The sequence below is a fragment of the Chiroxiphia lanceolata genome, chromosome 2 (assembly GCF_009829145.1).
Source record: "Chiroxiphia lanceolata isolate bChiLan1 chromosome 2, bChiLan1.pri, whole genome shotgun sequence".
Taxonomy (NCBI): Eukaryota; Metazoa; Chordata; class Aves; order Passeriformes; family Pipridae; genus Chiroxiphia; species Chiroxiphia lanceolata.
In genome coordinates, this window is record NC_045638.1 from 58,393,336 (window position 1) to 58,639,217 (window position 245,882).

Sequence of the window (245,882 nt, forward strand, 5' to 3'; positions counted from 1 at the left end):
CCTGCCCAGGAGAGGACCTCGAAGGTGTGAGTTGTAGTGACAAACCAAGACCAAGAACTGCAATCCCTCCAGTTTTCAATGGGATAAACATTCTGAGGGGGGGGAACGTGCTTGCTGGGTTTGGTTCATTTCCCCCTCCCTCTCTGCAGCTTTGCAAAGCTGAGCCCAGGAGTGGGAGAGGAGCAAGGCCGCCTGTTCCCACAGGGTTTACAGAGTTCAAAGCTAAAAAAGGACTAGTACGTCATCACCCATGACCTGTGTTTTACAGACCATTACATTTCACTCAGTTACCCTGTGTTGTGATGTTAAACCAAAGCTCCAGGAAGTTCAACCAGTGAATGCTACATAAGACCAAACTGCCATAAAGAAATAAACCTAAGTTTCTGAAGAACGAGAGACATCATAGTGAGATTAGCATTTGCAACCAAAAACAGCACTGGGAGACAAAGGTATTAAGAAAAAGGGAGAAAGGACATTAGAGGTAAACCTTTTCGCATAAAGGTATCATAACATCCATTAAAAACTTGTTATTTATAATTAAGATGTGCTCCCAGTATCAGCATTTTTCATTTAAGTTTTATATACGTAGCATCACTGCAGAAGTGTTGCAGGCAACATAGCAGTGTTTTTAAAGAGATGCCTTATGCTAAAGGTAGATGGGTAGGAGAGGGTTATTTTACTGTAAGTACCTTTTTACTACACCTGAAATACAAGCCCTGAGCCTAAACTCCAGCACAAATTCCCTTTAGCCTAAAGTTGCCAGTTGTCCACTTCTGAGGCAGATACCTTGGGTTTTGGCATGACTAATTCAGTGTGCCATCTGTTCAAGAAAATTTTGGATGCACCAGAAAGCAATTCTTGACATCATTCCGTGGAACAGCCTCTAGCCTAAGAGGAAAACAACAGTTACCACCACAGCAGTTGTGCCCAGATATCACATTACTTTTGACAAAGCTTGTTGGTGGGTTATTAAGATACTATTTTCCACAAATTTCCACTAGTCACAGCATGTTTTGTTTTTTAAAATGCTTAATTCCAGCTTGCGTGCAATCTTTGCATTGCTTCTGGAAAGCATAAAGAAACAGATTAAGAGCTAAATCTCAGCAATTTAAAGAAATGTAGGTTCCCCCTTAAAGCAATGCAAGGACACCCAACAATAATTAGGGATCAAGTTTGTTTTAAACTGCTTTTTGATCTGAGCCACTGAGTTGAAACACAGGCATGACATGTGCTTATTGGATACTGTGTTGAAATTTCTGGAAGTAACACTATGAAGGCTGTTATGTTATCAAGATTGTGTAAAGAAAAAAATTACATAGCACTGAAGCTGTATATTGCCTTCACTTTCTCTCTTCTCTGCCTGAGTATTGTGCCAGATCTAACTCTGTTCCTATAGGTACAAAGGATTAGAAACTGGAAGTACTACAGAAAAAGAAAAGCTCAATCACACCATCACTGGTTTGATATCTATGTGAATGTGTATAGAAGGTCATATATTGCCTTTGGTTGGATCACTAAGTGGGCACATCCTGCCACAGCACCTAAGCTAAGCTAGTGGTAAGCTGTAACTGCAAGCAGCCCTTCAATTCCTTTCCTCCACCTACATGATCTCCCCAGTTCCTATGTGACAGTATTTGCATTTCTCTGATTCTTTGAGGAGACCTAGAGCAGCTTAAAAGTTAAGTGTAGAAGGAAAAGAAAACCATGGATAGTCTTCAGCAAGCAGATATGAGTGTAATAGAGGAGAGAAGGAATGCAGAAGGAAGGCTTATGGGTGGTATAAGAAGTAAAAGTTTCAGAGATGACTGCATAATATCTCTGACAAGAAAAATCTTATCAAAAATATATGGAAAGTACCATAGCTGAGGGAAATATGAGCCTTAGAGTCTCAGAGTGAATTTCCATCACTCGAAATTGGCAGAAAAGAGGCAAATAACAAGGTCCATATGGCTTCTGAAGTGATGAGGGCTTATATGCAGGGAGCTGGTGCCTCATGAGGTAGCAGGTGACCTCAGCGTGTGTACCTGTCCTGTTCTAGACATGGGACTTTCACAGCATGGAGCAGGAGAACCTCACTTTACTTCAACATACACATGTTCACCTCATGCTCCATATGCTCTAAGATAATGCTGAAGAAGCAAGAGCATGGAGTAGCTCATACACAGTCAGGGTACAGCAAGGCTTTCTTCATGTGAGTATCCCAGGTGGACAAGCTGTCTGTTATGGAGACAGAAACAACACACACACTAAATCAAATGTCAGAGAGAAACTGGCTCTCATTCCAGTTGCAAGGCTACCTCCATTTGGTGCCACACAAAACAACAGCCACAGCTCAGGCCACATTATATAGTCTTGGTAGCATGACCATAACATCACCAGGACAAGGAAAATCATTAGATGAATCTCAAGAGAAAAAGTACCCACACACTGAAGCCTCAGGTGGCACAGAATAAAAGGTGCTCCTTTCAATTAAAGCATTGACTCCTGACCCTGCACACAGCATTCCTAGGATGAGCAGTTCATAACAGACACACCAGGAGAATGAGTAGCCTACACAGAGCAGACAAGGAAAGGCAGGGAAGCTATATCAGGAAACAGCTCAGAAAAATCCATCTATATAGCACCTGCCTTACAGAATACTCAGGAAAGGGAAAAAAAAAGCAGGGGGAAAGAAGAGAACAATTAATTGATAGGAATCAGGAGAGGTAGGGAAGCTTATGTATAGAGCAGGAGCTCAGAACATAGGTAAGCAGCATAGTCACTGCTCAGAAGACGCAAAGGTTTCATCTTCACATATATTCAAGCTAGCTCACTATATAATGGGACAGAATTATTTAATTGCTACATAAAAAGAAGCACTTCTTCGTCCCAGTGACTGGGACAAGCATTGGTAGCTCAGGAAAGCATCTCCCTTCCTGAGACCTAGCAGGTAGGCAGGCTCAAAACACATATTGAGTGATAGTTGGTGGGGGTCAACTGCCACAGGATCGATCCCCAATGACACCACATACACTATATGTGTTGGGAATGTTCACTGCCACTGTCATGGTAGCAATGCTGCTGTACAGACGTGGATGCAACAAGACAGAAGCTGCAAGAGATCATGACCACAAGCTCAGCTCTTAGCTAACAGGTCATGGAAATAGACCTAAGGGTAAACTAAAACTTACATGAAAATTAGTATCACTGAAACACTTGAATTGACTAAAGAGTTAAAGGCAATGCAGTTGCACTGCCATAACTGAAATATTAATTTAATTCACATTATTAGTTGTAAACTGGAAGCATTTCTTCTTAGTTTCTCAGATGAACTTGAAAGATGCAATGTGATGGTGGTAACTACAGCCACACTTACCTTGAATCAACTTCAGCAGAGGTTCAGGGGATTGTAACTGTGGTGGGAGCCTTGCTCTTGAAACAGGAAGAGCTGGTAAGCGTTTGAACCACGGTCAGGAGGACAAAGACATACCTAAACTGGTTTTGCCTTTGTGAAAATTTGAAAGAGCATCTGGTAGGGAAGAAGCCATCAGAGATATAACCTGTTTTTTAATAAAAATAGAGAAAAAAAATTCATTATTGTCAATAGCAATGAGATAGCATCTACCAAGAGGCATTGGCAGTCTCACAATACCTCCAGTGTAAGCTGTTGAAATACTACAGTTTATATGTCTGTTGCAAAAAAACTACACCAACCTGATTTCCTACCCTCATCAGACTATTAGCACAGACACATGAAATGGAAACAGCAATAGAGTCCTCAGTCTATTGCAAAATCCAGAAAATGCAAGGAGATAGAAGACATCAACCAAGCAGTTGAATTTGGGTTTCTATGTGAAACACACAAGACAAAGATTTGGTAAGACTCATGTTAATGATTATGGGAAAGACGGCAAATAAAATGCTTCATATCTCTGTTAAAAAAACCAGCAAAAACACTGGGACCAAAGAGAACTACTGCCTGATAAGCAGTTGTGATATAGAAGCAGAAAGTGAAGGCCTGAAGGCCTAAAGGCCAAAAGCAGCAGGGAAAATGAAAGAACAGTTCTACCTAAATGCAACCCTAAATATTTCCCTACAAACCACACAAACCACCTCTCTGGTATAAACAAGTTCGTGAGACACTTGGGAACTCAGTAAGAGCTGTGAACCAGCACCAGTGATTGCAAACCACTCAACTGACTTGAGCCAGGTAAGTAGTTTTAATTGACCAGTGCTGTGTTTATACCTTGTCCTTGCTCAGTCCAACCATGTTGCTCATACCAGTTAACTGACAGCAGTAAATGTGAAAGTAAAATTGCAAAGAGGGTCTTTGGATACCTGCCACTGGGGAAAAAACCACACCATCCATGCAGTTCCAGAATGGGGAATTGTACCCAAGAACATGTTGGTAGCCAGATATGTTTTGATAATGCTTACAAATATGAATCCATGCAACAATCAGCACCTCTCTACCGAAAAAGTGTTTCACCCCCAAGGGGTATTTTTGCTTTCAAATATGTGTCCCGGGCCACTGAAGCAAGAGTTATTTGCACTAACAGCACCATCAGAATAAGGCTTTTACTAGCAAAGATTAATCTCCTCCTTGGATGCCCCAACAGCCTCCAGACATCAGCAAGGATGACAACATGCAATATTTTATGAAGAGCAAGTAATGTGGACTCTCAGGTTAAATCCCTTAGTTTAAATTACTTTTCATGAAGCTGTATATATTAGAGGTAGACAGATTTTGGCCCATATGGAAATGTTGCCCTGGTACACGGCCAAGGGAAGTGCTGGACTGGGAAAGGATACTCAGTATAGTTCCTATTTCAAGAACTGTGGGCTGTATGACTACAGAGAAAATGTATATCTTAGAGCAGCCATTGATTCTTTTCTATTTTATATATGATGCTAGAGCAGCTGATAGTGTCTTGCAGATACTGAGGTGATGAAAAATAACTCCACATTTGCACTGAGTCTGCTATGCTGCAAGTACTATAGGACAGCTCTTGAAAAACAATGGCAAAGAATCAAGATCAAAGTTTACCATTTAACTGCAATTTATGTCCTCATTCCTTCCATAAAGATCAAGGCATTCAGCAATTCATATTAAACTTCCCAACAACAATAATTTTGACATAATTACCAAGAAATATAGCATTTTCTGGTTTATTTAAGAGAAAAATAAGTCAACTTGTTTCATCATAACTCACTAACATGTCTAAAACTACTATAATAGCTCTATACCAAGTAACTTTATAAGCAATATTTTAGAGATATTTTACTCCCATTACAGAATACAACACTTCATTTAGAGCAGTCTTATCTTCTTCCAGCACATAACAATGCCTCCATTCTGTAGACATCAGTTCCCAGCTTATGAGCTGAATCACTGGAACCCAGCATGGGTTGGGCTGGGGTGCAGCCCATATGCTGAGGTTGATGCAAGGGTAGGGGGGGAGGAGCTAAGAAAAAAAGGTGAGAACTGTTCTTCTAGGTGTGGCTTTGCTACTGCACTTCCAGCAGAAAGCACTTTCTAGCAGTACACCACAAGCTTTCAGCATCTGGGAGGTAAAGCAGAATTCTCACACAGCATACTCTTGCTGCTTTCCAGTGAAGTTTGGATCTTGCAATCACAATATGAGGATGTGAACTTTCCACCACTCCAAAATCTCATGTGCTAGGTACAAGTGACCAGACATAACAGTAGCTGCATGGGAGCCACAGGCAGGACCAGTGCTCAGATGAACCCTGCTAAATAGGTAGCACTCTTCACTGCAGCCTCCCTCCAAGCTTCATTATGTAACTTGTCCCTTGTCCCTGTCCATTTTCAAATCATACCATTGTATGACAGCATCTCAGTCTTGCCAAAGACAGCACTGGTAAGAACCGAAGTAATTGACTTTTGTTTAGGACAAAAGTTCTTCTTATTTTTATTAAAGTAAAAAATGCTTGATGTTCCTATAAAAGTCCTCATTGCCCTATACTGTGCAATAAGACAGATACTGGCCAGAATCTCTTGCATTATAAGTATTAAATCATATTTCATACATACAGACCTGCATGTTTGGCAACTGAGTGCATATGGTGGCATAATATCAAGGAGCATGATGGAAATAATAGATTCCTCTTGGGAAGAAAGAGTATGCAGTGTTCCTAGTAAGACTGACTGCAGAAGACGACTCAAAAATTGTTCATATGGGCAAATCCAGGTTCTTGCACTGCTGGGCAGTGTTGTCTTTACCTCCTCTTTCTCCAGATACACACTGTCAGACTGGGCAATGCACGCCCAGCAGAATACATTTCCTTCTCACTGGCATAGTGTGCTCTTGGGCATGGAAAAAGAAAGGTGATCCTGTTAACTGCAGAATTTCACATCCTGCATGTAGTGAAGGCCAGGAAGGTGCCCAGGGATGGGTGGTGGTCTGGCCAATTTCTCGTGACAGTTTGGCTCCTGGGAGATGCCAGGAGATCACCCCATGCTGCAGAATGTGAGTGAAGGGTGCTCACCTCTATGCCGAATCTGTCTGTAAGGATCTTTATCTTCTCAATGTGCACTCTTTTAAGGACAACTATCAGAATGGCATTTTCTCTTGTCTCCCAGTTTTGTTTGAGCCATCTCCCTTACTTTGTGCCTTCAAGTATTTCTTAGAATTAATCTCTCGCTTTATTTTTAACAATAGGAGCTGAACGTTGAAATGGCAGAGCTAAGTGAAATGATATGGAGAGAAGGGGAAGGAAAAGCAATTCTCCACCCATTCCCCACCTGTGATTCGTATATCTCTGTTAATATGTAAAACACAGAGCAGCCTGTGCAGCTTACATTACATGTAGCAGCTAGAGAATGGATATTTTTTTCCATGTGTTTCCTGTGACACTGAAAACACTGCTACTACTAAACAACCCAGTAATGCAGATTACTTGTCCTCAGTGGTTCTAACAAATGAAAGAGAAACAGCAGAAGTTCCTGAAAAGGCCTTTCAGGGATCTTGCTACCTGTCCCTGAACTTATTTGGGCATGTAGATGGCAAGGGCGTATCCTTTATCTGTTTCGTGGGAGTCTAGAAAGCTGTTTAGAAAGGATGAAAACAGCTAGCAAACAAAGTGAAACAAATGTTCTTAAAACTCTGAAGAAAAGGAAAAGTAAGAAGGAAAGTGCTGGTCAGGCAAAGCATTCAAGGCCTTCCATGACAGGAAGGAATAGAAATTATTTTTATAGAAAAAAATGAAAACAGAAGTTAAAGGTTGAGACCAAGGTTTTCCTGTTTTGTTGGAGTTTGTTGGGTTTTTCCCCACAAAAACCATTTTGAGTTCTCCACTATTGCAAAGAAACAATTGATTTTTCCAAAATATTCAGCTGCAAAATTGTTAGGATGATTGCTACTATAAAGCTTCTGTAATATAGAAGCTTCTGCTATGCTACTGTAATATCTGCTCTGATGAGATACCATTCTCTATAATTACAGTCCACAAAAATGAGGCATGCTTCATAAACTACTTCAGAAGTTTTGCTCTGAAGTCATAAATCACCTTTCTTTCTGTGCATACAACACAGGTCAAGCGCACACAAACCATCAGCAAGCTCCTCACACCTTTCATCTACGGCCACTTACTTGTCCTTCATGCCAGCCAGTCCTTTTGCAGCAGCATCTGTTATGTGACAGGTCACGTGCCTCCCCATCTCTCTCAGAAAGCACTGCCCACCAGTGCTGGAGCATGGGGAGCTTTTGGTTCAGTCCCTCACTGAGTTTGACTTGTTCAGGGCAAACTTCTAGATGTCTGTCGGACCTTCTCCAGCTGCCTTTGTGTGGATGATTCTGCCAAATGTGCCTGATTTTGGACACTGCAGTTTGTTAAAACCGGGATTCAGGATACCTACATTCACAGAAAACTTATAAAATATCTTCCTGAGCTGTGATGGAGGTACATGTGCTACACACTTATTCACAGCAAGACTGCATCTTTTATTCACAGACAGCATCTCCAAATTGCCTGACTTTTGTCAGGCCATGGAAATTTAACCAGAGAAATGAAGAATACTGACTTTCAGACAAGCATATATTAAAAGGCTAATTACCAGGTGTGCCTCTTATTTGCAACATATCTGCAATAAAAACTCTGAAAATTGGCTAGTGCTCATGTTTTTAACAGAACACCGCCCAGTATTAAGTCAAAAGCTTTAATAAATCTAAATATATTACAGTACTTTTATCAGCTAACTCTGTAAATTCCTCAGGCATGAAATCAGGCTTGCTTTATAATAACTCATTTTCATTAATCTATATTGATGGCAATAATTATATTTGTATATGTCTGTTCCTTTGAAGACCCATGTCATTTTTCGGTCATTTTGCCTACAACTGATGTCAAGCTAACAAGCCTATAATTAGTGGCTTGTCACACCCTCTGAATTCTGGCACAGACTCAGCATTTTCCCAGTCTTCTGGAATTTGTTTCTGATTCCAAGGTGTTTTCTGAACATCTTTAATTGCTGATGCATTGAAAGGTGTATATGACTCTGCTAGGATGCAATCATAAATCTTGCCCTTTTCTGAACAAAACATATTTTTATTTTTTCTGTCTATTTTGCATTACTGATAACAGTTTTATCTGCTGTTTCTAGTGATGGGCTTAAACCATCAACATTACTCCTAGTAATTGAAGGTTTTTATATTATTCTTGGCTGTCATTTGCAGATTTTCTTTTCTGAAATATTTACTTACTTATTTTCAGCACTTGATGATTTCTTGCTTATATGGATTGTTCCATTTTTTCACCATAGAAACCATGTCTTTTCAACAACTGATTTCCTTCTGCCACTGAATCATGACTGATGTTTAGTTCGTCCTTGACCAATTGGAAAATGCGACTCTTTTCCATCTGAAAACTTCTCTGAAATACATTTTCATATTTATTTTCATTTTTCTACCTCTGTCTTACTTCTCACTTTTCTCTTAATTTACTCCTGCTTCCGGAGTTTCATTTTCAGGATAACCGATACACATATGCTATTGGTGGTTGGTGTGCAGTGCTTGCCCATATTGAATGTAGTCAGATCACGGCCATTGGCCCTGAGGCAACTGAAGCTTTCCAGTGTAGCCATTAATTCTTTTTTATGAACAGAGACTGTAACATAAATCCTGAGCCAACAATTAAATTAAAGTCATAGAGATTCTATGAACTCCGGGAGGTCCTAACTTTTGAATATCTAGTTTTTACAAAAAAACCCCATATTCTTCTAATATAATGCAATGGGGAGAAGGCAGGAATGCAGAAAATTTTTTTCCCTATTCTTCCTTCTTTAAAACCCCTGAAAATACTGACTCCCTGCCCCCTGATTTTGCCTTCAGCGGAATGGTCAGCTCCAAGGCCGGAACTAACTGGCTCGCCAAGTGCCAGAGATCTTCTGGACATTGTAGTGTTCAGAAGGTGATTGTCTTCTCAGTGGCCCTGTCCTAGAGAGGACAGGCAAGAGCCAAATCTGTCTGTGGACAAATCAAAGTCTATGGCTACTCTCACAGGTTTCCTCTAGGCTTTGCAGGGATCATTTACAAGCAGCCACATCTTGTCCTCCTCAGCCCTTCTTAAATTTGACCTCTTCTGCTCCCAGCCCTCGCAGCCTCATCTCTTCCCATTCCTGGCTTCTCATTCCCAGTCCTAGTCTCCTACATATTCTCACTGAGCCCAAATCTCCCTTCATTATCCCATTCTCCCCTTCCTTTATCCTTGTCCAAAATTGCTTATATGTGTCCAAGCTTTAGCTCTGACTTTTCTCCTATATTTAAACCAAACTTCTCCCTCCTCACTACCACCAGCCAGACAAAGAGGGACATTAAGAGGCCAGGAAAAACAGAAACAAAAGCCATGATAGCCCGGAGTTGCAATTACACAGTCCAGAAGGAATGGTGTGCAGCTTAGACAGACTTTTCAAGGTATTTAGCACACAGCTGCAGCAGAGATTGTGAAGCATGTGCTAACTGCATTTTTTTTTCCTGAAAAGGTCTACGACTTGGCCATATTTGGGCTCATTTTTCTGGAGATACAAAGTATACAAAACTCATCTACAGTTAGTTTCATGTTCCTTCTATAAGCATGGGGACCAACTGGAGTTTCCAAATGAAAGGCAGAAATTAGCATCATAAGACAATAGATATTTTCTAGCCACATTCTTGGAAGGGACTGAACTGTTTTATTTATGCACTTAAATTTCAGCTAAATGAGCAGATGCCCAGCAGGGAAACTTTTATTCTCAATTGTTGACATTTGGCAAAGTTATAAGCATAGAGAACAGGAGCTCACCATGGAAAGCATTGGACAAACAACAGTAGACAGTGCCACTATTAATACAAATATTTTTTATTTTTAGATTTCCTATAAAATCTTTATTAAGTCTGCAAAGAATTTGATATACATATATTCTCTACTGCAATTACATATTGACTGAAAGCTCTGGGGAACTGATGAAAGCTAGTAGCACCAATAAAGTGCAAACCAACTGCTGAGATAAATACAAGCTGAGGAGATTTTGGAGGCCGCTTTATAATAATAAATAGTATGTTATGAAATTAGACTTACTGGTTAAAAAATGCTGGAAAAGAAGAAAAGATAAAATGCACTGGAAAGCTAAGGGAAGTAAAGCCTCAACACCTTTTAGTTGAGTTTATATAACCCTCCCCCCTATAGTAACCAAAAATCTATTTTTAACGCATATAAGAAAATGAATAACAACGAGACTACTATAAGGCTATGAACAAAAAGATAAACAGAGAATAGGAAATAAGAGAAATTTGTAGAAATTATCAATTTGGGACAAAGCATTGTACCCTAAGATTTATATTAATGCAATTACACGGGTGGACAGACAGCATTGAGAAGGGATGGAAAGTCATTTTCTGTGTTCCAGTAATCACTAAATAATAACAGCATTAATATGCAGCAGATGTACACCAATATAGTTTTCTTACATGCTCAAGTTCATCAAAGCTGGGATCCATCAGCCAGCTGAGAATTGCACTAGTCATGGCCAAGTGCAGCCCTCACCCCATGTTGTGCAGACCTAACAGGTTACTCTTGCCCTGGTTTTACTTACTGTATTTATCTACCTTAGGAATTCAGCTAACTTTTGCCATTTGCCTCACACCATAATACTTCAGTTCTTAAGAGCAACACACTGAGGTTGGGAAGTCTCATTTTATAGACAGGAATCTGGAAGAGCAAGACCAAGACACTGCAGTAGGAGGCCTTAAGCAGGAATTAGGCAATAATTTCTGTATTTTGTTCCCCCCGTCCTGAAATTACTTGTTTAAAGACACAGAATAAGTGGCAGAACCCAAGTCTAGGATGTCCTACCCCAGTGCTTTAGTGACCATCTTCCCTTAAAGCATATACAGTTGGTGGCTTACTGATACTGCATTTCCACCCAGAATGACAGTGTTTGAGAATGTTCAGCTTCAGGAATGTTTGGGAAAAAATCTCTTGTGACAGTGTTGATTTGTCAAAACCAAAATCTTTTCCTTGGAAAAGAAAAAAAGGAGCATGGCAAGAAAATTTGCTGTTCAGACTGCTTCAGAACAGCTGCACTGAAGTGGTTGAATAACTCAGCTTGGAACAACAGTTGGAACTCTGTCAGAGGCAAGAAATTGAGCCTTATCTCCCACATCACAGGTGAGAAGGTGCCTTTGCTTGATGAGTATCTTATAGTGATGGAGGTATGTTAAAAAGTGAGTTCTCTTCTACATGGAAGGCAAAAGCTCTTCCTTGCCTGACACTACTATGGCCACTACTATGGGGTTTGCAAATCCCAGTCAAGGATCAAAGTCATTTGCCTTGGACTGGCTGCTGCCGTAGCTGGGTGATTGCAGGCACCTATGCTATTCTTAGCGCTTCAGCACTTCTATTCAAGGTCAATTCAGTGCATCTGCATTGCACTTATGGCTTTGAATGCAACATAAGCATATGCTCCAAAAGTGGGTCATAGCAAGATGATGAAAGCTAAATCATACAGCAATTGTGCTCAGGATCTAATCCATTGCACTAAGACTCTCAGTGCACTTTGACTCTTAAAATAAGAATCTTTAAGTACAAATAGAAGCTATTTAAGTGTAATAGCAAAGTGTGCAATACTAGTTCAAAGAGATTTGTGCTGTACCTAGTCCCAGTGTAATTATTTTTAGGTAAAAGTTTTGGAAATCATTCAATCCACAACTATTAGCAAAGGTCAAGTGTCTAGTTTGAAAAAAAAAAAATAATTGGAGGAAAGCCTGTGGTGACACTCATTTTTGCCAAATATGTCTCTACAGATCAGACCCCTTGCAGAGCCACTGCTTACCAGGATTGTAAGACAGCCCCTGGTGTCAGGTGCTGTCATCCACTACTTAGCTACCCCCGTGACACAAAGACGAGAGAGTCCACAACATCCCTCCCTGCAATAGCAACTCCTTTCTAACTATATTTCCACCATCAGAACTCCCAAGGCAAGTGACATCCCACCTGTCCCAGCAGCATGGACATCTGTGAGCTGAACACCATCTGCAAAAGAAAGAGGCCAGAGAGCAGGGCTTTTAACACAACAGAACTGCAGGCACAGTTCTGCAAGGAGACATCTAGAGACACTAGTTTAGCTCTGAGTCACTATCACCAAAACACATGGAAACAATATTTAACATTTCCATTTCCATAATATTTAATTCCACTGTCTGGGGCTTTTATCAGTAATGTAGATTATGAATACAGATAGATTCAGAGCAATAGAAATGTGAGCCTGGGTACTGATAATCGCTTGTTAGTTTTTAATAGACACAGCAACAGAGCATTTAATTCCTAAATTAAAATGACTCAGAACCCATTGTTTCCAATGAGGCAGTTTAAAAGATGTAATAGAAATAGATGTTCCAATGTTCAGCATCTTGCAAAAACTGGATTATGTGCATGCATCATTGTAGCTGAATGCATTAGAATTTGAAAGTTATGGCAGAAATTTGTCAATTTAAAAGCCGTCAACTTGGATGTATATATGTTTAATTAGCATTGTTATTGCAAAATTATATGTGACTGAATAGGTTCTTCTTTACATATTAGTACTGATAAAAATTTCTTTAAAGTACTAGGTGTCAAATGCTTTGAGAAAAGCATGGAATTTTTGTTTGCCTCCACTGGAAAGGTGGGTTAGCACAAGCAAGAAATAGTCAGAACAAATAACGTCCCTGCTGCTGTTGGCCAGAATCAACAATACTGCTTCCAGCTCTGGGACCTAGAACATCATTTCCATATTCCTGTCTATAAAAAAGACAGTGTGGTTCAAAAATCCTCACTAATAAAAAATGTAATTCCTTTATTTATTGTACAGCAGCCTCTAGGATGGGGAAAGGCCATCAAAGTTTTATTTTTATTATTGCTCAACACATTTTTCAAGGTCTGAGAAAGCCATAGACTTGCTTTTTGTGATGATCTCCATATTGTACAAAAATACTAGCTTGAAACTTAAGCTAAAGGCATTCCAGAAGAAATAGTCTCTGAGTTCACGGATCATCGAAATCTTAAGTGTAGCAAACATTCAAGGCACATAAAATACCTCCCCACTAGGATAAGATGCAATCAGTAAAGAGCTTTAAGGAAGGAAATTATAAATCTAGAGAGAACTAAAGGACTTAGTCATGAAGTAGAAAATTTGGTGAGATTCCACTACAATACAATGCATCTGTGGAAAATTTTCCACACAACACATGGGTCAAATACTGCCAGAAAGGAGCAGAGCAGCTTCAAGTTCTTCTGTCTCCCTACACCTTGCAGTTACATACAGATCTCTAAACTTTATCTTTCTTACACCAGTACCTATGCCAACCTTGCATGTCTCAAATATGTGCAAGGGATTGGTGTTTTGTTACCTTTTGAGTGCTGTAAGGTCAGCTATAAGGAAAGCAGAACGCTCTGCCCTCTGCGGAGCTGATCCTGAGCCTTATGTCTTATCCTTCAGGGATTAAGGTGCTCAGGACTGAGAAGCAAATAAGATATTCTTGGAAGGAAGGGTCCTGTCCACCTTCAGCTTTACAGCAGCTATTGTAGGGCTATAGCAATACTAGGGGTGACTGGAGTTTAAATTATGTTTTCCCAAATCGTTCCCCCAAGTATCCCTCATCTACAGCTTCTCAAGGCTCGTTTGATAGTTTATGAGGAGGAAGAGCAGCAAAGTTCAACCCCCAGGTAGATGTACAGCAAGGCTGCAGCCACACAAAGTGACCTCCTCCTTTATTTAATACAAGGCACAGCGAGCATCACAGGGGAATTCTGGTAACTTTCCAGCCTTAAAAGGCTGTAATGTTTGCTTTTAGTTGCAGTGCTGAAAAGAGTCATTACAATGACAGAGTGACTTGAAGAGCAGCTCCTTCCACTGTCAGTGATAGCTTAGTCAGTCCTATTTATTCTGCCTTCCCCCCAGAGTTATCTGTGCAGCCATGCAGTGAGCCACACAAGGAAATGGATTGCAGTTGTTAGTAATTTTTTTTTCTTTTTTATTTTAGAGGTGAGGAAGTCAGTCTGGGTGTTTCCGCTGGAGAAGAAGATAGAAAAAATAGTTTAGGGAAGAACAAAGAGCTAGCAGGCTGGGTGAGAAGGCTGCTGCCAGCTTAACACGTCCATATGCATCAGTGACACATGGGACACCAACATTGCTGGCTGGAATACCATGTAGCCCCCCTAGCAGATTCCTTTTATCAGAAAAGTTTCAGAATTTTTTTTAATCTGGATTTTTATAGTGCATTAAAATTTCCAAATGAGTACTTAAACCTGCCTTAGCTTAGCGTTATAAATACAGGACACAAAGAAAGAGAGGAACAGTCTGTTTTGATTAACAACTAATTTAATATTTCTTGCACCAAAGGCATTGATCTGTAGCAAACATTGCTGCATTTATAATTCATAAGCATAGGGAGTGCCAAGTCCCACTACGAGGACAGAGATGAGATTAATTAAGTGCCTTTGCTGTAAATTTCCATATGGCACCATGTTTTGTTTAGGTTGTTTTCTGGTAAGTTGATTCTTTACTCTGAATTTTCTTGGTTTACTGTGTACATTTGTGCCATAAGGAAATTACTTCCGTGCTTCATTTTAACCCTTTGTAACCTATTTGTATTCCCAACCATCATCTCAAATGTATCCTTAGTTTTCTGTTTGGCTTCAACCTTCCAAGCAATTTCCACTTTTTATTTTCAAACAGAAATGACCCAGCTTAGAATAGCTTCATCTGGCTGAATTTTGGTTAAGGACTCCCTCTGGTCGAACGCTGCCCTGTAAACATTTCCTAGCAGATGGGAGGAAGCATCACCTCCTCTGCAACAAGGATGCTCAGACAGACCGTGAAAGGCTTTCTGAGCCTTGTTCACCCTTTGGTTTTGGTTTGTTTTTTTGTTGTTTTGGTTTTTTTTAAAATCCAGTAAGTAACAAAAGAGAAGGAGTTGCTTTGTTTTATTGAAACATTTCTGTACTCTCAGAGGATTACAACTACACATGGGAGCTACTGCCAGCCAGCAACTCTACCTTTTCCCCAGGGCCTCATGCCTGCAGCAGGAGCAACCCTGCAATAGCTCCTGCAGCACACAGTGGGGCTGGAGAGGATAAGCAATGGTTCATGGAAGCAGGGCTATACCTCAGCCTCAGGAATCTCCCACCAGAAGGTTTGTTGCCAGGCTCCAGCATGTTTCCAACTCCAAGCACCAAGATCACTTCCAGCAGCAAGTGGTGCCTTGTAGGCAATGCATTCGCTGGGAAATCAAAGGGCTTCCTTGTAATGTGCTGGCACTGCCCAAAGGAGGATAATTCTTGCACTGTATGTTTTGCATACATACATATAAATTTATATATTATTTTATATGTATAATTTATATATTGCATGGCAATAAAAACTCAGAATTGAGAAATGTGAGCTGTAACTTGGTCAAAACAGTTGGACTTAATGGGTCTTTTTCAACCCAAACAATTCTATGATTCAAAAAAAAACAAACCCAAAAACCAAAGCCAAAACCAAAACCAACTTGATTTTTTTCTCAAGCTGCATTTTGAACCTGATTGACTATTTATTTTCTTTTTATTAAGTCTTTTTTGAACCAGAACTGAAAACAGGACTGAAAAACAGTATCTAGATATTAGTTGAAAGCCATGGTTCGGTGAAGAATGATATGGTATGACAGAATTTTTCCTGTTCCTTGCCCTTTGCCCTGCCTCTCTAAAGCCAAGCTGAGATGTACTCATCTGCTTATTAAATCATTATATGCCCATGTTGAAACAATTTCAGTCACAGCTGAAACTGAATCAAGGGTTCATACCTAAATTTTGCAGGCTGCTATGGGAACGTATTGTCATCTGCTCAACAGAGTAAGAATGTGCTGTGATATTATTATTCCTCTATGAAATGGACTATCTACATGTAGGATACTTAGAAGGCTTAGTTCTCCCTTCACTTCTACTAACTGAACTCCACTAATCTCCATAAATCTACATTACCATGGATGTAATATAGTGTATAATCACTGTAGGCAGAGGGGTCTATCGGCTACAACAGGCCATGTCCCAGCTCGTCCACTGAAAGCTGCCTTTCTGACAGCCTGCATTGCTCATCATTACTTCTTCACCCTCAAAAGTTCCACCATTGAAGTCTGCAAGTTTAGAGGCCACTGAAAACATATTCCAGTCTATGAGATACAGCAAAAAATTATATAAAGAAATGTCAAATCATAAATTATAAAGTCCAACTCTTTCTTTTAAATTCTGGTGCTTTTGGCTGGTTTAATTTTATTTTGTAATAAAATGTTCCTGAAGTTCACTCCTCAAAAGCTCTCATTTTCCCCTACTGTTGGCTGCATATGGGCTAAAGCTCAAGAATTTGGGTCTCTGTTTACATTTGTGAAGTGGCAAAACAACACAGACCTAATATTGTCTAATCTTAGCTCAGTACAATTTAAGATTTACTTGTTGAAAACCCCTAAATTTTGCAAGCTAGTGCAGAAACATGTTCTTGTTTTCTTAGCAAACCCACAGAAAGTGAAAATTGGGCCACTGACAGAGAACAGGAGCAGTACACAAAGGTTGGGCTCCCTCATATAGCATCGTTATGTATCCAACTGACAGATGCAGAGGAGTCACAGATACCTAAAACTGGCCTTTGTCACCCAAACCCAGAGTGGCAATGCTGGAAACAACTGCTGAATTCCAACTCATCCTGGGAGGATCCCAGTCTATAGAGAGGCTGTATGCAATGTCAAAACTTCCTTGGCTGACTGAAGTGCTGCATCTGTACGTGAGCAGCAGCAGCAGTGCATTCTGGCTGTGCTGAACAGGTGCTGGAGAACACCCATCATCCTGGAGCAGGGACTTCCTCCAAGCCTTGTGAGCAGCTGGGTTGGAAAGTCCTCCTTGCACTGTTGGTAGCATGAGCAACAGTGGCCTTCCATGCTAAATGTAATGGAGATGCTGCTTTCTTTAAAACCTGGCCAAGTACTTCAGGTCCTTTATTGAACTGGACCCTGAGTGATCACTCTCCTCATCACCCTTCTTCCCCACGCACTCTGCCTGGTGCATATGCCAGATAAATGAATTGCCCATGAGATTGTTCCCTGACATAATTCAGCCAAAACTAGCTGCATTAGCTGAAAAAATATCATAAATAGGCCTTTTCTATTCATGCATGACACAATTTATATGAAAGAGGATTGATTGGGAGCGAATGTACAAGCAAACAAACCATCTGTCCAGAGATGGCAGGGAAGTGTCAGGGACACAAAAGCAGGCAGAAGTCTCTGTCTACACCAAAAGCAAGGCAGAAGCTTCAATGGGTCGTTGTTGCAAGACTAGTGCCACATCTACCTCTATTCCTGGGAGCGTACAAGAGACTGGGGACAAATCAGTGTCATCTGATTTGACATCTTTATGGAGAGATGTCTATATCTGAAGTGGCATCTCTATAAGCAAAGGAGAAAATAAGACATTTCTAAGACATACATTTCATGGATTATATAATTTTATATGATGCCATCTGCTTTGTCCCAATTCTCTCTCCCTATGTTCTCTCTTCATCCCCTTAGTTCTGCCTAGCACGGTAGCCAGAGCTTCAAGGTTTCCCTGCTTGCATATAGGGTGCAATACTGATAATGGTAAGAACATGAAATACATCCTGAAACAATCTCCTTATACTTGCTGCCCATTAGAAAAGTCCAAGTATTTATTGATAGCTTCCAGTGCCACCTATCCCACCTGACCATTCTTGTAGTCCTACATCCCTTCACCTTTTGCAGTTTTTTATGTTGCTATATTTTGTCCCTTCTGCACCTACTGATGCCTAGTGAGAGTCAGTTGTGTTTTGAACAGTTGCTCACAATCTGTTTTGCATCCTGTAAGGGTGTCTTTTATCACTCCCTTCTCAGATTATCCTTCCCAACCTTACCTTTATATAGCTTATCTTGAGCAGTGTATTAGATGAAATTGGAAGGAAAGCTCTTGCCTCTGCCTGTTAAATTCACCACATCTATTGAGGATCACTTAAAAATAAGAAACAAGACATTAGAGGTGGTTTGTGCTCTCTGAAGACCATTGTTCCTACAATGGCCTGGAAAAATGAGTATGTGCACGTGTGCTTGGCACACTGCTGTCCCTCAGTTGGCTCTTCCATCTGATAATTAGTTTTAAGAGGCCATTAGGGAACTGACACAACACTCAAAAAGAGCCTGCTTTTCCTGTCACCTAATACATTTCTCAATATCTGCTCTGTTCTCCAAACTCTCTCCCAAGCCCCAGCCCCAGCAGGGGCACCCACATGCTCAGCAGCTGTACAATGTTTTTACCTCAACAGTAACAACATTCTGTCAAGGCTGCATCACCCAGCTCATACTCACGGCTCTTGGGCCACTACAATCTCTGCCCCAGGGCTGGTGAAGGGAGAAGAGGGCAACCACACTGTCACAGACAGCTGCTCCCCCTTCCAAGCTGGGGAAAGCATCTAAGAGATGTTTTCAGCTCCTCTCCTTCTTACCAAATGAGGCGTTGAAGGAGAAGGGGAGTAGTTAGGGCCACCTATGACAGGACAGGGAGGAAGATTGCTTTGGCCTTCCACTGGGTCTCTAATCTCCCCCCTCAAGGCAATGCTTGGGGACCAGCACTCACCTGGCCAGAGGAGGAGAGGAGCCAGCCAAGGAGGAGAGCAAGGTAGTGGAAAGCTGTGGGAAGGGCCTTTCCTCTGAGAAGGCCAAAAAATTATTTGACACTGATACTAAGCTATTTAATCATTTTCTCTTCTCCTCCGGTGAGCACTGGCACCGTGTCGTCTTGGATCAGACAGAAAATGTGCATTTTACAGAAATAACTGTGAAGTGATGGGAAGAGCTGTGGTCTTCACTGAGACAATGGTAGGGGCTGGAAAAATTTGTACTCAGCACAGATTTCCAATGGCAAGGGGTGAGGGTTGAGGCCCTTCCAGAGCCAATATTCCAGCCATGCCCCATCCCATAATGGCAGGGTACTGATTTAGTGAGGTGATGCCAGGGTCTAGAGCACGCCATCAGTCCTTTGCCACAGTGAACACGTCTGCAGTTGTCCTGAGCTCATGCAGCTCAGAGCTGACACATTGAGCATCACAGAGGCCTGGTTTGCCCTTAGAGTATTCACTGAAATAATGGCTCTTCCCTTCTCCCCCTGCCCTTATCCTCCATCGACAGTACACTCCTTCCTGAGCTGCTTCTCCCTGTGCTGCACGCTCCCAGAGGCTCATAGCTCCCTGGTGCTGGCAGATTTTGATCTGGCTCTTCCAGTTTTGTTACATTCCCATCAGAAGCACACTAATCGCAGCAGGTGTTTTAGCATGATCTGTCGCATAGGTCAGCAAACTGTGGCTCTTCACATCCTGCTGGGCAGCTACTGTATCTGTCTGTTGCAGGGTAGAAAAAGCCACTCTGGTCTCAGGACTGCTATGCAACTTGTTTGCATACAGCTTTCATCTTCTTTGGACCATATCCTGGTGGCTACATTTAAGCAAAACTCTGTCTGAAGCTGATGGGAATTTTCCCTGTAGAAAGTTGGATTTTTCCATAGCTTTCCAACCCATTTCAAAGGAAATGAAACCAGGCTGAACCAGACTGGTCTGGTTAGGGAAATCCTGACCCTTCCTGTCTCTCTAAAGAACATTTCTGCATGCTTTCTTCACTCAGGAAAAAAGGTTCTTCCTTCATCCCTGGGGGAATGGGAGCAATCTTATGAAACTAACAGGAAAAAAAAAAAAAGTTCTCTATCTCTCCCAATTTTTTTTATTTTTTTTCCCCCAAATAAAGAAGGATGGACTTGTTAACAATCATGGGGTTTCCTGGACAAGAACACAAGCACCCCAATGATATCTTTGCTGCCCCATAGTTGCAGAACCTGCTTCTTTGATCAGATTAGGGCTGTGCTGGCTGCTAGGATGGAAGGCAAGATTAGGATATATGGGAAGGTTTCCAGGCAATTTTCTCAGAGACAGATCCAATATGACTGCAGTACTGCTTGTATGTCAGAAAGGATCAGCCCTGCAGACGTCATCCCACAGGGGTCACGGTGTAGGTCCTCCACTAAAAGGCATGAAGGCAAAAATTGCCTACTTAATCAAACAGAGTGAAACATGCATTGCAAATGGTTGTAGATGTATTACACAACTTCTCCATCCCAGGGAAGGACATGACATCTCAAAAATAGCTCCAGTATGTCCAAGCTATATCTGTGCCATGAGATTGTGGTTCTGCATGATGTAGCCTTACAGGAAGGGCTGCTGGATTTTGGAGACGTCTGAGAGATGGTGATGAATAGAGTGAGCAAATGACCGTGTGGCAATCTGTTACCAGAATAAACATAATTCCTCCTCACTCTACCCAGCACACACGCTGCCGAGGGCTCAAGAATAACAGCCTTGCTCCTTCCAGTTCAGGGTGAGAGAGGAGGCCAGGATTGCCATTTAAGGGAGAGTGCTCCTGCTAATGAGTGTACAAGAACAACTCTTATCATCTTTTGCTAAGACTGACACAGAGCCCATCTGCATTTTGCACAGAGGAGTTTGTTTCAACATATCAGACGTGTTCGACAGCTTCCAGGAACCCATCAGTGCTTCAAAGACCCTCCTCCAGAGGAGCTCAGGGGTCTCCAAAGCAGTCCCTATATGGTACACTGACATCGCTGCTTCCCTGCCCCCTCACAGCTCCTGATTCACTTGCTCACAAGCAGATTCATGTTTTCCTGCTATTTTTACACACAACAGTCATCCTGGTTTTGTGCTGGGGTGCATGATGCACACTATCATGACCTGACATCTTTCCCCATATATGTGCATACTTGACTAGACCTTGAGTCAATGCAAGCAAAATCACACGTGCTGCTCTTTTGAGTGTCAGGCATGCATTCAAAACTCTCATCTGTGGGGACCTTCTATTAGGATAAGCTCATGTGTGTATTCACAAGCCATTATGTGATGCTCTATTATGTCTGGATGAACCAGACATTCAAATGAATGTAAATGAATTTATCCATATGATACTGCAAACCCTAGTCACAGGAAGAAAACAATCCATAAAAAGACCACATCTAAAGTTTTTAGCGGTGACCTCTGATGTTGGGTGCCCACCATGCAAGTTTTTCCTCCTGTGTTTGATATGTTTTTATTTCCCTATTCTGCTTGCATTGAGGACTCTATTATTTACCGTATTTTGAACATAAAGCTCCAGTTAATGTCAGTAGAAGTTCTGCTTGCAGATAAGGGAGGAATATTAAATAGATCTGCAGTGCAGAGAGAGATGATATTTTCGTTTCTTTAATGCATCTCAGTTAGAAAATAACACTGCAGTTGGTTGGTGCCTTAAACTCCAAGAGATTTCAGAGTACTTTGCTTAATACTCAGACAGAAAATTTCCTGCCACTGAAGGGAGGCTCCTCCTGGTGTGGAGATCAGTGGCTAAATGACAGCTTGTCTTTAAGGAAAAGACATGGGAAAGCAAATTAGCACAATGTAGGTGAACTAGAATAGATATATAGAAGGTCTTCCATGTCTGGGGTAAACAGGCAGGGTTGCTCGGAACTGGCAGCCCCAGCAGAACAAGAGTGGGGTGCTGAGCTGAGGGAAATGGAGCAGAATACAACAGTCCATCTCAGGTAGAGGTTTGAAGAGATGATCAAACATTTTTTGCCATTATAGGTAATGACATTATCAAATGTCTTTTTTTTTTGACATCCCATGTCCTGCATTGAATATACCAGGTGGTAATTCAGATGTCTTTCCAGTGCTGAAATGGAAACAGCAGCTGAATTCTATTTGACTTGAAGATAGAACATGCATTTCTAACCTCCCTTACTGCTGACTGCTGCGTTAGTGCAATTTATTTGAACTGGACTTGGTCTGGAGCAGTAGGGATGTGCTTTTAAGCAATATCACCTTCAGACTACCTTCACTTTGGCCTTACAAAGCACACTTTGTATGCTCAGTTGTCGAAAGCTCCATCATAATGAGTAGTTTTATCTGTATTTTGTCTTCAAACCTCATTTTGGGAAGTAATCTGGAGCTTTTCATGCCTGCTCCCACTCACAGCAGGACATTCTTAACCTCCTCTGAGAGACGGAAAATTGGAGGAAAGCAGCATTTTGGTGTTAAGCATATACTAGCAGGAACACTGCTATAGAACTTGCAACAAAGACTTTAAGAAGCCAGTGCTACAGAAATTAGATTCACAGAGTATACCAAATTTTAATTCTGGCAGCACTGAGCATGAGAGAGCTTCCATAGAGCCAGCTGCTCTTCCCACCTTTCTGAACATTTTTTTGCTGGTGCAGTTTGACTGGTTATAGAAAACGACCTTGATATGGCCAAAGCCACTTCCTTTGAACGTTAAGACAAATATTTACAAGTGTGTTGCATTAGTTGCCAACAAATGTCCTTCTGTCCATCTAAGCATTTGTTTTTAGTATTGTTAACAAACATAAATACGACATGAAAGCTTGGCATCCAGGGAGATGGCACTGCCTGCAGGTGGGGAAAGGGGATGGGCACCGGAAAGCAACCGTGGCTGTCCTGGTGGAGACATGACGTACACTGTAACAAGTGTGGATGCAGAAGTGGCAACATGAGAAGGAGAGCTGCCCCAATGCTTCTTCCAAGGAGTCTCCCATGACTTAGCTCTTCTCCCTGACACAGCAACCCCTCCAGCAGCCTGATGGGGCCAGAAGGGCACTACCCACCTTGTCCCTGAGACCCAGTGGGACAGGCAATAGTGCAAAAAGCTGAAGAAGAGGAGTCATCATCTGCTGTGGCCAAGAAGAAGCTGGTAAAGCCACTGGGGATTGCCCGTGGCGCCACAGCAGCTCCGTGGTGACATGCCTTCCCCTTTTAGGCTGACTTAGCATAATTCTGCAACTGGCTGTTTCTTTGCAGCTACATCCAGGGAGAAGTCCAAGTGAACAACAGTAGAAACAAAGGAGCAAGTGCAAAAAGCAAATGCCGAGGACTTAGGAGCAGTGCAAGCGCATCTCACACCGGCAGAAATGAGAAGGGAGCAAGAGGAGAGGAATCAAGAAAAGTGTAATGGTGTTACAGGGAGTTGGGACACTTCTGGAAAAAACATGTTGCCCAGCATGGAGCAGGAAGGGGCTCGATGAAGGAGTATATCAGAAGTTTCTACTTCTGAGAAGTTTTTTGAGTTTAGCAACATTGTCCGCATCAGAATTTTAAATTACATATACCAGATCCTTGAGCAATAGAAAGCTGCCTTGAAAATCATGAAAGGTTTTTCTTTCTTTGTTTTCAAATTTTTTGTTTAATAAATAGTAGGTTCTTTCAATTTGCCTTCTGGTTTTTGAGTCTTTAGGGCCTATTTAATTAGTATTTTCATGTCATCTTATGTAGTGGTTCAAGCCTTTTAAAATCATCTTTTTTAATAAAAGTCCTGATTTTCTCAGAATCAAATCATTCCAAGTAGTGGCAAAATGCCAAATATTGTGATGGTAGTGATAAATTAGCAAGATAAATTTAATACAAATTTTCTGATAAAGAGTAAGTAATTAACAGAGTGATTACAGCAATCATTTTTATATGCTGTTGTTCAGGATGCCATTGTATGTACTATATATGTGCCCTAAATGTCGTCTGATCATATTAATGTATGCATAGATTCCCAGTATTCTAAAATTTGGGAGTTAATCATATGCTGAAGTACAGTTACACTGATTTGGTGAACTTACTCATATGGCCTTTTTCTTTAAATTCATTTATTTCTGCTTCAGAATCCCCATAAGAAGGTATTGGGCAGGGATTGGAGCATTTGGGTAGGGAATGTTGTGTGAACTCAGCCCGTTTGTCTTACAGACCTCTGGGAAATATCATTTAATAAGTAAGCAACCATTCTTAATGGTTTGAGATTTTTTTTTTCATTTTTCAGCTGAAACTTTTTTTCCCAAAAGCAAAGCAAACCTCTGTGTTCAACTACAGGACAAGTCTCTGCCCCAATGCATCCATCTGAGGATGCTGAAGAAGTCAGTCAATTCCAGAATTATGTGGTGACTTCGATCATGGGCACAACTCATTGATTTAGAGAGGAATCACAGAGCTAGAAAGGAGTAGGGGACTAAGGTGTGACATGATATGCACTTACCCTAACTATCAACTTCAAAGCAGTTCATGGATAGTGGAGTTACTGCCTCCCAGCAGGAAGATAATTCTGCCTTATCTCAGCTCTGGCTTTAGCCCCAGATGATGTCAGCATCATTTTTACAGACTGCAAGTGAATTAAAAAATAATGCCAGGGAGTGGGGAAGTAAAAACAGTTGGGGAAAGGCCAGTGGAGCCACCAGCATTAATAGGAGGATGGCCAGAATGAGAGGGCAAACCAGAGCACATTGAAATCCTTTGGGTAAGGGAGGGCAAGCTCCCTCCTACACTGCCCTGGAGTTGAGGGAGGGCTGATACCCAAAAGAAAGGATGCACCAGGAGACAGGGAATATGACACATTTTTAAAGGGATGCTGGGGTGTTAGCAATGAACAGGGCCAAATGTCACATCAGGAAGTGTGACATTCTGCCTGCTCTTCTTTAAAACTGGGCTGACATTAAAGTAGGCAGCTGAGTTACATGGTCTGTTTGGAAAATGAATGAGATGAATAAACTTGGGCTGGAGAGGCAAAAAAGTTCTAAATCACTTTTGACAGGATGAAAGCTTTTCCTCACAGAAGTTCAGCACATAAAGGCAAAACACGGTCTAGTGCTAAGAGGCAGTGGGAAAAGCACTGTTCATCCAAGCTACAGCCCAAAAGAGAGTCTTCAACATTGGTGGGAAGAACCTTTTTCTGCTGGGTTTTCTTCTTGTTGTTTGTTTTTGTTGTTTTTTTAAAAAGAGGGAGATTTTTATGGACTTTATTCTTCACTGATATCTTTCAGTATCAAACAGGAACATATGCAGAATCTAATCCAGGGATATTGTAGATCAAAGTGGTGCCCCAGATGCATCATTTTAGATACGGCTCTTGTAGCAGGACTCCATTTTGTTTTCCCTGTTTTGACAATTCTCCATCAATAACAAAAAGGTCAAGAGAAACAAAAAATGGAGGCAAGTGCTGTTATTAAAATAAAATCGTCCTCTTTGAGCTCACATGCCAAGAGGCATCCAGCAATCAGCATGGGAGAGTGAAGCATCTCCTTTCCTTCAAAGATATAGAAATGGTGCCATCTCTCCCTGTAAGCTACTCCTATGCCCTGCCTCCAATTTTGAGAGCTACCTGAGTAACCATGTTACAGTTTCTACCAATTAGCATAGCATCAAAGAGGATTTTAGGGCTCTGAAAATGTCACTGTAAGAAATAGTCTATACCTCATTTGATCGTGCAACTGCCAGGATGCCTCTTTGGGCCACTGAGCTGTTTGAAACATCACTGCAAGCAGCTGTATTAATTAAATGATGGTGAATGTCCAATATCTTGGACATTCCTGCAGTTTTCCTGTTTCACTGCAGCTAGTTTAATTCTGATGTTGCTAGGATATATCATCTTAGAGACCATAAATCCCACAAAACCCTCACCGACAAGAGGATTAGAAGAGCCTGTCTACCAGTGGATTATGTATATGAATGAAGAATAAAATTAACATAAAATACTTCATTTCTGGTTAAAATTATGTAATTCTCCATATACAGAGATGAAATGGTCAGGCTGGCTTTATCTGTTGTGCACCCCTAAACGATAATGCTCTGCTCCAGCTGTTCTCTCAAGACACATCTCTGCAAAAGGAAGTGGTGGTTTGGGGAACACCACAGATTTCTCTGTCATCTGATTAAACGTAGACAAATCCAAAGTACATGTAAGTACTCACTGCTTGAGCTAGGCAACCTTACTTCCCATTTATTCAGTGCCAAGAATCACATGTTTTCAGAGAGTAAGTCATTTCACTTTAAGATAGATCAGAAATTGTGCCATCAGAGTACCATGCCAGAGACGTCTGGTTTCTGCAGAGGGGCACTCCATCAAACCTTCCCAGTCCCGCAGGGCAGGACAATGCAGTAGCTGCTCTTGCCCACTAGCCCCTACCTAACAACATCAGCAGAGCAAATACATAGATACTCCTCCATGCACATACACATGCACATGCACATACACATATACACATAACGACATATACATGTGAACAATTATGTAAATCCCCAACAATATAGGGCCTTTATGTATATGTGTGTATATATGCATGCATGTGTATAAACTGCTCCAATATTGTTTTATTCTTCAGATTCAGGTATCTCAAATTTTATGATAGTTTCCCCTCAAAGAATTAAATATACCATGAGAGGAAACCTGCCTATATCCATTGGGCCTTTTACCTCTTTCCTAATACCGCCTAGCTGCTCAAACATTAAACAGTTGGATTTCAGCAGTCAGTCTGGGACTTGGCTTCTGTATATGTACCGATGTGACTCAAGTAACCAGGGTACTGCAGGACTTGAAGTCTGTGCTGGTTTTGGCTGGGGTAGAGCTAGTTTTCTTTACAGTGGCTGGTATGGGGCTATGTTTTGGATTGGTGCTGAACACAGTGATGATAATATAGAGTTCTTGCTGAGTAGGGCTTGCACAGACCCAAGTCTTTTCTGCTTTTTGTACCGCCACACTGGCAAGGAAGTTGGGGGTGCGTGGGAGGATGGGAGGAGACACAGCCAGGACAGGTGACTGCAACTGACCAAAGGGATATTCCAGAACAGATGGCATCATGCTCAGTATATAAAGTGGAGGGAAGAAGGAAGGATGGGATGCTTGTCTTCCCAAATAACCATTACGTGGGATGGGGCCCTGCTCTCCTGGGTATGGCTGAACATCTGCCTGCCCATGGGAAGCAGTGAATTAGTTCCTTGGTTTGCTCTGCTTGTGTGCAGCTTTTGCTTTCCCTATTAAACTGTCTTTATCTCAACACACAGGTTTTCTAGCTTTAACGCTTCTGATTCTCTCCCCTGTCCCACTGGTGGGGGAGTGAGCAAGGGCTGTGTGGGGCTTGGTTGCTGGCTGGGGTTAAACCACCGCAAGGTCACTGCTCAGTACAGTGTAAAGGCACACATACAGATATGCTCATAACAAAATGAATAGGATTAAATTAATGGATTACCGCACAGACTGGTCAAAACCATCATACTTAAAACATGAAAGAGTCAAGTAAATTGCTTGTAAACCTAACAGGAATACTGTGCATATCCAAGTCATGTGTTTAGCCTGGGCTTAACTCCAAGTTTTCCTTCTCAGCAAAAATCTCCCCTCTGTGGCACCCCTAATGTTTAGGGGCAAAGTCAGAAAGTGATGTAAACCTTAGTGACAGAGACTGGATAACATGCTACAAACATTTGTTTCTAAATGCTACACATCCTTGTGTCTAAAATACTGCCCACTGGTACTGAGCAAATCTTAGACACAGGGAGAAAAAGAACTGGAAACCCATTAGATTGGGTGACTGAGTACTAACTCAGTTGGTTAGTACTTATCTCTAGTTGTTTCTCTACTGTGCACTTCAGTATCTCTATCTGTCTCTGCATCACAACGAAGTACTGTTTGATTTTGACCTTTTACCTAGACTTAGACCTCGATCTTTTCTTTTCCGTTTACTGTCTTGACTGTGATCTGCTTGGGAACTCCAGGTATCATGGGATTTCCCTGATATTCTCCTCTTTATGTGACATATGTGCCCTACTAATTTGCTGCCATACTGATGGCCACATGCTTGTGCATGGGCATTCTTCCATAACACCATGCATTCATTCCCTATGAACCGAAGCGAAAAACAATCCCCCCAAAAAACAAACAAAAACCCCAAACCAAATTATAGACAATAAATTCTACTTCTTGTATTCTTCTAAGCTTCAGTCTTACTTCCTAATTCAGGTTCTCAAACTCATTAATGTTAAAAGTTTGGGAACTTACTCATCATGCAACTCTCCACCCCTCTGCTTTTGCCCTACACAGCTACACCAGAAGTCTGCCTAATATTTACAGCATTAAATACTGTGCGAATCTCACATAGTTTGGGTTCTTTCCTTCATGTAGTCATTTCTACAGAGCAACCCTCCTCTCTTTAACAAAACCCCAATTCTGCTCTTCCTGGGGACCATGTACTCTTCAGGCCATCAGAGGGAGATACTGGGGTTGTGACAGGTTTCAGCAAAGCCCAGTAGTTTTCTGGCAAACCTAAACTCTAGCTGAGCTGGCCAAGCCAGAAAAACCTGGTATGCTTCCTCACAGCTAGTCCATGCACTGTGTGCATCAGGTTTAGCAGCAAGCACTCACATGCAAGGGAGCGCTCAGATCAAGGTATCTACAAATCCTAGTTAGCCCTGGCAGGCAATGTCATGATGCTTCCTAGAAAAATGTTGTCTTTCCCATCATCATACGACAGGCTACCAGGACAGCAATAGGAGCAGTCAAGACACAGCATTCCCAGAGCGTCCATACATGCAGGGTTATACTGTGGTTGATGTTACTTGGTTTGCCATAGTTCAGGCTTTCTCCATCAGACCAAGCTGAAAATTAGCCAAAATCTGTGCCTGAGTGCTACCAAGGTATTTCTTGCAAAGAGAATAGTCTGAGGTGAGTCTGACCCCAACAAAGATGGTTTTCCAAGATTTGCTGGACAGAGAGTCATTTTCTGTCAGAGTAACTGGAGTTTTGAGTCAGGACTGAGCAGAAGACAGCTTATGAAATCCTGGGATAAACGTTCTCTTTCAGATAGGCCAAGTGGAGACAAGATGTCTTGCAAGACCTGAGAGCCCTCACCGTGTTAAAGATGAATGAAAAACTGCCCAACATGTTACTACACAAACTGGCTTGAGGGTTGCTTGCTCTTTTCCATCTAGCACTGCTCAGCACAGTAAAGGGCAGATTCATTTCAGTCTCATTAGCAGATGCCCTTCAGGTGTTTGGGGCTGGTGCCTCAAGACAAAGGAAGAGGTCTGCAGATCAAAGTAGAGCTTTGATCATCCAGAACATTATTTTTATGAGCTAGGCTAAAACCCCACAAATTCCACAGATTCAAGCATAATGAATAGGTCATGGAGCAATAGGTGGCACCACTTGAGACTCAACTTCTAAATTCAGAGGTGGCTTTCTCAACTTGGTGGCTGCTGGGCAGCATGATTTATGGCTTTGCCTGCAGGAGGTAACTCTACTGCTAATAGGAAGTGATCTACTGGTTAAACAGAAGAGCAGAGTGCCTGTGTCCCTTGGTTGTGCTTCCCACATCCTGGCATTTGCTGCCAGCATTATGTTTCAGATCATGACTTCAAAGGTTTATAGGTTTATCTGTATCCGTTTGAAGAGCTATGAATCCAATACTAGGACAAAAGCAATGTTTTATGTTGGAGAGCAATGGGAACCTAGCTTTCCCCTGTATGTGAAGCCAATGAAACACACAAGATAAGGAACCAGTCCTCTGCAAGGAGTTTGTGTGGAGTACCAGAGCTGGGAAAAGGCCATGGAGGAGGTTGTAAAAAGGCAAGTTCTCTTTGTCTTTTCAAGGCTGTTTCACATTTCAGAAGATATAATATGCATGCACCATGTTATTCGGGTAGTCTCATTGAAGGAGCAGAAGAAAAGGCACATGGGGGAATGACGTATCACTGATGGAAGAACTGATCCAAGTGCTAGTGCGGAACATACATTTTTCCAAACTGCTTTCTTTCTGCCCTAAATTGATACTTATTTTGTCAGAGGAAACATTTACAAAGTTCAGCTGTATAGGCTGTGATATACCTGCTGTTACCCTCCCATGCTGTTAGTAGTTACAGATATCTCCCATTAGACAGACACATACATACACATAGACACACACTCTTATGACCTGTTATTGCAATAACACTGTTGATGAGCTGACTTAGTCGTTTGGCAAGTGCTTTTTCTAGCAAATCATGCTCATCTCTCCTGGGGTGTCATGAACCCATAGTTTTAACAGCTCAGCTGACAAGTACGACTAATGTTGGGTAGAAAAGCTATACCTTCTATTCAGACATACATTAGCAAAATGTGCCTGCACTTTAGTGGAGTTTCTTACTGCAGAAGCCTCAAAATACCTTATCAGTGCACTCCGAGATCACTGAGCGACAAGATCTGTCAGCATACAGAGACATAAAAGTTTTGTTCTGACCACTCACTCTGTTCTGTAGGTACCCACCATTCAGCATCCCTAGTTTTTGACTATGTACTTCTTTAAATGACCCTGACACATGCAAAGACTGGAGGCCCAGCTTTCAGCCATGTCTCAGTAACTGCAGATCAGTAAAAACTGTTCGTGTAGTTGCCCAGACAGTTGTGTTTGCAGCATGACTGCAGCTGGAAGTGACAGGGCTGTAGAGGTCTGATCTGCCACAGTTCTTCCACTTAAAGGCAATGAGGGAGGTTGCAAAGTTTGGCAGAAATCCAGCACCTGCAAACATGGCTTGGAAAGGGTGGGAACCACTGACCCAGTTTTATGTATGTCCAGATAATTAGCTACAGGAAAAATTCACACTGAGAACAAGCTCTTTTTTTTAAAGCTTGAGTTACTCTGGAAAACAATTAAAAAAAAAAAAAAGTTGAGTGGAATGGGATTTCTTTTCCTGACACTCTCAAAAACAATCATTGTTTTCACTCTTCCTGCACTGCTAAATCACGTTGAGAGTCTTATCGTGCTTTGGCTCGGTCAGGCAGGTCACATGTCAACATCAAGACAAAGTCATACTGAAAACAGCACAGCCCTTGCCTGTAGACAGACCTGTGCTTGTGGCAATGCCAACAATCCACAGACTCTGCTAAAATATCTGCAGTAGTTGCTTCCTGCTGCTGCAGCCCCAAGTATATTTCCTAAGTCAGGAACATCTTGTAAATATTCTCCTATGAAACACAAAATTGTCTTTCAAGTAGCAAAATAGAAGTAATTGGTGCTGCAAACCTCCCTTCTTGTCCCAAAAAAAGGTGAAAAAAAAAAAAAGATATTTTGGTTGTTGACTACAGAGCCAATTAATGTGCTTCAGGGGTCATTAACTTCAAATCTGTTCTTTTGGAAAAAAGATTAAGTGCAGCACTGTACCTTATCCTGAATCTCCTGCCAAGCTTTGTTTAGAAAGAGCATTTACAACTTTTTTTTCTTCCCTGTGAAAAAAACCTGCATGCGGTGGAGCACCCAGCTGCATACCAAGTGCCACCTTAAACTGCTTAAGCACATTAAAAAAGCCTCACTTCTCTTTTTATTTTAAGGTCTGGTCTGGCAGCGACAAGGGGTTGAATTGCTGCAACTCAGGGAGCAGCACGGCACAGGAAGTGAGCCGGTGCTCCTGCCAGCCACTTCAAGGTCCCACATCAGCATCCGGTGGCTTTGGGTCACCCGCATCCTGCCAGAGAGGTTCACCCAAGCCCTGCTGCAACCTCCTTTAATGCTTTCTGATGAGAAACCGACATGAAAGGGACCAGAGAGCAGGAATTAGGAGGTTTCAGGATGGGCTTAGAGGGAGACAAGGTGGGGCAAGACATCTGGGGCTCCATTTGGAGCAGGGTTCACTGGGAGGGTGGATGAGTGCAGGTCTTTCACAGCACAGGGCGTCACCTCTTGTGAGTGAACCATGACTGATAAGGGATACTTTAGGGAGACAAGATTTTCCTTTTAACTGTGGATGTGTCTTTCAAACATTAATTTCAAATACCCTTTGGTATCCAATCAATTTACCAAGCTTCAGGGCATCATTTACTTTGTTGTTATTGACAACAAAGAGACATTTAGACATTTAGACAATGTTTAGAGACATTTCAAAGTATCCTCCATGCCTTGAAGTCAGCTAATGCAATTCTTCCTAGAAAAACTGAAATTACTTTAGTTTGAAACCTTACGTTAGTACAGTTTTTAACAGGTTCACTTGTGAAAAATATTCAGTGTTTCTCTGCATCTGAAGTAGGAATGGCATCATGAGTTCTGAGGGGTTTAAGATCATGAAAGGAGCAGGATTTAGTCTATTCCTTAAGACTCCTGAAACTTCTTCAAGCAGCTATGCTGAGACACTCAGTATATAAGAAGTCTTATGCAAATATGCCATATCTTCAGCTTTCTATCAGATTGAAGTCACTCAGGAAAACTTATAGTGTCCTGAAAGTCACCATTTTTTTCAGAGAAATCATCTTATTCAGATCAAGGACTAAAACTAAAATGTGAAGTATCTGGGTATGTGACATAAAAGCCCTTCTTTTTTTTTCTTTTTCTTCACTAAGAAGTGTTTTAGATAAAAGCTATGACTGAGGAACTACCAATTCTGCCTTGTGACTTACCTCTCAATGAATGCATGATATAATTAACTTCAGCACATGCATCATCAGGTCATTCAATTTTAATGCTATCATATTAAAAACCTTATGACACATTGTGAAAGAAATGTTAAATTTCTGATAATAACCCTCTGTCGACTGCATCTAAGTGATCATTAACAATTTAAAATGGTGACTGGGAAATCGCTATCTAACATTCAAAGAGATAAAGAAAGAATTTTGTTATTTGTTTAAGGAGCTAAAAAAGATATTTTCAATTCCTTTTAATGCAACCCTATAAGATAACAATCATCTGGACTTATACCTTGATATTTCCACTTGTCTAAAGTTAGTGAAAATGAAACCTCTCCTGCAATTCTAAAACTCTTATAATTAAGAAAGTGTCTGTAAATATTGTTAAGCTGTTTTTAAAATCAAATTACTTTGCTATATATTATTATATGAGAGGTTTGATCAGTTAGAAGAAAATATCTTTTTTTTTTTCTGCTAGAGAGGCTTCTTCCAAAGTTCACATCTGCATTATCAGCAGCTATTGATGACACTGTGACAGTTTAAATCACTTGAACTGAGTTAACTTTTTACATTTGCAGATATTCTTTGTGTAGTTTTAGCACCACCTTGAAAACGATTAAAAAACCATGATGGGTTACTCTCCTTTCATATCTGTACAATAATGAATTACTGTGGAAAACTATTTGACATTTTTAGTTGAAAGCATAGATTAAAAAAAACAAGCTGTATTCAATGACATCTCAAACGTTTTCTCAGTTGGAAAAGAAGCTCAAATCTGAGGACAACACAGAAAACTTTCATCCTACCAAAATGTATCATAGGAGCTCCTGGCTAATCTTGGAACTGATACTATTTAATTTACAGTCGTTACAGAGTGATCTTCATGGTTAACTATGGCTAATGTTGCTGTAGTAGGAGCAGTAGCAGATACCCCATTGTTACAACAAAAACAGTTATTCAAGAATTTTGTACATTAATAATTCCTCTTGTTTTCAGCTCTCCTTGCTCTCAGTCTTCCTTCTGGCTAAAACCATTTGATCTGCTCCATACAATATGCACATTGGAGCAATACCATATACTATGCCTTATTCAGCTCACTGTTTATCCCCTAAAAACTGAATAGGATAAATTATATTTAGATAATAAAAGCCAGGGTATGGAGGGTCATCTTAGCTGTTCTTTGAAGTAAGCTAAAACTTCAGTTGGACTGCATCTTAGAGCTCCAACCTAAATGATTCTATGATTGATTCTATCATCGCTTGAAATGCCTTTACACTGATCTTTTTACATTTGTACAGTGCTTAAAATTGCTTCTGTATGAAGACTAAGAAGAAACAGGACCCTTTGGTTTTATAGGTAATTCTTAAACATGAACATAGGTTTGAGTAAAAATGCACAGAGCTACAACAAAAAAGTTTGGGGGAGATAAAGTGGCCTCCAGCAGAGATAACTCAAGGTCATTCATTCAGAAGTCATCCTGCAGGAGGGAGTATGCTGGGTTCTCCTGTTCATTTTCCCCAAGAGGTTACCTATCCCGACCGTGCTTTTCCTTCTGCACACAATAGGAACTATGGGCATCCCCGCTTCTGTTTTTTTTGAAGGGTTTTTCCATCTCAGTTCCCCTGTAAAATCCTTACCCAAGCCTTGACCTAAACTCAGAAGGGAACACTTGCTTTCCCATGCTGGGATTATCAGGGAGCTTTTTTCTTCCGCTGACCACCTTAATATCACAAAGCCCTGGGCACAGCACCTTCAATTCCCCCACTTACTGAAGCTGAATGATCATTTCCAGGACCCCTGCTGAGACCACTTTGACATCTCCAGGCCATGCTAGAAAAAAGTATCTAGACACCATGGTTTAAAGCCCAACCCTGTGCACTGTGCTCACAGGAGAAGCACATGAATGGAATCTGGTGTGATCTCTTGCTAGATGGATGCTCATCTGGGATGCCTGCAGCTATTCAGCCACCCTTGGAGGTGCCAGGATGTGCTCTGATGGCTACAAACACAGCTGCAAAGAAATGCCACTGGTCAGATATGTGGGCTCTACCCAGAGGTGCAACTCCAGCCAGATGTCTGCTGTCTCTGGACAAGGGGCTTGGCAGACCCCCAGGGTGGAGATGTGAGACCCTCCACAATCACGGGCGGTACAACTGAAAGGGACAGGAGGACTGGGTACATTCTGCAAGCAAAACAGGCACCTGCCTGGGACAGACAAATTAAAGCAAAGGGCTCTCAGAGCTGCAATGTGACTTGGCTATCTGCCAACCATATGAATTTCCCCCAGCCCCCAAAAATCAGCAGAGACATCTTTGGTTCATCAGTTACGTGGACTTGCATGCAAAGCTTGCTGTCCAAGCAGTGTGCTGCCTTCCCAGGATCATAACTGATGAATTAGTCCCATGAAGGGGCTAGGTCCAGCCCTGGCTTTGAGCTAGATCTGTTATGCTCAGAGCCAAAGCAGTAGTAGCACGAAAACGTTGGATTATACATAACCAGAACATAGGAGAGAAGCCACAAAGCTGTTATATAGGAAAGGAAAAGAAAATGGCAATAACAATGGAAAGCAATTTCTTATTGCAGGGACTCTCTCATTAGAGTGACGGTCCTGTCTTAAAGGCTGTGAGAAAGAGGAATCTGTGTGTGTTTTTGGCTGCCCTGAACGGCTCTGCAGACCAGGTGATCTCACCAGGTCATTTTTATGATGATCTGTGGTCTGTCCTCAAGGTACATTTATGCATTTGCGTTTCCTTCAGCAGACTTGTGATACATGAACTGAGGGCTGAAATCAGCCTATCTGAAGTGAGTCAAAGCAGAAGAAACTAGTTTCCCCTTTGGGCATGATGTTAAATAGATCTGTCAATCTGATGTTTATGCTGGTGCTGTACAAGAAAAGCATCCCTCCACCTTGTGGCTAATGCCTGCCTATATATTTATAAATGCCCTTTAGCTTGGGCAGGTTAAATGCTCATAGTCCAAATCTAATAAAAGTCCACATTTCACTGCTGCTATCCCCATGCTATACTGTCCCTTATCTAATTTCATTCATAATCATGATATTTCTTGCTATAACCCTGTTATATCAGGATGTGGTCTTCCTCATAATTTTTCTCAGTTTTGCTCATATGACATGATCTATACATTACCAGCACGTTATGAAAATCAGAGATGTAAATCCTTCTAATGCTGGCATGCCTGCTTTAGTATCACAAGCTACCAGTAAAATACCTGAGCAAAAATGAGAATTAAAGTGCACAGAAAATTCAATTTCTGTGAGAATCTTAAATAAATATGGATGCTGCTGACACCTTTCACAGTCTTTTCTGTGCTTGTGGATAGTAATGTGACCTAGAACACTTACTGGCTTGCTTATTTGTGATTATGCATTAATGCTGGTATAATCAGCGTTATGTATAGCCCTGGCACAAAACATACACAAGTTGAAAGATAAACAGCTTTTGTAAATTATAAACACTTCTAGCTGAAATGATTTTACAATCAGCCATGTTACTCAGTTTTATATTTCAGTCCAGTGAAAGGGCTGGAGAAGCTTCAATGAAATCTATTTGAATATATAGCAATTACATAATTATAACACTGAATTTTGTGCACTGAAGCTGCTGCTATTGTAAAATACAGTGAGATAATATATGAGGTTGCCTGGGGAGATCCTCATGATTATAGATAAACTCTATCAATGTGTCTGTCAGAAAGGCTGCTCTGCACTGAGGAACTCAACAAACATGATTTGTATCTAAGATTTATATTTCTCAAGCCACCTAATACACATGTTTTATGTGTTTTGCCTCTCCTCTGCCAGGGAGGGCAAATATAATACGCCTCTGACATCATCCTCATCATGTTTCTCCACTTGTTAAAATTATTTGAATTGATTTGAGCAGAACTGGTCTGATTTAATCTTTTTTTTTTTTAACAGCCCTCATAATTTGCAAGCTTTTGTTATGTTTCTGTGTGCATGACAACATGCTTTGGTCTTTTCTTAACTCTACAGTCTTAGATGGCCCCACCACAGTGGTCAGGGTGGGACCCTGGCTTTGGAAGATGCCCGCAAAGAGTAGGATCATGCTGCAGCACCACCTTTACCCAAAGAAACACCACAGATGTGCAGGAAGAGGCACTACAGCCACACCCACAGAAAACACAGGTTATCAACATCCAGCAGTAATGACTGTGGGATCAGTGATCAAGATCACTGTGACTGTTTTTCTGAATGACATGATGTTCCCTGGACTGGTTTGTGTTTCATAACCCCAGACCTGTGACTGTGCATCTGGAGCTGCCCTGCTCCAAACTTTCTTGGATCAAAATGCACAGTAATGATCATAGCAGGATCAGTTCACAGGAAAGCAACCTCCCTGCTCCTACATAATGTTGCCCAAAGCTTATGTATTATATACATATCATCATCATGGCTAGGCTTCGCGAACAAAGATTTAGATTATATACATATATCAGACTCTTTATTCACAGCATCACACTGAATTCAGTTGCTTAGTTCCCATGGTTCCTGGTATATTTTTAGTTGGACACTTAGTTTTGGACTCTTTGCTCTGCGATTGCTGGAGCTTGGCTCCTGCATGACTGTAGAGGTCAGGGGCTGGTGGTAAACCTTTTCTATCTCTGCAAACAAGCTATAGAGCAGGGCTGATCATTTGGGTCCTGTGGGATATGGCCCATCTGTGAAACCACAACAAGCTGATGGATTACTGCAATTTGAGTTGTCTCCCAGCAGTACAATTTGTGTAGCCTTGTCGTCCTAGGTACTGAAAAGCAATGTTTCTATTGTAGACATTGCTCAAAACCTCTTCCAACAAAATTCATCACCTTTCTGCCTCTAAACATCCTCCTTCCATACTGTCTTTCAGAAAGGTAATCAAAATACTGCATATTCTTCCTGATTCTGCATGAAGGAAAGCAGAAAACTTGAGCCATGCTCTGGAAACTCAGCAGGAACTTCAGTCTTAAATCAAGCAAGTTAAAAAATCAAGCTGTTAAGTATAATCCAACACAACAAGGTGTCATTTAGTACACAAATATAAGTTTACCACAGTGGAAAAACTTTTAGATGTCATAAAATACAAACAATTCACACTTTAGACTTCACTTCAAGATCCTATTGAAGAGACATCCACCTCTTCCCTTTGCGTCTTTTGCAATAGCAAGACACCCTCATGTAAAATCCCTGCCTCATTTTTAAACTTCACTTGTTTCTGTTGAGTCTTGTCCCCCTAAAGAGTCTTGCATTTTCTCTCAATCAAGGTACTGAAGCAGTGCAATGCTCTGGTCCCTTAATTTTCTTTTTTTTAATGCTAAACAAAGGGAAGCCTTCTGTTTTCCTTATTTTAGATTTTTTTTTTCTCTCAATTCTTTAAATTTTTTCTGGCTCTTCTATCTGCAGTTTTTAACAGTCTGCTTAAGTGAGCCATGCAGATCAGATGCCAGACTGGTTTACTGGGGCGCTAAGCTCTTGGCCCCAGATGCTCCTAACTAGCTGACTCTGTTCCTGGCCATGGTGTGTACTCTGTTCTGACTTGGATGTCCTTTCATGTGGCTGAGCCAAACCAAATCAAATATTACAATAAGACCTTTCAACAAAACTGTTATTAATATGTATTACAGCAGTGCCCAGAGTTGCCAGTTGAGATGGAGACTGTATGTGTTATCTATTTAGACACTGTCTCTGTCCTGAAGCGTCAACAATCCCTGTTGTAAAGGGGTAAAGTTTGCCACACTCCCCCAAAGTATCTTGTTGCTCACAGTCATTAGCTCCACTGAATTCAGTGCCACCATCCACGCATCAAAGTATAGTTTTTCACAAATGACAGCAGCAGCATTCTGCTAAAGATTTGAATTACCCTGTTCCATAGTGATATGGTTTGAAGCTGGCTTCCTGCCAAGTCTCCAAACCTTACCACAAGAAGTCCCCTCCCCCCACCCCCCTTCCCTTGTATTTCTTCTACAAGGGAAGTAAGAGACATTTTAAAACTAGGATTTAGGAATGCCACTCCATTAAACTGGTAGACGAGGACATAGCATATGTCCATTTGTGATTAGTGAGACTTCAAAGGATTCAACAGAATGCACAAATTAACTGATTAAAAACTTTATCGGAAAACTAGTAAATCGGAATGGAACCTGGCTATTCCATTTCAGCTTTACTAAACTCCATTATTAATAAGTTCTGGCTATTACTGTGGTCATATTAATGTGTAGGCGTTCGCTAACCTATCAAAGCCTTTTAAGTTTAATTAATTATGAAAAATTCCTGCATATAAGTCTTTCAGATTAGAAAGTAAATTGCATTTGAAAGTATAGTCTGTGCTTGAGCATGAATAAACTACACATTTTTTATAATCAGTGATATATCTTCCTCAACAAAGTAAGACTCTAGTCCTAGGTTGGGGCTTCCAAGCACTTCTGATTTGCTTCAGAAGAATGGATGGAGGCACATGGGCCTGGGAGCTAATTTGTAAAAGGAAAGAAAGACTACGGAGAATCCTTTGTAACTGTCTAATGTATAGTTCCATTGTCTCTGCATTGTCTAATTCAAAATGGGCAAATAATAGTGAAGATAAATAAGCCATCAAGTTTAATTTGCTCTCATTTTCAGAAGGGGTTCAGGCCTTCTGTGAGTATTTCATAATTTCAAACTTCTTATGAACCCAGAGCTTTATAAAATTAATATATAGATGAATGTTAAATATAGAACAACAGTGTTTGCCTGTTTTAAGACACTGGCACATTAAATCTTCCTCTTACAGTCTTGCTCAGCTGCAGGTAAGGTTGGAACATCTAGATTCATTACCCCCCAAAATATCAGTTGCTTTTGTGATTTGTCTTTCTTTTTTAATTCTCAAAAAGACTCAGTGATTATGCAGATTTTTTTTTTAGACTATAGCTTCAAGCAGATATCAGCTTAATTCTTTACTGGATGAAAAGGACTGTGGTGCCACTGTGTGCTTTGGGGATTCATTCAGAGAAGACACAAGATGAGGATGCCAAAGCCCCTACAACCAGGACAACAATGTTCCTCAGACACTCTGATCCTCAAGAGCAGAGCCAGAGGGTTCAGATCCGTATCAGTTCTCCCACCTGGTGGCAAGACCCTACTTTGCCCTGTGAAGCTGTCCTATTTTGCAGTAAAAGATTGAAGGGGACAGCAACAAAACATAGCTGTACTCCAAGGATTAAGGGATGCACCCAGAAGGGAAGAAAACTTGTTTTATCTCTTCTTCAAGGGCTGTTTTATTCAGATGAATGCAAAACAGGTAAGCCGCCTGTAGAACAAGGACTGGCATGAAAGTACCCTGCTTCATTCAGGCATGAGCTCTGATGGGGCTTGGGGAGCAGGGATCCCTGAAGGGAGGTCCCTTCAATAGTGCTGGGCACCATGAGGTCTCTCTGGAAGGCTGACGGACAGTCAGTCACAATTTCAGCACTGACTGCAATAATAACAAACCTGAGCCCAGGGATTTTCAAGTGTTTTAGGATGAAAGCAGCTGTGTATAGTCAAACCACTTTGCAAAAAGGCATCACTCTAATCCATTAATTCTCCATTATGGGCTAAGTATGTTCCTTAATTACTGAGGATGACTTTGGAGAGTGGTTTAACCACATGATTTCCACTACGATGAACGAAAAGCTTATTGTTGCATCCAACTTTGCCTACTATCTTAATTTCACCCTCAGAGCTGTGCTTGCAGGCAGCAGTCAAATGAGATTCATTTAAGGAAAAATGTGTTTAGCGTCAGCATTCAGGATTTAATGTACATAGCTTGATCCTCTTTATTTGTAATCCCCTGTTCAGGCATTTCCCTTCTATGCTGTGAGAGCATCTTGTGCTCTGAGAAGGCCAGGCTGAGGAATAACATGTGGTGCAATCACAGCAAAATTGCTTTTCCTGAAGTTAAGGAGTGTGAACAAAAGGCTTCCTGGGCCTGTCTGGTTTTTAAAATCAATTGTGTCAAGCAGGGAATAGGAGGCAAGGAACAGAAAGGGCTTTGGCCTTTTTCTCCTTCCCTGTGCTGCCTGCAGTGTCCCCACTGCACAAGCTACAACCTCAGCTCTCTGATGACTTCTGTTCAGCTGCAGGGAGCTGCTGCATCCCTACCCCCTGCAGCTCCCCTCAAGGGCACTGCAACAGCTGAGAACAAAAGGAATGCAGCAGCTCAGGTCACCTTTCTCTCACCCCCCCTTCAAAACACTCCTCTTCCAGAAAGGAAAGCCATGGCTTGTTCTGGTAGCATTGCACCATTCAGCGTCCTAAAATTCACAATAATGAAGGTGGGGGGGGAGAGTTCAGAACAGAGCAGTTTAGTTTAGTGTCAGTGCAGAGCAAACAGTTGACACCTTAGAAGCTGAGGGTCTTGATCTGGAAAGCCATCTCTTCCAGTGGGAAACTGGTTGGAAAAGTTGCTCCTCTCTCCATTTCAGCCCCTTCCTTCCCACCCACACTCTGCAGCTCATACTTCCCTCAGCTGTGTCAAGGCAGCTGCTTTGGGGACTGCTGCAAACAGGATTGGCTAAATTATCTCTGTCTAAAAATAAAACTTTTTATTATTATTATTATTATTTTGCTTAAGTCATGTCAATAATCCACTCTGCAGTCCAGCCACACAAGCTGCTGCATTGCTCAATGGAGAGACACAGTGCTGGGAAGTGAAATTTTGGCTGAGGAACTGTTTCATTGTAGTACAGTCCTGCTGTCCCACCAGGTTCCTACACTGTGAGCTGGATATTCCAACATGCACAGAACTCCTTGGTCATTAATACTGAGCTGTACACTACTTGGTCAGGTAGCATTATGAATTTATGTCCAGTGAAACATGGACACACCATTGCAAATCTGCTGAACTTAGGAGATAATGCACCATGGACTGTTTAAATATTTATGCTGACTTTATCTTATGGGAAGCAAAGCAATATCTTTCCTGCAAAGACTTCAAAGACAAAGTTACCTTGTCCACCCTCACACTTATCTGGAATTAAGTTCAGTAAGTAGAATTAGGCACCTATATCAAGCCCATACTTTGAAAAAACTCCTAGTATTTTTGAAGGAGATTCTGCTGGAACACTCAAGGCTACTCAGCACTAGTGACTCCTATTTTGGTGCATCCATATGGGGGGAGAACCCCATGCTTAATTATGCTGGTCTTAGGCTCAAGCACCTGAGTGTCAGGCCTAGAGGTGCTAGTAAGGCTTTTTTGCTGTATCTGAGGAAGGAGAAGAAGGAGAAGGAGAAGGAGAAGGAGAAGGAGAAGGAGAAGGAGAAGGAGAAGGAGAAGGAGAAGGAGAAGGAGAAGGAGAAGGAGAAGGAGAAGGAGAAGGAGAAGGAGAAGGAGAAGGAGAAGGAGAAGGAGAAGGAGAAGAAGGAGGATCGGCTCTCACTCAGACCTCCTCTATGTAATATAATGCTCAGAAGTACTAAACCAGTACTGATCTCAGATGCTAGGACACAGATGGGAAAAGCAATGATTTTGGATTTCTCCATGGTGGAAACAGGTGTAACTTAAGGTAATGAACTGAAACTAAAGAACGAAAAGGTTACATTAAATAAGAACAGAAAAAAGTGCTGGACTATGCACTATCTTGCATGAGAAATAGCCTACATTTCTTATATTCTAGAAAGACTGGATTAAATAATCAAACTGCAGCATAGGGAATAATTTTTCATGGCTGAGACAGGCACAGAGATAAACTTACTGGTCTTTATCCCTGAATGATGAATGAAGATAAAAATGAGAATGATTAATGGATTTATTTCCCACAGAATACATAAAGAAGTGCGTTTTTTACCAGTCACAACATAACTGAGCTTATTAAACACTTTATTGAACTCTGCTAGAGATTAACTACTGAATGGCCATTTTCTGATCGGCCTGAAAGTGTCGCTGTAGCCACTGCCTTTGCAATGCCTGTCTGAGCCAAAGCAAATGTATAAGCTGGATCTACAGCACAACCTGCTCCACATAGTTTTTATACTGATTTTAACTATTTTGACTCAAGGTGTGGCTTACCCTGAGGAAGTTAAATGACACTGCTCCGGGGCAGATGCTCAAACTGTATTTCTACTGGAACTTCTGGCTACCTTAAAGAGGATGGGCTGTATTAGCCCCAGTCCCATGCAAACCAAGCAAGAGGCTGAGATGTTGTCTAAGCAGTCCTTAAATTGTTACTGACCTGAAATCAAATTTTCTCTGCCATTTTTTCAGCAGAAGGACCCAAACCTGGTTGATTTACCCTGTTGAGTGGGACAATAGCATTAACATGAACATTAACAGGCATCCCTGGGCACTGCATTAAAACAGGAGGGGAACTTATTAAAATATGGATATATACACTTCAACTAGTCAAACAACATCCTCAGCCATCACCTGCATCTTTCTGTTTATCTGACTTTTTTTTTTTTTAATGAGAAACCTTTCCTCAAAGGGACACTAAGACTTAGGTTATTACATTGCAGAAAGAAGATGTGATGAGTGCTTCTTACCAGCTATTCTTTCTTTCCTTTGGGTCTTCTCCGCATATGAACATTCTAGATATTGCTTCAGAGGTATCTCCATAAACAGTAAAAGGGAGCCTGTAAGTCTAAATAAGGAATTCTGGATCTCCCTGCTGGGACAAGGTGCATTATTTTTAAGTCTTGAGCTTAATGCAGACAACAGATTTTGAAGATTTGAATGCTGTTTGTTGAGTTTGTCCTTATAACTCTCTATAAGACAGGGATATACTATCCTTATTTTACAAGGTGTTTTTTCTGTGTGCTTTTGGGCTATGCTGGCGATGGTACATGCCTTCGGTAGGGCCGCCCATGCCAGACAGGTCAAAACAGCAGGGCCAGATACAATAAATCTATGGGCAGGATGAGCTCGTTAGCCTCCTGGCAGTCATCCTAGGAGAAGGACAACTCTAATCTCAAACCCGGGCAGATGGAGCTCGCTTAGCCCTGTAAGGCCATCCATCTAAGAGAAGGTCACTCTAACCAAACCTACGTCCTGAGGATTTCGCTGCCACCGTCCAAGCTCGCTCGGCCCTGGCAGATGAACCTCAGGATTAAAGGGTGGGTTCAGTTCCGCGCATACTGCATCTCACCTAAAAAAATCCATTGCGCAGGCTTGAAGGCTTTACCCACATCGAGGAGAAAAGGCAACGCAGGAAGAACCGTGTTCGAGGAGAAAAGGCAACGCAGGAAGAACCGTGTCTTGCGGAATACACCATCTAAGGAGTCTTTCTGTTGTGCCTTTTGCAACCGGATATGTCTGTCACGTATTGGCCTCATAAGTCACCAACGTGCCTGTAACAAATGCGGATAAAGCCTTCCCAAATCTTCGTTCGCGAAGCTCAGCCATGAATGAATGACACCACTGTCAGCTCAGAAAAGTATTTATCTGCTATTTACCTATGGATGTTCCACTTCATTCCATCAGAATTCTGCTTGAACTTTTTCCCCCTGCAATTCAGTATTGATAAGGCTGACATCATGAGGTAGTTTAACATACTTGTGACTGAAACAAAGTTTCCCACACGTTTTGGTTAGATAAACAGCCTAAATTTGAGAGAGTAAGGTTCCCTACAAACATCCCAGTTTTATATGTGAATGGCAGCTTTAACTAGGAACAGGCAACTCTTCCAACAAGCTGTTCCAGGTCAGGTGAGGTAAGAGAAACAGGTGACCTCATTTCTTTCCCACCTGCCAGTAGTATCAGCACAATGGCTCATTATTCCTCTGCTTATTTATGGACTTTTGTATATTCAGCCTTCCAGTATCCGACCATATCAGTACTGCAATTCTTTTTGTACCTCCTCCTCTTTTCTAAAGTGGAGAAAAGAGGCCTTTAGAAAGCATGGGCATTATGAGTCTCCCTTTTACCTGGCAGATGGCAACGCTGAGATTCAAACCTGTGGAAGATGAGTGGCTCTGTGCAGATCTTTGCAACCTAAACTGGAATGAGACAATGTGGTCTAAGCATGCAACATGAGGTTAGGCAAACATATATCCCTTTCTCACCCCTTGGGAAAGGTCTCCACGATGGTTTAAGCAGACCTGAGGGTCTTGGCCCCCCTCGGGAGGAGCCTGAGCTCCAGCCCTACACTTTGACGGCAGGCTGGCGTGCAGGACGTGACGGGGTATCAGTAACCTCGGGCCCTTCCGCACGCTTCCCGCGGGCGGGCGCGAGAGAGAGGGAGGTGCCTGGGAAGGCAGGACCGACGGACAGTCCGTGTGCCGGCCAGCTCGGCAGGATGAAGCCCCGCGCTGAGGGCGCTGAGGGCGCTGAGGGCGGGCTCTGCCGCCCCCTGCCGGGTGCTCCCCGCCCGTGCTGCCTCATGCGCTCCCCGCCCGCCGCCGTGCGGCGCGTTAAGCGCGTCACCCGCTGGAAGTGCGGGTCCGTCATGGCCTTGCTCAAGCAATGGGGACTCAAACACTTCGGTGAGCAGCCTGTTTCAATGCCTGACCACCCTCTCCATAAAGAAATCTTTCATGATACCCAATGTAAACCTCCCTGGTGCGACTTGAGGCCATTTCCTCTCGTCCTACGGTTACCTGGGGGAAGAGGCTGACACCCAACTCACTACAACCTCCTTTCAGGTAGTTGTAGAAAGCGATAAGGTCCCCCCTGAGCCTTCTCTTCTCCAGGCTGAACACCCCCAGCTCCTTCAGCTGCTCCTCCTAAGACTTGTGCTCCAGACCCTTCACCGGCTGTGTTGCCCTTCTCTGGACAGACTCCAGCACCCCAATGTCTTTCTTATAGTGAAGGGCCCGGAACTGAACACTGGATTCAAGGTACAGCCTCACCAGCACCCAGTACAGTGGGACAATCACTGCCCAAAATCTACTAATTTCTGACAAATGCCATGATGCCAATAAGCACCTGAGAGCAATACAAGCTGGTTTTTTCAATGGCACAGGTGATTGCGCAGCCTCTGATCCTTCTGTAACTATCTGTAGCATAAACCTAAGGCAGAACTGCAGTCTCCAGCATCCCACCCAACATGAGTTCATCCGTGTATTCACCAGCCATGGGTGGCTATATAATACCAAAACAAGTACCTTCAAGACCTTAATTCCTATAGCCACTCTGGGGAAATGACTATCCAATGTCCATTTTTGAAAAAGCAGAGACCAATATTTTCTATCAAAATGAAAGTTGTCCTCCTAAAATGGAAGGTCTGAAATGTAGCACAACTAAAAAAATACTGTGAAGAACCTAGAGAGCAGTATTTGCAGAATGTGCGTGCTGCTGGAATTGAAAGCATTTGCCACTATTTAATGACCTATAAATGAGGATGCCTGTATGAGGATTCCTCCATAAATGTTTCCCCTTTCTCAACCTCAAAACTCCAGTTTTGGGAAGTCCATGTACAGACATGAGCTGGGGCCAGATCCCACAGCCATGCACTCCGAACCACACACACCCCAAAGCAAATGGACACAATGTGAAATAAAAAGCAACTGTTCTGTGATGCCTTAAAACTGTCTCATCTAAGGCTACCAGAGTCACCTCTCTCTTCTCCTTCCCTCCTCTCCCAGAAGCTGTCATCTATCCACCAGCTGACTTTGAGGAATCTGATTTCAGTTTAGTTTAGAGATGGCCCTAGAACTGCTTTTGAGTGTACCCAATATTATACTACTACCTCATCCCCTGCCTTCCAACAACAGAATGAAGATATTTCAGCCAGCCTATTAAATTGGGGAACTGTAGCAAAAGCAGTATCATTCTATGACATACAGCAATTGTACTTTTAACATTAATTACCTGTTGTAATTTGCTGATGGGTTTGTGTGGGTTTTTTTTTCTCCAGGAGCTATGTTTTTCTTGCTAATTATATTGCACTGGGGGCTACCCAGTAGCTTGTCAAAAGTGAACACTATGCCCTCATCAAAACCACAGAAAAACCTTAAGGAAAATCTCTGTGATGTTCTGATGATGCTTTTGTGCAATTTGGTTTTATGCTTTTTTATGTGGACTGTCTAATGATCTCACACTAATCCCATGGATATCAGACATTCTTCAGCTACAACTTACCTGCAATTACAAATAAAGCCTTGCACAATGCTCCCTTTATGAGCTTTCTGATTAGGTTAATACTTTTTGTAAATAAAATCAAAAACATTGGCGTACTTTCTGTTCTCAGGATCCCAGTCCATCTTATTGCACAGATCCATTAGATCACCTAAATTAATTGACCTGTACAGAGTGGGTCTTGTCAAAAACAGAACAAAAAGCCTTTTGGAAAATTCATTACTCTTTTTCTGGGAGAACAGTCAGTGGAAATCAAGACAGAGAGGGAAAGATGTAGTGAGGAGAGGCATCTGTCCTAACAGGTCAGCTTTATAAAGAAGACACAGTAGTAGGATATACCCAAACAGGTTCTACCACTGGATTTCACCAAATTCGTTGCTGAATATTGGATCCTTCATTGTCAGATTAATATCCCCTCAGGTAATCGAGGATGTCTGTTGTCTCTTCTCTGTTCAGCCATTTATACAGCAGAGGCCAACACATTGCTAACAGAGGATTTCTTGGCAAAAGTACTTAACACTATGTATGGTTCAATGCTAAGGTTGCCTCCCAATATCCCCTCCCTTGTGTGAATGCTTAGACAGTAAAGCTACACACTCTGTTGGGGTTTGAGGTTTTCAATGGATTCTTTTTTCAAATTACATCTTTATTCAGAGGGAGACTGAGCACATGCAGGTCAGAGCAACCCAGATCCTAATGCTGAAGACACTAAGCACAGTTGTGCGAGACTGCTCACAAGGAGGAAGAAACTGCACCCACCAAACCCTGCAGCCTTGTCAGTCAAAACTCTACCCTCTTTCAGAGAGCCTGGTTCTTTGCTTCCCTGGAACTGAAAGGTAGCATTTTCTCCAAATCTCAGAAGGGAAAAAAAAAAAGGCTAAGCAAAACTCAACATTTATGATCTTGAAGAAAAGCATACAACTGTTGCTCTTGGGTTTTAAGCTGTTCAGATGGCCAGCCAAATGAAAATATGACTTTTTCAAGTAGTCCTACCTAGGTGTCAATTAGCTGTGAATCTGTTCAAAGGTTTCAGTATTCACACCGACCCACTTGAGAGTAATGTATTCAGTAAGTTATGTGGCAGTATATTTTTAAGAACTGACAACAGACTGTGAATGAAAAAGGCTGCCTGTGTTCATCCAGATAATGCCAGTCCTCTTAAGGTCCAGGAAACTTGCCCCTTCCTTCAACCTTGCCTCTTCCAAATTTGGAGTTTCTTAGTAGCTGGTAACAGTTAATTTTATTATTATCACACATTGTTAAGTTTCAAATATTACCATACCTTTTATTGTGAGGTGGTGCCCTATCCTCTCCCTCCCCAGTAAATAAGCTCCCATTATCTAGTGCAGTAATTTACCTTGATTATGAAATGATTTTCAAGAATTATGTGAAAACTTCAGTAAATTAGATGGAAGACAAAGGCTGGGGCAAGAAGTGGTCCCTTACTAAACTCACAGGGTTCAACAAGGCCGAGTGCAAAGTCCTGCATCTCGGCTGAGGCAATCCCTAGGAGCAACACAGACTGGGGGATGGATGGATTGAGAGCAGCCTAGTGGAAAAGGACTTGGAGCAGCTAGTGGATGAAAACTTGGACATGACTTGGCAATGTGCATTCACAGCCCAGAAAGGCAACTGTATACTGGGCTGTATCAAAAGGAGTGTGGCCAGCAGGCAGAGGGAGGAGGAGATTCTGCCTCTCTGCTCTGCACTCGTGAGACCCCACCTGGAGTACTGCATCCACCTCTGAGGTCCCCAGCACAGAAAAGACGTGGACCTGTTTGAGTGTGTCCAGAGGAGGGACACAAAAATGGTCAGAGCGCTGAAGCACCTCTCCCATGAAGAATGGCTGAGAGAATTGAGGTTGTTCAGCCTGGAGAAGAGAAAGCTCTAAGACCTTATAGCAGCCTTCCAGTACCTAAAGGGGGCTACAAGAGAACTGGAGAGGGACTTTTTACCAGGGGCATGCAGTGACAGGACAAGGGGGAATGGCTTTAAACTGAAAGAGGACAGGTTTAGGTTAGATATTAGGAAGAAATGCTTTAATGTGAGGATGGTGAGGCACTGGCCCCAATCCTGTGTTCAAGGCCAGGTTGGATGGGGCTCTGAGCAACCTGATCTGTTGAAAAATGTCCCTGTCCATGGCAAGGGAGTTGAACTAGATGCTCTTTAAAGGTCACTTCTGACCTCAACCATGCTGTCATTCTGTGATACTATGAAATGCTACCAGTAGCCAAAGCTCCAGCGTAATTCACATACTCTACATGTTAAATGTTCTGAAAATAACACAACCTGAAGCCCTCCTTCACAAAGGTTTCTTCCCTATATAATGGTGTTGCTTTGTAGTACCGCAAGACCTACAAGTCTGCCTTTCTCAGTGAACCCATACCTGTGTCAAGCTAGTGTAAGAAGACAACCAAGCTGCAAGACACATATTTTAAATAAGTATCAGCTACTTCTCACCCATTTTTATTTGCACATGTTCCTCAGCCCCCGCAAGATGAAATTCATCACAAGTCTGATTGCTGGTTGATGCTGTGAAATGGAAAGCTGATTTGGTTTGGCTTTTGGCCATTTGCATAGATATTATTAATGAGAGTTTGGATCTACTTAAATTCTGTTTCCAGGAGACTCCAGAGCCGGGATAAACTCTGTACTTTTGTGCACACAATGAAGCTCAATGACAAGTCCGTGCTTGAAAACAGCTTCAAACCCAAAGTCATCTGGCAACCTGGGCACACCCGGTATTTCATTCTTCGAGCTTTTGCCACCCACCGCCCACTGTGGATTCACAAATTGGTGTCTAATTCACAAATAACTAAGTAGACACCTGGGTTCTCTTTTCTGTGTTGTGAAAGAAACTGCCTTTCTCATAACTGGTTGTCCTACATCTTACAGGCACTTCAGATTTTATCTGGTCTAAAGGATTTTGCCGGGTGAAGTCCTGCGAGGACAGGTTTCTGCTGGTGTTTTTGAAAAGCTGCCCAGAAAGGTACCTTGAAGCAGCCATGGAGAACGGTAGGAGATACTGCAGTAATATCTAAACAAGGCTCACATCATTTAACACAGTGAGTGAAATTACACACTAGGGCGGGCTAGTCTGAAACCTTATTTCTTAAATTCTTAAACTGAGTTTGTTCCAGATCAGTTCTGTAATTTGTAGGGTCTGAAATAGGTTCTGTGTGTTAGGATTTCATTTTGCTGGTATAAGATAGACACACAGTAGGAAATTTTTTTCAGTAACAATTCAGCATAATTTTTCAGCTATAAACCTGACCTGAAAACCAGCTGGTTTTAATATCTTTGAAAAGTAATGTAGCATCATGCAATGATATTAGAAACAGCTGACATTCTCATTTATGCAGTAAAAGAAAAATAATATAATGTGATGTGGTACTATGTACAGTAGTATCTAATATGATCTCTCAATACTATTATATTAAAACTTTGACATTCCTTATCATTCTTTTTCCTTTACCAAAAAGCAACTAATTTGTTAGCAAAAGTTCCATGGTTTCATGGAAATGTTTTTGTTTCAACAGAGGACTCTTTTGAAAGGAAATAATACATATGGAAAATCCCTCCGACCTGCTCAAATTAGCAACAAAATGGTATAGATATTTCAGTGTGGATGATATACATATTTAGGGAATGAAAGCAGAAGGCTCCTGCTGCCAAATATTTAATTATTAGGCTTAAATAAGAGTAAATACTGAGGCATCAGTTATAAACTATGTCTTGGAAGAAGCAGTTAAGCAATAAAGGCTCAGGGACTGCATTTCTTAACGCAAGTGTGGCTGCTGCAAAAGCTGTTGCTATACACCACTACATCCTTTTTTTCCACAGCACATGAACCAGGTTTGCAGTATGCTACCTGATGGCAGTGCACTCCTCAGATTTACTTTAGTATCTGAGCCCTGAGAAGATAGTGACATCTGTGAAGTATTGCAAGATCTCAGCTCCTCCTGAGAGCAGCAGGAGTAAGAAGCTCAAGAAATGTGCAGGGCCAGATCTCTCCAGTGTCCCTTCCAGATGTTGGGGAGTTGGAAAATATTGTGCAGTTCATCCTGAAAGGACAGCTGGAGCTTCAGTAACAGGTAATGCAGCACCTGAGAAATATCCCTAGCAAGATTTTCTTATTCATTTAAATTAATTTGTGTCCTCAGAGGACATGGTTACACAGACATTGTTTTGAATGGCATTAACGCCTTATGGAGCTCCCATTCCCCTAGCAAATTCTCACGCCTGTGTTATCCCCTTACTGTGCCAAGTCAGGTGTGTGTGTGCAGCTGCATGGTAAACTGATCTGGCTGGAAAACAACCTATTTTTTTCTGAATCATCCCAAGCTGTCCCTGTTCCACCACTTGGTTCACGACCTAGCTGTGCAAGCTGCTGCAAGGGTGGTTTGGGGAGGCAAAGGGAATAAGAAGTCGTGAACAGAGGGGTATGAACTAAGCTAGTAAAACAGCTTAGGCAGTGCAACCACCAAGTGTGAAACTAGGCTCTGACACTGTATGTGTTGCAGGGAAAGGAAGGGAGTGTACAAACAAGCACTGGCTAACAAAGTCTTGGCACAGACTCAACCATGTGCAGGACACTTTAAGGCCAAACCCCAAATCCCTTACATAGCTGTTACAGAAGTCCTTGGGCCACACAAAGAAAAGTGGGAGGAAATCAGAGCTGTAACTAAACTCAGTGAAGTTAGGACAACATATAAGCGATTTCAGGAAGAGAAGTTCTCATGATATACTTTGTACCTCACATGTGTCTTGCAGTTAGCTTCAACTGTGCAGAACAAGCCAGGTCAGCCTCATTTCTAGCTTCATAATTAGTAAAATGTTTTAAACAAAGTATACATTCTTTAAAGGTTGGAGCTGGGACCCTTATTTAGATGCCTACAGTGCAGGTTTCTGATCTCTTCTGGCTGTTTCATCTTAGGAGGAACTGAATTGCATCCTAAATGTGCACAAATGCCATCCTGGCTGAGACCAACTGGCTCAGAAGTGGGGATGGGGGTGTTGGGTGAAACTTGTGGCTCCTCATCTGGGAGATGGGGTCAATGTGCACAGTCCCCATCTCAGTGCCATGGAACGAGTAACAGTTGCTGATATGACGGGATGCAAGTGGGAAAAGCGTGAGTGAACAGGCTCCCCAAAAATACCTGCAACGGCATTTGCCCTAAAGTGGGTCATGCAAAAGAGGAAAATAACAGTAATGAAGTTTGCTTAAGAGATGGCCATCAGCTGGATTAAATAGTAACCAGGAAATTACCAAGAGACTTCTGAAAAAAAAAAAAATTGAGTCAGCTTCAAAAGAAATCTAAACAAAGTATTCAGCTTCATGATGAGGGAAGAGAAACCTGGCCTGACAACGCAAGGCATCACCCCACTGGCAATGGGACATGTGAGTTATGGGTACCTGTAGCTTTGTGCATCTGGGAGGGGGTTGAAATTTTGGGGATTACTCATAGAAGGTTGCTCAGGCATTTGTAGGTGTTTGTTAGCATTCTGGTTTATCTGTTGTAATGTTGGTACTGATTCCATATGTGATTATGTGACATTAATAAACCAGTGACAATTATTAATGAATCCCTGTTATTAAAACCACATGGGTGGAGCAGTTTCATCCTGTGCTGGGAACTAGCAAATTCTATCCTTCTCCCACTGGCAAAAATACAAACTGGAGTGGAGGTAAGGCTGAAAAACTTTAATGCAGGTATATTCATACAGTTCCTCTCTGAGACAACACTTGTAATTCTGAATTCCTTGGTAATTCTGGATTTTTTTTCCTTGTCTTCCTTCGGCAGCATTTCATTGTCATTCAAGGCAGACAAACACGTATCCATTACCCTGAATCGTATAAAAGTGTCTATGTGGGAGGAATTTAACTCTATAAAAATACTTTTCTACTGTACACCACTCCAGCATATTTGTAGAAATATAGGTAGGCCTGTTTGGATGTTCTGATGAATTTCCCCACGTAGGAAACTATCAGTATCAGATGTGAACTTCACTAAATGTATTTCTTTTTTCTCACACCAAAATCTAATTTTCTCCATCATTACTAAATCTGGCAATGGTCAGAAGGCTGTTTATCCATACCTAGCTAGAACTACAAAGTTTCAGCATTTTACTGGTGAATAAAATCAGCACTCCACCAAGAAGTATCACAGGATTTCAGTGTACGGGTGTGCACATTCCACCTATGTTTACAGTGGAAAACTTTTCATAAATATCAGGTAATTTAAAAGAAGCACATTTGGTTTAGACTGTTTCACTCATTGATACCAAACCTGTGCTACAGCATCATCTAAAAGTATAAATCTAATCCATATGAAGTGCCAGCATATAATACCACTTCTGTCATGTTAAAACATAGGAGATGGTGTTTACACCAGTGTTGTAGTCCTTGGGGTCCAGCAGATGATACCTGATCCACTATAAAATATGCTTGGACAAAATTATCTCTGCAAAATATGTATTACACTTCAGCTGGCATTATGAGTTTGCACCACTTTGTGCCAAGTAACTGCAGTGGTTTTGATCCTGTACTTTATGCTCTGGGACCCAGCCTTTCATCATGTGGAACCATGGCCTTGGATGGTATTCAGACTGCATGAACTGGGCCCCACCCTCAGTATGATGAAGGGCTTCTTGTGTTCATGAAAGCCAGCCTGTTCTTCACCAGTGCATCATCTGGTCTAATAAAAAATATTACCTCTCACTGTAGGCATTGCCTCTTTTTCAAGCACTTGACAGTTCAAAAGTTTCCCACTCTGAAAGAGCATCATCACATTTCTATATTCTGTCACCAGAACAGTGTGTGAGCAGAAAATGTTCATTATATAAATAAGACTCTTATCACAGCAAGAAAAGTTCTCCATGAAGGAGCCTTCAACTGGATTGCTCCCACTGTGTTTGCCTGGGTGGACAGCTGTGCCTCCATACACTCATCATGATTTCCAGGCAACTCTGTGAGTGTGAACACTGTTCCAAAAATGAGACTTCTATCTCTGCCTGCAATACAAACACTATACCACTTCGTAAATCAATCTAATTAACAAATGCATGACAGTGCTAGAGAGAAAGTTGAACTACTTTTGCAAGATTTGTTTAGTTAAATCAATTCAGTACTGCCAATGCTGAAAAGCAGAAGTTAATAAAATAACCTTGGCCCAGCTTGGTTCATGTCACATTTGAAAGGACAGAGGATGTCTAAATAGCAGAACTCCTGTTTAAAAATGGAAGGGCAGAAGTAAGTGAATGTCTAGTCATCTGTTTCAAAGATGCTGAATTACAAACATCTGCATTTCCATCAACACCGTTAACAGTGATGAAATGTACCATCTGTAAGTACTTTTTCATATTCTGTGAACTCAAAATGCTTGGGGGAAAAAAGAAACTTTTCTGTTGAACTGATATACATTTTGTATACTTTTCCATGTAGATAATGACTTAAAAGTTTGATGACAGAGGCAAGCACAAGTATCTTGAAGCAACTGAAAATATTTTGTAATGTGATGTCACTTGTCTTGCTTCTGCTGCTCAACCACTCAGCAGGAATTTTTTTTTCCATGATACTTTCACACATTTGATTTCATTTTCACAACAGCAGATGTCAATGGGACTTATCTTAAAATTAATCTTTTAAGCAGCAGTCCTGCAGGCTAAGGAAATGGCATAAGAAGACACTACAGAATGCTCTTCAGTATTACAGTATGAAAGCATCTGAGGGTCCGTCTCTGACAAATGGACCTTTCTCAGCAACAGCTCTAACATTTCTCAGGGTAAGACATCCTGTGAAAATACTCAGTTCTTCCAGGACCTTGTCTGGCAACTGCTTCTCACTAGAACAGATAAAGCATCACTTCCTCAACATGCAGCTCTCCAACACAGTGGTTACACAGCTAAGACTTCAGTAGTTAAACTTGTGGTTCTGTGAATAAAATGCTTATCACTTATCTGTTGAGTATTAAACATTTGAATCAAAAAGAGCCATGCCCACCCTTTTGTTCTGTTTAAATGACGGAAAGACCTTAATGTAAATTTGGTGCATCAACTTCACATTTTCATTCCATTCACATAGTTTTCCCATCAAAGACTGGAGGAAAAGAAGCTGTGTCTATCAGGCGTGCCTACTTTAATGACTTGCAGTTACTAATCATGCTTGATCTTTTACTTTCCCTCTTTGCAATTACAGTTCTCAGCATTTTTATTTTGGGTGCTTTGATGCATTATTCAATGCACATGAAATTATTTGCTACTGAAGTTTTGTCAAAAGAACAAATCTTTTCCTCATAATAAGCCGTTCAACCTCTGTGATGGGCAAAATGAAAAAGGAAAAACAATCTTTCTACAGGTGACTAGTCTAGTAATACAGCTGTAGCTCCTCTATCCATTTTATTTTATGACAAAACTGGTTTAACAGGCAACCAGACCCATATTTTGCCTTTCTCTGCTTTTTCTTCTCATTATACACATACACTTTCTCATTGGTATCAGTCCTATGGAGCTGTACTGTACATTGGACTGCCAAATAATTAAATTTAATAATAACCTATAATAGCTCTTTTTTTTCCTTTTAATATATAGTCTGAATTAGAGTGGCACTGGCAACTGAAGGAGCAATAAACTGCACAGTAGATGTGGGAACACATAGCTATGAGACAAGATACCTGGCAGCAAGGACAAGAACTACTTAAACCAGTTTTGCTATTCTAGAAAATATTTGGTTTATCTACCTAGACGGGATATGGAGAAGTTTGATCCACCTTAACAGTATCTGTTCTCTCTCTATCACAAATTCATGCCAAGAAACTCCACTGTCATGGGTAAGCATTGTGTGAGTTTGACTCTCTACCTCATGTAAATTTACCAGTTAGCTCTTATATGTCTCCATTTCCTGTGTCTTTAACCTCTTGTGGGATTCACTCTTCTCACTTTTTCTCCATGTTCCACTCTTCTCCACACCCTGCTTCACTTCAGAAATTGCTATTCAAATCATGTTTCTATATTACTGAGGGTTTTTTAAAGTTGTACTCATGAGGAATAGTTGCATCCTGAGCTATGGGACAGGTTAAACCAGAAATTAATTAAATATGAATGTACGTATGGTATTTTACTGACTTTAAATATCATATATAATCCTTGCCTCAAGAGTTGTACTGGTACAGTTCACTATTAAAAACATCCAAAAGTGATGTTTTTTCAACTATTTCCGTTGTTCAGTTCATAGGATTAGCCTTTTCCCAAGATACCAAATTTTCCCATATGCCTTGAAATGGACAATACTGGAAAGCCTTTACAGACTGATTTTAATGGAAAACTGCAAGGTCTTTCCATTTTTCTTTCTTTGACCCTCTGAGTTCAGCTCTACTCTTCCTGAGACCAGCTCCACTCCTCCTGAGATCAGCTCCCCTCTGTTCTTTACTCTGCTCCAAGATCTCCAATGGTTTAAAGGATAAGTGGAAGGGCACTTGATTCTGTCTTCTACTGACAATCATTTCACTCATTACAGGGTCTTTAAAAAAGGCTTAATCTCATCTAAAACATGAGTATGTCTTAATTATGGCAGTTGCATAGTACCAGTAAAGCAGAGTCAGAGTTACTTGAACAGGAATAACTAAAGTGCCTACAGTCTCCTTGTCCTTCCAACTTGGTGGAAGTTCCAACTCATAAACATCTAAAAGAAATTACTAAAATTAAATGCTGTTGCTGCAGAAACGATGGTCTTTGGCTGTATTAGAATTTATTACCTATTTGTAATTAAATATCTACCAGGAAAACCCCCAAAACAGGATGTGCATTGCTCTGATAGAGTTGTGCCACAGCATCATAAGGTCTACCAGCACACCGAGGCTATGGTATCTCACTCAGGAGCAGTGTGGCCAGCCACCCAGTGGGGTAGAAAGCTGAGGACACTGCCTCAAGCTGTAATCCTCTGCCAGGGCACCAGCACCCTCAGACATGTTTTGTATTTTGAGTGGATACCTGTAATTCAGCATGTCTGTAATTCTTTAGAGGGTCAGCTGACCACCAATTTCCTGGATGTACACTTGGCTTGGGATAGTTCTCCTATTCTTGTAATTATTTTAGTTTTACATGCAATTACTTGTATACTTCCTTCTTTTAGCATATTGCCTACATGTTTAACTGGTAACTCTTTTCTGGAGAATTAGGAATACCGATTCTTTTCAAAAGGTAGAGTTTGGTTATTCTGCAACATTGTCCTTTAAATTAAAAAAAAAACCAAATAGTATATATGCTAGCCTGGGTTTGCCTCTTCCTAAGCCAGTGTGGGTGATTCTGATATTAGGGCAAGGTGCCAGTTTGGTGCACCCTGGCCTTGTTGAGTTTCCACCTTATCAACTTTAAAAACAGTCCGACATTTCCTTCCTCATTTTCCTTGTGATTCTGTATCTGTCCAGTTTTCTGTTGGTGACATCTGCAAAAAGCAGAGAGGCTTTTAATCACATCCCAAGCAAGGGGTCTGACATAATACAAGAGTCCCAGGCAATGCATACATATATATATGTAAAGAATGCAGCAGAGAGAGAAAAAAAACCCCCACTAAACGGATGTGAAAATGCTGCCATGCTTTTTTTGCTGTTGTGTTGCTTTCAGATATATTCTTTCCCGTAAAGATTTTGGAAAACCTTATGGGAATAAGGCACAAATTCCCTAGCACATTTTTTTGCCAGGCTACATTTTTTTGCCAACTACAAATAAATCTATAACCTTTTCCATCTTACTACCTGCTCTTTCCCACATGAATGTGTCTCAAGAGTAGAATTTATTTTTACAAATAACCGCTTGAAATTACCATTTTATAGCTGGGAATTTGAAACACACACCATAGGGTAACACAGAATCATAGAATAGTTAGTGTTGGAAGGGACCTTTAAAGGTCATCTAGTCCAACTCCCCCGCAATGAGAGACATCTTCAACTAGATCAGGTTGCTCAGAGCCCCATCCAGACTAAGTTCAGACATCAACTGTGTATCTTAGCCAGCGGCTACTCCTAAGTTTCCACAGCCCAAATCCACTAACCTATTTACTGGCTAAGTCATCGTCTCTGCTTAAAAAGGGAGGCAATTACTTCAGAGCATCTGAAAACCCCACTTACAGCTGCAGCAGTTTTGTATTCTATTTATTGCTTCAACTTATTTCTGCATGGTAGCATCTGGACTCTACCTCCTTTCTACTTCCTCATGGTTTGCAATTTCCTAAGTTCCTGCACATATTTTTTGCATTTTATGGACAATCAGCAATTTTTTAGCTCCACAAATACAGCTCAGCATTCCTTCACTTTATTTTTAGCCCAAACTGGCTAGTAGGAACTACAGTTGCTAGTTTTGAGCCTGCTAAGGCAGCTGACTCATGGACTAGATGGCTCAATTCCTTTCCAAAAGCTCAGTGAGAATGGACCTGTCATTTCTATTGTAACAGCTGATTGCAAATCCTCAGATAAAGCTGATTGTTGAGGTGTGTCTATTCGTGTTGCCCATTGGCCTCAGCAGGCCCTACCGACTGAGAAAACGCCCTCCATTCACCCTCAATTGACTTGTCTTGGGTTTGTTTAGTTTTAGAATATAATAAAATAGACATTCCATTTGGAAAGGACCTATGACAATCCTCTAGTCCAACTGCCTAATTGAGGGTCGGCCAAGTTAAAGCACGTTGATAAAGGCATTGTCCAAATGCCTCTTAAACATAACCTTAGGGCATCGACCATCTCTCTAGGAAGCCCGCTCAGGAAAAAAAAATGCTTTCCAGTGTCCAGTGTAAACTTCAGGAACACCTTTGAACCATTCCCACGCATCCTGTCGCTGGGTACCAAGAAGAAGAGCTACACTCCCTCCCTCTCCACTTCCCCTCCTCAGGAAGTTGCAGAGAGCACCGAGGTCACCCCTCAGCCTCCTTTTCTCCAAACCAGGCAAGAGCAGAACTCACCGCCGCCCTTCGAAAATAGCCTTTGTTGTTTAGATTTGTTTGGAGTTGTTTGGTTTGGGCTCCGCCTCGGGAGGGAGGGCAGACAGAGAGAGGGAGGGAGGGTAGGCGGGCCGGCGGGGCGAGGGTGGGAGGGACGGCGAGCGGGCAGGCGGTGGTGGTGGCATCGGCAGCATCCACGCAGTGCCTCGGCAGTTCCTCGGAGGGCAATAGGGAGCCGGCGCCGCGGCTGCAGGTGGGAGCGGGAACCCGGGAATGGGGAGCCGGGGACGGACGGGCGGGCGGGCGGGCGGTGCCTTGCGGGGAGCATGGCGTGTCTGGTTGGGGCCGCGGGATGTTTCGGTGTCTCCCTCCGGATGAAGCGCTGCCCAGAGCGGTGCGGCAGGCTGAGCCCTCCCGTGCGTGCCGGGGACAGCGCCAGGTTGTTTCCATCACCGGTGCCTTGCCCTGCCCGGCACCGGGGGTGGGGGGAGCAGCCTTTGCTGCAGAGCCGGAGCACGGGGACTTCGCTGCTGCCCAGCCGGCTCCTTCTCTTCTTCCTTTTGCAGCCAATTGCGGGGTACTACAGATCACTAGCTGCGTCTTATGCATGTGGTAGGCGTTCCTGTTATGTTCTTTAAAAAAACACCGCAGAAAACAACAAACCTCCAAACCTCTAAGTTAGGCCTTTTTTAGCACATTTTCATTGTTGCTGAGCTCTGCTTTTCGGTAAGCTTATAAGCATGCCAAGTCAAGACGGAAAACAGTTCGGAATATTAACTGTGGAGTCTGCAAAACAGATGGAGAACCGCGGATAACGTGGTGGTGACTGTAATGATTTCTATATTACTTCCAGGTACTTAACAGCAGCAAAAAATGAAAGCTCTCCCATCATGTCTCTCCATGCAGTAGCACTCGCCAGCTACAGCAGACCAGAAGTCTTCAAGCACCCGTGCTCTGAAAAGGTGAGACAAGGGAGCTCTCACTGGTGGCTCAGTATGCTCGTTGGCTGGGGAGACTTGTTTCAAAAAACATCTTTTAGTTGTCAGTGGTTGTAGTAAATACTTTATTTTTGAAATGCTGGAGGTTTCATTACAGACTTAACTTGGGAAATACTGTCCCAGTATTGAGGGGGGAAAGGCTGACTTCTTTTATGCTATGAAGTTGTGTGGTAGTTGTTTGATAACTAAGAGTGCTCACTCCCAATGTTGTTCAAATTGTAACATCATGAAAGTAAATGGAAATATTTTATCTGAATTCACAGAACACTTGTTGCATCTGATAAGACCGCAGACATGTGAGGGTTGTTTAAAAAGAGATAAAAATCTTAGAACTTATCACTCTTAATAGTTATGTTTACTGATAAAGTACTCCCATTTACGCTGGTATCAGGCAGTTGGGATACTTGCATCCTAAGAGGTAGAGTCTGTTAATTGCTGATATTGATAACAATTTTTTTAATTTAATATAAGTAATTAAAAATAGTTCCTACTTTATTCAGTAATATTGACAATATGTTGTGTATAAAGCGTGCTTACATGCTGGTTTCTCAAAAGAAGGGGAAGAACACCGTCGGATACTGAAAAGAGTATTTTCTAAGCACTGGCATAATCAAATGCTAAATATTTTAAATTCAGCATACTATTTTTGGCCTGAAATGTTATTCTTCAGTTAAAAGAGAATTTCTATGTGGGTTTTAATTTCTTCTGCTTTCTGTGGGTCTGAGGAGTATCTGGATGAGATCTGCACTCTGAGTCACCTCACTTTTCCATGTAGGGAGTGTAAAGGTCAACGAAACAGGGTAGCAAAAAACAGCACACCTTTAACACCCTTTTCACGGGGTGCAGAGGAGGGTGACAGGAATCCTGGGGATGCCTTTATGTGGAGACTTCTCACTGATGTGGGGAGAAGGCACGAGATACTCCTTGGTGAAGTGCCTTTTAATAATGCGCATGTCAGAGCAGGGCATCCCTTTGATTTCCCAGGTTTCTGTGATGTGCTCTTAAGGACCCTGACATACTTGAGGTAGTGGATGGGGAGGAGGCAAATGTGTGGCCCTCACAAGGAATTTGTGAGCTTATGGAGGAAACATTTTGCTTTGCTGTGTGCATCTTACTCCTTTGTTGGAGTTAGCCCCTCAGTATCTGCACTAAACTGCTTCTCTGATTCAGTTTGCAGTGGTTTGACAATATGGTAAATCCAGCTTTGGTGGTAAAAATACTGATTTGGAAGCATCACGACTGCAGAAAGTGAAGTGCTGATCTGGTGCAAACCTGTTCAGTCAGTTCAAAGTTTTGGTCAGCTTATACTGACCAAATAAAACCAGGCTGTATGCCAGGTTGAGTATTATTTATCTGTGGTGCTTCTTTATGCTGGGTCAGCCACCTTGCTGATGTGAACCACACGTACTGTATTCTATCAAATTAGATTACATGACCACGCTTCCTCCCAGTTTTTAGAGCTGGGGCATCAAGTAGCATGTGGACCAGGTGTTCGTGGACTTGGGGCCTCATAGATTTAGCTTATACTTTGTATACATCTAAATAGGCCCATGCTTCCAGATACAGATTGGTGGTTCCTTCAGTTCTTTTCTACTTCATTGCTGTTGTTTTGGCAGATACACAGGCTTCTGATTCAGCATTTTGTCTTATATGTGCCTCATACACGTGTTTAATCCTCCTACCGTGGAGAGTTTCTTTTGGTCACCTGCCTTCTGGAGTGAAATGAGAGATGCAGAGCTGAGATGCCAGTGCTCTTCAGACAGTGCATGCTTCTGGGGAGATTGTCAGACAGCCAGAAATGTAGGGAGTGGTTAGGTGACTGTCGGCAGGCATCAGAACATTGTTCTTCCTGCTGGGATGAGCGTGACACCGAGATTATCATTAGCAGAGTGCTGTTGTTTTTTAACGAAATTGTCTGCCTCTGTGTTCTTGTTCTAGTTAAACCACGAAAGCCTAAAGGTGGCTTTCACTGAGTCAGCGTGTTCTTCAAATCCCTCAGCGAGGATTAGCTGCCTTGCTCCAACACCTCAAATCTCCGTTCTCTCAGGTATGCCAGCCAGTTAGTTTTAAAATGCCTCCCTGGGGGGAGTTTTGCTGGTGCTTGTAGTGGTAACAAAAGCTTTCAGTGTTTGGGTGTACTAAACAACCATAGTCTGACTGAAGAGGGTTGCTTGTTTATTGGCTTTGAGGGTTGTACAATGTCAAAATATATTATACGATTTGAAAGTATGAGTGCTTTTTGTCTTTTAAATAGCAGTCTCGCCATTTTACTTACATTGACATTTTGTGTGCTTATGAGTAAAATACTTGAACTGTTCAGATGATCCTTGAAAGGTTAACTTCTTGTTCATTCAGGAAATAGTTTCTCAGATTTTAACAAATTATTATAATTACTTACATGAGTATCAGTTACAAAACAGATTTTGAAATTTTTTTTTTTAATTGGAACTAACTTATTTCTGATAGTACCTTAAAATAGGGTGTTTGGGTTCAGGTTGTTTTTTTATTTCTTGTTTGCTTGGTTTAGTTTTTTGTTTGTTTTGTTTCTGTGGTGTTGGGTTTTTTTTTTAAGATTCACAGAGCAGAAGAACAAATTAAATTTTTAAAACTTGTTATTTTTTCTCTTATAATCCACTGAGAGCTAGGATTTAGCGGATTTAGTCAGCATGGTTGTATGATTAGTACTAGAGATGTACCATGATGCTAGAGAAGTGGAGATGACAAAGGAGGAAAGGGGATGGAAAGGCTACTGGAGTGGCTTTGTGATAGGAGAGCAGAGCAGAAGAATTGAAGACAGTTTTGGGATTGAGCACACCCTCAGCTTGTTTGCAAATGACACCAAGCTGTGTGGTGTGGTCAACAGGAAGGGAAGGGATGCCATCCAGAGAGACCTTGGCAGACTTGAGGGGTGGGCCTGTGCTGACCTCATGAAGGTTGAGGACGACCAAGTTTAAGGTCCTGCATCTGGGTTGGGGCAATCACGAGCACAAATACAGGCTGGGCAGAGAATGGTTTGAGAGCAGCCCTGAGGAGAAATACTTGGGATGTTGGTTGATGAGAAGCTCAGTATGACCCAGCAGTGTGCGCTTGCAGCCCAGAAACCCAGCTGTATCCTGAGCTACATCAAAAGCAGCGTGGCCAGTAGGGCAAGGGAGGTGATTCTGCCCCACTGCTCTTGTAAGACCCCAGCTGGAGTACTGCATCCAGCTCTTGGGGCCAACAACATAAGAAGAACTTGGATCTGTTGGAGCAAGTCCAGAGTAGACCATGAAAATGTTCAGAGGGCGGGAGCACCTCTCCTATGAAGACAGGCTGGGAGGGTTGGGGTTGTTCTGGAGAAGAGAAGGCTCCAGAGAAACCTTCTAGCTACCTTCCAGTACCTAAAGGGGGCCAACAAGAATGTTGGAGAGGGACAAAAGCATGTAGTGACAGAAGGGGAAATAGTTGTAAACTGGAAGGGTAGATTTAGATTACATATTAGGAGGAAATTCTTTACTAGGGAATTGGTGAGGCACTGCATTAGGTTGCCCAGAGAAGTTGTGGATGACCCATCCTTGGAAGGCCAGCTTGGATGGGGCTTTGAGCAACCTGGTCTAGTGGAAGGTGTCCCTGCCCATGGCAGGGGGGTTGCACCTAGGTGATCTTTCAATTCCCTTTCAACCCATACAATTCAATGATTTTTTTTTTTATTCTAACACTAAATGTTTTGGTTTGCATGGAAAAGATGATGTTTGCAGCCCAAGTTAAGGTACTTGTGTGCAATTGAAATGTTAATAATTACCAAAATAGCTTTCTTTTCCTGAAAAGATTGAAATACGTTTGCTTGAAAGTCAGCTAGTTTTAATTTTCCCATTCCTGCCCTTATACTGCCACGGCTGGCTACATTGGCAAGGTATTTCTTTGCAGATACAGCCAGTAAAATGCACAGTTTTGCTGCTATTTCTGCAAGAGATCTGTTCTAAGTGGCAGGTGACTGATCCCAGTTACTGACATGCTCTTCAGCTGTTTTTGATCTGACTTTACTGGGATAGCTTTGCTAACAACTCTCACAGTCTAGCTTATACGTGATATTCTCAATTTTTTCAGCTTTTTCTTGTTGAGGACTGGTCTTTATATAGACTTGCTATTCCAAAGTATGTGAGGGTTTTTGTTTTGGTTTTAATTCCTTAATTTGTAAACTTTCTTATGTTGTTTGAGTGCATGCTGGCTTCCAGGTGAGTGACTCGTGCAGAAGTTTACTGTTTTCTGTTGAGATATGTTCAAGGAGAGCAACCTCTGGACAAAGTCTGCAGTCTACAAGACTTGCTGCTTTTTTCACCAGCAGTGTTTAACATTCCTTGTGGTCCTAGCTAGGAGTTCTTTGTCCTGGAAGTTATTCTTCTTGATAGTGTCTATTCTTAGAATTTTACAACCGCTTATCTTACCCAAAGGAGACAGTTGTTAACTTCATTGTGTTGATATGGTCAGTGGTTCCTTCTTGAACATAGACCTCGTGTCTAATCTCTCAATTACTTGGATTATGGCAGTTCCTTTGAGGCGTTTTTCTTCAAGGTACAGGATTTCAACTTATTCTTCAACAGCTACTGGTTACAGTGTGTGCTTCTGTGCCCTGCTAATGTTGCCATATCTGCCACTAAAAGCAGTTTTTCAGTTTTCTGTTTAACTACAGTTTTGCAGGGGATCACACAGGATCTTGGCAGGCAGTGTTTTTGATTCCTTCAGAGGCATTGTAATGAACTTGTGACAGAGTTAAGTTTTTTATGGGTTCATGTAAATGTTGCCACTCCTATAAATAACTGAAGGTTACTTTAGCCATTTCCTCCTGAGAAAGAGTGTCTGAATGAACTGAAAGACACAAGCACTTGACTTTTTATTACCCTGTGACTAAGGGTATTTTTTTTTCTTTTTGCTCTATTGATCCTCCATCTGTGTTACTATAATGTAATCTTCTCTTTTACTGGCAATAGGACCAGTACCTGTATCAGTAACTGTGCCTCATCGTGTTTTGTAGAACAGTGATGTTTTTGAGCGTGCTGACAATCAGTCACCATTAAAGTCTTAGCTAATTGTGTTTGGCTAACAGCAGAATACTTTACTCTTGCTTTATTGTCTAGCCTTATCAATGACAGAATTGCTTCCCGCGTACAGAAGCAAGAGCTTTCTTGTATGAAGAGGCAGCACTGAGTGAATTCATCTCTTTCATGTCTTCTTGCCTGTGTCAAAAATAATTTTATTCACGTGCATTTTATTCTCATTGTGTATTAAGCTTTTCTTAGGACTGTTTCTTAACCTTTTGGTTTCTTCCTTTTTCTGAACAGATGAATCTTCAAGGCCAGCAGTGATTGGACATGCTGGAAGTTTTGGATCGTATCCAAACAATGCTAAAGCTATCAAAGACATTCTCATGTCTGTTTTAAATGCATCTGGTTTGAAGCCCTCTTTGGTGCTGGAGCAGAACACAATGCAGGGAGCAGAGCATCCGGACAGTGATATGGAGCAGTGGGAAGAAAGCAGTGCCGGGGATAGCCACGATGACAGCGACAGCGATTCTGCACATCGCAACACTGCCTGTACACAAACAGACATTCGGTTTACAAGGCACCGGGCGTGTTGGAACAACACAGACTCTGATTCCTCCAAACCTTTGCTGGATACTTTTTTTTGTCCCCATTTCTCTGATGGAGATCCTGCTGCGTCCTCCTTGAATGGTTTCACTGTTTCGGATGTGTCCCATCTGAAGCAGGACTGCTTTACCCAGGTGACGTTAACAGGAGGCACTGTCACATCGGCTGTTGTGCATTCTGGAAAAGAACGTTATACTTCCCCTGAAAGAGACTTGACTTCGACAAGGTTTCTTTCCAATTCAGCTGTTGGTAAACCAGCAGATCTAGTGCAATACCCTGAGGCCTTGGAGCCTGTGCCCGTCAGCAACAGTGACAGCAGTTCTCCCAGTGGCCTTCCCCAGTCAGAGCCAGTCAATCCAACAGGTAACTTTGCAGGTGCATTTTTGTTGTAAGATTTTTGCACTAGGAAAGACAACTGTAATTGAAGTGGGCCTTGCTTATGGTGATTGCAAATTAGACAAATGCTGTCATTCAAAATAGGAGAGAGAGGAGAAAGAAAAAGCTTAAAAAACAAGGAGAACCAGAAGGTTGATCTTGGTAAAACAGGAGACTCTCATGCTTGTGGTAGGCATCTCTCGTGATGCAGAAATGCTTCTGTAATATGCAAATGTAAAAATTGCTGAGCTGTGAGCAATGTAGAACGTGTACTGGATGGGCTTTCTACCAACTTTGTCTTGTCTTCACTGTTACCCTTCTCCGAATAGCAGAGAACATGAATTTGGGGCACTGGGTAGTGATTTACTGGTGTGCGTGGGCTCCCTGAGTCATCTTGTGTTTGGCGTTAGCTGGAGGAGAGGGAGTCCTTGGATTCTGGGGTTTTGGAGGCAGGGCATTAACATCCATTCTTGTTACGACTAAATAGGCTTGTGCCAGAGTGGGACTGTTTTTTTTCCTTTTCCCCTTTTCAAGTGCACCTGAGGTCTTAAGAGACACAAACCCCCAGCCAAGACAGAAGAGGATCTTTTTACACATCACCAGTTTCCAACCGTACGGATATCCTGTGTGTTGTCTGTGAAGAGACACCAACTGAGGGCTACTGGCAGAGGGTGCCCCCTGAGCAGGGTGTTTTCTGTTCCTGCAGTGTCAGGGGGCTCGGGGCAGCACAGGCCTGTAAGGATCTGTTCAGTGGGAATTTTCGGTACATACCCCAGAGATGGATAGGGGAGCAGCTGGTTTGGCCCTGAGTGAGGCACTGAAACAGGTTCTCTGAGGAAGTTGTGGATACCCTGTCCCTGGCAGTATTCAAGGCCAGGTTGGAGGGGTTCCTGAGCAACCTGATCTAGCATGTGGCATCCCTGCCCATGGCAGGGGGTTGGAACTACATAATCTTTAGGGTCCGTTCCAACCCAAACCATTCTATGATGACAGACATTGAGCCTCAGAAAGATGCTGCAATTGAGGCCTGATTTTTCTACTGGAATAAAAACAAACAGCAGGGAGTTCTCATCCTACCTTTCTGTTAGAAATAAAAATGACAGAGGCCAGCATTTGTTTTTTTTGTTTCTGTTTTGGTTTTTTTCTTCTCCCTCTGGTCAATAGTAGTCCTAGACTGGAACTCTGTTGAGTTCTGATCCCTCCTAGCTATTCACCCAGAGCTCCTCCAAGGTCTCAAGTTGGCAGCCAGAACTCAAACAGGAACGTGCCATTGCAGGACTGGGAGCTCTTAATAATTACACCTTGGTCATCCAGGATAGGCTGTCGTCAACAGTTAGGATGGTGACGATTATGGTTGTTTCCTTCTACTGGGTGTTTTGTTGGCTCAGTGCCTTCGAGAAGTGCCCGTCAGAGAGAAGGAAACCGCACCCAGCAGTTTGGGCTGGCTGCAGCCAGTCACGCGGGTTTGGGTAGCTGGGTCTGGAAAACACAGCCCAGGCTCTCGGGGTCAGCGGGGACTGCGAGGCACGTGTGTCAGAACAAATAAATTGTGCGTGACTCGATCTTCTGGCACGAGTCGGACGTGCCACAAGCTTGTGTTGGGTTAGTGGCACTGCTGGCTCTCCAGAAAGCAAAGGGAGGAATGTGGCAGCCAAGTGACTGAAAAAGTAGCATCCTTGATTTTACTAAAAATACGAGTAAAGGATCCTGTTAGACACTGCGTAATGTGGTGGGCTTTCTCTGCTTTAGACTCTGGCCTGTTCTGTACGAAGTGAAAACTTCTGCATTTCATCATTCCTTGTTGCTATGAGGATATGAAAAGCAAATAGCAAAATGAAGAAACAAAATGCCTAATTTGAAGGAAGGAATTATGCAATAGCATTTCCTGACTTAGTGTCCTTTCTATTGCTATCTCAGAGGTGGTTTCTCACAGGAGAATTGGTGACAGATGCACGAGAAGTAAGAAAATTACATAATATAACTTAAATCAGAATAAATAATTTTTTTTTCAGTGGGGTTTAATGTTTTTGTTTAGTGAGATTTTTCTGCTGGTCCTAGGAGATTTCTGTTAGGCCTTGTTCATATGTTTAAGGGCCATTCTCTGATGGCCTCACGCGACCTTCTGAAAAGGCTCTGTCATTGTTAATGAAGAGTTTGTGACTGAGTTTGCTGTTTTCTGGGGGCTTTGTTGTGGCTGATGTGTCACTGACAGTTCACAGGGCTTGTTCTTGCTTTTGACCTCTGTGTATGTCAAGGTCACTTCCTTCTTTGGCTCTTTAGGGCTCTTTCCTCAGCTCCAGCAGCTTCCAGGCAATAATGTTCAGGAGCACAACGGCAACCTAATAATTTTTCTGCATCAGAGCCAGCTTCCTTCCTGTGCTTCTTCTCACTTAACATTCTTTTTGCTTTAAGATGCAAATGGGATGCAAGAGGTGAGAAAAAGAGAAAGCTCCCATTAGATTTCAAAATTACATTTAGGATGAATTGTACCTTATATTTGAAAGAGAAAGGAATAATTTTCTCATTTCCTTACTTCTGCTTATTAATTTTAGTTCAGAGAGTAGTGTTTGTTATCTTAACAGATGAGAATGTAGGCTTTTATCAACCTGTAGAGCTTTTAGCATTGCTTATCCAGTAAGATGAATCATCAAGTAGGTATGAAAATAGCTTAATTAGGCCATTAAATCTGTTTTGAAAAGTCATATTGACAGGCTTTTCATTTTTCCTTCATGGTATACACAATGGAGGTATTAATAATTCTGTACAAAAACACTACATTGCTACGCTCAAGCACAGTATTGACTTTTCAGCCTGATGTCATCGATGCTCAGGGCAGCATAACATGGTTTCTATAAATAAGGCATTATAAATAATCTAAACTAGGCCTGAGAGTCAGTGCCTCTTAGTTGTAGAAAAAGTTTTTATAAACTACGATCATATCTTGTGGAACCTCTTTAGCCTTTCTGTGTATTTTAAACAAATTTAAAAATGACATTTTTTTTTAAATAAAAAGCCTTTGATTAAGCCATACTATCTGCAAAGGCTGTAAATACTGTGTGTGGTGGCCATTTACTTACAGTCTATTTTATCCTGAAAACATCATGAGAATGAAAGAGAAATTGCTTGAGTTTAAGGTGAAAGAAGAGGTAGTAAACACCTGTCAGTGTCAGTTGTTTTCTTTCGTATCTCATTAGTGTTCATAGACATTATATATAATCTTTATCATCTTTCCAGTAAACTTCTTGTAGCAGTGGCTGTGAGTGCTTTGAAAACAATTCATAGAATCATTGAATACGCTGAGTTGGAATCATGAGGATCATCAAGTCTAACTCTTGGCCCTGCTCAGGACACTCCAAGAACCTCATCATGTGCCTGAGAGCGTTGTCCAAATGCTTCTGAGGGCATGATCTCACACCTTCAGTTTTCTGGGAAAGAATATTACAGCTATACGTATATTTACATGTAAAAAACAGCCCATGGTTCATCTATAAAAAACCTGATGTGCGCTCTGCTGCACAGTGAAAAGTTCTTATTGGGGAAAAAGAGATTAATTTTGTTTCATATGCTCAACCATACTCATCAGTGAATGCCAGGAGAAGAAAACTACTATTCTGGAAAGCAAGGAGTACTGTGGCTAATGTACTTATTACCGTGCAGTATGGGTTGCATTTGGAAACAGGAGAGAGATTTCCTTGGGGTATGGAAACATAACGACAAAGTGTTTTCTAAAGTTGCTGTAGTCACGGCAGTGATACAGGGAATCTTTGAGGCTGATGCATCTCTCTGCACGCCCAGACAGCAGTGAGATTTCTTTTTGTTCCAGGAATTGTGAACGAGAAGAACGCAGTGTCAGCTGGCTGTGTAGCCAACTGCAGAGCATCACTGTAAACCCAGCCTCATGTTCTGCCTGTGGTTGTCCCCAGCAGCTTAGGCTGTAGCTGAGAGAGGACTGGTGTGGGAGTGCAGTGCTGTCACTGCATGACATTTAAACTACGTTTCTCTGATAGTTGATGCTTATGCTTCAGGTTGCCAAAGTAGTTTAAATGCCAGTGTGTCCCTCACATTTCTCTCCTCTTTAACTTCCACCACAACCTCCAGCCCCAGCAGTGTGCTGTTTGGGAAAGAAAGTTTGCTTTGCTTTCTGGAAGTCACTCTGCACACGTCCTGGGAGCTGCAGAGAAAGAAATAACTAATAAAAGTTCTTGTTATACCCACAGGTTCTACTTCTCCTTTGAACATAAGTGCTATACCCTTGAATCGTTCGTTGCAGGACATCTGCATGCTTCCAGAGGATGTGGAGAAGGTGAGGACAACAAATACTATCATAATGTTTTTTCCATTTTATAGTGGGAAAACCAAATGACAAGAGGTGTTTCTCAATAAAAGGACTTCCTGATAAATGTACTAATCTTTACAAATACTGTATTTTCCCTCTTCTTACCCTCTGGGGGTGAACTTACAAAGGTATCATGCCTATTTTATAATTTATTTTCTACTCTAAATCCCCTTAATTAAACATTTTAATTATTTTAAAATAATGGAATTATTTAGGAACACTGTACATTTCCACTTTTCATTCCATTATTTTCCTGTACATCTCTTGAGAAAAATAGGATTACTCTAGTAACTTTAAAGTTATATTACAATATGTTACATAGAATTTGTTGCAGCTATGTGCATATGGATGGGATTTATCTTGTGCTTTTACTGTCAGAACATGGGAGAAACTGGGTTTTTTTTTGTATCTGCTTATGATGATCATGTGAGATTGCTGTCAAAGAGTTACAGTATGAATAACAAGCACAATAACTCAAAAAACTGCAGTAATTTAAGAAGTTTCTCATGATTTCTAATAAGGGGCCCAAACAGTCTTAGGTGTGTTGACAGAGAGGCAGTCCACTCAAGCTTATAAACAGAGCTAAAGAGGAGGGGATAATACTGTCACATCACTCTCTGTGCTAAATATTAATCTTTCCTAACAGTGGGAAAAGAGAGGTTAATGAATTGCAACAAGTAGGACTTAATACAAAAGAGCTTTAAAAATGTGCCTAGAAAAGGAGATTTTTTTGTTGGACTGTGGGTGTGCAAGTGGTCCCATGTCCTGGGCCCAGGAAGTAATCATCTTTGTACACAGCACTGGTTTCACTGCAGTCACAAGTTCTGCATTTGGTTTGAAGCTCTCAGCATCCTTAAGGTGCATTTCAAACAAAAAACCTCAACCCACTAAATCACACGCCAAAACCCAACAAACTTGTGAATTAGCTTTTTGTGTTGCTTTTTTATGAAAGGTGTTTCAGAAAGGAGACAAGGTTTCTGTCTATAATGTGGGAAGGAGAACAAAAGTAGTTTGCTTTCAGTCACCAGGAGACCAGTGATTAGATATCTGGATTAGAAACTACAATCTGACAAGTATTGAGTGAGTCAAGATCATATCAGCTACTACTACTGTGTAGAGGCCTGATGTGATTACAGGTTAAAAGATAGTAAGAGCTCAGTCCAAATGAGCTCCAAATGCTGCCTTTATAAAAACCAAAACAGAAAAAACCCAAACAAGCAAAAAAGCCCAAAACACAAAAATACTTCTAGGTTGTTAAATAATTTGTTTGAACTTTAGGACTGAAAACTAAGGTATGTGTGGTGTCCGCAAGTCTGAGAATTGTAGTCAAGTTGTAGTTGTGAGCCAGGAAGGAAATGGGCCAGATAATCTTAGAGGGACTTTCCGTTGATGTTAGTGGGGGAGAACAGAAATGAGAAGGTTGGTGTGTCACAGCTGAGTTGGGACTGCTTCCTAGGATGAGGGAGATATCAGTAGGCAAAGGTGAAAGTTGATATTCATGCTGACTACAGGAGTCCTTGTATTCTGTTCCAGCTTTTTGCAATGTAGCTCTCTCTTACACTTGTAATTGCTTTTATCAGCAGGACTGATAGGCTGATAGGGCTGTGCTCAGCCCCTAACTTGAGACTTTTTGAATCTTCAAAGTAGGAAATATCTCCCAAAAGGAAGAAAAGCTGTTTAATTATTTCTTTTCTAATGTAGCAAAGTCCTGGACTCCTGAAGTTCATTGAAAGTTGTCTCTGGAGAAACTGTATACCACGCAAGTGATGTTAATCAGTGTAGGGAAAAGATAAAAGTCTTTTTAAACACCTACAGGGACTTGGTGGGCACTCTCTAATGTTGAAACTAATCTTGTCTAAATGTATTTATCTGTGAGCAATAAGAAAACTGATGTCTGCTGTGCTCCTTGAGATTTAACTATTTCTAAACACTGATGTCTTTCTTCATGCTTCCCATACAAGCTGAGAGTACGTCATAAATACTGATGTCAAGTGGTACAATTTTCTGAACATAAGCCACTTTTATAAAGCTTTAATTATTCTGCACTCAGAATCTCTAGCCTTAGATACTGCCATAACGTTTTAGACATAAGTTTAGGTTTGCATAATGCAGGTGAGGGGAGAGAGGGAGAGTATTCTGGGCATCTCTTGGTTTACACCCATGTGTCTGAGTGCACCTGTCTCTCCATGATGCATCCATTTTTGAGCTGAGGCTGTTTTGGGGAGCTGTGCCCATGCCAGTAGCAGTAGCACAGGTGGGGCTGGTGTTAGCCCACAGGAAGCAAACGATACAACAGTGACGTTGGGACGGGGAGCCCCGGGTTTGTCTTGATGTCTCAGTGATCTGTTTTCCTAGAGAATGGGTGAACCAGGCAGGCAAGATGACAAGGGAAATTCTACAGTGAAACTTTGAAACAGCTACCTTTTGTTGAAGGCAGTATGAAACCCAGGGGAGCCAGGTTACCATTTACCCTTATCACAGACTTTCTGTGTAGCATTGAGTTGACCATGTAAGCTATCTCACTGCATATTCCCTACTTCATTGCCTCAGCTCTAGCACATGAAAGCATTTTACTAGCTCTTGTACTATCCACTGCCTGAAGATCTGCAGTCCCTCCAAAACTTGCCACTTCTGGCCCCCTCCAAGGTAGCATGTGCGCAAAATTGCTTGTACACCTTTACTGGAAATTAAATCATATTAAATAGGTTACATGGATGCACACTTGCATACTAAATAATGCAGTGTAACTAGAAGACTGTGCTCCTAAAATGCATACATATTCATCAGTTAGTCATGTAATGAAGTTTATTTTTATCTAATAGATGGGTAAGATAAAAGTAAATTGTATGTTTTAATCAAGGGTGAAACAATTATCTGGGCTGTTGACTTTTGCATGTTGTCTCTGAATTTCCCTGGGGTGGTTTTTTTATGTGTTTAAATGAAAGGTGAGATAGGTTTACATTTTTATTTACGGAGTTGAAAAAGTACAGGGAGAGATTATATATTTCAGTTCATCTTAAGTAAATATCAAATATGCTGGGTAGTAATGAGCATTCCGTTCTTGTGTCCAGGAAAATGCACACTTCTTTGTTGCAGATATGATTATAGCATCACTAGAAAAAATGAAATGTAATATCTTAAGTCAACAAGCAGAGTCGTGGAGTGTGGAAGAAACAAGTGGATCAGATGGCAGCTATCACACTGATTCAGAGTTAAATTCTTACCCTGAAGTAAAGAAGTCTGATTCTTCTGTTGCCTCTTCAGACAGTGGTTATGAAGGCAAGTTACTTAGTCTAGAATGTAACCTTGTCTGAAAGCCTTTGCCGTTTGTTTTTGTGCAAGAAAATACTAAATTAATTGGGGCACTGCGTGGAATCAAATCCTCTGTTCCCTTCTCTCTGGAGAGCTGTACCCCTCAAGGATCATTATACCACAAGTGTTTTTCCTGTGGGTCAAATACTTCCTTTTGAATGCTCATATCTATGTTTTATTTATTATAATTAAATTATTTTATAAATTTAAAAGAAAATATAAGGTTCAAATGCTACATACCAAGCATGACTCTCCAAAAAGAGTGCCTGTAGTTGGCTAATTTTCTTTCTGCTTAAATCCTTTTTTTTTTTTTTAAGGATTTGCAGCCTGGCTTTTTAATTCTATGCTTGCTTCTGCAGTATGCAGATCAGGCTATGCAATTAGTTTATATGAAACTGCCCAGAGTATTCATTCACATATAGTTTGAGGCAAATAATAAATGCTCCTGGCACTGTAATGCTTGAGTCAGCACACACATTTTTTTAAGTAGATTTTAGATGCTTGAGTAATACAGCTCTTAGTGATGGATTGTAAGTCTCAAGTCTAAATGTCGTAACTTCTGTGGAAAAATGAATGGTGTGCTTGTATGTGAGAAGGGGAGAGACCGCTGATAATATAAAAGATTTTGGTCTATCACTCAAAGCTTCTTGCTGAGAAACTGAAGGATATCCTGTATGACAGACTCCCAGGAGTTGGCTTTCTCTGTGTATGTGTAGAAGTAAATAATTAAAATTGCTCCATAAATACAGTCTGTGTGCTGAAGTTTTGTTAAGTGATGAAAAATGTAAATATAATTTTAGATACTTATATGGTGGAAAAGTTTAACTGACTGTCTTTTTCCTGGACAGGCTGTGCTTTGCTGCCTGTCAGCTCCCCAGTGCATCTACCATCACATCATGAGGTTACCAGATTTTGTTGCCACAGTGACTCAGAGGATGAATATGTAATTATCGGTAAGACTTTAAAATTATAACTGCAAAACCAGATTTATTGTTCAGCTGAATCTATTCCATTACTTGGGAATTCCATTGACCTTCTAGAGATTATTGCAGGAGAAGTAACATGAGAAAATGGAAACAACAATGTATGCATGGTTCCTTATTAAAACACATGCAGAAATACCAGACTGGTGCAGGATTTCCTTTCTAGAAAAGAATATCTTTGCTGATTTGAGAGTGTGGTGGGCTGGCCCTGGCTGGATACCAAGTGACCACCAAACCACTGTGTCACTACCCCCCTCCACTAGAAAGGAGACAGAAAATACAAGGAAAGCCTTGTAGGTCAAGATCAGGACAAGGAGGGATCACTCACCAATTACTGTCACAGGCAAAACAGAGTCACCTTGGGGAAATTAGTTTTATTGCCAATCAAATCAGAGTAGGGTAATGAGAAATAAAACCAAATTTCAAAGTACCTTCTCCCCCCCCCTTCCTTCCTGGGATAAACTTAACTCTCTATTTCTCTACCTCCTGTGGTGCTTCCCACGGGTCCTGCCTGGAGCCTGCTGCAGCATGGGCTTCCCTCTGGGTCGCAGCCTCCTTCAGACATCCATCTGCCCCAGAGTGGGCTCCTCTACAGGCTGTAGGTGGGTCTCTGCTCCCCCATGGGCTTCCATGGGCTGCAGGGGCACAGCTACCTCACCATGGTCTGCACCATGGGCTGTGGGGGAATCTCTAGCTCCTGGAGCACCTCTTGCCCCTCCTTCTTCACTGACCTTGGTGTCTGCAGAACTGTTCCTCTCATGTTGTCACACCTCTCTGCAGCTGCAACTGTGCAGGTTTTTTGCCCCCCATCTTAACTCTATTATGTCTAGAGATGCTACCACTATGGCTCATGGGCTCAGGCTTGTCCAGCAGTGGGTTCATCTTGGAGCTGGCTGGCATTGGCTCTGTCAGACATAGGGGAAACATCTGGCAGCTTCTCACAGAAGCCGTCCCAGTAGCCCCCCTCTACCAAAATTTTGCCATGCAAACCCAACATGGGGACTGAAGTTATGACTAAGGATTAAACCCAAGGAATATAGCTGAGAAAAATGTGAAACTGGCACAGCCTCAGCCACTCTCAGTTCAAGAGAATTTAGGATATGATCATTTCCTGATTAAACAGGTTGACTAGGTTTTAGGCAGCCCTCCCTCTGCTTCAGGACTAGAGCAGAATGTCTCTGTTCCCTTATCATCACATGTTTTACTTCTCATTAGGACATCCTGATTTTTCTTTGGTTAGCTTCTGGGTTTAACACATACAGAAACAGAAACCCTTAAAAGAACCTGCACAACATTTAACCTCTGTTTTATTTTTTCCGGATAAAAAATAGGGGTTTTATTGCTCTCTTTGGTTTTAGAGATTTACTTTTTTCACCTCTTCTTTCCCTGATCAAAGAATGAAGAACTAGCTCTCAAAACTCCATTCCTAGTAGCAAGTGCTACTTAGAGATGTATGAATGGGAAGACATCTGTCTTGAGAGCAGTAAGAATGGCCGAAACTAATGCTACCAATACCTTGTTGGTATAAGCATATTGTGTGTATAAACATAATGAAGAAGTGTGTGCTTTAATTCAATTCATCTCACCTGTTACTAACTTGTTTATAGCATTAGCTGGTAAGTTTGTGATCAGTGTCTCCCAAGTATCTGTCAGTGTCCAAGAAAATTAGTGTGCACTCTCTTGGGTCCGTTTATTATTACTTACGTCAAGTGCCTTCTGGCTGGACCTTGACCAGCAGGCACTTTCTGTCCTTAGGACTTCTGCTCTTAAAGGGAGGCTGATGGTGATGTTAGGATGCGTAGGTGTTAGAGAGTCTTCTTCGTTTACAGATGTCAGAGATATGCAGAGGAGATAAGACTCCTTATGCCTGTTTTACCACTAGGATTGGGGTTATTTCCTGCATCCAGCAGGGATGTTGTAAAGATGAATATATTTGAAACTGACTCCGTCCTAATACAGAAGGTAGATCTAAAACAGCACTGAGTAACAGAAGCTTTGTTTCTTAGATGGCTTGATAATGTTTTCTCCTTTACCACAGAACTTGAAGACCTTGAAAATCTGTCTGTCACTCCAAATAAAAGGTGTGTATCTCTAATACAAACCCGGTGGCACTACGTTTTCTGCTGGAGCAGCTTTCTGGTGGTTTTTCTGGCTGGGGCAGGGAAAGGTGTGGGAGTGGTAAAGTTGGTCCTTCCAAAGAAGGGGAAGGAATGCTGCTTGACAGCAAATGTCTCTGGTGCTTGGCTTAGCAGAGTGTTTCTCTCGTCCCTGAGTCTTGCTGGAGGGTGGTGTCTGTGGCTCTTCAAGGGCCTGGGTGTATCAAAGAAAGAGAGTAGAAATGACGGGATGGGAGAAAACTTTTCAGGGATGAAGAAGAGGCACTGGAGATGCTGATGACATACTGCTATTTTTCACTAACTGTATTCCTTAACTTTCAGATCATCTTTTGAACCAGGCAGCAATTCTGCTGAAGCAACAGCCCAGGAGTTGTGCAGAGCTTTCAGAAAATACTGGTTGCAGACAGACTCTGTAGTTCAGCTGTCTGCTTGCCTGAGCTCATCTAAGCAGAGAGTGAGTCTGATCTGAAAACAACAAGCTCTTTATTCAGTTCCCCAAATAACCATTTTCTCACTGCAGCTGCTTCACTGCTAGCAAAAGGGGGAAGCTAAATTAAAAAAACCCCAAAAAACAAAACCCAAACAAATATAGATGAGAGCTTACAGTTTTTTGCTTCACTTTAGATAAATTTTTAGAAAATGTCTCCTTTCTCCAGCAATTTTCAATATATTTAAGACATGGAGTTGTGAACAATCAGAATGTGCTTTCTTCTGGGACTGATATGAGGGAGTTTAACTAAGGGTGGACTACATGCAGGTGAAAACTGAACTTTAAAATCCTGGAGTATAAAGAGAGATAAACATCTCCCATAGCATTTAACGTGTGTCCAGCTGATGGGCTGGTTGTGTTCACAAGTTTATCTTTCCCAATAGTCTGTGCTGAAAGAAGAGATTCCAAGAGAACTTGAGTCCAGTTTGGATCTGGCTGAAGAAATAAAGATCATATCCAAATTAAGAGGATCTTCTGGCTGGTCTCCACCAAGATCGCAGATTATATTTAATATTCATCCTTCAGTCAAGTAAGTTTCGAGGGATCTGTGCATTGTCATTTAGTATAGCAGGGGGGAAGTTGATGGAAGGAGCTTGGGTGACTAAGAGATCCTAAGGTTAGAGCTAGTGCATAGCACAACCTTCTGCAGTATCTGTCACCAGCCTCAATAGAAAGCAGATGACATCTTTTTCTCTCTGTTGGCACGTCCTGATTAACATGGCATGTGCACTTCTGCATGTGATAATGCGCATACCATTTGGTATTAGAGTGGCAGCATACTTAGATGGCTCCTAAAAATTTCATTTTATGACACTACCTGAAGAATATTCTTGACTTTCCCCACTTTCCTGCTAATATTTTATGGATAGTAGGTTTTCAGAAAGTGGGGAGGAAAACAGGTCGTGTTTGGGGAAATTGCTGTCTCACTCTGCATGAAGTGCTGTGAAGTGCACACAGAAAGCAAACTGGCTAATCCTTGTGTTGCTGCAGGTTAGTTTGCTTTTTCAATTGCAGATATGGACTTTCCCCTCTCCTAACCACTTGATACTGATGCCATCTTAAGAAATAATTTAATTCTTTCAGCAAGCTGTATTTGATTATATATTCTCCACAGAAGAGCACAGAGAGTCTCCCACTAAAATAATAATCTACATCTCCTTACAGAACCCCCCTTCTTCATGTGGAGGAGTAGGACTCAGCTCCTAAGTTGGGGCATTTTCATTGGTGCCAGTGTAGCTCTTTTGTACTTTGGAAGAAAGTTGACTAAAACTGTATTTTGAATGCTGAAAGGTCTAACTATTTGGCTCTGTACACAGGAGAGATGCAGTGGTGGCTGCTCAAAACTTCACATGTGTTGGTTGTGGAACCCCGATAGAAAGCAGTAAGTATTACCAAAAGCAGAAAAAACCCCCTACTAAGTGCATTACTAGTAATCAGACCACAATTGTACCACAATTATAAAAGTATCTGAGCTAGTAGAAAAATCTCATTGTTGGATGTGCCTGCAATAGTAAAACAGACAGTGGGATCTTTCCAGTGTCTGGAGTTTCTCATTGTGGACAGAATACAATACTTGATAGATGTCCTTCTCATACACAATAAAAATTCATGACAGTCAACAACAAAACAGGAAAAACTGTTAAAAAAATCAAGCTTCCACACTGGAAAGTGCTGGTTTTACATCTTCCAATTGTTTCTTTCAATAATTCTTTCTCTGTACCAGAGACTCTATGGAAGCTTATGGAATGTGTGGCTTTGCTCTTTTGGGGTGTCTTTTTAATTTTTTATTTGCGATACTTCATGAGAACTGGTCAGAAGCACAATTATTTACAGATCTGACAAACAGACCTTACCTAAGAAATCTTTGAAGTGGCGACCAAGACTTGTTCTGGGTCAGCTAACAAGAGCAGCATTTGGCCTGTAAAGTATCAACAATCTATGGCAGCACATTAATTCAAGCAAGTCTGAGATGCCGTAATAGCTGGGAAAAACCCACAAAACTCTTTATATGAAAAACTGTTATACAAACGTGACTCCAATATTGGTGGCAGTTTTTTGTTCTGTATTTCATCGTGTGTCTCTTTTGTGGGTAAAGCAACAATAGTTTCTTTAAGATCTCATGGTGATAATTATAATCAGTTCAACAAATGTGGAAACAAGGAAAGCTTTCTGTTCCAATGCAAAGTTCAGAGCTTGTGCATGTGTTTACCACAATAATAGAATACCCTACTTTAAAAAATCCCTTTCCCCTCACTCCAGTAGATTGGAGTTATTAAGACAGAATAGGCATACAAACAAGAGGTATGTCCCATAAAATTTCTAAATCTAAATTTCCCATTTTAGAAATAGTCACAATTTCATTCCTGTCTACTTGCAGAATATATCAGGAGACTCCGCTATTGTGACTACCTGGGAAAATACTTTTGTGACTGCTGCCACAGCTATGCACAGTCTTCTATTCCTGCCCGAATACTTTCAAAATGGGACTTCAAAAAATACTATGTATGCAACTTCTCCAAACACCTACTGGACAGTATATGGCAGCAACCAATTTTCAATGTGTCCTGTATTAACAAAACCCTCTACACAAAAAGTAAAGAAATGGACAGGGTGAGGGTAAGTGCGGCCTTTTTTTATTAGGAATTTATGGGTCAGAGACTTTTGGGAAAAACTCCTTAGGGCAGGATGTCCATTGCTCTGTGTGTATGTGTGAAGGAGGAGAGTTGGTTTCTCTTGCTTGTCTCATCACTGCTTCTGGGACTTGTTCTCTTTAACCTCAGATGAAGACTATGCCAGAGGTCTGTCTTGTTGTCTTTGAGAATTGTCTCCTTATTGGTTTGTAGTTTCAGTTCATGAAGGAGAGTTGGGCTCCAACAGTAAATATTTACCTCTACCTAGTTTTCGGCTGTTGCGAAGTTCTGAAAGTTTTGAATGACTCCTTAATTTTGTGGGCCATTGGAAAAAACACCTTTGGCTCATCTAAGGGCTGTACCTCCTACAGCTTGAGGAAGGGTGTTCTGCTGAAGAGCACAAGTAGCCATGTGCTCCCTTCTTGGCTGAGGAGACACTTACCTGTTCTTACACAGGTTTGGGTCTAGCATCTTGATGTGCAGACATGGAGTCATTTGTAGCATTAGGACTTGCTTACTTGTTGGGAAATAAAAACAGCCTTTGCCTGCCTTGGTCTTCTGTGCATTAGAAAATCCAGTTGTTTAATTCTATGCTAAGTGTGAAGTTCCTATTTTTAGGTATGGTTTGATGTAGTTGCAAGGGTTGCTGACTCAATGGTGTTTCTCATTTATGAATATATAAATGCAATTGCTTTTAATTTAAAAATTGATTGTCTTTTCTCCTTCATCTTCTAGGAGGCCCAAGAACAGCTTTTTCACTTGAAAAAGCTTTTGAAAACCTGCAGGTTTGGTGAAAGGTATGGACTGTGATTGGGCGTGAAAAATAACTTAGTAATATGTAAATGAGGTGCTTATAGAGCCTTCTTCTCTAGCAACATTAGAGTCTAGTTTTAAATAACTTAATGTGATCATTAGAGAAAATTCTAATAACAAAGTTGCCTTCTATTGCACTGCAGATACTGAGTGAAGTACAGGTTTTATGTAGTAGCTTTCTGTTCCTTGTGGCCAAAGACATTTGGTTTTAGATGTTGAATGATTTTAATTTGGTGTATGTTTTTTTCCTGCTTCACCTCTCTTAAGTTCTCTCTCATTCTTAAAAGGTCAAAGATACTTATCTCTCTGAGAATATTTATCTTTAAAAAAAATTAGATTTTTTTGAAGTTAACAAATGTGTTCCTCGAGGGTTTAAACATTTCTTCCAAGACTCTGTCATAATGCTAAATTCAGTTTTTTCTATAAACTTATTCAAATGAAAGTAGTAACCAGAAGTGATAAAGACCAAAACATGACCTTGTTTGTTGCTGCAAATGAAAGATTTGTGGTGTTCACCTTCCCAAACTATGGGCTTAACTAATACGTAGACATGTGAATAATAAGACCTTCACTGCAGAATTGCTGACCTTTTTAAAAACAGACTTAAACAAAATAAGCTTTGTAAGTAGGTTCTGTTCTGTCTTTGATATAAGCCTCTTTTATGCATCAATTATGTGTTAGTCACCAAAATTAACAAGAAATTTATTTTTATGTCTCTCTTCTGATCAACCACCTGTGATTCCATTATAGAAATAAGCATTAGAATTCTCACTGTACCTGTATCTACATCAGTGGTATTTTAAAAGCAGGAGCTGTATTTTCAGCGTTCACCCACTCAGTACAAGCACAGTTTCACCCAGTGGTGACCCACATAGGATAAAACTCATCAATTTTCTCTTTGCAAAAGAAAATAAATAAGCCTAGCTTATTATATTAGATACTATATGGGATTTTACCTAGTGTTCCTGAGGTAGGAGAGAACCCTTTACATGTTATTTAAGAATTGCTGGGATAACTGTGTATGACAACTCCAATGCCTGAGGAATGCACATTTAAAGCAGACAGTTTATTCTAAATCCCAAACCCCAGTTTTTGTTAAAGTGATCTCAGATTGGGAGGGGAGGTAGGATTTAGCATGAACTTACCTTGTATAACTCCTGTGTGACCAGAGAAGTGAAAGAGGCTTATTCTTGAAATATACTTGAAAAACAACTTTTTGGAGCTTGAATTGGGTTCCATTTCTCTTTACAGTGTACTGAAAGAATTTGAACAGGTCCCCAGCCATCTGACAGATGGGCTGCATCTCTTCTCACTGGATGATTTAGTGAAGATCAAACGAGGGCAGTTACTGCCCCTTCTTAAAGATATTCTGAAGAGCTCTATCTCCCATGTAGATGGCTGTGAGGTAAGGAAAAGCTAGGGCTTTTAATGTCCTTGCAGCTGCTAGTATGAGGAATATCCCTGCTGCCATTCCCATATAATTTTTTCGTAGATTTAAATTCAACCCTTTTGCTGTCGTTGTAGCTCTGTCAAGCGAAGGGGTTTATCTGTGAATTCTGTCAGAGCGCAGACCTGCTCTTTCCGTATCAGACTGCCAAATGTAAAAGGTGCACAGGTATGTTCCAGAGTGAATGTTTTTACTTTCTTCCTTGGCGGAATTTTGGTGCATAAAACTGTTTGGACTTATTTTAAACTTTGAGAACTAGCTTCACTGAAATCATGTATATTTGAAAACCTGGATGTGCATTTGGAAACCGTGGACAGCATGTATCTTTGAAAATCAACCTCTGGCAGCTGTTTTGCATCAGTGAATTCAGAGAGCAAGACCAGGGATTTGCCTGAACATGATTATGTCCCCGGGGGTAGGCTATTATTTTGGGTCTGGACTTGAGAGAGAGCTGTTTTATCAGATCTTGCCCACATTCATTGTAAATTGTTGCAGTGGTGGTTGTTGTCCTGGCCTTGCACTGCTTCTGTTTACTTTTGTGCTTGTATGTATTTGATAGAACATCATTCAAAGAACACAGCTATTGTTTAATTTTTTTTTTTTTTATTTTTTTTTTCCCTGAATGCTATTCTGTATGTATAAACAGAGTGCAAAACATGCTTTCACAAAGCATGCTTCAGATCTGGAGGCTGCCCCAGATGTCTGCGGATGTCAGCTCGGAGGACACTTTCAGAAACTCCGTCACTGGTACTTCAGTGAAACTGAATTCCTCTGACTGCTAACTTCAGAAGATGCTCAAAGCCAAATATTCAAATGCATGATTAAAACTAAATAATGTTGTTTTAGACATTACTGTTTTTAATGCATGTCTCCTTTATGGGGCGGGGGGGGGAAGGCTAAACAAAAACCAAACAACAACTTTAATATCCTCATTGAAAACTCACCCGAAAGGAATTTCATCCTAACTGGTGACAGAAAGACTGGATGTTAATTCTGTGGGCAGCCTTTTATTGCTATGTTTTGTCTTTGTATGTAAGATTTTTAATATTATATTTTTTTCATAGAAAAATGGTTCATCTCTGTAATTCTGCAAATAATGTATAGATAGTAAATGAGCATTTGAAATCGTTATCTGTGTCAGATTTTGGAAATGGGGAAAAAGTGATAATGTACAAAATCATTCTCTGAAAAGCTCTACAATAAATAGAAAAGGCTTGTCTACAAGTTTTAAGCAGATGCTGATCTGGAATTGTTATGGCAAATGCTTAATGTGAACCAGTGGATTTTAAGCTTCTTTTAAACAGATCTATTCAGCAGCTTGTGGTGGGTTGACCTTGGCCTACTGCTAGGTGTTCACTCAGCTGCTCTCTCACCCCGATTCCTCCAGAGGACAGAGGGAGAAAACAAGATGGAAGAGCTCACAGGTCAGGATGCAGACAGGGATATCACTTACCAACTACTGTCATGGGTGAAACAGACTTGAATTGGGGAAAATTAAATTTATTACCAATTAGAAATTGAGTAAGGTGGTGAAAAGCAAAGATTAGAACAGTAATTTTCCCCTACCTCACCCACCCATTTTTCCAGGTTCAACTTCTCTTCTTCACTCCCAACTCTTCTACCTTATCCCTTGTCCCAAATGGTGCAGGCAAATGGGGAATTGGGGTTGCTGTCAGTGCTATAACTGCTACTTTCTGCTGCTCCTTCCTCCTTACACTCTTTACCTGCTCCAATGTGGGTCCTTCCCATGGACTGCAGTCTTTCAGGATAAACCTGCTCCTGCATGGGCTCTCCAGGAAGATGTAGTTCCTTCAGGTAGTATCTGTTTGCTCCAGTGGGACCCTTTCCATGGACTGCAGGGGAATCTCTGTTCTGCTGCCTAGAGCACCTCCTCCCCCTCCTTTTTTTACTGACCTTGTTGTTTGTACTGCTGTTTCTCATGCCCTTTCTTAAATACACTCTCTTAGAGGTAGCACCATCTTGGCTGAGGTGCTTGGCTGTGTTCTGCGGTGGGTCCATCAGAGCTGGCTAGAAGCAGTTGTGTCTGGCATGGGGCAGTCCTGGCCTCTTCACAGAGAAGCCACCATGCAGTCCCTCACTGCCAACATCTTGCCAGTTACACCCGGTACTCTGCTCTAGAAGTTTCTTTCCAGAGCACTTATAAATGTGAGGAGAGGCAGTGAGTGATCAGGAGAGAGCTCCTGTTTAAATCCACCCTCACACTTGCAGACTGAGTTCTTGCCTAAAGGGGAAGTGCTGGAAATGGAAAGCAGCTTGATTTCCCTGCCTGATCGGTTACTTCTAATTAAACTGGCTGAGGAAGCAGCCCTTGCCTTCAGAAAGGTAGAATAGCTGCTTGAACCTGTAAAACCATTTTTCTGTTTGTGCTATGAAGTACCAATGAACAGAGAAACCCCAGAACTTGAAAGCACATACCAAAGTTCTGATCTCTCTAATGGGGTGCTTTTAATATTTTGAATTTGTTGCTGTCATCTTTGTGCTTCCTCTCCTCACCTACTTGCTCCACCTTTTAACAAGGAAAGGATCTGTTACCCGGAGTTTTGTAGGTTTGCCTCCACATTAGTGGTAATGATACTACTAAACTCACTAACACTTCCACTAAGCTATTTTTCCTGTGGCCAAAAGCAGCTTGCCTACCTACTGGTCTGAAGCAAGATTAGCGTCTCTTACTCAAGATCACCAGTGCAGGGTAAGAATGGGGTAAGAAAGAGCTTGCTTGTGCAGCTGACTGTATTTAATGTTACACAAGAGTAAATTCTTATGTAGATTGGGTGCGCAGTTAACTGAATCACATGAAAGGCCTTGCTGCCAGGATTTTGTTCTTATTAAGGAGTTGACTTGAATGATCCTTCTGTGGGATAACCTGCAGGGCAACTGAATACTTATTTTTCACTATTCATTAATTCAGAAGAGCTGATTTGATTTCTGGCTGTGCTTTTCATGAATGTTCAAGTCTTAATAAGCAGTAGCAGTACACAGGAGGGGGAGCATCAGAGTGGGAGTTTCATGCACCAAGTGTTGATACTTTACATCCGCTCAGTTTGGTCCAGGTCTCTCTAGAGCCTGTACAGCTTATCCAGACTAATTGTTGCTACATAGATTGCAGCAAGAGGAGATCCTCAGTGAGTTTGTATAGCTAACAGAAAGTGAAAGGCCCAAGAATATCAACACACTTGTAAACCAAGGAAAACTAGTCAAAATGTTCTGCTGCTGAAGCTAAAGTAAGGACTAAGTTGTGAGATGCCAGCAGGTTGGTCCCAAGTTGGAAGGAACAACAGAGGCCACAATTTGCTGCATTTGAGGGGATAGGGTTCTTGACTGTTATGTCTGGAGGAGGGTCATACCAAACCCACATTCTTCTGTTCTGGTGTCAGCACAAGATACCACAGGAACATGCTGAGGCAATTTACCCTGAATATCTTCTCTGTTGAGAAGCAAAGCATGGGTGACTAAACCTGTAGCCACAAGGTGTTCTCAGTGTTGCTGAGGTAAGAGTTGCTTAGCGGCTTTCATCCTAGGATAGCATATAGTATAATGACTGAAAGCATGCACGTATCTTTCTGTATTTGGTGATAAAGTGGCTTGGACAGAAAGGGATAACTTCCGTGCTACAAACCCGCTAAATATCTTTAGATGTTGCCAAGTTCTTTGAATTAAGTTTTGAGACTCACTAAGCTCCCTAGATCAATGCTGTGCTCCTCCTGAGCATATCTCTGTGGTCATTTCTGAGGCTAAACCAGATGATAAGGCAGATCCAAGACAAGATTATTTTTCAGAAAGAAAAGGTATATGACTACAGTGAACTTCTTTGCAGAAAGTGAAATCCTACACGTGTAAGCTCTGAATTCTTTGATGGGAGCAGACATTAAAGGGTTAGACAATCTCACCAGGGAGTTGGGCTGGTTCAGAAAAAACTGCCTGCTAGCTAGAAAGGTGAACATGTTTCACAGGGGACAGTGACGAGGTCTGACTCCTCAGCTAGGGAAAGGAAGGGAATTGTCACACTTTCTGTTTCTGTGAGCAATGATGATCAAAGCTCATTCCTAACTGTGGGTTTCCATGGTGCCACATGGATACAACAGGAGCACCTTTGAGGACACTATTGGAGGAGCACTCTCAGGGGCATTAGAGGCAGAGAAACCTATTCCTAGTTAACTGCCTGCCCTCACTCCACGGCCAGAATTTAGATCAAGACAGTTTTTAAAGGAACACAATACCAACATCTCACTCTTGCGGCTAATAATTTTACCTGGTTTTCCACTGGTTAGTTATTTATACTGACTTGTTGTATTTTCCCTCTTCATTTCAGTTGTTAGTTGTCTGGAGGTGGAAGTGCTTTGCTGAGTGTTAAATTCTGGCTGCAATGTACTGCATTTTCATGATGCATCATACAGCTATTATTGTAAACAACAGAATAATACCAATTGTCAGGCATAGTATGATCTCACAAGTACAGGTCTTGTTGCAACTGTAAGCAAGTATGTTAAGTACTTATGTCGTTTTATAGGTCCATGTAATTCTAGGGATGTGTGTCACACCCGTTCACTTTAAGAGAAGGAAAATATCAATGTGTTTTATGAGAAATTATATGTTGTTTGCTTTTGCACACAGAATACACAAACTCCTTCAGTAGCAGTCTTTCATCCCTTACTAGGCCTGTATTCATGTTTTTAATTTTTTAAAGGAAAGTTACCCCTATTTCCCCACATTTGTTCTATGACTGCGCTTGACATAATTTTCTTTTAGGCCAGTGAGCTGAATACTCTGAAAAACACCTGATGTCTTCTCTCTAAGATGCCAGTTTTACTTACATGGTTCAGCTCTCATGTAATCATTGGTATCCTTTAGTCTAGTGTATTTGCTCTCCCTCTTGATTCTGAAGAAAGCTGCATGACCCTTTTGTTTTGTATGTGAAAGCTCCATGTTTCATCACACATTGTGTTATCTGTCTGACCAGACTGAAAAGTCTCCTGAAGACTGCAAAAGCAGGAGGTCATTAAGGAAATCTGATCAGTAAAGGAGGAAAAGGAGAGGTAGGAAATAGATTTACAAGAAAGGCTTGGTTAGTGTACACTTTAGTGGAGTTTAGAGAGAGCTGAGCAAGACTGACAGCAGTCAAAGAAGCTCTGTACCAAATAAATTATCCATCCTGATGATAATATTTTATATTTGACTAGATTAAAATTAAAAATGCAGGTTAAATCTCTTACCAGTAAGTTAAACTTGCCCAGGACTGGTATCTGATACTGAGGGCAGATGGTGCAAGGTGGACCAAGTTCAAATACTTCACGCTTTTGTTCACTGCAGTGGTCACCAAATCCAATGTGCCTCTTGTGAATGACCCCACATCCCTGCTAACTTCTGATCTGTACCTTCTGTTGTGAGCCAGAATTGTGCTATGTTTAGTCTTAACAGTTAGTCTAGCTGTCCATGATTTCATTAGGAAAAACCTCTAGGACTGTCATTGCTTGCTATAACCATTCATATGCTCAGGGAAGTTTAGAGGTTCGTAGCTGCCAATTGTTCACCTTCCACAAAATGATGGCAACTACCTGAATTAATTTTCCTCCCCAAATTGCTCAAAGTTTGTTATTTTGGGGCTTTTGATGGAGAATGTCTTAAGGCAAGAGAAAAAGGAATTTGTTTTCTTTCCCTCCACCCCGTGCAGGTTTCCCCTCAGTGTATCATCTCCCATCCATTTATTTGCAACCAAACCAAACCCAGTGCCAGCCTTATCACAACTGCTCCAAGCATGGTAGTGGACAGCAGGGGCATTTGGGGGACAAATATGATCCCCCACTGTGCTGGATATACAGGGGAAAGAGTACCAAAGCACCCTTTGCCTGAAAAACAAGCTGGTTTATACATAAGAGGTGTAAGCAGTTGAGGAATTGCCGACCTGGTTCTGGTGAGCAAAACCCAGATTCTCTATGACATTCATGGACCTAAGTGTGAGTATCTGTGGAAATACCATGGAGCACCTGTGTAGGTGCAGGCATGGATGGTAAGAGCAGATCACCACATAGTCAGGGAAATCTGACACAAGAAGGCAGCAAGACTTAGACACCAAAGTAACTGGGTATCCAAGTATACAGGTTATATCCATGGCATGGATTTTTGCAGTAGCAGTGCTTGTTCCGTGGACCTGGAGTGGTACCTGCCTCCTGGTGGAAAACAAAGCCAGACACCACTCCACTGACCAGAGGTCTCCTTCTCCTCAGGCCTAGAATTGCCCTAGTCAGAGCAGCTTGATTCCAGTTTCTTGCTTAAGTCTGCCTGTGATTTGGAAATGGCAAATTCTTCCTGAATGATGGGCACATGCTTGCTATAAGAGAACTCAGGGAACAGGACAAAATGCTTGTGGAGCATCTTTCAATGTCAGCTTTTAGCAGGGAACATAATTCTATTCAAGAGCCTGTCTTGTGTCCCAGTGTCCCAGCACTGTGTTGCTGATGCTGTGAATGGTGCAGAATCTGAAAACACATGTAGTTGTTTGGACAATGGACATTTGTAGGAGTTGAGCTAGACTGATTTTTGACAGCTGCTCCCACTGCCTCTGTGTCACATATCTGAAATGATCTCACTTGCCTTACTTCCCCAAGCAGCAGCAGCAGTTCCTCTCGGATTCCTTTCTCTGTTATTTTAGCCAAGGCATTTCAGTTGTCCATAGAGGCAAAATGAAACTAAGACATAATCTCCAAAGTTCCCAGCTCCTCTTCTCCTAGGCCTGCCTGTTTTATTCACTTTTTAAGCCATTTTTACCTCTTAACAGCCCAGATAAATTTCTTTATGAGATGTGCTCCTTATAAAATAAATAATATAATAAAATACTTTCACTATTCCATAACCTAAGGATGATACTGAAGAAGATGTTGGGGGGAAAAAAAAGAAGACAAGCAAATTCATTAAGGTGTTGTCAGCCTGCAGAAATGAAAAGTGCTGGCAGGTCCTTGGGAAGACCTGTGTTCTGCCTTAGGAGACAACACTAAGCAGTAGTTCCTAGAAGAAAGGGATCATAGTGCCTTGCATAAATCAGAAGGAATGCAGTGTTGTGGTCAGTACAAAGTGAGTCAGTGACTGCTGAAGTGCTGCTGTTGTGCATCAAGGAGCATGATGTGGTAAAGGGGAATTTATTTGCCTCACCTGGAACTGGGAGCCATTTTACTGTGCTCTCATCTTGGTCCAACAGTTACTGTAAATCAAGTTCTCCCTCCCTGGGTTCTCAGAAGGTGAAACTAAATTAAAGCAGGAATGGTTTTACTGGAATATGATATGTTTTTAGGTCTCCAGCACGTTTCATGAATGAGACAAAAGAAGGTGAGTAGTAGTTTATGTGCTAACACAGCACAGAGGATATATCTGTGCTTCTCCTGTACACAGAGGAGTTCCTAAGCTAACTCAGACCCTGGTAACATCTGGCTGCAATTGCAATGTTCCTCTCACAGGAAAATGCTTTGGCACAGCATTTTCCTGTGCCAGCACAGCAGTAGCATGGCCAGCATGTTGTGCTGTGTCACACTAGAAAAAATGTTTGTGGGTCTGTGACTGAAAGAGAGCCAGAGGGCTACTTCAAAGTGTAATAAAAGATTGAGAAGTCACTGAAGTAGGAAAATATGATGTGATGAGATAATGTGTAATTGGAGAAAAGTGTTTGCATCATTTTGTGCATAGCAAAATACAGTTGAAGTGAGGCTTAAACAGCCCTGAGGAAGGTGATGGTACAGATGGAAGCACATCCCAGATGTAGACCAGCAGACTGAGCAGAGGAGCATCTTTCATTTCTAACCTTGAGAGACACAACAGTGATGGAGACAGACTTTCTCAGGAAGGATGAAATGCACAGAGAAGGATGAAGAGGTCATCTGGTCCCCATAGTGAAGAAAAATTGGATTTTCATATGTTTCATCAATTGATTAGTCAACATGTTAACAGCACCACTTATCAACCATCCTTCTCAGAGTCTGCTCAACATGGAGATCTAGTTGCCCCAGACTCCACTCTGATTGCCTTTGAAGATGCCTAGCTCACTCTTCTTGTTGAATAGTGCTGTGTCTGCTGTAGTAGGGCTTCTTCTGTAAGTCCCAGCAGTCAGGCACAAGGTCTGTACTGGAGCTGAAAAGGCTGGGCCCCCCTAATCTTAATCCTCAGGATTTCTGTATTTGGCAGGTTGATGGGAAAGCAGAAATAACTACCAGCATATCCTGCACACTTCCTATTTCAAAATTGCTTTCTGTCTAGTTGCTTCCCCTTTCACACAGCAAATGTGCACAACTGCTGCTCCAACACATGCTGGCTGGAGATGGCCAAGATGCTTCCCCAAGTCAATCTTCCAGTTGCTCCTGCTACAAGATGGGGATATCCACAAACAGCCTGTCTACTGGGTCTTGATCTAGCCTTTGACGCTGGGCTCAGGGCCTTCCTTCATGGTGGTCTTGTCTCAGCACTGTGCTGAGTGCTCACCAAAGGAATATGATGACATTACTCTCGTATTTTCCCAGCAATTTTCCTTACATTTTTGTCTTTTTGGGTCTTTCCACAGGGAAGCTCTTCAGACCATCCTACCCCATCCTTTCCTCTCTGGGTTCCCACAGACACACTGTTCACTCCTACTTTCCCAGGGGTTCATAGCTTCCCCAGTCACACCTTTTTCTCTGCGTTTCCTCCCCTCTTCCTCTAGCACCTGCCACAAGTGCTTGTCTGGAGCTTTCAGCATTCCTTCCTTCTCACCTTACCTGCCAGGAAGGTGCACCTTGATGCTGGCAAGATTATTGCCTCTGGCCACTGTCTCACCTGGGCATTTATCACTGTCCCAAGTACTCTCCTACTCTCTATCCCTGTTCTACCTCCAGAGGAGCGACTAAAGAACTCTAATTTTCCAGCACATATCACATGTATTAGCTTTTGACTAAGACCTTTCACTTTTCTTCATGACCGAAATCCCCACTGCTCTCTACCAGGTACCTTTTCACCACTCATCCTTATTTCCAACTTGACCTGACTGCCAGTGAAACCTGAAACATCTTTCAACATCTAAACTATGACTATTTCCCAATGACCTTTGTTCACATACATAACTTCTTAGTCCAGGGAATTCAGAATTCCAGTCAAGCTTAGAGGACCAAAGGTCTTTCTGATGGTGTAAGAATGAGCTAGCTCACACTTTTGTTTCCTTCATCCTCTAGAGGACAGAACACAAGCACGTGCTTTTGTCCCAGAAAAAAAATTATTGTAAATCCTCATGTTTTTTATAATCCAGAGAGTCACACATGCTCTAGTTCTAGAAATGCCATTTACTGTGTGTCATGAAAAAATGACACGTGGGCTGTGATCACATCTGCCATAGTATCTAGGTGTCCTTAGGATGCTGTTTGCAATGTCAAAAAAATCCATAGGTGCTGACAGTCTTTTATGTGCACCGGGTCTTACCAGGAAAAGAAATACTGGAACAGTGCCTTAGGGCAGATTTCTCAAACAAAACCTACTATCCAAATTTGACAGCAGATGGCATAAAACCTACGTGCTGGTTCTGTCACTATGCTGTGCCATAGATCATTTCCACCACTACTCATTCGAGGATGGGGGGCAGCTGGTATTTACTGTTTGCCACTAACTCATCCTGTCTGACCAAGGATGTGTACAAAAACCTGTCTAATGAAAATTGGCTTCTCTCCAGGGTTCTGCCCGAGTCAGAGGAAGGAGAAACAAAAGGAAAGTTGCTGAAACTTAATAATTTCTGTTTCTATCATGGTGAAATAAGAGCTGACCCAGGCACTTTCTGCTTTTTGCAAATAAATAGTTGTCCCCTCCCTCCTCTCTGCTAAGCATGCATCAGAATGAAGCAAGAAGGGGGATTTGTACTAGGATGTGCAGTGCTACAGCATTTGACACCTGTGAGTCATAGAGTGAGAAAGAAGTTCCAGGGTTGCGCTGAGGCTGAGAGCTGAAGGCGCCACTCAAACAAGATGCTTAGGCATGGTGTATCACCCACCATGTGGTAGTTTATGCACTGGCCCTGCAGGAAATTGTGGAATTTATATATAAACTTGAGCTTCTAGTTATATGTGTGGGTTGTAATTTGCTTGTAGAAACCCCAAGTGGCCAGTCTGGTATTTAAAGGTCAGCTCTGTGCCTGCAAGTAGGTATATCGGTCACAGGCAACTGAAAAGACACTGAAAAGAAAGATATTACTGAAATTCTACCCTGTGCACTGCCCAAGGACTTTGCTCTAAGCCAAGATGAGGGGCAAGAGAGGAATGAAGAGGGGTGTGTTTCGTATGTTGATCAGAAAGATGTACCTTGACCTCCAATGGGATTTTGGCACATTTCACAAGCAGGAAGAATGAGGAGAGCAGTGACTTGTATCTGTTCACCTCCCTTTCCCAAAGTCTCAATCAATAAAGCAGAAACCTCAGTTTTCCTCTCATTGTGAGAGGTGCAAGATGCTTTCTCAGTTGGACTCCAAGAGACAGTGTAGATGGCACAGGAGATGGGGCTGTTGTGGATGACAGGAATAACCAAGTGTGCTCAGCTCAGCGAGAAGACAAAGCGAGGAGCAGATAAGAGTGAAAAGCAAATACTCAGAACATCAGGAGCAAGTCTCTTGGGAGTTTTGTAGGTCTGATGGGGCAAGAGCCCAGTGCTGTTAAGGACAGATGATTGCAGTTTTTCCTGTTGTAAGCTTCACTTCACACCCCCTGCACACACATCTTTCCTGTGCTTGCCTAACTCAGAATCCGGCTGCAGGAAATGTTGCTTCCTGGGAGGAGGGCACACTCCAGAATGAACTAGGCAACCGCACCTCATGCTCCAGCTGGTCCATCAACCATCCCTGTGTGTTGGCCTAGTCTGTATTTTACAGGTACAAAATGCCACAGGTGTAGCCACATGGCCAAGAGAGGCAGTACACAGTCCTCAATCATTGGCTTTTCCCCTGAAAGCAATGGGAGAGGCCATGCAGTCAGTTATTATCTGTGGCCCAAAACCTCCCCACTGGCTGTGTAAAATCAGTGCACGGATGTATGTCTCTCACAACTACCTTATCCTCTGCATGCAAAGGGAAGAGCTCTTGGGGTGTCTTGCTACACCATCCTTATTACCTGCACCCTTAAGCCACGTTCCAGCTGACCAGGGAAGTGAATTGATAAAGGACTTTCAGCAAAAAGGTTCCTTCTCCTCTAACCCTGCCTGCCTGTACAGGTATGTCCACACACACCTCCTTTTACATGCACACGCACACGTGCGCGCACACACACGCACACACATAATGCACGTGTTTGTAGGAGCAGGGCCCAATGCAAAACCATCAAGAAATGCTAATATTAACTTTGGCTAAATTACATCTTGTCTCAAATCAGGCTACATTTGAGAAGCAAGAATGCTGTGTATTGATCACCCAGTAATAAGTAATTTCTGCACTATCTAAACGCAATGTGAAAGTCAGAATTATGTATTTAGTGGTTTTCTGATAAAACAAGAGAAGAATAAACTTCTTACTTCACCAAAGCTTCATCCTCTGCCTCCAGAGTACACCATTTCAAAATCCTGAGTTAGTGGAAAGATCAAACTTGGGTCCCCAGCACAAACTGGCTGTAATTTTAATCTTTTCCATTCCTCTGAGGAACTGTGTAAGCATGAACTCTGTATGTAGCCCATAATATGTAAAATATGATGCCTATGGTCCAGAATGTGGGTCAGAAACCCTAAGTTACACTGCAATAAATACTGCTAGTAAAATGCTCAAGTGTAGTTTTAGGGGGTGGATCTCCTCTAACACTAGCTTTACATTTAAAGGTATGTTTGGAAGTGATCTGGATGAAGAGGAAAGCAAATGAGGTTTGAAGAATTTCACAGAGGAGATGATAGAAGCATTAGTGTTGAACTTAAAAGCTGTGTATTTCCAAGCAGAAGCTTTGTTCATATTTAAACAGCTTGATCATAATTTTCATTTCACTCCATCACAGGTACTTCAGAAGATGACTTGCTCCATATGCCTTGCTCTGCAGGGTAAGAGAGACTGTAGGCGAGTCAAACAGTTGAAACCCCTGTGAATCTGTGATTCTATGTCACTATCTCGTCACACCATGCTATATGTATAAATAAACAAAAAATCCCAGCCCAGTTTCACAAAATATCAGAACTTCACGAGACAAGTACCAGTAGAGGGGGCTAGTTGTACGCAGTTCAAGTGGGTTCCTGTGCTGCAGCATAGGGAGGGTACAGGAATGGCTGGGACACCACCTTCTGGGCAAACACACCTCGCTGTAGCCGTAGCCACATAAAGTGCAAATCCTGCCCGGAACCGGGGGAAGAACCCAGACTGCTGCGTTCGTGCTGCTCTCTGTTCCAAAGGTGCGTCTGCAGAGCCACCCCAAGCTGGGATGAGCATAGGTTCATCCTCAGAAAGCAATGCCCACACTCCCAGCAGTTTTAGTGGCTGCAGAACAGAGCTGTGCTGTGTGTTTGCATCCAGCTCTGGCACCTCATTCTCACTTCTCCAAGCTTACCCACTTCTATTCCTATATTCCCTTGACTCCTTTTATTATTCATGTTTTGTGAAAGATACACTGAATGCCAACTCTCTCTGCTGCTGCCAGGTTAGCAATGCAAAGTACATCCCTCTGCCCCTGGAGCCTGGCAGATAGGCTGGGAATCTGGGCCAGAAATCCTGAATGCATTTGTAGCTCTTTCAGTCTGAAAATACTTCCTATTAATTAGTCCTGGGAAGCTTTACAGCCATTCCTAAAATAATGGAAGAAATTGCTTAAAGTTATCCTTAGATGTCCCTAGCAGCTCAATATTAGGAAACATTTTTTCTTTGGAAGACATGGAGGAATGGTCCTCCATGTGTCTGGCACAGCCCAGCTCTCACTTGGAAGCCAGAGAGTAAAGGAGTGCTGCACTTGAGATACTACTGCTGCTGCTGCTGCTGCTACTACTACTACTACTACTACTACTATAAATTTGCATGGAAGACAATGTAACTGCAGCTCACAGCTGCCAGCCAGCTTTGAGCCCAGAGCACAGGAGGTGCTGTTTATCTATGCCTGCATCCTGCCTTGCAGAAGCACCTACTGTACTCTCCAGTGTCAGAGTTCGTTTTCCTCACCATAAGCAGCCAGGAACAGGTGAGGGAAAGCCAAAGGTTGCTGTTAATTTTGCTGGGCATCTTGCTAGTTCGTGGATTATTTTTGAATTTCAACCATGGGCTCTACAGTGTGTACAAATCTTCTGGAATACATCAGTCCCAAACAACTTTGAAGAAAAAGAAAAATTTCTCTTCCTTCTTAACCATAGACCTTTTCCTTTCCTGTTCCTCTCAAAATGATGGAGTGGTTGTTCAGACTACCTGCTCCATGGTAGGCAGTGAAACTGCTGTGGTGTCCAGATCAATTTTGTCCTATGTATGTGAAGCTTTAACACTTAGCCAGTGGCAATCTTTATGCAAGTGACACATTGCCCTGTTTTCTGTGTTTGAATAATGCTTATTATCATTTGCATAAACTTCTTCAGATCTTCCCTCTTCACTGTAATGTCCATGAGTTTTGCTTAACCTCTGAATTCTCTCTTTCAGTTCTCTTTCTGCAACATCCATTTCTGCTTCTACATTTAAATGTCTCTAGTTTCACTCCCAGTCCCCATTGCTGCCTACTCCCATTTCTGGCATCCTGTACCTGGGTATTTGTACAGAGATTAACTGACCTCAGTTAAAATCCCAGCAGAAATGAGTAGTTGAGTTTTTCACTATGATTAGTATAGCAAATGAAGAAAGAGTCACAAAGTTACTTCCGTCCTTCAGCTCCACAGAAACATGATTTCAGATGTATTAACAGAGTGAAGCGTAGCTGCATCCCTGGCTTGGCCTTTGTCCACAGGCACCTAAATTCTCCTTGTAGCTCCCTGAGGCACTTGAAAACTCGCTGCTGCACGCACAGATGGGTTACTGTCCAGTAGAAAACACACAAGGACAACATTGAGTTCACTTGAGATTGATGAGGAGGAAACTGCCCAACTGAGCAGAGGCTGGAGCACTTACCCGGAGGTGAAAAGCATTGTTTCTGAGGCTGAGTCTGAGGCTGTTTCACTACTTGTAACTTTGTTGCAGGAGAGCTCACCAGTCACAAGTCTATAGGAATAAAGTGATATGCTGTGGAAAGCAGAAGCAGTGGTGGGGAGAGAAAGAGGGGGGCTACTACAGCTACATAGCTGTCATCAGGCATGCAATATTCATAGATCTGGAACAAGAAGTCAGCAGAAGGCACCTGCCTGTGCGGCTCAATGCTCATAGAAGCAGGAGGCCTGTGTGTTGGGCTCTGTCCTTGATGCTACTGATGCAATTTATCCAGCAATTATTTTGTGACAAATACTGTGTTCCTATCACTGGGGCACAGGTGTCCATCTGCCCATAGGAGTGCTCGGATAGAAAGAAGACCTGTGTCAATAGTTTTTCATCTCTCCCTCAGCATTTCCCTCCTCTGTCTCGGAGTCCTCCTCTGTCTCAGAGGCTGTATATACAGCCTTTATAGTGCTGTATATACAACACCTGTGAAAAGCTGTTTGCAGACTTTCCATCCTCAAGTCAAACAATATGGAGGGGCTCTTAAGACACACAACAAATCCAAGGCACTTCCAAATGAAGGTTGTGAAAACACCAGGCTTGGGACAGCCCCACAGGGCCATACTGGAAAGTCCCCTTCTGTTCTGTCCAGGTTGTAGTTGTGGGTATTCCACAGCCAGGGAAATCTCAGGCACTGGCTTCAGTGCATCAGGGTCCAAAGTCTATTACAGATCTGTGATAAAAATCCTTCAATATAGGAAATGTTTGCTTTGGAATAGGCAAAAGTACAATGTTTGTTACAGAGATGAGAAAAAAACCCTTCAACTGTAGCTGTGAAAAAATGCTGAATTTTTGTAATTTAACCAAAAAAATATAAAAATCTGCCACACTTAATAATTCTTTTATCTGTCTTGTTAAATGAATTAAAATAAAATCGGGGTTGCAGGTTTTATTTTTTAAAATTGATTTTTGCTGTGTTTGTATATTGTATCACTAGTAATTGTAGTATGTGGGAAACAATACGAAGCATCAAATAAGTGCTTACTGAGCAGTACTGTGGTTAAGGGGTAACAAATCAGAAGCTGGAGCTCTGATTCCAGTTTTGTTGCAGACTATCTTTGTCATCAAGTCACTTAGGCAATGGGGTTTCGTTTGTTTGGGGATTTTGTGTTTAGAAAAAACATGAGGCATTTCAGACTTGGGGACCACCACTCACTAAAAATATGTTTTATTTCCCATGGCGAAAAAGAAATGCATTTACAAGAAATACCAAGATTTATTTACAAGACCTTCTATAGCTTGCAAAAATGTTGCGGTTTTGACAAATAGGTCCTATATGTAATTCGTAGTCCAGGAATAGAGTTATTCTTTTTTTTTTTTTTTAAAGCAATGTCAAGTCTTATGATGTAAAATGGCATAACGCTAGCAGAGAGAAAGAATTTGATCCCTCTCCAGGTAACATTGGAGGAAGCACAGGGTCAGCACATAACTTCATTGATTTTACATAGGGCTGAGTCTGCCTTTCATTCTGACACAACTACATACTCTTTGATATGAAACAGACCATTCAGAGCTGAAAGCACTGATCTCATCACTCCAGCTGAGTCTTAGGTTGTCCAACAGAATAACGTAACATAACATGAGATCATTAATATCTTGACTATTTTATCCTGTTCAGAGTTCCTCTGCTGCAATTCAGATCACTTTCCACAAAGTACTGGACATGAGATTTCTGTGGAATAATGATGGGTAAGCATGGAAACAAAGGGGAAGTCTTCCAAATTGAGGTATGTTCCTGTAATGTCAGATGAGCCAAAGTGCTTTGCCATACCAAGGTCCACTGCAGCAATCACAGACAGTAAAACTACATTGGGGAAGAAACTGGGACAAAAACTTGGCATCATCCTTCTAAGATTATATCCACAGCTGCAGCAACTCAACCTCTGCACTCATAAATGCATATTAAAGAAATTAGCTGGCCTCAAAATTACTGTGGTCCATCACTGGAGAAGGTGCTTAAACTTCTTCAGCTCCACTTTATCAGAGGCCCACACCATCGCAAAGAAGTAATTACTCCAGTCTTAATGCACAGTCTTTGTGGCTCCCATGGGGAAGAAGCAGACAGATACATCAAAAATAGAAAGATGAACTGTACAGTGGAATGAGGTGAAGACAAAGGGAAGAAAATGATTCTACAATTCCCAGAAATGGAGCTGATATAATTTTTGTCTCAACCAGGAGCTTCAGGTCAATCGCCCTTCCAAACAGACTGGTTTGATGCATAACCACAATATGAAGCTGGAGGACAGGTGGAAGCGTAAAGTCCTAGGAACCATAGATACAAGAAAATATTTGCATGCCTAATGAATCTCCCTTAAAAGTAGTTTCACATTCATTCAGCTACACTCAGAATCTGAACTGAGCGTAGCTGGCTGGAAACCATGATGTACCCCATATAATATAATAGCAGGCTTTGGTCAACATTAATTTCATGTGAAAGAGTTGACCAACTATGAACTTCCACTGATTAGGGGCCATCTATGTATATTTCTTGCTCACAGTATTCCTTAGGGGAGGGAGCAAGGAAATGGGACGTACTCATCCAATTTTTTTACTATCTTCTGTGTTCTGTAGATATCTTTCCTTCAGATTATTTCTGGAGAAGCAAAGGGCAGCCAGACGAGTGAGCTTCTGAAGCTAATTCTGAATCTTTTCTTTCAGAAAAAGGGATGTATGAAGTTATATTCCATTCTGAGGATTTTAGTGGAAGATTCAAAATCCCAGATGGCAAAGCAGAGAGCTGGTTCTCTTCAGTATTTAGACATTTCAGTTTTCAGTAGTTTTAGGGACCACTAGGCATTTATAGGCTCTTCACACTACATCCACAGTCAACTTGACCACAGTTATATAATGTCCTAAGTCCCATTTGATGAATTAATAAACCAAGCTGGTATGTATATAAAAAATGCTATATGTTTCTCACAGTGCACTTTATATTCTAGACACAACTGTACATACAAGACTTTTATAATGATAATTTAAATACCTGGGTTATCTAGAGGGACAGGGGTGTGTGTATCTGAATGCATTAGACCTGTGCAGAGACAACATCAACACTAAGGTCAACAAAGAGCAACACTATCTTGTGTATGAATAACTCCTTTTCTACAGTTTCTATTTGGTGGGTTCCCATTTTAATTCTTATCTCACCAGCACTTCACACTGTTTGAAAATAACCACACATAGTTTAGAAACACAGTTTCTCTTTCCTTTTGATACAAATCAGGAGTATGTGGACACGTATGGCTCAAATGAGGGAATGATCATATTTTGCATGGGGATATTCAATTTACATCTATCAACAAGACGCTTAAAAAAAGTGGCTGGCTCTATACTACCCAAACTACTGTTTTTGTTTAAATGAGACCTTCACATAGGACAGGATTAAGAAGAGGGAGGGAGGGTGCAGTGAATCTTCTCAGTGTATTCAGTGACACAATTAATACCCAAGTGTGGTCCACACCATTTTGATGTACGGTTCTATTTTCATTTTATGTTGTTTATATAAATGAGGTTCTTGATGTCATTAGGAATGAAGCTAATGTCATTATAGGCAGCATCCAGACACTAGAGATTTTCTAATAAAAACAACCTAAAAGAAAGAAAAGAGAATGATGAATTAGAAACACAACAGAGAATTGTAGAGTCAGAATAATTTAGGCTGAAGGGGACCTCTGGAGATCATCTAGTCCAGCTCTGCAGCTCAGGTCACAAAAGGAGTAGTGAAGATTTTCAAAAAAGGGGTTTGACTGGTAGAAGGACCTTAATTTAAGTCACTTTTCTAATTTTTATGGTCTTATATAGTTGGGTGCACACAGATGATGAGTCAGAAAGGTGGAGGGAGAGGATCATATTTTTTAAAAGTTTGAAAAATACTGGTATATCTCCTTAGGTCAAGAACCCAGTGCTCCTGAGGGAGACAACTGAAGGTCTAAACTGGTGCTACTCTGAGACAGGGTTCAGAGAAGATGACCTCCAAAACTCCCTTCCAGCCTGCATCTACAACTCTAAGTCATCCAAGGATAACCTTTACCCAGGCAGACACAGTCCTGGGCCTGATCAGGGGAAACCATCGTAAGAAATTTCTTCCTTATATCTAATCTAAATCTGCCCTCTTTTAGTTTGAAACCATTACCACTTGTGCTATTGCAACAGGCCCTGCTAAAAAGTTTGTTCCTATCTTTCCTGTAAGACCCTTGACGTACTGGAAGGCTATAAACTATAAGGTCTCCCCAGAGCCTTCTCTTCTCCAGGATGAACAATCCCAACTCTCTCAGCTGTTCCTTATAGGAGAGATGTTCCATTTCTCTGATCACCTTCATAACCTTGTCTGGACCTGCTCCAGGCCTATGTCCTTCTTATTTTGGGCGTGGCCAAAGCTGGACTCAGTACTCCACTTGGGGTCTTAGGAGAGTGGACTTCGAGGGGCAGAATCACCTCCCTCAACCTGCTTTCCATGATGCTTTTGATGCAGTCCAGGATACAGTTGGCTTTCTGGGCTGCCAGCATATATTGCTGGGTCATGTTCAGTCTCTAATTCACCAGTACCCACTCTGCTCATCCACCAGTGTTCTCTCTGCTTTCATGCGTAAGTATTATTCTGCAAGGTAGGATTTTTTTTTGGATTAGAGAGTCTAAAATAAAGTGAGGACACTTCCTGAAGCCTATAGTGTGTACAATAACATATAAGGGGATGACAAGCCCTAAATCATTCAATTAATATGGAAAAAGGGGACAAATCATGTGCAGTCTTGTCCGTTCTACTTTGTAGTCTGGGGATCTCCATGAACCACCCACAGCACTACAGTAGAGTTTTTTTTTAGAGGAAGCTGTTTGTTCCCACCAAGAAAAACTGGAGATGAATGAATACTTTTGCAATGTAGATGATGAGGGAACCGACATGAAATAGAGCACAGACACTGACACATGAGCTGTACACCTGCAGTCACTGAGAGCAGCACGGTCATGTCTCTCTTGTCAGTGCCTTGGTTCAGGCTTTCCTAATTGTGTGATGAAATAAGTGGCCCAGTTCTGTGGTTGTCTCTAAACTCTGTTATTTTTGGCTTGCATTTTTTTCCCGCTCTCCCATGTTGTTCCAACTGTGTTAGACTTCCCTTTGTAACCTTCCTAAGGCATATTGAATATATTCACTCAAGAAGCCTAGTCAAATTCAGGACTATAGTCATCCCCTAGAGAGGATCCAAACCATCCAAACATGCAATCCAAAACACATCCAGAGCCCAGGCAGAGAAATTATTTTTCAGTTTGTTGCTCTTTTATTAAATTCTTTCTTTCATTTCTAACTTAGGAAATTTTATACAAACTCTGATAGGAGAGCACTGCTTATGCATACTAAAATTATTATTATTATTACATACACTGTCTCAAACTACATAGATGCTGAGATAATATTTAACTATTGTCACATATCATTTCAAATGCATGTTAGTGTATATAATCTGGCATCTAGTTCTGCGTAAACCAGACAATCCTTTTCATTACAGATATACAATAAAGTATACCAATATAACATACATTACTTATTAATACCTCTAGTAATATCAAATCTAAATCTAAGTGTTCCAATAAAATTTAAGTTAAAATAAGTAGGTAGATGAATGCAAATAATCAAGATTAATATAATGACAGAGAATTTATATACTTCATTGGAGTTTAGAATTTTCTTAGATTCCTGGCATCCATTTTGCAGGAAAAGCAATGCTTCAGTGCTGAAGTACCAGGTAGTAACAGACGACTATAGTCAGACTAAGACAGCATTGTCTATATTTCATTAAAATTAAAAATCCGAATGAAAATCTTTCTTTGTGTATACTAAAATCTACAACGTGTGATTCAAAAGATGAAAACCATTGCCTGCAAAAATGAAAATCCAATGCAGACATACAGGTGACGGTAGCTGTGAAACAGTCAAGAGATGTAGTATGAAAAAGACAGTTCAGGGAAAAACTGATGTCTAGGTCCCAAGTGGAAATGTTGTGTCACTTCTTGTAGCAGAAAATTGCTTTTAGCCTTCAGGTTTATCCTTTAAAGATACATTACTCATGTTGTTGTGTTTAAGAGTCAATAGCAGCTTTCATTCAAAGGATCTTTTGGAACTGTAACCTTGAAAAATGATCTTGTAGTTCTTAGGCTGTCACTGCATGAAATAGAAGTGCTTAGAATTATTTAAAACTAAATGTTAATGATTTAAAACTTAATATTATTGTATCTGTGGGATAACTGATTTACGTGCTTTTTTCTGTCGTACACTTCCCTTAAGTTCTCCATTGTTTATTTCTCCTTTCTTTTGTCTCACCTTCTTTTGCCATTTCCTTTCTACCTTTACTGTGTCTCATCTTCTTTCTGATGCATTCTGGATAATTTTCATGGCACTTGCTCAGCACTACACCTATTGTGAAAGTGGAATTCAACCCAAGTTATGTCAGCACCACACGAAGCTGGTTTGGCATTTTGCTGCCTGGCTAGACAGGAATACTTGTGTTTATCCCTGGTGAAGACCAATATGCAGGGTTGTTATTATAACTAGACCTAGGAACTATCTATCATCATTCTGCTCCATTTTCACTGCCAGGAAACTGGCTTCAGAGAGAATCAAACCTCTCCTTAGGTCAGGCGAACCTGTAGCTTTGGTCTGGAACAGTGTTTGTCCATGGCTACTATCCTGATTAAGGAGATAGGCATATCTGTGTTGGAAACAAACAAGGCAAGAACAAACGTGGGCAGTTTGTATATTGCCAGGCTGCAACTGAGTCTGAAGAAATAGTTCTTTGAGCTGGATTTGTGTTTGACTGTGGTAAACCTGACAAACAGACTGGTGTGTATCTTTAGGCTGGATTTTCAAGGGACTGTGGAATATGTGCTCATTGCTGCAGGAAGCATCTGTCTGCTTGACTTGCCCTTGAGCACTGCCAGACTCTTCTATTTTCATAATTTGTGCCCTTTATTGCCCTAGCTAGATACTGTCCAAAAATCCCTCCTGCCGAAAACAAGAGGAAAAAAGACATTTATAATGAGGCATGCTCTGGCATCGTTTTTGAGGAAAAGATTGTGTTACAAATTCTCCATGCCCTATATGGATCTTTCTTGTTCAGAGAAAATGCACCAAAAATTAAGACTAAGCATCTCAGTGCTGCCAATTGCAAAATATGTTAGTCTTTTTTTTTTTTTTCAACACAAATGCAGTTCACTACACACTGTTTTGAATTATGTGAAGCATGCAGTAGAAGAGTTGGATAGTAGAAGACCAGGACAGAAAGGGCAGGTTTTCAGAGGCATCTTGTGAGCTTAATGAAAAATGAATGAGCAGTGTTTGTTCTACTATGTGTGAAATACAGCCATTTGTATCACTGACAAGTCCCTCTTTAGGGATCTTCAATCCATTTGCAAGGAACCATGTGCCAGTGCAATGTGATCTTTCACCTGAGAAGTAGGTGGGGCTCTTTCAGTGATTGTTGCCCTGTGTGCTCCATAGTGTTCCCTGTATCACTTAAACCTTATGCTAATCCTACCGAATGGGAAAGGCAACTTGGGCAGATTCCATATGAAAAAAGCACCATGGAAGGGGCGTGTTTAAAGTATGATGATGAAAGTGAAGTCAGTTGTGGTCAGACTGTGAAAGGAACAAGGAAATCAGCTTCTAAAAATTGTCTCAACAGTGACTGTAGGATCAGGCACTTCACAGAATTTCAGTCACAGGCAGCTTCACAGAATTTCTGATGCCTTTTATAGGTGTTGCTTGTGTGACTGCAGTCATGGGGTGGATAATGGGTCAAACTGTCAGATGTGCCTTAAATCTATGAAGAATTGATGAGGCTGATTGTGACAAACATGACCTGGGCCCCTAGCTTACCTTGAACCTGAGTCAAGCAAGGGCTAACAACGGGATGATATCTGGAGTAAAGCAGAGGCCTCACAGACTGATGTTGTTGTGGTGAGACATAAAGAGCACTCACACCACTGTACTGTCCATTGGCCTCACTCTTTCTTCACTGTGTGTAACAAGCCTTGTTTCAGATCTGGTCTGTTAAGGGGACAAGGATGCATGCGCAGATTCTCTGGTGAAGCTCAGACAGCCTTTACTGTCACGTCAGCATGTGGAGGATGATCAAAGTGTTTATTCTACCTCTTGTGTCGACTGTAAATTCTAACCAAAATTAACCAAGACCCTCATTAAGCCAAATTTGCATATAAACTTTCACCCCTTTAAGAATGCAAATGAAAAGTTAACATGCCTTACATGTATGACCACAGTCACCAAAACCCCACTTACAGAAAGTGTTTGTTCTACCTTATCAAGAAAGGCCAAAATTATATTATGAGACAAGGGGAGTTTTGTCACTAAAAAAAAAAAAAAGAAAAAAGAGAAGGGGAAGAACCTCTGCCTACTCTGGATTTGTCAATGGACAGTGTTTCTCCTCCTCCCTGAAGGGATGCTGAGGTGAGCTTTGCACCTTCAACTGTGTTGGAGCAGATATATTGTACATGTATTTAGTATATATAGGTCGCTAATAGACCTCTGTTACTATACCTTCAGTAGCGACAAATATTAACACTCAGTGCATTTACCACCAACAATTCTGAACCTGCTTTCCTGTTGCTTCAATAAACTGCCCTGTTTTTGAATTTGGATCATACAAGTTCTTATTGAATTTGACCGGGCTGGTAGTGCCAAATTTGCTATAATCAGAAATTAAACCCAGGCACACCCAGCTCCTCTGATCTTCGAGGACCAGCTGGAGTTCAAGGGGCTTTATTTTCTGCTAGATTTTTATATCCTTAATTCAACAGTTGGCACTGAGCCCTAGTGTCCTACACCACTGTGGTGGGTTGACCCCGGCTGTATGTCAGGTGCCCACCAAAACTGCTCTGCCATTCCCCTGGGCTAGACAGGAAGGCAAAATATAATGACAGTCCTGTGGGTTGAGATAAAGACAGGGAGAGACCATTCACCATTTAGCATCATGGGGAAAACAGATTCGACCCGGGGAAATTACCCGAATTTATTACCAATTGAATCAGAGTAGAGTAATGAGAAATAAAACAAAATCTTAAAACATCTTCCCCTCACACCTACCTTTGTGGGCTTAACTTGACTCCTGATTTCTCTATGTCATCTCCCGCAGTTGCGGAGGAGGATGGGGAATGGGGATTGTGGTCAGTTGTCACATCATCTCTGATACTCCTTCCTCCTTGGGTATCTTTGCACTCTTCCCCTGCTCCAGCGTGGGTCTCTCCCATGGGAGTTCTCTAAACACACCTCTGACATGAACTTCCCATAGGCTGCAGGAGCACAGCTGCCTCACCATGGTCTTCACCACAGGCTGTAGGGGAATCTGTGTTCCAGCACCTGAATCACCTCCTCCTATTCCTTCTTCAGTGACCTTCGTGTCTGCAGGGCTGTTTCTCTCAGGTATTCTCAGTCATTTCATCTCTGGCTGAGACTGCTTCTGTGCAATAACATTTTTTCCCTTCTTAAATCTCCTATCCCACAGGTGCTACCACTGCTGCTGATGGGCTCAGCTTTGGCCATCGGCAGGTCCATCCTGGAGCCAGGTGGCATTGACTCTGTTGGACATAGGAGAGGCTTCTGGCAGCTTCTCACAGAAGATACCCTTCCTATCAAAACTGTGCCATGGAAACTAAATGTATCAAAGGTTCATTTCATACACCTCACATTAAAATTGGATTTTGGATATTTCTATCAGGGCTATCTCCAAAGACCTCATTCTGGAGGACCATTGATTCCTTAGCTGGTCCCCAGAACAGTACTGCAGCCAGTAGTCAGTTAGTTCCGAACATTTTTATCAACAAAGAAATACTTAGTGAATTATCCTTCATTCAACCTGTTTAATTCCACAAGGTTTGTGCTCTGTAGCTTTTGCTAGGGAGATTCGTTTCCAGGGTCCTTCTGAGGGAGAAGTCACTCTTTATAACTCTCTGCTACAACTCAGTTCTCAAAGAAAGCTGGGGCTATTGGCTTACCTCCTTGGTTTTCTTGACCCATCACAGTGACTGACAGCTTTCAACCTTCAGCTGGGCACAATCCACCCCCCTGACATTTCAGCTACCTTTTCAATCAACTTCATTTTGTTACATCTTCACTTTCTACACTCCCCTGTGAGGAAAAGACACTTAAACCACATGACATTATTTTTTTTTTTTCTAGCCCAGGGCTTCTGCTCTTAGATTTCAGTCTCACACTTCACGAAGCACAAAACAATTGCATCCACCAAAATGACGGAATTACCATTGATGAAGTGTTGCTCACTGATCAATGGGCATGCTGCTGTATAAATATCTTTCAGGTCTGATAGTTACATTTGGAGAAAATGATACTTAAACAAACTTTACAGTGAGCTCTTAGATTTTTGTCATGTTTACTGTACAAATATGCAATCTATAAATAGCATTCATCACTAATAAGTACTACTGCAACAAGAGCCATCACAACAGAACTTTGTTTCAGGATACAGGGTCTATCTATAATTTTTAAAATTGTTTAAATCATTGAAACACAGCTCTGGTAGTGAGCCAGAAATATTTACATCTGTTTAGGCAGCACCAGACTGGAACTGTATTGTAAAGAAGCAGATTTTACCAGCCTTTTAAACTAATATTCAGATGGGCTTAATAGTATCAAAGGAACAATAATTGTATTATCTGACTTTTCAACCTTACTTCTCTAACTGAATTTTCTTTACTATTTTTCATACTGTTATAAAGGTATTACTTTTAATATATTATTGTTATTCTTTCTAATTTAATATTACATAGTGATGATAAGAAATATAGTATGACAGTATTCTAACAAAATGAAAATTCAAATTGCCATTTCTCTCAAACATAATAAAAATTATTTTAATTTATTTTCTTTCTCTTTACCTGTTTTATTGACTATTTGAATATTGAGGAGTTGTAGCTATTTAAATACTTCTATAGAATTACAGAAGCTAAATGGATTAAAAAACAAAACTTGATTTGGTCTCTTTATCTCAGTTCAAAGGGGCAGCATTTTTTTTTCATGCTGCAACTTTGTTCTACTGTGCTGATCTGAGAAAAAACATTGTAAGTTTTCTGTATGCTATTCTTCTGCAGCAGATTCTGGGGCTTGATGATGTTGATAGAAGTCAGTGAACCTGTACATATGCCAGAGTCCTTTTCTACAGATCTGTTTTAAGGAGTGGTGCCTAGTTTCCATCTTGTTTTTGTATTACTTAGGTTAAAAATGTTTTGATTACAGATCATGTTATTGTTTTGCACATTTATTTTTAAAGGTTAGTCCTTAAATATTTAATCAATAGCTACTTTATATAAACTGGAAAGATCTTTTCATTCACATATATAGGCACACAGATGGCCTGGTTATTTCTGAAGCATACTGCATGGCAAGTCCTTTGTTTTAATTAGAAGCCCCTGATGAGCGTAAAATAATATAAGCCAAAATTTGTCTTTTCACAGGGATGTATATTCTGAGAAGAGCAGGACCATCCGCCAAAACGTAATTTTTTTCATTTTTTCTGAATCCAGGTTGTATCTCACTTTCCCTGTGGTCTGACTCCACGTGATCTAATTTAATTTTTCTTGATGCCAGCAGTTTTCCATGTTATCTCTCATATTTTTTTATGAGCTAGGGGGAATGCCTCTGTTATCCAGTTAGTATTCAAATCTGATAGGTGAAAGACTCAGCTTCCAGGACCTGCCCAGAAGACTCTTCCCCTATTTAAAAGAAGAGCATCCCAAAAAGATGTGGGTCATGTGGGTCATACTGCAGTCTCATTCACACTGCTTTGCACTAGTAACTTAACTGCCAATCTATCTTCTTCTATGTTAATTTAAGAGAACACATGGAATTTTTACCTATGCACTTCAGGAACTGTCTTTGTGCAGTTTACCTTTCTCAACATTCTCCCTCGGTATAAACAGCTTAGACAGCAGCTTAGGAGGCAGGTCTGTGAAATGGTTTTGGCTGCTCAACCATTTCCTGCTTACCCTTTGTTCCTGATGGATGATTGAAGATTTTTCAAAAATCAGAAAAAATCTTACAGTGCAAAACAAAAGAAATAATCATTTCTAGTTTAAGGTGCTGAGCTATAAATGTCTGCTTAAATAAATCAGATGATTAAAGTCACAAAACATAGGAAGTGGCCAAAAAGGGCATTGGTTCTCTTACTGACTGATTCAACAGTTTTCCTATTTTATCATTACTGTTTCAGAAAATAAATCAGTGACACACACACAAACACAAAAAAGGCCTATTCTATTGACTTCAAATGCTTTCATTAAAGAATGTTTTTCAGCACTTGGGATGGTCCTGTGCAGCATCATGAGCTGGATTTTGATGATCCTTGTGGGTCCCTCCCAACTGAGGATATTCTAAGATTCTAGGATTTTATAATTCTATGACCTCTGTCACAAAAGGTGAGGCAATTAGGGTATTTAATCTCTGAGTCAAAGGAGGAACAGTAAAATACAGAAATGCCTCATGTCAACCATGAAAGCTCTGAAAGCTTCCGAGAAACAGTTTTTTGCTGGATAAACAGATTTAATAAGAGCAACTGTTAACCCTTGTAAAAGGCTGAGTCTGCAAGTAGCAAATTTATACTTCTTTCTAGTTTTCTATTAGTTTATGAATGCATACAATGGCACTGATTTTAATCAAAGACTCCCTGATTTGGTTTCAGAAATCCTCTGAATAGTAGCCAATTTTAGCAAAACTCCGATTCACAGTAGTTTTCAAGATTGTCTGCATCCTAAATTGCAGAGTTTGTTGGTCATATATTTTTTCCTTGTAGGGCTAAATATATATAAGACATCACACAGTATAAAGACACAGTCCTAAAGAACCGGAAATCAGAAAGAAAACAGAAAAGGGAAAGCACTGATGAAAGTGACTGAAGAGAAACTGAAAGTGCCATCAGGAAGCTAATGGCTCACAGAAAGATTTACAAAGTTAAGAAAACTGTCACACACAGCTAGAAGTAAGGACATCTCCAGGAAAATTTTTTTTCAGTAATTTAATTTGAAAGTAGATAAAGTTGAGAGTTTGGTGCAATTTTTCTTGTGGGAAAGATTAATTTAAATGAAGTGTAGCATTACATAAAACTGTGATGAAAAAAACTAAGACAGTCCTGAAGCCTATAAGCAGAAATGAATTCAGATTTGAAACTTACCTAGTGGACTTGAACGGCAATTAAACAAGTGGTTGGAGAATGGGAGAAACAGGGGAAGATTGAAAAGGAAGCCTGGAGTTCAACTATAACCATGCTGAGCTTGAATAAATGGACAAATATTGCAACAAGATGAGATACCATGACACGATGTTAACCAGAGGCTGGGGACAGTAACCTTGCAATAAACTGGAGGTATAGGAGGAATTATATATAACATATATAATATATATAATATGTATATATTATATAATATAATAAAATATATACAAAATATATTATATATTATATATTTTGTATATTATATATATATAATATTAAAAAAAACCCAACCAAACATGAAACAACCCAATAACAACAACAATAACTATCCTCCCTCCTCCAATGCAAGGTTTCTTAAAAAGCCAAGGAAACTGAGTTTGAAGAACAGGAACAAAATGCTCTATAAACCATGTTTGTACTTCCCTGGTGATACACTGCATCTTAGCATTCCAGTCTTTTACTCTTCAAGATAAGGGTTCTGGCACCTGCCTCATGGATCATTGCATGCTTGGAAGATACCCCAGGATGTGTCTAGTCCAACCTCTTGTTCACAGCAGGGTTGACTATGAGGTCTGAGCAGATGGCTCAGAGCTGTACCCAAAGGTGGAGACACCACAACCCTTCTGGACAACCTCTGGGCCTCCTTCCAACACCGATTAAAAACAAGACATAGAGTACACACCTGATTAGGGCACACATTTAAAGGTAAGTCTTCTTGTTTTCTCTCATTTACAGGTAACCTCTATTGAAACTGGCTGACAGATCAAAGATGTAGAGAAATGTTCACAGACTTGGTTAAGAAGAAATTATCAGTGCCTTGAGGAGCAGTGCCTGCAAAATTCCTGGCAGAAGAACAGATTGGAAAGAAATGAAGGCCTAGGGTGGAAGTGGAGTGAAAGAATTCCTCATAGTGAGTATACACAGCATGTTCGATTGACTCACAGACAGGGAAGGCGGTGAAAGCATAAGAGGAGACCTGAAGTTATGGAGATGAGCAGGACTGATAAAAAGAAAAGCAGGAGTCTCAGTGGGGGGAGTGGAGCAAATGCCACACAGAAAAGAAACCCTAGTGCTTCTGGAAGTGAAGAAAAGTAGAGTTGTACAAGCTACAGGAGACAGAAAGGAGGATAAAAGCAAGTCAAAGGGAGAGGGAACACAATTTTCTCATGAGATAAAATTGACCATTATATTTGGTGAGTTTCTAGAAAAAAATAAAAATGAATGCAGAACACAGAAGTATAAAGGCTGTGGCCACAAAAATATGGCTGTAATCACTACTGTAGGTGTAATCTAGTTCAAGGCTCCAGACAGTTCAGCCAGCAAGACTTATCAGTGCTGCAGAAGGGAAGAAGAAAACTAGTAGTGAGGAAATTCAGCCTGGTGAAGGATGCAGGAGCAAAGGAAAGATGCGTCTGTGATGAACCCTGCCAATTCTCCTTGCTGTGCAAGAAGACCAAAGTCAGGGTCTGAAGTTGGGAGACTGGGAGTGGGAACCGATTCACAACAAACATATCATGAAGAGGGACAGTGGCAAAGAGAGACTTCAGATGTGAATCCAAAGGAACCTGGATAAAGTTGTATTCTACTCTAACCATGGCCAAATATCAGGAACTTTCTGCTGCACAGTATCAAAACCACGTTAACGCTGCTGGGGAAGAAGCATCTCTTCTGTGTTTCGGCTTAAAGCAGAACTCGTTACAGAGGTACCCTTAAAATATGTATTTCATTGAGCAATACGGTGACTGTCCAGCGTACCACAAGACTCCCGGTGGAGGGGCGTGTCCTGGGGCGTGCCCACACGGGGGACGGACGGGGCACAGGCGGCGGCGCCGGTGGGAGCGGGCGGAGGGGCTGCGGCAGCGGGAGAGCGCCCACCCCCCGCTGCCGGCATCGCCTGTTGCTGCGCCGCTCCTCGCTGGTAACTATTCTCTGTAATTGTCATTGATAGGTGGAGGAAATGATGATGGTGGATTTATCATCATCATCATCATCATCATTATTACTGTTATTGTTGTTATTATTATCGTTATTGTTGTTATTATTATTTTCCACTCTGTGCTTACGGAAAAAAAAAGATTAAAATTGAAGCCACAATTAAACGGATCCCCCGCCGCCCGCCAGGGAGGGCCCAGGGAGAGCGGACGCCAGGCGAGCGGTGACTGTCTCCGCTGCGGGACAGGGGGGAGCGATGCGGGAATCCCGGCAGCGAGCCTTCTCCCTGCGGGACCGAGGGGAGCCGTGCCGGAGTGCCGGCAGTGACCTTTCGCGGTGCGGGACCGGGGGGAGCAGTGTGGGAATCCCGGCGGTGACTCTTTCCGCTGCGGGGAGCGGTGCAGGAGTGCCGGCGGAGATCCAGCCGGGGATGGCACGGGGCGCAGGGTGCGGTGCGTGACTGAGAACTCGGGTGCGGAGCCGTGCTCGGGAAGCGAACAGGATCGGAGGGGGTGGACGCGGTGCTCCCTGCTCCTGGTTTCAAGCTCTGCCCTGCCGCAGCCGTGCCGCTGGCTGTACTGGATGGGATAGTAGTTGTAAAGCTGATGCTTCTTCGTGCAAAAGGGGTCGAGCTGCGCCAAACATCTTCAAATTAACCTCGGAAATATAATTACTTCGGGAAATAGGCCCGACACCGCAGTCCTGATTCGAACAAGCCCCGTTTGATCAAGTGTGATAGAAATCTTGTATGGATACAAAGTCTTTTGAGCATGACTTAGAAATATAGGATAGGGATTGGAGAGGGCGGGATACTGGAGGCAGTTTTAGCATCTCTGATAGCTGGAAGTGTTCTCTTCAGGTTGCATTTAGGGACTGATGAGTAGTCTGCATCTGTGTTATATGAACACTAACCACCCAGAACAGTTTTCTCTGTCAGAAACTGCTTAGCTGATACATTTAGTCTTAGTATTTATTTTTAAATTAGTTTTTGTACACAGGATCCCACTAAAGACAACTTCTTTATAACTGTAATAGTTTTGCAAATTTCTGAAGGGTATTTCCTTTGCCTCACTATGGAAATGAAGAAGCTGGTTTGCATGTTGCAGATGACTCTGCTGTTTGTCTCCTGCCTGCAAGGTTAATGTTTCCCTACCAGGCTGGCAGCAATCAATTTCCCTCTCTTTTCTCTGCTTCTCCTCTTCCTTTGCATGTACTTCACTGTGTGAGTGGAATAGGCTGAGGCAAAAATTTGGATGTCTTTCCTCAAAAAAAGCTGCGTAAATGAAATTAAAGATATGGTCGCAACATGCATAATAGATGCCAGAGGGGAATTATTTATGTAACACACCGAAGCATTTACTTTTTTTTTTTACGTAACCATCATTCAAGAATCAGTACTGTGTTCGAGTGATTTATTTTATCATTGGCTTTTGTGCTCAGCAGTGTGAGATTCAAAGCAAAATGTCACAGCAAACAAATACACATTACATGTTTGCCACGTGGAACTGCAGCTCTCCCCCATTAGGTTGTGAGTTCTTTAGGGCAGGACCACTGGTGTCACCATCTTTGTAATGGTTTTGTCTGCACCGTGGTGCAGCCCCTCACTGTTTGGTGCTCAGGGCTGGCAGGACAGCTTACTGCCTGTCCTAGCATGTCTTTCTGTGGGAGGTGGAATGGGGGTGTTCATGCTTACCTTTGTGTTTGGAGTTAGGGTACAGCCAGGGTGAACATCCAAACCCGGGAGCCCAGACACACTCCCGAGTCCCTTGGTCATATGTAGGCATATGCAGTGAAGATGACACCCTGAGGAAGGCTAGGAGGATACCCATAGGATACCAGAATCTCCCTGCTGAAATGTTTTGTATGTGTTCCTGCCATTGGCAGCGAAATACTGGGTTGCAGAATTCCCTTGGAGATATATGTAGAATGTTATGACCGGCAGTAGGGATAATCCAACAAACCCTTGCCTAATTTTAAATTTTCCTTCACCAGAGCAGTGACTCGAGCAGGTTTATTAGTTTCACCAACATGCAGGAAGCCAAGCATTTGGTAGGTGGGACATTGGGTCAGCCCAGGTACAGCATATAATGGTCCTTGAGCTTGGGCTTGGCCAGGTCTGGGCTTGGGCTCAGTCAGTTTTGGGTTTGGGCTCGAGCTCGGCCAAGTCCTGCCTGGTACCCACTGTCAGGGACAAAAGGGGAAGCCTTTCCTGCAGTGCTGACTCCTGGCTCTGCAGCTGTGTCTGAGTGTCTGTATGGGCCAGAGCTAAGGGAGTATGTGGATCCCAGACTGAAAATTCTACTCATCAAATACAAGAGTGTGACTCAGGCTTCCTCTCCTGAGGAAGTTTTCCATTCTGTATTTTACAAGGAGGATGAAATTTTCCTCTTTTAGGTATTTCTGGCAAAACTTTTGCAAGCTGCAGTGGGATTGGTTTTTTTCTTTTTTTTCAGGTGAGAGGAATAAGGTGGCCTTTGTGTTTGCAAGATCAAGGCCTGTCTTTTTTTGTTTCAGCATAAAAGACAATTACAAGAGCTGTGCTTAAAACTCACTCAAAGGGTTTGTGTGAGTTTTACCTGGTGGGAAAGGAGCCATTTTCCATTTTCTCTTCCAGACCCTTCCCACTGTGATGGCAGGGGCCGTGAGGGCAGCTGGATAGTGTGACAAGACACATGGGAGAGTCTGTGGCCCACGTCCCCAGAAGTGTCTGCCACTGATCTCCATCAGAGATCTGTTTTGGGTTACTGGTGGGATGATGCTTCCATTAGCTGCTTCCAAAATTATCAGTTCTATTCCTTTAACAATGGTTAAGATGCACTAATTGTGAGTGAGGAGGTCAGCAATAGTGGCAGTCCAACAATGGAGTATGCTATACATGTTATTCCTGAGTTAGAAAATAAGATGAAACTCAGATGAGACTTCCTTTACCACACTACCACATCATGCACTGCTTTCACACCACTAATGCTTTCTCCCTCACAACCCATCATCATCTCTAGGACAGACCTGCAATTCCTGAATTTTCCCATGTGCAACTCACACTTCAGGTAGCCCTTGCTAAAGAATAAGCCCTCAGAAAACTCATGCCCTCTGATCATCCATTCAAAATCAGAGAAAGGAGCAGTGAGGAACAGTGGACAGGGTTTTGTGGGAACACACGCTGGGAGATCAAAGGGAGAAAATCAGAGCCAAATGTCTTTTGCTCTTTGCATGCACATATGTAGCCTGTACTACTACTAAATTACCAAACTTATTTATTTATGTATGTATTTACATATTTTACAGATAACCTGCAGGTTTTTCTCAGGAAAATAAAATAATTCATCAGAAATTATAGTCTCTTCCTTGTTATTAGAGAATCTACGTTTCAGTTTTGAGTAATGGATGAAATAAGTACCACTTGTAACAGTATGGGATACCAAATGGAATGAATTTCATGAAGAAGAAATGCTGCTAGTCCTCCTACTGATCTTTAGTATTGTCAACATAGGGAGCACACAACTGGAAGATTCACAAATTGGTAGTAGTATTATAAGTTGGACTTGAGGGATAGATTTCTAAATTGATCATGGACTCTGCAAAGAAAACATCTACTTCTTTTCTCTCAGTATTTTGCTTTTTTCAGACTCTCCCTGTGCTGCCTGTGAGCAGAGCACCTGACTCAGACATCTCTCAAGAGTCCTGAAGTTGGTCCCACTACCTGCAGGCTTAAAAGTCTGAGTTGGATGTTCAGTGTTAGGGAGGGGAATATTCCCCATGTAAATGTCTGCAGTCTGTAGGCTTCCTCATTTCCTTTCTCCTTTACCTAGTGACCAGAACCTTAGTATTTTCAGTGCTCTCATTTCCTTCTCACAGGAAGACCACTAGTCCTTTTATTCCTTATGGGAAGAAAGCAACCCACTTAATCTGCATTTTGAATAAGCTTGATTTGTTTTTTAATCTACTCTAGTCGTATTTCATCTGTTTATATTGTGATCATCCTTATACTTCTTTTTCCTAGGATTTTACTCTGAATAAATACTTAGCATACTTCCCTAGGTTAAAATTTGTGTAATTTTGTTAGTTTTCATTACTGAACCTTCAAATTTACTCTTCCTTTCCTGTTGTGATATTTTAGTGCTAGTAGACCTTTAATAAATTGTGAATGTATGCCCTTGACTACTACTGTTTCAGGAAGCCACCAAAGTTGTTTTGCAGGCTTTGTTCATTAAAGAAAATCTCAGAAGAATGTCAACGCATTTCATTTTGCTCTTGCAAGCCCTTGTCCTGCAGAAAGTGGACTGTTTTAGCTGGGAACACTCATACGGATGAGCTAAGTAAGCATGCTTTTACATCAGGAAAGTTTACTTCCTCATAGCATTGAATTTTAATGTAATCCACTGAATATGAGATTTGGGTAGGTGAACTCCAGAGTTCCCATCCAACCAACATATACACAGTCTATTTAAACTGCATAACACAAGATGGAAAAGCATGGTTAAAACTGTAGTGTCAAAGTGTATTTGGGACAACAGTGCGGCAGCACGTGCCATTTACATCACACTTAAATCAGAAAGTCCAAAAGCTTCTGGAAAAAGAGGTCAGCATAGTTCTGGAACTGATTTCCCCAAAGATAAAGCACTGTAATTGCAGCAGTAAAAAAATGTTTGTTTCAGAGAACTGGGGACTTTACAAAATGTTTTTGTTCCTCTAGACAGAAATAGCCATATTTCTTATCATAGTGGATTTTTTTTCCTCATTATAGGTCTTGTCACCACGCTGTTTTGTTGCCTAATATTGAAATGAAAGCAGTTTTGTTAACTTTTTAGAAATCCTTGTTGCCACATTGGGATTGAATTGCCTATCCCTCTCAGGGCAGAAAAATAAAGCAAAAAAAGTTTCATTGTCTTGTGTGTACTGGTAAAAGAGAGCCAGTGTACTGAGTAAGAGAGGAATTGAATGGGAAAAAATCCGAAAAAAAGCCAGTTACTGTCTTTTTTTTTTTTAATAGTTTTATATGGTCATCATGTTAATTAACAAGGAAACAAACCCCAGTGTCTGCTCTGAAGCAGAAGTTTCAAATGGAATCACTAAAAACATACCTAAAAATAGTATCTTTAGAAGCAACTTCTTTGTTTCATGATTAATTGAAGAAACATGAGAACATTCTCTGATTTTTATACAGAAAAGTTCCTGAATTATTAACTTTAGGAAGTTGCTAATGTAATTTTTCTTTTTCTTATGGGAAGAACTCCAGAGGTGAGATTCCAGTGTATCTTACAGACAAATGCTTCTTTGCACTTACAAGAAAATAAATAATTTATGCCATAAATCAAAATCTCTAACTATACATCTTTTACCCTACTTTTAAATTCAAAAGCATCTGTACCAACTGTCAGCAAACTTTTCTAGCACTTTTGCCCTGTTATTTCCTATACAATTCTTGCTTCCCTGACATTTGGTAAGGAAGTTATTTTTCCTTCTTGCTCTCCCCATACGTTTGCTGCCTTTATGTACATGTGAGCGTCATGATTTCCCTCTTCAGTGTTTTCACCTGTGTATCCAGGTCAGAGTTTTCAAAGTAAAACTTAGATTTCAGATTATGCAGTTTAAGAAATCCAGACATTCTAGAATCTCAGATTTCACCTGGTTCTGCTTGGAGTGAGAAAAAACAGCAGAGGAACACAAAATAAGCAGAAATAGCTTGAATTACATTTTCTGGCACAGTGAGGTCATTTGCATGTTAGTGACTTGATCAGCTTGGCTTTAATGAGCAAAGTTAGTCAGAACTGTGATTAACACAGGAAGCATGAGCAGGGACACACAATGAGCAGTATCAGTGCATTTATTTTTGCCTGTGAATTAAAATGAAATAGTTTAGCATTCTTAAAAAAACCCCTTAGTTTCTCCTAACAGCTCTTTTCTTGGACCCAGCTCATCAGGAGGGGCCTTTACTAACTGCTCTGTTGTAAGGCTAGGCAGAATAACTCCTAGCTTGGATAAGCTCCTCTTGCTTAAAACGCCAAGAATCAGAGGAAAGCATTCCACTCACCAGGTACCCAAAGCCAAATGTCTTGTCAAGGTGGCTGATGGGGTTGCCCCTGTAAAGAAATCATTTCTGACTGAGGGAACAGGTTCCCCTTTGCCTGATGGGGGATACCTAAGGTGCCATCAATTGATAAGTCTGGGGGCATCTGCTGCCTATGAAGTGGTGCAGTAATAACATAGTATCGCTTGGATAGATGATGCCAGGGGACAACGGGGAAGAAAAAGAAACACCATGCTACTCCCTTCCTGATGAGGTGTGGTTGTCAGCCACTGAAGGTCTCCCATGCTCATGAAGAGTGCATCTCAGAATGTCATCAACCATAAAATCTTTAAAGAGAAGTTGTCTTCAAATATGCGTGTCAGTAGGAAGCCTGATGTTTGCAAAAGCTGTTGGGTTTGGGGTAGTATTGGACGTGTTGTCAGTATGCACAGGGCATTTGGGCCAAATAAATAAAAAAAGTCCTCCAAGAGAAAATATTATTTTGCACATTTTGCTTCTTGGCAATTGTAAATATTTAACACAATGGGGCAGTAATCAGTTTCTTTATTCCTATATTGCAAACACAGTTCTTGTATTGTCTGTTTGCCTCAAAAAGAGATTGCTAGGTCATAAAAGAGATACCAAAGGAGAGATACTTCCCAGAAAATGAGAAAGAGATTTGTAGTCAATCAGAGAGGGAAAATGTCCTTACCAGAGATCCTTTAGATCCACCTCCAATCTCCTGTAAGTAACAGGTTAACTAGCACTTTTTCACATCCGGTTTCTAGTATCAGGAGGAATCAAAATATTTGTTAGTATTAATAAATTTTTTAAAAACAAATAACACCCTTGCCCTTCCTTCTTTTCATTTTGGGCATTCATTCTGTTAGAAAGGCAATGCAGTCTTAATGCTGTGATATACCAGTGAGCCCAAGTAATTTTGTGGGAATGCTACACACATAGGTAAGAAAACAATTTTTCGAGCATATTCAAAAGCAGCCCTTAGATAAGGACTGGTGCTTTACACTGGTTTTCACATAACCACTATTGGCAGCCCCTGCTGCAAAGCAGTAAATGCCCAACTTGCAGTTCTTATTTGCATCCCAACATCCAGTCTTCATCAACATCTACTTTCAGAATTACATGTCTGACATAGACAAGGAGAAGGTCAGAAGAGGAACAACCATCCAATGATTAGATCACTATTTGAGACTGTGGGAGAGCTCTTTCAGACAAATATGTTATATATATGTCCTTTTTGGTTTTTTTTTTAAAAAAAAGAGAAGTAGAATACATTAGTCAGCAGCAGCTTTGTTGTGCTAGACTTCTTTAAATAGACTCAATTATTTCTCAGAATCACAGAATTTCTGCAGTACTCTGCCTTCATTGTCTCCATGCACAGAGTTAAATGGGTTTATGCAACCAATGGTAACCAAAAATCCTAGTAGCTGCAAGAGAGGTATCCCCTTAGGCTGTGACCACCATGTATCTGTCATGTATTTATCCTCTTATCCTTCCTCTCAGAGACTTTCTTGCTGTGGGATTTGAGGGCACTCTTGTGTTGGCCCAGGTGCACAGAATCCATGCAATGGTGTTGTCACAGAAATTATGGACAGAATCACGGAACGGTTTGGGTTGGAAGGGACATTTAAAGATCATCTAGTTCCAACCCCCCTGCCATAGACAGGGCCACCTTCCACTAGACTGGGTTGCTCAAAGCGCCATTCAAACTGCTCTTGAACGCTTCCAGGAGTGGGGCATCCACAACTTCTCTGGGCAACCTGTTGCAGTGCCTGACCACCCTCACAGTAATTACTTTCTTCCTAATATCTAATCTAAACGTGCCATCTTTCAGCTTAAAGCATACCCTTATGAAAATTTTTTGGCTCTCTTGTAGGCCCCTTTAGATGCTGGAAGGCTGTTAGAAGGTCTCCCTGGAGCCTTCTCTTCTCCAGGCTGAACAACTCCAACTCTCTCAGTCTGTCTTAGTAGGAGAGGTACTTCAGCCCTCTGATCATCTTCATTACCCTCCTCCGGATTTGTTCCTGCTGGTTCATGTCCTCCTTATATTGGGGTCCCAGCTCCAAAGCTGGATGTAGCACTCCAAGATGGGTCTCATAACAGCAGAGTAGAGAGGGAACATCACCTCCATCAACAGTTCTTTTGATGCATGCCAAATAATACAGCCTTTGCTTAAATTCTGACATTTTTCAGGGGCAGGTAGGAAGACCTGCTGAAAATATGTCCTTCAGTAAAAGTTGTGGTTTGAGAATGCAATGTGTGCCGGGAAGGAAGGGAGGCCACAAAGTTTTGTGAGGGGGATGCAGAGCAGCTAGTGCATGGGATCTTAGGAAATATACAGTAATTTCTTTCTTATTCATAAATCAACATCTCTTGCACTCATTGCTGGAACAAACCCTTAGGCATAGAGTAACAATAGCATCCTGGTTTATATGCCAGCTGTCCTCATGTGCCGTGGCCAGAAATGCACTTGTCAAAGTTGTCCCTGGGCTTTAAGCAGAGAAAGTCCACAGTGCTGAAATCTCACAGAAAGGGAAGTGGACTTACTTTTAAAATGAAAGTTAAGAGCTCTTCAGCAACGGAGGAAACAGAGATTACAACATACAGCTGAAACTACTGTGGAAATGTAAACAGGATGAACTAAATCTACTACAAAGGCAGTTGTGAACCCTTGTTTAAATATGATTTTCAAGCCAGATTCTGCATGGTGCAGTTGAGAGCGCATTGCAGTATTTGTGTGCTGCACAGGAGCATGGTGGATCTTACTTCTCTGAGAAAGGAACCAGGAGAAGACTGGTTTGTAGGGGATTGTTGCAGGCCATCAGAGCCACCCCACAGTTTTTCTTCCTCCTCCTGATGCAGTTGCAGGAGCAGCTCACGTGCATAGGAGGGAGGGGAACCAGGCCAATTGGTGGGATTTTGTTCAGTGTGAGATCTTTGCCTGGCTCTTCTATAGTTTGTCTGCCCAGTGTTTCTGACGGCTAAAATGGGTATTTCATTACACACTACTCAGTCATGTAATATATAGTGCTGTGAAGAGCTGAAGAACATATGTAGTCAAACCTGAAACTTAGATACTTTCCACAGTAATACTTAGAAAAGGATTTACAGTTACTGTCATGTCAGACACTCATTGCTGCTCATGTGAAGCCCATAACTCACTGTGTGGGAAAAGACATAGAAATGCCTGAAGGAGCATTAAATGAGCAAAAGCAAGTTTAAGCAGCAGGCAGACTGCTCCTGCCACTCAGACACTGAACCCTCTTTCCCTTGAGCTATTTGATGATTTGTGCTAATCTTTTATTTCAGTCTCATTTCACTTCTCCTATGTGCCTGAACTTCAGCCCTGGCTAGCAAAGAGGATTGAAAAAAAAACCTGAGGATGCTCCTTTCTTCTCCCCCACCTTTGCAACTTTCTGAATTATGGGGTAGAGCAAACCATCTTTCTGTCTGTCTCTTATGTCTGGTTTCTCTTACTTCTCTCTCTGTCATCTGTCAGAGTGCAAGACCTTTGGGGAAACTTACTTTCTTCTCCTCTGTCTTTCTTCAATTCCTGGAACCACAGTGCCTGGAGGGTCCAGAAACTTTTGTAGAAGCCAGACTTAGGAAAAAAGAAGACACAAAGATGTGAAGGGAAAAAAGCTGAACATCCAGGAGCATTCTGGGAAAAAAAATTCTTGGCTACTTTACACATTCTTCTATGCAAACTTGATGTGCCAGAGAGGATGGTTTCTGGCCAGCACTTCACGGTAACTGAGGCCATTTTCATCCTTGAGCAGCAGCACAGCTTAGTGTACCTGGTCCCAAGTTTTGGGATGGACTCCATAGCCAGTCTGTACATATTGTCCATGGCAGTGCTTGCCAGGCGCTTCAGTGGGAACATGCCCAGCAGAATGGGACTGGCAGCCCCCGGGTGGATGTGTAGGTACTCTTGCCTGTGGAGATCTACAGAGTTCTCCTTTTCAAGAACAGTCATTTAGGGGCTCTATTGGGTCCTCTGACATTTGAAAACACACCTGCTGACTTTGCCTCATTAGCTTTCAGTGTGCATTGACTACAGCAGCACAGAAAATGGAGCAGAGAAGTGAGGATGCAGGAACAAGAAACTCCTCTACTTGTCTGTGGATGTGCTCTGCCTGTTCCCTAGCAGTGCAGGCAGCTCCTGCATGATACCCACAGGTAGCAACACAAGCAGCATCTGTGTGAGCAAACTCATGCCCCCTGATAAGCATCTGACACTTCACTGTCAGTACTTGCTTTCAAGTGGTGGATCTTCCATCCCTCTGTGCTCCCTCAAAAATCTTTCACTTTTAGCAGAGAGCAAAATTAAACTCTGTTTTTTTTCTTTTACAGCACATGACTTCCATGGGATTTTCTAACTTAACTGCTATTCCAATATCAAGGGTCTTCCTGGCTATATTTTAGCCAGCTGCTAAATACATTGTTTGCTAAAACTTGTTCAGGCTGCCTCAAACTTTTGCTCATGTGTGTCTTGGCACTGTTACTGTCAAAGCCCAGATACTGCTTTACAGAGACTTCAAGAATAGTAACATACCTTTGGGTGAATACCCTTCAGTTGCCTTTGTAGGGTGTATTGACATATCTTCTAGCCTTATCTCAGCTGAGCTTTTAAGAACTATCAATGCCAGCCAGTAGGAGAGGAAGGTGTTTGACCAGGAAGATGAAAAAAAAGAAAACAAAAGGCAAGGAAAAGCCTGGTTTTGCTTACTTGAGATAAGCACTGATGATACTGAAAACATGAAGGAAGGATAACTGGGTTTTTGTGGGGTCAGCTGTAATCCATGTTTGTGATTCCTAACAGCAGAGAGGGGCAGAAATGTCTCCCCCTTCCCAAGCTTTCTCGTCTCATATTTATTAGTTTATATGTGTCATGGAAGAGATTAATCCCAAATGCAAGCTCTGCCTCAGAAGAAAGAATTTCTTGGATTTGTTTGAGAAAAGCCTGACTCAGATCATAGAATCACAGAACCCTTTAGGTTGGAAAAGACTCAGATTAAGTCCAACAGTAAAACAAACACTGTCAAGTTCACCACTAAACCACGTCACAAAGCACCACATCTACACATTTTAAATACCTCCTGGGATGGTGTCTCAAACACTTCCCTAAGCAGCCTGTTCCAGTGCTTGACAACCCTTTGGTGGTAGAAATTTTGCCTAACATCCAATCTAAACCTCCCCTGGCACAACCTGAGATCATTTCCAATTGTTACTTGGGAGAAGAGATTGACCCTAATCTGGCTACAACCTCCTTTCAGGTAGCTGTAGAGAGATACCTCCTGTGTTTGATCTCCATAGTAATGTCTACACCAAAGAAAACCCAGGCAATTTGTTTTTTGTTTTCCTGCAGCTTCAGCTGATGCAGGACATGTTCCTTCTGAGCAAAAGGCTGACAACCACCACAGGGCACAGACAACCTAGTGCTGACTTTCATCCTTCACTTGCAGGAAGGTGACGGGTCCCCCTGAAGCAGTTCCAGACGCAGGACTGGCTCTGCAAACACAACCATGGCAAGGCTGGAAACCACCACCCCCCCACTGTGGCAGTGTGGGGGGAAATATTTTTTTTCAGATGTGCTGTAGAAACTCAGCAAGTTCCTCCTGGGGGATGCAAACTTCCCCTCCTGACAGGGAACTAATAACTGCTTGTACGGGTTTCTGAGCAGCAGTTTCTGTGCGAAATTTTGGCCCATTGGTCTCCAGGCTTGGAAAATGCACAAGAGAGGCTGCAAAACAGAAGTGGGGATTTTGAGCTGAATATCTGTAGATATATTATGAAGAGCACTGGCTTCAATGCTTGAGAGCAAGCAAGCAGAAACTGCTAAGGTAGGAGTAAGGGAGTGAGGAAATTACAAGAGGTAGATGGAGAAGGAAGAAAAAAAAGAAAATGTGCAAAGGGAAAATGAGACAATAAAGGGAAGCATGCCAAACAAAGAGGAAGAGATATAAGGATACTGATTTGAAAAAATCTGAGTGGAAAAATAAAAGAAAACAGCTAAAAGCAGAGCAGACAGCCTACTAAAATTTCCAACGTTTAAAAACATATAAAATCAAAACACAATGATGGAGTATTTAAAAAGGCACATATGCAAGTGAGCCTATGTGCACACAACATTTTGTTCAGTCCTACAGGTATTTGTGTGCAAATTTTCATCTGTATCCAAAGGAAATTGAATTATTCTTTTCTTGGCAAAAAGCTGTTTTTCAGGAGAGCAGTTTCATTTATAATAGCTTTTTTTTTCCTGCCGTGGTTTGCGGCAGAATACAAGTACTTGAAATTCTGTCAGTGGACGGGCAGTGCCTGGGCTCTCAGCAGAACAGCTCTATCTTTGCCCCTGGGCGTGCTGCGGAGCCCTGTGCCCATGTAGCAGCCGGGGAGGGGCCTGGGGAAGCCTGTTTTTCTACCGTGTCAAAGCCACCTACTGATCATTCACCAAAATCCGAGTGAGACTGAGGCTGAAAGTGTATGAGAAAGTTGGTTAATCATGAAGCAGCTCCTGCCAGATCCATATTCTCAAAAATCAGTACTTTGTTTCCTCCCAGTTTTGTGATGATAAGTGACATATAACTAAAAAGAAAAGGGTTTTTTCCCATCCATTTCTCCATGCTTTTTACTCCTGTAAGCCTCTGCCCAGCTGACCCACCAAAGTCATGTTTTGATACTTTTCCTTCCATCCCAAAGATGAAGTATTTCCTGAAAGAAATACGGGACAACTAGGAAACAAATTCTGGGCTCAGTCAGGGTGTAACCAAGACTCTGGTTTTTTGGGAGTTCAAAAATACTCCAGAAACAGGATAGCCAGTACTGTTGCAACTGCCTCTGTGAATGACACTTCTAGACCCATATCTGTCTGGTAACAGGCTTTTCAGCTAGGGGAGTCACTGCCATTCTCTGCTGGAGATGTATGATTTGCATGCTTTCCTGGGAGAGCCAGGGGTGTGCACCCTTCTCCTACTGCAGTAGCCAGATCTGGGGGTTAACAGTGGCCAGGCTTCTCCAACTTCTTCTTGTCGCTTTCCCACCAAGTAAAACCTAAGATTAGCTCATGCACTGTCATTAATATTTCACTAGTACTCCCCATTGCAGCAAATGGATGGTTTTGATCAATAATTCATGGCTGGGTGTAGCCTATAAAATTCAAAGTGGGGTGTACACTTTCCTGTTATTTATTTATCACTGCTTTCATTTTACAGGGGTTTTTTTCTCACTGTTATTTCATTTTTCACTTGCTTAAATGCCTCTCCTTCAAAGTTCAGACTGCTTGAAGGAAATTAATCTTGTTTCTTCTGACTTTTAAATAAGGCTAAGCTCTCTGTGAGGGCCTGAGATTGAGCCATAAGGAAAACTTCCAGACCCACTCAGACACTTCAGTGCAGGAGATCTCTTTTAAACAAATGACTTGGGGAATTTGGTCTGACAGCTCAAAGTTCATCCGTGGCCTCAGAGCTGTGTGCTTTTGGTTTCACAGGGATATTTGGCTTCTTTTGCTGAGGGAACAGCCTGCTCCAAGACCAGCAATCAGTTGTTGCCCTGTCTCCTCCTCTGCCAGTGGGCACTCTTCTTTCAAAGCCCCCTGCCCACAGGTTTTGGGGAGTGCAAATCTCTCTGGGCTGATTGCAGGTTGTATCCCCTCATTAGGAGTGGTCTTTTGCTTTGCTTTGTCGAAACAGCCTACTCACAGCTTATTTGATCTTTGTGGCTCATCTTGATTCACAAATAAGACAGGTTGTAGTGAAACTGAAAGAAAGATTTATTTAGAAAACCCTAAGACAGGTTTTCAGGGTTTAGGGTTTGGAAACTGAAAGCTGCACAAGCACGTAAAATCAGAAACCAGTCTCCCAGCCTAGGAGGACATTATCCTCCTGTTTGTTCCTGTGCCCAGATCCAGGGGAGGGAATGAGGTTTGGAGAGCTTCTGCTTCTGAAAATTACCCCACCAAAAATATGCTTTTCAGTATGACAGAACTTCTTCCTACATTCTTCTACCTCCATCTGTGCCAGTATACAAGCCTAGATGTCCTTCCCTGCCCAAGTACAAATGTCTTGCTGCTGATTCATGCTTGAGGCTGCTGTAGTTGCTGTGTGGCAGAGGTTTCCCTGTGTTCACACCTTTAGGCATGAGCCATCACCCTACACCCTATCTTCTCTCTCCTGCTCTCCACAGAGCAGCTGTGCAGAGTGCCACGGGGAATGTGGGGGCAGGGAGGTCCAGGGGGTTGGTGAGTCCTGGCATGCAGTGTGGTGGCTGCAAGGGGGTTGGAGACCACATTTCTTGGGGAGAGAGAGTACAGTGGCAGACTCCAGTTGGAGGTGAAGTCCTGGCAGGGATATATCTACCCCACTCCTTCCTGCGTGAACGTATTTAGACAAAGAGTGAGATGCTCTTGTTGCACCAATTCATGATTCATTCATATGTATGATTTCACGATATCATGATTCCATCCCCAACAAACATCAGTATCCATGTTGTGACAGGTTCAATGGGATCTCTCAGCATTCCTTTGCATTCTCTAGGCTTTCTCCAGCAGATGTAATGTGGGAAGAAAGTGTAAAAGGTCTTATTTTCACATGCATTCTGCAAAGTCTGCAGTCTTTAGTATCCTCTCTCCTGCAGAGATCAGAGGTGGCATTTCAGGGTACATTGCTAAAATAGTCCCAGCAGTGGTCAAATTACCAACTTTTACCTGAGTACATGCCATCAGAGTAATGACTCCTGCTTTGCAAAGATTCATTTACCTTTTAACAGCATTTGAGTTCTCACTGCCTTTAACAGAAACAAGGAGAGGGTCACACAAAATAAAGGTGCAATTCAAATTGCGTCAAATTGTAGTGGGAATTAGATTGGGTCCTCTCTACTTATATAAGGGTAAGGTATTATTTGTTTAAATGAGATCACTTTTAAATTATTTCCATTAATTTTGATTTGCCCTAGTTTTTCATTGACCATGATGTTCCCCTCAAAGGGTTCGTTTAAAATTATGCTATCATTAAAACAAAGACACTTTACAAAGTCCACAACAGTCTTCCATTGTCAGCTTGGACGATCTGTAATGCAGTGCCTGCTCTGCTCCCTACCAGGCTCTTCCCATCCAGTGTATGTTCTTGGATTGAGGGAACGTCTACAACCTGTGACTATATCTGCAGTGGCAAGGAAGATGTTACATTATATGAATGTGATTTTGCGAAGTAATGGCTTTTGGAGAAATTCATTTCATGAAGCAGAAGCAGCCTGCAGGAAGGCAAAAGTCTTGGAAGGTTGCAGCGGGCAGTTAAAAATGTGAGAGCCAAGAGGTGGTTGTGCCAGAAAAGGCCACCACAGGAATATGCTTCCCCAGTTCCCATAAGGAAAGTGCTCATCTACAGAAGACCCAAACTCCCTCCTCACTTGGAGATCCCCTGCAAGCCCCTCAGGGCTGCCAGAACGCAATGCTGTCAAGTAAGACCAAGCTGCTATACCTCTCCTTAGGCAGAAGGCCCAGATCCTTCAAATGTAATTCCCATTCATTGGTGGAAGTGGGATCAGTGGTTCCTGCATGCTTTTTGGGTTGTAACTTACCTTGCTAAGAAATATCCGAGTTTGATGACAGGAGAACACAGGCAGTTGCCACCCTTCTCAAGGCTCCCTAAGGCACCGGGGGATGGAGTGGGGGAAGATGAGAGCCTGTTGGCAGGTGAGGAGGTGGGACTGAAAGAACTCTGCCACTCAAAGCTGCACAGCTGACTCAGAGGTAGAGGAGAGGAGGAGATAAGTTGTGGAAGGGTTTGAAGCCTGTGGTGACACGGTCTGGCTGACCTGCAGTGAAGCATGGCTGCATTACATGGGCAGCAGGATGAGAGTGTCAGGGCTGCAAAAGGTACGTGGAAAGAAAAGTCTTTCAGGCACAGGGACGATGAGAGCCAAGGCTTTTGAAGTATTTTAGTGGTGACAACAGAGGGGAAGGGTTTGGTTTTGATCTGTTTAGCTGTGGCTCAGGGGAATGGTCTGTTTATAATTATAGTCCTCTCTCTGCAAGTGATTGGACACAGTGCATGTTAATTTATGATACTTAATTTTTAGACAATCATCTTAGATGTCTTTTTCTAATGTCTTTTTCTGTAACTGGAGGAATACCTCTCTTTTAACTGTTTTACTTTTCATACAAGTAAATCTCAAAGTAGCTGCACTGGTATTTTTGGCCCTAAGACTGAAGCTGTAGGTCAAGTGTACTGTTTTTCTAATGTAGGACAGTAATGGACAGTTAACTCAGTATCACAGTACATCCTGTCTTAATACCAGCTAGCCTGTTGTTAACCACAAGCATACTTTATGGCAAAATACAAGCTATTTATATTGAAGAGTTACAACACGCTTCTAGGAAATCAGTACTATAGCGATAGCCTGCAGTATCCTACCCTGTTTAAGAAATTACTTTGGAGATATCATTGTCATAGAATCATACATTGTCAGGAGTACCACAAACAACCATCACACAGGTTCAAGTTAACCAGGTGCAGGTAGATGTTAACTATTGCACCATACCACTTAAATGTATTTCAACGCTGCCCAATAAAATCATTACTTGTGTCAAGCTTCAAGGATGAACAGTGCAGGGTTTAAATAGCATATTGTCATGACAGGACTTCATCTGGGACTGAAGACTACTTAATAATATTTGGTGACACAGCATTATTAGGTGTACATAGTGACATTCCAGTAGGTCTCGAAATGAGGCAGAGAAAGGGATTCATGGTTCACATGGCAAATATATCAAAATCTTTTTTTTATGTTGGCCTTATAAATCCATCATATCCCTGCTGTCCTTGTATTTCTAAGCTTGTTTGAGCACTTCTTTACCACAGCTGGTGCCTATTGGTATGTGCTGGTATGAATCAGTGCTGATGACACAGTACAGAGCTCAGTTTAGTTGATATGAATATAAAATACCACACAGTACGGTGGAAAATCTGAGTTGCTCACCTACCTTCTGCATAAGCTGTAATAACTCAGGAGAGGATGTTAAGGACGTTAAGCAAACATCTCTGTTAAGGAAACACCCACCCCTAGTTTTCCTGTGCAAGTAAGATGTAAAATTTAAGGCATACATCCCTTTGGTCCTCTCTTTTCTATCTCAGAAAATGTATTGCAGCATTTAATAGGATGTCATGGAGACCAACAGAAATAATTAAGGATTTGGATAAGGTCTGTAAGAAAAATGTTGGGGCAAACCATCAGGCTGGTGTAAAATATCCCAGAAAACAAAGAAGAGGAGCTGTGGCACGGGCTATCAAATAATTAAATACCATAGCGGAGGTATTTTTCTAATAGAAGTAAGTAATCAAAAATGCCTGGAACATGTTTCAGTGTATTTCTGAATACAGCAAATGCATGTGTGCTTCAAGGGTGGATCTTAACTATGGAGATTTTTCTGTGAGAAGGTTTTCCCGATGCTCTTTCTGGTTCCAGTTGGTCTAAGGAATTGTGCATGACAGTTTTGTCATTAAAACCATTCAGTTTGATAATTTTTTCAGCTGCCTCTTTTCAGAGGTAAAAGTCAGAACAGAAGTTGTTAAAAAAGCTGAAGGATGATTCTTAAGCCTGTGGAAAGTGACAAGAATTTTGCTATTAAGGCAGGACATTTCTTAAAATCCCTATGGGATTGATGAGCAACTTTTCTCTCTTGATATCACGTTTTCAGATCTCTTAAGGCTTCTGCAATGCTGCATCATCAGGGTTGAAAGACAGTTTGTATTTGCAGCCATCAAGCACTTTTATGCTTGACCCTCAGTGTAGCTGGGAAAACTGTCCTTGAAATCTGTGTCAGTCATGAGGTCGTGTGAGGTGTGTTGTGTCCTTTTAAGGTTCCCTTGTTCAATAAAGGCTTGGGCAAACTGTAGAGAGACAGCAGGATGGTCCTGGGCTGGAGCACAACAAATCAGAGAAGAGGTAGAAAGGGCTCAACTTGTTCAGCTTGGAGAGCAGAGGGCTGAGGGATCTTCTTGGTGTCTACACCTACCTAATCAGAGGTTATAGAGAAGATGGAGCCAGCCTTTTGTCAGCATTGCACACTGAGAATGAAAGGCCACAAGTTGCATCAAAGGAAATTCCAACTACATGCATGGAAAAAAAGTTTTCACAGTGAGGACAGTCAAACTTTGACAGAGGTTGCTCAGAGATGCTGAAGAGTTTCCATCCCTGACGACACTGTCCCAGGGACCCCAGCCTGGCTTTGCAGCCAGCTCTGCCTTGAGCACGAGGTGGGACTGCAGACCTTGCTGTTACACATTTCAACCACGGCTGCTTCTATCAGCATTTTGCGTGCGTGTGCACACATGCATGTCTTAGTGAGTGAGAACAGAACTGAGAGGAAGTGGTACACGCCAGTGGACCTATTGTAGGAGTAATGAGGTTAGAGACTGCTAAATTTCCTTATAAAGACAAAATCTATGACACTATGATGTTTTGTCACCAGTCACTTCCCACTCTAGACTCAGTCTTGGGCTCTTAGTCTTGGGCTTGACTAGTTGCTCTGCAGAAAAGCAAGAATTTCCTGATCACGCAGTGACCTATTTCAACATACTACTTTGCAGTTCCTCAACCGTACAAGAAGTTTGGTTTTGTAAGAAGTTCTTCCCTTTCTGTTGGATTTGCAGCTGTTGAGGTGTTTGTTGCTCTGACAGTTTGGACCCACTGCTTAGCCCAGGAGGTAAGATCACAGCATCTGCTGTTTTTTTGGCAAGTTGCCCTCACTGAGCTTACCAGCAGTTTAACTGCACAGGAAATTGTGGTCACCATGAAAAACAGTGCATGTTCTGTATTAGTGTGAAGCATTATCCAGTAGTCTTGTGCCTCGCATTTCTACTGACCTTCAGGAAAGTGTTTGATGGATTTAATTGGGTAAAGTGGTTTCTGGCTGAGTAGAATAGTAGTCTTTGACTTGGCAGGGCATGATAAAGTGAGAAACTATTATTTAGATTGCAGAGGGGATCCCTGTAAGAAAGTAATTCTAATTCCAGTGATCAAAAACACGGATTCATACAGATAATGCATTTTGGCTCATAATGTTTACAATGTCATCTGCTGGCTGTTAGGATATTTATATCAGGCTTTTGTAAAAGTAATTTTATTTTCCAGAGGATAAATAAAACTAATTCATTATGGAGCCTAATTGTAGTAGGGACTTCTGCTTTAAAAATAGTGATATGGAGCGGTCCTAACGTTATATTTGCCTTTTAAGATCTTGACTGTTAAATCTGGTCAGGCTTGTCCCTTGTCACCTTTGGGATTTCCGCTCAAGCTGCAGATGAATTATGATTTGGAAATGCCTACAGATATTTTAGGTGGTAGTGTGGTGAGCAGCAGTCTATAGGCTTAACTTTTTGCTCTGTAACAGCCTTGTTGTTCTTGTCATATGGCGGTTTCATCAGCACATGGATTTGGTTTGAACACTATACAACTGACCCAGTGGGACTTCAGGTTTTTGCTATCACAGCCAAAGTCAAAGGCAGGGTTGGCTGACTGATAGCTTTCTGCTACAGATATCGAGTGAAGATGATCTCTAGAAAATGCAGCTGGGTGCTCAGCAGGTTGCTGTTTGATCATCTTGATAAAAGCAAATCACACTCTGAAGCCTCTCCTGTAGAGAAACTCCAGCATGTATCACCTTTCTACTGTGTAACAGGAGCAGTTTGGCCTCCTGAGATGGGGACAGAGGTTCTGCAGAAGATCAGAGATGCAGCTGGGGAAGCTCTCCTGAGTAGATAGGAGATGTGGAAACCTCCTCTATGGTGGGAAACTCCATTGAGAAGGGTTGCTAGAGTCAGAAGGGAGTGGGAAGTACCTGGCTGCTTGCTGGTAACAAGAGCAGGGGTTTCTGCTTCAGTCCTGACCATGAGGTCCAGATTTACTTAGCTCAGAAGCTGAAGACAATGCTCTATAGGTCAAAAAAGGGATGCATTATATTACTGGTTTTGAATCTGCTTCTTCAACTGAAACTGAGTAACAGTTCGGACTGAATACTATTATGGTTATAAAATGTTTGAGAGTCTATATGAAGCTCATTTTAGTGAACAAATCTAGTGGTGTTGCTTCTCTCCCCTTGCTCACAGAACCTGCCACATACTCCACTGTCTTGTATTTTGCTACCAATTTTTTTAATCCTGTTCCCTTCCAATTTCAATCATGAGCATTTCAAAATCCAGCTCTGTAGCATGGAGGAGAGTTATCTTGACAGAAAACCTACCATGAAGTCATCACCATATGTTTTTTATAAAGTATGAAAGAATTTTAGAAAGAGCTTGAGTAAAGGGCAAGTAAGGAGACAGGGGAGTTCAGGCGAGTACAGTGCATTGAGAAATGTAGCTGATTTTCATACTTTTAGCCCTTTCATGCAAAACAGCAGACTTCAGAGAAATGCTGATACATAACATAAAATATTTATGAAAATGAAAAATATTTAGGGAAAAATCTGAAACGGTATTTAGGTGCTGCAAGATGAAACACGGAACTCTGCTTTGGTCGCTCTGTGCATTTTTGCACTTATCAAAGGAAAGATGTAGGACAAGAAATAAATCCCTTCCCCTGAGTGAAACAAGTGGGGTGTCCTGGACGTGGAGGCAGCACCCATGGGGAGGAGAGTGGCATGTGAGAGGCATGAGAGGGATGCCCAGTGGCAGGGCTCAGTGACCATGCCATAAAGCCAAATCATTCTTCAGTGGAAGGGGGCTCAGGAGGACTGTGCCTCCCAGTGCTCCAGGTCCTGCTTCGGTTCCCTGTTGCACACTTAGAGACATTACAGCTCCCAACATGGCACCATTGTAGGATGGGGCCCAAGCAGCAGGACAGCTGGTAAGGGGGGCTATGTTCGGACATGCTCTCCATTTTCAGGTCTGGTTCTGTGGGTGGAAGGGCCTGGTCATTGCTGAAATCAGTGAGGTGTCCTGCAGACCTGAGGAGAGACTACAACTCCCAGCATGGGAGCGACAGAAGCAGATTCATAAATCCATGTGGAATAAGTAAAATGCAAATATATGTTTGTATCTAAAAATCTCCTTTCTACAGCTGGAACATGTTTTTAAATATTTTCCATGCACAGAGGAACTGTTTTCCTGCAAACGAGCTGGAAACACAGGTCCTCTTCTCCTTTTCTTGCATCAGGCTTCCACAGGACATCTGGGACTGAGTCAGTAGTTTGTGACCTGACCTCCTACCATAAGACTGCAGTATTCAGGAATAGGAAGAGAAGATTTTATCTATCTGTCCAGGGTTTTGTGCCCATCTGCCGCCCCAGTTGTGATGGGGCAGAGGTGGGGTAGCTCCTCACACCCATAGCCAAAGCAGCCCCTGCAGATGGAACTGGGTGGGGCAGTACTTTCCATACCAAATGGGGCATCTGCTGAACTACTGAAGCTGTTTGTCAATTCAGCTTGGTTTGAAAACTAGCTTTGGAAAAAAATATTAATGAAAATCACTGGACAGCATTTGAAAATCAAAATGTTCCTTTATCTGTAGAAAAATGTTTTCACTTTAAAGTTAGCTAGTTTGTGTTGGTAAAGAGATAGGAAAGATAAGTGACCCAACAAAAAATGTAGTATACTGGATCTTATTTTTTTGAGAAAAATTCTACAGACTCTATTAAAAAATAATATGTACACATGTACTGTCTCCTAGTAGAATGTATATGACAGATAAAAGACATATAAGGAGAGTACTTATAGTTTCACAGCTCTGCCTTCTCAATGTTTTAATTTCCTTGAAGGATTAGCCTTCCCTACCACTGAGTGGTACTGGAAAGAGACCTCCATCTCTCTCCAGACTCTGTGGATTTTCCCTTCCTAAGCTCTGTTGACTGGGTTTGATTTAGGACTCACGTATCACATTGACAAATAAGGTCATTTATAAAATGGAACATTAAGAAAATAACTCATGGACATCACCACGTGACTTTCTGAACAGTGACAAATGTCTTTTCTCTGTGGTTTTTTTTTTCAAATTGTATACAAAATAAAATAGGTGAAGTGCAACAGTTTAATAATTCCAGTGCCTGCATACATGGTGAGATTTGCTGTTGCAGACACCAAGCTTTTAAAAAGCCTTTGAGGCAAAGATTGTAATTTATTGTGGGCTAAACTGTGAGTCTTTATAATGTACCAGGGAGGAAGTATTTGCCATAACTTCAAAAAGACTCCTCTTTGTTTTGTATGTTTATTTCAACAGCAAGATCCCACCCAAATTGAAAGTCCTGTGATACACGTCCCACATTGCTAATTGAGTCAAGTACATTTCTGTCTAGTTTAGGATTTAAAATTTAGCTCAGCATCTTTGAGGAAATTTAAAAAATACTCTTATTCATCTATAGCTATTTAAGAAGGGAAAGTGTCATACCTCTAAGTGCACAACTTGAAAAATTAACTTTTTTTAATGAGCAACAACACATTTGAAGATGTTGCAGTTTGTGCTTAAATGATTTTCAAAGTTGTTGTGTAACAAATGTGTCTAATTGACATGTGGTTCACAATCAGATGGTATTTGCTGATACTGTCAGCCATGGTGAGTAGCTGATTAGCTGGAGACTAACCCACTAGCAAGGAAGAGACATATGGATTCTAATTTTTATTTTACATCATTAGCAGAAAAAAAAGCTATCACAAAAAAATGTCCACTCAACCTGCCTGGAAGCTGTGACAAGCAAGAATAAAGGACACCATTTGTCTAAGATGCTTGGATATCCCAGAGCTATTGCTGCAAATAATCACCTGCAGCTTCAAACTGACTGTAAGGCTTGGGAAATTTAGCTTTAAACCTACTATCGTATTGTGCTGTGGCTGCACTATGGATCACCCTGCTAGACCAGGGATGTAAGCATGTTATTTTGATCAGAATTGTAAGAAAACCAACAGATAAGAAATATATGAGAGACAAGTATGATAATAGCAAATATTCTGAGACTATGAAGTTTAATTGGGACATAAACTATTCTGGATTATACAAAAGAACATGTTTGGCTGACTGCCTACAAGATGGCTTTGCTTGCTACATTTTTGTTGAAGGATATTGCTGATGAGCACAAGATGAAACTTCAAATTGAGGAACTTCTAGGCCACACTGCTGTGGTTGTAGCATTGATTCTTCTTTCAACATGAGATCCACTGAGTAATTTCTCTTTTTCTCAGCCCTTTGTGCCAATGAAAATGGCAAAAACTTGTCTCCAGAAAGAAAATATCAGAGCCTAACTCAAAAATCTTTTCTCGTTTCTTCCTCAGCCCTTTCACACTGTAGAAAACCAGCTGAGACATGTTTTTTGAACAGAAATGCATATGAATATATGGACTTATGTGTAGTACCTTGTGAGAGAAAGGTAGAGGGAAATCCTTCTGGGAAGGAATATCTTATCAGGGATATTCTGATGAGTGAACAGGAATGGGCAGGTACACAATGGTGCGATAAATATGGGAGGAAGATTGAATAAGCTCAAGATACTCCCTTTTCCCTTATATTTTTCTGGCCTATGGGATGCTTCACATCACAACAGTTTCTGCACAATTCTGAGGCCCCTTCTCTTAATCCTACCTGCTGATGCAATGATCCAGAGCAGGATGTGCATTGGGGGAGGATTGCTTTTGATATCAGCTAGGAGGGAAAGTCTAATGCAGACAAGAGCTAGGAAAGTATTCCCCAACCCTTACAGAAAGCTGGACATTGGAAACTGGATTTGTGGATGAGACAAGAAAGAGAAAAGGAACTAGAGCTGTGGGCTCTGATAAAATAAAAGGCAGAATTTTGTGTGAGGAGGGGGGCGGTCTTACACAACTCTAACAGCTGTGTTTTGCAACAGCGAGTGCCTCTTATTTCATCACTTTCAGAAAAAAATTAACAAATTTAAAGAGAAGATAGCAGGAGAAATAGGGAAATTTATATATGACAGGTAACATGTGTTGTGTCATTCTCCCAACAGCTAGAGAGGTCGTCATATAATTAACAAAGTTAGGGTACATTGACAAAACAAAGCCCTGACGGTATAAAGTGCATAAATATTAGTAGTGAATTCAACTTCCTTGGCACCAAATTCTCAGTTAAGTTGTTCCTGACTAAATGTGTTGGTGAAATGTAATGCTGTCCCTTGAAATTTGCTTTTTTGCTTTGGGAAAAGGTACAACTTTATGTCTAGCTGTAAAGTACCATTTCACATCTTCAAGGTTTTCATTGCCTTGCTTGCAATAAGGCTTAAATACCAGAGAAGTGGAGGAAAATATGAAACAAGGTAACTATTTAATACAACTCTTGGAAAACCTTGAGGTTATAATGGCTTTGCCATTTATTATTTATATTGCATGGTGGGTGCACACTTTGCCAAGCAACGCATAACCAGGCTGCTTCTCAGACTATGGCTTCAAAATTGAAAAGAAATGAAAGAAAATCAATATCACTGTGTTTCAATTTAGCAATAACATTCAGGTATTAGGATTATTTTAGCTCTTCCTTTATATTCCAGTCTGAAAATAGTTTGTTATTAGAACTCTTAAAACATCAGTGTGATCATAGGTTCTTCTGAGGATAAGGACAAATAAAAGGAGACTTTACGGCACGGCTATAACATTAGTTTGGAAATGATGGCAGGGAAGGGAGTGCTTCGTTAGAAGCTCTTTTGATATCAGTTTGTTACAATTCTCAGCAGCTTAGGTGAGATAATTCATTTTCCCTTTTTTTTACATTAATCTGTAACTCAGTAGTCTTCTGAGGAGGAAAGAGTGCATGTGCACAATTTTATTTTTCGCTTTTGCAATAGTGGGTTTATGCTCTTTGGCAAACAAGAAGGAAGTGTCTCTTCCAGGCAGTGTGTAATCTGGATGTCCTGAAGCCATCTGAGTCTCAGAGTGCCTCAGGGAGTGTTTTATTTTTCTTCTGAATGTTTATTACCTTCCATTTCTTTCTTGTTGGCAGTTCCAGTTTCTTTCTTGCTCTAACCTGGGGAGCTGTCTTCCTCTCCTCAGCATCCTGTCTCAGCATCCAAGCATGTGCTGATTTTCACCTCATTCTCTCCAAGGAATTTCAGTTCTTTCACTGATCTTCCATCACACCAAATTCAAAATCTTTCCTCCCAACTGCTGCTGATCTTCAATATCTCATTTGTGCTGATAGCTAGGCTGTTTGCATTCAGTCCTTATTAAACTCCCTCTGTGTTGCCATGCCTCTCCCATGCCCAGCTTTTTTCTTTGCTTCTTGCTGTACATCACTGTGCTCAAAGCCTTCTCCTGGGTCTCACCAGCTGATTTTCCCTTTGCACCTCCCTCAGGCAGCTCCTCGACAACTATTCTCTTCAAAGTAGCTTTTTCAACTAGTTCATATTGCTCATCATTTCCACATATTCTCCTTTGCTCTTTTCTTCTGCATTTTTTTCTCTGCATCTCTCTTATACTGATTTGGCAAATGGTTTGGAGCAGAGCAGTGCACCATGTGCTTGCAATGCCTTGTGGGTTGTGAGTAATTGGACTACTCACCCAGGATTGTTGGATGCCCTCTTGATGGGATGCCCAAAGCATTTTCAGTTTGCACTGAGGATGGTGAAGTGCTATAAGTGATTGACCCCTAGGAGCAAATAGCTCTCTTTTGGCTGATAAAATCAGAAGGAAAATATCGAGCCTGACCTCTCACAGCATTATCCAGAAGCATTTTACATTTCTGTCTGTCTAAGTATCATCATTTAATGATCTAAGCAAAATAAGCATTTTATATACTGAAAAGTAGGTTTTTTGAAAGCGAATTTTCTCCTTTTTGCCATTTTCTCCTTTAAAGCTTTGGACTTCTAATCTCTTGATTTCCTCATGTTTTGTTTTTACTACTTGAACACTTTAAAGAATGACAGTGATTTTTAATTGAGAATAACTCAGAAACCTTTAATCTAAAAATTCTGGTTTTGATTAATTGATTGTAAATTGAAGGGCTTTCACATGCTTGCCAAGGGGGTTGGCAGAGGTCTTCTGGCTGCAGATGAGCCTAGAAGATCTGCAGTGAAGACATTAAAGTTTTCCCCTGCCTGCATTGCATTCCCTTGCTGAAAATGACATTAGAGATAACCTGAAACTATATAGAGGTGGTGGCTATAAAGGGATTTTTTTGTTGATATGGATTTTACATGGCATTATGTGGTATGGATTTTTTCTGTTGGTATGGATTTTACGTACTGTGGTAAGCACTAGTGTCAAACCCTCAGAGAGATGATGGGTTATGATGCATTTGACCTGCCAAAATAGCTGTGCAGATGGCAGCAGGGTGCCTGTCCAAATCGCATGGATGCAAAACCAGAGTGGGGTATTAGTCAGCAATACCCAGTGATGTTAGATGCTGGAGCTGACAGGCTGAAATCAAGAGATAATAGGGGGGTGAAAATGTAGAAGAAACTCAGTTGTGTGTTGGAGCAGGCAGTGACAATCCCTCTGTTGCCTGAGTACAAATACTCCTCAGGTGATCAAGGACCAGTTCTCGTTCTCGGCGCAGAGGTGCATCTGGTTGCTCAGCCAAGTACCTCCTTTACAATGGAGTGGATAATACTGACCTAAAAATCATGTCAAAAGGGGTCATTACAGCAAAGTCCTTCATCCTATTATTATTAGTAGTATAAATGCCCACACATGTGAACAGATTTACTGTTAATAGGATTCTCTGTATTGAACAGATCACTTATCAGAGGCCACAACTTCTTATGCAATCAAGAAGAGTCCATTTTATGTCAGTGATAATTTTTCCTCAAGGTCACTTTGCAAAAGCAATGTTATAGGCAACAACCTGTGGTGTTTTTTACCCATTAAGCCTAGAACAGTCTTAATGTTATCAAAAGTTGTGTGGCAAATTATATTGCTCGATCAAGTGACTGGACTAGAAGAGATGATCTTGCAGCGGAATATGGATTTTCTTGCTGATAGTGTAAGATTTTCATGTGTTCAGGTGCATTTTAGTTAATCCACAATTTGCAAAACCACACAGCAGGCAACAAAAAAGATTGATAGTGAGGCATCAGAGGCAGGAATAATGCTAGGATGATGGGGGAAGACTATGGATCTAATTTTACCCTAGTATACATAACCCACATTGTTAGAGTATCAGAGGGATTTTTGAAGGTAATTCTTGAAAATATGGTGGTTAGAACCAATTTTAATACTGTATTTCAATAGCAATCATCAGCTCCATTGTGCAGAAAACTGCACATGGGTTTTCATGCCAGAAGAGCGATAGTATTGTGGCTTCTTCTGCATTTCTTTACTTATGAAGGTTGGAGCAAACAAATGGATTTTTCACTGTTGTCCTCATCCTAAAATCACAGTGACTAGGCAGAAAGAGGGTGCATAATGCTAGAGGGAGACAGCAAACAAGAAGTTAATCACATGAGATTGCCTTTGGGCTGTTTCAAAGCTATGTCCATAGTGGTTTTCACAGACACAAGGAATCAATGCATGAGTTCAAGAGAGCATTGAATCTGAAGCCCAGATAGGCTGTACCTAACTTTGCCTTTTTTTTTAGAGGGCTATAGCAAACGTGTATTTTTTTTTCTAATTTTGCAATATTAACTTAAGTCTGGGAATGGGGTATTTCTGATTTTTTCCCCCTCTCATTTGAACACTGTAGCTACAGCAACCACTTCCCAAGATCAACTCAGGTTTCTATTCTATTCTATTTAAATAGTTGCTTGGTTAATTAATAGTTAAAGAGACATAGGACACTAGAGTCATTCTCACTAATATAGAATAATAGATAGTCTGTCTCCTGAATAGTTTCCTCATGAATAGATGCAAGGGACAGTAGGTGCATGAAAAAAGAAAAGGGGTATAATGTGCATCTTCTGGCAGTGTATTTAATGATGTGATACAAGGAAGTAAACTTTCCCATTCTGATTATTAAGAAAGGCATCTAGAAAGTGAAAGTCCAATTGTTTCTCCTGCTTTATATCTTTGATGAGAGAAAAGGCAGGAAAACTTTTTCCAGCCACACATTCCTAAAGCTACCCAACCTCAGGCACTTAGATATCTTGGGAGGAAAGTCCTTAAAAGAGGTAGCTGACTTCCGGGAAGCCAGACCTGGTGCTCTGAACACTTTGTGAAGGAGCTTCTCTCCAATCCTCCACCTTGTAAGGGTGACCCAGCCTCATCATTAGGTACCCAAAGGTAAGTAGTGCAAATATCCCCTGGGGCTCTCACTCCAACCCAGAGCCCTGGGAAGCACCCAGGGCTGCTGCTTCTCTGCCAGCAGTACTGAAGAAATGCATTGTGAATTGTGTTTCCAAGGGGGAATAGCAAGAGCCAGCACAATTTGGTCTGCTTTCTCCTTGAGAAGCAAAAGTTTGCAAAGGTAGGATTTAATTCCAATTAAATTAGTATAAATAAAACTGTTGGTGTTTTGAGCAGGGCCTGGCAAAACAACAAGAGGGACGTGGATTTGTATCTCAAGTACACAGGATTTTACCCCTTCACTTGATTTCAGGATACAGAGAGGAGCTGGATTTTCAGCTATGGGGAGCTGCTCTGGGACTTGGAAAATCCAAGTGAAAACCTCTCTTTTTCATCACAACTGCAAACCCAAAAAGCACCAGTTAAAAAGAAGTGTTCTCTTCTTGCAGACCTGCCACTCAGAGAAGTAAAAAATGGCGTCGACAACACACTTCTCAGAGGAGGAGATGGCAGAGCTACAGGAGGCTTTCAGCAAAGTCGGTGAGTGCAGAGAACAGGAAAGACACGGCTGAAGTGTGAAGCCATAGCAAGCTCTTTTGTCATGTACTGACCAGCTGTGAAGAAATGGAGTTTGCTCCAGCACTGATCTGCTGTGTCACAGCAACCACAGAAAGTCTTTTTCCTGCCACTGCAGGTCTCACAGATGAAACCACAGCAGCACACTGCCGAGCAATGGCCTCTTATTAGAGGAGGATGTTGGGCTCCAGAGGGGTTTATGAAAAAATCAAAAGCTGCACAGAAAACCACGTTGGAAATATGCTCAAATGTTTTGCTAAGAATATTGTTAATTTCTGACAAATTATTTGGAAGGAAAAAAGGTTGTATTTTAATGTGAATTGAGTACTCCCTATGGGAAGGAAGAATATGGAGAGGACAAATGTGCAAATGGCTAAAAAATTTTTAATCCCTTTACAATGATCTTTCAAACCCCATATATTTTTAATATGTGTTTCCTTTCCAAACCTTTAAAGGTCTCATCTGATTTGTCTCCTTCAAAGTCACATCACACAGACCCATCACAGTCTACCCAAATTCCAAGAAAAGGTCCTTGTTCTTCTCACAGTTCACTTAACTTTTATTAGCAGATCTATCAGCCTTGATGGATTACGCATTAATCAGTTGTCAGGTTTGTTTGGTTTTTTGATTTCTGAGCGCACAGTACTCTAGGCTGGCAATCTTAAAAATCTGGTCTCTGTGCGTGTCCCATACACTGAATGCACTGACAAGACAAATCATAGAATACTAGCATGGTTTACATTGGAAGGGAACTTAAAGAAGATCTCGCTTCAACTCCCCTGCCATGTTCAGGGACACCTTCCACTAGACCAGGTTGCTCAGGTTGCTCACCCAAAATGCTAGAAAGCAGCTCTCATTGCTCTCCGAGACATTTCTCTCTCCAAGTCGAGATCCTTTTGTTGTATGACTTCAGAAATGGATAGGATATTCTTTGCAATCTGTATTAATCCGTGCTACTGATGCTGAGAGCCGAGTGCCTTTTCACAGTATGCAACAAGTGACTCAAACTGCAACTTACTATGCAGGAAATCAGCACGCAATTCTTTGAAATCACCTCAGCCTGCAGGCTGGGGGAAAAAACCTGTAAAAAAAGAAACACAGATATATAAAAACCAAATATTAAAACTATATGTACATATATCTATGTACATAACCATAATGTTTTAACAGAAACTGTCCATGTGATAAACTCAGTTTGCATTTTTATCTGTGGATTTTTTCACAAACTAGTGGAGAAAAAAGGACTGTGTAACCTGTATTTATGATCTTCTCATAAAATACTACCCCAGATCTTGCAGGAAGCTCAGCATGGCTATTTATGTTAGAACCATCACAAAGAAACATCCAAGTTTTTATTTTGAGGATGACCATATGCAGTTCCAAGCCTCTCAATTCATTACTTCTGATGATATTAGATGCAGAAAACAGGCCAAAATCAGAAGTTATATAATAAATGCACATGTGTATTGCATCAACTTCTTTTTCTTTTGATGTTCTGTATAAAGGATGATTTCTCTATAAATCATCTTTGTATGTAAATCTTGGAAAGGCAGTTATATCCATTTAAACCTAGCTTTGTTAAGATATTACTATATGTCAAAAAAAAAAAAATTCATCACTATGAGTTTTTGTTTGTTAAAAGGTGATTGTAATTTTTTTCTTGGGTGTGAATGACACCAAAGCAGTTGAAAATACCAGATTTCGAGACAATAGATCTTTATATGTAATCTGCCTTTCCTTGGATAAAATAAAAAACAACAGACTCTATATGCAGAAAATTTCATTTGGGTGATGTAAAATGTAAAATTTGCTTTAATCTTTGCAGATATCAGTGGGGATGGCTTCATCGATGCCAATGAATTAACAGAAGCGTTAAAGGCAGCCAATTTCCCTCTCCCAGGATATAAAGCCAGAGAACTCATTCAGAATCTGACAACCACAGGGAACGGCAGGATCAGTTTTGATGAATTTATTTCAGTAAGTATGTTATTTATTTCAGTAAATTGCCAGGTGGGGTACTCAAGGCAGCCCCCGGGGCACAGCAGAGGCACAAGCGTAGGGTTTCATGGGCCCCTCGTTAATCCTAGGAGTCTCCTCACTGGAAAAGTTGAAAGCAGAAGGTAACTAAACTGGAAATCCTACTATTTACTGGAACAAGTTACATGGATGCAGCTGCTTATTTCACAGACTTTGTATGTTTCAGTTTGGTTGATGCCCCAAGATAAAGTTCTTCAGTTACAAGTTGCAAAAAGATTATGTTCTGGCTAGATGATTACAAAAAGTTTCAGCAGATTGAAACTGAAAACTTTATGAGGCATTTTTCTTTTTTCTGGTCTGAACTGGGTCAAAAGCAAACACTAAAATAGTAGAATTTACCTTGGGATGGAGAAGCAGGTTTTTACTTGCCCTTTCTTCAAACCCAAACTGGTCTCCTCCAAAGCAACATTTCTGTTATTTAGCCAGTCCTTGTTCACTGCTTTGAAAGCATAAACACTGTGCATAATCCTGTTGTACCACAGCAGATACACAGACTGTACAGAGAAACCCATTGAAAAATACTCAAGCTGTCCTTCCCTATTTATGAAGCAGAGAGAATGTGTCTCCTGGCCCAAGAGCTCACTGTTTTAGCTTGGTTTAATTCTCTAAAATTTTAAAATTATCTCTCATGCTTGAAAGATTTTCCAAAACCTGAAGAGTGATGATGTTGCCAAGTCATTCAGAAAACAAATCAACAAGAAGGAGGGGATCTGTGCTATTGGTGGGACATCCGAGCAGTCCAGTGCTGGCACACAGCATTCTTACTCAGGTAGGTACAGCTGTCCTGTGTTGATAGCAACAAGTGAGGCCTCAGAGATCATGTGCACCTTATCTCAGTGCAAGCCCAGGTGCTCTGGGCTCAGTGATCTTTGATGGCTGCTCAGTCAAGGCTGGTGTGTGCCAAAGACCTGTGAAGGTGACAAAGCACCAGAGCAGGGTCTTTATCAAAAGTAGCCTGAGGCAGTTTACTGGGGTGGTCACAGCTGTGGCTACGGGAGGAAGCTCCAGCCTATTTATCTTCTACTACTTTAAATGCACTGCAGTCCTGCTGGAGAACAGCCTCCCAGCACAGCTACAGCAGCACAGAGACTGACCCGTTGATGTCCTGCTCGTCAGTGAGGGAAGACACAGGTTCCTCGCTGTTTCTAACCCATTTCCTCATACATTTTACCAGTAGTCCGTCAGTTATTCTGTAAACTCAGATAGTTCCTGACATTTTTTCTGTAGAGGGCACAACACCATCAGGACTCTTATTCCAGCCTGTTTCTCCAAGCTGAAAGTTCAGGGCAGCCACAGTTGCTTCTGTGGCCGCCCCGGCACAGCTCACACTGAAGCAGCTCCACAGGGAGGAGGTCCCACCCTTGGCTGTCTTCTCCAGGGGCAAGGGTGGGGGACTGACTCTCTCCAGGGCAGGGAGAACAGAGGATGCTTCCTCTGATGTTTCTACCCACCTGAGCACAGACGTCTCCTCTGAGCTACTGGGGCAGTGTGAGCTGTTGCTGGTACAGGACAGCTATGCTACAGCCCTGTTGAACTACAGGCAATATTTGCCCATTACCCTCTGAATGCTCCTTATCAGAGTCCAATCCTGGCAAATCTAGATATTCCACATGAAGAGAGTGTAACGTACAGTACAGAATTGATTATTTGAAGCTACGTGGGATTTCTATTTAGCAGAGTGATACAACAATGCATTCAAAATATTGGCCAATCCAATCTAGATATTCCACATGAAGAGGGTGTAAAGTACCATCCAGAATTGACTTATTTAAATTTATTTGAAGTTATGTGGGATTTCTATTTAGCAGAATGGTACAAAAATGGATTCAAATTGTGGTGCACGTACAAAATACTCTTTGCAGAGCTTAGCATCTGCACCGTATAGTTGAATCACACGAACTTCCCTTCCAGTCTCTATAATACACTTGCCCTCATGACACCAGGCAACCCTGGCGAGTGAGAAGGAGTATCAACAGTGTATTAACCAGCTCAAGCCCATTGCTGTCTTCAGCTCATTTTCTTGTCTCCTCAGAGCCTTCTTCCATTTAGGGTTTTGTTGATCAATCACACTGGTGGGAGAGATGTCTGCCCCAGGAGTTCTGCCTTTGTAAGTAAAATGATTGTAGAGGTACTGCACAGCAAACTCATGGATTTGACATTGTGTCCGCAGAGGAAGAAAAATATGCCTTTGTCAACTGGATTAACAAAGCCCTTGAGAAAGACCCTGACTGTAAACATGTGGTCCCAATGAATCCAGAAACAGATGACCTCTTCCAGGCGGTTGGTGATGGCATAGTGCTTTGGTAAATAATACCTATCTTTCTCACAAATGGGAACCATGAGTCTGCAAAAACTCACATATCTGCTTAAACAGAAGCTGCTGAATTTACAATAAGCTCATGAATCTTAGCAGACTCAGGGCCTTAATAATTCTATGGTTTTTTGCTTCTTTTATCTTCAAAAATATAAAGCATCTTTCATGTTTAATGAGGATTTTTTCTTGCCTCTAGACCCTTACAATTAGATGAAGTCAGTGAAATTTGAGGAGCTACTCGGTTTTATTTTTGCCCAAGGACTTTTGGGGTTTCACACAAAGCAGCACAAAATAGTGAGTGCTTTCACAGACATTTTCTGCACAATAAACTTTTCACATGACTTCACCTTGTGGCATTCTTGGCCTTGCACCTGTAGTACAGTCTGTATGTGACCCAAAAGAACTGCTCAAGTATTGAGTGTGTGTCTCTATGTGTATATGTAGAAACAGGGGGTGACTATCTATATTTGTTAAGTAACTCTCCAGCTCTTGGACTTGTCCTACAATGTAGTGACAAGAGCTATATCTGTATTTTGTACATGTGTAGTTGTTAGTGTATTTCTTGGTTTTTTTTTCCTTATATTTCCAGTAAGATGATCAACTTTTCAGTGCCAGATACCATTGATGAGAGAACAATCAACAAAAAGAAACTCACACCCTTCACAATACAGGTACTAAAATACAACAAGATTCTTTTCTTCTCCCCTTAGGATCTTTTCACATAATCACTTAAAGCAAAGGCTGGATGTACCATGGTTCTGCCCAACACAATCAGGCAAAGTTGTTTGTGGCAAAGTGAGATGCTCAGGTCTATGTCATAAAAACTTAAAGACTTATATTTCTGTTTCTCTCCAAACATATGAGCAATCTGACTAACCGAACACAATGTATAATGTTTACCAGGTCAAAGCTTTAGATACTTTTTTGGCAGATGCCATATGAATGCAAGAGCAACTAGATAGTACAGTGACCAATTCCAGCTGGAGTAGCTCTCAAAAGGCTGAACTCCACATCTAAGGCATGGTGATGGACTTGACTTCACAACTGCTGTGTTGCAGTCTGATGTCCTCACCAAAATATTAACTGTGATCCTGGAAGTACCATGGTGTGCAACATGCCTGAAATTGGACTAAATCCTTTGCCTCCCTTTCACAAGCCTTGCTATTTCACCTTGAATACTGAAGCACTTCTTTATTTCTATTACATGCACATGTGTATGACTTTAAAATTGGACAAATAATAGTGCTAATTTTCACCTATTTAAAGTTTGTTGTGTTTCTCACTGAGCAGTATGTAGAGAGATTTTTATATGAACAACATCTATGTATCTGGGTATGGAATATAAATATATGAAATAGACATGAACCTAACCCAGTTTAGCCCTCGGCTACTCTGCACTGATGGAACATTAGCCAGACTCAAGTAAGCTCAAAAGCCATTAAATTGGATTTCTATGCTGTATATCACATTTTTCAGTTCTAATCATTTTGGTCAGCAACATAGCTTAATGATGCAGCTCAGATCAATCCGTGTCACAGATAGACATGATTTGATCAATATAACTTCCACTTTAACTTAACCCTTTTACAGCTCTCTGGTGGAGAAAAGGTAATTAATTTGAAATGGTCCAATTTTTCTAGCTTATGAGAATTTATATTGTGTCTCTCTCTGCATTTGATATCTAATCTGATCTCTCTGTTGTGCCAGCAGTGCTGAAATTCACGTGAAAAATTGCAAATCTGTATCATAAATTATATTTTCCAGGCTTCTTTTCCTGCTTTACTTGTCCTCTGTTTACCAAGCCACCTTTTTAATAACATAGACCTATTTTTTTTAAATGGAAATGGCAAAGGAACATAATGTTCGTGAAATATCACTTGCTTTCTGCCCCTCACTGTGAATCCACTGTGTCCTTCTGATTCCACTGAACCCTCCCAGGAGTCTATAATCCGAAGTTCAGAAAGAAATATCCAGACTTCACCAGTTCTGACCCTTGGCTGAACTGTAAGGTTAAAAACTTAACAGGAATCGTACTGATTCCTATGAGAGTGTGCTTTTTGTAAACACTACCAGCTAGTAACTTGTAACTTAGGCGTCAGGGCTTTTGCATAATGCTTAGGGAGAGCTGGGCCTGGAATATCTGCCAGTCACTTGGACTGCAGCCTTGTTCCTCCACATGGGCAAGACTGAGCAGAGGAGAGCCTGCCCCATGCTGTAGCTAAAGTCTGTACTTGTGCATGTGCTTGAGCATTAGTTACAGGGAGATCCTGACTTTGGTAACCAGGATTGAGCCAGGACATCACTGTGAATGCAGACATATGCTTTGATCTCCAATGCCTGGTGACATGGTTTTTTTCACCTTTGCCAAAGAGAGATTCTTTCTGTCTTCATGTTGGGACCCAGAACTTACCTGTACTCCCCAGGAGATACTGTATTCCCCTGCTCCCTGTGGTCAGACGTATCCTGGGCTGCATCAAAAGATGTGTGGCTAGCAGGTCAAGGGAGGTGATACTGTCCCTCTGCTCTGGTGAGACTTCACCTGGAGCACTGCATCAGGAAAGACATGGTTCTAGGTACATAAATGCATACACAGTGAGGCTGCCCGCAGATTTCACTAGTTTTGGCTGTGCTCCCTTCCTGTATCCTCAGTTCCCCAGTTATTGCATCATCAAAACATCTCTTCTTTCCCTAGGAAATCTGAACTTGGCCCTGAACTCTGCTTCAGCCATTGGGTGGCCATGTGTTAACATTGGAGCTGAAGACCTTAAAAGAAGGGAAACCTTACCTGGTTCTGGGTCTTTTATGGCAAGTCATCAAAATTGGACTCTTTGCTGACATAGAGATCAGCAGGAATGAAGGTACGTATGGCTCTTGATTCAGTTCTCTACTGTTATCACTGAACAGTCTTTAGGATAAAGGTCTTTTTAAAAAAAATAATTTTTTCTTCAAGTATATGTTGCCTATTTTCTTGACTGCTCTAGTTTTCCTTGCTTTTCACAAGTTCAGCAGTCAAAAGTCCAAGGCTGTCTGTAGACTTATATTTTCAGAAGCCATTTCAGTCTCATTGGATCAGGAATAATGGTCTACACCCAAGTATTGGTGGTTTTGGCATTAAATCTGGGATAGGAAAAAGATTCAGAAGCTTTGTCTTCTTGCTTGATTGCCAAACACCTCCTCTTTCTTTGCGAAATCAGAATTATAGATTATGGAATAATTTAGGCTGGAAGGAACCTCTGGAGGTCCTCTGATTCAGCCATTGAGCTACTTGCTTACAGTAGATGAGGTTGCTCAGGGGCTTCTCCAGTATTCTTTGGGCAGCCTATTCCAGAGCCAACCACTCTTGCTCTGAATTTTTTCTTATATCTAGTTGGAATTTCCCTTCCTGCACCTTGTGTCCTGCCAACTTCTCATGCTTTTGCTTTGCATACTGGGCAAATGCAGACCTGGTTCTTCTGTAATGGTTGAAGACAGTACTTGTTCCTCTCTCAAATCTCTTTCCAAGCTAAACAAACACAGTTTTCTTATCCTCTTCCCATATATCACATACTCCAATCCAACCAGCTTGGTCTCCCTCCACTAATTTGCCTCAGTTTGTCAATATCTCTGTCATATTGGGGAGCCACAAACTGGCACTCCAGATGTATCTACCAATGCCAAAATTCTCCATGAAGTAGCTACAGGTTGAGGGTGTGGGCGTGTACATGCAGTTCACATGGCATCTCATCTTGCTGCCTTGTTCCCTATGCCTCTGGATAGTCTGCTCAACCAACTTTCCTCTAGTTTCCATGCAGGTGTTACCTTCATTGCCTCACCCCTTTTGCATTCTATACCTTTTATTGCCAGAGCCACCAGTTCCCGAGTTTCCAGTCCCCATTCCTTTGTAGGTAGCATTGCCTTGCTTAATTGCTATTTTTGACTTTCTGATATTTTCTCCTTCACTTCTCATCTAAAACTTCAGTTTGTCAGGGTAGACAAGCCAAGATAATTTTTATTTCTTTTCAGGTTCTGTCTTTCCCTGATAGCCCTTCTCTACAGCTGTTCTGGGTAAAATTCCCCTTTCTTGAACATGGGACACTGTGTTTCCAATGAACTTTCCTGAGCATATGATATCAAGACAGTAGTACATCCCAACCTCTATGGGAATTACCTGGGATGCACTTAATATCATGTTTGTTTTTCCTATGGTCATATCAAATGGTGGCTCAGAGTAGCTCAGAAGATATCTAATATACTCAAGTTGTTCTCATCCTCTGTTCATATAAGCTTTTAGCTAATAGCAGTTATTCATATCAATTCCTAGTGAATGTCTTTGAATATGGCATTATTTAGATTACATTCCACTTTTTATTACTGTCATCTAGTTCTCTCTGTCTGATTTCCTGATCAGTCCTCTGTATGACTATGCCACCTAGTGAATATCATCTTCACATTTTTAGCACACTGCTAGTATTTGTACCAAGATGATTGATGCAAACAAAAAAAAAAAAAAGAAAACATTAATCCAAAAATCAATCCATGATCAACTCCACAAGAATCCTTCTTCCAGCCTACAGTTAACGCTCTTTCCTTCATAAAATCTTTCTGTCTAGTTTCCAATGCTTTTATTATCCTCTCTGGTCCAGTTTAAACCCCATTGCACCCTGTATCAATTATCTATGGAACTCCAGATATAGTATGTTTCCTTCCACTGTTTCCTTTATGTAGAAAATCCATATTTCTTTCAAGGATTAACAAAAGATATTGGAAGAAGATCAGAGTAGTGTGATGCTCTCCCCTTTTATCACATTAACAACTAGTTTCCAGGTTATTAGTTCTTCTTTTCAAAACTTGTTCTAAAGCCTTTCATGATCCAGAGATCAGCTGAACATACTGCACTTGCAAGAGTCAGTCCTTCCCTCCTGTTTGTCCTTTTGTGAACATGAATACTATATTAATTTTTCTATAAAATAGGTATCTTCTCCAATTGACAGATGAGTTAACCCTACTGGCCCGCGAGCCCATGAAGTCATGTGCAAGTACCCAGAATACCTGTATTGAATCAGTTTCAGGGTGAAGATCACTGAGATTTCTTTAATCTAAGCTGCAGAAAGTCTATGTTCATATTTTCATTCCAATTCTTACCCCTGTGTTCAGCATCACTGAGTCCAGCTCTGGACTTCTTAGCTCAGGAAAGACTTGGACCTGTTGGAGCAGGTCCTGAGAAGTGCCACAGAAAGGCTCAGAGTTCTGGAACATTTCTATGAAGGCACACTGGGAAAGCTGGGATTTTTCAGCCTGGAGAAGAAAAGGCTCCAGGGAGACCTTATAGCAGTACCCAAAAGGGCTTATAAGAAAGATGGGGACAAACTTTTTAGCAGGACCTGTTGTGATACATAAGGGATAGTGGTTTTAAACAAAAGAGGGGAGATTTAGACTAGCTATAAAGAAGACATTTTTTGTGACAAAGGTGGTCACACACTGGCGTAGATTACCCAAAGAGGTGGTAGATGCCCCATCCCCCCAAAACATTCAAGGTCAGGTCATATAGGGCTTTGAGCAAACTGATTAGTTGAAGAGTTCCCTTCTCATGGGTAGTTCTTAGACCACACTGAAATTGCCTTCCACTTCTACGTGATCCACTAATAGATACACAAATAACAGCCTTTTGCTCATTTTATGATGAGACCCTTTTTCTGTTTATGTCCTCTGTCATGCTAACACACCTTGAATTTTGGCAACACTTTGGCCATTCACCTTTAGAGAGAGAACAGCCATACATTCTCCTCAGAAAGTATTCACATTATTATTTTTTTCTTGTTTGTTTTTTTTTTTTTTTCCCCATCCCTGCTTAGCCTTAATTGCTCTTCTGAGAGAAGGAGAGAGCCTGGAGGATCTGATGAAGTTGTCTCCAGAGGACCTGCTGCTGAGGTGGGCAAACTATCATCTGGAAAATGCAGGATGCAACAAAGTCAACAACTTCAGCTCAGACATAAAGGTATGAGAAACACTGACCAACAACAGCAAAACAGCAGCTCTCACCCAAATTTCTGTCTTCCACACAGGGATTGAACACTGAAACAACCCAAGCAGCTGAGACTGCTTTGTTGAAGACAAAGCTGGGTGCATAGAATGTTTTTAGTGGGGTTTACCTTTCCACTCACTAGTATTCCTCCTTGTCCCAACCTCCCAGTCATCACTGTCAGCCCCAGTACACCAAATGCCTGGGAAAGGAATGGCTGCTTGCTCTGGACAGGGCATATGGACTCTATCACTGTATTTTCAGTTTCTTGCCTCTATTGCTTTCCTCCTTCCTAAATTTCCTTAAGTGACTCTTGACCTGACTTTGGTTTGGAAAAGCCTGAACCTTTCTCAAACATGTAACTAGATGTAGAGGAAGGGGATGGGGCTCTTCCAATTCCCCCCACTTGGTCTTTCCTTCAGTACGGTACCTGGGTTACATGCTCCTCTGCCCCAATCTTTGCTGTAGCCCTGAATGCATGTAATCTACTTTATATTTTGAATAAAATTAGTTGAGTTAGTTAGTCAAGTCCCTAGCCATTAACATGTAGCTTTATTTTCAGTTCTTTGAGCTATTTTTGAAGTGAGTTGATATTTTCCACACGTGGAAGCAATGTTATACTTCACAGAACATTAAAGACACAATATGTTAAATTCTTGTCTTGTTCCTGCCCTTTTTCCTGAAAAATGCTGATACTGTTGTTAGTTTTAACTTTCATCCTTGAAAACTATGCTTTCTCTTCCATAACTGTTCAAGCATTGCTTAGAAATCCTCTTTAAACATCTGCTTTCTCCTTCTGCATTTTCTTCGCTTAAATGCTCAGCAGCCTGACTTCTACAACATTATAAAGGTATGCATTTTGTTATCTCTAATTTTATGTTCAGATTAAGTAAATTCTAATATCTCTTCATTGTTGCTGTCCTTTTTGTAAGTGCAGCACACAGGATTTTGTATCGTGTGTTGAACATTCTGCAGCACATTGGCTTAGGGAAGAAATAGATCTGGCAAACACAGCATAAAGTAGGAATTGCTAAGTGCTTCCAGCTTAATTAATTTAATTACGTAGCCCAATGATCGATGTAATAAAAATGAAGCATGCAGGCACATTGTTCAGGGAGGTACTGGCATGCAGAGGCTGAGCTTTAGATGTAATTTTTCTTCCCTTTAATTTCTCTGTCTGTCACAGGACTCAAGAGCTTATTACCATTTGCTGAACCAAGTTGCCCCCAAGGGAGATGAAGAAGGCATTCCAGCTATTACTATTGACATGTCAGGATTAAGGGTAAGATGAGATAAGTTTAGAGTAAATGCCGATATTTTCTGTCTGTTACTTGCATTGCTGGTCAACATAGGGTTGCACTGGGATGTTGGAACAAGCAAATCCTTTTTAGCATTGCAAAATGATCTTGTATTTCAGAAATCAAAGCTTTAAAAAATTAAATTATGTGTTTTGACTTTTGTTAGATATTATCTCTAAAACTTTAGCCACACTTATAAACTACTAGCATGTAACAAGTGTATTTAAGTAAATTTATTTGGGAATTTCATAAAACCATCACATTTTGTATGGAATATGACTTAAAAGCAATATGGTGAGATAGTCGAATTATAGACAAAGCCCATTTGAAAACACAGACTTGCCATTAGTAGAAGTGGGAAAGGGAATAGCTATAAATCCATCAAGGACCTGCTTTGACAGTTCCACACCTAGATCCACACATGGAGATCCCAGGTGGGTCTTGCATGCAGTGCCAGGCAGTGAGGTGAGGCTGATGCTCTGCTTTGTGCCAGCACAGGAGAAGGACGATGTGCAGCGCGCAGAGTGCATGCTGCAGCAGGCGGAGCGCCTGGGCTGCCGGCAGTTCGTCACTGCCACTGACGTCGTCCGGGGGAACCCCAAGCTAAATCTGGCCTTCATCGCCAACTTGTTCAACAAGTACCCTGCCCTGCATAAGCCAGAGAACCAGGACATCGACTGGAGCTCTATTGAAGGTCAGGAAAATACAAATAAAAGATGCTTCTGGCCACCCGTGCCACAGTATCCCCATCTTTGAGTTGATGATACGTCAACCTAACCTTATGTCCTTCAGACATATATTTGCTGCCCTGTTAGCACAGGCAGTCTTTGGAAACAGAGGCTGTCCTTTACCTGCTTGTAGCTTCTCATAATCTGAGGCTCTGTTTTGTGGATAACACATGCTTAAAGACAAAAAGGTTTCTGGGATGTCTGAACCAGTACGGACTATTGAGCATGCTTTTAGTTGAAATTAGAGTTGATCTGGCATTCTCTTATTTGAGGATACAAATTAAAAATCAGATCTTGCATAAACCTGCTGCCTGCTTGCTCTGGACTGGGGTCAGGAGCATCATTTGCTGAGCTTCAGGTCCTTCTTTCTCAGCCTCACAGTGAAACTGTTCATGCTGGGGCAGAGGCCGTTCTTGATTTCTTGAAGGCATTTAAAGGCCAATCTGGCAAAATACTATAATATATAGGCCATGAAGAAATATTGCATGGTGTACCATGCTTTCTTATTTCACATGTCAACCAGTGTCTCCTTTTTGTTATTTCAGCACACTGTAAATTCAGTTAGTGTTTCTTCACAAGACACTTATTTTACTGGACTGTTTTGTTTTGCAGGCTTGTTGATTGATGTATCTGTTGTTTTAGGTGAGACAAGGGAAGAGAGGACGTTCAGGAACTGGATGAACTCCCTGGGCGTTAATCCACGTGTAAATCACTTATATAGGTAAGACAAGGTATTACACTTCCTTCAGACGATAAACACAGCCATAAATTGCTTACAAAATATATATACAGAATATATGCTGCTTTTTGTTTTTTTAGGAAACTAAGTTTACCTCTACTAAGTTTAGTCGTGTTTCCTTTCTCTGTTCTTTAGACAATAATGTTTCTTTTTTTGTTTTTGCTTTCAGTGACCTGTCAGATGCCTTGGTTATCTTCCAGCTCTATGAAAAGATCAAAGTGCCAGTAGACTGGAACAGAGTGAACAAACCACCATATCCTAAACTGGGTGGCAACATGAAGAAGGTAAAAAAACCTGGAATGGATCCAGTAGTGATGCCTTGTCCTTAGAGAATGTCTGTAGTTTCAAAAACGGTGTGGGTATTCATGTTGTTCTCCAGTGCCAACTACAGCACATTAAATGATTTTTTTGTCTAGTTAGTGATTAATTTTTCATCCTGAAAAATAAACATACATTCAACTCGCTCTGTTGACAGGTGAAAAATATTTGTAAAGTAAAAAGACTTGACAACTTCTGCACAATTCTTTAAAATCTGTATTTGCAGGCCACTTTTGCTACTATTTTAAGCACCAATTATAATGCGTCTGCACCAAGAGACACGTGGCACCAGCTTAATTGCAGCTGTCTGGATCACTGCCCTCCACATCAAATGAAGAGAGTGATGATAAGCATTCTTGACCAAATGCATCAAGAACCAATCACACAGCTGCTGCTAAATGCAAAGCTTTTTTGCAACTATCTGGATGAATAATTTCATCCAGTTAGACCAGAGCAATCTACTGACCTAAAATATCAACTGGGACACTAACTCTTTGTCTCAGTGCAGTGCCATGATGCTGGAGGTACCCATGAGCCAAAAATTTTTATTTTCTGGGATAGTCTACTTTTCAGGCCCTGGTGACAAAGAATAACATTACTGTCAATGTTAACTGTTTACCATGGTATTTTTTGGGTGGAACTGCCCACTAGTAGTCAAGCAGCCGTATTATCACAGAGCTCCAAAGTTTCTGTTTGCCCAGGAAGATCTAGGCTGAGCGATCCAAGGAATTTAAAGTAACAGTGTCTTGTCTTCTTTTTTTTTTTCCTATGTTTTTGAACCACACCAATTGACTGTGCCATCAACAGCTTGAAAACTGCAACTATGCAGTGGAACTGGGAAAGAATCAAGCCAAATTTTCCCTCGTTGGTATTGCTGGGCAAGATCTCAATGAAGGAAACCGTACACTCACCCTGGCCTTAATCTGGCAGTTGATGAGAAGGTATGTCAGTCAGCCACAAACTTCAGAGCATTTTGGTATACTCAGTTTGCATTGTAATGCAATCCTGACGCTATCACTGAGAAGGCTCAACAGGCTGCATCTTTCTCACTCCACTGTTTGCACTTAAATGCAAAGGCAGAATTCCTAGCTAGGATTGCATCCTAGTTAGGGATACGATCAGAAAGCATGTCTTGTGGGCAAGGCCATTACAGTCAGCACATGCAGAAGATTATTATTGTCACTACCTGTATAACATGAATAAATGTTCATTGCACGGAAGAGAGGAAAAGAAGTTGAAAGGTCTCAATATCAGGGAATGGGGAGAATATATTGGAAACAAGGAAATGATGCAGAAGTTGTGTAACCTGCTATCTGAAGTGGGTACAACTCAGTAGTGCTCCCCATTTTAATGGAAATCTCTATGTGTGTACGTTTATGTGTTTAAGAGCTCCATGCTATAAAGAGACCCAGTTAAGAATTGAATACAAACTAAATTCAGACTATAGAGAAAGGTACAGGTTTATCAGGCAGGTACTTAAACTAGAGATGTTGTGATTATTTACCATCAAATTGTGATGTCTTTCCAAGATGTATGCTCACATATAAGAAAAATATTCCAGGCTTATTTTTATGCAGAAGGTGAGCAGAATGATTCCCTTTTGTTCCTGAAGTCAGTGATTATTTTTTAAGCACTATGAGAATGAGTCATTTACACTGAGATCCATTAAGAGTGACCTTCTAGGAATTTTGAGTATCAAAAACTTTTAACACTCCCAAAACAGTGATTAAGGAATTGGGGATAAATTAGACTTATTAGATTAATTATTGTGTTATAATATAAATCATATGCACGGTGAGTGTGTGGGAGGCAGAGGAATATCAGGTCAAAGAGGACTTTTGGGGTGATCCTAGTCAATCTGTGCACATACAGGACAGTTCTGAGGTTACAGCAAACTTTGAGAAAAGATCCTGGCTTCCCTTTTAAGGTACACCCTGAATATCCTTGAAGACATTGGTGGCGGAGAAAAGGTCAATGATGAAATCATTGTCAGCTGGGTCAATGAAACACTGACTGCAGCCGGGAAGGATTCAACCATCTCCAGTTTCAAGGTACAGTTTTTTGTTAGAAGTCTCTGCTTAAGAATCTCTTATTCAGTGTGTTTGTGTGTATGTTATATACGTTGCCTGTATATACACATATGTGTGCATATACATCCACACCCTACCTTATGATATAACTAACTACATAGTTTGAGTATTCCCTTTTAAAAGCATGTTCAAATATACAGATTTTATCCAAGGGGCTTTAATGTGAAAAGGTAATAAAAATATGATATGAACATAACAGAAAACACCTTGAATTCCAGTTTGACATGGGAAATCAAAGTATGAAGCCAGGAATGATGACTGGAATTAAGCAAGAACTGCTGTGCTGTTGATTATAAGTCAACAGCAAATACAAATAACAGTATTAAAGTGAACAATAGCAATACATTTATAATCTGGTACTACTATTCAGGGGTGGGTACCTTACCCTATTTTGCAAGGTACTGTACAAACACAGAGATGGACCAAATCTAGAGAGCTCCCAATTCTGCTAACAAATATATGATGCTTCCCAAGCTAGGGGACACTCAGTGGATATAAATCAGAAGTTTGCACAAGGCGAGAACAGATCCATCAAACTTCATGTAAAGAGTTCAGAAATTACCCAGCTGGTCGCCCTTGCACCTCCTATCAGTAGATGTGTATCAATGTCCTCTCACCGTAGGAAGCAAATTCACTAGCCTCGCACCTCATCTTTTGATTTAATGGCACTGTATGCTGTGACAAGGTGACCTGCTTAATGGATGAGGGGAGGGCTGTGGATGTTGTCTACATGGATTTTGGTAAAGCCTTAGACACAGTTTTCCACAGCATTCTCCTGGAGAAACTGGCTGCTCATGGCATGGACGTTCCCTGGGTAAAAAGCTGTCTGGATGGCCGGGTCCAGAAAGTGGTGGTGAATGGAGCTACATCCAGCTGGTGACTGCTCACTAGAGGGGTTCTCCAAGGCTCACTGTTGGGGCTGATCCTGTTTAACATATTTATTGAAGGTCTGGACAGGGGGATTAAGTGCACCCTCAGTCAGTTTTTAGAGGACACCAAGTTGGGTGGGAGTGAGCATCTGCTGAAGGGGAGGAAGGCTCTGTGGAGGGACCTGGACAGGCTGAATCGAGGGACCAAGGCCAATTGTATGAGGTTTAACAAGACCAAGTGCTGAGTCCTGAAGTTTGGCCACAATAACCCCATACAGGGCTACACGCTGGGGGAAGAGTGGCTGGAAAGCCGCCCAGTGGAAAAGGACCTGGGAGTGCTGGTCAACAGCCATGAGCCAGCAGCATGCCCAGGTTACCAAGAAGGCAAATGGCACACTGGCCTGTATCAGGGAAAATGTGGCCATCAGGATCAGGGAAGTGATTGTCCCTCTGTACTTGGCCACACTTCAAATTCTGTGTTCAGTTTTGGGCCCCTCACTACAAGACATTGAGGTGCTGGAGTGTGTCCAGAGAAGGGCAACAAAGCTGGGGATGAGTCTGGAGCACAAGAGAGGCTTATGAGGAGGGGTTGGAGGAGCTGGGGGGTGTTTAGCCTGGGGAAAAGGAGGCTGAGGGGAGACATTATCAATCTCTACAACTACCTGAAAGGAAGTTGTAGTCAGGTGGGGGTCTCTTCTTACAGGTTATGAGTGACAGGATGAGAAGAAATGGTCTCAAGTTTGGAAATGGCCAGGGGAGATTTAGATTGGATGTCAGGGGAAATTTCTTCCCTGAAAGGGTTGTCCAGACTTGGAACAGGCTGCCCAGGGAAGTGGTTGAGTCACCATCCTTAGAGGATTTAAAAGACAAGTAAACATGATGCTTAGGGACATGATTTAGTGGTGGATTTGGAAGTGCTAGGTTAAGGGTGGACTTGATGATCTTAAAAGTCTTTTCCAACCTAAACGATTCTATGATGTCTCATCCCCTGGGTAAAAAATGATCCTTGAAAGAGGTCCTAGTCTGCCTTAGATAAAAAATCATTCTAAGCAGCCCTTTGTGAAGATCTAAATGGTATTTCACTGAACTGTCCATTGTTCTTGAGTCTAGACTCTGACTTTGTGGAAGATCTGTCATCCACTTCTTGCATCTAATTTTATTTTTCATGTATGCAGGATAGCAAAATCAGCACCAGCATGCCAGTCCTGGATCTCATTGATGCCATTCAACCAGGATCAATCAAGTATGACCTCTTGAAAACAGAGGACCTGAATGATGAGGAGAAACTAAATAATGCTAAGTATGTTTGTGCCAAGTGACACTTAACATGAGTTACCTGCCCAGGCTTGCTTAACTCTGTCTTTGAAAACTGCTCTTCTGTCATTCCCATCTGGCACAACCTCAACTGAGAAATACCACCAGAGTTAGAAGCATGAAGGCTAGGAATTAGGTAGTAAAAAGACTATCAATGGAAATGAAATGTGTAATGTAGTTCCTGCTTTATAAATCCCTTGAAGGAATTAAAATCACTTGGCTTCACAGGCTTCTATTTTCTCATATTAAATTTAAAATTCTTTCAGAGATCAGGGAACAATGCCAAAATAGTGAGCCATGGAAAACAGTGATTAGAGGTCATGATAGCTCTTTAGGTACATACAGCTAGAATAAAGGCATATTTAAGAGAGAAGGGGGAGGACAGGATTCATGACTGAAAAACTGATTCTGTGGATGCAGATATTGATTTTTTTTCCCCTGAATGCAAATGATTTCCTAGCAGAGAGTCAATTCTGGGGGCATCTCCCTTTCCTTTCAGAGTTACACAGATCACCTCCTGGTCTGATCATCCGTTTAACTTCTCTTTTTCTATGCGATAACTACAGGTGAGAAAAAGATGACTGTAAGGCAATCAGAGCTGCCATCATTTTTTTGAAGACTTTTCCCACTCTTGTTTTTCCCTTCCATTTCCTACCATCTGTTCTCTTTCTTTCCTTGTAATACTATGTGTGCTTTTCTCTGTTCTTATTCATTCCTCTGCTGTTCTTTTCCTTATTTCTCACTCCCATCCCCCTCACCCTCCAAATGTTTCTCTGCATTATGGGGAGAATTTCACAAATGTATGTGCTTTGAAGTAGGAAGAACCTGGGATTTTCTAGCTTTTTTGATGAAAAATAGAAGAGACAAACCCACTGGAGAACAGACAGTACCTGTGCATCAGTGCACTCTGAGCAGGGAGACGGAAATGTCAACTTGCACATTCTGGGTATGACTGAAATAGAAGTCCCTGAATATTGATTTCCAGCAACACTGATCTCCACTGACATCAGTCTTCTGCTTCCATCCTTGCAAGCTTGTTTATGCACAAAGACTGAGTCTCAGGGATTGAGGAGGAGCAAGACCAGAATGGCTGGTTATGAGGATAATCTTTCAGGGAAAGGGAGACTAAATGTTTCATACCAGAGTTTGACCTACAGTCTCCCATCCTGTGGGTAATCAGTGCTCTTACCATCAAGAAATACACTCTACCTTTTACTAGAAAAGTAGTTCTTTATGAGCCTGTCTCATACATTCCTGTAGAAAAGTTTAACTTTGGTGAATCAGTAAAACCCACTCTGGTATTGATCATGTAAAACACTTAAGAGAGGGATAATTAATGCTATTGCACTAATTTATGCCTTTGTTTTTTTCTCATTTTTTTTTTCACCCCTGAAATGCAGATATGCCATCTCTATGGCAAGAAAAATTGGAGCAAGAGTCTATGCCCTTCCAGAAGACTTGGTTGAAGTAAAACCCAAAATGGTCATGACAGTCTTTGCTTGCCTTATGGGAAAAGGTATGAAGAAAGTTTAAAGCACAAAAGACTTTTACTGGTGCCTGTTATTCATCCTTTAGATTCCCTCAAACTGGATGCTCTTCTCTGTATCAAAGAAATATGCAGGGTGCTCATGCTTTTGAGGCATGAATGTTACACATCGTTCCAGATCATACAGAAGTTGTGTATTCACGTGTATCCAGGAAATATTTTGATTTGAACAGTAATATGTGCTTGATTTCTTTGCCTTATTTTCCACTTTGCTAGATATAACCATTTCATATTCCTGAATAAGCTTTCAATACTGAGGTATAAACACATCCTTTTTTAAATGGATACCCGGGTTTTCTGTCAGAGGTCACCTGGAGATCTTTGTCTTGGGAGGTACAGACAGCTTTTAGGACTATGAAACGTTATATGCTGCTTCTGCCTGAAAATATCGTCATGCTTTTCATAGCATTTCTGCCATACTTACCTTCAGTTTGCACCTGGGATAACTCAAGGGGTTTCCCCAAGCCAATTCAAATATTAGCGACTATATTTTTGAATAGTAGGATCCTCTTAGGAAATTCTTTTGTAAAGAGAGAAGTATTTGGTGTCTGCCATGTGTTGCTGGTACGTGAACTGAGCAGTACTTTTCCCTGCAAGTTATGCCTCTGCTGTCAGTGGCATTACTCACAGATTACATTACTGCTCATGGAAAAAAACATACTGCAGCCTGGACCTCCAAACTCTGGAATCTTTGCAAGAAACATTCTCCAAAGAATAATTCATTTTTATGTCATAATATATTTAAAACAGAAACGGATTGCAAAGTATGGTAGAAATGAAAACCATGATAAAGAAACTAAGGGAATGTACTCAGTTAGTAGCAATACTGTAAGAAGTGAACCAAAGGGATGTAGAATGACATATTTATGTAGCCAATAAAAATTAAACTCTGTTAACTTCACAGACTTGCACTCAAAGGGCTGCGGCTCTGATTCAGGAGAGCATTTAAATCTGCGCTTGCATATGAAACAAATACTAAAATGCTTCCCTGAACCCAGGCTGGGATCCTCAATGGGGCTAAATCAGCTTAGCTTTGAGGCTGACAAAGCACTGTCAACTTGTCTCAGATGAGGACCTAGCCGTGTCTATAGATAGTCAGCGGGATATTTGCACTGAATCTCTTCCTTGGCATGAGACATTTACTGTTCTGGCCTCTGTGTGGATTTTACTGTGGTGAAATGCAGAAGGAGGGAACTTTGCCTTAATGCAATCCCGTTGACACAGTCTTAGCTCTCTCCCTATCCCCCTCCCTCTCCTCCAGCCCTTCAGAATTGCCTTAATAAAAAAACAATATTCAGTGATGTGAGAAGTCTGTCCAAATAAAATGTTCTATAAAGCCAAATGTGTAGTCTTTGCTTTAAGTAGTGCATGTGCTAATTGGGAAGTGTGTATCATATAGCTGAAACAGGGACAGATTTAAAAATAATCTGTGGGTTTGCCAAGGATATGTCTTCTGTATTGTTATCGAAACCACAGATTGCAGAGAGTGGGAAGAATTATTTCCTAGGCTATTTCTGAATACGCCACTCTGAGACACTGCCAAAGGCGGGACATTGTGCTGGCTGGACCTGCAGTATGATTTTCCCCATTTGGCACCATCCCCATCATCCTCTTCCTTTGCTCATGTACTGATAAACTTCTTTAAGCATTCTGCAATGCAAATATGTTGCTTTGTTTCTGCAGTAATGGCCAGATCCTGTTCCTGATCAGATCTGACTGCCCTGTTCCTCTTATGAGCCTATATATTTAATACAGGGTAGGAAAGGTACAGCATCCTAAGACCATCCTGTCCAGTCACAATATAAAGGAGGAGAACATCTTAAGTACTATATGATGGAGATATCACCCCAGCTTATTGTCCAGGGAGGAGGAGTTATCTATGGCCCCTACACCACTCCTCCTGTGTTGCCAGAGAAGAGGGGTGGCACTGAAAAAGCAGCTGTTCTCCTCTTATGATTGACTTGGGAGTCCTGCAGAGGAACACCAGAGAAAGGAAGGTGTAAGCAGAATCTGTGACTGCAGCAATTCTCTTGGGTGGGATGACCGTGTGTTTCATGTGTGTTGCATACATGTATGTATGTTTGCGAACTGAAGAGGCCGTTTTGGCTTGATAGATGGTATAGATCTGAAAGGACCAGGTAATCTTGCCTGAAGACAACCCTGCTCTGCATTCCCTGGTCAGGGAGATGGTCTCACCCCAGACTCAGGGGCAGTCACGAAAGATGAAGTAGATGACAGATGGGAAACAACAGCAGTGCCAGGGTGAGAGGGGTGGCTTTTCTGTTGATCCCAAATGAATACAGTCACTTGCTACACCCAGAGAGTAGAAGGGATTTTTAGGCATTTTTCACACCAGCCCTTAGCAACTCAGGTTTTGCATAGGGGTAGGATTTTTAGAAGAGCCTGCTGAGAGAGGCAGGAAAAGGAGACTTTCACACATCACGCATTTCCACTAGGCAAGAACATAGAATCATAGAATCAGCTAGGTTGGAAAGGACCTCTGAGATCATCAAGTCCAACCCTTGATCCAACACTGCTGTGGTTACTAGACCATGGCACTAAGTGCCACATCCAGTCTCATCTTAAAAAACTCCAGGACGGAGAATCCACTACTTCCCTGGGCAGCCCATTCCACTGCCTGATTACCCTCTCTGTGAAGAATTTCTTCCTAATATCCAACCTAAACCTCCCCTGGCAGAGTTTAAGACCTAAGACTCTGTAGGACTTCAGGGGCACTAGAGATTGAAAGCTGACTCTAGCTCAGCCTCTGGAGAGGGGCCAGGTGATGTACGCTCTGAAGAATATTTTGTGAGAGAGGTTGTTTTTCCTTCTCCTTAGTATCCTAGCACCGGAGCCGGGCACCTGCCACAGAGCTCTCCCCTTATCTAGTCCCCTGCCTCCAGGCTGCTTTTGGGAGCACTGTCTTTGAGCTCCAACGTGCAGCTCTGCAGCAGCGCTGAGAGCCCCGGCGCAAGCCCTGGCCCAGTGCAGCAGGGAGAGCTAACCACGAGATGGCACTCACTCTATACGGAGTTCTAGAAACTGGCATGCATGAGCTCTGACAATGGGCTCCTCTGAGAATAGAGAAAAAATTGGATACTTAACCTAGGCAAAACGCCAGCACCTGTCAGTGTGCAAAAGGGAGTAAGTGCTGTTGGAGGGATACTATAGTAAATGCCTTGCCATTTCTTCATCCCTATCCCCGGAATCTCCCTTGAAAAATGGATCTGTCATGACCCCAAGGTTATGGGGCTGCGTTCTGGTACAGGAGTGTAAATATTTTCACTTTTCAGTGCATCTCTATTAAATTGGATATTCTTGTTTATTTGATGGATTTGAGGTTTTGCTTTCGTGAAGTGGTAATATCAGCCAGTAACGAAGCTCCCAGCAGATGCTGAAGGGGTTAAGCCTATGACAAGCATCACCAAAAAACCCCACCAGGATCTGGACTTTTTTGCTGTTGCTTTTCTCCAACTTTCTCCATCACTCTTAGAGAAAGCAGCTGTCTTTGGGATTCATTCCCAAATCAAGCTGGCTTTGTAAGCACTTCCATTATTGATTTTCATTGCACAATTAATCATAATTTTCAATGCTTCAAACAGGCTTAGACATTCATACAAATAAAAATAAAGCATCAGCAGTTAGACTAAAAAACATAAGGGCAATCAATCCACATGCTTCAGGGTACAGTCTGATCACCAGATGGACTCAGAAGGAAATATCCCCCCACAGTGTAGTAAAGTATAATTAGGTGCATGATGAGGATTTTACACCTTCTTGTAAATCATCTATCCTAGCTAGAAATCATCTCTTCTGGCCTTAGGAAGGGGTCAGCAAGCAGTATGGCTGGCTGCTGTGTGCTCTTGTACAGGTAAAGATACGTTTCTATTTCCTCCAGAGCTGGAACTGAACTAAAAGCCCAGCCTGACATCACTCATCCTTCTAAGCGCAGCTTAATTCTGTTGTGAGCCTAATCACAAACTTCAGGTCCTGGTGTTCATTGCTGCTTAACTGACCAGCAGCTTTGATCTGGCTTCTGTTTGGAAAATAGGACCCAGTCTCTGGCAGACGGCTGCAAAAAGCACATGAGCAGCACTGGTCCTACAGCAACTATTCAGCTACTGCTGCTTTCAGCTCGATGGAGAAATGGATACTTGTGCCTCTGATCTTGAAAACCCATGTGCTGAGTTGGTAACGTGACTCTCCAGCTCTCTATCTTCTGCTACTTCTGGCATCCTCCTCCACCATCTGAATAACAGTCTTGACAAGAATTTGGGAGCATTTTTCTTCAGGTTGCTCAGCCACGTAAGTCCAGTGCTTTTCAGGCAAGTGAATAGGGCAAGCAGCAGAGATCAGCACCACCACTGAATGCCCAGCTCTCATTGCATGCTGTGTTGAGCAACATTGGAGCTAAAATTTATCCACAAACCTAAGAAGCAGTTCATTAAGTAGGATACAAAACAGAGGAGCTCTGTGTAAGGTGACATCTGTGGACTTTGTACAGCTCAGTGTGAGAAAACTCTGAATTAGGACCAGCATCACTTAAAAATGTTCTCATTTTGTTTATAATTTTTGTTAGTCAGCACTCAGTGTCAGTTCTCTTCTGCCATCAGGAAAACTGTGTCATTCTCCTGACAATTCATTTGCTGCTCTGAAAGTAACGCACAGCTTTTAGTTTTCACTGAGTAAAATGACTATATTTTTTTAAGCACTGTATTTCATTGAACCTTATTTACTTTTTGTGCCCTTATAACATTTTAAAGGCAACAGTGCTTCACAGGAAACCTAATTTGTTCCGAGGATGCAAACTACTATTACTGATTCATGATAAATTGTCCAAAGCTGAGAAAGGTCCGAATGCACACAGGCCATGTGTTCACAGGTAATGCTATGTCTTAAATTTGTGAAAAGAGCAGAAATCTACATAACCAATCATGCATAGGTACACTCAACTCCCTCAGGACAGGCACTCATTTAGTGCATTTGTTAAGGATCTAAAGAAATACAGCAATGAAAATCTGTAAATGCACAAAGCATGGAGAGGAACCCCATACATCCACTCGGGAAATCTCCTAGCAGGTGAGTGACAAGTGTGGTGCTGCTTTGATTCCCGCAGGCAGAAAAGCAATGTCCCGTTGCCAAGCACCTTTAGCAGCCTATGAAGTTGTCCTGGTTCTTCCCTGCAGTTAAGCAAACCGACACCTCAGAGCATGTGTTGGTTTGTCACTAAGTTGGGGACGTATCTTCTGGCCAGCCCCTGAGCAGTGTGCCCTCCCTTGATTTTGCAGCCCTGGAGCAGAACACCCTGCATGTCTGAGAGGTAGTGGATAAACCTTAGGAGCATCAACCTCTATATGCCTTCTCCTCAAGACTTGTGTTTGCTTGCATGCTAGTGAAACTGTCCTGTGTTTAAGTAACGTGACAGTGAAAGGCTCAATCAGCCACAGCAGTGAAAAGCAATAGAGATCTCTGAGGAGGGATGCAGGTCCTGCCCTACCTCCACTGCTTGCTGTGTTGTCAAATCACATTTGACAAAAGGGAAATGTGGCCTCAGTGTCCCATAATGCTTCTAAAACCCACATGGGGTAATGCTGCCCATGTCATGATCAGACCTTGCAAAATATCTCTAGTAACTTCCCAACTTTGCTGTTGGAGTCAGATTCTAGAAATACAGGTTCTGCTAATTTTAGAGGTTGTGAATTGTACTAATGGGACCTGGACTGTCAAAATGCCTCCTTGGCTTGTCAAGCTTTAGAACATGTGGAAACAACCTACTAATACAGGTTCAGCCACTGCCTGCCAGCACTCACCCAGGGACAAGAAGTCTGTTTCCTCCCAGGTTAACCCATAATTTTCTAGCACATGTAGCATGTGATTTTTATATTTGAGAATAACATGAGGGAGAAATGCCAGAACCACAGAAACTTAGACATAGTCCAGATTTTCCCCTCCTGGTGGTTTCATAGGCTGCAAAATTGTTTCCTGAATGAAATGAAGAGGTTGGTGACATTGGCCATATATGTAAATGATCACAGTGTCCTACAGAGATTAATTGGTTCATGAATAAAGATGAGGAGCCGAGGTGTGCAGGGACAAATCATTTATCAATTATATGCCTTGGAAGACTGAAAGATGATGCAGCCTTAACGGCTGAATGGGTTTGAAAGGGGGACTTGTAAATTGAGTTCTAATTCTGTTCTGCTGCATTCATAATAAAGAGCTGTTACACTAATTGCATCTTTGTGCAGTTCATGAGCAACAGCACTCAGCTGCCTCACACAGTAAGCAACAGAGATCAGAGTTTAGTTAGATTTTAGTCATCTTTTGCTTTATATGGGAGGGATGCTAACTGGTTACCTTTGGCCTCATCAGTAATGATAACGCACAAAAAAAAGGCAAGGGCCTATAAATGGTTTTCAGATTATTTTGCATTTGAATCTGAATTTAAAGAAACAAGAAGGACAGCACAGACTCGCTTGGCTTCTGTGTTCTGCTTCAGTCCCATGGATGCATCAGCATGATTACCCACCCCTGAAAGGACTCCCTGGTCAGCTGGAAACGAGAGGATTCTGGAGGATCAAAACAATAACAGACCATTCTAATCCCAAACAAGGAAAAGGATCTGAGGGATGTGACTGCTGATAACAGCTGACCTCCCCTCCTTCTGCCCCTTTTGTATGCTTGTTAACAGGTTTACTGTTACAAAGAGACAGCAGCAACCTAGCATGTGCTTTAGCACATGCTGAAATACAGACTCAGATCTGAGAATCTTGATGCAGGATGAGACTTGTTATTTAAAATCTTGCTGCTGGAAACTGTGCGAGCCCCAGGATCAAAGAAGATAGCCACATTTAGGTCCTGACTGAGTTTAAGGGAAATCCTGTGACGCTTAGTTGCTGAAAACCAAAGGTGCCACTAATGGGAGTCACTGAGATTACTCAGTGGTAGTGCTCCAACTGCTTGAGACCATCTGGCTGCAGCAGTTCAAGAAGTTTCTGCTTTATATGTTTCACATGACAGCTTTCTGGGCTCTGGTGCTCTTTCACCAGAAAGAGTAGCTGCAGGAGCCCAGAATGACAGTCAGGCACAGCCCAGCATCTCAGCATATGCTGATGCAGAGGGTGCTTGAGCAATGATAGATACCCTGGCTTAGCAGGGACACAGGTGCCTGGCCTTCTGCTGCCACCTTTTTGAGCACTGACATCTTAAGCCACCACAAAAAGATGTGCCAGAGCCTGGTCTGGTATGCTGTGTCCAGAGGACACTGGTGTTACATGTGAATGTGCAGAGGGAGAGGAGAGACAGCATTCAGCCAAAAGAGTGAAAAAATCTCTTTAGAATTGCTTTTCAAGAGTGATTATATTTTAAAAAACAATATAATAATGGCATCAGAAGGCTACATATACTGCCAGTCCTAATTCCCAGATGCATAATTTCAACCAAGAAATCAAGAGAATACTTTGTTTATTATCTGCTCTGAAAGCTAAGACCTGCTCATCCTTTTTAAATAAAAGCCTATGCATTTCCCAAAGCTACACTAAAAGTTAACAGAAACCAACACAAATGGAACCGTTTCCCATTACTGCAAGGCTTCTGGTCACATCTGTTGTGGTAACACTTGCAAGCACCAGGCCAGCATAGCCCATGGTCTACCCAGTGGAGAAGGAATAATTAATCCCTGTGCAGGAAAACCTTTGAACTCAGAATTTTTGATCAAGCAGCTCTTCACCAGGGAATGCTGACTCAGCAGAAGTGAAAAGGGTTCCTGGAAAGGATCCGTTTTGATGAATTTCCCGTCTAGAGAAAAATAAATTTGTTCAAGAAAGGAAGATTTTAAATCTTCTCAAATTCAACTAAAACCTCCCCTTGCAAGAGTTTCTAAATTCAATCTTATTTCCTCCAGGTCTTAAAAAATAGAGCATTGAAATGCAAGTTAGTTTACAATAAAATTATTTTAAAAGCCTTGGAAAAAATCAAACAACAGTTGAAATTATCAAAATGAAATTTTTTTTAACCCAATTGTTCTTATAGTTGTCCTTCACAGTCTTTTTTAAGACTATATTTTTCTTGCCAGAAATACTTCCCAGGTTCTCAGAAAATCTTGAAGGCTATTATTACCTACTGCTGCAGGTAGAGCAAGTAAATCTTAATTTATGGCTTTGCTAGCCTGGAACATTGCATATTGCTTATGACCATAATAAGGACCTGAAGCGTTCAAGCTAAGGGAGGGAGATAGACAGAATCTATGGGATACACTGGAACAAATACAGCCTCCTACCTCCAAGTGAGTCACCCCAGTTCCAGTGGCCATGAATAAGACCAGATGCTTCATTACTCTCTGAGATGTCTACAAGAGGTCACAGATGAATTGCTCCCAAAAAATGCCCATTTCTCTGCAGTGTCTATATAAGCAGCATGAAATGGCTTGTTCAAGTGCAGTAATCTGCAGTGGGAAGGGCTAATGATAGAGGAGATGATTCTCTCTTCCTAAAGGATGAGACAAGGGAATGTCGACATAAGTCAAAGCACAAATGATAACCCCTAACAGCTGGGTGGAAGCAGGGCAGTTAATGCTTAAATTTGGTGCCTGCATACATTCCCACCCCTTTCTATTATGTTGGTAGTTTTTTAACTGATGTTCTGGCTGGACACACCTAGAATGCTCCTTTAGCAGCTCACAAGGATTTGGGGGTAATCAGTGTGCATCTGGTTGTTCATTAGAGGAAATCACATCAACACAGTATAAATAGATACGATCAGGAAAGGAAATCTGACCTGCTCAAAGACAGAACTGTCATAGAAATTGCCTTTGTGTGTGGAATGTGCCACAGCACAGATATCTTTGCAATGGGAAATCAGCTCAATTTATGGAGGTGCTTGCTGACCAGGAACCTCGTTTTAGGCACCAGATTCAAACATTTGGCTTCTGGTGCTGGGGTGGTGGTGCTGGGATGGAGCTAGAGGCTCTAGTGAGTGCAAAGCTGCCATTTAGTCACCCAAGGACAATGGACCAGAGATGGTGAGGAGGATGGTGACTGCATTGTTTAAATACTAATGGAAAGGTAAAAAAGAGGAAGATGACAGATCCAAATAAGCAATGTCCAGCACACACTTGAGAGAAAGTGGGTTTGGGTCCTACTTTGAGTCATGAAAACTCTGAGGCTTTCAGACAAGCCTGGGGATATACATTTCTTCCTCCTGCCCAGTCACATCTTCCATTTTATTTTTTGTTTATTTTTAGATCTTTCATTCTACATTTACTGTTTATTGTGTTTTAACCCCTGCAGAGCCTTAGCTACCACAAGACTCTGATTTGTCCTTCCCTCAGAATTTCCTCTATTGCCATCAGTTTCCTCAAAGACCCATTTTTCATTGTTTTTTGTATTAAATATTTCCAGTGCATTCCAGAAACCAAAAGCAAGTGGGAAATCAGCAGCTTTCAAACCCCATGGGAACCGTCGCTTTACAACAAGTTGGAGAACCCACTGGAAAAGTAACAAATATCCAAAAATACCTTACACCTACCATTTGTCCAAAACTTTCTTCTCAGATAGGCAGCAGAAAGTGTTCCCTTCTCCCACTTAATTATCACTTTAAGACATATAGAGATATGATCCTTTTATTTCCTTCAATATCAGCAGCCCAGTTCCATCAGCTTTTGAATCTCTTCTGCTAAACCTATCTCAGTAGATCAAATTTTTCTTCATATCTGTTCATCAGACATTTCCAGAAAAAACAGGGTCTGGATGACCAAGTTTCCTGTCTTTTATCCTATGTTGGCAGATTCCTTTTGCCTATGTGAGGAAAGAGCATCTGAACCTTTGGTTTAAATATCAACCTTCATGGCAGAGCACTGCCCACTGCCCTTTCTGGGAATGGCCTCTGTACCCTACCAGAACTTTTTGTTTGTTTGAACAACATCTAGAAAAGATCAAAGAGGAACTACAAAATCTAGGCAAGGTGTTAGTGGTATAGCTTCCCATGAGCCTTTTTTTTTCCCTTTCCCTTTGGTATCTGGTTTTTGCACAGCTCTAGTTCGGGCATTTTCAGTGTTGGTGTATTTTCAGAGACATTAACTCCAGGGTACTCATTGGGGAGCATGAATCACCTCTGCTGTCATCTTAAACTTAGTTGTCTGGCTTCTTAGAACAGATCTGCCCCAAAGAATTAAAAAAAAAAAAAAAAAAAAAAAAAAGCCAGGTCTGCATTTGAGTTCCAAAGTCCTGATTGCCTGCCTATCTGGAGAACTGGCCCTGATTCAGACAACTCCAGAGCTGTTTTAGAGGATGCTGATGGATGAAATCTAGTCCACATAACCTTAGCTCCAGGGCTTGTTCCCAGGCATTTTTCACTCAGGCATACAGCTATAACCCCATTGTGTGCATATTGATTCACTCTTCAGTCCTCTTCTGGAATGAATTCCCTCTGGCAGAAAGCCATACTGTGTTTCTGGGGACCACTCACCTGAAAAACCTTTTATATTGCAACCAGTTTCATTCCTTCATTCTGCACCTGTACGACATACTCAGCCAAGAGCTAACATCAGGGTGGATCTGACGCTGAAGATGTAAAGTTTCCTCCTCATAAGGCTGCTATTGGGGTGTTTTCTAAACAGTGCCATGCCTGGAACTGTTATGTTGGTGCATGGAAGAAGAGGACTTGGACCATGATAATAAGCTGTGTCGTAGTCAAGTTTGGATTTACTGTTCAAGTACAGAACATAGATGGAAATCATCTATTCTGGACATGTCAAATTCATACAGCTTTTTCTGCATGTCCTGTCTGGACAGCTGTGGATACAGATATGGAAGCAAATCTTGGGGTATGCAAAAATTAATAGTGAGATGAAGAGTCATTTGTACTTTTTCTTGAGAAGCTAATCTAGTATGACATGAAAAATACATGGATGTCAGACCATCACAGAAACATATGTCCCACTTGCTCCTTGTTTTCTCTGCTAGCAAATACCAGCAAAAGAAGATTACCTGCCTCAGGATTTTTCTATTGGACTTAATAATCTCATTCCCAGTGCTCTGACCCAGCTTCATGCTAGCTGTGATGTCTTATAGGAGTGCTGGATGCAGAGCACACTGCTGGACCTCCACAAATATTAGAGGTCCACAAAAGCTTTGTGCTTGTGTTCTTTCTTATGTCTGTGATCTAGCCACAATGAAGTAACACAAGACCGAGATGACAAAGTGACTTGTCAATATGAAAATGTCCAAAATGTATTTTATACTCTCTTACATGAATGACATCAATACAATCAGGACCTCCTTAGGGAGCCCTGCCATATTGACTTAGGCACCAGGAGCTTGGAGTTGAGGTGAGAAGCAGTATTAAATTTTAACTACTCTTTAAATAACGTTTTTAAAATCAATAATGTGGGTCCTGAACCCTTTGCTTTCCAATTGCCTTTAATTGTGGATGCCATGAAGATGAAGTTTTACCTGCTCTTTTTTAGCCTATTTATCTGGATTCAAGAGAAGTATGTCTTCACTCTTCCAAGGTAAATATCTGCTGATTGTGCCGAGCTATTAGTGTGTGGTGAGAGGGACAGGGAAAGTATTGAGGAAAAATAATTCCTAGTTGCATAAGAAAACATTTGTCAAAGGCTGACATTTATTTATGGCCCTTGTAATTGGATATGTAGTTCAATTTAACATATAGATGGTGGAGGAAATGGAATTATTTTAAGTCTCCTTTGCATCCATAAATCCTATGTTTTTAATCATATTAAAATTATTCTTTTTGGTCTCAGTGCAAATCATTTCTGTTCATTAAGTGCTTTTGAATGCCAGTAAAGGGAATTCTGAAACTTAATGGGAAAAAATAATTTGCTTCATTTGCCTTAAAACAAGATCTTAAATGGATTACTTCTTGAAGTAGAAAGGGAAACCATTTCAGAAAGTGCTAACAATCTGTTTTCTTTTCAAAGCAGCTTTTATGATTGTTTTTCCAAGCATAAATCATTTTTGAATAACCATTTGGTATTTGTACAATGTTTCAGAAACACTTTATTGTTACCTATTGGTAAACTTCAGAAATGCCCTGAAACCAAATTCTTTCTTAAAACACAAGAACATATTGTCAGAGATGAAGACAGGCAAACGCTTTTATTTTCTGCATGTACAACATGTTTTAATAGGCAAAACTAAAAGTTCTTCATGTGGTGATATTAAGCAAAGTTGAACAACCTATGATTAAATATAACCTACTCCCAGGACTGAAATACCTACACAAAAACTAGTGAATTACGTCTCACAGCCCTTCTGTGACTCTGCACCACATGCCAGTGGCAGACCTGTGACTGGTGAACACCAGTAAGTTCATGCCTTAAAAAGAAGACCTTTCACCCCTATGTTGCAATCATATTTTCTTGTGGATTGCTATGGAGGTGTGAGGATTACAGTAGGGGGACACTTAAATATGGTTTTAGGTAAATTCACTGTAACAGTATTACTCTATGCTACTTGAAGGTTCATTTATTTAATGTTTAAATAAAACACTATCTAACCCTTACAAAAGAACATGACATTTCCCATTGGAAAGCATGAGTCTAACCCTCCCAGCCCCAGTTACGAAAATGGCTAAAACAATGAGATTTAAAAGGTGATGCATTCTGACTTTTATTTGAATGCTAGTGTTGGAGGATTTCCCAGGAATGTATTAAAGCTTCCCTTGCAAGGTTATAGTGTGATTACTGCATTTGGACTTCTATAACAAATACTCAACATTGTGAGACTTGTGGAGAAGTTAATTACACTGGAAAGGCACCTACCTCACGTATAGGAAAAGGGACAAGGCTAGAGGCTGAGAGTCAGCAAGGTGGGAGTAGAGAGCCCACAAAAAGAGATCTGTGCTCCACGCAGATGAACATCTTACATGGTCCAGGAGAACAGGAGAAGATGCTGGTAGCACTCCTCTACTGACACTGCCCATTAGAGCCAGGGTAAGACATTCAGCTGAAGACAATTAGGGAGGCCTCTCTTCTGGAGATGTTAGTCAGAAAGAATATGCAAGGTTTAAATGAAGCCATGTTATGAGGACAGAGAGACACATCCATGCTGATGCCTTGTTTTTGTGGGCCTGTGTAATGTGATGCTGACAGCCTTTCTAGCGACTAGAAACGCAATGGAGACGAGGGATGAAGAGCCTGAGATTCCTGCAAGAAAGCTGGCACAGATTTATACCTATGTGTGAGATGGTGGTCCCTGGGTGGGATTCATATGACTGTATGGGATTTCTACATAGCTCGGCATGGGAACAAGTCCACTTCACCTCACTGTACAGTTAGAGGAGAAAAATACATGTATTTAGGTGACAGTTCATCCCATGTTTGCACACACACATAGATTAGCTCAGGTTAACCTGACTCCAAAATGCCTGTTCCTTTATTAAGACAGTGCCTAGTTCAGGTGAAGATATCAAATCCATCTAAACTGAACTGTAATGCATCCCACTCACTTTGTCATAGTTACAGGGGAAGACCTGAACATTGTAGTGTGGGGATGGCAGTGGGACTTTTATTTTCCCAGAGGTAAAAGGAGAAGAGAAAGAAACAGGGAATAGTGTCAGAGCCCAATGGAACCCCGGTAGGAAGCTGGAGAAGAATGAGAGGGATCCTTTTAAGGACAAACTCAAAGAGCAACCAGGGAAGCAGGGCATGAGAACAAAAAGTGAAAGAAAAGAGGTATGTTTAAGATGACCATGTCCAGCTGTACAGGTGCAGCAGGCAGGGCAAGGAAGCTGAGGGTGGAGGGTTGTTTCTGAGATCAGTATAAAGGCAGTAATTAAAGCTTTTGTCTGAGTGTTAACAAGAGTGGGGCAGAATACAGATGAAAGGGTATAATGCCAAATCAAAGCAGAGGAACTGAGAAACCCAACAACTACAATTTTGGCTGTTAATATTCCCCATATTAAAGATGACTACAAGCGCAAGGACAGAACACTGATCATCTTGTTCAGTGTATTCAGGGCCTATTATGAGAGCTATAGAGGAATTGTACCAGCTGAAATATTTGTGCAACAAACAGTGGAGTACAAGCACATACCAGCTTTCTCATTTTGGTACTCTCAGGCCGCGGGAATCATAGGATGAAACCAGATCCAGCAGGCCTTTTCTGGTCTCCCTGTGAAAAGACTTCCCCAGCTCTGAGAAGACAAATTCACTTTTAAAGTAGCCTCAAACACAGACTTCAGAGTGGACTTACCTAAAGAAATAGGCAAACTGCCAACCTTACCTATCCCTGATTGCTTCTTGATGCTCTGTCAAATGATGACAGAGGCGAAAATAGGGTTGGCATATTGTTGGTTCTGCATGAGAAACAACAGTGATTGCTTGGAGCCTGGTTAAAAGCAAAGATGAATCACCTGGTTGCCAGATGCTGTCAGGTTTCTGCTTGAAATCAGTCACAACAATGAGCTGTGACAATCACGTTCTGCTGCTTGAAAACTCTAGTTTTGAGACTTCTTCCTGTTTTCTTTTCAGGACAGTTTTTGCAGACAGGGCTGTCAGAGACTTCCATGGTGCCTGGTTTATGCAGTGCCACAACTAGAGGGCTGAGAGCCACCCCAGCAATGGAAATGGAAATAGGGGTCTGACATTTCATGGAGTCTCCTTCTTCTACATACATTAATTATTTTAATGATCTATCCAGTGCAATTTTGAACTACATGGTTTGCAGGGCACTGAAGATCAAGGCTCAATTTACAATGCAGAGTGGTATTTTTTCTTTCCAGAAAGTGAATTCCATTTCTGTCACCAACAGTGGGATCAAGCATGGAGTAGCTGGGAAGCACCATGTCATGTACAGCACATTCGGATCACGGTTTTCAAGTAGAAATGGAATATAAGTTATCAGGCAAAGATAGGGAGGACAGTGGTACAGACCAGCTGAAATGTTACTTGGCAGAGATACACAAATGGGGAGATCAGAAAAACTTGACCAGAGTAGGAATGCACATCTACAAAACAAAGTCCACCAGTGCTGCCGCACTATGGGGGCTGGGGCTTGTGGCTGTTACGCTGGTGCCAGCTTTTAGTAGCAATCTCAGCATCCAGCAGTAGATATTGGCTACCACAGCCCTGTACCACCTCTGTCATGGATTTTACTGATTCGCAGAAGCAGATGCTGGAACAGGGCCCAGCATCTTCACTCTTGAATCGTCTTTGAGTTCATGGCAGCCAAGCCAGGGAAGATGAGAAAGGCTAAGCCTGCTTCGCTACGTTTGCATAAACTGGAGTTTTTCCAAATACTTGTGCTTTACTAAATACCCTTATTTTTCAGGGATGAAGTTTTGTGGGCTCTCCCACAAACAGATGAACAAGTTGAAGACCTTCAGAATTTACTGAACACCACTGAGGTAAACAGATTCTTCTGTCTCTCTGGTCTCTAGGCCAAACTTTTCCCCCAAGTGCCCTAATACTGCTTCTCCTCCAAAAGAAAGATTTAGCCCACTTTCATTCATTTGTTCTAGTACAGTAACTCAATAAATGCTTGGTTTTCATTGCTCCACTACCTCCTGATTTACACGAGGAGACCCCTCCAAAATGTTACAGTAATTAATCATATCACAGCTCATATTTCTGCAATTGATTTTGTATATTAAGACACTGCCAAATTGGCAAAGCACCAGCACACAGTAAATAGAAATACATTTGCTAGGTAACCTCAGCACTTTTGACCAATGCAATCCTGACCCATGTGTCTTGCAGACCTTTGAAGATTAGGACTGGATTTTTGTGGTATTTTTCTTCAAGTAGCATTTAGAATATAAAAATATCTTAAACAATACTTTTTATTATTCTTACTTCTGTCTTTCATTACATAAAAGAGTATTTAATTAAATTGAGACATCTCTTCATTTGCCCAATCACACCCTCCCACCAGTTTGAAGCCAACACTATGCAATGAAGGTGTAACCATTCCTTCAGAATGATTGAGGATGTGTTTCAGATGACTGAGAGCTTTCAGTGGTGTCTATGCCCCATCTTACTTTGTCTTTCTTGGCTCCTATTTATTCTGTGTCCATCCCAAAATCCCACTAGTCTTCTGTTGCCCCTACTACCATCTTCTAATCCTTCCCTTAAGTTCTTAAAAACCTTTTGATAGCATTCCTTGCTCTTTTCCATCTCCAGAAGTCAACTCACACATCCATATCTTTTGCTGTACAAATATAAATCTCCCCTCCTCCAACTGTTCCTTACTACAGTAATTCTTCAATTTCTTGTTCACAGGAGCCCCAGGAAGTCAGGAAGAACAACTGCACCACAGTCAGTGCAGAGAGGGCATGTAGTGGTTCCTACTAAGTCACTTATGTGAATATACAAAACAAACATTTTTCATGGGTTATAAATTGGGCAATTTTTTTTTCCACGGCTATAAATTGGGCAAGGTATAGAGGAAAACAGAAAGGGGGGAATAGGAAAGGGAAAGAGTAAGGGAAAGGGAAGACACAAACAATACCTTCCAACAAATTGTAATGTCTATAATTTAGCAAAAAAGAAGCAACAGAAAATTAGCATCTTACAGGAGGAATTATCAGGCTAATTATAGGTGCTACTCCTGCAAAAGTTGGGAAGTAAAAACATAAGCCAAAAGAAACGCTTTGTTCTTACAGCACACACATCGCATGCAGCATTCATCAGAAGACCTAGACACAGGATCATCTACAGGAGCCTTTTGTAGCTGCCCATGGGGCAGAATTGACCATTGCTGATGATGGGTAAAGAGAATAATAATCATATGCATTACCAAAGTTTCCCATTTACCCCCCATTCATTGCTCCTCTGCCACCTCAGCTGTGTTAATCCAGAGTTGTTTAGTTTTCCTTACTCTCAATTCAAAGAATGTCTATGCCAAAGAGAAACTACACCTGAACTGGTGCACATCAGTGCACAGAGCAGGCTATCCAGGGCAACAGGGACAGCAACATCCAGCCTGCTTCTTGGATGGGTTTTCCAAACAATGCTGATCCATGTGATGCTGCCACTACTCTGCCAATAATGTTTCAGATGGCTATGCTGAGACTAACTCAACCATTTGTATAGCACCTTGCAGTAACACATCCAGGGGCCAAATGTTTTACCATTTATTGCTCCAAAGTCTTGATCAAATGCATGGAGATGAGTTTTCTGTATGATTTTGCAGACACCTTCTCTCTGAGAAATGAGGTCAACAGCTGACAGCTGATACATGCCTGGAAACATGGTGCCCTAAGTTGGATACAATATTCCTGGTGCAACTGCATCAGGAAGGAAACAAAATAAACCCTATTGTCTGGTGACTCCATTCTGTACGATGCCATAAAATGGATCCAAGACTTATGCTGATTTTTTTCACACTCTAATTTTCTGCCTAATTTTCTGCTGTCACCCTTAGATCTTTTTGTGTTATTAGTTCTAAAGTTTCAGTCTTTTATCGAATATGTTGGCTTCAGATTTTATTATTGTAAAATATTTAATTTTACCAAGAAGAATCTCATTTTCTTATTTTCCTCCCATGTCTAATCTCTGTATTGCTGCTTCAACTTGACTTATATTCAAACCCCTTCTGGCATTTATTTCCTCCCTGATCAAAGTCATCAGAGAATACAATAACTACAAAGACTGGTCTGATCTTCATTAATTCTCCAAATACCCTCAGGGAAAATAACTCTCAGCAGACTTGAAAACATGTAACATAATAACCAGCTAAATATATCTATTATACTAGAAATACTATCTCAGCAAAGGTTATGTTCCTGTCTTTGTTCTTGATTTATGAATTTATGTGCAGAAGTCATTATAAACATTTCTTAAATACACGTATTTCATTTCCAGCAGTAGCAGAATGCTATAACACATCACAGGCAACACTAAACTGCTTGTTATGAGGGGTCTCTTAAATTGCAAACATATGCTTTTATTATTTTCAAAATGCTTATTAAATGTTAGTAAGAATATTTTTTCTTTCCTCAGTTAAAAAAAATGAAATGTGTTTGGAAAATTTGTAGGTCATTCTCTGGCAACCTGTTGTGGCTGAAAACATTAAGAAGGACAGAGAAGTCCATTTCTATGTCAGAGCATCCAATATAAATAGCACAAAAGCCCAGTTAAGGCAACTGGCCATCCAACACAAGTATGTATTTTTTATTTGTTGTCGTGAATGTTTCTGTAAAGTTGTTTGTCATTTATTTAACAGGAGGTTGTGCTTTTCCTTTGTTATTCAGAGTCTTGATAGGAGATGTTCAAGGATTTATTGAAAAACAGACTGTCAATGACACAGTCAACCCACGCAGATCTTCTTCTTATTATGAAAACTACCATTCAATGAAAGAAGTAAGATATTTTTGTTGTAAACATCTGTAGATTCAAAGGGTGAAATTTGTCTCATGATTGAGAATAGAGATAAAGGGAAAGAAAACATCAACAGGTAATAATTATCATCATATTCCTCAACAATTTAGAGTTTTATTTCTTGCAATGCTTTCATAAAGAAAGAAATAAGCACCAGACAAAATCTCTCATACATGTATTGTCTCAAACTGCCATTCAAAGGCAGTCAATACAGAAGAAAAATGAAGTCAAAAAACAAACGTAAATATTTGAAACATGAAATGAATAATAATTTAACCAAATAGAACTAAAGAGTAATTTTAGGCCTATACTTGGACTGTGTTGTGATTGTATCTTACTGTTTGTTTTAAGAGAAATTAGAGTCAGGTAAGTAGTAAGTGGGCTGAATTATTCGTTTTTCTTTCCCATCATGTAAAGAGGCAGGATTTTGAAAGGTAGAATGAATTTAAGTCACTTTCAGAGATGAAGGAAAACAACAGAGTATCTATATACTAACTTCACCCTTGCAGATATACCGTTGGATGGAAGAAGTAGTCAAAGTCCACTCTGATCTCCTACAGAAAATATTATTGGATCATCATATGAAAAGAGACCGCTTTATGTCCTGAAGGTACAGCTGTGACTGACTGCAAAAACTTACCAAGTAATAATATAAGCAAGTCATGGGGCTTGGCCAGAACACTTCCTTAAATCTTTACTTAAATGCATATTTTTTGTCGTTTTTAGAAGTTTCCTGAGTTGTTCTAGTAAGGTGCATTACTGCTGCAAATGCATTTGATGACATCAGGTTCCTTGTTGGGTCACATTTGGCCATCACCCAAAGGCATGAAATACTGGCACAGTGGATACCCTCCTCTGTTGACTACGAAGCCAATCTAGTTTGCTGCTCTGCATAGCTGATGACAGACTCTCTTGACCTCAGGTCTTGCTGTAATCTTGGTGTCTATGTTAGGACCTTGCAAGCAGACTGAATGTGGCTGTCTGTATGTGAACATAACTGGTGGCTGCATCCTGGCCCAGGATCAGTCTGAGCTCTCCCTACAAGACAGATGCTTTCTCCCTACAAGACAGATGCTTCTTCTTCCATCTTATTTACCCTTTCATTTCCACTTTTCTGTGGGACTCTTCACAATAGTGACATTATAATGCAATTTCTCTTTTGTCAGATTTCTAAAAGCCAGGAAAAATCCAAAAGTGCCATATGGATTGACTGTGGTATCCATGCTAGAGAATGGATTTCTCCTGCTTTTTGCCTGTGGTTCATAGGCCATGTGAGTAGATAATCACATCTGATTACTGTTGTCAAAGCAAAGCAAAAAATCCTGATGCCATTTACCTTTGTCCAATTGCGCTCTAAGCTCCATAAAACCTTAATTTTTTTACTTCCACAACACTAACACATGAGATTTGTGTCTAAGCCGCATACATAACGGTGAGTGTGTGTGTGCATGTGTGTTCGCGTCAGTAGATAGGAGGGGGGGTGTGTGAGAGAGAGAGACACAAAGTCACAGGGATTAAATGCAAATGAGCTCAAATGTACTTTCAAGTATGAAAAAAACGTGTGCAGAAAATTCAACAGAGACATTTATAATTAAGAATGGTCAAGGAAGGAGATGCCATGCCAGCAAAAGCACATTTTGATAATCTGCTAGGGCTAAGTCTTCACTGCCACATGGATTAAAGGAATGGTCTTGGCTATGGGTCATGCAGCACACAGTGGTTCATGTCCATATTACTGCATCTGGCACTGCCTGGAGTGGATCAGAAGACATCCAGGGTGAGCTCAAGCTGTCCTACAACTCTTGGCTCTCTCCCTAGATGCCCTTCTAGAGCAATAGGTACCCCACACTTGCCTGCTCCAGGCATGGCATAGCTGAACACCAGCATGCACACCAGCAATCTCTGCTTATCACTTGCTGTGATGCATCACCTGCTGCTACTGCTCCTCCTGCCTCTGCGGTTTTTATTTGCGCTCCTGCTTTTTTCTGGATCTGCCTTATGCAGAGAATAAAGCCACACAAGCCACCTTCTAGCCCTGCCTCATTTCAGACCTCCAGAACATGACCAACAACACCAGCCATGCACAGAGTTCATGGGAAACAGAAAATCACTGATGGGATGAGTCTGTAGAACAGGCTTACATTGACCAGTCTCGATGTGCAGCTGCAGACCAATAGTCACATCTATCTTTATATTTTTGATATCTATACTCCTCAGGATAGTGAACAAAGCTACACCAAAAGATACAATACCTACAATTTTCACCTGGATTTTAATATACATTGCCTTAGTCTTGTTGAACCTAAGGCATCTCTGCTCTACTTTTTCTGCTGAGCTGCAGGTCCAGGTCCTGTTTTGGACTAAAGGTTCCTAAGGCCTTTCTGGCCCAGACAAGGTTGTCCATCCTGCTCAGTTAATATTCTGAGATATTATTTATTGTTACTTTTTTACAAAAGCAAAGCTCACAATAAAAATAAGCTAGATGAGATTGAGACTTCACAATCGCCAGTACTGTAGTCAGAAAAAACAACATAGATGAGTCCTTGAACATGAATTATGGTTTAGTTGTGATGGAACTAAATAATGTTAATGTTAATAATAATAATAATAATAATAATGGAGAAGAAGTATTTATTCCTGTCATCAGTCACAACTATAAAGCCTCAATAACTGTAACATTTGAAAGGATATTACAGGAGTTAGGGACAGATACAGCTGAATGTACCTTGTGACACACTGATAATTCCAGCCTTCAAGGTTCCATTTGAGAGAAATGCATTTGCCCTTTTCATGCTGCTCCAAATAATTACCATCTGTGCTGTCACTTTGCCAGTGACACATCCTTGCAGCAATTTTCAGAAGTAACAAGCTGAACATTTAGGTTCTCCATACCTTTGATCTAATTTACATGTTTTAAATTAAAATTTTATTTCCATATCACTCCATGAAGTAACATTTTAAAATCTGACATCAATACAGGTCTGCACACATACATTAAAACCACCATCTCTCTCTAGCAAATCCTAGGCATTGTTTATAATGGGTCAACTCTTTATTATTTAATTTTGTCGTTAAGATTGTAGAAAGACTGACATTTCTCATTTAGACAAAAGAAGACCATCCCCTGAGGAAAACCGAGAAGGATTTAAAATGAAAGAAGGTGGTTTAAGTAAGGTGTAAAGAAAAAAAGAAGAAAATATATGACTAAGGACTTAGTCTATTCTAATAGTAACCATTCCACTTATCTAGGTTAAAATTTATTCCTGCGTCATGGACCAACAACCAGGTTAGGTATCACTAAAGCCTTCAAAATAAGCTGTGAGACAAAATTAGCAAAGTAGATCTTACTGGCTCTTGTTATATGACTGCATTAAACTCACGATGCAACCAGAGAAATAATGTTATATACAGAAGCCATTTGAAATGTTACTTGTTATTTTCAGGCTTGCTATATTTTGTGCTACTTTTGTGGTATTTTGGGTGGAAGGGAGGGTTCCCATTATTTATAGAAGCAGCAAAAGATCAAACCTTCCTATTAATAGGCTTCAATTCTATCTCATGACCACCTATTAACACTAAAGGACTGGAGTGTATCTGATTGACTGTATCAATTCAATTCCTACCCTCTCCACGGCAGTTCTAAGCAAAGAGCTGCTTTGCTATTCAGCAATTTCCGTGATGTGATGGGCCTTATCAGGAGATAGACTTGTCTGATAATTGCACAATTATTTTACACATGTCACCAGGTGCCTTTCTAGGAAGGCAAGAAAAACACTATTATGAATGCTTTTAATAAGTTTCCCCTGTGCTTTATAGGCAATCCATGTGCGTGAGAGAGACCGAACCATGACAATGCTTCTGGAGCACTTTGATTTCTACGTCATGCCTGTGATAAATGTGGATGGCTACGAGTACACATGGAGCCATCCCTCTGTATGTAGACCTTTTCTGTCAGGTTGTACTGCGCATGCTTAGAACATCATTTTTGTCCTGGAACTGCATACCCCAAACTCTAAACCTGGGCTTGGAATTTCTGTATCTTCGCCCTATTTAAATCACAACAAATACTGCAACTATTTGGCATTTTATCCACAGTACATTCATGTTTTCCAATCTGCTAGAAATGCATTCGGAAATGACAGAATCTCATCCTGGTATTTTAATACTTCCAGATGTCAGTAAACACCTGTGTCAGCCTTCAGGAGCAAGGTTATAAATACCAGCACAATCTAGCACAAGCTGGAGAGTGTCCTGCATCACCTACAGCACAGCCAATAACTCGCTCCTTACTCCTGCAAGGCAGCTCTCTTCTCTGAGTACTTTTTGTTTGAGATAAATGAAGGTACAACAGGTACCTTTTGTCCAGGGTTTTATTTGTTGGATGGAAATCCCAAGCTGTTGAGATGGTTCTTCGATTTTTTAAATCCTTCATTCAAGTTATAAAAAAAAATAAATCTCCTTCTCCACTCTTACTCATTTAATCTTCCACAGAGCTTGGCTCACACTTGTATAACTATGCACCATCACCTCAACAGCTGCACACCAAATTTCCAACTTTCCATGTGTTGGCAGCAATGCCTATGTGAACTCTTAAACTCACATACCTGGCCAAACTGTATGTCTTCTCCTCTCCTTCCACAGTCCAAATTACATTGAAATCAGACCAGATATGACCACTTCTTATCCTACCCAAACATTTCCTTTTATCATCCAGCCTTGCTGGCAAACAGATTGTGCTTTTAGAATCTTCCTTGGCCTTCATCAGCACATGACTGTGAGGCACAAGTGGGAAGTCACAAGTGGGAACTAACCAGGGAGATGGTGCATTGATTTTTCCAGCTTTTTTCCTGAACATGGCTTGTGTGTCTCTTTCATTAGAATCGCCTCTGGAGAAAAAGCCGCTCAAAGCATGGTAACAGCAAGTGCATTGGTACTGACATGAACCGGAATTTTGATGCGCACTGGTGTGGTAGGACACAATTTTCTTCCTATTGTATCCCTGCCTCACTTTTAGCCTTTAAAATTCTTTATTTTGAAAACGTTTTCATTTACCATTTCACAAAGTTAATATAAAGACAAATGTAGCTAAGTATGTGTTATGAACCGGTGAAAACTTTCCCAGCTTTAGATACTTTTTATTGGGACTCTGGATTTTTTTCAGCCCAGATGACACACCAGGGAATAGCCTCTTCTCAGCACAATAGAGATCCAGGCTTGTGTATCCCGCCCCTTGCATCACACCATGACACATTGGTGGAGGCTGCTGGTGGGAAGGAGGAAAGAGGGAAGAGGTGACCCTTGCCATGTCACCCAAGGCCTGTTGCACTATCCAGTTGAGTAGGTGCTCCACCATGGTGTACAAACTGATCACCTCAGTCATCCTTCCACAATGCCTAGCAGATCAAGATTTTTTGGGTCTTAGTGTTTCTTGTGAAGGCTATATCACATTTATTTACTCCAGGCACTTTAGTACTTAACAAGTTTTTAATAGTCTGTAGAATAGCTATCTTAAAATGTTACCTTATAGATCAGATCTGGCTTCACTCAGAGCTGACATTAACGTTCTATTTGGTTTTCAGTCATTTTAGTCCATTGCTATACTGTCCAAGGCTATTACAGGAAAACATGCATTTTTTCACTAAACACTAAAGATCCTGACTGCTTCCAGTAAGTTATTTGGTCTTATTCAGAAGACAGCAGAAGTAGTGAATCCTAGTTGTCTTCTTGATAACTTGTTCCAGCGTTTTCTTAAAAATTTTGATTTGTGTTTCTTCAGCTCTCCATTGAGAGCTCGCTTTCCCTCAAGATTAAATAATCACTTAGAACCGCCCTTTTCCTGTAGTTCTCCTAAATTTTAAGACGTGATCTCACAATCATGTGATGATTTTAAATTAAGCATATTCTTCCTCTCTTCTTAGACTTTTTATCCAGTCTTTGAACAATTTTTTTTCTACCTTCTCCAATTGTTTCCAAGAGCATAGTAGATGAGAAATCCTAGTAGGCTTGCACAGATTTCTACAAGCATGCAAGTTCTTTCCACAGCATGGCAGAATCCATGATGTCTTGTGTATTTGCATCACACACTGCTCTTTTATTAGATGAACAGAAATGAAGAAGGAAAGAAGTAAAGGAGTAAAACTGTGCATCTTTTTTGTTACAGGTCCAGGAGCATCTCCCTATGAATGTCAGGAGACATACTGTGGACCCTACCCAGAGTCTGAGCCTGAAGTGAAAGCAGTGGCTCGCTTTGTCAGAGACCACAAAAACACCATTAAAGCCTACATAACCATGCACTCTTACTCCCAGTTGGTATTGTTTCCATATTCTTACACTACGAACAGAAGCAAAGACCATGACGAGCTGGTAAGTCTTCCCAGCTCCTGAAGTTTCACATTATTTCAGAACTACTTACCCTGCTTGGTTAGCCTTGTAGTGAGGAAGTCACAGTTTTCTGAGGATCAAGAATTAGAAAATGAGATTTTTCTTGATGCTCTTAACAAATTAGTCTGGGCTAGTCTAGTAGTGCGTAAGTCAGTAATCTGCTTCTGAAGACTATGGAAAAATGAAAATATTTATTCCAGATTGATAACATGTCAACAACACCTGATATGTTGAAGCTGCTGTTAAAAGAGCAGAGTCACGTTGTTTTGGACACCTTGAAAAGACATATATGTGCAAATTCCTCATCACGTTGCACGGTTTACACAAATTCTGAAATTCCTTGGGTGTGTAACTCTGAAAAACACCCTTCACATACCTAAGCAATGAGTTGTTCTGGTGGACCCTTGCTACTTTTGTTATGGTTTTTGCTAGGGATACTTCTTAAGATAGTCTGAGTGGTAGGATGGAAAACATACTCTGCTTATGTAGAATTTTACATTCTTGAGCCACCAAATCATAGAGTAAAAACTCTCCCTGAAAACAGACTGCATTCAAAGCAGAAAAAGTAGCTGCTGTTTTTTCCCACTGATGGTAAAACTCTAGGTTTGTCTGCATGTGGAAAAAATATCCAGGCTAAACTGGGATGTGCTAACACAGAGTAATCAAGCCATAGGAGTAGGTGGACAGCTTAGTTATATTCTTCTTATGTAAAGATGTCAAAATCCCCAGAGCATGGGATTCCCTCTCCTGTACTTCCTAGCCCACTTTCAGTGTTTCCTAAGCTCCAAGTGTGGAGGCAATGAATTCTGCTATTTGCAGCAAGGGCTTCTGCCTCAAAGTAAGAAAGGAGGAGAAATCATGGGAAGGCAACTAGAAAGCAGGTGACAGCTTTGGGATTTGCCATCTGGGAAGCCAGTGCATGTCTGAGGTGGACAGGTAATTTCATACACTGACAGGTAATTTCATGTATGACATAAGGACAGACAGTAGGAGAGTTTATAGAGGATTGACATTTGCACACACTGCTGTCATTTTGACTGCTTTTCAACGTCCACATCTACTGTGTTACCTAACATATTTTATTTTTTTAAATAATATTTTAAGAAACATTTTATTTTTTTTTAAAAAGAAATGTTGCATATATAAGAGCACTGTAAAAAGTACACAATTAACTCTTTGGAAGCATCCTACTTCAAAATCCCATACAGTCCAATATAGCATTTCCACTGGTAACTAGGGCCAGTGTGTTCAGAAGACATGAAAAAAAATGCAGTAATGTAACTATAGAACAAACTCACTCCTAATAACATATATATTCTCTGATGTCTTGGTTATCAATTAATTTCCTGAAATAAACTGTCTTATATACCACAATTTAAAAAGTGAAGTTGTGAGTAAACAGTAATAATGCATTTGTGACTCTTTCCCTGTAAAGTAGAAAGAGGTCCCCTAATTCTGGGCATTTAAGTTTTCTTTATGGCTTAAGGGTAGAGTTCTCTCAATTAAAATATTTTCCTACCATTTTTGTCAATACTTAAATACTGTGGCAGAAAAGAAAAAATATGAGACAAATGAGAACAAGTGGTTTGACAACAGTTTACTGCTATCTATATTTTTTCATCTGTCTACAGCAGAAAGGCAATCTGCAGCATGGGCATATGCTGAAAAATTTACCACATTATGTGGGTTTTCTAGAACTTTTTATAAGAGTATTTAACTAATGCAAGATCCAGAGCACAGTGTAAATAAATTCTAACTCAATACATACTAACTATTATCACAAGGCCTTAAAGCTAATAATGTTTTCTTTAATTTCAGGACAGTCTGGCAAAGAAAGCAGCTAAAGCTATAAGGAGGACAACAAAAGAAACTTATAGACCTGGTCCTGGGGCACAGACGATCTGTAAGTATGACTTTCCTGCAATGACAGGCATCACAGCATGTCCTTGCTGGCAACAGAAGACAGCTTTTGAACAGAAGACTGAAGTTCTGGCTTCAGGTAATTTATCTATTTTCCTTTCCTGACATAGATTTAGCTCCTGGAGGGTCCGACGACTGGGCTTATGATCTTGGCATTAAATATTCTTTTACCTTTGAGCTACGAGACACGGGAACTTATGGATTTCTGCTTCCTTCTCAAGAAATTAAGCCAACTTGCTTAGAAGCACTTTCTGCTGTGAAAGAGATAGCTAAACATGTTCTCCAAAATTTGTGACACTGAATATAATTTATTCTAGCATTACTACACTTAGTTATAAAAGTAATAAAAAAGCTTGCTGCTTTATTATTTCCACATAGGGAGAAAAAAAAAGAATGACTGCAACTCCTATATTTTAGGATACATCAGTCGTTTTCAACCATACCTATATACCTATACCTGCAATGGTAGCTCAGTGCACCACATATATAGAGAGAGCACTATAAGAGGAAAATAGCACAGATGTACTACCAGACAGTGGGAGGTCCAGGTGATGTAGCCTCGAATGGGCCTCTGACCAACTACTAGGCAAACTCCATTCATAGAAGAGGTTCCTCCATTTCGGTCACTTGAGCTACCAGAGGATTTCCTTCCAGGAAAACAACCCTACTCATCGTTTCTGCTGTCAAATAAAAAGGATGTTCACATGAGAACTTGCTGCATGTTTTGATAAAGGCAAGGACACACAGGTGGCCAAACCACCAAGGGGCAGCTGCCCACAGGCACCTCCACTACAATTAGCCAAGTTCATTTATCCTGCAGCCAAGGGTTTGTGTGGCAAAACACGGGCCTTTAGGCTTTATAAGATGTTATAAGGCCCTTATAGATGTTATAAGGTGACAGGACAAGGGGTAATGGTTTTAAACTGAAACAGGGCAGGTTGAGATTAAGGAAGAAGTTTTTTACAATGCAAGCAGTGCAGCACTGGCACAAGTTGCCCACAGAGGTGGTGGATGTCCCATCCCTGGAAACACTGAAAGCCAGGTTGGATGGGGCTCTGAGCAACCTGGTTTAATTGAAAATCACAGAATTACAAAATCGATTAGGTTGGAAAAGATCTGAGATCATCCAGTCCAACCTATGACTGAACAACACCAACGTGTCAACCAGACCGTGGCACAAAGTGCCACATCCGTCTGTTCTGACTCCACCACCTCCCTGAGGTTCATTACAGTTCATTACAATGTCTAATCGCCCTTGCTGTGGAGAAATTCCTCCTAATGTCCAACCTAAACCTCCACGATGCAGTTTAAACCCATGTCCTCTTGTCCTGTCGCCTGGGAGAAGAGACGGACGCCCACCTGGCTACAACCTCCTTTCAGGCAACTGTAGAGAGTGATAAGTCCCGCTGAGCCTCCTTTTCTCCCAGCTTAAACACTCCCAGCCCCCTCAGCGGCTCCCCACAGCACTCAGGCTCCAGACCCTTCACCATCTCCGTTGCCTCCCCCTGAGGCGGAGCCAGGCGCCTCCTCCGCCCTCCCAAAGATGGCGGCACAGCCGCTTCCGCCCTTCCCGCCGCCGCCATCGTCATCGGCGTCACCGTCACCGCCATCACCATCGTCATCACATCGTCATCACCCTCGGCGCTGGCGGCGGCGGCGGCGCTGGCGGCGCGAGGGCCGCCGGGAAGGGCGCGCGGAGGCGGTGGCGGCGGCGGCGGTCCCTCGGCGGCTGTCCCGGCGCGCGGGGCGGGAGCGGCGGGTCCGCGGGGGCGCGCGCCGCTCCGCGCGCTCCTCCCCCTCCTGCCCGCGCCGCTCTGCGCTCAGGCCCGGGAGGACGGACCCCCCCCTCGCCCCCTCCCACCCTCTCCGCCCCGGGCGGCGGCGGAGGAGGCGGCGGGGAGCGGCGCGGCAGCGCAAGGAGCAGGTGAGTGCGGCGGCACGGCCGCGGGCGCGGAAAGTGGGGGCCGGGAGGCGGGACGGGCCCCCCGCCCTTTTCCCGCCAGGCGTGGCGCGGGGCCGCCGGGCCTCGGGGGCGTTGGGCCCAGGAAGCGCAGCGGCGGGGAAGGGCCGCGCTCCCACCCAGCGCCGTGCGTGGCCTCGGGCCGCCCGGGGGCTCCCCGGGAGCGGCGGCGGGGCCTGGCGGGGCCATGCCACCCTGTGCCCGGCGTGCCGCTCCGCCGGCCGGGGCCGTGCTGCAGACTCCTTCCCACGTACTCGGATCTTCGCCGTTCGTGATTTGTTTGGTTTGGGTTTTGGTTTTTTCCCCACTGCAGTAGGGCTCTTCTCCCACTCTCTGGCAGTAAAATAGTTTCTGCTTTTTACGCTCAAGAGGGGCTACTAATTTCGCTCGTATAAATTCTGCTATCACCATTCTTTCAGGTAGCGGCTACGGCTAACTCCCATCCGTTCCAGAAGTAGCCTGGGTGTGTTGGGTTAGTGTGTTAGGGATGGTCTGCTTCGGTCCTCACCTTTGATTTCTCAATGGATTCTCACTCTACCGTTGATTTCTTGTCAACCTTCTGCAAGAGGAACAGGTCTTTGGCATATAGTGGGTTAGCGGCCAGGACCGTGAGGGATCTTGGGCCGGTGGTGAAACACTCACGGTGCTTCTGTGCAGACGGGAGTGGACAGACTCGGCCCATGAACGAAGTATCTGAAAACTGTGGCTCTGTGTGGCTGTGCCCGAGATCATACACACTGCTTCTCAGCATGTTTGCTGAGAGTGACAGCTTGCTAATGTGGTGATCCAGCTCACAGATTGGAGGTAACACGTATCCAGCAAGCTTCACGTGAAAGCTGAGTGAACTTGGACCTGTCCACACCAGTGTGCGTAGACTCTCTCTCAGTCTGGGGAAACATCTTCTTTGAGTATGAGGACTTTGTTAGACATGGAACACTATATACTTCCTAGTGTGATACTGGGGCCTAATATTTTTATTTATTCACTCATAGAAAGCCAACCATGATTGTGTGCTTTGCAAACATAGTTAGTTAGCAGTTGCTTGTATCTACCAATGGAGAAATATAATATGTTAAATTAGAGGAACAGGTTCAAGTTAATATGGTGATGGGTTATCAGCAAGGAGTTGTTGAAGTAAGTTTAGAATGCTATTGTTTTGTCAAACAGGCTTTGTGTGAGTATTTGACTGGTTTTTTGGAAGGTTCGATACGAACACAAATTACCATTTTTAGTATTACTTTTAGGCAGTAAACCTGTGGAGTTCCTTCAAATATCACTATTTTATTTATATTGTGACATGGAAGTGTTAACATTGTAATCAGAACCAAAACCTTGTCAGGTAAAAGCTCTTCATTTTGAAAAGTGCAGGGAACCATTCTCAAAGCTGTTATTAAGTTTTCAACACATATTTAGTTTATCATAGAGTGTTATAATCAGCTTGTATCTGAACTTCTGTAGGACTTTAAAATAATTTTCCTTGTTATTTTAAAAGTCATATTATTTATCTCTTCACAGGTAGGATTTTCTAAAGTGACATAATGTTTAGCTTCTGTGTGATGTGTGCATGCACAGACATTGACATGCTTACGAGTGGTGTCTTGGACTTCTTAAAGAGATTTTATCTCTCTTTTTTTTTTTTTTGATTTTGCTTTTGTTCTGTTACATCTCAGTTTTTAGTTTTCTTGTAGAATCCTTCAGGATTCATTTTTTTCAGGGGGCTAGATTAGGTTTTTCTAATGGAAAAGTAGGTGTTTCAGATGTGTCTTGATTGTGGCTTATGCAATATCACAGTAATATGGAAGAAAAATCTTAAGCATGCTTGACACCAAAATGTAGGAGTACTAGTAATAAAAATATAACATTTCAGTGAGTACTGTGTCAGTTACATCATGTTTCATTGATTTCAGTTCCTTGGTTAGTGCCCACTAGGTGCACTCACTTCTCTCAAGTCTGTCTACATTTTAGGTTTATTCATGTGAGTAATACTCTGAAATATATTTTCCTTCAAATAGTAGTATAATTAATGTTATTAACAGGTTCTCTCAGTCTGGGAAACTTACTTCCTTTAAAGAGTAACACAGACCATCTGTGTGTAAGTTATCATAGCATTATAATATTTCTAATTTATTGCTACAGGTTGTCATGGATCTTATTTATGTGTGGAAAAGTGATACTTTACAGTTAAAATCTTAGTTATATAATTTATTTTAGGAGGATGAAGTTAATTTCACTTAGTGGTAGTAAGCTGTTTCAGAAGTTGCAGATACTTCAGTGCCCCGAAGTAGATTTGGCAATGCATTATCACGCACCTAAAGTGCATAATTTTCGACTTAGAAATTTTTAATTTTTTTTTTAAATCGTGGTAGTAATTATTAGAACTGTTGGAAATGCTCAAGGCTCAGGTCCACACTGGTACTCAGTGCTGTCTAACCCACGTGAGCATTTAATAAGGAGATGGTAATCCAGAGGCAGACATTTGATGGAAAGTCATTGTGCTGGCTGTCAGTGTGGGATTGATAGCAGGACTGTGATCATCAGTGCTAAAACAACGTAAGGTGAAAATGTGTGAGAACTGAGTGAGTTATGGGAATTTTTATGGGATGTTCCATTTAAAGTGTTCTTGATTGTCCATTGATGTGCACACTGAGAAATCTGGAAATTAAAGATGTAATTTTTTCACCTCCCAGTACTTGTTTATTAGCAAGAAAGCTTGTCAGAAACACAAAAACTGTCATTATACATCTGAAATTTTCAATATTGTTTTAATAGTCTATTTATTTTTTCAACTCAGTCTTCAAAGAATGAAAGTGCATCTGCATTTTCAGATGCAATCTCTCCAATATAATGTTTGACATAGCAAAAAATTCCTCAGTTTGCCTCTGTCTGGACTCTAATCCTGCAGCCTTTGGTAACAGTTATATTCACTTAACAGTGAAATGTCTTGCAGTTCTTGTTGCATGAGTGAGATCCTCATGTGATATGTGCATAAAGAAGTGAATATGCTGTGCACTCACAGCATGCTGGTTTTGTTTGCTTGGAGTAATCTATCATGAAATATCCCTTCTGTTAATAAAATATCTGTTGTTAACTGCAAACTGGTGGATATGGGCCAGAATCGAAGAATAGAATTGACACAATGCTACCGGAAATAGTATGTTTTTTCATTTCTCGTTTCAAGTCTTGTTTTGTTTGGGTTTTTTTAAATAGGGGATTTTACAAAGCTTAGAAGATTCAGGGTTGGATGGTATTCTTCTTAATTTCCCTATGGGAAATTATTATCCAAAATACAGGGAAGAATGCAGTTGGAATTAAATTATCTGTTCAGTTATGATGATGTTGCCCCCTTCATCCTCTTCATGCTTATAGCAATCCTTTTAAGCCTAGTCATCATCATAACTTCCTATAGAAGTTAATTCCAAAAAGAAACATATGCTGAGTAAAAAAGTAACATTCAAACCAAAGGTTTTGCCTCTGTTTCTTTGAAAATCAAAGTACATTCAAATGGAAAGGCAAAATGAATATAATTTTTCTGTATACTACTACCATGTCAGCGTGTACTGTACTTACATATTAGGTGCACTCATCTGTCCTTCTTGTGTTGAATGCTCTCCTTATGCCATTGCTAGTGTCATTCTTCTAACCCTTTTTATTTCAGATATGGCTCTTTTAACTGTAAATATTTAAACCAAATTCAGTAGTTGTTATATGATTGTCTTACTAAAAATGCTTTTGCATGTGTCAGTTGATTTTTATATCTTCAACTAAAGGGTGTGGCTGTGAGAAACTGTAGAAATTTAGTTGGTTTTTTTCCTGAAATTCAGTGAGAATCCTGAAATGGAAGGGTGCTCAGCTAGGTGAGACATGGTATTGTTTTGCTTTCTAACTTTAATGGTTTATCCTGTCAGACTTTATAAATACTGCTGCACATTGAGCTGTCCACAATGACTTCTAATTATTTTTCTCAGAAGACTGGACTAATTTGATCTCATCAAATATTTAGATAAAATCATTTCTCCTTGTGTGCATTGCATTATATTTATTTGCATTTCATCTGCTATTGTATTACTCAATTCTCTAACTCAGTTAGATCTTTCTGGAAATTTCTGTTCTCCACAGTTTTTACTAACCCAAATAATTTCATACTACAGGCAAATTCTACTGTTTGACTGTCTGCTTCCACTAATTGATGTTAACCATTGTTTTTAATGTTTGGTATACACCATATGGTTAACTTTCACTTTCCCTGAGCATCTTGGTTAATGTCTTGGTTATCTGAACCTTACTTATGAGACAAAATTCTTCAGATAATCAGAGGCTTGGAGAAGCAGTCAGTAGAGTAGAGCTCTACTGAGAAATCTCAAGTACATGGTGTAAGCTTGCTTTCTTCTGTTGTTTATAAAGGAGCTGAAGTGCTTAGCAAGAGCTTCAGCACAACATTTTGTTTGTAGAAAGTGCACAGGTGTCAGACTCCTAAGGAAGTATTGTCATAGAAGTAACTGTAGGGTTCAGATAATGAAGTGTCCATGTTTATGCATTATAATATTTTTTTTCTGTGAAATGTAACCTTACAATCTGAATACTGTGGGAACACATTGCTGATCAGATGGTAAAAATGTGTATTAATCGACTCTGGTGGATGTTAGTTTAAATTTGTATTATTCTGGCTCTATGGATGAACTTCTTGACATTTGTAATTGTTAGTGTATGAGAAATTAGCTTAAGAGTGTGTGTGTGCGTGTGTTCTAAATGCAGTGATGCATGGATAGGAGCAGAAGAGGCAGCAGCAGAAGGGTAGGAGGATTAGTGTTTGGCTAATCATGCTCTGCTGACTAATGAGAGTGATGGCACTTTGCAGTTTAACAAAGAGGTGGTTTTCTGAGCTGTATCTAAATTGTCCAGCACCTGACAGATGTTCCCAAATTGATTTTATTTCTGTGTAGATCAAGTAGCATGTAAAGAATGGACAAGGATGTTGGGGCCCATTCTGCCCTTTTTATACAACCTATTTCTAGTGCTTAATATGTATCTTCCTTTTTTTTTTTTAATATGTTTTTCTTTCTATAAATAACTCCTATTCTCAGGTAAGATAAATTGTGACTTCTTGTTTATCAAAGTTGTGCTGTATTTCCTTTAAAATCTGTTTTTCTTAATGAAAAAGAGCTAGTTTTTGAGAACCTTAAGAAATGTATCACTGCTGTGGAGTTTTTTGGTTTTTTTCCTAAACTCATGTGGTTCCAAATAGTTGTAAGAATCAAACCAGTAACAAACACAGACTGTGTTTGATATCAAGGTGATTTTCAGTAGGTTGTCATACACAACAAAGGAGGAAAAATGGAACTCTAAGTTTTGGAAATTTGTTTCAAAAATGGCAGCCATTTTTAGTGGTTGGAACTGGTTTCTGAGAGGTTGGTACAATAACATTAAAAGTTCTATTCGCTTAAGTCACTTGAGTTCATGCCCCAAAAATACATGATGAAAGAAAGCATCTGTTCTGAGTGGTGGTTGCTGCCCAAATGAATAACATGTCAAGTGATCTTTCCCAAGGGGAAGCTGAAGAATACAAATCAGGTCATAAAATAAAAATTGTCATTACTGGTGTTCAGCTGACTAGTTCAAATCAGAGGCATTCCTTGTTATTAGATACATTTCACTCATTTATGACTTCTTTTTCTTTCTTCATCACCTCTGCAGCAACTCTTACAACGTATATCCATGCTATTTTATTCATGTGAGTTCAGTGTCAATAGCCCCAAACTGAAGGATTTTACAGTTTTGCTTTTTTTTTTGGTTGAAGTAGTACAAAATGTCAAAAATTAGAAGGAAGGTCACAGTGGAAAATACCAAGACCATATCCGATAGCACATCCCGAAGACCCAGTGTGTTTGAAAGGCTTGGACCCAGCACTGGAAGTACTGCAGAGGTGAGTTGTAACAGTGTTCTTCTTTTTCTCCCCACCCCATCATCTTCTTTTCCAGGATTTATGTGGTGGGAAAGAGTAGCTCACAAGTACCAAATACTCAGATGTCACTGATGTTAAGTAAAGGTGAAAAGAACTCCTTAACGCATGGATGTTCAAGATACTAATACAAGAATTTTCAAATAACATGTGTTGTCCCAGCTTCTGGAGAGGAGCAGTAGTATTGTACATATTAATAATATTTCCACCAACCTAAATTTTTCTTTGCCAGACCTGATGATCATTGTTGATTATTTTTTTTAACGAGTTATATTACTGGTGGACAGAAATTACAGATAAATGGGAGTTAATGTGGAGTCATTTGTTTGTTCTGCCACACTCACACCAATGGTATTTCCAGAAAGGAGTGTGAAATTCACCCAGTAATGTCTGTCTCTTAGACACAGTGCCGTAACTGGCTGAAGACTGGCAACTGCCTCTATGGGAACACATGTAGATTCGTACATGGCCCTTCACCACGAGGTAAAGGCTATAGCAGCAGTTATAGAAGGTAAATCAAGAACTCACTTTGAATTCTTCACATGCTGTAGGAAAATAGCTTTTGCAACTATGTCTTTTGTTTTGTTTTGTTTTGTTTTTTTAAGTGAAATGCTGTGGTGTGCCTAATCATATGTTTTATCAATAACCAATTGCCTTGTGAAACTGCTCAAAACAATTAATTTGGCAACGTGCAGGATTTTTGTCTATATAGCTTTAAAAAAATAGAGTCCACTGGGTGCAGATTAACTACTTATATTACTTGAAATGGGAAGTTCAAGTACCTTAATACTTTTTTCTTTTGGCGTAGTGTCACTGCAGCTTTTTGGTATACTTGTCTGTCCTTTTCTAAAATGCTGGTTTGCAATTGCTTACAGCAGTACTCACGCAGCCCTTCTGCCTTTGCTATGTTGTTTGATGAATAAGGTGTCTATCCTTTCTCTCCTGTTGTGAGAAAACACTTCTCTTCAAACATAGTTTTGTGACTTTATCTGTCAGATATAGAAAAAATATCCTGTGTCATAGAAGGAGATCCAGAGTTACTTCACTTTTCAAAAGAGAATATTTTTTTATTATCTACTCTTCATATGTTACTACAGTTTAAATTTTTTTCAACTGTCTTTTATGTGACATAACACCTTGCTTAACTGAAACTGAATGTGGCAGTAAGTTTGTAATATTCTTGCTATAAAGGACAAAAATTATTATGGTTTTAGCATAGTACCTCTTTGCTTGAAGGCTTCACATTTTACAAAGAACTGTCCTTCATAATGCTATAATAATGCCAATGCTACCTCTAGATTATGAATGGGCACACTGAAGCATCAAAGTGTAAAGCAGCAACGGGAAGTGTTGGCATGAGTTTAGGGTTCCGTTTCCAGTTCTTTTTCCTATTCCTCTGGCATCCTCTCAGGATGATATTGACTTTGCTTGTTTGATCTTCCATTGCTTCTAGGGTGATGACTGCTGGGATACAAAATACATCACTGAGTTTAATATTTCTTTTGGTGCGTAAACAGTTTTACTCTGTTCTGTACTGAATGTTCCAAATGGATGAAGTAAGTGATTTGCTGATAAAGATTAAGTTTTAAAACTGATAGAATGTCACTTTCTCCTTGCTTTCAGCGTTTGGAACACTCAGTGCTTAGTTCTGCTTGGTCATTTGAAGAAAGGTGACATTTCTTTTAATGATTAAAACTGTGTTTCTGCTTCACTCTCCCCACTGACATTTAAGAATAACATTGATTTGCTGCTTTTTATTGCTGACTTTTTTTACTAGGACTATATGAAAAAGTCAAAGGACAAATCCTCCTGCTTATTTGCCTGACACATTCAACATTTAATAAAGGTGTTCTTAAAAGCAAAAAAGGGGAAGGAAGCCCACCACCCCTACACACACCCCAAACCAGACAAATGAAAGAAGCCTGCTTGTCTTCAGAAGTTTCTACTGATAGCTCTTGGCCAGGCATAGAAAAAGCTGGTTTATGTACATAATAAAATACTGGCATTTTCATGCCATTTAACGTTAGAGAGATTTTCACAAATGTTATTCAGGCATTTTGAATGCAATTTACTGGCTTCATGCAAGCTGAGCTAATGCTGCTTCCACATCAGTTCAGTTAAAGCAATACTCTTGTTCACATATCTGGGATAACATAGTGGCAGCGTGTGTTTAGCCAGGCCTGCTGGGGAAGTCACTTGTCTGCAGTTTGGTAGGACAAAGCATATCTTGCTGCCTTCCTCTATTGTTCCTTCTGTTTGATACCTGTCTGCAATAAATCTCATTGTTAATGGTTTTATCTGACTATAATGCGTCCCATAGTTCAGAACATCACTGGACAGTAGGAAAACTTGGCTCTACAGTGTGAAAAAGATTCTTCCCTTTCAGCATTATTGCTGCCTCTCACAGCATGAATTTTAAACTTGTTATGAAAATAAAACCTAGCATGTTTATATATAAAGCTTGCCTGATGATAATATTAAGAATTCAGACCTGCCAGTCTTTCTAGGCATCTCAAGTAAGGAGAGTTAACAAGGAAAGAACTGTGTGTAAACACGCTGTTCCACAAGGAATTTTGCTGTCTTGCTGCACTGGTAGATAGTTGGTTAGCAGGTAGATAGTTGGTTAGCAGGTAGATAGTTGGTTAGCAGGTAGATAGTTGCTGGTTCCTTTATACTATTGTCAGGATCTGTGCCATCGCAGGGTCCCTTTCTTAGTCTGTCTGATCATCTTTATTCAGGAATGTTATGCTGCATTTAAAAACCAAACCAAGCCAGCAGTAATATTAGGAAAGAATGTATGGATTTTGCAAGGTTCAAATATTGTAGTATGGGAAACTGGAAAATGGGACAATGTTTCATGAGCAATTATAATATGTACATGATACACCAATAATTGTCATCTACCTGTACACACGTGTGCTCTCACATGCATACACATGGATGCTCACAGGTGGGTATGTTGCAAGGGATGCCTATTCCTGAGTAATTGTTTCTGACACTGTAAGAGGTACAGAAGCAAATGGAGGCACAGTTATGAATGTGCATTTCCTAAATGCTGTTGAACATGGAGAACTGAACTGTTGCAGGAAGTAATGCTGTTTAAAATCATATAAGTGCACTGCTTAAAATTTGAAATGAGGAAATTCTACATTTTAGGCCTTACTTAAAAGACGGGCCCAGCACGAAATATTAAGCCATTAAAGAGAAATTGCATAATGTCTTTTGTGTGAAAGGTTCTACGAGTGTCAGTCTAGCCACATCATCTTAAACTGCAGAGGTAAATTGTCATGATCTGTTGAAACTCAGCAGTGAGCATAACCTGGACTAACCAAAGATCCCTTTTGAAGGGGGCTGGTGGAAAGTTATGTAGAAAAGAAGCCGTTGTGTAAAAAATCAAAACTGTGGTACGCATAAAAGAAAAGTCAGCTACTAGACCAGCTTGTTATTCTGTGCATTAAGCCAAGGCATCTGAAAACAGTCACGGCTTCCTGAGTAATTATTTCTTAAAATTTGGCAAACTTGATCGTATTTTATTAAAAATTTTTGAGGGTTATGATGGTTTTGGGGAAGGAGGGATAAGGTTATTGCAATAACTTTGTGTTGGTGTTCTCCTAAAGCTGAAAAAAGCTGACTCAATAATAGAAAAACCAAAAAAAACCACCAACAAACCCCAGCCCTGAACATGTAACTTTTTAAATTTCTATGGGCTTTTAGATAACTTTTATAATATTTAAATATATTTCAATGATGTTTTAGCAAAATACCTTTTTTCAGTATGGGAGGGAAGAAAAAAATTTATTCAGAGTGAAGTGGTTTGGATTTTTTATTCCAACCTAAAACTTTTTTTAAAAAAGCATTAAAATATCAGTGTGACTCTGCAAAGTTTCTCTTGCTTTCTCCTTCAGCTACTGGGATTTTTCCTGAAAGTGTTCCTCCTGAGGAACAATATTAGTAGTACCCTATTGATTATCTCTCTGCCTTTTAACTTAATTTTCAGTTTCACTAATCCAAATCCTTTGTATCATAGCTTAAATGTTATTAGAAATTAAGGCATTGAATTGCACTTTAATGTTGAAAGACAGTTTATTTGTTGAGGCAGCTGATGGTTGGAATGCTTCAGAGAGTTTTGGTAATGCAAAGGGATTATCTTTCTAATATGAGGGGAAAGGAAAAATACTTTGAATCATAACCTTTACTAAAGTGAGACACTTTAACAATTATATAGTCATGCATGCAAAGAAGATAACTTGTTTATATTTGTATGCTGGATATTATTTGATCCTTAGTGATGAAAGAAGCAGGGCTCTACTGTTTTGTACATTACCTCTGATCTAGGTTGACCTGTATTTACAACTCATGGAGAATTAAATGCATTTAAAACTGAGAGCAGTCACTGGTCTTTTTTTTGTAGATCTTCATACACTTAACCTTATGATGCAATTTAAATAATTAAATACAGATAACAGTGCTGAGGAAGAAGTGAAAAAAAAATTACTGTTCTTCAAATATGTGCAGGTTTAAAATGAAATTATATGTATTTAGATTTTTGTATGCATACTGTGAAAGACAGTTTACCCTTCGCATATTATGCGACGGAGGAAGAGTGAGAAAAACACCTTTATAAGTGGAAATTTTGATTCAATCTGAAAAACAAAAGAAATGCAAATTTTGTTATTCATATATTACATAAAACTCTTCTAATCAAATAAGACAGCGTCAGTATCTTTTTATGATTCTTTAGTGTAAACTGATGGGCACAGATCTAGTACTTTCATACAACCGTTTCATGGAAGAATTTGTATTTACAGCTGACAGCCATCACAGAAGTAGTAAGCTCAGTAGCAAGCCAGAAGTATATGAAGAGAAAATTTGTTTTCTTGAACTAAAAGATCATTTGAAACAGTTCCTTTATCCCATTAGCTTAGGAACTTGTTGAATTATAGAGTTGGAAGGGACCTTAAAGATCATCTAGTTCCAACCCCCCTGCCATGGGCAGAGACACCTTCCAGTAGACCAGGTTGCTCAAAGTCCCACCAAACCTGGCCTTGAACACTTCCAGGGATGGGGCATCCACAGCTTCTGTGGACAACTTGTGACAACGCCTCACCAATGCAAGGGCTGTTCTCTTTTAACCCGTAGGGAATAAATGAACTTGTGAATTCATACTAAGAGGTGGCAAAATTAAAGTAATGTAGAATGTTCCTCCTCCCATCCCATGTCGTGGTAATATCTTTTACAGAAAATATATCTTAAAGTTGCATGACTATTAGAGTTCATCCAATATTTTGTAATTAAATCATGAAATAATTATATTACTGAAAGATAATGGAGGAGGCCTCCAAGAGTGAATTGCTGGTTTATGGTCTTGCAACAGTGTTTTTCTGTGTGGCAGCCTCATTGAGGCCAGGGGAGGATGGTACCTAGGTCGTGTTATCTCCGCTTGCAGACTTCATTCGCATTCAGAGTTGTGTTTCCCTGTGTCTGTCATTGCTAGTCTACAGTAGTTTGACTCTTCATTAATTGTGGTTTAAAATATATGTATATGTAAAACATACATAATATATAATACTTATCAAAATTGGTGCAAAATGTGGAGAAGGCTAAATCTTGAAGTACATGGTAGGAGTGATTGTGAAACACATTTGTATGATGTCCAGAAAAAGATTATTTGTTCTGAAGAGGATCACTTCAACTGATCTAGAGTAGTAACTGAGTCATGCCATATATACAAATAATTTTTCTTCTTAGTGTCAAGTCTTCCTCGACATTCTGAGTTGGGTGGTTTTTAGGGTGTTTAAGCCCATTAGAACAGAATATTTTCTTACTCATCCACTTTGCTTCAGCGTGGGAGGTTTAGATCTTTCTGTATATACTAATAAAAATAATAATTAAAAGAGATCATATTCCTTTAAAAATAGTCCCATAGAACTGGTTATATTATGTTTCTGTATTATACAGGTCACCAGAAAGACCCACTGGAGATCTTCGGGAAAGAATGAAGAACAAACGTCAAGATATTGAGGCAGAGCCACAGAAACGAAGTACAGAGGAATCATCCTCTCCTGTTAGGGTAAGAGTGGAGTTTGCAGAACTCCAGAATCCCTCGGTAGCAATCAGGCAGTGTGTCCTAGAAACCTTATCATGGTGACTTGTAATATTTAAAATGTTTTAATGAACTGCTCGTTTTGTACATAGCATATCGCATATTTTGTTATGAAATGTCTTAACCGTTGTATTACTTTGCAATTTTAAAGCACTTTCTGATCTTCTGGTTCCCAAAGATTTTATAAATCCCACAGATTAAAATATGTTATAAATACTGATAAAAACCAAATATTGATAGTATTGATTATTACCAAGAAGGTGTATTAACCATTGTTCCAATGGTCTACTATTTTTCCCCAGCACATTCATATCCAGTGTTTACATGCATCCTGACTTAAGTTGTTCATCTCAAATTTGCTTTTGATGAGACCATGCGGTTGCTGTGATGCTGGTTCATTTTGCCTTCCTCCTCATGTACTCATCAGGCTTTCCAACTGCTCACCTTTGGATTTTGCAAAAAATTCATTCATTATTATTCTCATTTTGTAATCATCTTTGTGCAACCGTATGCCCCTCAAATATCAAAACTTCGTTATTTTTAAGTTGTGTTATGTGTTCCTGATGTTACAAATAAATAGGGGTAGAGTTGGTAGTGTGACACTGTGTCTGTGTAGCAGTAGCACCACTGTATTCCTGCATCATGTTTAAGACCATCTTCAGATGAATAATTATTAAAAGGTTTTATTTGTGAAAACTCAGTTTTGCTTCTGCAGGTATTAACAGTATTCTATCATTTCCTCTTGGTCTGTTCCTACTTGCTGTGTAAAATGAATTTTTTTATGTCAGCTGTAAATAAATAAACAGCAGCTGCTATCATTAAATTAACAGAATGGCTTACCTTCCAATCATGTTTTCAGTTGCTGTAAATTTGTGTAAGCTTTCAATCTTTTTTCCCAAGTGTGTTTCTTTTATTTTCTAATAGTTTGAATAAACTGTTCAGTTATTGAGTATATGGTTAGTGGGAAAATTGTTTTTTCCAACCGTTATTAAAAATTTGCTGTAACTTCTGTCCTGATGCAACTCTAATTTTGATGTAATTCTTACTTTTGATTAGTTAACCTTGCTTTTTATAGTGTTCTATTAATGTAATAATAAAATACTTTTAAACAACTAAGCCCCAAGTAAAAGTGAACTGGAAGCAAACATCTAAAGGAATTGGAGAATTAGTGGGTCTGTTAAAGTACCAAAGAATTATTTACGGGTTAAGCACACTGCAGAGTAAGGAATACTCTGTTTCAATCTCATAAAACAGAAGGCTGACGAAAACACTGAGCTTTTGTATTATTAGACGGAGGCAACTCTCAAAATACAGGATATCGAAAGAAAATATTCTGGAACAAATAGATGAAAAGGGGCAATCGTCAAGAGTTGCTTTGCAAAGAACCAGGAGATCTAAAAGAACAGAAGACTCGAGTGACTGAACTGCTAACAAAAATCTTGCTCCATCGTTAGAGCTACTGTTATGGTGGAGATCTAATATGTGATGTTTCCATTTCTTATTAAAGCTTTTGGGGTAACAGAGGAGCTGGATAAGAAAACTTGGAAATAATGAAAGGTAGCTTGTTCCATTTTTAGAAGTTTCATAATTGTGGATTAAAAAGGAATAAAAAAAAAAAGAGCAGCACTGTTCTGCAGTCAAAATTTGTGCTTCACCAGACTACTACCGTGAAACTTTGAAGATTAGTAGTTAAGAGAGAACTGTCTGACACAGGTAAAACCTTAAATAACTCCTTTTGAAATAAGGCTTTTGAGGCGTAGGCATATGTATAGATAGTCAAAGAATATCAAGCATAGTATTGTCAGGTTTAGAATCTAGCTAAGGGGAAAATTTTAGATTAATTTGAAAATTAATTTGAAATTGAGTTACAGAGAATGCTGTGGTGCTTCATCTAAAGAGCTATAACTTTAAAGAATGTAGAAAAAATGTTGGACATCTCAAATGTTGAACTTTGCAGAAGATATGAAAACAGTAGTTGAGATTACTGAAGTCTGAGGAGTGCCATGGGAGTTTGGGAAGATAGTTTTTTGCAGTACAATGGCAGATGAAACTTGATGTTGGCAAGTGCAAAGTAATGCACAATGAAGAAAGTATAACAATAAATCATGAATTAATTTTCTAAAAGTAACTAAAACCATGCAGTACAAAAATAAGTTATTGTGGACAGCTCAATGAAACCATCTGTTTAAAGTGAAGTCACAGTTTCATAAGCAAACACTCAGGTATATAAAAATGGAATAGAAATTGATCAGTGTTACTCTGTAGAAATTCATGGTCCAGTTTTATTTGAAATGCTGTTCGGTCGTCATCATCTGTATGCAAGAAAATACTATGGTCAAAGGTCTTGAAGTGGGCAAAGAGTTGAGAAATAAACTGAAGAGAAGAAAGATCATGGGGTGAATGCATATAATGTATGTTTGGGAGAATGTAAGTTAGATGCGTCATGTTCATACTTTATCCAAGTAGAGAGGGTGGCAAATTTGAAAGTGACAAGGGGAAATGCTATTTACCTTATATATGACAATTTGCCAGAAGATACAGTCAAAACCCTCGATAAGTTCCACAAAAAGTTAAGACATTATAACGAGTATAAAACCTTTTTAGAAGAGATTTCTCGTTCTTTGGAGACATACATAAGTAGTACAATCTGTATGTATTTAGGAAGAAACTTCCTATATGGGCAGCTTACAGATTACATCCCTTATTATTTCTTCATGCTTTGTACTATTATTTTCAGAGAAAATATACTGTGTTATGTGGATACTTACATTGAACTCAGTTGTGTCTGTGTTTCTCCGATTTGTGTTCAGAATTATTTCAACACCGTATGTTAGTGCATCAGCTATTATACAAATAATTAGTTAAGGTTCCTGTATTGTTCCTGTTAATGTATTTAGTTGGAAATTTTTGTACTGAATTTTTCTCCATATTGTGAGAAGTTAGTTACATTGGTGTGTATGAAGTATAATTACTTAAAGTTTTAACCTGGAAGGTGTGTGTGATTTGGGAGAAACAGTGGGAGGAACTTAATGTACATTTAGGAAAGGTTTTTATAGGGGTTGTATATTACTTATTTCATATCTGTGCTTTTTGTCACTGTGGCTTTTGACTGTTTCCACTGGAAATGGAAGTCACTTTTGTCTTCCGTCTCTGAAATGGAAACAATACCTGTTCCTGTCAAGGAAACTTCTGATTCACTGTCTTATGTGTTTCTGTAGCATGGTAGTAGTTAACACTAAAAAGGTATTATACCTAGATGAAAACAGTACTGTGCTTGCCCAAAAGATTCTAGCTGTAATACATGTAGTTTAGTCTAGATTGGAAGGAATCTGTGCTTTTGAATTAGTTTATTTTGCTGCTGCATGTACATGTGCTGATAAGGCTGAAACCGAAGTTTCTGCCATATAAGAGTTGTCAGTTTTAAGTGTCTTCTGTTCTCTTCATCGGTATTGGCCAAATAACTTCTTGGCTAGAAATAGGCTTTACAGACTGGATGAGTCCTTTTGTGCTTGGCCAGGCTTTTCTGGTGATAGTGAGAACATTTATTCAAGTAGACATCAAATCTTGTGCTGTAGAGTGCTGATCACATAGGGTATGGAACTTCAAGTTAAGTAGGCGTTAAAATAAAATCTCACAGAAGTCATCCATAATGTCATATTTTTTTTCCCTTTCTTATGTGGCATTTCTCCTGAACATCAACATTAAACTGCAGTCATCTATTTAACACATGTAAATAGTTTAGCCGGAAGCACATACTGAAAACAGCATAGACAAAGTCTACTAAGTTGTTTATTCTTAGGACAATCTACGATGTATTTTTTTAGCAAATAATTACATTATTATGAAAGTTTAATGCTTCTTGACTAGTAAATGGCATTTTTTCAGAGTCTGCAGAGAAATAGTTTACAAGTGTGGCTGAAGTGGGTACAGCATCTTCCAAGTGCCAGTGAACGACGTGCTATTGGCTTTCAAGAGCTTAACTTGGCTTGTTAAGGGAGAGAAAAAACATGTAAAGTACAAGAAGGTCTATAAGGATATGAAGAAAATATTTAATCTCCATAGTATGAGGGAACTGAATGTGTTATAAGTGTAACAAGTAAAAGAAAAGGAATGTGTTGAAGACTTTTTGGTGAGAAAATTTTAAGTATATGTTCTAAACCATCATAACTTAAATGCTTGGTTTCTATGCCCCAGGAAAAATATACTCAGTTTCTGAACTGAGGTTTGTTTTTCAAGATGCAATGTTGCCAGAATCTTTTTTCCTGACAACTAAATAGCATTTAGTGTAAAATACCATGCTTGCATAAAAATAGTCTATTCCCTTCCCCTATATTCAGTAATTCAGTTTGATAGCTGTTTTTGTTCTCAGTTCTTCTGTAGAAATATGATTGTACCCCTACTGAATCTTTCCACTGAAAGGAGAAAATACAGGCTGTTTCAAGATGCTTACACTATTGGGTTGTAAGTTTGAAGAGGTAGGCATGATACATGGAGGTTGTGTAGTACTTTTAACATGGGTTATTAAATTGGTCTTGAAGCATTCTGACTTACTGCATGTTCTTTGCTGACAAGTTATTTGATGAATTGGCTTTGAGAAGTCTTTTAAAATCAGTGTGGAGAGGTTGTCCTAACATTCATATTTCATTTTGCTAGTAACAAGTAGTGTTGAATTAATAGAAACTAGTATTTGTATTTAGGAAATTATGGGTTTGTTAGTTAATGTTCTAGAAATTAGTTGAAGCGTATAGCAGAAGTACACAGTTTAGTAGAACAGATACAGCCTTCATGGTGGGTGGGCTAGGAAAAAAACCCCAGTCTTAAGAAAAAAAAGTGATTGCAGGGGAGGCTTGTTGATATACTTACAGATTTTCAGATCTCATCAGAGTCATTTTCTTTTGAAGTAGTTTGCTTTGGAGCATAGTACAGTGTTGGCTCTTACACTGAAATGCCTTTAGTACATGTTGCGATGATGGCTTAGTGGTTGTAGACTTGTCTGCAGTTGATATCAGCAACCATCTTGACTCGATAGGTTATGATCTTCTGCACCATTTTAGAGATCATGTCATGAAATGGAGAATTTTTTTTTTTCTTATTCTACCAGCTGCTTTAAATTAAACGTGATACAAATTAGTTCTTCGGTGTGATGTTCCGTTGTGTTATGTAGCGAATGCTCAGTTTTTTCCAACATTTCTAAGGCTTTGAATGTGATATACTGAATGCGTCGAGAGGCTCGAGGATAACTGTGTTGAAACATCTGGTTTAGTTCTGTAGGTAAAATAAATGCAGTACTTGTTCTGTGAACATTTGTGTCATTGAACTAGAGATAAGATTTTAACACTTAGTGAATAAAAAGGAATAGTTGAATTTTACTCATTTCTAAGTGACTACCCACAATGTTATGTTATTTCCTTCCTGTGTTTCTAAGGTGATGTTAAGGTTTTAAATTAAGATCTAAGTCCCAATAAGGAATAGCTAGTGAAATTCTCAGGCATCTCATTTTCTTGGCATAAAACCAAAGGTTCCCACATATCAGCATGGAAGAATCCCCCCAGAAAAGAGAAGGCACTATGGAAGGTGAGAACAAAAGGGATATAGGACAGACTTTCATTATTTGCTCCTTCTGATTTACTACTTAGTAAATTAACCTGAGATACTTCTAAGCTTGAATGTTCTTTTTTTTGCTAGTAACAAAGAAACTTTTTTCTCTATTCCACTTGAGCCCAGGTAGATTATTTAGAGAATGTCACTTCAGCAGATGCAGTGATGCAACACTGCAGCTTTATTACTGGAATTTATCAGGGGGATAAGAGCAGCACAGCATCAGTTGACTTTTGAAATTCTTTTTTCCTGTAAGGATAGTCTCTGGCTTTCTTAGATGTCCACTGGACCATCTGCCACCTAGAAAATGGGTGCTACTGCAGTAGTTAGACTTGTCTCAGAGGCAGTGAAAGTCAAACACAAAACTGTCAACAAAATTTGTTTCTAATGTGTTGCTTTAGACTTTTTTTCCCCTTCTGCCCACCACGGGTCTCAGTTTTTTTCTTATTTTATTGTCTCCCCACACACACTTTCTTTATCCTTTGGAGAGTTAAATAGTTCCACTTCTGAGTCTCATCTGCCTTGCATATAAATATTCTTATTTACAGCTGAGAACTCTTGCTCAAGCTGTTAAAATTATACTCTTTAAATGTTCATTAAACTTCTGGTTGTAAGAACTTAATCTGTTCTTTCAGAGCCTATTTTAAACTTTGTTCTCTGATACGTGCTCGACTCTTGCCCTGACTTTAAACCTTCTTATTTTATGAAAACTTTCTTCTCTTTTCCCCATCTGCTATTTGCATACTGATTATATGAAATCGCATTAGAACATGTTGCCTGTGGAGTCTTTGCTTGTTTAAGAAGGTATTTGTTCAACAGGCTAAAAGGGGAAATGCTTTTTGTACTATGAAAAAGAAACAGCCAAAATACCATGTAAAATACACCTGCTTCTTCAGACTTCGTTCAGAGTAAAGTCGTTTACTCTAATGCAGCATTTTTCCCTTTCTAGAAAGAGTCTTCACGAGGAAGACATAGAGAAAAGGAGGATATCAAAATTACAAAGGAGCGAACACCAGAAAGTGAAGAGGAAAATGGGGATTGGGAAACAAATAGAGAAGGTAAGTACAATGAAACTAACTACTGATGCTTCAAAGAATTATGAGATTACTGTACTGTATGTAAAGTGCTTAAAAATTTGGTTTCTAAGCAGAATACTTTCATGCAGCAGCCATTAATTATTAATTTAATTTTTTTTGGAGGTGAGCAAAGAAGTTATCTGAGTTGGAGTGCTACAATAGTTAAACCACCTTAGTTTAAAAACATGTTTGTATTTTTTTCATTTTGCTATTTTGACTCCTCAGACAAAAAAAAAAATTGGGTTCTCCATGGCTGAATCTTTCACATTTAGATCACTAGTTGAATCCAGGTTACATCCAAAGTAATTTTGAAGCTGGTCGGTCTGATGGGAGAGTGTAACTCCTTTGAATTCAGAAGTCAGTAGGGTTTTTTGCATAATTTGTAGTGATATGAACTGTCTCATTAACAGGGGCTCCATTAGAGTAACAACAGTTGAAGGTAGCAATTGAACTATTTATATTCTGAAAACACTTGAAAAATGCTAAGCGTCTTGCATTACCTTCTGTGGTCACTTTTGTATGGGTTGGTGGGGTTTTGGTGGTTTTTTTTAATACTTACAAGGTGATTTTGTGGTCCTTGTTGATAATACTCGTCCCTTTACTGTGTCAGCAGTTTTCTTCTTTCCTAAGTTTCACTTGAGTCCAAGTTCACCTCACAATGAAGTTACAGCAGCTTTCAATAAATTGTGATGTTGCTGTAGTTTTGTGTCAGTGTTTCACAAGTAGTTACAGTATTGCAAGAAAAGATGGCAGTTCTGCTCCCTTCTGAGGTAATTGAGATATAATGAATGTATTTGCAATAAACTATACTGCAAGTTGTAGGATGGAGCTCCCTGTAAATTTCATTAACTAGGTAGCTTTTCAACACTCTGTGCTATAAGTGTTGCAAATAGTTTTACTGTGTCTTGAGCACAATACAACAATGGAAGAGTAGCCATAATAAATTTTCACTCCTTTGTAGATTTTTTTTTACTTGATTTAATAAAAATTAATTTATGACATGTTTCCATGGAAAGTCAAAAAAGTTTAGAACATAAAAACAAGAAGTTCTATATAAACATGTAGTATGAATGTCTTAAGTCTTAAGCGCTAAGACTTTCTGCTTGAGAATTAAACTTTTTTTCAAAGTAGTGATCAATCACTGATAAATGGATGAAGTAGAATTACTGTCTGTTAAGTTCTAGTGAGTGCTATATAGGAAGACAGATGGACTGGGAAAGAACCTGTGCTGTTAGGAACTGCACCTTTCTCTAAACTGTTCCCGTTCATTCATGACACATGAAGGGAATTTGTAGACTTAGTTTAGTTACTGCAAAACCTTTTGTATAGTTCCTGTGTGTAGGAAAGGAGTGAAAGCTAATAACTTTTTAATGAAGTAATTTTTTTTGACACATTTTCCCTAAGTGCTTTTTGAGCATTAGATTTAAATAGCCATAACCAAAACAAGAAATGTCAACAGAGTGAGTAAGCTCAATTTTCAGTAATATTTCAGTTGCAAGGTTGAAAGCATATGATATTAACCGGCCACGACTTAATGAAAAAATGAGATTTTTTGAGGGTTTTTTGATGTGAAAACCAAACAGTGATAATGTTTTAAAACCAGATACAAACTTCTTCAGTGTATATTTATCCGATGAAAGAGTTCATACAGACCTTATTTTAAAATCAATGTGTGATGTAATTAAATAAGTGTATCAATTGATTTGAAGATACTGTATTAAATAAAACCCTCTAGTATCATGCATCAATATTTATATCTCTTTCATGTAAGATTTCCCAGTTAAGTAGTGTTCTACATATTTTTTGTCTTTGTGAAGACACACCGTTTTAGGGATTTTTGTAATTTAAATATAAATAAGTGGTTTACTATGTTTGCCTTGCTACCAGCCTCTTAATGGATGAACATCCATGAAAGAAGTTGGAGTGGTCTTTTTAATGAAGTTAAAGAGTTTAACTGCAGGTTGTATGGAACTAACTCAAGTTATTTCAGGTTTATACACATAATTGGAGATGTGACTTTACTCCATTGATCCATTTGTGCAGTGCTTAAAAGTCATGGAAATATTTATACTTGGCATCCAAGTATAAATTTAGTATTTATACTAAATATTTTTATTTATTTCAAATGAAATTGTTTGCTAATCTGTTCACTTCTTTTTTTAATAAAGACTCTGATAATGGAGATGTTAATTATGATTATGATCATGAGCTGTCTTTGGAAATGAAGCGCCAAAAGATTCAGAGAGAACTCATGAAATTGGAACAAGAAAACATGGAGAAACGAGAGGAAATAGTAATTAAAAAAGAGGTTTGTATTATGTTAATGTGAAATAAAAAGGACAAGTCATCAGCTGCTTCATAGACTTCTGTTTCCTGGAAGACTTAAGCTTCCTGGGCTACAAATGCGCTGTTGTGTTACATGATAATAAATAACTGGCACCTATGTAATTAGTAGGTGACTTAGGTATTAGTAGTGAGTATCCAGTCAATCATCCGGCACAATGACCATGTCTTCTCCTTTGTGAAGTCAGCTGTTAAAAAATACATAGGATTTAATGCATTTTAATAATACAAAACTAGTAAGACCTTAAACAGAGAAGACATGTAAAAGAAAACACAAGGCATTTGCCAGTCTCCTTTTCCAGCATGCCTTGTAGTAACAGAATAGAGTGAGAGAGACAAAGCTGCAAATGTTAAAAACCCTAAAATTTTGGGAAAGATTAAAAAAAATCCTCTAAGGGTGTCTTTCAGGTAAATTTGAATGTTTCTTGTAAGCATGCTGATTTTAAACTTTTAATTACAGTGTTTGTAATGTACTGCAGAGTACATCACCTTCTCTTCCTCCACGCTTTATCTGTTGTCTTTCTTTTATGGGGTTTTTTGCAAACAGTATGGTTAGTTCATTTGAGGTAGAGGTGTACATGGTTAAGATCTCAGATATAGACTGTTACTGTATTTGTATATTTGACACATATATTGGCATACAGTTATACTTTGGAGCATCAATATCTTATTGCTTAATTATGTTCTTTTCCTCAAGATTTCTCCAGAGGTGGTTAGATCTAAATTATCACCATCACCACGAAAGTCTAGCAAATCTCCAAAACGAAGATCCAGTCCCAAATCATCCTCTTCAACTAGTAAGAAAGAGAAGAAAGCATCTACTGTATCTTCACCACTTTTGGATCAGCAGAGGTCAGTATGCAGATGCATCTTGCAAGAGAGTGAGAACAGAGAACCACACTAATAATTATTACCAGGATTTTCATAATCAATGTGTTTTCCATTTTCCTTGCTTTCAGTGCCCTTGATTACATAACTTTAGGGGAAGGTCTCTTAATTTTGTGTTGTGAATCATCTTATGCAGAAAACTGTTAAATGGATGTTGTTGTCATTTGATTAATTTCTTGGTTTACAAGCAGATTTTTTTCTTTTTGAATGCTTAGAGTCTCTGGGAGGTGAGGGAGGTGATGAATATAAACCATTAAAAAGTGGGAAGCACTTTCATTTGAAATGCTGCAACCTCTCTAGACTGAAATGAAATGTTTAAAATTTGAGCAACTGCACATTCTGTTGGTATTGCATATTACTGTTCAAGAATAATGTTTGACTTCCAAGGCAGGGAATTTCTCAGAATTCAGGAGGGGGTAAGAAGTGATGGGGGTGTGTGGGAGGGAAAAATTAAGGATAAGATATGTAAAAACCACAGGATTTCAGCTGGGTGCTGTGCTGCCAAAATCAGTCTCTAAAACCTGTTTTTAAGTTCTTGCTTAGGAAGGCCACAGTACCTTTTGGATCATTGTTTGCAACTTTTAGATAGGAAAGAAATTACTGAAGCAGTATAACCAGACGTCTGCATTTGCTAAGCAAAAAATTCCCTTTAAAATAGAGACAAAACAATTTTATTTCTGCTGCAGGAATGTAATAGCATGTGCTGGTATGGTACTGACATTCAGTATGCAATGAGACCTAGTTGATAGGGTTTATATTAGGGGTAGATTTTATGAAAAATATACACTATTTCATATTGTGAGATGCATATTCAAAAATATTTGGATGCTTTATCCTGTGTTGACATTAAATTGAACACAAAATTACTTGAACAACACCTATTATGTGGTTGGGGTATTGCATTGCAGAAATGGGAGACTAAACAGACAAGGTAGTCTACTGAGTTTTTGTTCTCTGATGTGCAGTTCATGTAAGGGTATTTTGTCTTTGAAAATTGGTTCTGTCTGAATGGGAGCAATTCAGCAATTCCTATTTTTGTTCACTTGCTTCAGAAGTAAAGACTATAAATGGAAGAGGTCAACGTAAATTTTTACCATCACTATTCACTCTCCAGTCAAGTACAGCTATTGAACACTGCTTGCTAATGGAGTTGGTGAATCCTATCCAAAAGCTTCAAGGCCTTTTATGTTATAACTTTCCTGCCAACATCTGAGAAATCATTGTTTGAAATAGTTGTCAGTGCTTTATTTTTTAACTCCCTCACTCTGTTAATTTATCTCTAGGAGTTCTAAAAGTAACCAAAGTAAAAAGAAAGGTCCTCGTACCCCTAGTCCTCCTCCTCCAGTACAAGAGGACACTCCCCTAGGGAAAAAACACAAAGAAAAACATAAAGCAAAAGAACGTTCAGAAGAAAAGGCAAGGGAGGTGAAAGAGAGAGGGCGTGACTTCGAAAGGCACAAGGAGAAAAAAGAGAAGCAGAGGTAAGTTATGTTGCATTATTAGCTTTTAATGTAACGTAGACCTTGTTTTTAAAGCTATCTTTTACAGAACGCTGAATAATAATACAGGAGTTATACCTGTTTTACCAACAACATTTTAGTACTCTTAAGTGTTTTAAGTGCATTATGTAGATGAATTGATAGACTATAACTAACAGATGGGTAGATTTTAATTATATAACATAGTAAGTTTGTAAAATGCCCTTTTGAAAGATGCATTACTTCTCAGGAAGTTGGACCTTCACCAGTGGAGCAGGTCATTCCAAAATCTTTATCAAAGTCATCCACTTGTCTGATTACCTACTTTTCTGAAATCTGAGAGGACAATTATCTTTATAAATTGGCAGTGGTATGTTTAAACTCTCTGTAATCTTCAGTAGGTTAAAGCATTCCTGAAGTAGTCAAAGACTGCTGGGATTTTAGAATTGCTTCACTTTTGCGTATGTACATATTTATATATTAACAAAAATGGTGGACTGCTATGACTATTCCTATAACTTTCTGAAGCATAAGCATCCATTTAAGGTGAAAAATAAATAATCTGCATTTTTAAGTCTTGTGTTTTCTTGATGAAAACAGGGTACATGTTTGTAAGTCTTACTTTGTAACTGACATAGCAAAGACTAAGGAGTGGATGAACAGTGAATTTTGTATTTTTAATTGATTAAATAAATTATACCATATTTACTTTATATTATTTCCCTCATGCTTGCGCACTCCATTACTGGAAGGAAGTCGCAAGCAGTAGAAAAGAACATTCTAGGATTGAGACAGTGCTTGGCTTGTCACTGTACTATAATCAGGTATTGCTGCGGTGACTACAGCCTTTTGTTTCAGTATTGGATTCTTGTCTTTTTTTTTCCCTACATAATAAAAACGAAGTAGTAATGTCAAATCTGCCTGAAGTACAGTGAGTGAAATAGTTGAAGGTTCTGACAGATTGCTTTCATTCATTTGCAGCTGGGATTAGCCTTTAAAAGTGCGAGTGAGGTTGGGGCTTCTCAAAGTTCTGATATTACAGAAATTTTTAAATAAGGTAGCAATATATTTCTCCATTGATGGAAGTTCTATTTCACTGTCACGTGAAATATTAGGTAAAATTACAAGAAGATATTTTTGGTTTTACCGTATTCTAGTTTTATATTTCACAGTCCAGCATAGCAAGAAATTTAGTGCATATTTTGCATTCTTGAGTTTTGCTAGCTTAAGTTAATTTCATATGTGAAATTATAGATGGAACAAATGATTCTATAACATAGTTCTTGATAACGCAGTCATGGATTCTGTCTTGGAGGTGTTTGTAGTTTCTCAGAAATGTACTAATGCCATCTTACACCTGTTAAACAAGCTGCTGTTTATGTTTCCCAGGGATCCCTCTGAAAGCTCCCGTAGACAGAAGCGTTCTCCTAGTCCTGCAGATCATTCTGGCAGTAATTCTTCCCCTTCCAGGGAGTATTCACCACCTGCTGCAAGGCGAAGGCAAACCTCCCGAGCTCCAGCCAAGTCAACCACTCACAAACATAACTTCTCACCTTCTCGCAGGTGGGAGGTCAATTACATGGATTTTGTTACCCTTAGTACTAGTTTGGAGATTTCCTCTGTTGGTTTGACTACTTGTTTATACCTGTCTGTTATGAATATGTTTGTGCCTCAAACACTTGAACTCTGAGACTAGGTTTTTTTTGCCAAGTCACTACACTGAGGGTACTTGTCATGTCAAGAACACAAGTCATGGTGCAGGCTTCTATTTATCAGTTCCTCTCAAATGTTTTGTCTTCAGGTAAAATCTCAGAAGTCTGATATGAGACAGAGTCCACCTGTGATTCTTTGGGAACTTTTTTTTCCCCGCACCGTCCCCCTGGCTCTTCATATCTTTCTTGAGAAGCAGGCACAACTGGCTGAACAGTACAATATGAAGCTCCTTGCAGGAAGCTTTAAGGAAGATATCATGCTGCTAGTTCTAGGGACTTCAGAAAAAATTATTTACCACCCAATAAAAAGAATGGAGCAGGCTCCCTATTTTGGTCTGAAAGAGTGTTAGCTTAGGTTTAGAATGGCAATGCTAAATACTACTGTAGTCCTATGTTTGAATAATAGAAAGGGAGACATTCTTGCTTTCTGCACTTCTGTTGAAGGGTGGAGGAGAAGCTCCAGATGTCCTGTATATCTGCGTGCAGATAAAACAAGCAAAATAAAACCCATCCATTCAGCAATCCTAAAGAGTTGTAAGCAAGCTCTTTTGCTGCTGTGGTGACTCAATTCAGCTGGAACAACACTGAGTTGTTTTAAGCTAGATGTCACTGATGGACATTTTCTATAATTGGATTCTTTATAGGGAAGACAGTAGAGCAGCCCATTCCCCCTGCAACTGGCAGTAGTACAGAGTCTGAAAAATACCTCTTCAGTACTCTTTGCTCTGCTTTTTTGCTAACTCCGGGGTCTAACTGACTTACTCCACTGTCCTGTTTTCATCTGGGATAGAGTTAATTTTCATCCTGGTAGCTGCTTACAGTGCTGTATTTTGGATTTAACATGAGAGTAATAAACACAGCAGTGTTTTATTTGTTGCTAAGTAGTGCTCACTCTTCAGTTCCCCATGCCCTGCTAGTGAGCAGATGCACAAAATGCTTGTGGGGATCATGGCCAAGACAGCTGACCTGAACTGGCCAAAAAGATATTCCTTACTATAGAGTGTCATGGTCAGTATATGAACTGGAGGGAGTTGGTCAGTGCCAATCACTGCTCAGGGATGGACTGGGCATCAGTTCTGGTGGGCAAATGTATTTTGCATCACATTTTCTCTTGGATTTTGTTCTTCTCTCTCTTTTTGTTATCTCCCCAATAGCAGTAAAATTGCTATTATTGTTATCGTGATTATTATGTTTTACTTTATTTCAATTTTTAAACTGTTCTTATCTCAACCCACAGGTTTTTTCAATTTTTGTCTGATTTTCCTCCCCGTCCCGCTGGGGGTGGGAGTGGGAGTGGGAGTGAGTGAGCAGCTATGTGGTACTTAGTTGCCAACTGTGGTTAAACCATGACATCCAGTCATTAGTGAATATATCTGGTTTTGTAGTGGAATCTGTGTTGTCTTTTACATAAAAAGCACATCCTTACACACTTGAGTTCCTACCTCAGTTTACCACTGATTTCACTTGGTATTCTGTTCCCAAGGCTTTGCTCCTTGGATCTGGATGTTTATTTGAAGCTACCAAACTGTACAGGACATTCAAAAGCAGGGACTTAAAATTAAGTGGAAATTTTGGAGATGTGTTGTCCATGTGTGGCTTTTCTAACTCCTGCTCTTCTCTTTTTGGTCTCTGGAGTTCTGTGAAGTGGAAGGGAGTTGGGAGTTAAGGGCAATGCATATTTTATGAGAAAAAGATACTTGCAAGTTACTTTGATGCTGATACGGGGAAAAAACCCACTACTGAGCCCAAAGACTAGAAGTGTGTGTTTGTCCACATTAGACTGTGCATGGGATAACATATTATGAGGAAATTTGTTTGCCGTTGTGTAAATGATATTTAATTAAGTGATGGGATTTTGAAGATCAGAGACATTCTGTGTACATTTTATTCTATCAGGTATGAGTTTTCCCTGTGTAAGTAAACATTCACGTTTGCTAAAATTTTAAGTAACTGTGTGTATGTTTTTTCTGGATCCAAGTCTGAATTGGTTAAAGATAGATGCATATAATAAAAGATGTTAAATGTGTGTAAGAAGGAGACTGCTGTTGCTTTTGAAAAAAGTTCAGTGCTGTTGTAAACAAAAATTCCTCTTAGTAGCACTGTAAAAGTTATCTGCCTAATTTTACCATGACCTCCGGAAAACATTTGATATTGAAGAAAACAGCGGCTCTTGATTTGGGGATGGAGGGAGAAATAATGTAGTTTTTTTCTGACTCCTCCCTCTCTTCCCCAGGAAAGCATTCTGGTAGCTATGTAATATAATTTTGATTGGACAAATTGTTCTTGAATATTAAGTAATAATAATTTAAAGATAAGCATATTTTGGAGGTGTATCCATGGCAACCTAAAGGGAAAACTGGTTTGATGTTTTGTAGAAACATCAGAGGGTAGAGAATAGGCAAATTATTTTCATTGCTTTTTTATATGGTATGTTAAGAACCTGTCAAGTCAAATTATTACACTTATGCCTGTTCTAACTCTTTCTTGCAGATCTGCTTCCCCGTCAGGTCAGCATCATTCTCCCATATCCTCCAGACATCATTCCTCTTCATCACAGTCAGGTTCCTCTGTTCAAAGACATTCTCCTTCCCCACACCGCAAAAGAACTCCTTCCCCATCCTATCAAAGGACAACTTCCCCGCCTGCAAGGCGATCATCTTCTCCCTATCCCCCACATTCTTCCTCCCCACCTCAGAGGAAGCGAAGTCCTTCAAGACACCGATCTCCTGGAAGAGAAAAGGGAAGACATGATCGTGATCGGACTTCCCAGTCTCATGATAGGCGCCACGAAAGGCGGGATGGTATGAATAAAAAATGGCACTTCAGAATAATTTTTGTTTGTTGGCAAATTGCATTTTGAAATTTGATTTTCAAATCATTGAAAATCATTTGCCTGCACCCATCCCAATGTCTAGGGGTGAAGAAAATACCAGCTGTATTTACTCTTCCTATGCTGTTGGTGCTGTTTTCAGGGACAGTGCATAGGAGTATTCCTGATAGGACTGCTTATGTAGGCTGGACTGATTGTAAAGATACTGTAGGTATATATCTAGGTCGTTCTTATGTAATGCAGTGATGGTGTCAGTTTAGGAAGTAGTTTTCTCAGCAGGATACTCATAAGTAACTATTACTCTTTTCTGTGAGGTGCCCAAATCCAGTCCTCACTGATTGCTCTGTCTATTGTCTTTTTAATTGACATTAAATGAGGTGCATGCAAAGAAACAGTCATTCCCTCGAGAAATCTGTAGAACTGGTGGAGCAATATGTGATGAGCAAACATGCTGTTTCTCTCAGGAGACACATTACAAAGAGTACATATGTCAGCTTTATTTTAGACTGGCTCTAAACTTATCTTGCTGTAGTAGTAGTATTATAAATATGTAATTACAAAAAAACCAAACAAACTTTAGCAGGGCATTGAGGCCTTGCAAGTGGTCTAAATACAGCACAAATTTTCTGGAAGCGTGTGTAGAAAATGAGAGGAACCTATGATTGGAAAAGTAATGATCCTACCTTAAAGTTATTGAAATGTGCTTACTCTTTAGTATGTTTGAATTTTTTTTAATGACACTTACTGTCTTTTGAACAGTCAGATATTTGTAGAGATTTCTATTCACAGTAAGATCTTTAAAGCTTACTGAATGTGTAGATAGATTTCCAACACGATCTTCTTTGATTTACATATTAATTTTGATTCACTGTGTGTGATAAGTATTTTTTACTATATTATTTTAGTACCGCGTGCTAAGTTTTTGCTTGCTCTGATCAAGCTAGGTGTATAACATTCTTTTAAACATTTTACAGAAACTAGAGGGAAAAGAGAAAAAGAAAGAGAAACAAGAGATGACCGCGATTATGACCAAGAGCAGAGTACCTCCAGGGATCATAGAGATGACAGAGAGTCTCGTGATGGAAGAGATCGGAGGGACACAAGAGACAACAGAGATCGGAGGGAGCCAAGGGAATCCAGAGATACTCGAGACTCCAGAGATACGAGGGATTATAGCAGAGATACCAAAGACAGTCGTGATCAGAGAGACTCACGCTCCACACGGGATTCCCATGACTACAGAGACAGAGAGAGTCGTGATGCCCATAAGAAGGATGACCAGTATCAAGAGGACTTGCGCAGCTATGGAAGATCCCATGGCAGAGAGGAGAGCTCTCGTGCTGAAACAAGGAATGATTCCAGAAGTGAGTCCAGAAATGAGAGCAGAAGTGATAGAACTGGCAGAAGTCGAGGCAGAGGACCAGAATTATCTGACAAAGGTATTGTATAATTTAAAAAATTCATGTGTCCCTATCATTAGAGATTGAATATTTCCATTCATACTGCCTTTTTAATATTTGCTATAGAAACCAGATAGTTCAAACTTTTAAAATTATGTTCAGTTCTATTGCTGTTAAATTAAAAGTACTGTTCAAATTATAGCACTCCTGTGTTCTCCATTCATTAAAGTAGCATAACATGGATTTTCTGCCATGCCATTTTAAAACAAACCCTAACCCTTACACCACTCTAATGTTTCTGCAACCCTGGGTTTTCCCCTGGGTAGTGAGGTTTTTGTCTTCTTTCAAAAGCAACAACATGTCTTAATACCTGAAAACCATCTTTCACATGCACCCACCTCTCTCCGCCACACCCCTCCGTCCCTTCTTGATTGTTCCCCCGAAAAATGGGATTTTAATCTTTTGCAATATTTTTACAAGTCTGATGCACTTTAAAAAATAGTTTCGCTTACCACCTTTTAATCATTCTGTAATACATTTTGCTTTTTCAGGCTTATTGTGACATTTTCATGAGGGAGATGACATGCAGTTTTTACAGGAAAAGGGATCTCTGCTTTCTTTGATTATTCTTGCTGTGCTATCTGCAAGCTTACATCCTACTCAGAATAAATGTGAACTGTCTTTTGGACTGTTATATTTCTAGTCAGGAGACTTTGTACTATGACCAGGGGCTGGTGATTTATAAAGTCTTGATTTTGCAGTTTGAAAATAAGAACTTTACAATTAAAACGTGAAATTTGAGTTCTTGGTTAAGTAGAATTTGACGCTACAATCCCTGTCCCTGAACTGCTAATTCAAGTTTATTAGATATTATTGCTTTGGTTGGTATAAATATCAGTGGATTTCCTTACATGTGGAAGCTCATGTTTTATGTTGCTGCATCTCTATTAGGAAGTCGAGGGACTAGAGGATCCCAGGTTGATGGTCACAGCAGTAGCGGAAACTACCATGACAGCTGGGAATCAAGGAGTAGCTATGCTGATCGGGATCGCTATGACAGTCGAGATCAAGCAAGGGATTCCTCCTTTGAAAGAAGACATAGTGAAAGGGATAGGCGTGACAACAGAGAAAGAGGTATTCTAATATACATTTTTACAAGTACATGTGTAGTCAAATGTATATGTATACATGTGTATGTTTCTCTCTCCCTCCTTTTTCCTTTCTTGTTCTTTCTCCACATCACTGATTCATAAATAACTCATTTGACAGCATACACCGACACTAGTCCTATTCTTGGTATGTTAACTTCTGTAGTAAGATCTTCCGTTGGCAATGTGTGCATGAATACTGTGTCCTTTCTCCGGATGGCTGGATTTTGGAACCGTCTGGGCTTATTCATCGAAGTAGTCTTTTAACAAACTATACTTCTTCAAGGGATTTCATTGCTTTGAATGGATTGTGTTTCCCTTTGGGCAGAAAAATATAGAGAGCTTGAATTGAAAATTTATTGTCCTCTTCCTTAAAAATTTAGACCACTTCTGTAAGAGTAAATCCTTCACAGAGTTACAGTTCAAGACACAGTTTCCATAATTAGACCACAGTTCTAACATTCGTCATTCCGAGAAAAATTGAGATAGATTTGGATTGGTACTTAGTTCTCTGATATGTAAAGAATCTTTTTAGTGTGATTTTAAAATGCAAGCTTGCAAAGTTGAGCTGTCTTTCTTCAACTAGGGCAAATATGTAAGTGTTCCAAACAACCACTGAAACAGCACTTCAAAAAGTGAAGTCATGTAAGAAGTGCTGACTATGCACATCTAATTGTCTAATTGTCAATATTTGATTCATATAAGACTTTCATATAGATGTTTTTTCAACAAAACTGACATAATAAATAAGAGTTACAGGACTTCTTTATGAAATCTAATACTTAGTATGCACAGCACAGTAAATCATATTACAATGTTATAGGCACCATTAAAAGAATGTGAAACCTGTTCAACAAACCGACTGCATGGATTGATGATTTCCCTTTTTAAAAAAGAAGTGTTATATCCATGGCAGAAATGTCACTCAAGTTGGCTTTTAATTTTACCTGGTAACAGGGGAGCACTAAATCATTGTTAATTCACTCAGAGATGAAAATTGATTACACCGATGGAAATGCACACTTTATTGATTTAGTATTGTCCAGACTCCTCCTACTCCTGCCTGGTGGACATTGTCTCAGTTTACTGCAAAGTGCACTCTCAGCCTCAGAGTAATGGACCGAAAAATACCAACGTCATTCATGCCATTTTTTTCTCTTTTGTAAAGTGCTCTTAATATATATTGTAGGAAAATAGTTTTATTGATTTGCTGTGGCTCAAATACTACTAACATGAACATAGAAATTACTATGAAGTGGGCGAAACTTATAGAAAAACTCAAAAAATATCCAAAATGTAATTACTAATATGTAAGTAAGTCTGTGGAGAGTAAGTACAATTAGATTGCACTGTCCTTCTGGATCAGTAATTTTCTACATCCGTTTAGTTTTCCCTCTGACTCTAATCTACTGTTTGAAAAATGAAAAACTCAGATTCTAAAGCTGTTAAGACTCTGCAGTGAATACGTATGAAAAATTTTAGCAGTTCTGCTTCCCATATCTCGTCCTTGCTTCTCTCTTGTGGGTTTGGTTGTGTATTTCTGTGCAGGGACCTCCTTCAGTGATGAGATAGGCCATTATTTCTTATTTTGCAGAAGCTTTTACTATGTATTATAAATAGTCTGAGTACTTGTAAAGCACGTGACTCCTGATAGGTTTAGGAAGTCAGATTTTTGTGCAGAAGTCTTAACATTTCATATATGTGTCATTCACAGCTTTTTGAGGTCTTATACCAGATTTGGAATCACTGAGTAATACAATAGTAATAGCTATGCTCTTAAACATATATTTGTATTCTGAAGCCGTCCAGAAAAAATCTGGTAGAAAATAAATTCTTTTTTTGGTAACTATCAGAGGAAAGCTCATTCCTTAAATATTGAAATATCTTTCAAAATTAGTTCTGCTTTTTGTCTTCTTTCATCCTCAAAGGGAATTCTCAAGTTTCTGCAGGGAGTTTATGCAAACCAATATCTAGATTGCCAAAACAAAGGTTCTTGTGTTTTTATTAGTGTAGTGGAAGCAGTGCGTATCCCTTTAACACTTGGTAATCCAACCTGCTTCTCTTTGCAGACCAGAGGGCAAGCTCACCCGTACGACATCAAGGACGAAGTGATGATCTCGAGCGGGATGAAAGAAGAGAAGAGCGAAGGGTGGATCGGTCTGATGACAGGAGAGATGAAAGGGCCCGGGAGAGAGAGCGAGAAAGGGAGAGGGACCGAGAAAGGGAAAGAGAAAGAGACCGGGAAAGAGAAAGGGAGAAAGAAAGAGAGTTGGAACGAGATCGTGCTCGGGAACGGGAGAGGGAGAGAGAGCGGGACAAAGACAGGGATCGCGAGCGGGACCGAGACAGGGACCATGACAGGGAAAGGGAACGAGAGAGGGAGAGGGAGAAGGAGCGGGAGCGAGAGCGTGAGGAACGCGAAAGGGAGCGAGAACGAGAAAGAGATCGGGAGCGGGAACGCGAAAGGGAGAGAGGTCGAGACAGAGATAAAGAAAGAGACCGCCAAAGAGACTGGGATGACAAGGAAAAAGGAAGGGAAGACCGCAGGGATAAGAGAGAAGATATCCGAGAAGAAAGAAGCTCAAGAGATGTCCATGAGGAAAGAAAATCCAAGTGAGTGGATCTAAGTGTTACTTCAGTCAAAGGAGAAAAAAAAGGACAGTCTTTTACTGTTGAATTCTTTAAGTTAGTAAACAGGGGAGGATCATAAGGAAGAAAACATCCTGTTTATGCAGAGGCCTGGTCTGGAGCCATGTCTCCCCTGCATCTGTGTGGCACATACTGGTGGCCCCCAAATCAGTACTATGCTGGTGAAGTTAATCTGATATTTTGTTAGTGCTGAATCATGGAGCTACTCAGGAGCTAACAGTGGTGTCAGACGATGTCATTTTCCCTTTCAAGTCTGCTTGCATGGTCTTGTCTCTAGTAATGCTTGCATTCTTGGAAACATAATAGAAGACTGTGGTACCTTTTGAAACCTGAAAGTCAAATAGCAGCTAACTAGGTCAGGATTTGTGACTTTATTCATCAAATTTCTGTGAAACATGCATTATGCTTTGCACTGCTATATTTTCAATACCAGAAGGTTACCAGTGAAGGCCTGAACAATATCCCAGGTTCATGTGTGGTGCTTCCTTTAAGTGTGTAGCACTGATTTGCTTTTTGCATTTTTTTGATTTAGTGCAATAAAATTCTCATTGTTCCATTAGTAATGAGCAAAACAGTGTTACCCTTGTGATTGCTTTGCTTGGAAATAAGTGTGTGAGGGAATTGTGGATTCCTATAAATAGTGTAATATGGGTTCTCCCTCTTTCCACAGGGGGATGAAGTAAGGAAGCACCTGGGTGGGGACTTAGTTTCCAGCTGGGGTCAGCTTGCTGCAAGGATCATTGCCACAGGAAAAATTGACCTTTATAGTCTTTTGTAACTTTTTGGCAAAAAGGTAGTTGCCTTAAATCTTTGAATTTTGGTTTAAGGTGTCTTACACTATGCTCAAAAAACTGATCATACTTTCAGTTTTGGAATAATAGCTTAAAAAACTACAAAACTTCCTGGCATCTTTAAATGTATTGTCTTCTGTATGAGGTGCTTAGACTTCAGGGATTGTATTGATGATAAATTCAGAGATTCCTGAAGAACTTTGATGGTAAATATTTGTTCTGCAGGAAGCGTCACAGAAACGAAAGCAGTCCAAGTCCTCGTCAGTCACCCAAACGTCGCCGGGATCACTCTCCTGATAGTGATGCTTACAACAGTGGAGATGATAAAAGTAAGTGGGAGTGGGCTGTCTCTGCAGCTGGATCCAGCTTTCCCTGTGTCTATGGAAAATAACTTGCAATCTGAAATAGAAAAACACGGGGAAAGTTTTTGTAAGTGTCCTCCCCGTATTTTTATGAACTCTGCCATTTGTCTGAATCCTTGTTTGTCTTTTATTTTGTCACTGTGTGTTGTGTCTGTCAGGTGATAGTGTCTTCCACATCTGCTGTTTAAGATGCATGTTCACCAAAATGGAAATAGCCTGTTACTGCTGCAGCAGTAGAAAAAATTTAGGAAATCTAACTGAAGTAATGGATTATATGTTTTAATTGACACTTTATTTTGCATGCAGAAGATACCAAATGCTCACACTTTCTCCTTCCTAAACAATAGAAGTACATTCTTTTTCACATTTTGTAGATGAAAAGCACAGACTGCTGAGCCAGGTTGTGCGGCCACAGGAATCCCGGTCACTGAGCCCCTCTCACGTTACAGAAGAGCGGCAGAGTCGCTGGAAAGAAGAAGAGCGAAAATCGGACAGAAAGGAAAGTTCCCGGCGTTATGAAGAACCGGAGTTTAAAGAGAGGGTTTCTTCAGCAGATAAGCAAAGAGAGCAACCAGATGCTTCAGAAGGCTCCCGATCCAGGGTTCAGGAAAATCTTGGACACCGTCCCTCTGAAGAAAGAGATGCTTCTGATAGAATGCATGATGACAGCAAGAAGAAGTCTAAGGTACAGAAAAAGGCCACAAAGAAGAAGAAAGATGATGACAGTGGGGTGGAAAGGTACGCTAATGAATCGACAACTGAGGAAAGCCAGGTCTTTTCACCCAAGAAAGGTCAAAAAAGGAAAAATGTAGAGAAAAAGCGGAAGAGATCCAAGGGTGATTCTGAAGTTTCTGATGAAGAAATTGTTCCACACCATAAAAAGAAAAAAGGCCCAAGAACCCCTCCTGTAACTAAAGATGAATTGGTTGAAGCACCACCTGAGAAAGCTGTGGCAGAAGTCCCCACAAAAAGAGAAGATACAACATTTAGTGACTGGTCAGATGAAGATGTTCCTGAACGTGGTGATATTGTTGTTCCAGAAAGAAGCACTGATGATTCCCATAGAAAAAGTCACAGGACGAGGGGAGAAAAGGTGGAAGCCCCTCATGTTACTATAGAGGATGGACCACACCGCAAACCTGTGGATCAGAAGCGCAGCAGCAGCCTTGGTAGCAATCGGAGCCATGCCTCGAGCAGACTTAGATCCCCTTCCAATGAGTCAGCACATCGCAGTGGAGATGACCAGACTGGACGGAAGAGGATCCTGCACAGTAGCTCTAGAGACAGGGATAGGGACAGGGACAGAGAGAAGAAAAGCTTAGAAATCACTGAACGGAAGTCCAGAATCGATCAGTTGAAGCGAGGGGAACCCAGTCGCAGCACATCTTCAGGTAAAAAGATACATTTTAGTGAGACTGACTGTCATTCTGTGTACAAATCCCAAATGATTCCTGCATGGCTCTAATTAGCGTGACAGGAGAGGGAGGTGCCATTCACTGTAAAACTGAATGAATTAAGAGTCCTGCAAGTGTTACCACACTTGAGAAGCTGATCCTCAGCGGCAGGATTACCATTTTGTTTATACCAAAACATTGACTCAGATTCAGTTCATTCTGTCTGGGGAATAAAGTAATTTGTAGGACAAAAAACCTCATGGAAAGAGAAAATACTTGTGCTAACAGAACACTGAGGTAGTTTAATCATCTAAATTATGTGCTTAAATTCATTATTAGCATTACTTTTTATTTGGAAATTCCTGAAATTGTGCAAAATTAGGTAAATCTGTTGTGGTTCTTGTTAGGCATACTTTCAGTGCACATGGAAATCATCTTTGTTCCAAATCAAAATAATGACAGTTGACTTGTTTTATTTGTGCACTTCATGTATAAAAAAATAGGTAAAATATTTTAAAATTTAAACAGCATCACTAGGGAAATTTCTTCCTCTTAAAGCATTTCTACTCTCTGTTCTCCTCATGGCTACATGCCTGAAATTATTTTTCTGAATTCATCATTTGCTAACTAAGGCATTCTTAGCTTTTAGAAAACATGTTTTGAAAAATATGAACTTTGAGGTGATTCTTTTTTTTTTCCTTGCCTAAATTTCTGAGTTAAGATTGTGTATATTCAGTTTGGCTTCTGTCATAGTAAAAAGTAGCCACTGCAATTCATTTTTGGAACTGGGAGAAGTTACCTCATGTTTAAGTGATTCTAAATCTATAGGCAGTCTGAAAGCATTATTTATTTGAAAATGATGCTTTTGAGAAATATACTTTCATACTTGAATATTTAAAATGTTTTGGGTAGTAAAATTACATTTATGTGTCATAGTCATGCTTATATTTAAAATATTTTATCCAGATCGTCAAGATTCAAGAAGCCACAGTTCAAGAAGAAGTTCTCCTGAATCAGATCGTCAGGTCCATTCCAGATCTGGGTCCTTTGATAGCAGGGAAAGGCTTCAGGACCGAGATCGACATGACCATGATCGAGAACGAGAGAGAGACAGGAGAGAGGGAAGACAGAGAGACTGGGACCGAGATGTTGACAAAGACTGGCCAAGGAGCCGGGAACGAGAGAGACTCAGAGAGCGAGAGAGGGATAGGGAGAAAAGACGGGAGCTGGAGAGAGAAAGAGACAGACAACTACCTGATACTGCTGAAAGAGAGAGAGAGAGAACTCTTGACATCTCTTCTCAAAAGGAATCAACAAAGCATAGTGAAACAAAACTGGACAGAGATCACGAAAAGGAGTTTGATGGAGTTTGTCGGGATTCAGCAGCTTCAGAGAAGGAAAAAACAGACAAGGATTTAGGACCTTTACAAGGTTTTGAAGATGGAAATGAGGCCGAAAAGGTAGAGAGTTTAGAAGGTGAGATATTCTGGGAAAGAACCCGGGCTGACAAATATTTTATTCTTTCTCTGTTAGCATTGTGCTGAACTGAGCTATATCAGAATGATTTTCTACTCAAAGTTTTGTTGGCTCCAGCTTCTCTACTGTGGAAGCAGGCACAATAAGAGAAATCTGATGAGCATCTTCCATAGTGTTAATTGTTGTTAGTGTTGTCTGTTAATTTCTGAAGAAGTCTTGAGGAAAAGAAGCATAAGTTATCTAAGATATAATTTCACCAAGGTGTAATGTTTCTGAATAGGCAGTTTGCTAAAGGATAACATGAACATTTGATTACCTGGTTATGTCACTGTAAGATCTATTTCTTATTTTGGAAGTGATAGGTAATGAGTGAAGGGAAAAAAAAAAGTGTCGACTTGGAACTGTTCTTTGGGGCTTTTTTCTGCAGAACCCTATTATCATAGAAATGGTTGTCTGATTAGCAGGTGAAACATATGTATGGCGTAGCACAACAGTCCAAAAATAGCTTTCCTGAGGTAAGTGTGGCTTCAGTTTGCTGGCCTTACTGATCCTGGGGAAGATGAGCTTAGGATTGACAAATAAAGTAAGTAAGGGGCAAACAATTGACAGACTTTAAGAGTTTGTCACATGGATTAGAAGCTTGAGCTTTGCGTGGATAGGAAGTTGGGAAGTACTTCTAACCCATATCAACAGCAAGAAAGAAATGAGTCTAAACCCAGAATAACTCATATATGGTATGGTTATGCTCATTGTGTTTGCATTCTTAATAAGAATTATCTGTAGTGTTAATTGTTAATTTGGGCAGTTAAATGCTGTCTCAAGAGGATGATGAGAAATATTTGTTACTTGTGTCCTCTTTATGCTTACTCACAAAGTGGTCATTAGGGTTGACCAGTACAATAGAGAAAATTCCATTTATGGAGATTATCTCTGAAGTGGAAGCACTTGACAAAGATTGTATTTAGAGTGAGCCTCGAAAGATCTGCTCTGTCTTACTATAATAGACAGATCAACTATTTTTAAGCTAGAGGAAAGGAGTGGTACATGAGTAAATCTGAGCGTACAGTGTGGTAGCTTCAGAAAAGAGATAATAAAAGACTATTCTTAGATACATTACCTGTTTCCAAGAGGGCACCTGTAACTAAACAGGCTGTGGATGTTAAATGTGTTCTTAGGTTCAGCCTTTCAGCAGACTTCTGCGTATTTTAGCGTGTATTCTTTTGTCTGTTTTTCAAAGATTGTGTTCTTAATTATCTTAAAATTATCATCTGTGGGAAGTTACGGTATATTTAGGATTTTTTTTTTTTTTTTTAGAAAAATATCTCTTGTAAAATATGAGATGGCATTCTGTTTTATTAAAGCATGCTGTATATAGCATGTTTATGATTTTCTAAGCTTTAGTGTATTTCATTGTCTTTCATTAGTTTGTAACTCCTGTTTACATCGTTCCTTTTAGCTGAGTAGTGTGTTGAGTGTTTAATGCAGAATTATTATGAAAGTATATCTCCACAAAAGAGTGGTAAAGGTAAAGATAGGATTATAGTCCATAAATTATCAAACTTTGACTCAAAGTTAAAATTTTTATGTATTTTGCAATTATGAATTATTATTTTTAATTGCTTAATACACCAAATTTTTGAATGGGTCCAAACAGGTAGTGCTGGTGAGCTGGTGTATCTGGTAGATCAGTGTGGATGCAGAAGGTGGATCATACAGGCAGTGAATATTTTAAGTTCTAAGACACAAAATGAAATCTGGTGCAGAACACCTTACTTTCCTTTCTAAAAAGGAAAAACTTGTTAGAAAACTAAATACAATTTCCAAGTCTGATAATATTAAGGAGGTATCTGGTATTTACTTGGATGAATTATTGTAGTATATATTCTAACAAAATGTGTCAGGATATAATAAAATTATTGTAATGTTTTGAACCTTAATGTGTTTGCTCTAGGAGTGGGCTTAAATAATGAGTATATGCTTCCTCATATATGCTATATGCTTCCTCCAAACCATTACCAGGTGGTCTGAGTAGTTAATTTATGCTCTGCTAGCATGTATTTTATTTGCTTTTTCCATGCTGATTTTTAGGTTAATTGAGGTGATTTTATTTTTTTCTTCTCCCTCTGTAGCTTTTATGAAGGCAAGCCAAAAAAAAGTGAGGGGGGAACTTAAAATGGAAGCAGGTTCCCTTCTGGCTAAGGGAGGTGGAAGATATTAGAATAGTCATCCACAGGGGAGGATCCTCGTGATTTCTGTCCAGTTTGTGTGGCACAACTCATTGCCAGTACCATGGTGCGGAACCATAGGAAAGCCTGAGTTTAGAACAATAGGATTTTTGAATGCTTGAGTCAGATCTTTTAGTCTTGGAGGTGACAGAATGCCTTCAGATGTTCCTTTCGTGAAATGCAAAATACAATGTTTGAGTGTCTTGTGTTCACAGGTCTTAAGGAACGTTTCCACATACAGCACTGGTATCTGTAATACGCATATACTGTCTGGATGCATGGGAGGGTAACAACAACTAGAGGAAGTTGACATGGCTTAAAAGCTCTTTTTGTGACTGCCACAAAGAGTCTAAAAACTCTGTGCATGATTTTTTCATTCAAGATATCTATTACCTTTTTGTAGTTTGGAGTTTTGTTACTTCTCCTTGAGCCTTGGGACTGAATCCTGAATTTAGATTAATGTGCAAAAGCACCTGAAAGACTTTGTGGCACTAACTTAAATTTGTATTATAAATTACGTGTCAGATACCAGTTAATCAACATGTTTCTTGTGAATATGGCCATCTGTGTGCAGTTTGACTAGTACTGCACCAAAAAAAAATGACTGATGTATGTAAAATTCAAACTGCCGCATTGTGTATGGGAGAAATAACTTCTCTGAGTTAATGCCTGGTTTTATGATGAATATACTTGTCCCTAAAAGCTAACAGTTTAGTTTACTAAACCTTTTTGTCTTAAGGCAGCTTAAAGTGTGTTTAGAAAATGAATATGATTGCTTTAAAGTGACAGTATGTATCTGTCTCTGTAGGAGGAGAGGATGAAACAAAGACTAATGATGTACAGTCACTGGGTTCTGGTGCTGGAGAATATGAGCCAATCAGTGATGATGAACTGGATGAAATTCTGGCAGGTGATGCTGAAAAGCGTGAGGATCAACAGGAGGATGAGAAGATGCCTGGTAAAAGTATATCAACCCCCCTTTATGATTATTTGAATATAAAGAATAGATCAGTTTGTATATAATGCTGTTGTGGTGTTGACAGTATTTCTGAATTAGGAGTGCAGTTTATGATCAGATTCTATCTGTGCTTCAGTGTTTTCCAAATGGATTGGGAAGCATGGGATCTTCTAATTGTCTTAAGTTCAGTTGGGTAATCTGGGCTGTATGATCAGTGTTTGTATTTTCTATGATAAATGTACTAGAGAAACACAATAAATAGTATATCTTTCTTTTGAAAAAAAAAAAAAAATCCAGCATCCAGAGTTGAAATAGTAACTAGTTTTTAAAGCATTTAATTTCAGTCCGTTTTAGCATGTTTAGTTGTACTGTAACTTTTGTGAATGTGTCAGTGATATGTCCAAATCTGCAGGCTAAGCAGGGTCTGAGCAGCCTTTCGCACAGGGATTACAATAAAAATTAAGCAGATGTTAGTGGTAGTTTGTTTGGTTTGGTTTTGTAATCCACAAAGCTTTATATTTTTATACTCCTTTTTTCCACCTAAGTGAGTTTGGGCATTTTTACCTTCAGAGCCCAAGAGAACTAAAACAGTGTTCATCCAATATATATTTGTTTTAGGAGGCAGTGATGTACACAGCATATGAAATTAATCAAATGTGATAACTTATTCTCTGTCAATGTCTTTGCAGATCCAGTGGATGTTATAGATGTAGATTGGTCCAGTCTTATGCCAAAGCAGCCAAAAGAACCACGTGAGCCTGGAGCTGCTCTCTTAAAATTTACACCAGGTGCTGTTATGTTGAGAGTTGGCATTTCCAAGCGATTGGCAGGACCAGAGCTCTTCACCAAAATAAAAGAGACTTGCCAGAGAGTGTTAGAAAAACCTAAAGGTAATTTCTGCAGGGATTAAACTGTCTTTTGTACTTAGTGAAAAAGTCCTAATGAAATGTGCATTAGTTCATTATTTTAGGTTTCAGAGACTATAGAAAGTGTATAATGAGTATTGTGTGAAAATTATGGGATGTAATACAGCAGCATGTCAGTCAAATTAGTGTTTTCATTCCAGCAGTGATGAGGAGGTCTAGACTAATAACCAAAACAAAAAAATTTTATCTTAGCGGAATATTCTTTTTGTGAGACCATTCATGCTTTCCAGCCCAAAGTGTATCAGTAGTGTTTTAGAGAGCTAAATATCTTCTTCAGTGAACTAGTAGTGATGTCGCAAAAAAGAAATAAGATTTCTTATTTTCTCTTAAGGTCTACTGCCCATCATCTTATTTTTATTCTGAGGATCCTCTCTAGAATTCATAGATAGGGGTTTTGGGGTCAGAATGAAGGCACTAAGTGAAATTTTTATATTATACCTCTGCTAAAAGTGGGAAGTTCAATACACAGTTTTGGAATTTGGACAAAGTGTGTCATAAGACATGCATAATAGATGGGATGGGCATGAACTGTATCAGTGCTGTTTACTGCAATGCTGTAGTGTAAGCAGGGCTTTTGCATGAGAAAGAATATTGATTTTTTCTCTTTGCGTCACAGGAAACAGTTGAGCCGCTTGCGACAAATTGCATGGTAGAATGGTTGTTTTAGGGCTATGAAATATTTGCTTTCTCTAAGATCTCTGTGCAAATTATTGCATGATTTAAAATTTAGAAAATTATGTCTTATAAATAATAGTATCTGTGGAGCTCATGTTCTTTTTGGTTTTTTTACTCTGTATATTCTAGTTCTTAATTTGAAACAATACTTTTCAATTCTTTACATTATTCTTCATGCAGTTGTCTTGTTAACCTCACAGTCTCAGATAAGTGGGAAAAAAAAACCCTAATCCAAAATTTATCCTAGTCCTGCTAATCTCCATCATGTTTGAGCCATTTGAGTTGTATAACTTAATCCTGGGCTGTTGCTAGTGCTTCTACTTTCTTTTTTCCAAGTCAATAAATATTGAGTCTTCCTGAGGATACAAACTGATATAATAAAGGTATGACTATGTCTCTTTCCCTGTAAGCTTTAATTTTGCTATATAATTGAATGCTTTTTACCAGGGATTCCTTGTACTGCACTGCAGAATCACTGTACCTGGCTGTTTAAAATGATACCCGAAATAATCTCAGCGATCCTTGCATGCTTCCCTAGAAATAAACAAAGTCCTTAGTGATAATAGGGGGCTCTCCAGCACTGCCTCTGGACTGTCCTAAGTGTACTCAAATTCAGCAGAACTTTGTTCTGGAGAGGAAGGGGGATTTGAAGTGCCTCTGTTGATGCCCCTTTGATGTGTGCAGTGTCTCGTGCATCAAAGTTGCTACACATAGAACTGCCAGCAGGCTTTCAATGTAAGAACTTCTTCTGTAACCTGCCAGGTGAATGTTCTTTGTGTAGTGATTACACAGCCACAGCACATGTATTCTAAAGAAAGGCACAAATATGATGCCCTAAAAAGTAAATTAATTCAAACTGGATATGTTCAGAGTGTGTTACAGTGAAAACGTAGCATTTTCACTTTGGACTTTTTCATGGTGGTATAATTTGTTTCCCTCTCTCATTCCTGAGTTTGCTGTTCCCATCTTTGTTCTTGTTGAGGATGAAAAGTTTATGGTAATGCTCTGAAATGCAGAAAGAAAGGAAATGATAGGTTGTTTAGGGGTGGGGTTTTTAAATTATTTTTTTCTTTGGAAACAAAGATCTGTAGCACATGATGGAACTGAGATTTGTAGCTGACTTGTCCTCTATCTATTATATTCAATTGTTTCCTCTAAGGATATGGACAGGCTTACTTGCCAGATATGCTCAGCAAGCATCTGGCACCCAGGAAGACTCTGCAAGCTGTCTGTGTTACCTTTGAAGTGACCTTTTTGTGTCTTGTCACTTATTTCCATTTTTTGATGGACCATTGAGGTTGTCTTGATGACTTCAGTGCAATTCTCTTTAACCTGCCCTTCATTGCATGTAACTTTTTTGTTTCTTTTCACCTTGTTTAGAAACTAGTCTTACTGAGCTTCATCCAAATTCTGAGTGGTTTAAAAATGCATCTTTGTCCTCTTCTGTATGTATACTGCCAAACTGCTGTAGCAGTTAGATGCTATATTTTTCCCAGATTTCTTGGCATCTCTGGTGATGTGTTAAATTCCCTGCTGAACACCCAGTTACTATATAGAAGCAGCTGGATTGGACTTAGCCACATACCTTACCTTTTTTTTTTTTTTACTATTATATCATAATCTTCCTATTTATTGTAAAAGGGTTATAAATCAGTGAAATGTGGTCCAGCCACTCTTTTTGGGTTTGTCTGCATTTCATAGAGACAGACTTGTTGCAGAACAAGATTCTCCTCAGGATCCATCTCATGTAGAAGTGTTTGATCTGCTCACTGTTTCTCCTCGTAAATGTGCTGAGGGGTGTCACTTTGAGTATTGTTAACAAGTGCATTAGGTGAGATGGTAGGAAGGGGTAGTTCATTAGCATCTGTTGACTTGTTCTCTAGTTTCATCCACCACATATGAAAGAATTATTCTAGATAGTTCTATTTCACTCCTGTTTAGCCATACAGACCCTGTGTTGATACTGGTACAGTTATCTGATGTCTTGCAGAGAAGTGAAAATTAGACTACTTTATGATTAATGCAAGTGGTAAACACCTTTCTTCCATCGCACAGGTCTGACCATAAATCATACCCTGTCTTCTGTCCAGACCTGTCACTTGATTTTTAGGCTTCTCAGTGATTGCTGTCTCAAAATTGCTTCCCAGTGCTGAAGCTAAATAGAAGAATACCCATCCTTCCCTTTGAATGGCAAAGGATTTGTTAATGCTATTTTATAAACTCTAACATCCTTTTTTTTCCAAACCTCGGTATTTTTTAGAAGGCAGAAATACAGATAGTAAAATTTTAAGGAATTTCATATAACTGTATATTGCTGTTCAAAAATACCATGTATATGTTAATCTCTGCAACTATGAATTCTTTCTAGATGCAGAAAACCTTTTTGAACATGAACTGGGGGCATTGAACATGGCTGCACTTCGACGAAAGGAAGAGAGAGCAGGTCTTCTCAGTAATCTGGGTCCTTGCTGTAAAGCGCTGTGCTTTCGGAGGGATTCTGCAATTCGGAAGCAGCTAATGAAGAACGAAAAGGCAAGTACTTTGCTTACAGTGCTTGGTCCAAGTGTGGATTCCACTAAGCAGAGTGTTTCTCTTGGGAGATAATTTTTGTGTTTGTTGTTCTGAAGTAGACCCAGTCCTATAAATAACTAAGAGACTATTATTTAGAGAGGTTGTAGGGTGTTTATTTTTTACTTAAAATGAGAGATTAAGTTTGAGACTAGAGGTAAGTGCTGTTTCTTCTCATTTGGGGATTTAAATTCTAGAGATACATTTTCTATATCTAGAGAATGCATAATAAAAGTAACTGGATAAAATACAATTTCAAAGGCAATTGTTGAATAATTCTCCTACTTAAGATTCCGTATACTTTTATAAGAATTTTAAGAATTCAAGTTGAAATTGAAAGAAAAATTACTTTAGCCATATTTGCTACTGCATTGGAATTTTTATGATCTTTCATGCTAATAGAAAAATCATTAATTCTCAAAGTCTTTTCTTGTGGATATGTATGATTTAACCTCTAATTATTGAGAGTACTTGAGAGTAATTTCTCAGTTTACATGTTAAAAGCCATTGCTTTCAGTTCTTTCTTTTTTTATTTTTCATTTTCCTTTCAACAGGGTGCAACAAAACAAACTTACACAAATTCTGCAGCAATGGACAGTGACTTGTTACGGTTAAGTCTACGGTTATTCAAACGGAAAACTGTCTGCCAGGTTCCTGGGCAGGAAAAGACAGAGGACAGTAAAATTCCACAGCCAACTATCCAGCAAGAAGTGTGTGTGACTTGAGCAAATGACTGCAGTGGCACTTACTAGTTGATTTCTCACTACGAGTGTTGGTGTTGCTGTTTAGAACTGGTTGGTTGGAAAGTGACTGTAGAAGATAGAAGAAAATACTCCGTTTGTACACAGATAAGAATTACTGGCTTTGGATGCCAATGGGAGGAGTAAAAAATAAAGACTTGTGTGTGAAGGTCTCTGCAAGTTTTATAGTAGTGAATCTTACACTGTAACATAAACCTGTTTTATGGTGCATCAAGTGTAATAATGTGAAGATGTCTGGGTTTAGCAGTTTATAACACCACTTGATATTAAACTGAAGAAAACTAACTGGGTATCTTTTTTCTTATTATGAATGGGTTTTCCCACTACCACCTTGGTCCCTCAGTACATATCTGGAATTTCTTAAGTAGCTTCTTTCCTAGGAGTCTGTCTTCACTTTCCAAATCCCTTTCTTGTCACAGTAGCCTCTGGTATGGATTTGGGCCAAATTCTAGCTCTTTTCCATCTTTAACATAGGTTTCCTTTACTGTAATTTCTGGACACAAAAATGTAGTCTAGTCAGTTAAGGCTCCTCTTCTTGTTGATGAAAAAAGAAAGTATAAAACCCAAAAAACTTTAGGAAATGATTTAGGACCAGTTTTAGGTGCCTATATTTAGCAGACTAACTGCATTTTGGAAATGCTAGTGGCTTACAAAAAGGACTAACACATGCATTTTGAAAAACAGCTGAAGGACAACGCAGTCATCAGTCACAGCCAGCACAGCTTTTGACGTAAAAGTCCTGCTTATCCAACCTGATTTCTTTCTATGGCAAGGTAACCCACCAAGTTGATCAAGGGAAGTCAGCGGATGTAATCTTTTTGGATTTCAGTAAAACTTTTGATACTCAGAATCTCTGACAGGATCCTTCTGGACAAAATGTCCAGCCCACAGCTGGATAAACGCATCATGTGGTGGGTGAGCAATTGGCTCACACATCAAGCACGGAGGGTAACAGTGAGTGGGGTGACATCAGACTGGTGACCTGTTACTCGTGGGGTTCCACAGGGCTCCATCTTGGGCCCTGTGCTCTTCAACATCTTCATAAACTACTTGGATGCAGGACTGAAAGGGATACTGAACAAGTTTGCAGATGCTACTAAATTGGGAGGAGCTGTTGAGTCTCTGGAGGGCATAGAGTCTCTGCAGAGAGACCTTGACAAATAAGAGGGCTGGACAGTCACCAACCATATGAAGTTTAACAAAGGAAAGTTCTGGATTCTGCACCTGGGGTGGTGGGTCAACCCTCTGTATTTACAGGCTGGGGAACAAGAGGGTGGAGAGCAGTGCTGTGGAAAGGGACTTGGGGGTCCTGGTTGATGGCAAGTTGAACATGAGTCAGCAGTGCCCTGGCGGCCAGGAGGGCCAACTATGTCCTGGGGGGCATCAGGCAAAGCATCGCCAACCGGTCGAGGGAGGGGATTGTCCCACTCTGCTCTGCACTGGGGCAGTCTCGCTTTGAGTCCTTTGTGCAGTTTTGGGCACCACAATATAAGAAAGATTCTAAGCTCTTAGTGTTCAAAGGAGGGCAACAAAGATGGTGAAGGGTCGTAAGAGGAAACCGTATGAGGAATGGCTGAGGGCACTTCGTCTGTTCAGCCGAAGAGGAGATTGCGGGGAGACCTCATTGCAGTTACAACTTCCTCATGAGGGGAAGCACAGGGGAGGCACTGTGACTAGTGACAGGAATGATGAAACAGCCTGAAGCTGAGTCAGGGAAAGTTTAGGTTGGATATTAGGAAAAAGTTCTCCAGAGAGTTACCAGGCACTGGAACAGGCTCCGCAGGGAAGTGGTCACAGCACCAAGCATGTCTGAATTCAAGGAGCATTTGGACAAGATTCTGAGGCACATGGTGCGATACTTGGGCGTCCTGTGCAGGGTTAGAAGTTGGACTTTGATGATCCCTGTGCGTCCCTTCCAGCTTGATACATTCTGTGGTTGTATCATATATTTTACATTCTGTTAATTTTCAGGGCAGATCAATCCCGTACAGCAACCGGGGTGTGTTTTACAGTTGATGAGTTTCAGGAGGTTTTGGATGTAAAGGCAGTGACCAAAGATGTTTTTTCCCATTTCATGGGCCTGATTAGAGACTCATCAAGCCTTGGCTCAATTTTGTAAGAATTGTTTTCAGTTTGAGAAGTTAATATCTTGTGTGGGATCTTTGGATTATACCAGCAGAGTGTGTTTAGGTAATCTCTGGAGTCGTCCATGTGAAATTGAGACTTCTAAAACTTCAGACTATGTCTCTGTATGCACCTCTATACTTTTCCTGCATTTAAACCTGAACTGTTGCTTTGAATTCTGCTCATAGAGGATGAGAAAAAAGTTATGCCTTGATACTGGGTTGCTGCAAAGCAACTTGCTTTTGTTTTTCTCATTCAGGTTGAAAATGAGTTATGAACCACTAAATTTTTTGACAGTTGGTTTATATTAGTTTTTTTAACCTTTTTGTTCACTTGGAACCAGCATGTTGAAGTGGGATGCTGAGTGTGCTGTTGAACAGCAGGTCTGTCTCACATCTCTTGTGATTACTGACAGTTGTATTGGCTTCAAGCAAAGGCCTAACTATGAATAGCAATTCACTTCAAATACAAAGATTTCTTATTATAATGCTTTCTGTAACACCTAGTACATAAATGTTCAGTAAAATGGTTAAAGAATTGTTAAAGAAGATCTGAGAGGGATTTTATTTCTATTTTTGTAAGTACCCACACACCAGTGTATAGTACTCGTGTAAAATATAAATTACATTAAAAATCTACCATTTGTTTGATTCTTATTAAACTATATGATTTGGGCAAAACTTTATCTTCTGTTTTTTGCTTGCTGGACATTTTTAACCTGCTAATGATTATTTTTAATGTCATTGGTAGTTTCATATATGCTTATAAAAAAATAGTGTGTCTTAAACACACTAGTATCTGAGCAAGAGTTAACAAACCAATTCTATTCAGCATTTAAATGCATTCTCACCTGTTTTATAGCTACAATAATGCTACCTTTAAGCTGAAATTATTAGATCATTGCTACCAATTATGTTAAGGCCTATTTTAATCTCTGTCTCTAGAAGACATAAAAATGTTCGATAGCTAGAAACAGCCTTATCTAGTACATAGATTCATGGTGTGGCATTTAATTACACTGTGCTTACTTTAAACACTCTTCCTGTAAAACAGTCAAGGTGTATATATGCACTTAGTTTGCAGAAGAATATTTCACACTGTCCTAGAAAATGGAGAATAAAGTAGGTTTGATGGGCTGCTTTGGGTATCTCCTGAAGTGACAGTGTCCTATCAAAGCCAGTGCTGATCTGTACCGTCATTTGTTGGGATTATACAGAGAACAGTGCTGAAATTGCCTCTTACACACCTTTGTTTTGATTCAATTTGCAACACCGAATGAGTGCAGAAATATGTTACAGTACTGGCAGAAAACATGCCTGTTCCTCCGGGAAGCACTAAGATTTTTACTTTTTTTCAAGCAATTTTCCATCACCTATCAGGAATCACTGTACAGGTAGATCCCAGTAAGTGTGAAATTCCTGTATATGAGTATTTTAGTCTCTGTCATTTTAACTAAAAATAATATTTAGTTTGCAGGGAATATAAGTTAAAAACTGTCATTAGGTAATTTTACAGTACTTTTAAGAAAAGGACAATTGTTTACAATAACTTTAAAAAAGTAGAATTGCCCACATCCCAGTTTCAGAAAAAGGCATGAAACTTGTCTGAATTGCATACCTTGCTTTAGAGCCTCTCAATCCCCTTCCCTGTGTTGATCATCATTCTCTGATGGGGTGTGCTCGCCCTTTTAGCCTCTTGCCTGTCTTTCTCCCTATTTCTCCCCTAGTTTGATTTTGTGTGGAAAAGAGTACACGGAAGAATTTTATTCTGTTTCACATTTTGCAAGGCTTCAGGAGGGTACACAGGAGCCTGTAATGTTTCAGGCAGTGGGCCATGGACAGGGCTGAACGTGTGCCTTCAGTGCCCTTGTGTGCTCCAGCTCCAAGTCTGAAAATGTGGAGAAGCATCTTCCCCACTCAGTTTCTCCTTTTAGGCTGCGGCAGCAACTTTAAAGCGGTCCCTGTACCAAATTAGAGATGTCAGTCCTTTCTGCTGCTCAGCCCATGCTGTGCCTAGTTGGATGATAAATTAGTTTTAAGCATCCCTAAAGTGCGGTGTGGAACGTGGCGCTGCAGAACAAGCAGCTGCCGTGTGTGCTGGTAAGATGAAGCAGGCTTTCACCCAGGTGAAATGCTATGCCCAGCTCTTGCAGCCGCTACAGATACACAGACAGAGCAGATTTTTAGAGCCTCAAGACATGAATGGGACCATGACCTGTATCTTGGGATATTGTCATGTTCATTATCTCAAATAGTACTTTAGGGCTATTACCGCTTCAGCTAGTGGAGGGAGATACAGATTTTGACAGTGGGCCATCTGCACAGTGTACTCAAAAGACTGACTTTAAACAATTTTACTAAATTAAGGCTTTTATTTGAATTGCCTCAACGCAGTTGTGCTCTCCCTTTTCTGAAGGGATGCCCTTCAGCAGGGAGCAAGCTGACTGGAGCTGTTGTGCCTGTATGAGGCAGGACACAGCATGTGTGTTCAATTCTAACAGTTGCTACCAGCTAGAAGAGTTCAGGAACCTCCTGTTTTGCAGTAGCAGTCAAAGTTTGCTTTTCAAAGGGTCTTTTTACAAAACAGTTGTTTTTACAGTAGAGGTCTTTGCTTTAAGGCAAAGGGGAAGCCGAGGAGATGGTACCAAATGCTTGTGTTTGGTACACCATGTGGTATAGGATGTAAGGTATTGCGGGCAGCGTGGGCATCCAAGGTTTTTTGGATGCACTTTTAGGTAACACATGGAGAATGGCAAACAAACTGTTAAAATATTAATAAAAAGTTCTAAAGAAAGCCCTAAACTCAAAGCAATGTGACCAAACACCAAAGATGCAAGGGGTTTCTTAAACTACTAGCCTCCAGAGAATCTGGAAATTTGTCCTATCAAAATCAATAAAGGAGACCAATTGTGTGGGAGAGACAAGTGCATAGCATTCAATGGCCAAGTGCCTGAATTTTTATGGAAAAAGACTGTTTTTATACTCAACAGCCAGTGTTATTGCCTCTGCCCTATCAGTAGGGATCAATCGATGAAAGAGGGAAGATAAATGTACTCTGGGAAAGCTTAATTCCTTGATATCAGCTTTCACTGATGGGGATGCACCTGCCACAGTCTTACTTGTTCTCCTCAGTGATGAAGTCGAGGTATTATCTAGGAAGACTGAAGTGTCAGAAGACATGCTAGTACAAACTGCTGTGGCACAGAACCATGTGCTGCCAGATTTTAAGTGTATGTTCATGTGTGAAAGGATTGTGATGATTGTGATGGTTGCAAGCTTGCAGTTCCTAAACAAGGGATGATTGAAGAAATGGGGTTTGGATGAGGATTTCAAGAAAGCTTGCAGCTTTAGGGGGAATGAAAAATGCTCTTTCTCATTAACTTCATGATTAAATTTGTTGTTTGAACGTATTAAGGGTATGAGGAGTGCTTGAGGCACTGCATGGAAAGTATATGAGGAAGGGAATAACAGAATTGGGGCACAATTGAGTAGCACAGGTTGTAGTTGTCAGCCAGGGAGTGTGGCTTCACACTCCTAGAAGCCAGGAGGTTGCTCATCAGAATGATGGAGACAAAAGGATGTAGGTATGCTAACTGAGCATACAGTGCACTGATGAAATACTCTGGAAGCAGGCTGTGTAACCATAACATGGTTCAAAATGGGTGTTTCCAGAAGGCAGAGGAGTAGTTTTACTACTCTCTGTAGTACCTGCAAATTCTCACCCAGTCTGCCCTGGTTTGTTTCCCTCTGCTTACAGAAGCTGGATTCAACCCACAGACACAAGGAGCCCTGAAAACGAGAAGCATGGAGTATGAATTCTGTCTTCTGAAAAATTGAGAAAGTGAGAAGTGTGGAGAAAAAACTCAAGGTCAGCAAAAGAACAGGTGGGCCTAAGCTGCTTATATGTACTTTTAAGACAGTAGCCCCCTAAGGACCTGAATAGATGCACACAAGATTTACCTTCTCTCTGAGTTGCAAAGGTGCCTTGTGCCAGCAAGAAACCTGCAGTTTGTTCTATCTTAGACATCATTCCTTTGTCTGTGTCTTCCATGCTCACAGAAAATGTGTTATCAAGAGGTTTCAGAGGACTTTTGAAATGTCTCACACAAGGTTATGAGAAAAAAATCAAGCTGTAGCAAGTGAAGAATGAAGAAATGACATGAATTTAAAATTAACTGGGAAACAGAAGGTAAAACAGAGGATTAAATGATCACATCTCATCACAAACAGCTCACAGTGGGTGACCTCCCTGTACATTTGTGATGTAGGAAGGAGTTGACTGAGAAGCAAGATGAGAAAATTTGCAAATTACAGTTACAACTGGAGTAAAACCCAAGGAGATGTGTTTCTGCCTTGTGGCCCATTCATTTGGCTCATTTCAAGTCCTTCTGCCAGCGAGCATCAAGATGTCCAAATTGATTCTATTTGATTTGCATGGCAAGGGTTTGGTAGCAGGGAGGGCTACAGGAATGGCTTCCGTGAGAAGCTAGCAGAAGCTTCCCCCATGTCCAACAAATCCAGTGCCAGCCAGCTCAAGATGTACTCACCACTGGCCAAGGCCGAGCCCAGCAGTAATGGTGTAGCGCCTCTGGGATAACAGAGTTAAGAAGGGGAGGAAAAAAACCTGTGCCTTTGCAGGTGGAGAGAGTAGTGACAATACATAAGAGAAACAGCCCTGCAGGAACCAAGGCCTGTGAAGAAGGAGGGGCAGGAGGTGCTCCAGGCACCAGAGCAGAGATTCCCCTGCAGCCCGTGGTGCAGAACTTAGTGAGGCAGCTGTGCTCCTGCAGTCTGTGGAGGTCCATGGGGGAGCAGAGATCTACCTGCAGCCCATGGAAGAGCTGGAGCAGGGGAATGGAAGGAATCCACACTGGAGTAATTCATGAAGAACTGCAGCCCATGGGAAGGACACGTGTTGGAGAAGTTCAAGGAGGGCTGTCTTCCATGGGAAGACACTGGAGCAGGGGAAGAGTGTGAGTCCTTCCCCAGAGAAGAAAGGAACCCCAGAGACAATGCTGATGAATTTACTGCAGCCCCCATTCCCCAACCCCCGGTGCCACTGCGGTGGGGGAGGTAGAGAATTTGAGATTAAAGTTAAGCCCAGGAAGAAGGGAGGGGTGGGGGCAAGACGTTCTGAGATTTGGGGGTTGTTTCTTGCTACTCTACTCTGACTTGATTGATAGTAAGTTAGATTAATTTTCCCCAAATCGAATCTGTTTTGCTCATGACAGTAATTGGTGAGTGATCTTTCCCTGTTCTTATCTTGACCCACAGGCTTTTCATTATGTTTTCTCTCTCCTATCTAGCTGAGGGGAGTGAATGGAGCGGCTTTAGTGGGCACCTGATGTCCAGCCACGGTCAATCCACCACATCAACATGTCACTGAAGCAGAAAATTTAATCAATGTCTATACCTTATAGTGCCTGCCATACGTTTGCAATATCAGTGCCAGAAAGAACCTTATAGTTCATGGAAAAATTCAACCTGATGTAGAGAGATGTGTGTCAAGCCAAAAATAGAAGAATACACAGAAAAGATGATGTACACTAAGGTAGAAACTGCACTATGAGTAGGTTCCTAATACGGGAAAGGTTATCGCAAAGCAGGTGAGAACTTGGGGAAAGCATGGAAGATCCTATATCAAAGAAATTAAAATTCTTGGGACCGTGTCCTTAGAATGGAAAGGAGCAATAGTAGATATTATTAAATTTTGTGAAATAGTGGTCCAGAAAAAGGAGCACAGAAGGTAACTTTTTCCTGCTCCTTATTATAGAGCTCAGTTGTAATTCAGTAAAATTAAAAGTGACAGAACTAAATAATAAAATGGAAATTCCTGTTTTCCTCACAGTGCCTAATTAGGCTTATAGTTCAAGTTATAGGACATTGCAGAAGTTAAAACTTACCAACATTTTCAAAAGGACTGAACATGCTGTGAGCATATACAGCTGTTCCTGCTAGGTAAACTAAGTCTGCACCTAAGACAGCTTATATTATATGAATTTTCACACAATGGGGAAGGCTGTCAGGCATTGTGAGCTTCTGGTACCCAGCAGTTTCTTTCTGTGTGAGCAAGCTGTCCTAGCTCCTGCAATAGCATAGCTGCCTGTTGGGAAAAGCCTCTGACCCAGCTGCCAAATCCCATGGGGCATTTGCTTGTGGAGAATTCAGATCGGGATGGGCCAGGTTCCATCACACAGTCATTCAGACTCAGACAATCACGTTCCTGTGTTTCAGAATCCTCCTGGGCATGTGTAAATCTTTCAGAGTGTCATATGTGTAGGCTTAAACTGCTCATCTCTTGGAGACTGTAAGAGCTGCTGAGCAGGCTATGCCAGCCTGTGTCTAATTCTGGTAGAAAATAGAAGACTCTATCTGATGGCTTTTGAATTTCCCTTTGAGGTGTCTGGTTAGGACCACTGTAAGAGAGAGATAAACTGACAGGTAACATGCCTGACTGTGATATTTTTCCTGCACGATCTGAATTTCTATTTTTTTTCTTTATGGAAAAGTCTTTTTTGCCAGCTTATCCAAAAGCAAATTGCTCAAATAATAAATGCACTGTTAAATTCACACTTAGCAGCAACTATTCTGTTCTTCACTTTCCCCAGGCAGTGGTACCCCTCTTTGCAGATCTCATCTGATGCATGAACTGTCAAAACATAAATGGGCAACTGTGACTTCTCTGCTGTCTGCTCTGGAATGATAGTATAATCTGTATGCTGTATTCATACCTTTAACTTCCACTTTTATTGCTATAGTGTAACCCACTCTTTTTTTCTTTCTTGTTGCACAAATTACGAAGATGGCCTTGCCTATTTGTCAGTAGAATCTAAAGTGCATGTAGGGTGTGATGCACAGTTCTGTCTTGTTGTTTGGTCTAATTAACACTGCATTCATAACTGCACATAAAAAATGAGAGTGCTGTCTAATAAATCATGGCAGCCTCTGGCCCAAGTGGAAGCATGGAATCTTAGCAGATCTGAAGCTTAAAAAAAAAAAAAAAAAGATGATAAACATTGCTTTAAAAACATTTCTAAACCCATAAAAAACAGAGCTGTTCTGTTCATTGTACATGTTTGTATGGGCATGTGAGCCTTTTCCTGAAACATAGGACCAATGGCATCACAGTCTACATTGAAATGTCATCATGAGAGTGCTACATAACTACAAGATTCGCTTATAAGGAATTGCTCAAAATAGGGTCCCACTTCAGCACTGTTTTAGGAAAAGTGATTTAATACTGCTCAAATATCATAAGAGCATAAAACATCCTGATTTTGCTTAAATTGCTGGAGCCTATAGCAAAATGCAATGGATAGTTGGTAAATAAGGCAACTGGATAGAGAATTTGAGAGTCAGACTTTTTTTCCTGGCAACAGACATATATCAGTTCCAGGCTCGGCTCAGCCATGCATATCTGGACAGAAAGGAAAGATCACATTTATGTATGGGAGATTCAACTCTAATTTTCACCTGTATAAACCAATGTGAAGTGTGAAGAGAATAACATGATAAAACTGATGTAGTACCAAAGTGATAAATCCAATGTCTGAAAAGATGTTTTCCTTCCCTGCTTGCTTCTGAACCGTAGAAATTGGTTTTCAGCTTTTCACCCGAGAACAGAAGAGGAGGATTTATCAGGTGGGTTTTTTTTTCTTTAGAAATATTTTGTGTTGCTCTGAAAGTACCTAATCATTGTCGTATTGATTTTTCGTATCAAAAAAAGGAATGTTAGTTAAAAAACAGGAGTTTTCTTAGATTTGTCCCTGATTATTACTGAAATACACATATATATGCTTTTACTACAGTTTACAGAGGGTAATTGTTCTGGTCTGGCCAGGGGACACAGGTAGCAGAGGTTCTGCCATCATGCAAAAGCCTGTCAGGTGCCCCTGCTGTAGTCTCTTGTGTTGCTCCTGGCCATGAGCTAGGGACGGGGCAGCTCAGATGAGAAGCATCAACATGTTGGCCATGGCCGCATGGGGCTGGTCACACCTCAGGCTTTCCATGGGCAGAGGTGTCCTAAATGTTTGCAATCAGCATCTTTAGGAGGATTTACATGTATGTCATGGTTTTTAAGCAGGGCATAAAAGTACAGGGTTTGCAGCTCCAAAAGAAACATTGTAACCAACTTTAATCGATAAATGCTGACACAGTCCCATAAAGGAATGGAGGAGAAATCAAAATAACCATAAATTAATTTGAATTATTGGGGTTTTTCTCCTCTTCCTTCTTCAGTACTAGGGTAGCTTTGTGATTCACCGATCAAGACCTGCAAAAGTTTCCTTCCATGCTTACAAAATTAAATTTTATGCAGCTTTTGACCTGGATTAGTGGTGGACAGAGAAATATATAGCCTGATCCCAATTATTTCTTAGCTGTCACCCCACTCCATCCCTCTGCTGCTGGCACATGCTGCTGTTTGTGGATGGGCAGCTGCAAGAAAGCCTGCTGGAAAAGGAGTCATGGAAGGGTTATTAGATGGCAATAGAAAGCTGTTGTAAATAAAAACATTCAAAAAACCAACAGAAGTGTTAGGCGTGTTTAAAAATACATTGTAAAGAATATTGCAAAGACCATTGTAGAGATATAGTTATCTTCAACATGGCCTAGTTTCTAATTGAGTTTTAAACCCCCACTGTTTAAATGACTAATTTTCTGTATACATGAATAAATTTACTCTTTTTTTTTCTTGGCAGATAACAATTTATGAACACTGGTCCTGTTAGAAATCCTGAAGTACAATTTACATTGACAATAAAACCTTTAACAATTGCTAAAACAGTTAACCAGCTCACCAGAACATTTCCCATCACAGATCTAGCCTTAGGAAGTTAACTAACAAACATGTTATTAACCACTGATGAGGAGCTGTTTGGAAGAGATCATTGCTTAATTAATCTTTGTACTGAGCTAATAAGAGTGTTAAATGGGCCTCTCTGTTGAATTGGGTTGTTAATACAGATTGCAAGTTCCCTCAGGGGGAAATCTGAGGCCAATATGACATTAAAGTTAGCCATCCAACAAAGATATTTTAGGCATTAAAAATAACAAAGGCAAACAAATCCATTAATAATGTCATAAGATTCAGTGGCCGTGTATATATGACTGAGTGTACGTGCGTGTATGAATTACTGTGCGTTTTCCTCTCCTGGTAAGAAAGCTTTATCAATAATCTTATTTAGATTCAGTGTTTTTCATCACTGTTCTGTTGCAGCATAAATTAAACTTGTCACACTTATCTGTAGTAAGCAAGTTCCACTGATCAGGAAGGCAGAATCTGATGCAAACTCTAATGTAATCTGCTCATCCTAAAAAGAAAAACAAGATAAAAAATCTCTTCGTATTAATGAGCTGGATAAACCTTCTGCTTGATACAATTTGATGACCCAGTAAAAGGCAGTGTGACCAGATTGCCCTTGTGCTTCATGGCATTTTTAACAGTGCGCGTTCAGGTATTAACCATGAAGCAAGAGGGCACATACTTTATATTAAACATTTGTTTTGGAAGGTGTTATAATTCCCTGCACGAGAAGCTACCTACTGCCTTGAACTCCCTTTTAACACACACGTTACATCTTTTGGGAGAAGAGAAAGACTCCATAAAAAGAAAGGCTGGAAAGGAATAATTTGCCCTTGAATGTCTGGTGTTAGTAATTCAGAAGGGATATTGTTCTGTCACTACAGTCACTTCCACACCAGTCCCTGTCCCTCATGAGACCAAATTCCATCCTTACACCCAGTTTGGAGCTGTTGACTCTGTGTATGCTTACATCCCATGTTCTGAATATTATACTCAATGTGCAATTACATTTATTTCGTATGAAACAATCTCAGAAAAAACTAGGCAAAAAATTTATAGCAAAAAAGATTAGACAAAAAATTTATAATGAAAGCAGCAATATGACAAAAATGCATTCGTGCATACCTGTGTTTTTGATGTTTGAGTTTTATCTTGTCTGGGTTTTATCTTTATTCTCTTTTAATATACTGCACACACACCCCTACCAAAGCCTGGGTATGTCTAGACGAGGTGAAAGCCTCATTTACCTGACTCCTCTGTGACTAGCCTTTGACATCTCACAGGTTTCTTTCATGGTCTTTTGCTAGGCACACTTGAATATTGATAAGTCTTTCACTTAGGGAATGTGGTCATAGCACAGATCATCACTTAGTGGTCTCTTGACTGGTTTCTCTATGGTGTCCATGCTGTCTCTAATGCATCACATTGAAACAGCAAGGCAAAACCTTCATGATTAACATACCCTTGGAGACCTCTAAATATTGCCTCACTTCATTAATACTGCAAAATGATCAATATGCCTCACCAAAATTAACTGTACATTGGACATCTCCCTTGCCTGATTACTGTGCATATTTTATTTGTCAAGGATAATGGAGGTTTGTTCCTGGCCAAGATGTTATCCTGGTTGTACACACAGCTGCAGAGTCTCTTTGTCCCTGTGGTCTTTTCAGGAATAGGCTTTAGCTGCTAATCAAAAATAGTCTGTGCATGTGTTCGTGATTTCTGTTTGATGAGTATGACCTGAAATTCATAAATGGGATGTGAGTGATTAGAATAACATATCCTCGTGCTTTTTTTCAACATCAGGATGAGAGCTGGAACATCTCACTCCTGACTGTCCACAGCACATGTTCACAAACCAGAG

General features: G+C 40.6%; 4 protein-coding genes and 1 long non-coding RNA gene across 11 annotated transcripts; 4 read left to right on the forward strand and 1 right to left on the reverse strand.

The window, feature by feature from the left end:
• Nucleotides 1–42,286: 42,286 nt before the first annotated feature.
• On the reverse strand, nucleotides 42,287–44,280 carry LOC116782926. The gene is made up of 3 exons (XR_004355405.1): nucleotides 44,194–44,280; nucleotides 43,285–43,506; nucleotides 42,287–42,322 (listed from the first exon to the last, which is right to left on the reverse strand). It is a non-coding gene; the product is annotated as an uncharacterized LOC116782926 (long non-coding RNA).
• A 14,657-nt stretch (nucleotides 44,281–58,937) lies between these two features.
• RUBCNL (rubicon like autophagy enhancer) lies at nucleotides 58,938–83,094 on the forward strand. The gene is made up of 16 exons (XM_032680666.1): nucleotides 58,938–58,998; nucleotides 59,599–59,707; nucleotides 61,682–61,790; nucleotides 65,062–65,730; nucleotides 69,960–70,045; nucleotides 73,150–73,357; nucleotides 74,239–74,343; nucleotides 76,412–76,454; nucleotides 76,812–76,944; nucleotides 77,364–77,509; nucleotides 78,297–78,361; nucleotides 79,358–79,596; nucleotides 80,346–80,407; nucleotides 81,675–81,828; nucleotides 81,948–82,038; nucleotides 82,517–83,094. The coding sequence occupies exons 2-16, from the start codon at nucleotides 59,636–59,638 to the stop codon at nucleotides 82,627–82,629; spliced, it is 2,295 nt and encodes a 764-aa protein (XP_032536557.1). The 5' UTR covers nucleotides 58,938–58,998; nucleotides 59,599–59,635; the 3' UTR covers nucleotides 82,630–83,094.
• Nucleotides 83,095–129,675: 46,581 nt separating this feature from the next.
• LCP1 (lymphocyte cytosolic protein 1) lies at nucleotides 129,676–160,507 on the forward strand. The gene is given in 17 exon segments (XM_032679247.1): nucleotides 129,676–129,893; nucleotides 139,794–139,884; nucleotides 141,746–141,897; nucleotides 142,597–142,726; nucleotides 144,128–144,260; nucleotides 144,861–144,942; nucleotides 146,921–147,034; nucleotides 147,036–147,129; nucleotides 150,103–150,245; nucleotides 151,456–151,551; nucleotides 152,066–152,261; nucleotides 152,938–153,016; nucleotides 153,204–153,318; nucleotides 154,160–154,293; nucleotides 155,280–155,403; nucleotides 157,487–157,611; nucleotides 159,026–160,507. Coding segments are annotated over 16 exon segments (1,917 nt in total). The 5' UTR covers nucleotides 129,676–129,893; nucleotides 139,794–139,817; the 3' UTR covers nucleotides 159,159–160,507.
• A 10,037-nt stretch (nucleotides 160,508–170,544) lies between these two features.
• Nucleotides 170,545–186,264, forward strand: CPB2 (carboxypeptidase B2). The gene is given in 12 exon segments (XM_032680506.1): nucleotides 170,545–170,680; nucleotides 174,462–174,537; nucleotides 177,169–177,293; nucleotides 177,385–177,493; nucleotides 178,021–178,075; nucleotides 178,078–178,121; nucleotides 178,678–178,782; nucleotides 181,328–181,444; nucleotides 182,390–182,480; nucleotides 183,672–183,874; nucleotides 185,711–185,795; nucleotides 185,923–186,264. Coding segments are annotated over 12 exon segments (1,272 nt in total). The 5' UTR covers nucleotides 170,545–170,603; the 3' UTR covers nucleotides 186,108–186,264.
• Nucleotides 186,265–187,623: 1,359 nt separating this feature from the next.
• Nucleotides 187,624–233,374, forward strand: ZC3H13 (zinc finger CCCH-type containing 13). 7 transcript variants are annotated; one of them, XM_032678012.1, is made up of 21 exons: nucleotides 187,624–187,736; nucleotides 193,567–193,692; nucleotides 194,130–194,239; nucleotides 199,687–199,798; nucleotides 206,379–206,487; nucleotides 208,674–208,813; nucleotides 209,546–209,700; nucleotides 211,020–211,217; nucleotides 212,604–212,777; nucleotides 215,417–215,727; nucleotides 216,731–217,195; nucleotides 218,108–218,290; nucleotides 219,692–219,698; nucleotides 220,363–220,917; nucleotides 221,970–222,073; nucleotides 222,481–223,497; nucleotides 224,467–224,976; nucleotides 228,010–228,165; nucleotides 228,849–229,049; nucleotides 232,129–232,292; nucleotides 232,883–233,374. In XM_032678012.1, the coding sequence occupies exons 2-21, from the start codon at nucleotides 193,576–193,578 to the stop codon at nucleotides 233,051–233,053; spliced, it is 4,959 nt and encodes a 1,652-aa protein (XP_032533903.1). In that variant the 5' UTR covers nucleotides 187,624–187,736; nucleotides 193,567–193,575; the 3' UTR covers nucleotides 233,054–233,374. The 7 variants fall into 7 exon arrangements, with proteins under 7 accessions (XP_032533903.1, XP_032533904.1, XP_032533900.1 ...); XM_032678013.1 differs by having other exon boundaries at nucleotides 187,719–187,736; nucleotides 193,570–193,692; XM_032678009.1 differs by lacking the exon at nucleotides 187,624–187,736 and adding an exon at nucleotides 187,945–188,055 and having other exon boundaries at nucleotides 193,570–193,692.
• Nucleotides 233,375–245,882: the final 12,508 nt, after the last annotated feature.

Coding starts and splice junctions, on each gene's coding strand:
- ZC3H13 (XM_032678009.1), top strand. CDS start 187,960: ATGCCACCCTGTGCCCGGCGTGCCGCTCCGCCGGCCGGGGCCGTGCTG. Junction 215,728..216,730: donor GCGCCACGAAAGGCGGGATG/GTATGAATAAAA, acceptor AACATTTTACAG/AAACTAGAGGGAAAAGAGAA. Junction 222,074..222,480: donor CAACAGTGGAGATGATAAAA/GTAAGTGGGAGT, acceptor CACATTTTGTAG/ATGAAAAGCACAGACTGCTG.
- RUBCNL (XM_032680666.1), top strand. CDS start 59,636: ATGTCTCTCCATGCAGTAGCACTCGCCAGCTACAGCAGACCAGAAGTC. Junction 59,708..61,681: donor AGCACCCGTGCTCTGAAAAG/GTGAGACAAGGG, acceptor TTCTTGTTCTAG/TTAAACCACGAAAGCCTAAA. Junction 81,829..81,947: donor CCCATGTAGATGGCTGTGAG/GTAAGGAAAAGC, acceptor CTGTCGTTGTAG/CTCTGTCAAGCGAAGGGGTT.